The sequence below is a fragment of the Typopeltis vanoorti genome, chromosome 12, assembly GCF_054136105.1.
Source record: "Typopeltis vanoorti isolate ZY-2024b chromosome 12, IOZ_Tvanoo_1.0, whole genome shotgun sequence".
NCBI classification, from domain to species: domain Eukaryota; kingdom Metazoa; phylum Arthropoda; class Arachnida; order Uropygi; family Thelyphonidae; genus Typopeltis; species Typopeltis vanoorti.
Window position 1 is genome coordinate 46,176,483 of NC_143560.1, and position 288,358 is coordinate 46,464,840.

Sequence of the window (288,358 nt, forward strand, 5' to 3'; positions counted from 1 at the left end):
TTTTCTGTACCCATCCTATTCTTAGAATCTTCCTGTAACAAGTTCTTTCAAATTTCAAAATTATTTTTCTTGATGTTTTATTTATTACCCACGTTTCAGATCCGTACGGTACACCGTTGAAGATGTATGTTTCCAGTACTCTTAGTTTTGTTTGCAGGCTGATCGCTTTACTTTTCCAGATGTTATCCATGGCCTACAGATATGTTCTTCCCTTTGCAATCCTGATCTTTATTTCTTTTTTAAAGTCCACGTCATATGTCAGTTTATTTCCCAAATATGTGAATTGTTCTACATTTTCTATATCAGTTCCATCCACTTGTATCTTTTGTTTCATGTTCTTCTCACCAAATACCATTGTCTTTGTTTTTTCCAAGTTCATAACAAGTCCAAATCTCTTCCCTTCCTCATTTAACAGTTTCAGTGTTTTTTGTAGTTCTCTTTCGTCTTCTTCAATAATAACAATGTCATCTGCAAATCTCAGATTGTTAATTCTCATTCCGTGTACAGATATTCCTTTGGCAACTTCCTTCAATTTGTCCATTGCTCTTTCTAAATGTGCGATGAAAATGCTTGGTGATATTGGGTCTCCCTGTCTAGTACCTCTGCCTTGTTTTAAACCATTTCCCCAAATCATCACCTATTCTAACTGCTGCAACTGCATTCTGATAAACATCTTTTAATATAGCGCTTAGTTTTTTTATCCATTCCATAGGATTCCAGAACTGCTAATATCACTTTCTGGTCAATACTATCAAATGCTTTCTTAAAATTAACAAAGCAAGTATATATGTTTTTGTTTTTCCTCCTAGCTTTCTCTGCTATTAACCTCATTGTCAAAATCTGTTGAATTGTAGTTCTATCCTTCTAAATCCTGCTTGCTCATCTGCAAGGTTTGCTTCCAATTGTGTTCTCAATCTTTTCTGTCAATATGATCATCATTACTTTACCAAGGTGACTTATCAAGGCAATTGTTCTATAATTTTTACATTCTAGCTTATTACCTGTATTGTATAATGTGACTAATATTGATTTCACCCACTCCTATGGCATTTTCCCTTCTTTCCATACCATAGTACATGTTTGGTGCATTTCTATAACCATACTTTCACCGCCATATTTAATCATTTCTCCAGTAATGTTATCGTTACCAGGACTCTTGTTGGGTTTTAACCGTCCTATTGCTTTTTCTACCTCTCCTCTTAAAATGTCCATATCATGCTCATTACCTGGTGGTGATATATGTTTCAATTCTTCAGTCAGTTTCCCAATGCTATCTGAATCTAGTTTTTTTTCATATAACTCACTACAGTATCTTGTCTACCGCTGTACAATTTTTTCTTCATTCATCAGTACTTTGCCTTTTTCATCTTTAATTGTGGTCTGTTTTGGTTGCCACTTACTATTTAATGTTTCTGATCATTTTGTATACCTCCCTTGTTTTATGCTCTCCATAGTACTGTTCTATATTGTTGCATTGGGCTTCTAACCATTTCATCTTATCCATTATGACTGCTTTTTTCACCTCATTACACTTTCTTCTATATTGCTCTTCTCTTCTTATCTTAAACATTGTTTTCTCCTGTACTAACTTCAGTGTTTCTTGTGTAATTCATTTCTTCTTGATCTTCTCCTCTTCTGGTTCTGTTTCTTCAACTGCATCTTCTATTGCCTTCATTACTCTTTTCACTCTTAAATTCGAGTTTTTTTCTTTCTCCACACTTTTAGGTTTCTCCTCTAACACTGCTCTGTACCTTTTTCCTGTTTCTGCTTCACTTATTCGTGCTGTATATCTTCTATTCTGATGTTTGGGTTTATATTTCTTTTTTAATTTCAACTTGATGTTTGCAATCACTAAACTATGGTCCGAGTCTATATCTGCTCCTTGAAAAGTTCGACATTGCTGTACTGATGTCATCCATGTTCTTTTAATCGTAATCATATCAATCATGTTTTTTCCCCATCATTTGATCGCCACGTCCATTTTCTACACCCCTTTTGTTGGAATCTTCTGTTACAGATCATCATCTCGTAGTCCACAGAAAATTCTAACAATTTTTCACCTCGTTCATTTCTTTCTCCGAAACCATATTTTCCCATGACTCTTTACCAACCATCATTATCTATTCCAACTTTGGCATTCCAATCTCCTTCAATAATTAGCACATCTTGCTTTGGTATTGTTTCTATTGTCTCTGTCAGATCTTTGTAGAATAAGCCAATATCCTCATCTGTGCTATCAGATGTGGGTGCATATATCTGGACTATTGATATGTTGGAGTCGCATTGTTCGGTGCTAAATATCGTTATTTGCAGTGATTTATTCAGAGAAAATAAAAAATGCATGTTGGCAGTACTTGCGCGTCTGAGACGCAGCGTCTGTTCTGCTGTAGCGTTTGTTTTTGTTTTGACTTTATGCTAACCGGTGGCTTTGTTCTGCCGTTGGTTTAAATTTCATATCTTTTAAAGCTTTAAATCTATCTTTGCAATGTCAAAGAGGCGAAACTGCAGATTTAATGAGGATCTCCAGAAAGAATTCAGATTTATTTAACTGGACAAGCTGTGTACAAGTGATGGAACAAAAGTACAGATTTTTTCTGAAATAAGCGAAAAACACCTAGACTTTCAAGGCTTTTGAAATATTGTAGAGTGTATATTCTTTGTCTTCCACAAAGTACAGCACCTGTTGAGTGAATATTTTCTGTTATGAACAGTTTGTGGTCAAAGGAGAAATCTAGATTAAGTGTTGCGACAATGAGGGCTATGTTATTTGTAAGACAAAATTGTATCATGGAGTGTGTGAAGTTTTATGATAATATGTTGATAGACCAAAATTTGCAGCGTAAGATCACTTCATCGGAGAAATATTCATAGTACGATCGTGGTGAAATACAGTCTCCCCCTCTACGTCTACTTAAATGTTTATATCGGTTCTGTCACTGAAGAATAATGGTAAGTTCAATATCTTTATGTAGTAAAACTTTATCGTCTTACTTTTTCATGAATAAAGGTAACTCCCGTCCCGTTTTGCCATCCCAATTTCAGTTTTTGTCTCAAGGAAACATGGACAGCCTATTTAAGCACTGACGTGAAAGTTTTTTCACTTGATTATACTATTATTAAAGATGGCGAGAAATTATATTCTTCGTTTAATCCTTCATTCAAGTGTGAGCAAACAAAGTTTGTGCATGAAGTATCTTCACGACTGGGCTATTTGTATATAGAGGCTAATGACTTTACATTAATTGCCTTGGTGTCCCATACAAAGCACCAGTACAGTAACAAGGATATGAAGCGCCTATGGCAAGTATCTAACTTGTGCCCCCTAACCCAAAAATGACAAAAGTTTGAAAAATTTAAATGAAAGAAGTTAAATTTTACTAAATCAATATGTTAAATACTTACTATTAACCCCACTGAAATGAGTTGCAGTGTGTTGCAGAATTTGTGTGTCTAAAGCGGCGTATTGCCGAAATTTAAAAATACAATATCAAATAGCAGACGTTTATATCTATTTATTTATTTTTTTTTTTTTGTAGCTCAGTGGAAGTGGCGCTTGCGTCCTCTGCACTTGGCCGCTTGAAGTTAAACCTAGGTTCTAGTCCAGTCACTGAATGGAGGAACTTTTTCTAAGCCTGTCTTCGACCGGTTCCCGAGTTAGTCGATATCTGGCATAGGAAGCGGGTTTTTCCTCACGGAAACTCGCGTTTTTCGTCCCGTAAACTCAAGAAAATCGACCGTAGTACCCACATTATTTCAGACAGTGACATATCTTGTTAGGGTTAGGTACCAAGAGATGGCAGCACTTGTTTGCCAGCCTCTTCATCGGTGGCTGCTATAATTAGTGATAGACATGGGCCAGCTATCTCTGATTGGCTACCGGTGGATACTGAACTGCCCACTCAGTCTCCAAAAGCTAGATAGGGTATAAAAGCCTCGCCTACTCCCTATTAGGGAATAAAAAGGCGTTAGTTGGTTTTTTTATTTGATTATATTTTTTATGTTTTGCAGGCGCCTCTTTTGCCACGCTCTTGTTACGGAACTGCAAAGCACACCCTTTTTCGGATGTGTATAATGCTATGCATTATAGGAAGGGCCACTACCGATATGTCTAATGACCCAGTACATGTATTAGCCCAGTCGCGGAGATACTTCAAGCACAAACTTTGCTTACACTTAGATAAGGGATTAAACCAAAAATATAATTTCTTGTCATCTTTAATTGATATAAGCACTTTTCAAAGATTACCATGACTTGTTGATATTTATTTTCCATTCAGTACTGATACTATGGGACTAAAGATAGATTTTCCTGAGTTAGCATAATTCCCAGTTCTGCAGTTCACCACGTAATCTGTTCTAATTGGAATATCTATATAATTAGCCACTTCACAGGAACGTACACCACGATTGCTCTCACCAACTTGTTAAATAGCCATCTTCTTCACTGATACTCCTCATGACACTACGATTATATCTATTTGTCCTCGAGTTCCTGTTTCAAATGCTGCTTGAGAAAGTTGCCTTGCACATCTCAATAAATTCACCTTGCCAGCCAGGTTTTCCGAGTGGTTATCGTATCCGCTCTACAGCCAAAAGGCTGCGTGTTCGAATCCCACCGTGTTTGTGATTGTCTGTGAAAATACTAGTGGTGGTGGGTTGTAGATGGCGTTGGTGTAGTTGCGGTTCGTTATGTATGGAGACGGGGAGCTGTAGAGCAGGTGCCCTCCTCGATGAGTCTTTGGACTCCCTGGAGGTGTCACGTAATAGTAATAATAATTGTTTTATTCCCAATAAATGTTTACATAATTTATGCCGCCTATAATGATTAGTAACATTCAGGGTATACTGGCGATGCATTTCTTCGTTTAAAGCAGTTGAGCCACCATGTCTATACCGAAATCCTAATATATTACATAGAAATTGATATTAAAGATCCGACCTCATTTGAAAGCCCTACCATGATGCCCTACCATATATTTTATTCTGTTAGCCTCGACTTCACACCAAATAGTCTCAAACATACGGCTACAAGGGACAGCATTGTCTTTCATGAGTTTCTGCCCGATTGGCGTGAAGTACGGAAAAGATGGCGGCTCGTGTTTTTGTGTTTAGTGTCGTGTATTATTGATGATGAATTGTGAATTTGATTGATATGTTTTTAGCGATTTATGTTTATGCTTATTCATTAGTAATAGTAGTTAATTGCTTGCTACCATAAACAGTCACTTTATTTTCCATAGTGCTTTATCCAGGTAAGTCATTTGTAATTACAAGGGCGATACGCTAGGCCTACAGCCGCTAGTATCGCTTTTATTTGTTTCTTATAGTGACATTTCATTGCTGGTAGACACCTAAGAGTGCCTACGGGATTTGTTAGTGGACCCTCAAAAGTCCACAGGATTATCCTTACCTGCTTGGGACACCTGAGAGATTTCTACTCTTTCTCCTTCTGTGTCTTGAAATGGCAAAACTTGTGAATGAAACCAAATTCGAGGAGGTATATAGGGAATTCCTCAGACTGGGAAAGCTGCTGAGTGATAATTGGCCGGGAAAAGTGAAAATGTATGATACGTTTCTCCCCGAATGTGTCTCAGACGTTGTCGCTGAAGATCATTTAGAATCGGTGCCTTCTACTCCTTCAGACTTTGTAGAAGCGTGCACGCAAAAAGCGAAGAACAACAGATGAACCGCACATTGACAATACTGAAATGGAACAGGATTCTCAGGGTTCGGACGCCGCTATTTCTCCCAAAGAAAAGGTGCCTCCGATCATCCTTAGAGAAAAGCATAAGTGGGCAACTTTAAGATCCAAAATGTCCAATTTGCATATTGGCTTCATTAAGGCCAAAAACATGGATGAAGGCATAAAAATCCAGCCAGCAACAGTGACAGATTATAGAAGGTTGACTAAAGAACTGGACGACAGAGGCATCCAGTATCATACCTTTGCGCTCAGCTCCGAAAAAAACTTAAAAGTGGTCCTTCGTGGTGTCTGTGAAGACATTGACACAGCAGAAATAGCTGCTGACCTAAATTCTCACGATTGGCCTCCAGTCAAAGTCAGCAGAATGTACAAAGCAGACAAGACTCTCATGCCATTAGTCCTTGTTGAGATTCATAAAATATACAAGGATATTTACAACTTAAAAACAGTCTGTGGTCTCATCGTCACACCGGAACCACTCCGTAAAAGATCATCTTCTGGGTAGGGCCACAGGTGCCAGAAGTTTGGCCATACTCAGAATCTATGCAGAGCGGAATATAGATGTTTAAAATGTGGAGACAGCCACTCAACCAATACCTGCACAAAGCCGAGGACTACCTCGGCAAAATGTGCCAATTGCAGTGGCCCTCATCCTGCGAACTACAAAGGATGTACTCAGCACCCAAAGAACAGACGGATGGAGGCAATCGATCAGCCCTCCTCCTTCAGTACAAGAACACCAGAGGCCCAGACATCAAAACCGGAGACTCAGCGGCCACAGTCGGAGACCTCCAATAATAGAGACACCCGAAAGCAAACAAGAAGCTATGCCGATGTGACCCGTACGACTAGACCAATTCCAGAACAAAATCAACCAACAGCACCTAAAAACCTAACAGCTGTTATTACGGCCTGACTAGCAAACATGCTACAAAATTTCAGCCTATCAAATCCTACTGAAACCTTCACTAAAAGATTTCTTCGTGAAACAAAGGTCATCCTGACAGCTCTCATAAATGAATAGTAACAAACTCATTCCAGCATCTCTTCAGATAGTTGCTTGGAACCTTAAAAACAAAATTCTGGAACTCCGACACTTCACATCTAGGTATCAACCAGATGTTATTTTAATCAGTGAAACTCATTTAAAACCCTCAGACAATCCTACAATAAGGGGCTATCACCTATACAGAAATGACAGACTACTCTGCAGAGGCGGCGGTACTGCCATCTTTATTAAAAACTACATTAAGCACCACTCTGCGAGCATTCTTTCAACCACTAACCTTGAGATCACAGGAGTGGAAGTAGTCACCAGCTCCACTGGCAAACTGAAAATCTACTCAGCTTACAACCCTCCCCAAAAATCTCTACTTCACTCTGATCTAAATGCCATGTTATGCACCACAGAGCCCACCATTATTGCCGGGGATCTGAATTCCAAGCATCCTGCGTGGAATTGTACATCCACAAACAAGAATGGTTGCATCCTTTACAATTACGTAGGATCAAGCAACGCTGTTGTGGCAGGCCCCACCGAACCAACTCACCTTAGTAGGTTCGGAACTGCTGACATTCTGGATATAGCTATCCTTCAGGATATTAAACTTCAATTCGGCATCATATCTATGGATGAACTATCATCCGATCACAACCCAATTCTACTACAGCTGGGAAAACAAGAATACCTGTCTCCTCCTTCTCACTCCTACATAGCATGGGAAGGCTGTCAGCAGCACTGAAGGATTATATTGGACCTGTTCCTCACATACGCACAAAAGAAGAAGTAGAAACTGCAATTACAAATCTCACACAACAAATTAATTCTGCTATAAAGGTAGCTTCCTCCTACAAATCTGCCCGCAAGCCAGATCGTTTGCCTGAAGACATCATGAACTTGATCAGAGACAAAAACAGAGCTAGGAAAAGATACCGTAACACGTGTGCACCACAAGATAAAATAACTCTAAACAGATTAAATGGGGCAGTAAGAGATGCACTCAAAGCCCATAGAGACCAAGTATGGGATGAAAAGTTATCCTCCATTTCACCTACTGATCACTCCATCTGGGGACTACTGAAAAATATCAAAAACAAAGACAGATCCCTTCCCCCAATATTCTCTGACCAGGGCCTTGCTCACACAGATGTAGACAAAGCAGAAGTTATAGCACACAACTTATAAGAGCAATCCAGGCCTTCGTATGGAAACCTTGACTTTGACCACATATATAAGATTCACAGCAAGGTCAGACACTCACTCAAACTTCCTATCTCCTGCATTGACCATATTGCACCAACATCACCTGCTGAGTTATATGACATTATTAAAAAATTAAAGAACAAAAAAGCTCCTGGGCCAGACGGCATTACTAATCGGGTGATTAAACTTCCGAAAAGCAGTAGTGCACCTGACCAGTATAATAAATGCAATTTTAAGATTTCACTATTTTCCTTCCACCTGGAAACTGGCTGACGTAATTCCTATACATAAGCTAGGCAAAGACCCACACCTACCGCAAAATTATTGTCCAATCAGTCTTATCTCAAATCTGGGTAAGGTTGCAAAGAAGGTCATCTTCTCACGACTCCAAACCTCAGTAAATGAATTAAACATCCTCCCTGTAGAACAGTTTGGTTTTAGGCAACACCATAGTATTACCCAGCAAATCCACAGAATTGTGGAATACATCACCACCAACTACAACTGGCACCAGTGCACAGGCGCTGTTTTCCTAGACTTATCCAAAGCATTTGACAAAATCTGGCATTTTGGACTCCTGCAAAAACTTATCTCAGCTGGTACCTCACTAAAAATGGTTCACTTAATCCATTCATATCTTCAGAATAGATCAATGCAAGTAAAAATCAACAGTTCTACATCCTCCCAGCACCACATCTTTGCTGGAGTGCCGCAGGGATCTCTACTGGCTCCATTGCTGTTCTCTATATACATGTCAGACATCCCACACAATCCGATGACTTCCACTTTGGCCCTGTATGCGGATGATACGGCAATACTAAACAGATCTCTCAAACACTATTTCATTACCAGAAAGCTTCAAGAAAACATTCTAAAGCTGGAGGGTTGGTTCGCTAAGTGAAGATTGGAAGTCAACCCCCAGAAAAGCTGAGCTGTTCTTTTCTCAAAAAGGCCAATGTCTCCTGTAGGAGATGTGTTACTATTCAATACTAAAATTCCCTGGCAGACAGAAACAAATTACCTGGGTGTGATTCTCGACAAAAAGCTATCTTTCAATCAGCACACTAAGTCTGCGTGCACAAAGGCATCTAAAGCCATAGCTCAGATCTATCTGCTAATTAATAGAAATAGCAAGCTCAGCAACAGAATGAAATTGCAACTATACCAGATGACAATTCGTCCTATAATCACCTATGTCTCTCCGGCCTGGAGCCACACCTCTAATGCTAACATTATCAAAATACAGCGAGTGCAGAACAAGTGCTTGAGAATGATTCTGAACGCCCCGTGGTATGTTAAAAACAATCAACTCCACAGAGACACAAATATTCCCTATATTTTCTCTTTTCTGCAATCTTTAGCATCCGACTTTTTCCTAAAGACGTCCACACATCCCAACGATTTGGTTCAGCAAGCTGCAGCATACGATCCAACGGACATATTCAAATACAGAAGACCAAAAGCTATATTAGCCTCCTTTAGTGATGCATAATCTCCATGCCATTTCAGGGCGAGCAATCTGCTCATAAATTTTACCTTCACTGTAACCACAACAGATAGCGGGGAATATGAAAAGCATCTTGCTTCGCCCCTAAAGTCATAAATGTCAATTGTCAATTGAGTTTCTTCCCTAACGGGACAGAAATCTTTCAATGTCTTTTATAGTACTTCCTTCCCCTCTCATCTGCTCTCTTATTCTTTTTTAAAATTATTATGCCCTGTATACTTGATTCTTACATCTGTCTCTGATTGCCTGCTTTCACCAATGACAAAAATCTTAGGTTACATCATATTCACTAAAGCAAGAACTTTGTTTCTGATGCTCCTTACTTTTGTGTATAGGCATAATAAGTTACCTCCTGACTTGTTTGTATCATTATACAGTACCTACAGTCTGCTGCTGGAAATCTTTCACTATCCTTCTACAGATACACTCAAAAAATCTGAATCCAAAGTGTAAATCCCCATCCTTCTACCAGATTTATGCCATTCTCAATGGCATTCATATCATTGTCGTTTTTGCATACCATAGCTGGACTTACATTTTCACCATTCCTAAAATTAAAATTATAGAAGTTTAATAATTTTTATATCCTTATTTTTAGTAATACGCTTGCTGTCATTACGAGATCGTGGAGATCCAGAAATAATATTGGTACATTAAAAAAAAAAATGTTTGCTGATGTTTAGGTGTTAATTTTTCTTACGTTTTACTTTTCTTTCTTTCTTTTTTTTTAAATTATGTATTATTAAATATATTTATTTATTTTTATTTTTTATCCGTACATGTCTTATATACTTCTAGACACATATTTATTGTATAACTGAGACAACTGTGTAAAACGAAATTTAACATTGCTGTATCAAAATGTGTAACAACTCAGAAATAGGTGAGAAAATTTTACAAATGCATATAGCTTCAAAATTTGTAGGGCTATGTTTTCTTCCATCGCAACCGTTTATCACATGCGTTACATAACATACAGAAAATAATAATAATAAGTATTTTGTATATGACTTATTGGTAACAACAGGCAATCATGATGTAAGAATCGAGTATACATGGCATAATAATTTTTAAAAAGAATAGGATAGGAGAGGCGGGACTACTGCAAAAGACATTAGATTCCTGTCCCATTAGGGCAGAAACGCATGAAAGACAATACTGTTATATCAATGGATGGGTTATATCAAAATGAAAAACAACTTAATAACCAGGTATAGGAGAAAAAAAAATTATGGACATGTTTTTCAACATCAGCGGGGGGGGGGTCATATACAAAATACTTATTATAATAATAATAAGTATTTTGTATATGACTTATTGGTAACAGCAGGCAATCATGATGTAAGAATCGAGTATACATGGCATAATAATTTTTAAAAAGAATAGGATAGGAGAGGCGGGACTACTGCAAAAGACATTAGATTCCTGTCCCATTAGGGCAGAAACGCATGAAAGACAATACTGTTATATCAATGGATGGGTTATATCAAAATGAAAAACAACTTAATAACCAGGTATAGGAGAAAAAAAAAATTATGGACATGTTTTTCAACATGAGCAGGGGGGGGGGTTGTCTGTCATAAGTATGTTCTATCACGTTGTACCATATGTTTCGATAAACAAAATATCTATACAGAAATAGCCATCCCACAAGCCATTTTATTGAATGATTATTACTGATAGGCATTTTTGTAAATGAGAGATTTCCCCCTCCTTGAAGCACTGGCGGTTGGGTTTGATTTGTAAAATGTGTAGGTTTTGAAAGACTGAAAGTAAAATGAATTTATTGTTATTCACAAACAGTTTTCATAGTTTGTAAATAATATCTGTTCCTTATCACTGCTTGCAGTTTTTTCTTTTCTTTCTTTTTTTTTTTTTTAATGTGAATTCAATCAAAAAAGATTGTAAACCACTAGAAAGTATTAATCATGTGGATGGGCTGAGAATTAGATAATCCCATAAATGCTTCTTTCGATACTAAAAATGGAACTTTTTCAGGCTACCTTAATTCTCCAGGAATTCACTTCTTGTTGGCTGGAGAGTACGTATTCTCTTTACTCTGCCAGTCAGACTGACTTGTGGTTTTGGTTCATAGTTTCAGGTAGTCCTCAATAGTTAGTGCCCTATACTGAGAAAATTTTAGGTGGACTAGTTATGTACTTGTCCATTCCTACTTAACTGATATATGTTTTGACCTTTATTAAAGAAATGATACATATGTTTGTAGTTTTTGCTGCGGTAGTGTAAAATATGAATGAAATAAGATTTTGAAGATAAGAGTAAATTTGCCTCAAAACTTTAAAAAACAAACAAACCAGGCTAAAAGTATTCAATACATTAGCCCTACCAGTCTTAATGTATGGAAGCGAAATCCAGACAATAAAACAAAAAGACAAGCAACGATTAATAACAGCCGAAATTAAGTTTATGAGAAAAACTGCAAAGTATACCCTATTTGATCACAAAAGAAATGAAGAAATTATGAAAGAATTAAACCAAGAACCAGTAATAGAAAACAATTAAAAAATATAAACATAAATGGATAGAACACGTTCAAAGAATGAAAACAGAAAGATTACTAAAACAAGCCTTAAAGTACAAGCCATTAGGAAAAAGAAAACCAGGACGTCCTCTTAAACGATTCAGCGATGACTTCTAAGGCCGGAACAGGCCATGCTAGGCCTAAATCCCTGATATGCATGATGATGATGATTAATAATGTAGGAAATGATTGAAAGATAATTATTCAGTAGATATCTGATGATGCAATATATGGTAGTGTTAATAGTTAAATGATGGCGAGAGCTTGCAGAATGATTTAAATATGCTGATGGTATGGGCAAATCCTGTAGCACAGTGTATAGCACATTGGATTTCTAATCCAAAAGTCCTGGTTCTAGTCCTGGTAATGATGAATAATTTTAAGCACCTCCATAGCACAATTGGAAGAACGACAGTATATTGCACTCTTTGATTGGAAAAGGCCTAAGCTCAATTCTTGTTATGATGAGACTAATCTTTATATGGGCTTTTTCATTTGAAGGTGAGTTAGCCAATCTCATATGGAGGTAGCAGGTTTTTTCCTCCTGGAAACCCAGGTTTTCATCCCGCATACAGGCAAAGCAACCTTCAGAACACACATAATTTACAGACAAAAAATACTGATGGTGGTAGATGGCATTGATAGTAGCTGTATGTAGTAGGAGAATTAAGTAGTAGAGTAGATGGTTATATGTGTGTATAGTGAAATGGAGTAAAGTGACCTCCAGTGATAAGTCTTTGGAGGCATTATGGAAATAATAATGATGAAATAACAATAATGGATACCAGTTTAATGTGGAAATGTGTCAAGTTATGCATTTTGGAATGAAAAGATTACAAGCTCTGTACTACAGTGATGGAACTGTACACCAGAAAAGTGATAAAGCTAGGAATTTGGAATTGTGAATAGATAGTATTTAAGTTCAGAGGGCATATTAGAAAAGTAGCCAGAATAGCACTTAGGATTGTTAGCTTATTGAAGAACATATAACAAGTAGAGATAAGGAAGTTATCATTCTTCTTTATTAGGCTTTGGTATTGGCACATCTTGATTACTGTGCACATTTTTGGTCATCTTGGTTGATAGGCAGAAAAGCAGGGAGATATGATAGAAATGTTAAAGTGACTAAAAAGGTTTTATAGGATTGATGCAAAGGAAATTTTACCCTACTTAGCAAGGGGGCAGGCCAGATCAAGTGATTATATCTGGAAATTGAGTAAGTATTCACACAGAATGGCTTAGGTGTTGTTCATTATCCTTAATAAAGCTTAATAGTATAACTAATACCAAGAGGGAAAAATATATTTATTAAACTCATTAATATTTCTCTGGTTTTCTACACAACATCATCAGAGCACAATGAAACTGTGACAAGCACACTCACTATACCAAGTAATTGTAGAAATAATTTAAATTGTAACTGACATCTAATGTCCTTATGTAGCTTCCTCTATGGATCAGATAACTACACAGTTAATTCATAGAAGTCTGGCTATTAGTCCTTAAAATGATAGTCTCCCAGATCTTTGGTAAATTAATGCAACCATACTTGTTGAGGTTGGGAGGGTGCTTCATAGCTGATGCTGATTTTAAGAATAGTCTCTCAGAGACTATTCTTAGAATTCTGTGTAATAAAGATGTTTTTTTTTCCATCTGATCCTATGTGAAGGAGTATCCAGAGCACAGTCTGCCAATTCCGACTTGCTATACAGATAGATGATCTTGGATGTAATTTTTATGTTCTTCAAGGCATATATTAACTGATCTACCAGTCTGTCCAAAGTAGACTATGTTGCAGGCACAAGGAACTTTATACATTCCTGGATGTTTAAGAGTATGGTCGATCTTTAGGAGAATGTATAAAAGTAGCTAGTTGAATGAATGTTTGAAAGTGGCATGGAGATCATATTTGCAAAGAACTTTGGATATTTTTTCAGATGTACCCTTAACATATGGAGTGGGAATGGTTTTGCTGACATCTTGTGCATTAGGTGTAGGGGGAGGATACATGTAATATTTTATCTATTTTATATGGACTGTAACCATTGGCTAAAAGGGTGTTGCAAAGGTCCCTAAGCTCAGTTTCAAGGGTGGTGTCACTTAAACAATACCCATCAGTATGAGTGGGTTTTCTGTAGATAGACTAGGGTAATCGAGCCATTAGGAAGTCATTTCTCTAGTGTATCTAAAAAGGGAAGACTATTGTTACTTTCTTTTTCTATGGTGAAGTTTATTTAGGACGTCAGCTGTTAAGATGCATCAGAAATGTGTCTGGACCATGAGGCCAAACAGTACGCACGTCATCAGCATACTGCAGCCAAACTGTTGATTTTTGTGTGCCATGTTGAGAGCTTGGTTTTCAAAATGCTCCATATAGAAGTTTCTATAAGAAAGTAACAATAGTCTCCCCTTTTTAGATACACTAATGACACACCTTCCTAATGGCTCATTATCCTTCTCTGTCTACAAAAAACTTTTATCAGATTGATTTATATCAATCTGATATGGTTTGATATGTCCTAAAAGCCGTTTTCCAACTTATATGTCTCTATCATACCCCCCCTCCCCCCATCCTCCTATCCACTAGACTTTACAAATTGCATTTTCTCAACCTTTTTTATACTTAATATTCCAAAAACCACAGTAGTCCATATGTGGCCTAATCAAGCCCATATACAATGGAACCACAATCTCCTTACTTCTGCAGGTCAGTGGCTTCTTATTATTATTCGTAACACCTCCAAGAAGTCCTAAGACTTATTGCAGGAGGACACCTATTGTACAACTCTCCGTCTCCACCGAACCTCTACCACCAATCAACAACATCAGCACCATCTACTGTCCACCAGCCACCACCACCACAGCTAGTATTTTTTGTCTGTAAATTGTGTGTGTTCTTCCATCATTGCCAGAATTTGCTATGCTGTCCTAACAGTTTTAGCAGTGTGTATTCTGAATTTTATGTTTCTATCTACAATCATCTCTATATCTGTTTTCTTTTCACCTTTCCCAATATATTCACCAACTGTATACTCTGCATCCCATCTTTATTTTTTGAATTTTAAAACCTTATACTTTGTATCATTGAATTGCCAACCTATGCCCATGCCCATTCACTCAGTTTATTCAAGTCTTCTGTACAGCCACAGCATCTGCTCTACTCCTCATAGTTCTTTCCAACTTTGCATCATCTGCAAACAACATATCCCCATTTGATTAAATTAAAAATGCCAAGAAATTATATTCTTGTTTAATCCTTTATTCAGTTGTAAGCAAATTCAGTTTGCACATGAAGTATCAGAAGCCAATGACTTCATATTAATTAATTATAACCAAGTGAAAAAACTTTCTTTCTACATTTTTCACTCTCATCAACTAGAAGGAGATTGAATACTTCATTTATAATGATATTCTCCGATGAGATGATCAAATCCAAGACCCTTGATCTTTATGTTCCCTCTGTTTTGTACTGCCTAAGGTAGTTGCCCCCCCCCAAAACTTGAGAAATGCACTTTCTTTACTTCCAGATGCTATCTTGTCATCCCATTCTCTGTTAGCATAATTAAAATCACCCACAATGATCACCCTTTTCCAATCTGTTTAGCTAATTTGTTTATACATTTCATTGTCACTGCCCAGGTAAATAAATATTTCATTATTTCCACGTTTACCTCACACCATGCTGCCTCAATCCTGCATCTATACCTTGCATGGGCAGGGCACAACTCCTTTTCAATCATCAAGCACTCCACCCTCCTTTTTGCCTTTTCTGTCTTATTGAAAACATTATGTCCCTCTTTCTCTACTTCTCTCAGGATGTCCTCATCCAGTGGCCGAGTGGTTAGCATATCCACTCTCCAGCCTAAAGGCTGTGGGTTCGAATCCTGCCATGGGCATGGATGTTTGTGATTGTCAGTGGAAATTTATTGGTGGATTGAGTGGTGGAGACGGAGTTGTAGAGCAGGTTCTCTCCCTCAATGAGTGTCTTTGGACTCTCTGGAGGTGTAATGTAATAATAATAATAATACCGTATTTTCCGGTTATAAGACGCTCCTATGTATAAGACGCACCCAAGAAATTTCATACAATTTTCTGGAAAAAACCTAACCTTTAAAGTATGATTTAAAAAAAATGGATAAAATAATTTCTTCTCTTTCTTCTTCCTCTTGTTCTTAATCATCATCTTCATATAAGAAATGATCTTCACTTCTAGGGCGTTGCTAATTCCACATTTCAAGAAAGATTTAACAATAGTTTGTTCATTCATTTTCGACCAAGATGTCTTAACCCACTCGCACACTTAAGAGAGTGATGGCCATTTCAGGGCAACCTTTGCTGGTAGCTGATTTTTCCACATTCCGCGCACTTTTCATTACGCAAATTGTACAAAATCTTCTTCTGACCATGCCAAGTTCTAATCATTTTTTCTGTAGGCAGAGGTCCAAAATGTCTTTCAGCTTCCCTATTCCCGTGTTCTTCTGCATATTTTGCAACCTGCAATTTGTAACTTGAAGTATATGAATGTTGCCTGTTTTTTTCCATCATTAAAATCTACGGGGAAATATCGAACTGAACATAAAATATCTCAACATGTCAACATACTGATAAACATCGGTAACTGATTACTCGAATAAGATATTATGAAACTTGAATAGGGACTCCCCGTTCTTAGCCAGTGACGCGCTAGAAGTCACGTGAAAGTCACGCATCAATTTGATTGCACCATTAACCGCCTACAAAGATCTTGGAACATAAAAGGGAGTGCGTATGACTTTGAAAAGAGGAAACAATCTTTACTTTCATTATATAAGATGCACCCCATTTTTAAGGTAAAAAAGTGCATGTTATACACCAGAAAATACGGTAATAATAATAATATCTCAACAGCTTTCTGGGTGAATGAACTCAATCATGCAAATTTCATTCCCCTTATTTCTGACATTTTTGGCATTCATATACAAATGCAAACATAACAGTTCATTTTTGGGTCTATAACAAGTTCCACTGATACTTTGCCAACCAGGCTGGCTTGTATATAGAGGCCAACAGGGTGAAATGCATTGGCTTATAGTAACCAATGTATTTCATCCTATTGGCCTCTACCTCACACCAGACAGATTGCTGAAATGCATTGCCTTCAGCATTGCCATCTTTCTGCTAAGAACTCCTACTCTTTTTTGATTCAGTTTTTCTGCTAATCATTAGCAAAACTCTTTGGTTATAAATGCCAAGAAATTATATTCTTGTTTAATCGTTTATCCAAATGTAAGCAAACCTGGTTTGCACTTGAAGTATCTTCACGATTAGGCTACTTGTATATAGAAGCCAATGACTTAATGTTAGTTGCCTTTGTTTATAACCAGTTAATAACCCTCCATTCTATTACTTCTATCCTCCCTGAAAATAATATATCTATTGAATTCTGTCTTTATATCATCCTGCTTGAACCAAGTCTCACTGATGCCTATAACCTTTGATCAAGTTGAACCAATCAACTTTGAATGCTTATGCTGTTGGTATTTGTAAATTGCAGTATCCCCTTTAGCCCAATCTCCCTTACATACTATGTTGCCTGTCCCACTGAATTTCAGAACCTGAGTTTTCTACATTCAGCAGGATTTTATTATTCTTTCATTCACTCACATGGTGTCTGCACACACACACCTGGGTCTCCCCCTTCAAAAAAAAAAAGTTTCTCTTGCTAGTTTTCCTATTAATGCAGGGATTCCTCAGGGCTCTGTTATACCATACACTCTATTCCTCTATAAACAATTTTTTTTTGATCTTTAACCCTATCTATAGTTTTATCATATGAAAGTTTTATCACCATTCCTTCTGTTACATTACAAGCTTTAGTATCTTCTACATCTAGTGCTTTAAAAACTGATCTCCTTACTATCCTTTAGTGGCATTCTGCTCACTTTAATTGTTTTCAAAAAAAAAACATCACTTTAGGTTACCTGCCTTTATCTTTGATAATATTTCAAGAAAGATCAACACCAGATCTTTCCTCTTGGACTGACATGCAACTTGAACCTCGGCTAATTGACGATCCTCTCCCATAGACTTTCAACAGCCTCTGTCTCACAAATGTTTGGATTCTGCATTGTGCCTTTTCTACAGATACTTCCATGAATACTCTTCAGCAGAACTACCATGCATCATTCACTCAATTTTTACTTGAATCTATACCTATTATCAGGGCCAGTCCAAGAGTATCTGATGCCCCTAGGCAAAGAAAATTTAGGCACCCCCCTATACATTGTCTCTCTCTATATATTTTGCCATACTCATACAAGCACACGACCACTGAAGTCTTAGCGCCCCTAGGCAGTTGCCTAGGTTTGCCTAATGATAAAACCGGCCCTGCCTATTATAACATTAGCCACAGCTACCCAACATCAGCCATGGTTCAACTGATAATCCACTGAACCTTTATTCCCCCTGCTGTTGTTTTCTGGAATGGCCTTCTAAATAAAGCATTCCCTGAGAAACACAACCCCCATCCCTTCAAAAAGAACATTGACAGATTCCTTCTCTCTCTCTCTTTCTCTCTCTCTTAAACATCTATCCACATATGGCATCAATTTGCTATAGGTTGTATAACTTTCTGATGCCATTTGATGCTTTTGCTATATATATAATTGATGCCATTTATATATATCACTACCTGGTATATACACTCAATGGACAAAACATTAGAGATACCTATCTAATAGTTCGTTGGAGAGGTCCTTAAACACTGTAAGCTACCAGAATGTGCTAGCTGATCACCTACACACTTTCATGGCCTTCATGAATCCTGCAGCTGATGGTCTGTTTCAGAAGGACAGTGCCACCAGGTGGGGCAGCAACCCACCAGGCATGGCTTGAGGAACACTCATCTGAATTTGGAATCATCCAGTGGTCCCCAAGGTCCCCATATTTAAATCCAATCTCTGAGTGTGAATAACAAAGTGTGAATAACAGACTGTACTCTCTGAGGCATTTACTCTACCAGATGCCAGAGGGGTTGCTTGAGATAATCCTGCCATGCCTGCTGCAGCAATGTCCATAACTGCCTTAGATTTTGGTCCCAGATATATGGATCTGATATCTCGCTCTATGGCATCCCACAGAGAGAGAGAGAGAGATTGGATTTAAATATGGGGACCTTGGGGACCACTGAATGATTCCAAATTCAGATGAGTGTTCCTCAAGTCATGCCTGGTGGGTTGCTGTCCCACCTGGTGGCACTGTCCTTCTGAAACAGACCATCAGCTGCAGGATTCATGAAGGCCATGAAAGTGTGTAGGTGATCAGCTAGCACATTCTGGTAGCTTACAGTGTTTAAGGACCTCTCCAGACACACTAAGGGACATAATGTGTCATATGAGAAGGCTCCCCAAACCATCACAGAGCCACCACCTCCTTGAACAGATGATAGGGCCATGGCTTTGTGCTGTCAATGCACTCTCCTGGCAGCTTGGTACAACTGATAATGGGATTCATCAGACCACACAACTCTGGTCCATTCTTCAGAGGTCCAATTTTGATGGTCCCAACACTAGTTGAGGCACAATCCCCAATGATGAGCTGTCAACAATGATACACGATTATTGCATTGGCTCCTGTAACTCATAGTATGCAGGGTATGCTGTACCATTCACTCGCTGACATTGCTTGGACTGCTGACATTAAAACTGGGTGAGATTTGCACTACTGTTACCCTGCAATTGGTCTGTATGATCCTGGATGTCTACATCGACCCAGTCATTGATGGCATGTGGTCGGCCACTACCACTTGTTCGCTGGGCACTGGTATATATCTTTTGATGGTATACTCGCAGTAGACCCTTGATACAGTTGCCCTTGAGAACCCTAGGTTTCTTACAGCCTAGGTAATCATGCACCAATAATATGTCCATGATCAAAGTCGCTAAGATCACCACATTTACCCATGTTCGTCAATGCAATTCACTGTTGGAAGCCCCGATGTCTGCCTATTTACCATCTGCTTCAGTTTAGGTATGTTTCTCTCTGAGCAGTGATACTAGTGTCAACCTAGCTCTAATGTTTTGCCCATTGAGTGTATGTGTGTGTTTGTATACACACATACATATAATGAGTAGAATTTAAAGAGTTGACTATCTGTAGCTAGTAATTATTATTATACAGGTATCTCCATGGTGTCAGAAGACTCATTGTGAGAGATCCATTATTTACATATTAGCCATTATTCATACAATGCCTATCATACCTCTCCCTAAACTTATTCACTAATGAAACACTCACAACCACCTCTAGCAGTGCATTCCACCCATTCACCACCCTCAAAGCAAAAAATCTAGTTGTAAATCTTTGTTAACCATTCTTTTACACAATTTCCACAGGTGATTGATTCCTTGTTCTTTCCCCTTCCTGCCATGTATTGACAAAAAGAAAAAAAAAGTCTTTAGTATCAACCTATAAAACCCCTTTCATAACTTATATGCTTCTATCATGTGTTCTCTGTTTTGTCCAAGAGTTAGTTTTTGAAGTTCACAGACCTTCAGTTCATTCTCATAGACAGCATTTCATAGATTTCTCATAATCTTTGTTACTTGCCTTTGGATCCTCTCCACCACTTCTTCATCTCTATGGAATCCAGACGACCAGATCCATATGCAGTAGTCTAGATGTGGCCTTATAAAGGGGGAACAATAACTTTCCTGTCCCTACTTGTCACTGCGTTCTTCAACAACCATGTAATCCGATGTGCAGTTTTGGCCACCTTTGCCATTGCATATGCTATATAAACTTCAACTTCCTGTCCACAGTTACCCCAAAGTCCCTTGCTAAGATTCTCTGCAGTTCAGTTCCATCAGTATAGTACATAGCTTGTAATCTTTTCTTACCAAAGTGCATCAACTTACACTTAGCCATATTAAAGTGACAATCCATTTATCTTTGCCCATACTGCCAATCTGTTTAAGTTATCCTGTAGGAACTTGGTACTCCTGGACACTAGAAAGGATAAGGAAATTGAAATACTTCGGACACATTGAACGGATATCTGCAGTTGGTGTTATAATACAGTTAAAATAATTTATGAGCTTAATCATATAGTTCTATCATAGTACTCTGAGCATTCTTTGAGGGTATATATTAGGAAATTGATGATGATGATGATGATTGAACTGGATTTATCTTTTAGGTTAGAATGCTTATATGTTGAAGATACACTGGCAAGCAGAGATAAAAAAGGTTATTATCTGTAAAGCTCTGATGTACAGTAGTCTACACATTGTGCCCGTTGAGTAATGAGACAGCAATTATTATATCAAAACAAAGAACTATATTTGGAATTGTCAATTATACAGATTCAAAATAATCTCTCTCCAACTCCATACAATATTTACATCTGTTGTACAGGTGTTCAAAGGCACAGTGGAAGTCCTGAATGGGAACCTCTTTCACACCATGTTGGACACCCTCAATATCACTTTCAAGGTACACTTCATCTTTAGGAAAAAGAAAAAGTCTGTGGGAGTGAAATCTGGTGAATTTGCAGGGGGGGGGGGTCCAACTTTGAAGCCAGTAACTGCTACACAGGCTGTGCACAGGTTCGTTGTTGTGCAACAGAAACCAATTATTGTTGTGGAACAGTTCTTTTGTGTTCTCGTGCAACAGAGACCAATTGTTGTTGTGGAACAGTTCTTTCCTGACACATTACATGCAGGAATCCAGATGTTGCATTACTGCTAAATAATACTGACCATTTGCTGTGGTGCCCTCAGGAAGAAATTCATGTGTGATAATTTCAGCAGCATTGAAAAAAACAATGACCATTGTCTTGACATGTGATTTTTTGCAACCTGAAAAACTGAAAACATCAACTTTCATCACCAGTGACAATTCTTTGCAATAAATCACAATCTTGATCAACTGCATGGATGAAATTTTGACAACATACAGCCTGATGCTCTCTCTGTTTCTGTGTCAATGCATGCAGAAAAAATCTTCTAAGATTAATCTGGCCGTTTCCTTACTGACACCAAGCTCTACAGCAAGTAGTCTAGTGGTTATTCACCTTTCATGGGCAACAATTTTCCTAGCTTTCACCACATTTTCATTTGTCCACATAGAAACTGCCGTCCACAGTATGGTTCATCCTCCAGGGATTCCCTCCCCTCTTTAAACAGTGAAAACCAGTGGAACACCTGTGCATGGCTCAGACAGTCATTACCAGAAACCTTTTTTAGGTCTTGGCACACTTCTGTAGCAATTTTTCCTAATTTACAGTAAAATTTTGTCACATTTATTTGACACAACTTCTAAGACACTTCACTCACACACACTCTTACTTCAATGGTTGCCACACAAAACCTGCTGCATCACCTGACTCAAAAGTTGCACCTGTGATTACAACACATTCTAGTAGTCAAAATTATAAACATGTTTGTTATTTTTATTTAAAGGGCTGTTCTATAAAAATCAATCTCATTACTTAACAGGCACGCTGTGTAGATGTGGCTGTATTAAGCCTTATTTGGTCACTAGGTTTTTTGTGGATGAGGAAATTATTATTATTACCCTAAGATTCCATGGAGTCAAAGACTCATCTAGAAGGTCCTCTTGTCATACACACAGCTCATTACACTGCTCTTTAAACACACTCAAACTCTCTGCAGACACCACCCTCTCAGGCAAGGCATTCACAGCATTCACAGCTCTGTATGCAAAAACCTGCTTCTCACTCCCCTGCTTACATCCTCCTTATACAACTTCCAGGGATGACCTCTGGTTCTCCCCTGATCTCCCACCATTTTCGGTAAAACCTCTTCAACATTGATCCTATAACATTATCTTACTAACTTGTAGGTCTCTTTCATATCACCCCTCTTCCTCTCCACTAGATTCTGTAAATTGCATCTACTCAACCTTTCCTCATATTTGACATTCCAGAGATCAGAAACTACTTAAGTCAGTCGCCTCTGGACCCTTTCCAACATCTCTTTGTCCTTTTGAAAACCAGGTGAGCAAATCTGTGCACAGTAGTCCATGCATGCCTAATCAGAGCCTTATACAATGGAACAAGAATATCCTTCTACAAGTCAGTGTCCTCTGCAACATTCTCAGAATTTGTTGTGTTGTCCTCACAATTTTGGCAATGTGTCCTCTATATTTTAGATCCTTATCCACTATCACCCGAAGATCTCAAATATAGAGGACATATTGCCAAAATTGTGAGGACAACACAATGAATTCTGAGAATGTTGCAGAGCACATACCAACAATAAGCGTAAATTCTATATCCCATCTTTCTTTTCTAAATTTTAAAACCTTACATTTTGTAACTTTGAACTGGCAACCCCACTTCATGCCCATTCACTCAATCTATACAAGTATTCTTGTAAGATTGAGTGATAGATTCCTGCATGTAATGTGTCAGGAAAGAACTGTCCCACAACAACAATTGGTTTCTGTTGCACGGCAATGAAAAATAAAAATTGGGATGTAGTTCATCCCAACTTTTGCATCATCTGCAAACAACTGAATATCCCCATCCAAATCTTTGCCAATATCATTAACATACAGGTTAAACAGCAATGGCCCTAAAACAGATCCCTCTGATACACACTACTACTAATGACTTTCCTCTTCTAGGGTATTACTCCCCCATATACAAAACTTGCTGATACCTATCAGATAGCCAGTCTCCAATCCGGTGCACTAATCTAATATCCAACGTCATCTGTTCTAGTTTGACTATCAACTTATCATGTGGTAATCTATCAAAAACCTTTGTAAATCTGAATATACTACTATGTATCCCTTTCCTCTGTCCAATGAAGCCATCACCTTATTGTAATAATTAAGTAGATTATTAAAACATGACCTCCATTTAGCAAATCCATGCTGTCCGTTAAAGATAATATCATTGATGTCAACCCAATTCCGGATCCTGGTTTTCACCGGCCTCTCCATCTGACACACAGATAGGCCTATAATTTGATGTTTGAGTTCTATCACCTCCCTTATGAAGCAGCACAATCTTGCCCTTCTTTCACTCCTTTGGAACTTGACCCAGTGCAAGACTCATATTAAAAAAATATATCAAGGCAGATGCTAACTCCCTGACACATTCCTTCAAAATATGTGGTGATATATTATCAAGTCCCACAGCCTTATTAATATTACGTTTGCTTAATTCCCCATACCTCTTGCTCACTTACAGTCAGTTTCTCCTGCTCATCATCAACTGCTTTCAAACTCTCCATGATGTCACATTCAGAAGAATGAAAGACCTTTATGAACTGCTCATATAGTATCTCCACTATATCTCCTGCAGCAGTTCTTTTTATACCATTTTCTCCAATCATTGTCATCCTTCCATAATCTTTTTTTATGCTGGCTTCATATCAAAATAACTCCCTAGGATTCTGCTTGGCTTTATTAGCTAGCTGCTGTTCATACTTCACTTTTGCTAACTCACCAACCAAGTCACCCTCCTTGCCTGTTCTTTGAATCTTCATGGAATTGATTATTACCACTCCACTTATGCTGCTCGTAATGCCTTTTTCCTCTGTATCACATGCTTAACTCTTCATTCATCCATTTCATACCTACCTTATTTAACCTTTTTATCCTTGGAATACATTTAGACATTGCTTCTACTAGACAGTTCTTGAATATCCCCTGAACTGCATTAATCCTTTCCAGCTAACTCCTCATTTCATGCTACAATGGTGGGTAAGATCAGAGGCAAGTGACCAAGATAATAGGTTTCGGGAATGTTCCCTATGATGACAGATTGAAAATTTGCAAAAATTGAGCTAAAAATAGTGGTTTGATAAGTGAAAAAAAAAAAGAAAAAAAAGAGATGATACAATGGAAACATAGATTACTGAATGGGGTTTTATAGGATTGACTTAGAATATATTTTTTCTGTACATGACAAAAAGAGAGAAAATGAGTAGTTACACTGGAAATCATGCATTGTTAGCTGGCCATAAGAAGTATATACATTTTGCTTGGAGAACAATGAATGAGTGCAATGGATGCCAGAATCACTTCTGTATGTTCTATCAGTGAATGAATTCAAGAGAAGAATGATAGTACTCTGCATATAATAATTATTATTATTATTATTATTATGGGGTTTTATTGGATTGACTTACAATATATTTTTCTGTACATGACAAAAAGAGAGAAAATGAGTAGTTACACTGGAAATTGTGTATTGTTAGCTGGCCATAAGAAGTATATATTTTGCTTGGAGAACAATGAATGAGTGCAATGGATGCCAGAATCGCTGGCCATAAGAAGTATATATATTTTGCTTGGAGAACAATGAATGAGTGTAATGGATGCCAGAATCACTTTTGTATGGGTGATTCTGGCATTCGTTATGTGACACCTTCAGGGCATCCAAAGACTCATTGAGGGAGGGCATCTACTTTACAGCTCTCTATCTCCATCACTCACAATCCACCAAATACAATGAACCGCAACTACACCAATGCCATCTACTGCCCACCACCAGTATTTTCACAGACAATCACAAACATCCATGCCCATGATAGAATTCGAACCCACAGCCTTTTGGTTGGAGAGCGGATATGCTAATTGCTCAGCCAACGAGGCTTAATGGTTAAAAGCCAACTTTTGCGTTAATGCTTAGTGTTTTCCTCTTGCAGTGAGTCTTTGGACTAACTTCATGGAGATGCCCATGTAATAATAATAATAATAAATGTTATTTTTATACTGGCAGTATTAAATAAAATCTTGTTTGTCTGTACACAGTACTAACTTATTCACATTTTCTTGTGGCATCAGCACCATTTCAGAGTATTTTGCTGTACTCTCCTTTCAAACACCTTGGATGGAATCATGAACATATAAATTAAATAGTAGTAGGTCCAGAACAGAAATCTTGGATATACTGCTTATCTTCCTGCTCATTTGAAGCATATTTCTAATTGTTCTATGAATCACTCTTATACAATTGTTCCATCATTTAAGTTCATTGTTTTTTCAAATAATATACAATACATAGGATTCATACAAAATGCTAACTTATTGTATAGTGGATAGTTATTTTCATACATAAGAATGTATTAAATTGTGAGAAGGCATCAATTCATCTCATGTGCTATAGCTAAACACAAAGTTAGTCTTATCTTTGCATTTTACGGGTATCACCATGGCTCCAGAAATCCACTTGCCATGGGCAAGTTGGCAGAGACAATTCACTAGTCACTTGTGAGACAAGTGGCTAGTGAATTTTCAGCCTCATTTTGAATGCTCAGAATATATTGCCTTATGTTCTTAACATAATCGACACATTTTCTTCTTTTTCATTTTAAAACATCCCATTTATTATCAAATATTTGGTAATGGCTGGCCTCCAATGAATGTAATTAAGAAGTTTAATTTTCACTGATGAGATAGTATCTTATGCAAATTAATAAGTTAGTTCATTCATACTGTTTGTCCCTACCAAAAGTTAGTTTGCATGAAGTTACTCTCAAAGATTTGCCTTGTTACTGGTTCTGAAAGTTAAAGTAATTCCAATCTATAACAGATGACACTATTTATCTCTCACCCTCTGTTATAAACTTAAACTTACTCTGCATCTGCAGATTAATTACGAAGTAAATAATCACACATTCTCAAACAACATTTTAATTTGCATAACTTGCAAGTCATTACCATTCTTATAAAAATCAGAAATCCTATTCAAAAACAACAACAACAACAAAATAATAATTTTACCACAACAGATTTTCATTGTGTCACTGCCAACTATAATACAAAATAAGACAATTTGATATTCTTATTGCTACCCTTCTGCTTTAATGTGATTTTCACCATAAAAGGTTGTAAACCTGTTGTATGTTAGTACCACAGGATGGCTAAAGTTTACATAATCTGGAAACCTTGCCCTAGCAAACTTTTTCAAACCACTTTTGGCTTCCATTAAATTTATATAGTGTACTATATTTTTATAATGGTGGTCACATAAAATTTATTTAAATCCAAGCCATTTCACTCAATGCTACTGAGACATTATCAGGGAAAGAAGATTGGTTAACAATATGCCAGCCTAGTTGGCCGAGTGGTTAACGTATCCACTTTCCAGCCAAAAGGATGCAAGTTCAAATCCCACCATGGGCATGGATGTTTGTGAAAATACTAGTTGCGGTGGTCTGCAGTAGATGGTATTGGTATAGATGATGAAGGTAGTTGCGGTTCGTTGTAGATGGTGGATTGAGTGGTGGAGATGGAAAGTTGTAGAATAGGTGCTCTCCCTCAGTGAGAGGGAGAGCACCTTTGGACTCCCTGGAGGGTGTCACATAATGATAATAATATTCAAAACATGAATCACAAGACATGAGCCCAAATAGCATGTGCATACTTGCTTATAAGTCTCAGTCACGTCTTGATTAATAGGAGAATGCACTATTAGATTCAAAAGGAAACAATAGATGGTTTTTGTAATTCAGATACAATGTTATATAACTTATTCGTTATTACCCCCCCCCCCCCCCCCCAAATGTAGACATTTAAACAATGTAGACAATGTAGATTGTTATCCAAAACTTTAAGAATGGCATGTAATCAGTATGGTTATCAGTTGATGTGAAAATTCAAGAAACAGATGGTCAAATTTAAATTGCTAGAATGTGAAGAATGTGAGTTTGATTCCAAAGAAATCTCTCTGTGGCACATTAACCAAGGCAGAATTTTTCAGAATATTAGAGAAATTGGTATAGTCCTGAGTTCTTGGATTCTGATATCATCAGAATGGCCCCCCCTCTGTTCAAAATAACAAAGTCAACATGAACAGGACACTTGATAGATACCAGGCAGGAGAGAGGTGATAATTTATCATTTTTACCATCCAGCAAATATATCTATTTGCCGGATGGTAAAAAAGAAGACAACTCTGAAATTGGTTTATAAGTGGTGTACTGATTATACCTGCAAAATGGAACAGGCTATTTGTTCCACTGTTTTTTTAAATTAGTTCTTGGAAATTCTTTTTAAAACATGGCTGCCATCTTTGCAGACAGACAGATATGAGGCTGATTAGAAAGTTGTACTGAAGAGTTGACTTTCTAGATCAGGAGTTCCCAACCCTCTGCCCGTGGGCACCATGGCGCCCGTCGACCAGTTTGTGTGTGCCCGCCGCTGTTCAACCGTGTGCCGTATAGTTTGAAATAATCACACAACAATTCATGGCATGCTATATGACGCATGCGTTAATGACACATGACGAGTATTAAACACATACAATGTAAAGTAGACGTGCACTCGAAGTTGTTCATTCCAGTTTAAGAACTGGAATATCATCATATTCTCCTAATTATGAAGCACTGGCCAATGAAATGCATTGCCAAAGATCACACTAACTTACATATATATATATATTTAAATTTTTATATAATGTAAACTTTTAAGTAATAAAACATTTGATTATAATGTAAACTTTGTATGTATTCATTTAACAAAAGAATTCAAAAAATTTGCTTGAAAAAATAGATGGTGCCCGTTGCCCTTCCGGTATTTTAGAATGTGCTCTAGGAAACAAAAAGGTTGGGAACCCCTGTTCTAGATAATCCATAAAATAATTAGACAAACAGGCAAGATAGGTCTGCCCATGGCTGTTCGTTCACTCTGCTTTCACAGTTTATTCTGCCATGTAAAATAGCCTGCACTGCTGGCAAGTTCAAATAAATTAAGGAAACAAGTTAAGAAAGTTATTATTAACATCTCATCTCCATGGAGCCAGAGACTCATCATGGGAGGTACACACTATCATACACACAGCTCATCCAACCATGTCTTAAACTGATTCAGTGTGTCTACATTCACAACACACCCAGGCAGTGCATTCCATTCACTGACCACTCCATGTAAAGAGCCTTTTCCACACGCTCTTTACCTCTGCTCAGATTATCCTTATACAGTTTCCAGGGCAGCCTCTTGTTCTACCTCCCCCTCTCCCATTCTGGGAAAAATCTTTTTCACGTCACCCTGATAACAACCCCTGACTAGATTATATGTCTCAATCATTTTTCGTTTTCATCAATTCGATTTCATCAATCATTTTTTTCGTGCAGAGTTGTGAATGATTGGAATGCCTTGCCTGAGTGTGTGGTGTCTGCAAGGAGTTTGAGTGTGTTTAAGATACGGTATGATGAGATGTGTGTGTGTGATAAAAGGACCTCCCAGATGAGTCTTTGACTCCATGAGGTCTTGGGTAATAATAATAATAATCATATTCCCCCCCCCCCCCTTGCTCTCTCTCCTTCTATTCATGAGAGTTTGCAACTTACATTCTTTTCATCTGTCCTTGTACTCCACATTTCAAAGACCACCTTTGTGAATCTTCTCTGGACTATATTTCACATATTCTCATCACCAAGAAAGCCTGGTGACCAAATCTGTGCAAAATAATCCATATGAGGGCTGATCAAGGCCTTATACAATGGCATCACAGACACTTTATTTCTGCATATCAGGATCCTCTGCATCATTGCCATTATCTGATATAAAGTTTTCACAACTTGTGCAACATAACTTCTCAATTTCTGGTCCTTGTCACCACCACTCCCAGATCGCTCATATCCTCTACATCCTTTAAAGTTTCCCCACCAAGTATATCCTTTGCATCCCATCATTGCTTATCAAATTTCAATAGATTACACTTTGCAATATTGAACTAATAGTTCCACTTACCTGCCCATTCATGTAATATATTCAAGTCCTCCTGTAATGCCATAACATCTGCATGACTGCATTGCTCTCTGCAATTTTGCATCATCTGCAAACAGCTATATGTCACCAGTTAAATGCATCCCAATAGCATTAATATACAAATTGAACAAGGATGGTCCCAAAACTGACCCCTGCAGCACACTACTAGTGACCTTCCTCTTTCAGGATATTGTACCCTCTTATACAACTTCCTGATGCGTATCTGACAGCCAGTCACTGATCCAACAATAGACTGCCACACAATCCCATTTGTTTCAATTTTTTAACAGCTTGTGTGGCAGTCTATCAAAAGCTTGTGCAAAATCTAAGTATACCACTATATATGTATCTCCCTTGTACAAGACATTTGTCAACTTGTTACATAAGTAAGTTAGTAAAACATGATCTCCTTTTAATAAACCCATGCTGACAACCACAGAGAATGCCTGTTATCAACCCATTTCTGCATCCAGTTCTCACCAATTTCTCTAGTACCTTCACCACAACTCCAGATATACAAATTGTCCTATAACTTGAAGCCACAGCCCTATCACCACCTTTATGCAGTGGAAGAATTTTACTTTCTTTCCACTCTCTTCGAACCTGTGCTTTTGCAAGACTTTTATTAAACAGGAGGACTTTAATATATTACATGAATGGGCAGGTAAGTGGAACTATTAGTTCAATATTGCAAAGTGTAATCTATTAAATCTATAAAATCAATGCTACTGCTAGTTCCCTGGAACATTCCCTTAAGACCCATGGTGATATGTCATCAAATCTTATCTCCTTATTGACATCAACTTTATTTATTTCCTCAAATATCTCCTGCTCATTCACAATTAAGCCATCCTCTCCTATGTCCTCCACTTAAGTTTCTGATGATTTTCATCCTGATGAGGATGAAACACCCTTATAAATTTATCATTGTTTACCTCAATAGTGTCTTCTGCAGCAGTTACTGTTCTACCATTTTCATCCATTAACATCATCTTACCATAATCATTCTTCTTTCTACTTGCCACATAACTAAAAAACTCTGTAGGGTTTCTTCACATGATTTGCTAATTTCTGCTCATACTACACTTTTGTTGTCCTTACTAAGTCACTCTGCTGGCTTGTTCTTTATATTTTCCATATAACTGATTATTACCATTATTCATCTTGTACTGCCTCCTCTTCTTCCATATTTCATGCTTAATCCCCTCATTCATCAATTTTATCTACCTTATTCAACCTTTTGACCTTCAGAATACATTCACACATGGATGCTGTTATGTATTTCTTTGTCTGTTCCAAAGCAGCATTTATTTTCTTACTGCTCAACTCCTCATTCCATGCTATACCTCCAAGCTGTCTTCTAAGCTTGTTATAATCACCAGCCTTATACTTCCACTTATATCCTTTCCTCACAGAAGTCTGCATATGGCTAGTTACAACCCAGGTGATCACTTCATGATTATTCTCACCAACTGAAAGAAAGTGCGAAATTCCACTCACAATTACATCTTCTGATGAAATGATCAGATGTAAAGCTTTCGATCCTTGTTTGCTCTCCTTTACACCGTCTAAGATAGTTGTCTCTCAATAACTCAAGAAATTCATTGTCCTTATTCCCACATTCTATTTTTTCATTCCAATCTATACTGATATAATTAAAATTGCCCATAATAATCACCCTTCCTTTTTTTCACTAACCTAAGTTGTTTCTACATTTCTTCATCATCACCCTCCATATTCCCTGCCCATAGCAGCATCCAACTAAATATGTCTTCTTGTCAACCTCCACCGCATGCCATAATGCTTCATAACCATTGTCGCTATTTCTCTCTTTCATGTCTACTTTATGTGGACATAATTCTCCTGCTATCATCAACAGCACTCTCCTCCCTTCTTTTCCTTTCTATCCTCACAAAAAACACCGTACCTTCCATTTTTGTTTCCATTAGGATATCATCTTCATTCAGCCATGTTTCACTTAATTCCAGTGATTTTGGAATGAATAAACTCAATCATTGAAATCATTTCATCTCCCTTATTTCTGATACTTGTGGCATTTGTAAATAAACACAGCAGTACAGTTTTTGGTCTATAACAAGTCTACCCAAGCCACTTGTTGGTTGTAATTTCCTCACCCACCATTGCCCAACCACCTTTGTCACCACTTGCCACATATATCTGCTCAATCTCAACTTCTTCACCCCACATCCTGACCTATTCCATTTGTATGCTGATCATCCCCATACATACATAAATTCACTTCATGATTCTGGCTTTCCGTCTCAGCTCATCATTGCATACCTCGACAATACACTGACTTTCAATAACCTCCTGATATTTTCTCTCACATACTCCTTATGTCCACTAAAATCATTTGTCCCCATAACTACCACTAATTCTCCTGCATGTTTCCTCCTCATGTCCAAAGCATGGATTATCTTACTCATTCTCTCTCTCTCTCTCCTGGATAGCAGACCTTATTGACTTTCTTATTAACCAGTCCTCTAACAATGGAATCTCCATACACTTATATTCTCGAATCCTTTGTCCTCTTTTATCCTTTTTTTCTTTCATTCTATTCTTTTGCAGACTTTCATTTGTTTCCACTAAACATCTAATATCTCTGCATATTCCTCATTTCATTTTTCATTTTGAATAAATTGTCCTTTTGAATAAGTTTTCCTATGTTGTCCTTAGGGAAATCAGCTTGTAAGAGGTGAAGAGTTTGCTAAAATGGTATGTTGGTGAATAGCAAATCTTTATCAAAAGAAATTATTTAATTTTATCTTTGACATCAATGTTGTTTTTGATATAAGAACTAGTGGGGCCAGTGAGGTTATGAAGAAGACTAGAGAGATATTTAATAAGAGACAATACAATCAACTATGACACATAATGGATAATTATATGTTTGAACATTTGAAAGACCACAGATATGTATGTGGAGGATGAGCATGATGAATCTGCAATTTTTCAATAGTGGTAGCATCTCATGAATGTACCTGCCCCAATAATTAATTTGCTTTGCTAATTTAGCTCTGAGTCAGATCACTGCTGATTACATTATGTGATCTGCTCCTGAGTAAAGTATTAAGTTTACAGTTATACTCTGTGATATCCATCATAACAGTAGTATTACTCTTATTAGCTCTAGTGATGTAAATATTAGTGTTGCATCATAAAGAACAAAATAATTACAGTTTTGAGAAAGGTACATTCAGAGGTGGAGGAGGATTTACCTTGTATAGAATCTTGGCAACTTCAAATCTTAATTTTGTTAACTTCATCTGAGTGCAGTATCTGATTCCTTTTTCCACACCTACCATAATATCTAAGTAAGCTATCCATTGAAGGGATGAAGCAAAATCTGTACCTTCAGAAAGAGCTCAGAACAGTTCTTTTAAAAACATGTTTACAGGTGTTTGAATGAAAATATTGCAACTCTGGCAAGCCTGCTTTTTTAAGGAGGAAAAAAGTGCTGATTATAGGAATACACTTCCTTGCATATAGTGACTTCAGAGTTATGCTAACTATTATAATATTGTGTAACACTTTTTGTAAATTTGCATATATAAAAAGTAGAATCCATATTTATCTCCTAAAAAAAGAGTATTAGAAATTCAGTAGACACTAATTATTTTTTTAAAAATTTTTACAGAACATGGCAGTATTATACGATGTGCTGTGCTGACCTCGTGGAATCACATGCTTGGTCCACAACTGATCTCTCTATGGAAACCAAATGAAAATGGCTTTTTTGAAGTCCCTAGTAAAATCAGTACCAGTAAGCCTGAAACATCTTCACTCATGGAATGTGGTAGAGGTAATCCTGAAAGTTTGCAGCCATCCTGTTTTCCTTATGCTTGTCACTTTTCTGAAGGTGTATCTTTACTTCAAGATGCATTTCATTTATCTAGTCAATTACTGCTTGGTGAATTAGAACATCTTCAATCATTTCCTGACATGTTTAGTAAACTTTATATCTCACCTGATAAGAAGTCATTTCTTATATCAGTAGTTCTGAGTAGTTCATTGAAATTATACCAAAACAGGAGATCTGTTGAGAAGGTTTGCTGTTGCTTGTCATTAGCTTTTCATTACACTCATTTGGACCTAATCTCTGATTTGTATTTACCTGTTGACATCCAACTGAGAAAAGCAGCCTCTTTGCTGCAAGAGGAATTTGTAAGTATTTACTCATATATAAAAATGAACAGTTAGTGGACTACAATTAACTAAAATAACTTGAAAGGCACTTCTTTAAAAGTAGATATTTTGAATTTTTTTATATTTTTATAATAACTTTTTTATATTAAACATTTATTTTTGCTTTATATTTTTATTTATTTTTTATTTATTAGTTACACATGTCAAAATTAGAATTGTGGCATGTTTGTCAACATCATCATGCATGGATGTATGACATGTGTTTGAGGGAAGAATGAAATTATACAAGCATGATGGGTTGCATTTAAATGGCTTTGGAGTGAGTATACTGGAGAAAGTATTGCTGGATGGAAGTACAGTGTGTAATGCATGCAAGAAATCAGAAGAAAGAGATGAATGGAAAAATCAGGAGAGCGGTACTGAAGAGACAGAAGTGCTTGGTAGAGTAAACAGTAGTAGTGCGACAGATAAAGAGTGAACGGGAATGCAAGAGGAACAGGGAAACGGAGGGAGCTCAGGTGGTCAGGGAGACATGGCATAGAGAGAATGGATGTTGAAAGTGGCAGTGAATGTGTGTATGAAGATGGAGTATATTGCAATGTGGGTAGGAAAGTTGAGACTGAGCAGATATATGTGGTAAGTGGTGATAAAGGTGATTGGGCAGGTGTGGTGGAGAAATCACAACAAACGGCTTGGATAGAACTGGTTATTATACCTAAAAATGAATTGCTGTGTTTGTTTAAAAATGCCAGAAGTATCAGAAATAATGGGGATGAAATGGTTTTAACGATTGAGTTTATTCGCCCCAAAATCATTGGAATAAGTGAAACATGGTTGAATGAAGATGATATCGTAATGGGAATAGAAATGGAAGGATACAGTATTTTTCACGAGGATAAAAAGGACAAGGAGGGGGAGAGGTACTTCTGATGATAGCAGGGTTTAAGTCCACAATAGGTAGACATGAAAGCAATGTACACACATTGCACATATGGCGCATCGGCCATATGTGCAATGTGTGCAACGCACACAGGTGCCAGGATAGTAAAGGCTCCAAAGATTCAGGAGAGGAGGAAATACTTAAAAAAAAAAAATTATTCATTAATTATATCAAAATAAATTACATTTTAGTTTAAATTTTAATTATATTTTATAGATGTCTTAAACGAATTATTTATAATCACTTATTTGTTATTATTCCTTAAAATCTTATTTTATTCTGATCCTAGTTGTAACAAGTAGTTTAGCGTAAACAAGTAAAAACTTGAATTGGCGTGAGTTTACTGTTTACAGGATGATGTGCATTTGAATTTGTTTAATCTTGTTCAAACTCGCATTTACTCTAAACATATATAAGAAAATCTGCTGCAGTTTTTAACTTTATTCTATATTCTGCTGATAACAGCAGAATATAGGCAACATCTTGCAATGTACCTGAATCGTCATGAGAAAAATTTAAATCATTTGAACAATTACAAAAAATGGACAGAATTAATTACATTCTTAAAAAATAAACCTTGTATTGCTCATTTGCAACAAACAGTTTTAGAATAATGAAAGGAAACATTGGTATTGTCGTGACGGCTCCTTCTGTCATGTTCTAAATTTATCTAGTTTCAAGTCACTTTTATGAATAATACAACTAATTACGAAATGATCACCGATCCAAAAGTAGGGAAATTTATATTTATACTGCGCCACCCTATTCTTAGATTAGTCTATATAAATAGTAGGATCAGTTCTAAATTAAGTTAACAGTCATCTCATTGGGCCGAATCATTTATTATCATTTTTACTTGGGGTTCCCGCAAGATTTGAATGTTTATGAACGGTGCAATAATAAGGAATTCAGGCAAACACAATATTTAGATCAACAAAATAAAACATTTAATATATGATATGGTTAACAAAATACAAGAACTCTATTTTGAAATGGAACTATACAATTAACTTAACACATCTTCTTAGGTCACTGATGCTAATTCAATGTTCTAACTTTCATATACTATTCACAGTCTCAAAAAAACACAAATCTTCTCATCTCAAGTTAATATAACAATTTCACATTTTATTCAGTCTTCACAAATCTATCAGCTCAATGTTTATATTCACAGCAGGCAATAAACTACGTAAGCTATATTCCAAGCAAATATATTCCGGTTCTTGAACATCAGAGATATATCACAGTTAATGCTAGAATAGAGAAACTTATACAACTACTCTTACCAGACAATTCTTCAATACATCAAATTATTGAGAGAGCACTTATGAATTAACTTAATTAACATTAGCGGAACACACATAACAAATATTCTCCATAGTTTAAACTGTATTACTGTAAGTCGCACTTCACTATTCCAAACAACAGTAATTAGGTACTAATATCTTTTCCTGTTCACTTTTCTCCAAGTAATCAATATAACCTTTTCCTAGGGCAACATAGAATTTAATCGTAATCCAGATTAACTAGAACTAATCAGAATTTTCGCATTGACTGTCCAGTTTCCTTTTATCTGATTACGGCATCAACCTTTCTTCATAACAACAGCAGATTTCGCTTATAACATTAAACTTTATGTTTCACTACTTATAGGTTCACTTCCGAACACTATACTCATAAATTTCTGCCCTCAGGATTTTATAATCTTGGTTCCGCAAAACTCTCTCCTCACTCCTTAATAATAATTCTTCTCCCTCCCTGTCTTATCTATGACCTTCCTTCTCCTTTACCCTTTTTCTCTATATTCTATATGACCTTCACTCCCACCTTACGTTCGAACGCCACGCTCTCTTCACTCGTGGTTGTTTACGCGTGCGTCTCCATGACAACAGACTAAACGTAAACATTTCGCTAATGTAATGTATGCTCTCTTACTACTAGATGACTGATTACATAACATTAAATATTTGGCAAATAAGAACAACAGAATATTTAAGCTACTTCTTCAACTTTTTGATTACGTATACAGTTAAATATAAAAATATACTTTACGTTACATCATATATATTTAGTTATACAAAATTCTAAACATATTATTATTTTATAAACTAATAATAGGTCAGGTTTTGAATAAATTTTTAATTAGTAATTCTTAATTAAAGAATAATAAACAATTTTATATAAACCATGATTAATATTTAATAAGCAATGTTAAATGTGAATGAAAAATAATAAATTACATAACATAGCTTCATTCACAATTTAACATAGGCTCACCCTTTCTTTGAAAAATTTTTATTATAAGAAAAATTTTTCTTTTTACACTAGGCTCCTTTAAAAAAAACTGGATTACATATTCCTTTTCGATTTTTCAAGTAATAGCCAGTTTTACTGAAACTTGGTTCTTTATTATGTTTTGTGCCTTTATTCTCTTTCATTTTATCATCAATTCTCTTATTACTATTATTATCACTTTCTGCATGTCTTTCAAGTTTGTAGTATAGGATTCTCTTCTTTGAAATAAATTCACGTTCTCCATTATTAGAATTAAGTCTTTGTTGTCTCACAACCTGGTGGTTTGTTCTACGATATAGATTAGACATTTCACCAAAATTGACTTCAACCTTTAGTTTACTATCAGTGGTAAGTTCTGATTTGGGCTTTGTCACTACTACTTTTTGTTCATCAGTAAGAAGAGGAGTATCAGATTGAATATGTACATAAGAATCATCACCACTATCTCTATTAGATGATTGATTCACAGCTGATTTTTCTTCAGTAGATGGTCCTGATTCAAGTGGCAATCTAAACTGTTTTGTTTGATACTTAGACTTATCATAATTATGAATTTCATTTCTTCTAGTACATCTCCTTTTGTTCATCAGGGTTATTTCCCCCTTAGAAAAGTCACAAGAAAATTTATATCTTGCTAAGAAGTTTGTTCCCAAGATAATGTGAGAATTTAGATTGGAAGTAGTGGGGACAACAAGTAGGTCTTGCCACACATACAGTCCAAATTCTGGCAGGTATATTCTAGCTCGAACCTTTTCATATGCCATAAAGTTTGAGTCTGAAAGAGAAGTAATCCTCACAGGTTGTCTCAGCTTGGCAGTGCTCTTCCACAGTTTGTTCTTTAATGTTAGGAAATAATCCATCCTGATGGTAGAGGCATTGCATCCTGTATCTAATAAGATGTCACATTTAGAGCCCAGGATATCACCTCTAATTCTCATCATTCTCTCATTAGATGTTTGATAATTCTGAATTCTTTTATTTCTCCTGTGGGGTTTGTATCCAAACTTTGAGTTCCATCTGTTGTTATAGTAGTCTTCCTTGTTATGGAAACAGTTCCTGGCATAATGTCCAACTTTGTTGCAATTGTAACACCTAAGAGGATTTCTTTGCTTTATCTCTGTCTTGGATTGAGGAATAGCAGACATTTGTTGTCTAACATCATTTAATCCTCGCATTACTCTATCTAGACTACTTAAAATAGGTTGATTTTGTTGTTCAACTTGATGTTTGATCATCTCATCAATTTTATTTGTAGTGGGATTTTGATTTTCTTGAGATTTCAGAGTAATAGCTGATAACTGTCTCACAACTTCATTAAGACTATCCATTATAGGCTGATTTAACTTATTCACTTCCTGGTGAATTAAAGTTTTTACTTCTGTCATCAGTTTCCTGTCCAATTGTTCTTTACTCTCTGTCACGTAGTTTACACTACTTGAATTTTCTCCAGTATTCTTTGCTTTTTCCTTTTCAACTTTACTTCTCCTTTCTATTTCTGATTGGTTGAATGAACTATCAGTTTTATTCACGACGTTCACAAGACTTGCATTGGTTGAGGGATAAAGGTCGCCTAGTATTTGTTCTTTTTCCTTAACACTTTTGAGACACTCTTCTAAAGTAGAAATTTTCTTCTTGTAGGCTGTTTCTCTTAATTCTTGCCTAACACCTTGTCTAAATTGTTGGAACACAGCCCAATCTAAGTGAGGTTTATCTTCACCAGTAACATTCAAACTGTTGGCCAATGTTAATAACCGATTGTGAAAATCAGTAACAGTTTCTTTATCCTTTTGAACAATTTTCTGCAATTTCCATAAGTTAGGACCTACACTTCTAAGTTTACAAAATTGAGACAATAAAGTTTCTTTAAATTTGGAATACTCAAAGGTTTCTTGAAGTATTGGAGATGAATGCAAAAATGTCTTTGCTTTACCTACCAATTTACTTCTAATCAGAACTGATTGGTGAGAAGTAGGATAGAGAAATGGGTTGATAACAGGAGTATTCTCTGTGGTTATCAGCATGGGTTTGTTAAGGGGAAATCATGTTCATGTTTGCTTATACTTGGATAATGGATAATTTCTTGGTATTTTTAATTTATAGTATCACCAAGTGGAAAAACTTCTAATAACTATCTCTAATCCAGAGTATTTTAATAATGAGGTGTGACTAACTTACTTATGTACTATAGCAAGGTGACAAATACCTTGGACAGGGGAGATGCATGTATAGTGGTATACTTGGATTTTGCAAAGGCTTTTGATAGACTGCCACATGACAATCTCTTAAATAAATTGAAACAGATGGGATTGGATAAGAGACTTCTGAGTTGGATCAGTGACTGGCTGTTGGATAGGTATCAGAAAGTTGTATATGGGATTGCAGTATCTCGAAAGAGGAAATTCACTAGTGATGTGCTGCAGGGGTCGGTTTTGGGGCCATTGTTGTTCAATTTGTATGTTAATAATATTGGGATGGATTAATTTGTGATATGCAGCTGTTTGTAGATGATGCAAAACTGAGGATAGCAATGCAGAGTCATGCAGATGTGATTTCAATGTTGAATGTGTAAGGTTTTGAGATTTGGTATGCAACAATGGGATGCAAAAGTATACACTTGGTGGGGAAACTTTAAAGCAGCCATTGGTAACACAGCCCCACGAGCATCATGGTGCCCGCAGTGAATTTTTAGTGCACCCTCAGAGAAATTATTGTAAACTGCTTTATTTGTGCTTATTAAGATGAGAGACCATTGATCATAAGTAGTTTGAGTTGTTGACATCATCTAGTTATTAATGCGATCACTCTCACTACCCTTCACACACTGCTTCTAAACATTGTTAGCACCCTTTTTTGTAGTATGTGTGTTTGTTGAATCACTCCCACTCTCAGTGCAAATATAAAATACTTTGTTTATAAAGATATTTTTAACCCTTTATAATGGATAAACGTGAAAGGAAATGAACCTACTATTTTAATGATGATTGGGAGGATGAGTATTGCTTTATCAATCTTAATGTCAATGTATTTTTTTTATTATGCAGTAATAGTGTGGCTATTTCTAAAAAAAGTAATATAGAAAGACATTTCAAAACCATTCATGCCAATTTTAATTTTGACTGTCCGATGAAATCCGATATAAGAAAAAAAAAAGATTTCATCTTTGAAATCATCCATTACTAAACAGCAAAGTTTTTTACTAAACCATTGCAACAGTCAAAAGCAGCAACAGTCACGTCTTTTAAAATTTCGCATTTGCTAGCTAAGTATAAAAAACCATTTACAGATGGAGATTTAATTAAAGTAGCTATGTTAGAAGCTGCAGATTTACTTTTTGAAGATTTCAAAAATAAAACCGAAATAGTTTCGGCTATAAATATGTTGCAGTTATCAGCAAGAACTGTAACTAGAAGAATTGAATCAATTGCAATTTATTTAGAAACAGAATTAGCAAATGGAATAATGTGTTTTCTTTTCGCTACAGCTTGATGAATCGATAGACATACCAGATACATCACAATTAGCAATTTCAGTGAAAATGGTATTTAATTTTTCTACAAAAGAAGAATTTCTTAAAATTCTTCCATTGAAGGGGCACACTAGAGGAGAGGATATTTTCCATTTCTAAAGATTTTGTACTATACAAAAAATTACCAATTCAATTATTACTGATGGTGCACGAGCAATGACTGGTAAGGAAAATGGATTTATTGGCTTGTGCAGACAGGACCCTTTAGTTCCTCAATTTATTGCATTGTCTTATTCATCAGGAAATGCTAAAACTTTCAATTTTAAACATATAATGTCAATTGTAACAAAAATTATTATTTCGATAAAATCAAAAGCATCTCAACATGGGTTATTTAAGTTACTTTTGAAAGATGAAAATGCTAAAAATGATGACCTACTATTACATACTGAAGTGAGATGGTTGAGCAGAGGTAAAATATATTTTTTTGCTGCAAATAAAGGAATAATAGGAAAGGGAAAAATTTCCATATTGGTGATATGATTAGTGCAGTCAGTGCTTTCAAGTGTAAGTTGGAACTATTGAAATCCCATCTGATGAAAAATTCATTGTCACATTTTCCAAATGTAAAACATATCAATGAAAGATTGAATAATGAAACATTTAGTATTACATCGTATATAAAAATCTTAGACACACTGTTAGAAGAGTTTTCTTCCCGCTTTCAAGATTTTGCAACTTTAGAACCCGTTGGTAGATTTTTTCCTAAATCCATTTAACATTACTGAAGATGATATACCTGCTAAAATTTCCAATTACTTCGAGCTAAATAATACAGAAGACTTGGAAATGGAAATAATTAATTTACAAAACAACACAATTTTAAAAGCTCATCATGATGACAAAATGTTGTTTACGGTTGTTTAAGAGCAGGTACTTCAAACTATATGCTTGATTATAAAAAATTAGCAGTGATGTACAAGGCCATGTTTCTCATTAAATCTTATTGAATTTATATATTTTGTATTCATTTATTATTTTATTTTTTATGGTATTTTATATTCATTCATATATGACAAACATATGTTGTAAAAGCAAGTTAAATAAAAGAATGTTAAAATTTGAAATCTCATTTTTTCTTCAAAACAACTAATCATAGAATCTCTAAGCCTGAAATGAGAGGAAAAAATCCTATGTCATGAGCGCTCCGTAATTTTCAAATTTTATATTGTCCTCTTCATATTAAAAAGGTTCCCGACTTCTGCTTTAAAGGAAGTAGAGGAGATGAGAGATTTAGGAGTGATGGTGGACAAGGACCTGAAGTTCAGGGACTACATTGCACAAGTTGTGAAGACGTCACCTTGGATAATGGCAATGATGTGGAGGACCCTGACATGCAGAAATCAAGAGGCTATGATGCCATTGTATAAGGCCTTGATCAGGCCTCATGTGGATTATTGCATAAATTTGGTCACTAGGTTTTCATGATGATGAGGATATGTTGGAAAAGATCCAGAGAAGATTCACAAAGGTGGTCACTGGTCTTTGGAATGTGGAGTACGAAAACAAATTGAGAGAATTTAAGTTGCAGAGCCTCGTGAATAGGAGGAAGTGGATGGATATGATTGAGACATATAAGCTAGTCAGGGGTTGTTATCGGGTTGACATGGAAGAGATTTTTCATAGAATGGGAAGGAGGTATCCTTATACAGACTGGTTTCGACCTTTATTGAGGTCTCATTAATGGGAGCCAGACTCAGAGGTGATATTAATGTTGAAGTAATGCAGAAGCCATATTTTTTTATGAGATACTAAGTCAAGTGATGTGAAGTCATTAGCTTCTATATACGAGTTGCCCCAGTCCTTGAAATTCTTCAGGTGCGAACTTTGTTTGCTTACTTTAATAATAAGATGTGACACCTTTTGGCTACTCGTATATGAAACTATGACTTCTGCATTACATCAACCTTAGTATCACCTCTGGGTTCGGGGTCTGGCTCCTGTTGATGTGCTTTTGCACAGAAGTGGATCCTTTCCTTGAGGTATGAGAGGCTCTGCTTGAGGTAGGCTTTGCCTGTCTGAGTAGGGCCACTGCTGAGATTTTGGCTCTGTGTGGTGTTAGGTTGAGCCTGCCACTGGGTAGAGCTAATGCTGAGAAGTTCTTCTTGGTGACAGGGTGAGTCTGTCACTGAGTGGAACAATGAGTTGGACGGTCACTTGTAGGGAGTAGTCTGGGAGATTGCCTAATTTTTAGAGAGGTCTTAAACAGCACCTCAATAAAGGTCGAAACTGGTCTGAGTAGTGACCCTTCCCATAATGCATAGCATTATATATGTCTGTAAGGAGATGTGACTATATTTGGACACATCTGGAGAATGAGTGAGGACCGGAAGATAAAGACATTCATGTTTGGTATTATAGATGGTGTAAACAGAAGAGGTTGACCATATAGAGAATGGATAGATGACAGAAAGGTCTGGTGTGGAATGGGTGTACAGAAACTGTGACACCGTGCACTGAACAAAGAAAGGTGGAAGAAAGTAAAGGAAGCATCAGACACCAATGGGCAGCGATCCCATGGTTCACGATGATGAAGTTGTGCTTTGCATTATGGGATACTAAGGCATGTGATGTGAAGTCATTAGCTTCTATATACGAGTTGCCCTAGTCCTGAAAATACTTAAGGCTCAAACTTTGTTTGCTTACACTTGGATAAAGGATTAAACCAAGTATATAATTTCTTGGTATTTAATTTATAGCTTTGTACTCTGTCTACACTAAAGAATGCAAGAAATAGATCAGACTTCTGCTGCCACTCTTCTTTCCTATACACTATCTCTGCAAGTTACAGAAATTATTCTCAGAAGCATGATGTTCTTTTTTCATTCTCCACTCCATCCACAATTTCTGATTCGCTTCCAAGCCATTGTTTAACAACAGGCATATCAAGGAATTTCTAGAAAATAAAAATTCAGCATACTTCAGGTGGCATGCAACAAGAACTCAAGCTTTGTACTCTGTCTACACTAAAGCATGCAAGAAATGCAAACGATCCACCATCAACAAACTCCAGTCTGACTTTGAATGTATCAACAGCAGAAAAGTTGTCTCCTGTGACATCCTGTCCAAATGTCAGTTGTATGTTTTGCTCTCTTGAAAAAGGCTATTAAGCAGAACTGCTCACCAATGCTTCCACCTCTCTTTCTTATTCAGATGGTACCACCTAAAAGCAAAGCTGTCCCTCTTGATATCATTCTCCTTCTCCAACTCCTGCATAGATAAACAAGGCAGTTTCCTTTTACTATACCAGAAATATAAGCTCCCAGTCTCTCTGCAAAAAAAAAAAAAAAAAGACATCAAAAGAATCTTAAATAAACTAGATACTAAAAATTCACTAATAAATTATGGAGACAGCTGTGTGTTAGGGTAATAACTTTAATTTAATATAAACCAAAGCAATCACCTAACATTTGTATCAAGATCACCTGGAGTGTGTGTATACACACACACATAAAGAAACAAATTACATTACAGTACAAAATAGTAAGCTAAAGTCACACTAATTTGGTCAACCATTAACACTAATAGCCTGACCTCTAGTGGGGGAAAAAAAAACCACTACACCAGTGGCTAGAGATTACTTACAGATAAAATTAAAACAAAAGTTAGGCTAGAGATTACTTGCAGATAAATTAGAATAAAAAAAAGCAATATTAATGGTTGTCAGTATATGAAATAAGATCTGGAAATTATTGCTTAATGTCTTAAATGGCTCTCTTTGCCTACTTACTGTGTTCTGGTTCTTTGGGTGAAAAAAATAATTTTTGCTGATAGAAAGAAAGCACATATACGGACTTTCTACTATCCCCTCCTATTGCTAACTTTTGTATGGAATCCTTAGATTGTGCTCTAGATTCCTTCACTTTAAAACCTACATCTTGGCCTCAGATACATTGATGAGGTTTTTGTTATTTGGCTGCAGGCCACCAAACTTTAAACGCCTTCCTCAGCCACATGAACAAACAACACGAATGTATACTAGAAGCCTGAAGTGGCTTGAAAAAGTTCCATGTTTGGTCTCTAGAGCATGGTTTCTTGGATTGTGTAGAAAATACAAAACACAAATGCACACACATAAAATTGATAAAAAAAATTAGGAAAAAAATACTCAGCCTACTCAAACCTAACAGTACAAATGTACTGTTAGGTTTGCAAATAAACTTTCATGGGTGGGAACTACATAAAAAAAATTTAAATAAAATGAATACAATTTACCATTCAAATCAAAAACCAAAACTCACTTCCTTTACTGGATACACTTATCACACGTCTTCCCTCAGGCAGTCTATCCTTCAATGTCTACTGCAAGTCCACACATAAAAGTTAAATACATACATGCAATTGCTTACCACCACTCCTCATAAAAACTTAGGGTCATTAGAACTTTCAAAAACAGAACTATAACAATTTGGTTTAATGAGCAAGCTCTTAAGCAAGAATTACAAATTATCAGCAGTATGTTTATAACCAGTGGCTATAGTAAAAATACCATGAGTGAAATTCTTCACAAAACTACTCCTAAAAATGGAAATAATATAAGATTACTTAAATTAAAACTGTAGCCATTCCATACATTAAAGAGATATCATTAAGGGTAGTTGTAATGGTATAGAATGCTACACCACTATGATCTTAATGCTACTTTTAAACCATCTGCTTAAAAAAAAAAAAAAACCTCTATTCAACTCCTCTTGACCTCCCTCCCCTTGGCACACCATGGGGTATACTCAGTGTCATACAAATGACACATCAAATTTGACAATGTTGGCAAATTCAACTTTTCTGATCTTGCTCTTAACTCCCTGCATCACATTGATTTTTTATTTATTTTGTGTGGTTACCACCCACAAAAAGTTATTAGAAACCTATAGCACATTTTTGTACTGTGTGTGGGCTAAGGATATTTTTTGCCTTTTTTTAGCAGTTTTATATATTTTTTGTAATTTTTTATTTATTTTTACATAGTCCCAAAACCTGCTATGCAGACCAAACATGGAACTTTTTCAGACCTCCAATAAGCAGCCCAGTGGTCTTACACTGGGCAATGAAATTTATCAGATTTGAAAGGAACCTGTTCCTTATATTATCAAAAACTCGAGATGAACACAAATTTAAAGAATCCTGTGAAATATTGATCAACTATCCTAATCTAAACAACAAAGGTGTACTAATGTTGAAAGTTTATTTTTCACTTGGTTAGAGTATAATAAATTTAGTTTAATCCTTTATCCAAGTGTGAGCAAACAAAGTTTATGCCTGAAAGTATCTTCAGGACTGAAGATGGAGAGGGGATATTATTTTGATTAAGATGTATAAGTTGGTGAGGGGATGCTACCAGATTAATGTGGATGAGATTTTTCATAGAATACAGGGAGATAGGATACAGCAAGAGGCCTGGAAGCAGTAGAAGGAAGGAGTGAGGAGTAGGTTCTTTGCATGGGGAGTGGTTGGTGATGCATTGCTTGAAAGTATGATAATTGCAGAAACTGTGAATGGGTGGGTGTATGGCAGTTCTTTTGGCTTGAAAATGTGAACCCTGCAATGAGTCTTTTGACTTTGGGGGAGATAATAATAGTCATAAAACAGATCTTTGAAGTAAAATTGTCATCCAAGCATTAGAGAATGATCAAGATGTAGCAGTGTTGAAGCAGTTGTTAGTGTTTTAGAAAACCCAAATGTATGTGTTGATAAAAGTAGAGTATTAGTAAGTAATAGACTGGTTTTGAAGAAAGTTGTTGATAGGAAACTAGTTATGAAATATTACTTTTGTTTGGTTGTCATAATATCTGGTAAACTCTTTGAAAGTATACACAGCTTATCAACTTTTTCTTCATGATCTTTGCTTACTATCTTAACTGAATTCTCTCATACCTGGCAACATTGACTACCTTATCTACCACACTGTTGTTTTTTTAATCTCCTCAGTAACCTTGTAATATCATATCCATTCTTACACTTTCTTTGTGACCAACTGTATCATTTGTTCCCACCACTACCAACCCATTTACACTGCATATCCACTCAATTGTCCTGTTCATTCTCCTCCTGAAACAAATCTAGTACACCTTTTTATTGACCACACCACTAATATTGGAATCATTGCCGCTCTTAAATCATTCATTTTTCTCTTTCATCTAGTTATTTCACGCTTTTCTATTCATATCCACCAATTTTTGTAATTTCACTCTTCATGCACTTCATCAGCTAAGCTAATGGATTTTTGGCATTGTGAAATTAGTTAATACAAAGAGACTTACTAGCACATAAATAAATCTGTTGAGTTTGTATACACTCTGAAAATATGTTATGTTTGACAAGCAGGGATTACCTGTGCTCTTCTATAATATTTTACAAAGATGATTCTATTGTTGGATTTTACTTTTTTAATTGCCTGTTAAAGAACTGTGTAACTTAAGATCTTAATCTCCATAAGAAATGATTAATTTCAATGAAATTAATAAAAAAAACAATCCTAAACAGGACAGCGAAAAAACAATAAAAGAAACATTGAAATAATTAAAATTGATGAAACTTACTTTTATTTAGTACCTTTAATTAGCAAATGCTAACATATAGAAATAATTTCCATTTCCAAGTTATTGTTCTCTTCAGTATTTACAGTTATCTCTAAACTACAGCTCACTATCTACCATAATTCTCAGGTTCCTAGCTTTATTAATCACCTGTAGCAAATCACCATATCTCTGCCTGCAATCTACTCAGTCTTTCTTCAGCTTAGCGCCTACAAGGATCTGTATTAGAAATGTTTGTTATCACCCTTTCTAACTTTGCATCATCAGCAAATAATTGTATATTACTATCCAGACCAATCCCATTATCATTAAGATACAAGTTATATAACATTAGCTCATGTATAGACCCCTGTGATATGGTCGCCTGCCTTCTCTTAGACTTTGCACTTCCACATTACTCTGATATCTGTCAATTAACTTCTCTCCTATCTATGTCAGAAGCCTGTTTTGCATACCCCCCCATATGAGTTTGTGTTAATGAATTCAGTATGGAATTCTGTCAGCTGTCTTGGCAAATCCCTCCTATTCAAGTTAACAGCGTGTTTTACATGCCCATTCCTCTGAGTTTGTATCAGAGGAATGGGCATGTATCGTCGGAATTCTGTAAATGCCTTGACAAAATCCAAAAGTATTGTGGTATATTCATTCCCCTTATTCAACTGTGCAGTCACTCTGTTTTAAAATGTTAGCAATTTGTTTAAGTAAGCCTTTTCCTTAACAAACCATGCTGCCCTCTCTAAAGGATTAAGTTGCTCTCTATCCATCTCAGGATATGGATCTTAATTATCATCTCCAGTATCTTAATGACAACTTCAGAGATACTGATTGGTCTATAATGGTTGCTTCTGTCCTAGTTTCACCCTTGTATATCTTGTCCTTCTTCTGGAATCTCAACATAAATATAAGGAATTATGTTCATGTTGAGTTTTAAGTTGAATAACCAAGTCAGAGGCACTTCTAATTCTTTTGCACATTTCTTCAGCACCTGGCTCATATTCCATCCAATTCCATTTGTCTGTTTTGAATCAGCCTCCTGCAGTAGGTTTACTTAATGCCCCATCTCATTCCCTTCCGTCCCTTCATTTATTTCTGTTTCAACACTTGTATAACTTTGGAAGTTTATTTTACACTTGGTTAGACTATAATAAATTTAGTTTAATCCTTTATCCAAGTGCATGCAAACAAAGTTTGCACCTGAAAATATCTTCAGGACTGAGGTAAGGTGCTACATCCCTTCACGACTCATAGCAAAGATGGATCAAGCAACTCGTAGCAAAGGTGGATCCACCTTTGCTACGAGTTGCCAAGGGATGTACCACCTTACCTCATTCCTGAAGATATTTTCAGGCGCAAACTTTGTTTACTTACACTTGGATAAAGGATTAAACTATATTTATTATACTTGTGTAACTAATAGATCCTGCATGAGATGTATACCTTACTGAAGTGATTGCTTAATAACTCAGCTATTTCTAAAGCATCAGACACTTTTTTATATCTGCATTCATTAATACTTTGAGTCCTATCGATGTAAATATACATCGATATGTATATAAGTCCCAGTTGGTCTAGGACCCAAAGTGTCAAAGTTATTCTTTCATGGTCATTTTTTCTTATATAGTGAAAAAAATTTCCCCAGATTTCTCTTTGTCTGAAAGGCTAAATGCTTTTTATAGCCTGATTTTGCCATTCTCATCATAGCTATCATTTTCCTCCATCTTGTCATACCTATAGTAAGCATACAGTTTTTCCAGTCATCTACCACTAAAAACACTTGATACATCAACATGCTACTGTATGCCATTTTTGTTACACAGTCTACACAATGAATCATTAGCAATCACAACTCTCCATCTCAGCTCACTCATGTTACATCTTGGCAGCAGACTTACAACCATGACTCTTCCTCCCTTTTTCCCCTCTCATTCAACAACTCATATCCCCTCTCACACATTTTCATCTTCTGTGCAGTCATATTTTCACATGTTCTAACTGCTTGTCATTAGCCTCAGGCACGTGAGACTATTCCAGGAAATTATGCTTATTTTATTTTCTTTTTGCACATTTTTAATCATAAATCACTATATATCACTAAGTCCTTTTTTACTTTCCTTCTTACCCCACATATTTCATCTCCTTTCTTGGCTTAATACTTAATAAACAATTTCCTCTGTCTGAACTCCAATTCTGTATTATAAAGTTCTCTTCATAGCACTGAAATTTCTTTCATCATACCATGCACTTCTATGTTACATATTTCATATCCTCTAATTTCTTTCACACCCCTTATACACTTAAAGTAGTAAAGTGTATGGCAGCAAAACTGCCATACACTTTACTACTTTCATTTGCACTCAGTTTTTCTCTCCCATATCTGCTCATTTGAAACTTTTTTTGGAAAGATATTTTGAGAAAATGGGAAAGGAGACAGAGCTCCTGGAGGAATCCATGGAAAATGAAATGGAATAAGCATTGAAATAACTGGTAATTAGCTTACGGAATTAACAACGCATATAAAGGATATTAATTAAAGGCAACTTTAATGAATAACTTCAATATTTCGGCAACGTCACGTTGCCATCTTCAGGAACATAAAAATATGGTATGTGCACGCAGGCACTAACAAAAGCAAATGAGGAAGAAGGCAAGAAACTAATATTGTTCCTAAAGTCCTAATGGTGCCCTCTAATTTGGTTGTCTTGGCCGTTGGGTTGAAGTTCTCATAATGTAAGTCTCCCAAATTTGGGGTAGTTTCGTGCACCCAAATTTGTTGAGGTTTGGAACGTTTTTTAGAGCTGCTGATGATTCCTTGAATAGTCTTTCGTACTTAAACTTGCTGCGGTGTATTATTTTAGTTTTCTTCCAACAAATTCTATGGTGAGTATCTAAGGCATGGTCTGCCAGCCCAGAATGGCTGTACTGGTGAAATCATGATCCAAAAATAGAACATGGGATTTGCAACCTTCCTAACCATATCACCAACAACGTCAGACTGGATGTAGCCAGTGTTCTCACCAAAGCAAAACCTCCAAAAACCAACTTATCCAAAGATGAATATGCAGCTCTACTAGAAATGAAGAAAAACAAAAAAATAGTAATCACCAAAGCGGATAAGGGAAATGCTACTGTGGTGCTCAATCAAAATGACTACAAAGGTAAGCTTAATGCTTTAGTACTAGACCGTACTATAATCCTACCGGCTCTCAGATTAGAACTCTCCACAGACTCCTTAAGAAAGTCACTTCTTGGCCTGTGGAAGTCACAAACAAACTAAAACCTTATAACTATAAACCCCCCCCCCCCTGATTATATGGACTCCCAAAAATACATAAACAAAATGTGCCATTACGTCCCATAGTGGATGGCATTGATTCCCCCACATATAAATTAGCCAAACGTTTAGCCAAAACGCTCACACAAATATACTGGCAACACACCATCACACATAAAAAACTCAGCCCACTTTAAAGCCACTATAGAAAACCTCTCGCTCCAACACACTGACATAATGGTCAATTTTGACGTCTCCTCCCTATTCACTAATGTCCCACTCAAAGAAACCCTAGAGCTCATCCAAGCCAAGTTTCCTCCCGATATCTCAGCCCTATTTGAGTTCACAATGAACTCAGGCTATTTCGTTTGGCAAGGAAAATTCTACAAACAGATAGAGGGGGCATCCATGGGTTCACCACTTTCCCTACCCTTGGCCAATTTCAAAACTCATGGCTCAGATACACTCCTTCCTAACACACTTAAACAACCAACACCCCAGAGTCCAGTTCACCTTAGAAAAAGAGGAAAACAACACCCTCCCCTTCCTAGACACTTTAATCACCCACCAGCTTGATGGATCTTTGGTTTTCTCTGTTTACAGAAAACCCACCCATACTGGCAGATACATTCACCAGCAATTCCCCCCCCCCCCTCACAACAATACGGGGTTATAAAAATACTATATAACAGGGCAAAATTAATCTGCTCAGATGACGATGCCCTAACCACTGAACTAAACCACATCCTCAACACTTTCTTAGCCAATGGCTATAATCCCCAAAAAATACTAAAACCAGTAAACCACAACTCCCCCCCTCCACAATAAAGATTACACCAAATCTATCACCTACCCCTACATCCAGGGCACCTCTGAGAAAATAACCAATATCCTCAAAAAATATGACCTGACTTCTTGTTATAGACCATATAAAAAGTTGGCATCCCTTATCCACTCTGCCAAAGACCAACTACTGACCTACCTGGTGTATCCCATGCAGCTGCAAATTGTCCTACTTTGGCCAAACAGGCAGGACAGCAAATATCAGGATTTCAGAACACAAAGACTACATCCGGTTTCACTAGTACAGCCACTCTGGGCTGGCAAACCATGCCTTAGATACCCACCATAGAATTCATTGGAAGAAAACTAAAATAATACACTGCAGTAAGTTTAAGTATGAAAGATTATTCAAGGAATCATCAGCAGCTCTAAAAAATGTTCCAAACTTCAACAAATTTGGGTGCATGAAACTACCCCAAATTTGGGAGACTTACATTATGAGAACTTCAACTCAACGGCCAAGACAACCAAATTAGAGGGCACCATTAGGACTTTAGGAACAATATTAGTTTCTTGCCTTCTTCCTCATTTACTTTTGTTAGTGCCTGCATGCATGCACATACCATATTTTTATGTTCCTGCAGATGGCAACGTGACATTGCCGAAATATTGAAGTTATTCATTAAAGTTGCCTTTAATTAATATCCTTTATATGCGTTGTTAATTCCATAAGCTAATTACCAGTTATGTTTGACCAACGTATAAGCTTGCTACTAGAATTACGAAGCATTGAAATAGTTGCCAAAAGGGAAGGCTCCTGGAACTGATGACTGTCAGTGGAATTATTTAAAATAGCCAGAGATGAGATAGTAAAGATAGTAGCAGAAATTTTCAACGGATTTGAAAACATGAGTATTCATCTCATTTCCAATAAAATCAAATCCAAGCAAATGCCAGAATTATAGATCTATTGCATTAGTTTTATATGCAAGTAAAATTGTGTTGAAAGTAATCCAGTGATATGTGGATTGATGTATAGTGTGAAGGTAGAATTAAAAAGTATAGTTATGAGTAGAAAAAAAAAGCTATGTCAAAATTGACAAAAGTTAAAATAAAGAGAGATGTTAGCCAGTAAAGTTAGGATTGTCAACGCAGTGGTCTTTCCACTTGTGACATTTGGATTTGAATAAGAAGAAAGATAGAAATTGATTGATTTATTTGCATTTATTTGCAATGAAAATTGATTTCTTTGCATTATAAACTGAATTGTGACATTTGGATTTGAATAAGAAGAAAGATAGAAATCGATTGATTTATTTGCAATGAAAATTGATTTCTTTGCATTATAAACTGAACACTGTTCAATAAGATCAAAAAATGAGTAAATGATCATTTTTGGATAACATACCGCAAAGTGTTTCTTAACAACATTGAAGTTAATATTTTGAACATATTCAAGCTGATGATTCATTGGAAAAGACAATTACATTAACAAAAGTTGAGGATATAAGAAGGCAATGATAATACCAAAAAATTGACATGGACAATTTAAAGGAAATGATCAATATGAAATTACAACTATTGAAAGATGAGGCAGAATTAAGAGAGATGGCAAACCTGCATTTCTGAATGTTTGAAATAATTTGAAAAGTAATTTTAAATGGAAAGTTATTTGAAAAGTAGAGCATTAAATGAGAAACCCAGCTATGTAATGGTAATAGAAAATATCCAAGAAAAATGCATTATAAATATGCTTTAATGTAGATAGCATAAAAAGTACATTGGAAATTGAAATGCAGTGGCTGGAAGGTTGTATATAACCTTGAGTCCATTTCATGACTTGTTACATAATAACACGTCCATCTGAGATCTTATAAAAACCAGACTGGCCAATGCTGGGGTTATGGTTTAATAGCAACCGCAAGCATGAATTCCTAGTTAAAACAGCCCTTAATAATCTGTGATAAAAAAATATAATGCACAATCTTAAAATTACATGAAAACATTTGAAAATAAGGAAATAATCGATGAAATTCCAGAAACAACAACAACAAAAAAAAGTGAGAGAAAATATTTTTCTTTTTCAAGTGCTGTGGTTTTGTCATAGATGTCCCATCACTATAATATATCTATGTAGAGCTTTGCATCCACAACTGATTACATGCAAGATGTTATAGCAAATATCCAGGAGAGAAACAGGACCACCCATTTCATGTTTCATGTGATAACTGAAGGCATGGCGATTATCTTGCCTTAAATGAACATAAATGAGAGCATGAAAGAAGTGACCGAAAGTAATGTGGATAATGAGATGACAGTAAGGAGTAAAATAGCATGCTTATGTGGCATCCTTCACAGGACAAAACAGGAGCTAGATTGACTGGAGAAATGATTGTTGTGTGTTATAGCAGGTGGAAGAATGAAAGAAAAAGTGAAGGTATGAAAGGGTGAGAAACTGGAAAAAAAAGGAGAAAGTATTGTATAGAGATTCAATGATAAGAGGTATACTTAATGAGAATGTGACAAAAGCATGTTTCCCAGGTGCAAGATCAAGGATGTTAGTTAAGCTGTTAGTTTGCAGAAGAGAGGAGTGAAAGAATTGATTGTTTGGGCAGGAAAAAATGATTTGAAAGGGGAGAAATTTGCAGTGAGAGATGATATGAAAGAGTTGTTGCAAGAAGTGAAAATAAAGAGTAAGGAAGTAAATATTGGAAGTAAATAAATATTTACAATATTGTAAATATTGTAAATAAAGACAGTAAATTTGCTGTCTCAGTATGATAGGACAGTGTTGAGAAGGACCATGATTTCCAATGAGTCAGTGAGAAGTACACAACACTACACAGCGATGAACTGCACACCATTCCTCCTGTACAGTGTGCAAGAGCAATGGTGTGCAGTTTATAGATGTATGGAGTGAATTTGATGGATGAAAGTGCTTATTATTATTATTATTACACTCTCTCCATGGAGTCAGCAGACTCATTGCGGGAGATTCATTCAACTGACAACATATTTATCATATAAAATCTTAAAATCCATAGCACTCCTTGCATTAACAACACATTCTGGTAATGCATTCCATTCACTGACAATTCTCCATGTAAAAAATCTACTCCTCACACTTCTCTTCACCACACTCTTACATAACTTCCAGAGATGGCCTCTGGTTCTTCCCCATCTCATCTTCTGCTCTTTATAAAATCCTCTCACTAACTTAAATGCCTCAATAATATCACTTCTTTTCCTCCTGTCCACCAAACTCTGTAATCCACATCTCTTCAACCTCCCTCCATAGTCAGCATTCCAAAGTCCTGACATCATCTTAGTCACTCACCTCTGAACTCTTTCCAATGTCTCCACATCACATTGAAAACCAGGTGACCAGATTTGAGCACAGTAGTCCAAGTGTGGTCTGACCAGTGCTTTATATAATGGCACAACCACTTCCTTATCCCTACATGTTAGATCACTTCTTATCATAGCAGCACTATGATGTGCAGCCTTTGGAACACTAGCAATATGCCCTCTAAACTTCAGTGTACTGTCAACCGTCACTCCTAAATCTCTAATCTCATCCACTTCCTACAGTATGACACTGTTAGTATGGTACACAGCCTTATATTACTGCACTCCAAAATGCATACCTTGCACTTATTAATATTAAATCTACAACCCCACTCCTTTGTCCAAGTCAAAAGTCTATTCAAATCTTCCTGAATGGAATTAACATCAGCAGTGCTACTTATAATTTCCCCAACTTTGCATCATCAGCAAACAAATGAAAATCACAACTCAGTCCACATGGTATATCATTTACAAACAAGTTAAACAGCAGGGGCCCAAGAACAGAACCCTAGGCCATGCCACTGGTTACCCTCCTTTTTTGAGATACTGCTCCGTCATACACAACCTGCTGGTATCATTCAGAGAGCTAATCTCTGATCCATCTAACCATTGTACTATCTATAACAATCCTCTGAGGCTTGGACACCGAAGTATCATGTGGTAATCTATCAAACACTTTTGCAAAGTCAAAGAATATCACTGTATATGATTCTATCTTATCCATGCTGACCATCATAAAGAATGCTATGTTCATCAACCCAATCCTGTATTCTATTCCTCACCAGTCTCTCCAACACCTGGAACACAATTGCAGTTATACAGACTGGTCTATAGTTTTATACTTCTGTCCTAGAACCATGCTTGTGGAGTGGTACTATTTTGCCTTCTTTCCACTCGTTAGGAAGAACCATACTCACTGCAAGACATTCATTAAATAATCAGGTTAACGGCATAGCCAACTGTTGTGCACATTCCTTAAGAATATGTGGTGATATGTCATCTATTCCCACAGCCTTATTTACATCTAACCCAACCAACATCTGATACAACTCTGATTCTTTCACTTCCAGTTCTCGTAATACTTGCCTCTTTTCTGTATATTGCATGGCATATGCTGTAAAGTGCTTGTTCAGTAATTCTACTATATCCTTTGCCACCATTATTCTGCTGTCATGACTATCCACCAGTGTAAACCTGCAATAATTATTCTTTCTCTTGCTTGCCATATAGCAGAAAAATTTCCTTGAGTTAACCTTGATCTGACCAGCCAATCTCTTCTCATACTGCACCTTTTCTTTCTTTACCATGCTTGTCACCTCACCTTCCTAGCCTGCACTTTATACTCTTCATGGATCCAATCACCATCAACTGTCTTGTACCTCCTCCATAACATTTTCTTTTCCAGCAGAGCTTGCTTGATTTCACTCCTACTCTGTTTACTCGCTTAGCCCTTGGTATGCAATTATACATTGCTTTTGTCAGATACTGTCTTGTGAGTTTCCATGCATTGTTAACATCTTTTCTGCTCAGCTCCTCTGTCTAGTGTACTGATGCTAACTGACTGCAGAACTTCCTATAATCACCTGCTTTATACTTCCACATGTATCTGTTTTTGGCAGTAACCTTTTCTTGTTTCATCACTTTCCAAACGAGTATCTCACAATCACTCACCAACTGGTAGCATTGTCAACACCTCATTAATAACTAAATTTTTTGAATTTATCACCAAATCCAAAACATTCAAGTCTCTAGTTGCTTCAGTGACATGCTGCTTAAGATATTTATCTCTCAGAAATTCAACGAACTCACTTTCCATGTTCCCATACACTATCTCCTCCTTCTTCTAGTCTATATTCCTGTAATTAAAGTCTTCCATCAGGATCACCTTCTTTTTACATGCTCAACTAATTTGCCTAAACATTTCACAATCAGTATTCACTGCATTCCCTGGCCTATAACAGCATTCTATCTGACTTGTTTATTTCAACTTCACACCACACAGATTCAAAATCTGTGCATGCACTATCAACTTGCACACTTTGCAGACACAATTCCTCTGCAATCATTAACGGCGCTCCCCCCCCCCTCTCTTTTCACATTTTTGTCCTTCCGGAAAATTATATATCCTTCTATTTCTATTCCCAGCATCACATCCTCCTCATTCAACCAAGTTTCACATGTGTCTGATAGATTATATTTTAATGGTTTTGGTGTTAGATGTATGGAGAAAGTGTTTAGTGAGAGTTTGGAAGTGCAGAAACCAAGGAAACTACAGATATTGGTGAGGAGGGGTGCAATCAAGTATGTGTTTGGCCACTCTGGTAAATAAGCATATGTACAGAAATGATTATATAATGTTAAATGCTATTACACAAGAAATGCATGTACAGAAATGCTTGAAGCATCAGAAATAAGGGAGAGGAGATTTTGACATTGGTCATTTGGCAGCAAAATATATTGCTGGTTGCTGCTATAGACGAGGGGGTCCACAGGAAGATGTCTATGCTATGTATCAGCAAATTATCACGGTGGTGCAGGCTGAACAATTATTATGGTAGAATTCTAGTATGGGGACCTAGATTGTTGGAGGGAGGAAAGGGGGCCGGGCAAGATGGAAGTGAAATTTTTATAGTTGCTAAGGGATCATTTTCTGAAACAGCATGTCATAGAAGGTACCAGGAGTTTGAGAGTGCTGGATCTGGTAATTGCATCAGAAGATATATCCATAACTAAGGTAGACACTCTGCTCCAATTGTGAAGAGTGACCATGTGGTCTTGTTATGGGAAGTTGCTAAATGTGTGGAAAAAATTAAAAAAATATCAGTGTGAATACAGCAGTGGGATTGGATAGCATGTCAGCTTGTGTACTACATGAATGTTGAAAAGAATTAGCATTGCCTCTGATGAAGTGTTCAATTTTAGGTCCAAGGGAGTGGAAAGAGTGTAAGATCATTCCATTATATAAAAGTGTCTCCAAGACAAAAGTAGCAATCTATAGACCAATTAATATATCAGGAGTATTTGTTAAAATATTGGAAAAATTGGTTAAAGGTAAAATCCAACAGTGTGTGGATAGGGATACAATACTCTGTAGTGGGCAACATGGCTTTGTAAAGGGTAGATTCCTATCTTAGTAATTTATTCACATTTTATAATAAAGTGACAGTGGACTTCGATAAAGGAAATGGCTACACCATGATACTGCTGGACTTTGCAAAGGCATTTGACAGAGTACCACATGGAAAATTATTACAAAAGTTGCAGCAAATGGGAATGGATATGATGCTTGTAGCATGAATATTGGGATGGCTGACAGACAGACACCAGAGAGTAATATATGGTAGAGTGGAATCAAGGAGAATGATGGTTGCTAGTGAAGTTCCTCAAGGTTTTGTGCTGGGGGGAGGCACTACTCTTTGATTCATATATCGGTGATATAGGGAAAGATTTAAGGGGAAGGGAATATTCAGTTGTTTGCTGATCATGCAAAAGTGGGGAGTGCAATAGTTGATAAAGGTGATGTAGATATCCTGCATGATGATTTGAATAACTTGGTATTGTGGACAAAGGATGATTGTCAATTTAATGTGAAATGCAAGGTTATTCACTTCGGGTTGAAAAGGTTGCATACTATGTATCACATTGACGATACTGGATTGCAGAAAATTGAAGAGACTTGGGGATAATAGTGGACAGAGATTTGAAGTTCAGAGGGATTTAGAGATCAGGAGGTGATCCCTATCAACCAAAACTGATACAAAGGAAGTTTTTCAATATATGACAAATAGTCAGAGAAACTGGGGGGTCATCCATGTGTAAGACTGTGGTTAGTAAGGGTGTGCATGTGAGAGTGTTTTTGCATGGAGAGTGGTAAATGAGTGGAATGGATTGCCAGATTTACTTGTGAGTGACCTGACAGTGAATGGGTTTAAGGAGTGGTATGATATGTTTCATGTGTATAAACGTTAGTATGGGTCTCTCACGATGAGCCTCTGGACTCCATGAAGACGCCGTATAATAATAATAATATGTGATACTTTCTCTATGGGCTATTTCATCACATGCTTCCCTAAGATAAATATCCCTCACTGGTCCATAGTTCAATATTTCACCATTCATAACGATTGCTTTCAAATGCTTAAACCGAGTTCTCCATATTGTTTACTCTCTCTCTCTCTCTCCCCCCCCCTCATGTTCTAAGACCCAAGTTGTAACAACATCCATCCATCTGTGTATTTTGTTCTATTTGTCTTCACTTCACACCAGACAGTAGCTAACTGTATGCCAGATGGATTTATTTCCTCTTCTATCATTAGCAGTACTCCTCCCTCCTTCCTGAATATGCTATACTCATCTCATTCTATTCTAGAGGGCCAAAACATACTCGGCTGTTAAACATCTCAAGATAGGTGCTATTTTATGTAGTAATTGATGACATTGATTACATTTTAGTAGAATCTTGTTTATTTTTGATAGTTTAATGCAACTGCTTGGTTGTGGGGTTTTGTGGGCATGTTATTTATTTTTTTAAACTGAATTCTGAAACTTGCCTTGAATGAAACAAAATAGTAGTACGAATGAGATCTGTGTACTGCAGAGATGAAATGTAATTTATACATAGAATTTTTGAGAATAGTTCAGTTGTTGTGAGTGCAACAACAACAACTGAACTATTCAGTTGTTGTTGTTGTGAGTGCAACATGCATGAGTGGTGAAATGTGGATAGGAGACAAGAGAAGGTATGGGTTTATAAAACGTGTGATATTTTTCTAGACTGAGTTATCAGTGAATGTGAAAGAGACTGACAGAATGAAAGCTAGCATAAATGTGGAGGCAAAAGACTGTGTGAATAATGGAATGGAAGCAAGCAAAACTTTGGGAGTGAAAGAATGTACAAACGAAGAAACAAAAGTAAGCAAGATTATAGAAGTGAAAAAAAATTAATGTGGAAACTGATGCATGCAAGAGTGGGGAAGCAAAAGAAAGGAATGGCAAAAACAAGAGACAGTTATATTGCTACCTGCAAGATTTGAAGAACAAGTTGTTCAGAATGAGAAATGCAAGGAGGAATATGTGCAGTGATATTAGACATTTTTGTAGAAAGAAATGAAAGCATGCAAAAGAAGAGAATGAAAGAAAGTAGAGTAAAAGAGGTGACAAATGACTCGATGATAGTGATGTATGGAGATACCATTATTAGAGGTGTGGTTAATGAGAGTCCACAAGGTTTGTTCAGGAAGGAGAATGAGAAAGTTAATTGATGCTTTGGATACAAACAGTAAACAAGCAAGAGAGTTAGTGGTCGTTGTGGTAAATAATTTAGTTTGATATAAGGAGAATGTAAGGAGAAATATCAGGAACTGAAATTAAAGAAGTGAAGATTTTATATTCTTGTTTAATCCTTTATCCAAGTGTAAACAAGATTGCCAATATGTTTTGCCAAGGTATGACAATGATGAGTTGAGATGGAGGGTTATGGCTCCATTGCATAAGGCCTCATATGGATTATTGTGCACAATTGTGTGTGTGATTTGGTGCAATTTGGTCACTTGGTTTTCATGGTGATGAGGATATATTAGAAAGAGTCCAGAAAAGATGGAACAAGTTGGTAACTGGCCTTTGGAATGTGGGATATGAAGATAGATTGAGGGAATGCAATTTGCAAACCCTTGTGAACGGGAGGAGAGGGCACGTGATTGAGACTTTGGTAAGGAGTTGTTACCAGGTTAATATGGAAGAAATTTTTCATAGAATGGGGGAAGGGGGGGGGAGTAGAACAAGAGACCACACCTGAAAAGTGTGTAAGGATTGTGAGCATAAGGAGCAGGCTCTTTGCATGAAATACATTTCTTGATAGTGTGGTGAATGAAGACACATTGAATGAGTTTAAAGCATAGTTTGATGAGCTTTGTGTGTAACAGTGTAAAATATTTTTGTACACCTCCAGCAATGGTGTTAATAATAGTATTCCTCTGTTAATCAGGTCTCAACAAGATTTTATAAGATTTTTGTAGATATACCATGTGGGACTGTATCTCATTTTTGTGGTGTCCATGATTATATCCAGTTCTTGTTCAAGGTTTATCTGATGAGCAGATGGTGTGGGCTCTGTGAAACAGTATTTTTATCATGCTTAGTTTCTGGATTTACTGTAATGCAATATATAGATCATATCACACATGAAGGTTGCATAACCTGTAGAACATTTAAGTGTGAAATAAATTTCATTGCCTGGAGAGAGAGAGAGATCACTGGCTTACTTATTGGAGGTCTGAAATGATTGAAAAAAAAGTTCCATGTTTGGTCTCTAGAGCAGGGTTTCTGGACTATGTCAAAAATTTAAAAAAATATATATAAAATTGATAAAAATAGAAAAAAAAATATCCTTTCCCCACCCATACAAATTGTAGTATAGGTTTGCAAATAAACCTTTCATTTGTGGGAGCAACATATAAAAGAAAAAGAAGAAAGAAGATTCTATTGATATGTTTTTAAAATACTGAAGATTGCCATCCTTTGGAGTAAAAGGAGGGAAGCTGTTCCATAGAGCAGAGGTGGATGGAATGCAAGAGGAGGAGCAGAAGTTGGCTTGATAAGTTTGAATCTGGATAGTAAATGGATATTGACTGGCAGACGCTTGTGTTGCAGTTTTGGAAGAAAGTGGAGGAATGAAGAATGGCCAGTTCAGCAGAACATTGCCTATGGAAATATTTATACAAATGACAAAGATGAAGTAGAATGTCTATGAGAGTGGTTGAAGTGAATGTGTGTGTGCGTGCATGCGTGCGAACGTGCACACTTACATGAGAGAGAAAGAGCTCCCACTCTTCTGGATAGCAATAAGCATTCTTAGTTAGAGTTTAGGTCCTGTATTCTAGGGTTGAATGAATTTGTGATTTATACAACATTAGCAAGTTGTATAGGTAAGAAGTAGTGGAAAAAGTAAACCTAGTTTTTCAAAGAGTGGAAAAGTATACCTAGTTTTTTAGAGGCTGAAGAAGAAGCTGTGGCAGAGACATGTTTGTGCCAAGAAAGAGAGAGGATGGAGATATAAGAAGAGAAATGGAATGCTCTTTGGAGATCTAGGTGTTAAGTAACATCTGTGTTACAACAAATAAAACAGAACTGTGCAGTAGCATTGAAATTCATAAGATTATCCTTGCCCAGTGAAGAATAGTAGTGAGATCAGAGTGTTAAGGCATTGACTATGAAAGATTGCAGCACTTGTGCATTGCAAGTTTTTTTTTATGTAGAAGAAGAATGAAGTGTATTCTATGATTAAGGTAGCTACAATTAGGATTTGAGGTCAGTGGAAGGTCATTTATATATAGGAAGAAAGGAGATTATCAGAATGGAAGCTGTCAATGCCAGCTTGGTTGGCCGAGTGGTTAGCATATCCACTCTCCAGCCAAAAGGCTGCGGGTTCTAATCTCACCATGGGCATGGTTGTTTGTGAGTCTGTGAAAATACTAGTGGTGGGTGGTAGATAGCGTTGGTGTAGTTGGTGGATTGTGAGTGATGGAGATAGAGTTGTAGAGTAGATGCCCTCCCTCAATGAGTCTTTGGACTCCCTGGAGGTGTCATGTAATAATAATATTAGTATCTGGTCACATGATGGGGAGAATAATGTAATTTCTGAAAAGAAAGGAAATAGGAAATTTCCTTTACTTTTTTTTTTTTTTTTTTTTTTTTGAGTGGCTCCTACCCACAAAAGGCTTCTATAAACCTATAGCACATTCATACCATTGGTAGGTTAATAATTTTTTCTATCTTTGTTGATTTTATATATATATTTTTAAATTTATTTCTTTACCATGTCCAGAAATTCTACTCTAGAGACATATGACATCCACAAACATCTGTGCCCATGGTGGGATTTGAACCTGAAGCCAGTTGGTTTGGGAGTGGATATGATAACCACTTGGCAACCATGGCGGCACTTTGCCAGCCTGGTTGGCCAGGTAGACAGCGGTAAGTGGTCACTTAAGTGCCAATCCATCTTGCTTTTTTCAGTACACCGCAAGCCTTCTCATAAACTGATATATTTGCATCAGAGTACATCAAAATCTACATGTGATTATAAAAAAAAATAAAAAAACACACTATTTTCATAGAGCTTCTTTGGTAAATTACAGGAACAAGAGCTGGCTATAATCAGGGATGCTTTTACACAAATGGGGTATAGTTCCCATACAATCAACAGGCCTGAAATACAAACCAAATACAACCAAACCTGAAAGAGAGACCAATAACAAGGATCACCATTCTATATTTAAAAGGTTCATATGAGGGGGTCTTATTTTTAAGACCCCCCCCCCCCAAAAAAAAAAACCCACAAACTAAAGTTTCTTATAAACCATTACGAACACTTTCTACTTTCCTTCCATCTGCCCAAGACCACATACCCTCCATTATACATTAAATGGCTCAGCTGCCATGGACAGAGAAAAAGGTAAAAGATATACTTCCTTGAAGTAAATTCAGGACTTGCAGAACTTGTTATTAAAGCAAGAATCATCCTACTCTTGTCATTTCTTCATTCTAAGTCTATTCTATATAAGCAAGGGATATAATCCAAACCCCCCCCCCTCCACCCACTCTAAATGGAATGCTTAAATTAGTTTATTTAAAACCACTCTGAAAATATTTCCTTGCCCCAGCATTCTGATTATTATTCTTTTATTGCTGTTTAATTTTTATATCATGATTTTAAAAAAATCCTTTGAATTTCCATGATCCAGCAGCCACCTTGTCGCATCTCCTCTTTATTGATAATTTGCATTTGCTCTGAACAAATTCATAACATTCACACAAAAGCATAGTTTTGTAATTATTGAATAAATAATTTTTAATCAACTTATTCATTATTTACATGTTGATTTTAATTTTATCTATATGGGGATTGTAATTTTAATTACTGTTTTCATCATATGGATCACATTATGAAGAAAAGCGGCTTTAAACCAGATATCCAAAATTAGATATATTAAACTCATTTTTTGCTTCATATAGATGATATTATACTCCTAAGATTATCCAGCAAAAGTCTTCTGGATACTCTTTGATGAAAGCTGAATAGCTGCTGTGGCAAATTTGGTGCAAACATTAGTAATAAAAAGAAAAAAAAAAGTAAAAACAGACAGGAGCATAAAAAAACATCAACTGCATTCTCAATGGAAAACCTATAGAATATGTAAACTATTTTAGCTATTTAGATACAATTTTTTAGTGAAGAAGACAGTTTAAATAAGAAAATAGATAATAGAATAAGAAAACTGGTAAGACTGGGAATCAGATGACTAAATTTATATGGAGTAAGAGAGAAATTACCCAGAACACTAAAATAGTAATATATTAAATGGTATTTAAACTGATTTTAAAACATGAATCAAAAAGTTGAGTTAAAAATAAAATATGTTGTTTGAAGATTAGAGACTGCAGATAAGAGCCTTCTAAGAAAAAAATTGGAGAGTGGACAGGTGGCATCAATGGCAGAATCATGTTAAAAATGAAGATATTAAAAAGGAACTTGAGTTTGTTAGCATTCAAGAATGTGTAAGCAAAGCAAATTTAAGGCAGTATGGTCACTTAAGCAGAGCAGAGTGATGCAGTTTGTAGTGTTGCAGAAAACTGAAATCCAAATCTGACAGATTAATTTGGAAGAAAATTGTTGAGAGGAAACTAGTAATAGCATAAACTTAATCATGTTCTGTTGTCATAGTATCCTGTATACCCTATGAGAGTGCATATCAGGAATTTGGTGATATGTTAAGTTTTAATTTGCATGTAGTGATAAACCATTCATATTATTCTACATTATCTTGAATATGAGTTGTCATTTGAAGAGATTTTTCTTTATGATTTATTTCTAAATATTTGTATTTATAGATTTCAGTAAATGCCATTGAAGAAATGACAGCGGTTCTGAACAAACTTCAAAAAATGCTTGTATGTGTATATACCTTAAATCTTAAAAATGGATCATTGGTAAGTTTTATTTATTGATTTTTATTTTTTTATGCTTTATTACTACACTGATTTCCATAAATTAACAATGAAACAAAGGGAAAAATCACAATAACTCAAAAACTGTATGATGAATTTTTATGCAGTTCAGTGTAAAGCATATGATATGATATGTGCAAAAAACACCCACAAAAACTGTAAATAAATTGTTTAATTCAGTAACAAATGGGTACGTGAAGACAATGGTCAAAAACAAGAGGTCAAAATGAGATTGTCAAAATGCCGCAGTAAGATATGTGATTACCCTCATGGGGAGTTGAGAGCAACAACAGCATTTCTACCTAGACATGCTCAATAGGATTAAGGTCAGGAGACCTGGCTGGCTGGTAATTACATAAAATAGTCTCTTCTTGAAGATACTGGTCTACAAGTTTTGTATGATGTGGACAAGCGTTATTGTCTTGTAAGGTAAAGGTCTCCCCTATTGCACTCCCCATATAGATAAACATAGTGGTCCAGGACCTCATCTCTATAAGTTGCAGCATTCACAATTCTGCTAGGAAGCACATACAGGTCAGTGTGTCTGCCCAACCACAAATGCTTCCACAAACCATCACATCACTACTTCCATAAGTGTCCCTTTCATGAATATTATCTCATCTTGTTGGTAAACATTATCAACCTCTATTGGTCTTAGGTCCAGTTAATGCAGAACCTGGTCCATTTCAAACATTCTCATGTGGTGTAGGGGATAAGGGCATGCAGAGTACCAGTCACCTAGCATATAGTCCACCTTCGTGAAGCCTTCTGTGCACATTTAAAGAACAACTCACATGCAACCACCTGACTTTGGCTAGCCTTCACTCTGACGATGGTTCACCACCTGAACATGGTTAAGTGATGTCTTTCAAAAATATCCAAGAATTTTGCAATTGTGAAATGTCATGTTCTCACTCCACACATGAATGGAAAACCACACCAACACGCTATCTTTTATGCCATAGCTCATTTCCATATACCACTGACAGTGCCATTCATTTGTATATGATAACCAGACTTGGCATCACTTTTACATAATGTAAGTGACTTTTGTATGTCCCCCCCCCCCTGAGTTATTGCAGTTTTTTTCTTTGTTCCTTATTTTATGGAAACCGGTGTATGTCGCCAACATCTTGTATTCTTTTACATGCAAGCTCGCAGGTGTAATATTTGTAACCAGTTTTGCAGAACAGAGTAGGTATTCCTTATTGCTGTAACCTGCAATAGTGGGCTAGTTTTGCCAGTATAGATGTTCCTTATTCTATAACATGTATGTTTGGTAGTTATATGTGGTGTTGTGCTAATTTGCATTGTGATAAAAACCTGCCACAAAATGGGCATGGGACCTTCTTATAAAAATCCTAATAAAGTTTTTTTTCATCACATAGAGATTTTATCTCCAGTTTTACTTTTCTTAATGATATTCAATTCATTCCATGTCTAACCACTTTGGGACCAAAGTTGAGTCATAATGCTTGATATAATTAGATACCACAACAGGTGAAATTAAGAAGACATCAAAGGTATAACTAAAGTTGGTGTGTGTGTGTGTGTGTGGAATTGACCAGTTAATTAACCAGAATTCACATACACAGTGAATTTTGGTTAATTGAGCCATGTCTGGAATAGCATAATTTGGCCCAATTAAATGAAGTTGCACATCAAGAGTTTGAAAGGTGTTTGTACATAAGACAAAATAGTTTAGAGAAGTTTCATTTATTGCATAGCAAAATTACTGATTTATAAATAAATTTAAACATATTTCAAAATATTTCACTTTAATTAAAGTGAAATATTTTGACACCTGATGAAGCCGACTTTGTCAGGTGTCACAGCATAAAAATATGTAAAATGGAAAGACCATAAAAGCATTGCATTTCCAATATAACGGAACATGACAATTAACTGTAATAAAAGTTTACCTTGGAGACTGAGTTCTAGTTGAAACGTCACATGCATGCATGCATGTGAATTCGCATGTGTGCCAGTATTGAATGGCAGAACCATGTGAGTCTGGCAAACTGTAACTTAGGTTGCTATTAATGTGGGAGGCGTCAAGAACTATTTCTTTCGATTCCAGTATTCGTCTCTCGAGTTTGTCGTAACATTTGTGATTGTTAAATTCCAGTCTATTTGATGTTGGAGGCCTTCATCATTGGTGTTTGCAGAAAACAATATATGGCTTGACAAGGCACTTGCCCGAATTTTGTTGAAAGAAATGTCTCTCTGGTATTCTAAGTGGAGAAGGATTGATTTTTCATTCACCATAATGCAGTTTACCACAATCACAAACAGTTTTGTAGACACCAGGAAACTGAAGATTGTGGTGTTTCTCTTTCAGATGGCTTAAAATAGATCGGAGCTTGGGTAAAGTAGTGAAAAAGGTCTTGATATTGTATTTCTTTAAGATTTTTGCCAGTTTTGGGGAGAGAGAACTAATATAAGGTAAGGAGATATAGGCTTTGAAATTAGTTGTATCCTCATTTGTTGGTTGATGGTGATGGTGAAAAAGAAGTCTGTTTATATTTTTCTCAGAGTATCCATTTTGTTTGAAGGTACTTTGGAAGTGTTTTTGTTCGTCTAATAACAAGGATCTGGCCTGATGGGCAAGAATAGAGATGATGCCCAAATTTCTGTGGGGGATAGTGGTGAGAGTCTGCATGTAGGTGGATGTTCCAACAACTCATAGTGCCGATCCCTTAATTTTCCCATTGCCAAAACACCTTTGTGGGCAGGTGCATTGTCCTGATGAAAGATGATTTTTTTTCTTCTGCAAACTGGGTTTTTCTCATGAATTTTTTTCGTCTAGTCTGGTTAAAAGATCGAATAATATTCCCCGGTTATTGTTTTATCCTTTTCAAGATAATTAATAAACAAAATGCCTTTAGCATCCCAAAACACTGATGCCATGATGTCGGTTGCATCTGCTATTGGAACTGACTTTGTCTTCTTTGGCATTGAACAATGGGCTTCTGTCCACTGTTTTGACTGCTGTTTGGATTCTGGTATGTAACGGTGAATCCAAGTCTCATCCATAGTAATAAATGGACGCACAAAATCAGTTTTGTTCTTGTTAAAATGCTCCAAGCACTGTTCAGAGATTTTCATGCGAGTGGGTTTTTGATCTGCTGTGAGCAAGCACAGCACCCATTTTGCACAAAGCTCTTTTGTTTGCAATTCTTCATGCAAAATATATCCTATATGTTCTTTTGAAATGCCTGTAGGCTCAGCAATTTCATGCACTTTGACTTGCCGGTCATCCAATGTCATATCATGCACTTGATCAATGATTTCTGGTGTTGTTAAACTTTTTGGACGTCCTTCACATTGATCATCTGCAAGGCTGGTACAGCCACGTTTAAACTCGGCAGCCCATTTTTTAATAGTCAAAAATGAAGGAGGAGAGTGCCCATAAACTTTTATGAACTTCGAATAAATTTCTTTTGCCTTTAAACCTCCTTTTACAAAGACTTTTATAACTGCATGATACTCAATTTTATTCATTTCAAGGGATACAGGCAGAACTTTTGCTTCAGACAGCTGTATAAATCAAACTACTTGATAGAATGACTTGCAATTTCACATGGATGCTTATGACAGATGTACCAACTTAGAAGAAAAAAAATCTTGCCGATAGTTTTGCCATCTATGGTCGAGGGCAAGAACTTTTCAGACCACTCTCCTATATATTAAACAAGCATATAGTTCTTAGCAGTTAATGATGTAGGAATTGATTGAGAGTGGCCTGCTGTTGTGTTTTTGATTGACTTCAATTAAATTAAGTGCAGATATAATGTAACCTTCATGCATGAAATAGAGTCGTAATCCAGTAATAAATTTTCTAGAATTCTGGGTAGTCAGTCATACAAACTCTGGAATGTCATCCTCATCATTTTCCTTTGATGTTTTGCTTCAGTTTCGTCCTCAGAATCTTCAATTTTATTGTAGTATTGACTCCCAATGGATACAGATATTTCATAGATTCTGTTGTGGTTCATATCCAATGGGAAGTCATTTTCACTGTCAGCCAAGTCCAGCATATCCATTATTGAATGCTTAAAAACCACAGTGAGCAAAATAGTTTTGAATGATATTGTTGCTTATTCCTTGCTAACCATCAGCTATAAATTGTACTGCTGGTAAAAGATTAACTTTTGTGACTGACCTCCTTAGCAGTTGTCAAGAATCAATAAAATTTTTCTTGATTACCATTGTAATTTCATGCCTCAACTCATAAGCAATTCTTAAAAAATTCAGATATCATTCACATACAAGGGTTCTTTGAAAAGTTTGGTAAATTTCCAATAGACGGCGACATAATTCATTCTTTCATACCAGTTTCGGCACATATCATCTTTTTCATGACCCCTGGCAAAATTTTTGCCATATGCAACATGTAGTTCTCTTTTTTGCAAACATTTAAAATGACCATGTTCGCATTTTTCATAAAAATGGAGAAAAAACGAGATTTGTGCAGTGATAAAACACTTTTATTTGAAGAAGTGGATGGCCATGCAAACCAAAGCCGAGTTAGAGGCAGTTCATGGAGACTGCACCAGCATCAAAGACTATTTATTTTTGGATAAATGAGTTTAAACATGGTCATAAGTCCATCGAAGATGAAGTGCATTCCGGACACTTGACTAAGGTCACTACGAAGGAAATGATTGACAAAATTCATGGTATTGTTATGGAAGACCGCTGAGTGAAAGTGTATGAGATTGCTGAGATTGTAGGCATCCCAACTGAAAAGGTGTATAATGTGATAATAACCTGCACGAAAAATTGCACATGAAAAAGCTGTGTGCATGATGGGTGCTGCAATTGATGACTGTCGATCAAAAACGCATGCGAAAAGACATTTCAACACAGTATTTGACAATGTTTAATTGCAATTTGCAGGATTTTTTGCATCGATTTGTGACTGTAGACAAAACTTGGATCCACCACTACACACCTGAGTCCAGGCAACAGTCAAAACAGTGGACAGTGCCCGGTGAAAGAGCACCAAAAAAAAGCAAAGAATATTTTGTCAGCTGGGAATGTGATGGCCACTGTTTTTTGGGATTCCCAAAGAATTATCATGATAGCCTATTTGGAAAAGGGTAAGACAATAACAGGAGTCTATTATGTGTCATTGTTGGACTGTTTAAAAGAAAAACTGAAGAAAAAACACCCAAGATTTTTCACACAAAAAAAGTGCTCTTTTGTCAAGACAATGCACCATCCCACACATCAACCATCTCAATGGCAAAATTGCACGAATTGAGGTTTTCAAATCAGTTCCACATCTACTGTATTCTCCAGACTTTGCTCGGTGTGACTTCTTCTTGTTCCCAAACTTAAAAATTTGGCTCGGAAAAAATTTTCTTCAAACGAGGATGTCATCAGGACTGTCAATGACTATTTTGCACAATTTGACAAATCCTACTTTTTAGATGGGATGAAAAAATTGGAAACTCGCTGGACCAAATGTGTAGACCTTGATGGAGACTGTTGAGAAATAATGGTGATTTTTTCCAAAAAAAATGTGTTTAACTTATTTTTTTACCAAACTTTTCAAACAACCCTTATATTTTTGTTTGAATGATACTACACTGGTAATGTAGTCCATGGAATTCTTAATTGTCTTCTCCACACCCACAATTAAAATGAATCAATTTGCTTTCTGTCTTTCTTCTTAATAATTCAGCTTTCAAATCCATACATCACTACTGGAAATACCATTGCTTTAACAATTCTGACTTTCGTGGCCTTACTCACACCTCTATCTTTCATCATTTTTGTCAGGTTTAACATCGCTTTTTTTTCTCATGACTATCCTTCTTTTAATTTCATCTTCACATTTACCACATTTCTGATTCTGGACCCCAGTAAATCATAACTTTCAACAATTTCTATTTTATCTCCCTCTATTATAAATCATTTAAATTGTCATCACTTTTGTTTACTGATGTTTAAATCAAGCCCAGTATTGTTACTTTCCATCTTAACCAGTAGAATCAACTGCTCCAGATCATCCTTTGTTTCTACTATGAGGGTTGTATCATCTGCATATCTTAAATTATTTATTTTTCTGTCACCAATCTTAATTCCAGTTGGATCTTTGTCTAAATCAGCCATTCTCATAATATATTCACTATAAATATTAAACAGGTAGGGCGACAGTATACAACCCCTTTCGCTTCCCTTTTTTCCACTCGAATACTGTCTGTTTCTCTAAAGATTGATTTTATGAAGCTTTTTGGCTGTCATACAGCTCTCTTATCAAGAGAATTAGATGTTATAGTGTTCCAATTGAGCTCATTACAGTGTACAGTCTGTTGTGATCCACGCAATCAAAGCTTTCTTATAATAAATATAACCGATGAATACTTCCTTTTGAAATTCTCTTCTTTCCATAATCCATCTTATGTTTGTTATTTGGTCTCTAGTTCGTCTACCTCTTCTAAAGCCTGCCTGTTCTTGTGGCATTTCTCTATTCGCATATGGCTCCAACCTTTGTTGGATCACTTTTAGCATACTTTTACTTGCATGTGAAATTAAAGAGATAGTTCTGTAATTTTCACAATCTCTGGGATTTAATTTTTTTTGGAATTGGGATGAATACTGATATTTTCGAGTCTCTAGGCCAGTATATTTTCTTTCAAACCTGTTGACAAAATTCAGTCAATTTATTCACTACTTCATCCCCAGCTGCTCTCAATAATTTCACTGACACACCATCAGCTCCAGGTGCTTTTTCTTTTGGCATCTGTTCCATTGCTGATATCACTTCACTTTTCATTATCATGGGTTCCTCAATAAATTCTCTCCTTTCAAATTCTCCTTCAATATTATCTTTCTTGTACAAATTCTCTACATACTCTTTCCATCTTTTTTTTCACTGTTTGTTCTTCCATCAGACATTTACCTGAATTACTTTTTACAACTTCTAATCTAGGGATAAACTTCCCTGTAACATAATTTATTTTTCTAAACAGATCTGTTGTTCTACCCATAATATTACTTTCTTCAATTTCCTTGCACCTTTTGTTTAGATGTTTTTTGTTATCTTTCTTAGCCTGTCTTTGGAAATCTGTGCTCAGTCTAATCCTTTCTTTGTTTTTCTGAAGTTTCATTTTCTTCTTTCCTTAGCTATTTAAATAGCTTCTGACAACCATTTACAATCTTTTTTTTGTTGTTGTTGCTTTATTTAGAGTCTTCTTTTCTGCTTCTATCACTGTATATTTTGTTTCTTCCCATACTTTTTCTGATTCTTCATTCCCTGTCTTCTCCATACTTTTTAATTTCTTTCCGACTTCTACTTTAAATGCTTTAGTTATAGGATTTAAATCAAATCTAATACTGTCCTTTTGTATCTTCTTAGCCCTTAATTTCAGTTTAACTTCAGCTACCAATAATTCATGATCTATCCTACAGTCTGCACCAGGTAGTCTTTTTTGCTGCTTGAATAGCACTCCTCCACCTTCTGCTGGCAAAATATAATCTATCTGATTTCTGTATTCTCCATTAGGTGAAGTTCATGTGTACAATCTTCTTTTATGTTGTTGTTGTTGTTGTTTTATAGGAATACAATTCTGCCTTAAATATAAAATCACGTCAGGAAGATATAATTCAAATGTTAGCATTGATCCAAACCAATATGAATTTCCACTTCACTACTACACCAAGTGAACTTATCCAGCTAAAGAAATATGCATTAAGGAGAAGTAAAGTTCTGAAAGCAGTGAAGAATATAGCATCAACATCTGACACTTCCATTTTTGCCAGGCAAAAATGGAAGCGTCAGATGTTGTTTTATAGTCTGTTATCGACAAATCCTTTATTAGAACATTACATTATATCCCCTCTGTTCAAATAATTAGGCAGAACAGCATGCCATTGTTCACTCACTTTTATGTCTCCATGAATTAGAGCTGAATACTTCTTAATAAAAGACTGTAGTTTATAGCCACCTAGTATTAACAGAACAAACAAGAAATCTGATAATGTTTCTTACTCTAGAGGAATAAAAAATTGAGCTCTGATAAAGATGTCTACTAGAGCACTAGGAAAAGAGAAAGTAAGTCATTTGGCCAAGGAAATAGCTATGAATGAATAGCTGTTCCTTAGCCAAATGATACATTAAGGAAACAGCTTAATTCTTTGGCATATCTTAGCTATAAAAAGTTTTCAAAATGAGCTATAAAAACTTGCAGAAGAAATGTCTGTCATCAGCCAGATCAGTTTGAAAGCATCTTTTCTGTGAAGTTAAGCAAACCTGTGGCCATTTAGTACTTGGGAAGGTGATACCTGGAATTGCTGGCTGCTGCTTGCAAATTAGTTTCATTAGCCTTCCACAGTGCAGTTGGAAGAATGATGCACCCTTTGATTTGGAAAAAGATCTGAGTTCAGTTTTTGTCATGGCAAGAGGAATCTTCATGTGGACTTGAAAATAAGTTGGCCAGTCTTTTACAGAGGCAGCAAGGCTTGTGATTCTAGAAGCTTGGGTTGCATACAGACAGATTGGTAGAGAACACATGCAATTAACAGACAGAAATACTATTAGTAGATGGTTGATAATGTAATTGTAGATGGCGGATTGTGTAGATGAAGGATTAAATAATGTAGCTAGTTGTATAGTATAGTGTGGCCTCCCATGAGTGGGAAGAAAAATGGAGAAAGTCTAGAAACAGATCAGCAACAAAAGAATTTGTACTGACTGTCAAAATGAGATTCCAGATGGCAGCAGCAGACACCTTCTGTTCAAGAGTAATCAGGACAGTAATGATATTGAAAAATAAGACATTATCTTAGAGGGAAAAAGGAAGATGAGACAAGACGAGACATTATCCTCACTGATTTCACATTCTTGAATGTCTATTTTGCATTTTTAGTTCTTATGTTAACAGATTGTTGATCTAATTTTTGTAATTATGAGTTATTAGAATCTAACCTTATGCCTCTGATATAATATATCATCTCTTCAGGAGACCAATTTTGAAACTCAGAGTCAAACTAATCTAAAATAATTATTCAGAACTCTTTGTCAACAAGATGGAGTTTCAGTTAGCATAACATACTAAATTGAATATAAAATTATAAATGTATTGGTATTATGGTAACATGCATATTAAAGCAAGGTATTCAGTGTATGTAAAATAGGGGAAAAAAAAAGGAAAATCTTAATTAAAATTTATGTAAATACATGTAATATATACAGTTGCATATATGTAGTTATATGTAATGGAGCATGTAGAAAAAATATATGATCTCTAAGTAGGGTTGTTGAACACACACACAGAGAATCCATTTTAAGCAGTAGATTATTAACATAATCTTTGGTTGTAGTTTTCTTTTCTTTTTTTTTTTTTCTTCTTTTGAAATGCCAGTGTAAAAATAAGTATGGGATAGTTCTGGCAAGAGAGAAGATGTCAGTTAATTAAAGTAATATAACTTTGTGTACTATTATTTGTCTTTTTGGTTTTGGCTTAGAGGTCAATGATAATGTAAACTTCTCATGTGGTATTATCTTAGTAACCTGTTCACACCTTGAGGATGCATATCAAGAATTTGATGATGATTATAACTTTGTATATTTTTTTTATTGATTTTGATGTTTTATCAAATTAGTATTGTAGTCTTATGTGTAATTTCTTGTTATTATTAGGTATGCTTACCAAAGTCCCCAGACTTAAATTGTTTTTCTCCTAAACTAATAACTAGAGCCCTATCATCTCACCTTCAGACTTGTTGCTGTTCAGTTGTTCTACATGATTCAGCATCCCTCATTAATAAGGTAACCACACTTAGTGCAGATTATTGTTTTATTTATTATCTGCATTATAATAGCTTTATATCCATGATTTTTAAGGCATTTTTATGCCAAACATTAGTAGCAACATTTTTAAACTGCTGATTTGATTTTGTATTATTAATTAAAATTTTAACTCTCCTCTTTCATTTTTATTTATTTTTTTCAAAATCTTAGTATTTAATTTTATTCCTTATGAATTCTAAATCTGCATGTAGTTTAGCTAGAGACGAATCTGTTTGAAGTTTCTGCTTTTTAGTTGTAGAGTAGTATTATTACTAGATGTTTTACTGACTGAGTTAATTAATGTTATTCAAAGTTATTTTTACATTTCTGACCATATTTATATATTTAGTAATAGAAGTTCAGATATTATTTCTGAAAGAAATTTATAGTTTTTGGTGAATGCTTTGTAATTTATTGTCATTATTTTTGAATGGCCTAAAAAGATCTGGGTTTTAATTCTGGTCATTCCAATGCTTAGATTTAAAGATTTGGGTTCATCCTTTCAAGGACACAAAGAAATTTTCTGAAGACAAGATAGTTAAGTTAGGGCTTTTTCCTCTCAGAAACTCTTGTGCCATTCCATGGAAAATACACACAATTAATAACAGTGCACTTCCCTTATGCTTATTAGGAGATAATGCTATTCTGAAGTAAATAGTGATTTTTAGAAATTGAGATCTTCACTTTACAACAAATTGTTGAGAAATCATGGGAATATAACAAAGATCTGTATTTAAGTTTCATAGATCTGGAAAAGGCATATGACGAGGTGCCAAGAGAGAAGCTATTCAAATGCCACAGTTTTATGGTGTCGGTGTGGCATTATATCAAGCAATACTTAGTCTTTATTTGAGTTGTAAGTCAGCAGTTAGAATTGAAGGAAGTACAGGAAGATGGTTTAATGTTAAATCTGGTGTGAGACAAGGATGTACATTATCACCTCTGTTATTCATTATCTATATGGATCACATTATGAAGGAAAGTGGTATTAAACATGATATCAAAATTGGAGATGTTAATGTCAGCTATTCATTTTTGCAGATGATGTTAAACTTCTAAATAAATCCACTACAAGTCTGCAAGATTCCCTGACTAAATTGAGTAGCTGTTGTAATAGATATGGTATGGTCAGCAATAACAAGACAAAGACAATGAAAATAGGCAGAATCATTGAAAATATCAACTGCATTGTAAATGGAGAAACTATAGAACAAGTAAAACATTTCAGCTACTTAGGCACAATTTTTAGTGAAGATGGTAAATTAAATATGGAAATAGACAACAGGATCAACAAAGCTGGTATGGTAGGAAGTCAACTGAATAAATTTATATGGAGTAAGAAAGAAATTAGTGAAAACACTAAATTAGCTGTATACAACACAGTGTTCAAACCAGTTTTAACTTATGGATCTGAGAGCTAGATCAGAAGTAAAACCTTTGACCAAAGACTAGAGACTGCAGATATGAGAGTCCTGAGAAAGATTAGGGGAACAAACAGATGGCATCAATGGCAATATTATATTAAAAACGAAGATATTAGGAAAGAACTTGACATTGTCACCATCCAGGAATGCGTTAGCAGAGCTAATCTCAGGTGGTTTGGTCACTTAAACAGAATGGGCGAGGAAAGATTAGCAAAACAAGTGTTCTCTGCCAGGTTGGCAGGAAAACGACCCAGAGGAAGACCTAGATATAGGTAGATTGATTGATTTTCATGTAGTACTATCATATCCTGTACACCCCTTGAGAGTTCATGGCAGGATTTTGATGATGATGAGAAATTGAGATATAGACCTTTATACCTGTAATAATAATAGATAAATGCATACAGCATTAGACTAGTTAAGGAAGTTTTTCAAACAGGAGGAGTCTGGATATGCCCCCACTGAAACCTTGAGTATAGTGGTATTCAAAGAAAAAAAAACTTGGATTTATATCCATATGCTTTGGCGAAGTGGCAAGAAAGGAGCAAAGTGAAATAGCAAGTGTAAGAATGTCAGTAGTAATATAGAAGAAACACAAGTAGAATATCAAATTTGGGAAGAAATAGATAAGAGAATAATGAAAATGGCTGTGAAAATATTATTATTATTCTAAGACCCTGTGGAGTCAGAGACTTATCTACGAGGTCACTTTTGTCATACACACACAGTTCCATCATTCTGTGTCATAAACACATTCAGATTCTCTGCAGACACCACACTCTCAAGCACTGCATTCCATTTATTCACAACTCTCAATGTTATTTACATTGAGAGTTATGAATAAGTGGAATGCAGTGCTTGAGAGTGCCATACCACCATTTACACACACATTGTACAGTTTCTATGGATAATCCTTTGTTCTCCCTTAATCCCCCACCATTTTATGAAAATCCTGTTCAGTGTTAATACTATAACAACCCTTACCAACTTGTATGTCTCTCATATTACCCTTCTTCCTCCTATCCACTAGACTCTTCAAATTGCATCATCTCAACCTTTCTTCATATTCAATATTCCAAAGATCAGAAACTATTTTGGTCAATTGCCTCTGGACCTTCTCCAACATCTCTTCATCCTTTTGAAAACTAGGTGACCAAATCTGTGCACAGTAGTCCATATGTGGCCTAATCAATACAATGGAACCAGATCTTCCTTACTTATGTGTCAGTGTCCTTTGCATCAATGTCAGAATTTGTTGTGTTTTCCTCACAATTTTGACAATATGATCTCTAAATTTTAAATCTTTATCCACCATCACCCCAAGATCTCTTATTTCCTCAACCTCCAACATTATATCCCCACCAAGAGTAAATTTTACATCCCATCTTTGTTTTCCAAATTTTAAAACCTTACATTTTGCAACAGTGAACTAGCATCCCCACTCCTATACCAATTCACTTAATCTATTCTTCTAAAGCCACAAACATCAGCTCTACTCCTCATAGTTTGTCTTAACTTTGCATCATCTTCAAACAACTGTATATATATCCCCATTCAAATCTTTCTCAATATTATTAACATACAGGTTAAAAAAACCATAATCATTCTTTTTTGTAGCTGGCTACATATGAACGAACTCCCTAGAATTTTTTTGGCTTCATTAGCTAACTGCTGCTCATACTTCACTTTTTCTACCCTTACCAATTGAGTCACCATCCTTGCCTGTATGGCAATATATATTGCCATAATAATAGTGACAATAATCAATTCCTCGTGGAATTGATTATTATCACCACTCCTCTTATGTTGTCTCCTAATGCCTTTTTTTTCTCTGTATTGCATACGTAATCTCTTCATCCATCCATTTTACCTACCTTATTTAACCTTCTGACCTTTGGAAATACATTTAGAAATTGCTTCTATTAGATAGTTCTTGAATATCACCCAAGCTGCATTGATCTCCTTTTCACTCAACTCCTCATTCCATGCTACAGCTGCAAGAAGCTGTCTCCTGAGCTTCTCATAATCACCAGTCTTGTCCACATTCTCTCTTTCCTCGTGGAAGTCCTCACATGGTTGGCAACTACCTAGTGGTTGATCTCCATCCAGTTGGTCTCCATCCAGATCAACCATGGTGGTTGGCAACCACCATGTTTGGTGGTTGATGGTGGTTTGGTGACCTTGATGGATTATTATCACTCCATTATTATTAATATTATCAACTGGATGGAGATTTGACACCTCATTTATAACATCCTCTGATGAGATGGTCAAATTCATGACCCTTCAATCCTTGTGTGCCTTCTGTTAAATACTGCCTGAGGTAGTTGTCCCTCAAAAACTCAAGAAACTCATTTTCTTTACTTCCAGTTGCTATCTCATCATCCCAATCTATATTGCCATAATTAAAATCACCTATAATGATCACCCTTTGTGTTGGCTAATTTGCTTATACATTTCCTGGTCATTATCCTCCATGTTACAGGTCTATAGCAACATCCAATGAAGTATTTCATTCTGTTTACTTTTATCTCACACCTACTGTCTCAAAGCCACTACCACTATTTCTCCCTTACATCTCTACCTTGTGTGGACATAAAATCTTTTTCTGTCATCAATAGCACTCCACCTCCCTTTTTATCCTTTCTATCTTCACGAAATACATCATACCCTTTCATCTCTATTTCTGTCAGGATGTCATACTCATCCAACCATGTCTCACTTATTCTAACAATTTTTGGGTGAACAAACTCAATCACTGCAACTGTTTCATTTTCCTTGCTTCTGATACTTCTAGCATTCATATTCACACATAACACCTCATTCCTGGATCTATAACAAGTTTCACTGATACTTGTTATTGTCCTCCCACTTTATCCACACTTATTAGATGTGACTTCTCCATACTTTCCTCAAGTCATTTCTTTTTCTCCTTATTCATCTAGGATGAATAAGGAGAAAAGTTCTTCAAATCCAACTGTTTTCCCATTTCCCAAATGTGTAGACAAATGTGTAGAATGCATGTGTAGACAAAAAAAGGTCATTCCCTCCCTTTTTTTTGTCTACACATGCATTCACATTCACTTGGAGCATCAACCTTTCTTATGCTGTGTTCATCCTGAGTCTCCCTGTTTGTTTTGCACACTTGTTCTCTGTTCTCTGCACTCATGTTCATACTTCATTCATAAGCACCACTTCAATCTCTCCTCCTTTACTCTCCTGCTCTTTCACATTGCTTCTTACTTGCTCAGATTTATTCTCTGCACTTATTACTCTTCCTTCCAGCAGTATCTCTCCAAATGATTCACACCAAAAAACATTCAAATGCAGTCCATCATTCTTACATGAGGAGATACTCAAAAATTGATGGAATTAATTTAAAAAAAATTTTTTAGTAAAGTTTATAATACCATATTCTAGTCTCCTTCAAAGTATACTCTCCATGAGTCAGTGCACTTGCCCCAACATTTTTCCAGCTGCTGGAAACAATTCTGGAACTGCAATACTGTTTATGGTCTCCAGTGACTTTTCTTTCACTTCGTCCACATCATCAAATCACTTCTCTTTCATGGTTTTCTTTATCTGTGAGAACAAAATAAAGTCACATGGAGATTGATCGAGAGAGAGATTTTTTATTTATTTATTTATTTTTTTATCTTCTGTTAGCAAACAAGGCACAAATTTAGTAGACATACATTTCATTTGCAAATCTTTTGTCAAAATTCACTGGCATGAATTCCATGACAAATTTGTCTCTTCAAAAACTTGCTCAATGATGTTTGGATGATCTTTATTGATTGCCTGGCAAACCTTTTTGATGTTTCATCGTTTCTGCTTGTCGAAGGTCGGTCAGATCTTGGTTGGTCTTCAACTGACATGTCCCCATTTTTGAATGGGAAAATCACTCATAGACTTACATTCCTAAAGCATCATCCTTAAAGACTTGCTGAAACATAACAATAGTTTCATCTGCAGTTTTAACCCCCCCCCCCCAAAAAAAAACTTTCATGCACATTCTCTGTTCCTTATGGTCAGTCATCATAAAATCACTAAACTTGCTTGTAAGCACTAACAAAAAAGCAGCCAGAACAATAAACCAGTCCATACAGGATGATGCCACTTGCCAGGCTAGTATGGAAAATTGCACATTCACTATGCCTAGTGGCATCATCCGTAATTAGAAAATGTGCGTGTGCCAAGTTCAGATTTCAGTTATTTTTGGGTATCCCTTTGTACAGTTCAGTTCTTCCTTCAAAAACATTTCAAATATTAACGAATTGCACTCCTTTCTCTTCACACATTTCTGCTAATATTCTTAATTCTTGCCTCTCCATCTCATTTCATCACTGTCATAACCTGAGGAATACAAATACCTATCCTATCGGACTATTACCTTTTATTTTTCTTAACCGATATCAATCTTACATTCTTCTTCTTGTTTCCAGTCAAGTCCCTACTATCACTTCCAACTCCTTTGTTCATTTACTCCTCATATATAGTGCCTCTAGCACACTAGATACGAGGAGTAAAACTATTCATTTTATCTCCTGAAAAACAAACTTCATGAATCTTCTCATTTACCACATTTCTAATAATCGAATCACCATACAGCACCACTCATAAGTCTTTCGCTACCTTTTCATACCAACATCATTTTTCATCTTCTTCACTCTTTTCCATACATATCTCCAGTTCTCTTCATTTCAGGTTTCAAATCTTACTTCCTTTTTTCACTATTATTCACTCTTGCTATTTTATTGCCTGTCACATACACTTGTTTGCCATTAACCCCTCTTACTGCTAATTGCACTCTGTTTTTCTCTGTCATTATCACCGCTTTATTGTTAATTGACCTTTTTTTCTCGCTATCATTTCCACACACACTTTGAATTCACACAATCTTCAACTGCCATGCTAGTTATGATGCCATGTTCCTTTCTTGTATTTAAACTATTTAAACTCATTTTAAGCAAACCTCATGGTCCATCAGAATATCACATTTCCTACATACCCACATTCGTTCTTTCTGCATTCAGCCTCTCTACATAAATATCTGCAACATCTTCCCACATACATACTACATTCACAGCACTGCACCATTTTTGAGAAATCCACAGCGTGTACTTTATTTGTCTTTCGCACAGACCTGTGCATTGATTTGCCTTTCACTGCCATTTGTTATGAGTGTGCTAACAAAAACAATGAATTTATGATGATATTGCCAAAAAAATTTATCCAAACACGACATTCTACACTCAAATATCTCACAGTAATACTTAATCTACAATTTAGACAATATTGGCACACATTTAAATATGAAATTTACTTATCTTTCTTCACCCCACATGATGGCCGATGTTTAACTTCATTGCTGGAGTTGTAGTTGCCATAAAAAAATCGATGTTGTAGTTGTCATGTGCAGTTCTAATGAATATGTTAAGAAAGAAATAAAGAACAATTTTATAGATAAAGTGAAAGAAGTATTAACGAAGGTTAAGGACTAAGAATTATGCCTTGAGAACCAGCAGTGGTCAACAGTGAAGTTACCTCCTAGAGGTAAATACTTGGCTCTGTTTATAGAGGTATTCCTGATGAAGGCAAGAAAAAATGAAAATAAAGAGAGACAGAATGTTACAGAAATATCTCTGATTTAAAAATACCCCTTTGTGAGCATAGAAGATTGACAAGTTTATATATCATAGAGCAACAGGCAGCTTAAGATCTCTTATTGACTATGGAATCACTAAACATCATTAAAGAAAAAAGTAACATAATATTGTCAGATGTTAAAGTGCTACTGAGGAATGAAATGTGGTTCAGATTACTAATTTTTATTAAAGATGCATGCTGTGTGTGTTTCTCTGATTTAAATGAATACCATATGAAGGATAAATATGGAAATCATAAAATACCATGTACTGACTACAGCTGCTACTACTACACAAGATGATTCAATGATTATATAGAAATAGATTGGAGAGAAATGCATTTAAACACAGGAAAAATACTGTAGTCAAATCTCACTATCTAATAATGATGTGTGAAGCAATAAACAAAACTCTGGGAGAGGTGACTTAGGAAATGAGAAGTGACAAATAGAAAATGGAAAGCTCTGGTGCAAGGAAGAGATCCAGGAAAAGGTGTGAAGAATAAGACCCTTTCCAGGATCTCTTCCTTACATCAAAACTTAAAATAATAAAAATAAATAATAAAATGGAGTTAGAGACACAAAATGAATGATGAAATATAAACTTAAAAGTTTTTTGTTTTTTTAATCCAGGGAAGGAATAAAAAATAAGATTGATTTAGAATAATGGAGAAGATATGAAGATTTGCACTAAAAAAAATTAGATTTTATGGGAAAATCAAATCAGGAAGGATAATTATTCATAAGGATAAAGAAGGATTAAGATACATACACATTTAAAATGGCTAAAAATGTCAAGTCTTTGGACTGTGAGATATAACAACAGAGGAGAAATTAAGATATAACAGATGTGGATGAAAGAAAATGATACATTTATTAATGAAAATTATAAATGAAATGTATAATGGAATGCTGATACCAGAAACTACAAGGATTAAAAAAAAAAAAAAAACTGTGGTAATTTGTATAACTAAATAATGTTATTAGAATTAAATTAAAGATGCCAAGAAATTATATTCTTATTTAATCTATCAAAGTACAAGCAAACAAAGATTGTGCATGAAGTAACTTTCACAACTAGGCTACTTGTATATAGAGACTAATGACTTCATAATGCAAAGCACACACACCCTTTTGGATGTGTGTATATAGATGCTGATGACTTCACATTAATTAATTGTCTTAGTATCCCATAATGCAAGCACACATCCTTTTGGGTGTGTGTTTGTCATGTCTGTTGTATCATCACAACTAAGCTACTTGGATGTGTACTTTGCATTATGGGATACTAAAGCAATTAATATGGAGTGACTAGCATCTACATTATTAGAATTATCGGAATAAGTAGGAGCAAATATTCTAAGCATTATAGTCTCTGTTTTATCCAGTTGGGAGAGCACTGTGGCTTCAGCTGGAAAGTCATGTCATCTGCTGGCTAATGAATTTTTTACAAGAATCTGTGTCACCATGGGATTTGAGCCTGTAATCTGTTGGTTGAAGAGTAGCTCCATTATCTACTTGGCCAACCAGGTGCTTTTTTTTTTTTAATTATTGTTAGTATTAGGTTAAGCCTAATGTTATTAGCAACATAAAGGGTGGCTCATAAGTCACAAAGGAATTTAAACATTTCATACTTTTTTTATTTATTAATTATTTTCTTTTTTCCTGTTATAATGAAGTACAGAACCTGGAAATTTTTTTTATTAGTTATGAAAAATCACATCACATAAATGCCTTCCATTTTCGGCTTCACAAAGATGAGCCCTTTCTACAGCATATTCTATAACAGCTGTTATTGTTTCTGGCTGAAGTGCCCCAATTTTTGCATGAATGTTCTCCTTCAGCTGTCAAATTGTCTGCGACTTGTTTATATACACCTCCTCCTTCAGGTAACATCATAGGAAGAATTCGGAGTCATCAGATCTGTAGAACTTGATAGCCAATTAATAATATCAAATTAATGGCCAATTAATTTGATATTCTTTTTTCAAATTAATTTTCAAAATAAAATTGCATGATTTTGGTTCTTTGTTGAGTTGTGAACTTTTCCATGATTAATTTCCAAAATGTTCCCTTAGTATACTGAAAAAAATAAAATGAAAAATTAATAATCCAAAAAAGTTATTCGCATTTTAAACCCCTTCGTGACTTATGGGCCACCTTCTAGAATGACAGGTTGTGGATATCTTGTTGTGTTTGAATCATAAAATCAGCACCAGGTATAGTGTGCTTTTATAAAGTTGATGTGACTAAAGGTACCATTCTTTCAGATTAACAGAAGATAGGTTGATAACTATGCACCTGTCATCTTGGTTGGCCAAACTATTAGCATATTTGCTATATAACCAGCATGCTGCAGGGTTTGAATCCCACCCTGGTTGTAGATATTTGTGATTGTTTAAGTAGGAGATGAATTTCATTGTTCAGTGATAGATCACTGCTCTGCTTATTGGAGGCCTGAAGTGGCTTGACAAAGTTCCATGTTTATTTTCTAGAGCAGTGTTTTTGGACTATGTAAAAATAAATAAATAAAAGTACACAAAAAATATATAAAATTAATTTAAAAATATCATGAGAACAAAAAAGAGGTTTTATAGTTTAGAAGTGGCACTCTTTGTAATGCAAAATTCTCTAAACATTGCCTTTTTTAATTTCAATTATTTTGCATCTGAAATGTTTGTGGCATCTAATGAAATCACTGGGCCAATGTTCAAAAACTTGCAAGAACAGTTTCATTAGTGGGTGATGACTACTTGTGCCTTTAGGCAATCAAATTTAATATACCTCTCTTTATGCCATTTACTAAAAGCCCTCCACACATACATTTACAGCAATGAGTGTTTTTTTTTTTAAAGAGAGTTGGAAGATGAATATTATGATTATTATAGCAACCTCCATAGAGTTAGACTCATCTTTTATGCTCATAGCATCCACAACATTTTGGCAATGTATTTCACTTTTCAAATATATAAACATATTTGGTATTTTCCCCAGATGGTGGATGACAAGAGTTCATTTCAGACTGTTCAAGAGTTGTATTAATTATGATCATTTTTTATTTTCCTCATTTTGCCTAATATGAATAATACTGTGAATAATAATCATTAGACTAGCTTATAGTGTTAGGCCACACATATTTGCTCAGGGATTACATCGTTTGTTCTTGTTGCACAGATGATTGGTTTTCTTTCTGCCTTTCTGGATGATGAAGAAAAATTGTGTTCCTGTTTTGTTTCAGAAATTAAACCAGTGCCATATTATTCTGGCCTGTATGCTCAGGGATTATTGAAAGTAGGTATTAATTTTTTTTTTTTGCTATTTCATTTAATATGAGGGTTATAAGTTATGGGGTATATAATCTATTAAAGCATTGTTGTAGTTTTTACTTTTCTTTTTTTATATACATCCTCTATCAGAATTAATTTTTTGTATCCAAAAGTTTTGTTAAATGTATTGAAGAAAAAAAAATCAGTTAACAACAAGCTCAATAAATTCACCAAGTTGTTGCTTGTCTTAACAAGTATGTACAAATAGTCATACATTATGAGATTGGAATACCAACTATTATCAGAAACTTCTGAGGTATTTCTCCAGTTTGTATAATATAACTACCATGAGTATTTTTGTTTGGGAAGACCTAAGTTCTAGTCCCATCATGATGCAAATAGAACCTTTACAAGGGTTTTTCAACTAAAGGTGAGTTATTCAGTGTTATATGGAAGTGGCAGGGTATTTTATTTTGCCAACATTCAAAATGGCCAGAGAATACACATTTCACAAACTCATTTTGTACAGCAGAGGAATAGTAAGCTGGCAGCTTTAAAATAACAGTATTCCACGTGGAAGAATTTGATACTTAAATTCTTGGGAGGACATAATCATCAGATATTGTTATATTTAATTATAAAATTTACATGTCAGAACTTTTTCAGCATATATAAGAATATTCTTTATTTGGTAAAAGATATACATATAGAAAGTGATAACAGAATAAGCAAATGGAACTATTACATAAAACAGAAAAAGCATCATAGTTTAACAGTTAAATTGTTCATCCACAATAAAGCTTTCAGTTTAATATATATATATATATATATATATATATATATTAAAAAAAAAAGTCATATAAGAAGTTCCAGGATAAGAGAACAAAGTGTAGTCACTAATGGTCTGGACTGAATCCTCAGTCACAGTATGAAGAGTTAGTGTGTTTCTATTTGCGGAACATCTGTTTGCATTTCCTATGTTCTGTTCTGATCCAGTTAAGTGTGGACCATAGATGTCTTGAAAGGGCAAAATCCTTTAATCTGGCATTTAGATTAGTAATAGTGACATGTAAGTTAGAGGTGCTGTTTACTGTACAAAATGAGTGTGTTGTGAAGTGCATATTCTCTGGCAAGTTTCAATGTTGGCAGAATAAAATATCTTCACTTCCATGATAAGATGATATCAAAGGCTTCCAAACATTCGCACAGCATTTTTCAAACACATAACATATTTAACCCTCTATTAACCTTGACATATTTACAGGTAAGCCAGTAATTACTTGAATGGTGATATTTCATCCATATTGGTGGTTAATTTACTCTTAATTAGTTTAAATTTTTAGCTACTGTATGATTATGGAAACCTAGCCAAAATATTAGCACAATTACAAATACCGTATTTGCCAGCATATAAGATGTACTTTTTTTTTGAAAATAGGTCTGAAAAACAGACCTATTTTCAAAGACCAATACTCAGTTTTTTATTACTTTCATTTCTGGAAATGTTCTCTGTTCCGAGTTACGCAATTTCTTTCTTGCTCCCTTGCAGTGTGTAAGAGCATTCCAGTTACGTTAGTTATGCTGGAATACATTCTAGTATTCCAGTTATGGATAGATAACATTTGATCTAGGCGCTCTGGCAGACTGTTGAAGAACCCTGCCCTGCTAGTATGGGATCAGTTTCGTTCTCACAGAACAGAAGATGCTAAAAATAAACGCAAGGTATTGAAAACTCAGTTAGCTGTAATTCCAGGAGGTCTAACTAGTCAGCTTCAACCTTTAGATGTCTGTATTAATAAACCATTTAAGGGATTTTTGAAGGAGAAGTGGAACACTGCATCCAGAAGACTGCTGGATGCAGTCTTCAGATTTTGAGGTTACGCCATCAGGAAGAAGGAAGAGGCCTAGCATTTTGCAAGTTTGTGAGTGGGTCAAAGTTTCATGGGATGCTGTGAAAACTGAGACACTGGTTAAATCATTTAAGCAGTGTGGCATTAGTAATGCACTGGATGGTACAGAGGACAATTTGTTGTATGAGGACTCAGATTCTGATTTAGAAGAGGTTTCAAGTGTCGAATTTCTGGGTTTTGACAAAGAATATTAACAGGTGGGTACTCTTTCCTAGTTAGATTAGGTATTTGTTGAAAGTAGACCTACTTAATACTTTATATTTGAAATACTGTAAATTCATTAGAATATTCAGTGATAAAGTTTTCTTTCCAAAAAATGTGTACAAAAAAAAGGGGTTGTGTCTTATACGCCAAATAGTATTCACATTCACAAGTGGTATCTGCTCATTAGATGTGTTTTACAAAATGTGTAAGCACCTATTGGATTTTTATTTGTCTGTCTGTATGCAAGTTTTTTTGGATTGTGTATGGATAATTTTTTTGAATATTAACTAAAAGGGGAACATTATTTTGCTATGGGATATACTAATGACAAAGCTGCTGTGCATTATGTATACTGCTATCTGCACCCTATCTGCAAGAGTTAAGCAAATAGAGTAAGAGTGAGATGGATGAACAGTGAAATCATGCAATCATGGCAATAAAAATTGTTATGGAGGAGGTACAAGACAGTTTGTAGTGAACAGATGTGTGAATCATATAAACTTCAGATCAGAAAAGTGACAAGCATGGTTAAAAAAGAAAAAGTAGAATATATGAGGACATTGGCCATTCAGGTCAAATGCTGTGTGGCAAGAAGAAAAATAATTATGACAGGTTGACACTGGTGGATAGTTATAGTAGCAGAGTAAGCATAGAAAATTGCATAGATAGTAAAGTTATTTAATGAACATCATCAGTGTATATCATACTGGTGTGAATGATGCTGTGCAACATATAGAAGGGAGGCAAATATTAGGAGAACTGGAAGTGAAAGAATTAGAAGTATATTGAGTGTTTGCTGGGATAGATGTTAACAAGACTCGGAGAATGAATGACATAGCACCATATATTTTTAAAAAATGTTCCAAAGAGTTAGCCGTGCCCTTGACTTGTATATTTGCAATAGGGAAGTGGAAAGAAGAAACTGAAGAAGTGGAAAGAAAGCAAAATAATACCTCTCCACAAGCATGGTTCTGGGACAGAAGTTTCCAATTATATACCAGTCTGTATCTGCAGTTATGGTGTTAGAGAAACTAGTTAGGAATAGAATACAGGATTGGATAGATGGACATAAAATTTTCCATGATGGTCAGCATGAAGGGCAGAATTTGTTTTAGCAATCTGCTTGCATTTTTTTGATAATGTGATGAATGCATTGGATAAAGGAGATTCATATATAGTAATTTTCTTGGACTTTGCAAGGGCATTTGATAGATTTCCACATGGCAGATTGGTGTATATGCAGAAGATTGGAATAGATAGTATATTGGTTAGATGAATTGGTGATTGGCAGGTATGTATGATGGAGCAGTGTCTCAAAAATGGAAGGTGACCAGCGGCATGCTTGAGGATTCCATTCTGGGTCCTTACTGTTTAACTTATTTATTAATTATATTGCATATGGATTGACTGGGGATCATCAGTTGTTTACTGGTGATGCAAAGTTAGGTAGAATTATCAGAAGTATTGCTGATGTTAATTCCCTACAGGAAGATTTGAATATACATTTAGCTTGGAGAGATAAGTGGAGTTGTAGTTTTAATATTAATAAATGCAAGGTGTTACACTTTGCGGTGCAGAGATATAAGGCTATACATACTGTATTATTATTATTACTGACACCTCCAGGGAGTCCAAAGACTCATTGAGGGAGGTCACCTACTCTACAGTTCTCTGTCTCCACCAACACCATCTACTGCCCACCACCACCACCACTACTAGTATTTTTCACAGACAATCACAAACATCCATGCCCAATGCGAGATTTGAACCCGCAGCCTTTTGGCTGAAGAGCAGATATGCTAACCAGGCTGGCACTGTATTGTTGGAGCTGTACTTCAGGAAGTGGATGAGATTCAGGATATTGGAGTGATGGTAGACAGTGGGATTCTGAGGGCACATTGTAAGTGTTGTGAAGACCACATCGTATTGCTGCTATGATAAAAATGTCAATGTACGGGTAAGGAGCTGTTGGCTGGTGCCTGTATAAAAGGCATTGGTCCAACCACACATGGACTCGTGATCAAGTTTGTTTGCCTAGTTTTCATTGTGATGTGGAAACACTAGAGAGTGTCCCAAGATGAATGATCAAAGTGATATTGGGGCTCTGAAGTGTTGATTATGCAGAGTTGTTGAGAGAATATGGATTACAGTGTTTGGTGTATATGACGAAAAGAGATATGATAGAGACCTTCAAATAGTTAAGGAATTCAATCAGATTAATACAGAAGGAAATTGTAAAAAGAGTGGATGTTAAGATGGGAAGAATGAGATGCCATCCCTGAAAGTTATAAGGATGTAGTGAAGCAGGATGTGAGAACTAGATTTTTAACATAGAGAGTTGTTGGTGAGTGGAAAGTGGAATGCATTGTGAATGCAGAGAGTGTTAATGATTTCAAAGTTCATTATGGTGACATGTTGTTGGTTGAGTGGGCCTCCCATTGAGTCTGTTGACTCCATGGAGGCTACTGTAATAATAATAATAATAATAATCATATTTTTGTTTCAGTTGTGCTCTCTGTAAAAGCAAAAGATGCCAAAACATTTTAAACTTTTATATATAATAATAACTTGAACTTGGCTGGATGGAGTTTAATAGAATTTGTATTTAAGATGGACACTGGAATATGTTCATGTAGTACAGTTTTGTCTCATTTGGATCATTTTTGTTTGCAAGATTAGGTAAAAGCATTGAAATTCGTCATCATCATGTTCCTGATAATTTATATATTTCATAATATTCTCTAATATACCCCTCAGAAGGAGTATATTAGAGAATATTATGAAAACAATACATGATCAAGTTTCCAGTATTACTAGCTTTATTATTATGTGACACCTCCAGGGAGTCCAAAGACTCATTGAGGGAGAGTGTGCCAACAGCATCAAATGATTTATCCCCTTCCAACTACTAACCACGTTCAAACTTGCTTATCTTTTTGTGTGAGCAAGTAGTAGCAGAGGCTCTACTAATCGACCAACCTTTGCTGGTTGCATTGGTTGGTCGATTGGATCTTTTCGCATTCCTTTCCATAGACCTCAACCATCTGCAATCCAACTATCCAAATAGTGAGGTCATCTTCCTTGGCAACCTCAACATACACAATTTCAACTGACCAAGCTGGATGAGAAGCAGAAGTCTTTGCTATAAATAATGACCTAATACAAATCGTACATCTACCTGCTCGAATTCCTGATAACCTGCTTCATAAACTTCTCCAAATACTCGGGATCTCTTTTTGACCAGTTGGTTATGAAGGAACCAACTGGGATCATTTCTGGACATGGATTAACACAGCCTCCTTTCCTTGGTCTGACTATTTTTTCCACTCATCTGACCCAAACACTGTGTCTATTCTACAGATACTTCCATGGTCACTGCTCCAGTGAATTGGCAACTATCATTATGCTGCTTTCTATTGCACCTGTTAATATAAGAGCATCCCTTTACCTGTGTAACTGCAAACACACCAAACCTGCTTTACTCCTTCCTCTTTTATTTTGTCTACCTCTGTCCTTCATGAGGAAAGTAGTCTTCCTCATGAAGTATTCCCAAGCAACTGCTACCTGCAACTCTTCAAAAAAAAAATCAACTTCTATTTCAGTCCTCATCTGCACCCCACATGTGGCAATGATGTGCTTATAGCTCTCTTTGACCTCTTGTGTATGGGATCAATATATCATCATCAAATTCCTGACATTTACCCTCAAGGTGTACAGGATATGATAGTACTACATAAAAAATTTACATCATTACTAACTTCCTATCTACAATTTTCCTCCAAATCAGTCTGTTACTTGTCAAGACTCCAACATCATCAGATCTTATATTTCTATCGTGTAAGGCACTTTTTACCTTATCAATCCACCTATATCTTGGTCTTCCTCTGGGTCGTTTTCCTGTCAACCTGGCAGAGAACACCTGTTTTGCTAATCTTTCCTCACCCATTCTTTTAAGTGACCATACCACCTGAGATTAGCTGTGTTAACGCATTCCTGGATGCTGACAATGTCATGTTCTTTTGTAATATCCTTATTTTTAATATGATATTGCCATTGATACCATCTGTTCATGCCCCTAATCTTTCTCAGGACTCTCATATCTGCAGTCTTTAGTCTTTGGTCGAGTGTTTTACTTCTAACCCAGCTCTCAGATCTATAAGTTAAAACAGGTTTGAACACTGTCTTATATACAGCTAATTTAGTGTTCCGACTAATTTCTCTCTTATTCCATATGAATTTATTCAATTGACTTCCCACCATACCAGCTTGGCTGATCCTGTTGTCTATTTCCATATTTAATTTACCATCTTCACTAAAATTTGTGCCTAAGTAGCTGAAATGTTTTAATTGTTCTATAGGGTTCTCCATTCACAATGCAGTTGATATTTTCAATGATTCTGCCTATTTTCATTGTCTTTAACTTGTTATTGTCGACCTTCATACCATATCTATTACAACAGTTATTCAATTTAGTCAGGGAATCTTTCAGACTTGTAGCAGATTTATTTAGAAGTATAACATCATCCGCATAAAGCAAAGAGCTGACATTAACATCTCCAATTTTGATATCAGGTTTAATACCACTTCCCTTCATAATGTGATCCATATAGATAAAGAATAACAGAGGGGATAATGTACAGCTTTGTCTGACATCAGATTTAACATTAAACCATCTTCCTGTACTTCCTTCAATTCTAATTGCTGATTTACAACTCATATAAAGACTAAGTATTGCTTGATATAATGCCCCACTGACACCATAAAACTGTAGGTTTTTTGAATAGCTTCTCTCTTGACACCTTGTCATATGCTTTTTTCCAGATCTACAAAACTTAAATACAGATCTTTTTTATATTCCCATGATTTCTTAACTATTCGTCGTAAAGTGAAAATCTGATCCTGATAGCCTCTATTTGGCCTGAATCCAGCTTGTTCTTCTCCACAATCATTCTCAACCATTTCTCAAGTATACTTGCATAAATCTTACCAGGAATACTCAGTAGAGATATAACTCTGTAATTCTCACGTTCAGTTTTATTTCTCTTTTTATATTCTGTAGAAAGGCTTATACGTTGGTGGCACATGATTACTAAATAACTTAAGGAATTCATGATTTATACTGGAATATAAATTAAAATAAACTTTAATATATGCTGTACTTCCTGTATTTCGGCAATGTCACGTTGCCATCTTCATGGGAACATAAGATTAAGACGTGCACACAGGCACTAAAAACAGTAAATGAGGTCAAAGAGAGGAAACTACTATTTTTCCTGAAGTCCTGATGGTGCCCCCCTGGCAGGATATATTAGGTATTCTTGGCTGTTGGGCTGAAGTTCTCAAGATGTATGTCTCCCAAATTTGGGGCAGTCTCATGCATCCAAATTTGTTGAGGTTTGGCATGTTTCTTAGGGTTGAGGCTTTTTCTTTCCACATTTCAGACTTTTGATGGCTTTTTCTTCTTCAAGTATGGATATGTATTCCTGATTGCATGCCTAGTCAGTGTTTTTTACCACTATGCTGTCACTGATTGTCACTTAGGCTTTCCTCCATTTCTGAGCTTCTTCAACAACCTCCAGAATATCTTACCACCTTCTTGATATTTATTTTTTTATGTTCTTACCAAAGTCTTCTAATGACTTTTGTTTAGCTAGTTTTACATAGTGTTTAGCTTTCTTAAACACTGTGTAAAGTTCCTGGTAAATAAGCCAGCTTGTGTTGACTTATTTGCCAGGAACTTTTGATGTGCTTTCTTCTTTTCTTTCACTGCTGCTTGTTTAACTATCTTTTTCCACCAATTAGTTCTGATTTTTCTATCCTTGCAGACAACCTCACCACATGCTCTCTGGCTGAAATCATTCAATATTTTCTTCAGAGCTTGCCACTGAATCTCCAAGGTTTGATTCCTGTTCTCAAACACTTTCATTGTTTCTTGAATAATGTTTGTATATTTCAGTCCACAGTTCATGTCTGAGAGCTACTCAACTTTTATTTGCTTTAAAACTTTCTTACATGTTCTTGTTTTCAATATGAAATTCAGTTTTATCCTGCTCAAGACTAAATGGTGAACACTTCCAATTTCAAATCCTTTGTACACTCTAGTGTCCTGCACCAAGGAGAAAACATCACTATCAACAATAGCATAGTCCATGAGACTTTTCTTATTCCTTGCATCGTCTCTCCATGTGAATTTGTGCACATTTTTATGTTGGAACATGGTGTTAGTAATAACCAGTTAATGTTCTGAGCAGAAATCCAACAAGTATTTGCCATTATTATTAGCTTTGCTCTTTTCTCCAAATTTTCCCAAAATATTTTTGTATGTCTGACAGACATTTACTACTCTGCTATTTAGATCTCCAACAAGGACCAACCTTTCCTTTTTCATTGTGTCAGTTGCTTTCTTTAAAGCCTCAAAACATTCCTCCAGTTCTACCTTAGCAGAATTTTATGTGCCTATGGTCTCATTGTCCAGTTCCCCATTCTGATGGGGAACTGGACAATGAGACCATATGTGGACATTTGCCCACATCACTCTACTTGAAATTGCCTGCCATTCAAGAAGATTAGCCTCGTATTTAGTGTTGAATACTATGGCTACTCCTTCTTTTCCTTGATTGTCATTTCCTGAATATAACATTTTGTATTTATTGCTCAGAAAGATCACACCAGTTTTTGCCTTTTTTTGTTTCAGTCACCCCTATTATATCGATCTGGTACTTATCCAATTCCTCAGCTTGCTCCATTTCTTTGCCATTCAGGCTTCTTATGTTGATAGTACCGATCTTAAACTCTGGTGATATTGAGTTGGGGTAGGTTTTAGGGTTTGTTCCAATAGCTGACTTTTTGCTGTTTGCCCTGGTTCCCTGGCGAAAACAACATGGGCCTTGTTTAACTGGGCGATGCCCAAGCTGGCATGAAATTTTGTCACGTTCTACCATCATTTAATATTGTGGTTTAACCAATAAGAATACAATTTGGTCGGCTAAATCCCCAATTGCCAGCCCATCCTCGTTCATTCAGTATCCAGGTGGATACCTAACAGGGTGCACCATGAGAAGGTGAGGATTGGACGTTAGGTCAGAAGCTCTGGTCGGTTCTCTGCATTCCTTTAAAGGTTTGACCCTTAAGCACCCCATGAAATATATATATATATATATATATGTATATATAAAATAATTGTGATGTGTTGTTAGATCGTACTTCCTTGTTTTTGATCCGCCATCTTGTTTTAACTCTGTTCTTAAACAAGTAATAAGTTGCTGGTTGATTACTAATTTAAATATAAAGAAATTTATATTTTTAGACTGTGCCACTCTATATCTAGATTAGTCTAATGAAATGTAGTGAAACCAACCACAACTAATTTTATATCAATATTATCTCTTATGTTTGAAGCTCCTGCTAGGTCCGATAATTTTATGAATGGTGCAGTAAAGGAGATTCAGACAAACACAATTTTAAAATCATCAAAACAAAACATTTAATTCTGGGTAATATATTATACATATAAACTCAATTCTGAGAACAAGATAATATAAATGTCTTAGCTTAAGTGGTCATAACATCTTACAAATTCAGACTATGGGCATTCTGCTACCAGATTTATAGCTTTCACAATATTAAAATAACTTTTAATAGAATTCAATATCACAAAATCTCTTATTAACAAATTTTACTATTATCACACAGTCAGTAAAGTCTCAATACATTAATGGTGGCAACAGCTTCTTCATGAGTATACACTTTCATACTTCATACTCTGGCTGATTTCAGCAAAAAACGTTATAGTTAATGTGGGGAGGAGGAATTACACATATATCTCTGCACTGAAGTAATATAAAATAAGACAGTTCTTACCAGATAAATCCTTTGCTCATGGTATTCACTGAGGCATACTTAAAACTTTAGTTAACTATCACACTGGAGCTACACATTTCAAAAGTAATCTTCTTTAAAATAACTTAATCATTAATCTCTGCGCATCACAAATGTAGACACACTTTCACTAGAAAATTCACTTGTTCCTCATTTACTACTTTGCAATAAAATCAGCTTTTCACTAATCTTCCTTAAAAGCTCTGGAATTCATCATAACTTTAGAATTCCTTATCAATATTCTGAGTTGCCAATTTACATCCCGATCCTTCATAATCTAATTACAGCACTTAATTCCTATTACTACAGCCTCTTACTTTACTCAGTGTTGCTAATAAGCTATCTCCTCATCTCTTTTTAATCTAATTACAGCACCTAATTCCTATTACTACAGCCTCTTACTTTACTCCGTGCTGCCATGAGTGCTCCCTGCTTCCCGCCTCTCTGCACTGTCGTGAGTGCTCCCTCTTCTTTCTTTACCGCACTATCGTGATTGCTTCTGGTCTACTGATCCCCTTTGTATACGCTCGCTTTTTGCTTATATACCTTCACTTTCTTTCCCGCCAAAATTTGTTCTCACAGTCTACTCATATCAATTCCATCTCCCTTTGAATACCATAGCTTACGCACCACCACACTCGCACTATCTAGTTTTAATTCTGTCTCCATGACAACAATTAAAATGAAACATAAGTATAAGCATTACATAACATTTTACCTTTACATGCAGTAATGAAAATTAATAAAAAAAAATATTATAGTTACTTAAATTTACCTTCACCTTCATTCACAATAACAAAAAAAAAACATATATTACAGTTCACATAAGGCTCATAAAGTTACATACATCCAATTTCTTATAATATTATTGAAGGAATAAAGTAATAAAATAAATGGCATTTACTACAGAATCCTTTCATTATTGTGACATATCCTAAAATTGTATAATTAATTAATAACTGATAAAATACAGAGCAATTATATGAGTAATACAGTTTAAGCAAGAGACAAACAATAAACAATATTTACAAGTCTTGCTTATGTTATGGAAGATCATATTGGATTCTGAAAGAGATACCAATAACTTGAATTTCTCTTCATTCAGAATCCAACAAAGGCTTACTCTTCCTCTGAAAAATTTTTTTTAAAGAAAAATTTTTCACATTAGACTCATGAGTGGAGAAAATACACTTCTTATTTTCGAACTAGAAGAAACTGCCATTTTGATCTATCAACTACTAACTTGAATTTTAGAATTCTGAATTTTAAAATAATTTTTTTTTTTGCCTTCACAACCTGTTCACTGATTCACTTATTTTACTTTTAAGGATTCAGGGATTATTCTTCTACTGCTATCACAAAAATAATATTCAAATGCTTAATTTATATTAGTGAAATCACATCCTGTCGACTGTGCCATTTTGTTGGATCGTACGTCCTTGTTTTTGATCCGCCATCTTGTTTTAACTCTGTTCTTAAACAAGTAATAAGTAGCTGGTTGATTACTAATTTAAATATAGAGAAATTTATATTTTTAGACTGCGCCACTCTATATCTAGATTAGTCTAATGAAATGTAGTGAAACCAACCATCAACTAATTTTATATCAATATTATTTCTTACATAGACTGAGATTATCTCTTATTTTTGAAGCTCCCACTAGGTCCGATAATTTCATGAACGGCGCAGTAAAAGAGATTCAGGCAAACAATTTTAAAATCATCAGAACAAAACATTTAATTCTTGGTTATATATTATACATATAAACTCAATTCTGAGAACAAGATAATATAAATGTCTTATTTTAACTGGTCACAACATCTTACGGATTCAGTCTATGGGCATTCTGCTATCAGACTTATAGCTTTCACGATATTAAAATAACTTTTAATAGCGTTCAATATCACAAAATCTCTTAGTAACAAATTTTACTATTATCACACAGTTAGTAAAGTCTCAATACATTAATGGTGGCAACAACTGCTTCATGGGTATACACTTGCATACTTCATACTCCGGCTGATTTCAGCAAAAAAAAAAAAATGTTATAGTTAATGTGGGGAATGACAGGAAGAATTACATATATATCTCTGCACTGAAGTAACATAAAATTGGACAGTTCTTACCAGATAAATCCTTTACTCATCAATTTCACTAAGGGCACACTTTATAACTATATTTACTTAGCACACTATGGCAACACTATTTAGAATAAATCTTCTCAATGATAACTGAACTATTAATGGTCGCACTTCATGTGTATAGACGTACTTGGATAAAGGAAAATGCTCATTCCTTCTTTAACACTATTCGACCAATTCAGCTCTCTGTTAAAGTTGCATATAACTAATGGAACACGTAATAATTCTTTAACTTCTAGGATTATTCTCAGTTGCCTATTACATTCCCAGTCCTTAGATAGTCCAATTACAGCACTAAAATTCTAGACACAGCAATCCTTTGCATTCACTTTGCTGCCTCTCAGTGTTCTTCTCGTCTGTCTGTGCTATCCTCTATGCTCTCTTGTCCCAGAATGGTCGGTCCTGAAAAAGAGAAGACCCTCGGTTTTCTCTGCTCTCAGCTTATATACCTCCCTTCTTTTTCCCACCCAAAATTGTTTCTCACGCTCTCTTATGTCAATTCCTTCTCTGCAGTTGAATACCATATCTCACGATCTATGCACGCGCTAGCTATTTCTAGCCCATCTCCATAGTAACAAACAACATAAAATAAAAACAGAAATATTGCATAACATTATACCTTTACATACTAGTAGTGATAAATAAAAATCAAAATATTATAGTTCACATAAGGCATATTTAACTTATGTATACAATTCCTCATAATATTAAATTAGGAATAATCAAAATAAACAGAATAATATTTCAATACAAGGTCCTATCATTGCTAACACATATTTTAGATTAATTAATAAAATTTAATAAATAAACTCAAGGCAATTACATGAATAATAATTTACAATCATGGGATTAATATCAGATAATTTTTTCCAAGTATAGCCTTTGGTATGGTGGATTAAGTTGGATTCTGTAAGGAATATTAATAATTTAAATTTCTCCTTAATCAGAATCCAACAGTGTGACATCCTGTGCTTTTTTTTTTTTTTTTTTTTTTGTAATACTCTTGATAAGTTGTAGCATTACCCTTATCATCATTGGTAATCACAATATTTTTATTCATATACAACATTTATAAAGCAGCTATTTCATTCTGTGGTTTATTAGTTTTAGGTGGTTTAGATTTGGTGAGGATGTCTAAATGAAAATCATTGGCTATTTGAAGGATTGTATGGATTGTATATGCCCTATTCTACGTTCATAGTTTTTAGTTTTGGAACTGTTTAGGTGTAATAGCAAATTTTGCTATTACACTGAACTTCACTATTAATAACTTCTTTGCCCACAGTTTCTCTCTGGTTATTTCATGTTACAAAACAACTTGTTCCTTCTAAAAGAAGAGACTCCATGGGCTCATCTCTCTGTCTCTCCTCCAATTCCAAACTTCTGTATGGAAGCATTTGAGCAGAACACTCTTGAATCTGTAGCATATTTATTATTTAGCCTTGTAGCCACCAAACCTTGAAAGCATTCCTCAGCCATTTAAACAAACACAAGTGCATAAGTTCATGATAGAATTATAAAAACAAAACTCCTTACCTTTCTTGGATATGCTTATAATTCATTTCCATCAGGCTATCTCCCATTTATATATCGCATACCTAATACTACAGTTAGGCTCTCATCACCACCCAACACAGAAACTACAGATAATAAATATTCAAAAAGGGAGTAGTAACAATATGCTCTAATGAAAAGGAACTCAGAATTACAATGGATTAGGTCCACCTTTTTAAACAGTGGATATGATAAAAAGAAAATTGATTTGACAAAAAATTAATACAACAAAACAACAAAAATTTCAGCAGAGCTATATCTGTATCATACATTAAAGTTCTCCCTGGGTGCTTAAGGATCAAAGCTGTATAATTGGGAGGAGACCTTCACGTAGCCTTTTAAGGAATGCAGAGAACTGACCATGGTCTCTGACCTAATGTCCAATCCTCACCTTCTCATGGTACACCCTGTTAGGTATCTACCCAAAGCGAATGACAATGGACTGGCAATTTGGGATTTCACCGACCAAATTGTATTTTTATTGGCTTAAACCACAATGTAAATTGATGGTACAATAGGACAGAATTTCATGATAGTTGGGGTGTTGCTCAGTTAAACAAGGCTCCCGTTGTTTTCTTCAGTGAACCAGGGTGAATATGCAAAGTCAGCAACTGGAACAAATCCCAGAATGCATCCCAACTGAACATTAGCAGAGCTCAAGATTGGTACTATCAATGTAAGAAGCATCATTGGAAAATAAATGGAATTAGCATAAGAATTGGATAATTAACAGATTGACATAATAGGCGTGACTGAAATAAAGAAGACAAAAACAGGTGAGATCCTTCTAAGCAGCATATACAAAATGTTGTATTCAGGCAATAACATTCAGGGAAAAAAAGCAGGTAGCTATAGTATTCAACACTAAATATGAATATAATCTTGAATGGCAGACAATATCAAGTAGAATGATGTGGACAAATATCAGAATGGGAAATTGGAAAATGAGACTTATTTGTGCTTATGGTCCCACAGAAGGTTCTACCAAGGAAGAAATGGAATAATTTTCTGAGGCATTAAAGAAGGCAACTGTCATAATGGAAAAGTTGGAGATCTAAACAGCAGAGTTGGGGAAATTTGGAGAAAAGCTCAAAGCTCATAATAATGGTAAATTATTATTATTATTAACATCTGACCTCATGGAGTCAGAGATCATGGAGGTACTATACACTACTGCACACAACGCTCATCAAACCATGCCTTAAACTGATTCAATGTGCCTACATTCACAACACATTCAGGCAGTGCATTCCACCAACAACTCTCTGTGCTTTGCATGGAGAGTGGTTGGTGAGAATCCCCTCTCCTCACTACTCTGCTCACACCCTTTTTATACAGTTTCCAGCGATGGCCTCTTGTAATATCCCCTCCTCCATTTTATGAAAAATATCTTCCATGTCAACCTGATAACAACCCATGACTAACTTATATGTCTCAATTATATACCCCCTCCCTCTTCCTGCTATTCACGAGGCTTTGCAATTTACATTCTCTCAGTCTGTTCTTGTACTCCACATTCCAAAGACCACTGACCACCATTGAATCTTCTCTAGACCCTTTCCAACATATTCTTGTCACCATGAAAACCCAGCGACCAGAAATGTGCACAATAATCCATATGAGAACTGATCAAAGCTATATACAATGGCATCATAATCTCTTTATTTCTGCATGTCAGGGTCTTTCACATCATTGCCATTCTGATGTGATGTCTTCATAACTTGTGCAGTGTGGCCCCTGAATTCGGGTCCTTGTTCACCACCATCTCTCATTTCCTCTATCTCCTTTAAACTTTCCCCACCAAGTCCCACTTTGCATCTCATCGTTGCTTACCAAATTTCAAAACCTTACGCTTTGCAACATTGAACAGATAGTTCCACTTACCTGCCCATTCATGCAATCTATTCAAGTCCTACTGCAAGGCCATAACATCTGCTTGACTGCATTGCCCTCCCCAATTTTGTATTGTCCAAACAACTGCATATCACTAGTTAAACCCAACCCAATATCATTAATATACAAATTGAATGATGATTCCAAAACCGACCCCTTCAGTACACCACTAGTGACCTTCCTCTTACGGGTTACTGCAACCCCATATACAACTTTCTGATACCTATCTTACAGCTAGTCACTGATCGAACTCAGATGTCTGTTATCAAATCCCATCTGTTTCAATTTATTTAATAGTTTGTCGTGTGGGAGCCTATCAAAAGCTTTTGGTAAATCCAAGTATGCCACTGTATATGCTTCTCCCCTGTTCAAGGTATTTGTCACGTTGTTATAGTACATAAGTAAGTTGGTAAAACATGATCTGCCCATGCTGATAACCACAAAGAATACTACTTCTTTCAACCCAGTTCTGTATCCTACTCTCACCAGTCTCTCTAGTACCTTCACCACAACTCCAGATATAAAGATTGGCCTATAATTTGAAGCCATAGCCTTATCACCACCTTTATGCAGTGGGACAATTTTATCTTCTTTCCACTCTCTTGGGATCTGTGCTGTTGTAAGACTTATTAAACAAGCATGCTAAAGCTACTGCTAATTCCCTGGAACATTCCCTTAAGATGTATGTCATCAAATCCTATTGCCTTATTGACATCAAGTTTATTTATTTACTCTAATACCTTCTGCTCATTCACAATTAAGCCATCCTCTCCTATGTTCTCCACACTTAAGTTCCTCATGATTCCACCCTGATCAGGATGAAATACCCTTGTAAATTGATCACTGAATACTTCAACAATGTCTTCTGCATCAGTTACCATTCTATTTTCATCCATTAACATCATCTTACTATAATCATTCTTCCTTCTACTTGCCACATATCTAAAAACATTCTGGGGTTTTTCTTTGGCTGATTTGCCATTTTCTGCTCATATTGCACTTTTGTTGGCTTGTATACTCTTCCGTGTAACTGATTATTACCATTATTATTCTTGTACTGCCTCCAAATTATCTTCTTCTTCTAGATTTCATTCTTAAGCCGCTCATTCATCCATTTTATACCTACCTTATTCAGCCTTTTGGCCTTCAGAATACATTCACACATTGATGCTGTTATGTACTTCTTTGTTAGTACCCAAGCAGCATTTATTTCCTTACCACTCAACTCCTCATTCCATGCTATATCTCCAAGCTGTCTCCTAAGCTTGTCATAATCACCAGCCTTGTACTTCCACATATAGCCTTTCCTTAACAGAAGTCTGCATATGGCTATCCCCTTTCCTCACAGAAGTCCATCCATATATGGCTAGCCACAACGCAGGTGATCGCTTTATGATCACTCTCACTGACTGGAGGAAAGTGTGAAACCCCACTCATATTTACATCCTCTGATGATATGATCAGATCTAAAACTCTCGATCCTCGTGTGCCCTTCTTTACATGCTGCCTGAGATAGTGTAAAATCTCTTGTGGAAAAATTTAACCTTGTTTATTTTTTGCAATCGATTTTCCAAATTTTTCTCTGAATGTTTAGAAAATATAATGTACTAAATAGAATGTTACTGTAAAAGTGCACATATGTTGAATTGTATATTGAGCTGTAAGTAGGGATTATGCCAGATTAGCAATGATGAAATACCAGCCAAAGTTTGTAAGATCAATTTAGTGACCTTATGACCTTTGACTGGCACGATCTGATTGACCTTACTGGCAGCAATGACGTCATTGCTAAGGGCTGATCCCGAAAAGACATCATAGAGAACAAAGACCGAGATTTTGCATAAAAGGAGATTGTGACTCTTGGCTCAGGCTTTTGTCTTCCCATCGTTGTGGCTTTTTGTCTTCCCATCATTGTGGCTTTTTACCTTCTCGTCGTTGAGGCTCTTCTCCCTTCGCGGGTTTTCTACTTGTCGAGTGCTGTTGGATCTTTGTCTCCAGATCACAGCATGTCATTTTCCTCGTCGATAGCTCTCTAGACAAAGAGCAGTTATGTGCAAGCCTTGTGGTAATTACGGCTGATTCCATATTGAATTTCTGATGGAGGGAAGTTCTACAAGACCGCCTGTGATATCCAAGCAGCAAGAGAGTTAACCAGAAGGAAGATTCAAAGAATCTGATGACGTATGCTGTAATTTGTTTGGACTTTATTCATGGTAAAAAATGTAAGTAGGCACAGTTTTTGTAATTGGTAAAAAAAAGTGTATCTTGGAATTGTGAATGTGCTTACAAGAGAGTTTTTGTGGGAAGATTGTTAACTTGTATATTTAAATAATGAATGTGTGCTTATTTATAATATAGGCAACAGTGCTTTTTATGAAATTGTATGTAGTTAGGCAATTGTTAAGTCTGTCTTTAAGGGAAGGATTTTGTTAACTTGTTTATACAGTTAAGCGAGTATGTTCATGGTTTATGTCTAACGAGTTAACTCAGTAATTGTGTGCATTGTGAGTTTTTGCATTCCCAGCTTGTAAAAAGGTTGAGTGAAATAATTTCACAATATCTCATGTGTGATGTACTTCTTGTCTCTAGTGTAAAATAAATGTTTTTGTTGTGTAATTACCTGGCCTGCTCCTTAGCTAATGCACTATCTCCAAAAAAATGCGAACCTACAGGCACATTTTAGTATGAATAGTCATGACTTGTATATAGAGAATTTGGATTTAGTTAGTGATTAATTCCTGTTTTTCCTCACTCTAACTTTCAAACAATATTTACTCAAATTAGATGGCACAGTCAAAAAAAAAACATTTTCTAATTTGATTTGTATGAGAGTGGGGACTGCATACATTAAATAAACTTATAACACAAAGTTAGTTTAATAGCAAAGGGGGACAGAAATTGGTCATGGTAGGATTAACTTTGAGAAGTTTATGTTAAAGCAGATGATAATCTTAATTTAGTGAAGTTGAATGAAGTATATGAACAAAGTGAAGCAAAGTTAAGTCAAGAGTTAAGATAAATAATTTTTAAAAAAATTTTACAAAGGTGCAGCTGACATTTAAGATATTTACTTAACATATAAAATTTTACAATAGTTATTTCTCAACAACTCTAAAAATTCATTTTACTTATTCCCAAATGTTATTTCTTCATTCTAATCTATACTGCCATAATTAAAATCACCCAAATAATTACCCTTCCTTTGTTCACTAATCCAAGTTGTTTATACATCTCTTCATTACCACCCTCCACATTCCAGGCGTATAGCAACATCCAATATGTCTTCCTGTCAACTTCCACGTTACACCACACTGCCTCATAACCTGTGCCATTATTTCTCTCTTTCATGTCTACCTTATGTGGATTTAATTTCCCTATCATCAGCAGCAGTGCTCCTCCCTTTTTATCCTTGCAAAAAATACTGCATCCTTCCATTTCTATTCCCATTACGATATCATCTTCATTCAACCATGTTTCACTTATCCCAATGATTTGGGGTGAAGAAACTCAATCACTGTACCATTTCATCTCCCCTTATTTCTGATACTTCAGGCATTTGTAAACAAACACAGCAGTTCATTTTTAGGTCTATAACTAGTTTTATCCAAGCCACTGGTTGGTTGTGATTTCCTCCCATGCTTGCCCAATCACTTTTATCACCACTTACTACATATATCTGCTCAGTCTCAATTTCCCCAACCACCTTTTATTTCTCTGCCCAGTCATGTATTGAAAAATGTCGAAATCACCCTAGTAACTTATATTTTTTATCATATCCCATCTTTTCCACCTGCTAACCAAATTTTTGTAATTCACAAACCTGTAGTTTATCTTCATAGAAGACACTTCATTGGCCTCCCACCATTTTGATTACTCACCTGTAGATCTTCAGCCACTTTCACATTCCCAAGAAATCCAGGCAACCAAATCTCTGCATTGAAATGCAGTTGTGTTATATCATAGCCTTTGTAAAGAAGGATAATAATATTTATTTCTGCTTGCTCATGTGTTTCTTAATATCCACATGATCCTTTGAGCTATTTTACTTACTTTTGTGATATGTTCTCTGAACTCTCTGTTTACCATCACATCAAAATTTCTAGTCTTATCATTTTCTTTCAGTTTGGTTCCATTTGTGTGATACACATCTTGTAGTTTTTTTCTCTCTAAAGTGCATACATAACCATTATATACTAATGCAGTAGTGCCATACATAACCTTTGACACTACTAACACCAATTCATAACCCTTGACATTAGTCATTGAACTACTGGCAACCATTATCTTTTTTTCAAACTGACACTTTATTTAGATCATCCTGCATAATCTCTGCATCATCTTTATTAACCGTTGCCCTCCCTAATTTATTCTCATTTGCAATCTCTTCCAGCCTTATTGGCCAGGTGGTTAGTGCATCTGCTTTCCAAGCTGTGGGCAATGTTTGTATCTGTCTTTAGGATGGAGATGAATATCATTGCCATTCAAGACCACCATGCTTCTTATTGTAGGTATAAAGTGACTTGAACAAGTACCATGTTTTGTCTCTAGAGCAACTTTTCTGGATTATATAAAAAATAAATAAAATAAAAATAATCCTTCACCTGCCATGGTACTAAATTACTATATGTTTATATAACCTTTCATGGGTGAGAGTCACATTTAAAAAAAAAAAAATCCTATCCAATCTCATTCCACTAGGCTCTGTCTTAAATGTAACATCTATTGCTGTCAAAGTAAATTCAGTAACAAAACAACTTTCTTTCTTATCCCCTCCCCACCTATAGATAGTGCTCTTTATTTTATTGACTACAGTTATCTGGTTCCTGTAACATGAGGGTAATTGAAAAGCAACTACGAGTAAGCAATTGATTATATTTCTTCATGGGCTATAAGTAAGAAGTTCAGGCTTTCATGAACGAAAAAAAGTTTCATGCACTTTTGCTGAAAAAAGCAATCATTACCCAGACCTAGAGTTAAGGATGGATCAAACTCTTATTTCAGTAAAAACAGAAACAAAGTTCCTAGGACTCAGTTTTGCAAAGATCTTGCATTCCTTGCACACATTTGGCAATAGAAAAGTGCAAGAGAGCAGTGAACATCCTCCATATTATGTCCTCTACAGTATAGGTGTTGCTTCATCTATATCAAATGCATGTGCTCAAAGCTTGTATATCAGTCATAAGTCTATGCTTTTACAAAAGAATAATCTTTGATAGTTGGATCCTCTTCACCATAATCATTTAGAATAGCCACTAGTGCTTTCTGATTATCATCCATTCAGAGCCTTTATGTTGAAGCAAATGATTTTGATGCAAGCACTTATCAGGCTGTACCAATGGTTCAAGATCTGAGTCCTCTATTGGATCTACTGCTATTTTTCATGACCATATTGTCTCCACTCAGATTCCATTTCAATGCAGTAATTATGCAGCTTGCTCTTTGATACACAAAAGAAAACCACTACCAAAAATGTATAGTTTATACAGACTTGCTTAATTCTTTAAAAGCCATATGTTTCCTTCTCTGTAATGCTGTATAATTATTCCACCAACTGAAGGCATGTGATCTAGATACTTGTGCAGTATTCTTGGCCACATTGTAATCAAGGGAAATGAGAACTGTACATGCACTTGTTGAGTTAGCTCAGACTTTCTCCACATATCATTTGTCAGTCCGTATAAAGACTACAAATGATTAATGAAAGCAAAAGTAACTGATCAGTAGCAATCATCTGGCAGGAGATTAACAAATAAACTGCTTGAGATTAAACCCGTAATTAAGTATTGACAGTCTAGTCCACACAGAAACAGAAGAGAGAAAGTTGTTCTTTCTAGGCTTCACATGGGTCACAGTCATTTTACACATTTTTATCTACTGAGGGCAAATATCTCGCCCATCTTTGTGTGAGTAATACTTATCTAGCTATATATCATCTTCGTGTGAAGTACCATCACTTTACCCAAGAAAGGAATGCAACTTTCACAACTTTCAAGAGCTGAGTCATGTACATCAGGCAGATCTTATCAGACTCTGACAAAATGCATGATATTTTTAACTTTTTACAAAGAATAAATTTGTACAGTTGCATATGATCATAAATGTGTTTTATAATCTATATGATGCATTATTCAACTTTTAAAAATTTGTTCTTGTACATAAGATGATATTTATTTATTTACTTATTTAGCTATTCATCTTTATTCTGTATACTGCTATAACCTCTATCATGATTCAGTATGACCTTAACTGTCCACATGCAATAAACATGCCTACTTATCTATCTATTGCTGATGTTTGTGCATCATCTATCCTTGTCACCATCTTTGTGTTGATCAACATTTGTCTCAGTTGACATAATAGTGTGCTGTCAAATGCTTGCTTTTGCAAAGTGTAGAAATATCATGATGTAGCCATTTTCTTATTCGACTCGGTTGTCATGTTACTGTAGAAAGTGAGTAAATTACTTGGACAAGACTTCCCCGTCACCAAACAGTGATATATGAGGGTGGTCTGAAAAGTTCTGAAAAGACCATAGATGGAAAAAATTTCGACAAGATTTTTTTTTCTAAGTTTAGAAGCGCCTAAGTTTATACTCCTTAGCAATAAACCCTGAAGAAAGAGTGTCACAAGTTTGATTCTAGTTGCTGACTAGAGGAACTTTTTCCAAGTATTTTTTTGGACCGGTTTCCGAGTTAGTTGATCTCTGGCACTGCAAGCGTATCTTTTCTCCCTGAAACTCGGGTTTTTCATTCCGTAAACTCAGGAAAATCGACTGTAGAACCCACACTATTTTTGCCGGCCTGGATGGCCGAGTGGTTAGCGCATGTGCTCTCCATCTAGAAGGCTGCGGGTTCGAATCCCACTGTGAGCATGGATGTTTGCGATTGTCTGTGAAAATACTAGTGATGGTGATGGGCAGTAGATGGCATTGGTGTACTTGCAGTTAGTTGTAGTTGGTGAACTGGGTTGTGGAGACAGAGAGTTGTAGAGTAGGGGTACCCTCCCTCGATGAGTCTTTGGACTCCCTGGAGGTGTCATGTAATTATATTATATTATATTAATTATATTATATTATAATAATTATATTAATTATATTAAAGTTGGTACATCTGTCATAAGCATCCATGTGAAATTGCAAGTCATTCTATCAAGTAGTTTGTTTTATACAGCTGTCTGAAGCAAAAGTGTTGTCTATCTCTTGAAATGGATAAAATTGAGTATCGTGTGGTTATAAAATTCTTTGTAAAAGAAGGTTTAATGCCAAAAGAAATTCATTCGAAGTTCATAAAAGTTTATGGGCACTCTTCTCCTTTGTTTTCAACAATTAAGAAATGGACTGCTGAATTTAAACATGGCTTTACCAGTCTTGTAAAGATTCACATGAAGGATGTCCAAAAAGTTTAACAACACCACAAATCATCGATCAAGTGCACAATATGGTATTGGATGACCGGTGAGTCATCCAATATGCATTCAAAGTGCATGAAATTGCTGAGACTATAGACATTTCAAAAGAACATGTAGGCTATATACGTTCTTTTGTTAGGCCGGCCTGATTGGCCGAGTGGATAGCATATCTGCTCTCCAACAAAGGGCTGCGGGTTCAAATCCTGCCATGGGCACGGATGTTTTGTGATTGTCTGTGGAAATACCAGTGGTGGTAGGTGGTAGATGGCGTTGGTGTAGCTGTGGTCAGTTGTGATTGAATGGTGGAGACGGAGTTGTAGACCTGGTGCCTTCCCTCGATAAGTCCTTGGATTCCCTGGAAGTGTCAGATAATAATAATAATAATAATAATAATAATATATTTTTGCATGAAGAACTGCAAATGAAAAAGCTTTGCGCAAGATGGGTGCTGTGCTTGCTCACAGTAGATCAAAAACGCACTTGCATGAAAATCTTTGAACAGTGCTTGGAGTGTTTTAACAAGAATAAAACTGATTTTGTGTCAATTTATTACTATGGATGAGACTTGGAATCACCATTACACACCAGAATCCAAACAACAGTCAAAACAGTGGACAGAAGTCGGTTGTTCTGGACCAAAGAAGACAAAGTCAGTTCTATCAGCAGGAAAGGCTATGGCATCGGTGTTTTTGGATGCTAAAGGCATTTTGTTTATTAATTATCTTGAAAAGGGTAAAACAATAACCGGGAATATTATTCTGATCTTTTAACCAAGACGAAAAAATTCGTGAGAAGAGACCAGGTTTGCAGAAGAAGAAAATCATCTTTCATCAGGACAATGCACCTGCCCACAAAGGTGTTTTGACAATGGGAGAATTAAGGGACTCCACTATGTGTTGGAACATTCACCCTATTCCCCAGATTTGGCACTCTCTGACTTCTATCTCTTCCCAAAACTAAAACTCTTCCTCACTGGTCAGCATTTTTCTTCGAATCAAGAGGTGATTGCAGCTAGAGGGGTATTTTGCAGATCTTACTGAGAACCACTGCAGGGATGGGATAATGGCTCTGGAGCATCGCTGGAATAAATGTATTAGTCTTAGTCTTAAGGGAGATTACGTTGAAAAATACAAATAATTTTGAAATTCTAAATCCGTTTTTTTCATTGTTAGGCTGAGAACTTTTCAGACCACCCTTGTACTGGACTGTACTTCTTATAGTATTATATTATACCCAATCATTCTTTTCTGCTCTCAACTTAACCAACATTCCTGATATATAAATTGGTCTACAATTTGCTGCTTCTGTCTTTTTTTTGTTGTTGTTTTTTGCCTGCTTTTCTTACTGTGCTGATTTTGCTTATGTTCTGTACTGCTCATAAGATTGCTGATTACATTTTTATTTATATTCCTTCTACTGTTTTTTTTTTCCTTTTTTATGATGTTACTCATTCATATATAACTCTGATTTATCCTCTTGACGCTGATTATTTAGTTCGATACTACTTTCCTTAAACACCCCTTTACTATTTGCCATGCATTGCTAACATCCTTCTCTTACGGTTTCTTATGGTATGGCACTGCCTCAAGATGCCTCCTAAGTCTTTTTATAATCATTGGTTCTGTAGTTCCATACGTGAAATGCTTTCTGAACTAAAAATTCCATGTGCTTAGTGCCAACTTCCAGGTCAAAACATTATTGCTTTCTTCAATCACTGGCAGAGTGGCTCAAATCATGGATCTCTTCCATCACATACTGGTTTAGTTATTTTGTCATAGGTGCATAAATTCCATTTTCTTTCTCCTTCCCCTGTGCCTTTCTTTCTTCCAACCTATGTTCCCATAGTTGACCCATAATAATAATTGCTTGCCCTGCACCCATTAAGCTAATTTGCATTAGATTTACATCTCTTTTTTGAACTTCTCAGCACATAGCTAGCAACCCATTATATATATATATTTTTTTTCTTATCCCAACAACCCATTGTACATTTTATTGTTGGTTTTATCTATCTCACACTAGATGGCTTCAGATGCAACCCTATCTTCTTGCTGAAGTTTTCTTCTTGTTGTTTTTCAGCTCTTATGGTGTCATCAGTAATATCCCCACCCTCATCCTGTTCTCTCTATCCCCTTTGAAGATGCAATATCTCTTGCATCTCCTCCTTGTAACAATATTCTAACTATCATATACTGATGATACAATTAAGATTTAGGAAGAGATATTCAGTTTGCGCTCAGTCGGTTGACGAAGCCTTTTGATCAGAAAGACCTGGGTTCAATTCACATCCATGATGTGAGGAACCTTTATCTCGTTAGGGGGCACCATCAGGACTTTTAGGAAAACCATAGCTTCCTCGCTTCGTTTCTCATTTACTGTGTTTAGTGCCTGTATGCACGTGTCTTTATTGTAAGTTCCTTTGAAGATGACAACGTGACGTTGCCGAAATAGTGGAAATATATTAAAGTTTAATTTAATATATATTCTATTGTATGTTGTAATTTCCTTAAGTTATTTAGTAAGCATGTACAACCAACGTTTAAGCCTTTCTACGAGAATTACTATCATCCATGGAGATTCCATCGCACACAAGGCCTGCCAATACGGTAAAATGAAGCTGAAGCTATCAAGACAACTGAATCGTCTGACATTCCTAAAATGCTGCCGGGATAATCAGGTAATCCCAAATTGTGTTAAATTCAAGGACCGTTTCGTTTCACAAAAGGCTCTCCAAATTTACAACCACTCGAGCCAAGCCTGCTACGAGAACAAATTGCTGCCATGTGCATTCTCCTAGCTGACGCTAACACAGCTATTCAGACCCTTGAAGGAGAGCTTTCCAGCACATTAAATCACAAGCTTTGGTCAATTTTATATGACATCTCGTGCACTGCAGCAGATAAAGAATTCGAGAAAATACGGGGTCGACATATCAGAAAATTTGAGAAATTAAAAAAAACTCGACCTCCGAACCAAAACTTCCAACCAACAGGGTAGTCAACCTTTCTTCAGTTACTCTGAAGCCTGAAGCACTCAATGCACTTTCACGTGGCCACAACTTCGGCATTGCTCCAAGGAAAATACCAGCTGAGGATGTTATGATCCAAATTGAACACGGTATCAGCGACCTTCCTAACCACATCACCAACAATATGAGACTGGATGTAGCTTGTATTCTCTCCAAAGCGAGACCACTAAACACCAACATATCCAAGGAGGAGTATAAAGCGTTGCATGAAATGAGAAAAAACAGAAAAATAATAATCACCAAAGTGGATAAAGGAAATGCCACCGTACTCAACCAAACGGACTACGCAGATAAGCTTAATGCTCTATTATGAGATTGGACTTCTTACCTCCCCATTGAATACAATCCCATCCTTAAGGTCACTTCTTGGCCTGTGGAAGTTACTAACAAATTAAAACCATATAACTCTATAACCCCCCCCCCCCCCCCCCGTATTTATGGACTCCCAAAAATACATAAAGAAAATGTGCCATTACGTCCCATAGTGAATGGCATTGATTTCCCCACATACAAATTAGCTAAACATTTGGCCAAAGCGCTCACACACTATACTGGCACCATCACAATTAATAATTAATTGGGTGGAGATCATTTAAATGTCAAAGCTAGATAACTACTTAGACACCACATAGCCATTTAAGGAATTTTTAAACCGGTTAAGTTTTCTGACCTAATGTTCACACTTGCCTTATTGTGGCACATCTTGTTAGTAGACATCTATCTGAATTCTGAACAGAGAAGTCTGGGCTAATAATTTGGGATTAAGCAACCAAATTGTATTTTTATTGGCTTAAAACAAAACAATGCTAAAACATGATGAAATTTTATACTGGCTGGGAATCACCTAAGAGAGATATTGTGTGATACTGGTTAGATAATGCCTTTGGTGTTTTTATCAGAGTTGGCAAACAGTGAAAGTCAGCTACTGGAACAAACTCCAACTCAACATCAGCAGACCTCAAGGACGTCGTCAATTTAAGAAGTATGAATGGAAAAGAAGTGGAACTGGCAGAATAATTAGAGAAGTATAACACTGTTTTTTATGTATTTCATAGATCTACATAAAGCATTAAGTATTATAAAATTACAAGATATTTTAAAGTTAGAAGAAAAATAAAAACAAAGATAGTAAAACTTATCAAAGATATTTATATAGATAATAAATGTGTAATAAGTACTGTGGTAATGACACAAATGAATTAGACAAGGTGAGTCATTAAGTCCTCTACTGTTCAATATTTTAATGGATGAAATGACAATAGAACTAAAAAGTAAGAAGTTAAAATGAAATAAAACTTAATAATATAGTAAATCTGATTTGCTATGCAGATAACAATTATGTCAGACACAGAAGATAATTTGCAAAGAGAAGTATCAATAAAAAAAAAGCAAAACACTTGTGATTAGTAGACAACCAATCAGGTGTAAGCTAGATATAAACAGAAAAATAATTAAACAAGTGATGAATTTTAAATACTTAGAAAATCATATTAATTTTGAAGAAATAATGGAAAAAGATGTAAAAATAACAAACACTTAAGGCAAATAAGATTTTTGGATGTTTAAACAGAGTAACATGGAAAAATGAAAATTTAAATATTGCAACTAAGACAAGTGCATGTAAAAGTATAATAAGACCAGTTTAAATTTATGCATCTGAAACAATTATGATAAAACAGTTAAATGCTACTACAGAAATGAAAGTCTTAAGGAAAATTTCAGGGAAAACAAAGTTTGATATGATTGAAAATGAAAAAATATACAAAGGTATTCCTTAGAACCGGTAAATGGATAGATAGCAAACAGGAAAACAGGAATGGGCATGTCGTAGAATGCAAAAAGAAAGAATAATTAGACAAATAGTAAAATGGAAATCAAATACAGTAGACCAGTTGGTTTGCAACAAGTCTAAGACCTAAGGCAGAACATGAAAAAGAAAAAAACAAAAAAGGTGAAAGGTGAGATTCTTCTAAATAACAAATACAGGATGTTATATTCAGACAATAATGATCAGGGAAAGGAAGGAGTAGCTATAGTATTTAACACTAAACACAAGGATAATCTTCTTCAATGGCAGGAAATGTCAATTAGAATGATGTAGTCAAAACTAAAAAAAAAAAATGAATTGGACAGTAAGACTTATTTGTGCTTATGGTCCCATACAAGGTTCTAAAGAAGAAGAAATATCACACATATAGAAATGTTTTTACTGGACACTGACATTAGTCACTGCTAATGCCACTGTCCAACATAAAGATGTACACAACTGATATGGTGATAAGACACAAGAACTAAGATAAATTTTATTGTTTATCTGCAATATAAATCTGAGTCAGCATGATGATATAGTGATATTATCATGTTGAATCAGGACACAAAATTATACAGGAGATTTAGAATGGGATCACCATTTAGTTTTGAGCAGGACTAAATGGAATATTGCATTGAAAAGAAAAATGTGTAAGAAAGTTTTAAATACAATCAAAGTTGAGCAGCTTTCAGAGGCAGATTCTAGACTAAAATATGCAAATATTGTCAAAAAAAAAAGTTTGAAAACAAAAACCAAACTTTAAATTAAAGATGCCAAGAAATTATTTTCTTGTTTAATCCTTTATCCAAGCACAAGCAGAAATAGTTGCTTGTGAAGTATCTTCATTACTAGACTACTTGTGTATAAAGCTAATAACTTCACATCAGTTGCTGTAGTATTCCATAATGCAAAGCACACATCCTTGTGGGTGTGTATAATGCTCGTATTATGAGGAAAACCACCACCCAGATGGTGAGGTCTCATCAGTGGGAACCATATCCAGAAGAGATAACAAGGTTAAAGTAATGCTGAAGTCATATATTTTCCATATACAAGTAGTGAAAAGGTGTAGCACCTTATTATTAAAATACTCTGGATTACTGCACATTGAATGTTTTTTTACTTGGTTCTCTTTAATGTATAAAGTTTTCCCACTTTATATATTAAATTAAAGTTGTCAAGAAATTATATTGTTTTATCTTTTATTCAAGTGTAAGCAAACATAGTAGTAGATAAGGCGAGGGCACTCGTGTGGCAAGAGAAGTAGCTGTGTGTAAAGAGAACTCCTGTTTCAGATAAGTTTTTTTTTTGTATATAAGTGTGTGTTCATGAGTAAGAGTTGTTATAAAGGTTGTGCGCTTGTAGTGTTATTAGTGTGTGGAATATTTTGTCCAAATTTATTTACAAATTCGTTGATATTAGAGCTTAGTGTAGTAACTGGCAAAGGAAAGATGGGCAGTTTTGTCATTGCAGGAACTTAAATTCGACTTTAGTCGTTTCGTGAAATGTGAGGTGTGTTACATGTATTCGTTTGATTACATTGATAAATTGTGGATATTTAAGGTGGATGGAAGAGGGTGTGTGTGCATAATGTAAGCTGAATGAGGATTTGATGAGTGCTAATATGTTGATGACAAAGTTTTAGTAGTGAGAATGAATGCTCGTCTGATAGAGAAGGATGGTGTGAAAGAACAGCAAAAAAATTATAAAAAATTATTGAAAAAGAAAATGATTGATCTGAAAAACTTAATGGATGGTAAAAAGGATGAAAGTGATGCGAATGTGGTGGAAGACAACAAAATTGAGGGAACGAATGAAAGCGAAAATAGTGTGATGTAAGGTTCGAAAGCTCAAAAAATCAAAAGAATGAATGACAGTGAGAGTTTGACGCAAGGATCGAAAGTATGAAAACTTGAAAGGATGAATGAGAGTGAAAGTGTGATGCAGGGTTCGAGAGTTCGAAAATTCGAAAGAATGAATGACAGAGAAAATGTGATGCAAGATTCAAAAGTTGAGTTGGTTAGGGTGAGGCAAGAGATGAATGCAGAATGAAGTTAAGAAAATATGGGAAATGTATGAGAGAATGAAAATGAGGAAAACAAACCATGTTGGTATAAAACAGGTAATGAAAGACCCACCAGTGACATTGTGTGGTGACGCAATTATTATGTACGAGAGGATGCACAAGATATGTTTTACTGGAGGTAGAATGAGTAGTGATTGAGGCATTGAATATGAGAAGGAAGCGAGCAAAACAGTTCGTAGGTACAAATAACTTGACTGAGAACAAAGAGCACATCGTATTGGATATCAGGAGGTTGCTTAGACAGATAAAAGAGAATAGTGTGATAGGAAAGGTAGTAAGCATGTGTTGCCTAGGTATGACTGGTGAGATGAGATGTAGAGCAAGGATTATGAATGATATGTTAGCTAAAATGTGTGAGGAGAAAGGAGTGCAGTTTGTTAATGTGTGGAATGAGTTTGAAGGACGAAGTGAACTATAAAGAGTGATGGACTGCATTTGAGTGGTTTTGGTATGAGTCGCTTGGAGACTGCTGCTGGAAGGTAGTACAGAGAATGAATCTGATCAAGTGGGAAACGATGTGGAAGAGTTGAAGAGTAAGACAGGAGAGAGAGATTGAAGAGGTGGTTATGAATGAGGAAATGAGTGGCATGAGTATAGAGAATGGGTGTGCAAGACGGACATGGAAACAGGGAGGCTTAGGATGGACAGGGGAACATAGCATGAGAAAGGTGGATTCTCCAAAAGAATGCGAATGCATGTGTAGACAGGAAAGGAAGGGGATAACCTGGGATCAAGAGAAAACAGTTGGATTTGAAAAGGGTTCTTTTCAATCCAGGAATGAGCTGCTCTGTTTGTATATGCTCTGTACAAATGCTAGAAGTGTAAGAAATAAGGCAGATGAAATGGTTGCACTAATTGAGTCTGTTCACCCAAAAATTGTTGGAATAAGTGAGACATGGTTAGATGAGGATGACATCCTGACAGGAATAGAAATGGAAGGGTATGATGCGTTGCATGAGGATAGAAAGGATAAAAAGGGAGGGGGGGGAGTGCTATTGATAATAGAAAAAGAGTTATGTTCATACAAAGTAAAGATGCAAAAGGGAAACAGTGCCAGTGGTTTTGAGGATGGTGTGAGATAGAGGTGAATATAATTAAATACTTGGTTGGATGTTGTTATAGACCTGGTAATGTGGATGGTAGTGACTATGAAATGTATAATCAAATTAGCCAAGGAAATAAAAAAAGGGTGATTTTAATTATAGCAATATAAACTGGGATGATGAGATAGCAACTGGAAGTAAAGAAAATGAGTTTTTGAGGGACAACTACCTTAGGCAGTATTACTCACGAGGATTCAGGGGGTTTTGGATTTGATCATCTCATGAGAGGATGTAATTATAAATGAGGTGTCCAATCATCTGCCAATTGGTGAGAGCGACCATGAAGTGATTACCTGGGTAGTTGCAAGCAGTGTGAGGACCTCTGTGAGAAAAGGTATATTTGGAACTACATGGGGGGGGGGTGTTGATTATAAAGAGCTCAGAAGATAGCTTGCGGGTTTACCATGGAATGAGGAGTTAGCTGGAAAAGAGATCAATGCAGCTTGGCGAATTTTCAAGAACTATCTAGTAGAAGCGATGTCTAAATGTATTCCAAGGGTCAGAAGGTTAAATAAGGTAAGTGTGAAATGGATGAATAAAGAGATTAAGCATGCAATACAGAAAAAAAGGACATTATGGAGGCAGCATAAGAGAAGTAGTAATAACCAATTCCATGGCGATTACAAAGACCAGGCAAGGCAGGTGACTTGGTTGGTAAGGGTAGCAAAAGTGAGGTATGAGCAGAAGTTAGCTAATGAAGCCAAAAAAGAATCCTAGGGAGTTCTTTCAATATGTAGCCAGCAAAAAAAAGAATGATTATGGAAGGGTGACACTGATTGGAGAAAATGGTACAAAGACAGCTGTTGTGGAAGATATAGTGGAGATACCTAATGAGCAGTTCATAAAGGTCTTTCAGTCTTCTGAATGTGACTTCATGGAGAGATTCAGAGCAGTTCATGGTGGGGAGGAGAGACTAACTGTAAGTGAGCAAGAGGTGTGTGGGGAGTTGAGCAATCTTGATGTTAATAAGGCTGTGGGACTTGATAATATATCATGACATATTCTAAAGGAATGTGCTAGGGAGTTGACATCTGCTGTGACATATTTTTTTAATATGAGTCTTGCACTTGGTCAAGTTCTTAAGGAGTGGAAGGAAGGCAAGATTGTGCCACTTCATAATGAAGGTGATAGATCAAGAAAAGAGTACAGGATTGGATAGATGAAAATGGGATATTGTATGGGGGACAACATGGTTTTTTGAAGGGTAGATCATGCCTCAGTAACTTGCTCACGTTTTATAACACAGTGACGGCTGAACTGGATAAGGGTAATGGGTTTACAGTGATTCTACTGGACCTTGCAAAGGCCTTTGACAGGATACCACATGGAACTCTAATCAGTAAACTGGAGCAGATGGGGATGGATATAGGGTTGGTGAAATGGATAGGAGGGTGGTTGATGGAGAGATACGAGAGAGTGGTTTATTCAAGAGTTGAGTCCAAAAGACAGCTTGTGACTAGTGGTGTGCCACAGGGCTCTGTTCTTGGACCACTACTTTTCAATTTTTTCATCAATGATATAGGAAAGGATCTGAGAGGAAGTGTTCACTTGTTTGCTGATGATGCAAAGTTGGGTAGAGCAATTGTCAGTGCACAGGATGTCAAAATTTTACAGGATGATTTGAATAGTTTGGAGGACTGGGCTAGGGAAAATGGATGTCAATTTAATGTGGCAAAGTGTAAGGTTATGCATTTTGGGGTGAAAAGAATAGCAGCAGTATATCAAATTGGTGGAACCGTACTCCAGGAGATTGATGAGGCCAGGGATTTTGGAGTGTTGGTGGATAGGGAATTGAAGTTTAGGGAGCACATTGCAAAAGCGGCTAAATCAGCTCATCAAATCACTTGGCTTCTGAAAAATACTTTAACAAGTAGAGACAAACAAGTCATTGTTCCTCTGTATCGAGCTTGATAAGACCCCCATCTAGACTACTGTGCCCAGATATGGGCGCCAGGGTTTCTTCTTGATGGGGAGGAGGAGAGGATCCAGAGACGAGTGACCAAGATGATAGCAGGTCTGTGGAATGAACCTCATGAGAACAGGTTGAAGATTTGTGGGTTGCAAAAATTGGTCGATAGGTGGAAAAGGGGTGATATGATTGAGACATTCAAATTACTGAAGGGTTTCTATAAGATTAATTCAGAAGATATTTTTGAGAATAGGACTGGTGGTGGGAGGACTAGGGGGCCATACATGGAAGCTGGACAAGAATGTGGTTAGCAGGGGTGTTAGAGCTAGGTTTTTTACTTGGAGAGTGGTGAATGAGTGGAATAAGCTGCCAGAGTCTGTTATGGGTGCTACGACCGTGAATGAGTTCAAGGCGAGGTATGATAGATACTGTGTGAATGGCTAATAGTTGTTCTTGACATGATGTTAGGGCCTCCCTCGATGAATCTGTAGACTCCTTGGAGTTTCCTGGAATAATAATAATAATAAAAATAATAATAATAGAACTCAAGAATCAAATTATAGGCCTATCTATGTGTCAGGTGTTGTGGTTCAGTTATTGGAGAAGCTTGTGAGAACTAGAATCCAGAATTGGGTTGACAAGAATGGTGTTATCTTCAATGGACAGCATGGATTTGCTAAAGGGAGGTCATGTTTTAGTAATCTACTTATTACAATAAGGTGACTGCTTCATTGGAGAGAGGAGAGATTTTGCAAAGGCTTTTGATAGATTACCGCATGATAAGTTGATAGCCAAAGTAGAGTGGATGGGGATTGGATATTAGTTTAGTGCATTGGATCAGAGACTGGCTATCTGATAGGTATCAGCAAGTTGTGTGTGTGTGGGGGGGGGGGAGGGGGGAGCAATAGCCCAGTAAAGGAAGGTCACTAGCGGTATGCCTCAAGGATCTGTTTTTAGGGCCATTACTGTTTAACTGGTATATTAATGATATTGGCGAAGATTTGGATGGAGATATTCAGTTGTTTGCAGATGATGTGATGTTGGGATGAACTATGAAGAGTAGAGATGTTGTGGTCTTACAAGAAGACTTGAATAAATTGAGTGATTGGGCACAGGAATGAGGATGCGAGTTCAATGTTGCAAAATGTAATATTTTAAAATTTGGGAAACAAAGAAGGGATGCAGAATTTATGCTTGGTGGAGATATATTGTCAGAGGTGGAGGAAATAAAAGAGCTTGGGGTGATAGTGGATAAGGATCTGAAATTTAGGAGACACATTGTTAGAATTGTGAAGACAACACAAAAACTTCTGGGAATGATGCAGAGGACACTGACTTGTAGAAGTAGGAAGATTCTTGTTCCATTGTATAAAGCTTTGATTAGGCCACACATGGACTATTGTGCTCAGATTTGGTCACCTGGTTTTCAAAAGGACAAAGAGATGTTGGAAAGGGTCCAGAGGCAACGGACTAAAGTAGTTTCTGACCTCTGGAATTCGAATATGAGGAAAGCTTGAGAAGATGCAGTTTACAGAGTCTAGTGGATAGGAGGAAGAGGGGGAGATATGATAGAGACCTACAAGTTAGTAAGGGATTGTTATAGGATCAATGTTGGAGAGGTTCTATAGAAAACAGTGGAAGATCAGGGGAGAACTGGAGGTCATCCCTGGAAACTGTATAAAGAGGGTGTGAGCAGAGGAGTGAGAAGCAGGTTTTTTTGCATGCAGAGTTGTGAATGATTGGAATGTCTTGCTTGTTTATTCTGTTTGTCTATTTGATTTGTCATTCACTCTGGCCACTTCACATGCCAGAATAAGTTTTATCAATAAATTGAGGGTACATCAATGGGTAGTCCTCTTTCTTTTACAATTGCTAACTGCTTCATGGAATGATTCAAACAATGGATAATACTGAACAGAGTCTTTTCTAAACCACCTTTATGATACAGACAGGTATATTATATTCTTACAGTTTGGCATGGGTCCCTTACAGATCTTCAGAAATTCATTGATAAGATCAGCAGTCAATAAGGTTACTCTTGAGGTAGAAGAGGAAAATTGTGCCTTTTTAGCCTTCATCATTTCTCAGTTTTTAGAAAGAAAACTGATACCAGACTTTACATTCATGCTCTTTCATATCCCTAATGCTTGTTAAAAATTTGGCACCATTAAGACTAGTACATTGAGCTCTCTTTACTGAAATGCTAATCTTTCAGGAAACAAATTGCATCAAGTCCAACTTCTTTGTTAATGGCTTTACCAAATCTTATGTCAACAAAATGATTGATAGTTACAGGGTTCCTTGTCACCTGCCTCTATCATGGTAGTGATGATAAAGAGGTGGTCCATCATATTACCATTCCTTATGTTAAAGGTGTCTCTGAAAGTATAGATCAACAGTCAACAAGTGTCCTTTTGCCCTATTAACAAGATTTCTACTTATCTAGGCTCTCCAAACGATAACCTTCCACCTTCATCCCACTCTGGAGTCTCAGATTCCTTGCTAGTGTGAATTATATTTTGGCGAAATAGGTAGATTGGCAGCTGTGTCTTTGGTGATGAATATCTAGAATACATTAAATTCCTTAAGCCTCAAGAGCTGTGACTTGCAGAACATGCAGTAATAATAACTATTTTTTATGGAAGCAGATTAAGGTTTTCCATAAAAAATAGTTATTATTACTTGACACCTCTGAGGAGTCCGAGGACTCATCGAGGGAAGGCATCTATTCTTCAGCTCTCTGTCTCCACCACTCATTCCACCAACTACAATGAACTGTGACTACCATCATCATCTACACCAAAGCCATCTACCGTCCTCCACCACCACCACTAGTCTTTTCACAGTCAATCACCAACATTCATGCCCATGGTGGGATTAGAACCTGCAGTCTTTTGGCTAGAGAGTGGATACGCTAACCGCTCATATCTCATGGAATGCTTATATAAAGAAAGTATGAAATCTTGCTACTACACCTTCCAAATCTGAACAGAAATGATGGACTGAAATTATCCCTTTTATGGAAAAAAGTACTATAAAAAGTAATTCACAAGCTCTTTACTTTTTAGTAAAGAGCTTGTGAACAAGTACTATTCTTCTCAAGCTGCTGAAATAATAATAATTATTATTTTTTAAATAAATAATGATCTCACTAAAGTTTGAAGTTTATTTTTCACTTGGTTAGACTATAATAAATTTAGTTTAATCCTTTATCCAAGTGTAAGCAAAGAAAGTTTGCGCCTGAAAACATCTTCAGGACTGAGGTAAGGTAGTGCAACACCAGGCAACTCTGAGCAAAGGTGGACCAAGCTCTCATCACTCGTCTCAGTATCTCCTATAATGCAAAGCTCATCTCCTTGCGGAAATGTATACTGCTATGCATTAAGGGGAAGAGCCACTGCCCAGACCGGTTTCAACCTTTATTGAGGTCTCATCAGTGAGACAAGGAGTGATGAGAGCTTGATCCACCTTTGCTCGGAGTTGCCTGATGTTGCACTACCTTACTTCAGTCCTGAAGATGTTTTCAGGCACAAACTTTGTTTGCTTACTTGGATAAAGGATTAAACTAAATTTATTATAGTCTAACCAAGTGGAAAATAAACTTCCAACATCTTTCTCTAAATCCAGAGGAATTCAATAATAAGGTGGTACACCTGTTGGCAACTCCTATAGGTAAATATGACCTCTCCTATTGCTTCTGCCTTAGTATCTCCACGTTTGGACCTGCCTCTCACTTACGAGACCTCAATAAAGGTTAAAACCAGTCCGTTTGGGTCTGCCTCCCATGCTGGATATATATGAGAGGCTCTGCTTGGGGGTATGTTTTTGCCTGTCTCTGAGTAGAGCCACCACTGAGATTATGGCTCTGTCTGGTGGTGGGGTGAACCTGCCACTGGGTAGAGCCAATGCTGAGAAGTTCTTGGTGACGGGGTGAGCCTGTCACTGAGTGGAACAAAGCTGAGTTGGGTGATCTTTCAGGATCGTCTAATTTTTAGAGAGGTCTTTACTTAAATACACCTCAATAAAGGTTGAAACCGGTCTGGGTAGTGGCCCTTCCCTTAATGCATAGCAGTATACATGTCCGCAAGGAGATGAGCTTTGCATTATGGGAGATACTGAGACAAAGAGTGATGAGAGCTTGGTCCACCTTTGCTCGGAGTTGCCTGGTGTTGCAATACCTTACCTCAGTCCTGAAGATGTTTTCAGGCACAAACTTTGTTTGCTTACACTTGGATAAAGGATTAAACTAAATTTATTATTATCTCACTAAAGTTATTTTATTAGGAACTTTATGTATTTAGACTGTGTCACTCTATATCATGTACAGGCAGTTCATTTATTTTCATTGTTGAATATTCCAATTTCTATTCTAGTTGTTTAATTTGGCATCATACCAAAGATGCCCTTGACACTAGGGTAAAAATTCTGTGCTAATAAAAATTGCGTATGTAAAATCCATGTTGTGTAATTAATTATCATGACTTGCATTCCAACTTGTCAATTAATTAAGTTCATTTAAAAAATCATCAGTTTTAATTTTCTTAAATTTATGTATTAATAAAAGGCATTAAAGATTAATTTGCTAAAAAATTGTCAATAGAGGGTTAGTAGTTATGTAAATTTTTCATGTAGTACTGCCATAATATCCTGTACAACTTCTGAGACTATCATCAGGAATTTAATGATAATGATAGCAATTAATTACAAAAAAACAAAACTAATTGTCTAAATACAGTAAAGTTTTTAATATATGAAATCATTTCTTTATGCTTAAGGTTTTACAGAACTAGTTGCATTTAACCAGCAATTATTTTCAGGATAGTAATGGTGAAGTTGACATGCCAGTTGAGGATATTCTGCAAAATTTTTTTCCAGCAACAGTAATTGATTTGAGCTCAGGAAAAGTACGCCAGACTTCCCCACCAGCACCACGTAGTACACCTTATGAAAATGGAGACCAGCACTCAGCAGCTATTGGTCTTTACTCTGATGAGTATGCCATTTTTATATTTATGTTCATCTTAAATTTTCTAAAGCATGTTAAGTTATTGCTTTATTAACTGTTATTTATTTATTGCTATTTATTGGGGTGAGACTTAATGCAGACGCAAGGAAACTAGATCATCATGGGAGGAATAGTGAGAAAGTTTGTCTAAGTTCAGCTGTGGTATGCAAACGTGGTTAATGATATGAATATCACTGAGCATGGTTATGCATCTGGTGATGGGATGGAAATGTATGAGTACACTTTGGATTCAGACCCTTTGAGTGTATCTGGTGAGGGTAAAGAGAAAGATGTCCAACTGGGCCAGACAGGCTATAGATTTAAGTATAAGACAAAGCCTGATGGTAATTTGTTATGTCTACACACAAATGCCAGGAGCATTAGTAACAAAAGGGTTGATTTCATTGTTTTGGTGAATACATTGTGGCCTAGATACTTAGCATTAGTGAAACCTGAATATCAGAGTCAAATTGTAACTGGGATCAAGGAAAGGGTATAGTATTTTTAGAAATGACGGAGGAGATAGAAGTGGAGGGGAAGTACTACTAATGGTATCAGATAACTTTAGTCAGGATAGAAATTCAAGAAAGCAATAATGATAATAATGTCTCACGTAGCAGTAGTTTGATGCTAGTGTGAAGCAGAGGGCTAACAGGATGAAATATATGGTTGGATATTGCTACAGATCTGGCATTTCAGTTGCTGAGGATGATGAAATGCATCACTAAATTAAACTGATAGATACTAAACTCTATATTTAAACCAAACCTAGTTCAAAAACAAACCAGACTAAAAGTATACAATACATTAGCCCTACCAGTCTTATTGTATGGAAGTGAAATCTGGACAATAAAACAAAAAGACAAAAAAAAAAAAAGATTAATAATAGCAGAAATTAAGTTTATGAGAAAAACTGTAAAGTATACTCTATTTGATCACAAAAGAAAAAAGAAATTATGAAAGAATTAAACCAAGAATTGGTAATAGAAAAAATTAAAAAATATAAACATAAATGGATGGAACATGTTCAAAGAATGAAAATAGAAAGATTACCAAAGCAAGCCTTAAAGTACAAGCCATTAGGAAAAAGAAAACCAGGACATCCTCTTAAATGATTCAACGATGACTTCTAAGGCCTGAACAGACCATGCTAGGCCTAAATCCTTGATATGCATGATGACGACGACGATGATGATGATGGAAAGGATGGGTGCAAAAAAAGAGTTATAAAGATTATATCGGGATTATGGAATGTAAGTTATGAGGCCAGGCTTGAGAGTATATGGACAATAGACTGGTAAACAGAGAAAGAGGGGTAATATGATAGCAGTTTATAAACTTCTGAATGGCTGTTATAGGATATCGTCTAATGAAAATTTTCATTATATAGAAGGTTGGGAGGGACATTCATAGAAGTTAAGTTTGTGCACAGTTAAGAAAAGAAGAAATAGATTTTTCTCTCACAGGGCAGTGAGTTAGCGGAACAGTTTGCATTTTGAAGTGGTAAGTACATCTAGTGTGAATGAGTTTAGGAGAAGGTTAAGGTATGACAGCAGATTTGGGTGATATATGGTCTCCCTCAATAAGTCCATGAGTCCTTCATGGAGGTCTCAGATAATAATAACTTATAAAATTTAAAATCCAGAATTAATGTTTAAATTTCAAAATGTTACATTAGCATAAATTAATGTCACTTACCCGAAATCTTCATAATAAATTAAATATGCTTAGCCTGTCTTATTAATTAAGATCAAAAATAACCTGAAAACTTAAACACTCAGTCAAATTTATAATTGGCCACCTCCAGTTACAAAGAACAAAAGGGGAAATCACTCTTTTCCTTGGCATATAATGATATTGTTCTCTTAGTTCTGTGAATTCAAGAAATTTCTTTAATTAAAAATTATCAAATTTGTTGTAACAACTCATTTTGTGTTTTAAAGGAATGCGGAGAACCGACCAAGGCTTCTGAGCTAATGTTCAATCCTCACCTTCTCATGGTGCACTCTGTTGGGTATCTACCTCGATACTGAATGAATGAGGATGGGCTGGCAGTTTGGGATTTAGCCGACCAAATTGTAATTCTTATTGGCTTAAACCAAATTACAAAATGATGGTACAACATGACAAAATTTCATACTGGCTGGGGCGTCGCCCAGTTAAACAAGGCCCCCGTTGTTTTCACCAGGGAACCAGGGTGAACAGCGAGCAAAAAGTCAGCTACTGGAACAAATCTGAAAAAACACCCCAACTCAACATCACCAGAGTTAAAGATCGGTACTATCAACATAAGAAGCCTGAATGGCAAAGAAATGGAGCTAGCTGAGAAATTAGATAAGTACCAGATCGACATAATACGGGTGACTGAAACAAAAAAGACAAATACTGATGAGATCTTTCTGAGCAATAAATACAAAATGTTATATTCAGGCAATGAAAATCAAGGAAAAGAAGGAGTAGTCTTAGTATTCAACACTAAATACGAGGCTAGTCTTCTTGAATGGCAGGCAGTCTCAAGTAGAGTGATGTGGGCAGATATGAGAATGGGGAACTATACAATGAGACTTATTTGTGCCTATGGTCCCACAGAAGGTTCTACTAATGTAGAAGTGGAGGAATTTTTTGATGCTTTAGAAAAAGCAACTGACACAATGAAAAAGGAAAAGTTGGTCCTTGTTGGGGATCTGAATAGCAGAGTAGGAAATGATTGTGAGACATACAAAAATATTTTGGGAAAATTTGGAGAAAAGAGCAAAGCTAATAATAATGGCAAATACCTGTTGGATTTCTGCTCAGGACATGCACTGGTTATTACTAACACCATGTTCCAACATAAAAATGTGCACAAATTCACATGAAGAGAAGAGGCAAAGAATAAGAAAAGTCTCATTGACTGTTATTGTTGATAGTGGTGTTTTCTCCCTGGTGCAGGACACCAGAGTGTACAGAGGATTTGAAATTGGAAGCGATCACTATTTATTCTTGAGCAGGATAAAATTGAATGTCATATTGAAAAGAATAACACGTAAGAAAGTTTTAAAGCGAATTAAAGTCGAGCAGCTCTCAGATGTGAACCGTAGACTAAGATACACAAAGATTATTGAAGAAAAAATGAAAACGTTTGAGAACAGGAAACAAACTTTAGAGATTCAGTGGCAAGCCTTGAAGAAAACCTTGATTGATTCAGCCAGAGAGGCATGTGGTGAGGTTGTCTGCAAGGATAGAAAAATCAGAACACCATGGTGAACACAGGAAGTTAAAGAGGCAGTGAAGGAAAAGAAGAAAGCATATCAAAAGTTCTTGGCAAATAAGTCAACTTGTGCTCTTAGAGAATACAGAGACAAATGTAAGAAAGCTAAACACTGTGTAAAACTAGCTAAACAAAAGTCATGGGAGGACTTTGGCAAGAACATAGAAAATAAATATCAAGAAGGTGGCAAAATATTTTGGAGGTAGTTGAAACTTAGAAATGTCGGAAAGAGTACTGTAAAAGGAGTTAGAGATGATAAAGGAGAAATGAAAATGGGAGAAAAAGATATCCTTGAAGTACGGAGTAATTTCTTCGAAAAATTGCTAAATGAAACGAGCAGTGATAGCACAGTGGTAAAAAACACTCAACAGGCATACAGTCAGGAATACACATATCCATACTTGAAGTAGAAAAACCATCAAAGGTCTAAAATGTGGAAAGGCAACAGGAGTAGATGATATTCGACCAGAAATGCTTAAGTATGGTGGTATAAAAGTCTTGCAGTGGCTACACTGCATAGTTCAGAAAGCCTGGAGAGAGGGACAAATTCCCGATGATTGGAGTAGAGCTCTCATCTACCCGTATATAAAAAGGGAAATAAAACTGAATGTGAGAATTACAGAGGTATTTCCTTACTGAGTGTTCCTGGTAAGATATATGCAAGTATACTTGAGAAATGGTTGAGAAGAATTGTAGAAGAAAAGTTTGGTGAAGAACAAGCTGGATTCCGGCCAAATAAAGGCTGTAAGGATCAATCTTCACTTTACAACAAATAGTGGAGAAATCATGGGAATATAAAAAAGATCTCTATTTGAGTTTTGTAGATCTGGAAAAGGCATATGATTAGGTGCCAAGAGAGAAGCTATTCAATACGCTACAGTTATATGGTGTCGATGGGGCATTATATCAAGCAATGCTTAGTCTTTATTTGAGTTGTAAGTCAGCAGTTAGAATTGATGGAAGTACAGGAAGATGGTTTAATGTTAAATCTGGTGTGAGACAAGGATGTACATTATCCCCTCGGTTATTCATTATCTGTATGGATCACATTATGAAGGAAAGTGGTATTAAATATGATATCAAAATTGGAGATGTTAATGTCAGCTCTTTGCTTTATGCAGACGATGTTATACTTATCAATAAATCCGCCACGAGTCTGCAAGATTCCTTGACTAAATTGAATAACTGTTGTAATAGATATGGTATGAAAGTCAGGAATAAAAACAATGACAATGATAATAGGCAGAATCGTTGAAAATGTCAACTGCATTGTGAACGGAGAACCTGTGGAACAAGTAAAACATTTCACCTACTTAGGCACGATTTTTAGTGAAGATGGTAAATTAAATATGAAAATAGACAACAGAATCAATAAAGCTGGTATAGCAGGAAGTAGTCAATTGAATAAATTCATATGGAATAAGAGAGAAATTAGAGGAAATCTGAACACTAAATTAGCTGTATACAAGACAGTGTTCAAACCAGTGTTAACTTATGGATTTGAGAGCTTATTTGAATTTCTTTAATTTTAATTAAATTAATCTTATTTTAATTTCTCCTATTACAAAAATGGTCTGCATAAGCATCTGCTCCTCACATTGATCTCATGTTAAAAAGAGATCCTCTCCATTTTCTTTGTATTGTTATATTATTATTATTATTATTATTTGACACCCGCAAGGAGTCCAAAGACTCATCGAGGGAGGGCACCTACTCCATAACTCTCTGTCTCCACCACTCAATCCACCAACTGCAGCAAACCGCATCATTTACACCAGTGCCATCTACTGCCACCACCACTAGTATTTTCACACACAATCATAAACATGCATGCCCACAATGGGATTCAAACCCACAGCCTTTTGGCTGGAGAGCAAATACGCTAACCAGGCCAGCCAATTTGGTTATACGTTTTTCCATCTGGTGCTCTCCGTGTTACTTTCTGCATATTTTTATGCTTAAAGATGGATCCTCTCATTACTGATTCATTCACCATACAGAAATCCAGTAACATCTCTCCATTTTCATTTATATTTCTTATACCTTCTTTTCCCATTATCCTTATTATTATTATTACATGACACCTTCAGGGAGTCCAAAGACTCATCGAGGGAGTGTGCCTACTCCACAACTCCTCGTCTACACTAATCCACCAACTACTTTCATCATCTACACCAGAGCTATCTACCGCAAACCACCACTAGTATTTTCACACAAACAATCACAAACATCCATGTCCATAGCGGGATTCAAACCCGCAGCCTTTTTGGCTAGAGAGTGGATATACTAACCACTTGGCCAATCAGGCTTGCCTATCATTTCATTATCATTTCTCTACTTTTATGATCATTTCCTATTTTAGCATTTAGGATCTCCCATTGCTATAATTATGTCTCTAGGATTTGTGTCATGTATTGTTTTTTGTAATATATCATAAAATTCACATTTTTCTTTTTCACCTGCTTTATTAGTTGATGTATATACATTTATAATTGTCACTTGCTGTACTGAACATCATTATTGCCACTCCTTTTGCATGTTTACTATCCTCATCTTTGTTTCCAGCATATATTATTGTTTCTCCTGAACTCAACTGCATCAATTCCTATCCATTCCATCTTGTCTTCCTTTCTTCTAATATTTCAATTTTGTAGTCTTTCATTTCTTTTGGTTGTATTAGCTGCTTTTGATGTTTCATACATTATTCTCACATTCCAACATCCAATTCATATTGTTTTTTTAGCTCCAAATAGTTTATGTCTCTCTTTTGGTTTTTGTATCTTCTCTGAAATTTCTGTTGTATTCCTCAATTCCCTAGTTTCTCTATAAGAGTTTTTGCTATGGGGATGTCATTCTCAACAGTTTTTCTTCATTCAGTATTACATTTTGGTCAGATATTTCTGTGGTCCTGGTTTCCATAGCAAAGCACTTTTTATGAGAATGGGTTGCTAGCCCTTTGCTCAACCCTCACCCATTTACCCAGGCTTAGGACCAGCATCATGTGGCATAGCCACATCATGGCTGGCTTACTGTTTGTTATAGTGAGTTTAAAATAGCATTGGTTTTATAGGACTTAGGTTGGGATTTTTCCATAGTTCTTTATAGCACACATCATTTTGTTATATAAAGTGATGCTTGCTGTAGTTCTACTAGTAAGCAACTTAGATTTATACTGTTTAATAGTTTGTTTATAATTTAATTTATAAGTATATAAATATTCTGAAAGTCAAAAGGCTGAATAAAGTAGGTGTAAAATAAATGAATGAGAGGATTAAGCATGATATCTGGAAGAAGGCACTTTGGAGGCAGCACAAGATGAATAATGGTAATAATCAGTTACACAAAGAATATAAAGAGCAGGCCAGGAAAGTGACTCAGTTGTTAAGGGCAACAGAAGTGCAGTATGAGCAAAAATGAGCAAATCAGGGCCAAGAAAAACCTTATTATAAATTAAAGATGCCAAGAAATTATATTCTTAGTTTTAATCCTTTATCCAAGTGTAAGCAAACAAAGTTTGCACGTGAAGTAACTTCACAACTGGGCAACTCGTATATAGAGGCTAATGACGTCACATCACTTGCCTTAGTATCCCATAATGCAAAGCACAGGTGGTGACCCTTCCGTCATAATCGGTCTAGGTGGTGACCCTTCCCATAATGCTATGCATTATGGGAAGGGTCACCACCTAGACCGATTTCAACCTTTATTAAGGTCTCATCAGTGGGGGCCAGACCCAGAAGTGATACCAAGGTTGAAGTAATGCAGAAGTCATGTTTTCTATTCCTTTTGGCTACTTGTACATGGAAATATGACTTCTGCATTACTTCATCCTTGGTGTCACTTCCGGTCTGGTCCCACTGATGAGACCTCAGTAAAGGTCGAAATCGGTCTGGGTAGTGAATGTATAGCATTATACATGTCTATAAGGATATGTGCTTTACATTATGGGATACTAAGGCAAGTGATGTAAAGTCTTTAATAACCTCTATATACAAGTTGCCCAATCGTGAAGTTACTTCATGCACAAACTTTGTTTGCTTACACTTGGATAAAGGATTAAACCAAGAATATAATTTCTTGGTACCTTTAATTTATACTATAACCAAGTGGGAAAACTTTCAACTAAAACCTCATCAGTTTTTTGTTGATATATAGCAAGCAGAAAGAAGAAGAAGAATTATGGTAAGATGATGTTAATGGATGAAAATGGGAGATTGGTAACATCTGCAGAGGACATAGTTGAGATATTCAGTGAGCAGTTCATCAAGGCATTTCATTCTCAGTGAGAAATCAAAGCTCAAGTTTAGAGCAGTGGTCGGCAACCTTTTCAGACTCGCAGGCCACATTCAACTTTTATTTTTAATAATCGGGCCGCAAGCATTAATTAAGAGAAAATAGTGAGTGAAAAAAATACTTTTTAAGTTATCAGTTTTATTATATCAATCTTAAAAAACACAGAAAATTTAAAGTTTGAGATTACGAGATAAAGTACGATATTTTTGTAATGATGTCTGATATTATATTCTTTTATAACAGCAACAGTTTTATGACAAATAAGACAAAGGGGATTATCCTCATTTTTAATAAAGAAGTGGTTGCTGTTCCATTCATCATTAAACCTTCTTCCTTCATCTGCAATTTTATGTTTTCTTGAACCCATTTTTGAAATTATTTTTAAGAAATATATATCCTCTGAAAATAATAGTTGATGTTATTGAATTATATTAAAATACAGACCAGGGAACGCGACTGAAAAAGTGCGCCAAAATCTCGGGTTTTCATCAGATGAAGTCGCCTGGCATGATGACTCACACGGTTGACTCGGGCCAATTTGCATGGCGATATCACGAAGTATGGGTATAAAATTATTTTTAATTTATTATTCATATTATAAAATGTATTATTTAAATAATTCAGCATACGGGCCACATGTCATATAAGTACGGTTAACCTTTTATGGGCCGCCAAAAATGCATGTTTGGGCCACATGTGGCCTGCGAGCTGCCGGTTGCCGACCCCTGGTGTAGAGAATGAATGAGAGAAGACTTAATAGTGAGTAAGCAAGCGGTATATGAGGAGTATAAGTATATAAGACCTTAAACTAGATGTCAATAAGGCCATAGGACTTAATCACATATCACCACATGTATTAAGAAAATGTTCTAAGGAATTAGCATTAGCCTTGGCCTACTTGTTTAACAAGTTTCGCAACAATACAAGTCCCAAAGGAGTGGAAGGAAGACAAAATTATTGCTCTCCACAAAAGTGGTGATAAGGCCACAGATTATAGGCCAGCCTGTATATCTGGAGTTGTAGTTAAGGTATTGTAGAGATTGGTGATAAATAGGATACAAAAGTGGGTTGATAACAGTGGCATTCTTTGTGCTTGTCAGCATGAGTTTGTTAAAGGGAGGTCATGTTTTACCAACTTTCTTATGAACTGTAATAAGGTCATGAATGTATTGGACAAGGGAGATGCATATACACTGCTTGGAAAGAAGCCAAGAGACATCCCCATAGACAAGGTGCATCGTGCCATGTAATGAGACGTGTTTATAGTTAGTATAAATTGGAGAAATATGATGCTCAGATATTTGATATCTGAGGTGGGGTGGGAGAGAATAAATCTTGTTTATCAGTTGTTTTTATGATAATTATTTTCCTAATTTCTAATATTTGGAATATTCTCATGTTAAGGTTAAGACTTGATTGAATAAATTGTGCCAAATTTCACCTCCATGCTGAAAGTTTGCTCTCTTATCTGTTTTCATTGATTTGATTGCAGCATTTCTTTCAATGTTAATATTTTTGGGGCTACCTCATTTTTCTGAAACTTTTTTTTTCTTTCAAAATTTCATCAAATCCATTGCATTTGATAAACTGTCTGGCTTACTTTAAGCAGTCAAATTCATTTCACTGTTTCAAAGTGCAGTTTTGTTAATGGTCACTTTTCTTTCTAAACCATGTACTATGTACTATGTACATAGTACATGGAAATGTACTATGATATTTCTGTGTGAGATTAAAGTGCCACAGTGTACTGATAGAGGTTTTGGGTAGTACCTGAAATGCACATGCTGACCTGATTTTAATAATCAAATTTTATATATAAGGTCATTATTGTTTTGGGACAAGATGACCTTGAAGATATATGTACCATTGTATGTCCTTTCTCTCCCTCATGGTCAATGTAGTCATACTTTTGGCAAAGAATGACAGGAATAATCCCAAGTTTGACCTTTGTCTGCTAAGTGAGCATGTGCTGAGAAATGTGATTGATAGTTCAGGGAGAAAGTCACATAATAAGAATAAACATTTTGATCAGTCAGCAATTAATTTGTCCGAACTTAGCAGCATCCATATGTACACTATGATGAAATAGGTATTGGTATCTTCATGTTCTTCTGTGGCCTATGCTTATATTAAGTAAATAAATATACTATATAGTTGATTGTGTCAGTGGCACATGGTGAAGAACTTTATAAAATGATGTTATTGTAGGATGGAATATTAGTGGCTTACCTGTTTGTATGATGTAAAAGACATCACCCCAAACCAGTTGTAGGCAGCATTATCAGTTGGTAAAAATGTGAGGAACCGAAAGATTCAGGAAGAAGATCCAAGGAAAGAAGGTAACACCACAAAGTGCATGGATGTGATGTATGGAAATCTTGGCAATTTGATGTGGAAATGATCAACCAGGAGCTCAAAAAGTGTGCAGGGATTCAGGTTAGTACTAAAATACTACATAAAGAGCTACACAGTCTCTGTTTCTGTGGAAGAGTATCTTCACATTAGCCAAACATCAAGCATTCAATAAATCATGGCTTAAAGCACATTATGACTGGTCTATGAAGTATTGGATGTTGTGATGTGGAGCAATGAATAAGGTATTGTGCCCTTTTTTATTAGATGAGCGAGTGTGGATATGACGGATGATTGATAGAATGCCTTAGGCCTAAGTGTATCGCCTCAACTGTGAACTTCAACACAAGCAAGAAAAAAAAAAGGCTCAAAAAATATTTTGGTTGGTATCACTTCAGGAACTATGTTTACCATAATGCTGTTTTATATGTTCAGCATATTGTAGAGTTAACACTAGTGAAATGTATAATGTGAGCCCTAATCCCATCACTGTAGCTCCTTTTTTCTGCAGCAGGCCTTGCTGCAACAGTATTATCTCTCATTCCAATTTTCTCATCCTCCTTCCACCACCTGCTAATTACCTTATCAGGAATGTTTAAACATCTGGACTCTATCTGTAGATAGACCCTTGCAAGTGAAGTTACTTACTACAGATGAAGATTCTGTTTTTTGACTTTCCCTTCATATGCCAGCAAGGAAAGACAGGAGAACTCTAATTTTTCACATTGAAACAGAAGAAAGTATGTTAAGATCTCAGTGTAATTTAGGATTCTTGGTTCTTTTTTTCCCCACCCTCCTACATTTGTATGCACTTCTGCTATTACTAGTTCAATAAATATGAAGAATTATCATTTCTCCCCTAGCAACACCAACACGGAAGGTCAATAGTACTAGATCCTTAGTGATGATGCAGTACTTTATAAGGGTCCTTTCTCGCCACCACCCTTCTTTTCCCAAGTATATGTTTCTAATAGCCAGCCAATAATTAAGATTTCTTTCTAACTTTATTACAAGGAATTATATCAAGAGTTTTCAGGATTTGGGATCCTGAGTTCCTTTCATTCTTCTTTTGTATGTTAGTATAGTCTGCTAATAATGAAAAAACTGTATCCAACTTTAATTATTGTATATTATGTCACAGTCTTGCATGATTCAAGAGTCTATAGATTTGTTTGTCTCCTTTTTTATTAAATAGAACTACAGATTTTTGTAGTTGTCATGTAAATGGTGCCAATTAAGGTGTAATTCATTTGTATCCTTATTATGTATGTAGTGAGTATTAGGTGTATGTATTACCTAGAAGATGACATAGATATGTGCATCAAAATTTTTAGTATAATTAAACACTTATGACATTATTTTTTCGTGTCTCCTTAATGTTTCAGCACATCTACAAACAGAGAGAGGGTAATTTGACCAAACCATTGCCATGATGGAGCATACCAAAATTTGATCATTAAAACAAATGTATTTGGTTTATTGACTATTATGACACCAACCACAAGCTAATTTTATATACATTGTTAATTATAACACAAAAAAAAAAAAAAATCAGTCTCTAATTATTTTCTCTTCTTAATTTCAAAATTTAATGACTTTACTTTTTAATTAAGTAAAAATGTGCTGTCTATTTGCTTGTCTATACATTGCAATGTATTTTATTCTATTTTTCATAAATTAAATAGGAAACTATTTTTTCCCATTGTATTTGCACAGAAATTCTCTCCATACTGTAACAGAGTCAGGAAACCTAGTTCCAAATCTGTTGAGTGAAGTAAGTGAATTTTTTTTGTTTATGTGTTTTTTGTTATATATAGGCAGCCCTCGGTTTACGACAGTTCAATTTATGCTGATTCACAATAACAGCGGATGCCTGCACGTGCTTTCTTACTATAGTGTGGTCTGACTGAGAAACAACTCTAGCAGTCACTCTAGTGTTTGAGTGTTTACCTAGCTACTATGATATATATGTATCAAACCTAGTTTTACTGTTGAATCTACCTAATTGTTCTATTTAATTTTTTTTACATACATACATATTTAAATTGATAAAGTACGTAATTACATACCATGTCTGATAAAAGAAGTGCAGAAAAATTAGCAGAACTTCGTGTTAAGAAGGCGTGGAAATCAGTCACACTTGAAAAGAAGATGGAGGTGATTCGAAGAATGGAAGATGGGTAGACACATGCTAATGTCTGTAGAAGTATAAACTTACCTCCATCAACTGTTACTACAATTATGAAAAATGCAGATAAAATAAAACAGTCTGTGCAACAATCTACGGCGGTACTAAATGCAAAACATGTAAGTTATAGCAGGGGTAAACTTCATGAAAAAATGGAAAAATTATTATCATTATGGGTGGATGACTTGAATCTGAAAAACATTCCTCTGACACAGACTATTATAACTGAGAAAGCAAAAACAATTTTTGAGGATCTTAAAAAGACAGATGGAGGCAAAGAAACATTTTTAGGAAGTAAAGGTTGGTTCATGAGATTTAAGTCTCGAAGTAAGTACTATAGTGTCAAATTATGTTGTATGGCATCACGTGCAGATGTTGCGGCAGCGGCTGCTTTTCCTAAAGAATTTTAGGAATTTCAAGACTGTGTAGAACAAGGAGGTTATCCTCCTGATCTCCTTTTTAATGTTAATGAGACTGGGCTCTACTGGAAAAAATTGTCATCATGCACCTTCATTTCCTGTGAAGAACGTTCGGCTCCAGGTTTTAAAGCTGCAAAAGATAGACTTACGCTTTTGTTGGGTGGAAATGTCTCCGGAACTTTGAAGATTAAACCAGTGTTGGTGTATCATTCACAGACACCATGTGCCTTCAAGGGTCTAAAGGCCATGCTGCCAGTCTATTGGAAATGAAACAAGAAAGCTTGGGTTACACAGGACGTTTTTATAGATTGGTACACGAATTATTTTTGTCCTACCATGCTTCGCTTCTGTAAAGAAAATAATTTGCCAGCCAAGGCATTGCTTCTCTTGGATAATGCCCTTGGACATCCTCAAAACCTTGCTGAAGTAAGAACACCATTGGATGTTTAAGGTTGTTTACATGCCCCCAAACTCAACATCACCTTTGCAACCAATGGATCAGGGGATTATATCAATCTTCAAAGCCTATTACCTCTGTATAGCATTTATGGAAATGATAAGAGTCTTGGACACCTCAGGAAAAACTATTAAAGACTATTGGCAGTCATTCGATATTTTGAAGAGCATTAACAACATCGAGGCAGCTTGAAACGTGTCAGCAAAGTGTTTAAAAGGAGCATGGGGAAAACTTCTTCCGGCATTTATGCACTACTTTGAGGAATTAGAGCAAGAGGAGAATGTTATTGAAGATGTTACCAAGCTTGAGCGAGAGGTGGGATTGTACAATATTACAGCTGAAGATGTGACAAGTCTTAGAGAGCCATGATAAACCGCTTTCCAATGAAGACTTAAAAGAATTAGCCAAACAATTAAGTCAACATCCAAAGGAGGAGAAAGAAAACGAAGAAGGTCGTCTGAGAGATATGAAAATGGCCGATTTACAGCGTATCCTTGCAAGCATAGAGACATTGACTGATGAACTCTGCAAAATGGACCATGATTGAGAATGGAGTGCAAACGTAAAAAAGGAGTGTAATCGCATCTATTCGACCTTACACTGAACTCCTTAAAGAAAGAAAAAGAAAATCTAGGCAGTTAACACTGGATACTTTTTTCCAAAAAAAATGCAGGTGATCCGAAACCAGGAACTTCAACATAGAAATATGTAATTACTTTTCGAAGTTTCATATTTTTTGTATATAATTTTGTTTTGTTTTCGTTATTAATAATTTTATTTTAACAAATATATGTATGTATTATCAAAGCTTTAAATATAATAACGTTACACATATTTCATGTGCATATTTTTTTGATTACCAGAACATAACTTCATACCTCCCATTAAAATTGGGTTTGTTTTACGCCGATTCAGTTTACACCCATTTTTTCAGGAACGGAATTGCGGTGTAAACCGACGGCTGACTGTATCTCCAAATGGAAAGACGGATAGAATGGAATATGAGTATAATAATACTAATATTTAACAAAAGATGAGATAAAAGGAAACTGCCATTTACAGAAGAATTAGTTTATTGAATACATACTATAAAATATATAGTAGAATAATTAATGAAATAGTGAAAAAGTATTATTAAAAATGTCAAAATGGATTTAGAAAAGGAACAGTCTATAATGGATTCAGCATTTTGTTTAAACTGCTTATAGCAAAAAGAAGAGAATTTAATTTAGAAACTTGTCTTCTGTTTATAGATTATGAAAAAGCATAAAACAAAATACAAAGACATATATTGTTTGACAGTCCATGCAGTTAGCCTAGTGGCTTTGTGCTTCGCAATCATATGCTTGGGGAAGGAGTGTCCTGGTTCGATTCCCGTCGCTGACATGAGGAGCTTAAGGATCTTCCTCAGCCATAGCCAAGTTAGCTGGTCTTGGGTGTGGATAGCAGGTTTTTATCCCCCAGTTTATCTGGGGATTTTCATCCCGCAAGCAGGCAAACCAGCTTGTGGGATGAAATCCATCCTCGTGAACACACGGATCTACAGTCATAAATACTTAATCTCCCATGAGGGGGCTCAACTTGCCCCAATAGGGATAGAGGAGAAAAGGGAGGAAAACTCCATATGAATAAATGAATAAAATTGTTTGACATATTACCAAGAATAAATATACCCGATATTTTATTACAGGCAATATTTATAATAAATTTAGTTTAATCCTTTATCCAAGTGTGAGCAAACAAAGTTTGCGCCTGAAAGTATCTTCATGACTGAGTTAAGGTGGTACAACACCAGGGCAACTCGTTGCAAAGGTGGAGCAAGCTACCAACACTCCTATCTCAGTATCTCCTATAATGCAAAACACATCTCCTTACAGATATGTCTAATGTTATGCATTAAGGGAAGGGCCACTACCCAGACTAGTTTCGACCTTTATTGGGGTGTCTTCAGTGGGAGCCAGGCCCAAGTGGAGATATCAGGCAGAAGCATTAGCAGGTCATCTCTACCTATAGGAATTGCCAATTGGTGTGCCACCCTTTTTTAATAATTTACTCTGGATTTAGAGAAAGATGTTGAAAGTTTATTTTTCACTTGGTTAGAGCATAATAAATTTAGTTTAATCCTTTAAAGAATTAAAATTTAAAGCATTAGCAGGACTAAAAATAAATTTAGTTTAATCCTTTAAAGGATTAAACTAAATTTATTATACTCTAACCAAGTGAAAAATAAACTTTCAACATCTTTCTCTAAATCCAGAGTAAATTATTAAAAAAGGGTGGCACACCAATTGGCAATTCCTATAGGTAGAGATGACCTGCTAATGCTTCTGCCTGATATCTCCACTTGGGCCTGGCTCCCACTGAAGAGACCTCAATAAAGGTCGAAACTGGTCTGGGTAGTGGCCCTTCCCTTAATGCATAACATTAGACATATCCTCAAGGAGATGTGTTTTGCATTATAGGAGATACTGAGACAGGGGTGTTGGTAGCTTGCTCCACCTTTGCAACGAGTTGCCCTGGCGTTGTACCACCTTAACCCAGTCCTGAAGATACTTTCAGGTGCAAACTTTGTTTGCTCACACTTGGATAAAGGATTAAACTAAATTTATTATACTCTAACCAAGTGAAAAATAAACTTTCAGGCAATATTTAATATATACAAGGATAATGGAATAGAAATAAAGAGGAAAAAAAATATCTGAAAAGCATTCTATAAACCAAGATGTAATTTTGGGATGTCCTCTATCTCCAGTTCTTTAATATATATGTTAATGAAATGCTAATAAAGTGGAACACTTCAAATAACCCAGATATAGAAACTTCTTGTAATGATAAAATAAATTATTATTATTATTATTATTATTTTCGGGCTACTCCAGGGAGTCCTTAGTTTCATCAAGGGAGGCCCTAAATATCATGTCCACACAACTATACGACATTCTCACAGTATCTATCATACCTTGCCTTGAACTCGCTCACTGTCATAGCACCCACAACAGACTCTGGCAGCTTATTCCACTCATTTACCACTCTAAAAGTAAAGAACCCAGCTCTAACACCACTGCTAACCACACTCTTGCCCAGCTTCCATAGGTGTCCCCTAGTTCTCCCACCACCAGTTCTGATCTCAAAAATATCCTCTGAATTAATCTAATAGAATCCTTTTAGCAATTTGAATGTCTTAATCATATCTCCCCTTTTCCGCCTATCAACCAGTTTCTGCAACCCACAAATCTTCAACCTGTTATCATATGGTTCATTCCATAGACCTGCTATCATCTTAGTCACTCGCCTCTGGATCCTCTCCACCTCCTCCCCATCAAGAAGGAACCGAGGTGACCAAATCTGGGCACAGTAGTCAAGATGAGGTCTTATCAAGGCTCGGTACAGAGGTACAATAACTTGCTTGTCTCTACTCGTTAAGGTATTTTTCAACAACCAAGTGAGTTGATGAGCTGATTTAGCTACTTTCGCAACGTGCCCCCTAAACTTCATCTCCCTATCCACCAACACTCCCAAGTACCTGGCCTCATCAATCTCTTGGAGTACAGTTCCACCAATGTGGTATACTGCTGCTAATCTTTTCACTCCAAAATGCATAACCTTACATTTTGTCACATTAAATTGACATCCATTCTCCTTAGCCCAGAACTCCAATCTATCTAAGTCATCCTGCAAGACTTTGACATCTTCTGCATTCACTATCGCCCTCTCCAACTTTGCATCATCAGCGAACAAATGAACTGTTCCACTTAGATCCTTCTCTATATCGTTAATGAACAGATTAAACAGCAGTGGTCCAAGAACAGAACCCTGCGGCACCCCACTAGTCACAGGCCGTCTTTTGGACTCCACTCCTGAATAAATCACTTTGATATCTCTCCATCAACCACCCACCTATCCATCTCACCAACCCTATATCAATTCCCATATGTTGTAGTTTACGGATTAGAATTCCATGTGGTATCCTGTCAAATGCCTTTGCCAAATCCAGCAGTATCACTGTAAACCCATTTCCCTTATCCAGTTCAGCCATCACCTTGTTATAAAACTTGAGCAAGTTACTCAGACATGATCTACCCTTTACAAAGCCATGCTGTCCCCTGTACAGTATCTCATTTTCATCAATCCATTCCTGTATTTTTCTCTTGACTACTTTCTCCAAGACCTTGACAACAACTCCTGATATGCTGATCGGTCGGTAATTTGCAACCATAGTCTTGGATCCTCCTTTATGCAGTGAAACTATTTTCCCCTCTTTCCATGCCTTCGGGACTAAACCAGACCCGAGACTCAGATTAAACAACATGGTCAAGGGCACTGATAATTCCTTAGCCGCTTCATGCAAGACCCGTGCCGGTATACCATCTAATCCCACAGATGTATTCACATTAAGGTTCTGTAATAGACTATTCACCTCCACTTCATTCATCACAATTCCCATATAAACTAATGGTTCCTTCATTTTTTCAATGTCTCCACCTGGATGATATACTTTTGCAAAGTGCGTGCTCAGTAACTCCACTATATCGACTGGTTCAGTGACCTCCTTACCATCGTCATTCCTTAAAATCATTTTTCCATGTACAGTTTTTTTCTTGTTTGCAGCATATTGAAAGAACTATTTGGGATTCTCTTTTGCTTGCATTGCTAGTTTCCTTTCATAATAGGCTTTTGCTGTTTTTACCACACTCATTACCCTTCTGGCCTGCACTTTATACCGTTCATGTGCCTGCAGGTCACCCCTTTCTTTAAATTCCCTCCACAGTTGTTTCTTTTTTTTGCAGCTCAAGCTTAATGGTGTTATTCATCCATTTAACCCCTACTTGTTTTACTATTTGGACCCTAGGTATACAATCAGCCATAACCTCCTGTAAATGCTCCTTGACCACTTCCCATGCTCTATCGACGTCCAGCCCTTGCAGTTGTACATGCCATGGCACTGATCCAAGCAATCTCCTAAGCTTGTCATACTTGCCAGCACGGTAATTCCACATATACCCTGCCTTAATCAAAAATTCCCCACCTTGTGCCCACTCTCACCAATAGGTGGCAACATGGTCATATTCATTACAGTCAAATTGTGAGATGCTATTACCAGGTCAAGCACTCTCACACCCCTAGTATTTTCAATTACATGCTGTCTCAGATAGTTATCCCTTAATAATTGAATAAAATCCATTTCCTTCCTCACATGTGTCCTCTCCTCCTTCCAATCAATGTTACCATAACTAAAATCCCCTATAATAATTACCCTCCTTCCACTCATTTCATCAATTTGTTTATGTATACTATCTCCACCATCTATTCCATCACCTGGTCTATAGCAGCACCCAACTGTATATTTTATTCTGCCAGTCTCAATCTCACACCAAATAGCCTCAAATGCGCTCCTTTCACTATCCTACAATACAACTTCAATTCTCCTTGGTTGCAGTTCATCAGCTATCATCAATAACACCCCTCCCCCCATTTTATTCTCTCTGTCCCTCCTAAACACACTATAACCTATACATTCTATCCCACTAACTATATCATCTTTCGTCAGCCATGTTTCACTATTGCCAATAACCTGTGGCCAGGAAGAGTCAATCAAGGCCAAAAATTCTTCCTTCTTGTTCCTAATACTCCTGGCATTAGTATACATGAAATGCAGTGATCCCTTTGTTCCACCCCTATCTTGATGCGTTATTCTAAATGTCCCATTCCCATTTTTTGTCCTTAGTGCTGGCTCAGGTACATTATATACATTTTTACATTCAACTGTCTCACTGATGTCTGCATATCCACTCCCCCCCCTATCCTTGGTAGTTCTAGTTTCCCCTGGTTCTGCACATCCATTTTCACTTCATTCAGCAATACTTTTTCCAGTCTTCGCACACCAAGTCCATTCAAATGCAGGCCATCCATCTTGTATAAGTCCTTTCGCCCATCAAACTCATTCCACACGTCCACGAATTCCACACCACACCATTTGCATAACCTGTGCATAATGTCATTTGCGATTATGGCCCTCCTTCTAAACTCCTCTCTGTCATACCACGGCAACAGCCTCACCATTCTAACTCTGTCACTCTTTTCTTTCGCTACCTTTAACAATACTTTCAAGTCCTCTCTCATAAAAAATTTATCACCTTTCAATTCATTCGTACCCACCACAATTATTAATTCTTTCACCCTCTGTTTTTGCACTCTAATACTCTCACTTCCATCCTTAAATTTCGCACCCGGTAAGTACGATTTAGTTACACTCCCATCTATCACTCCGATATTATTCTTTATTAAATACATTATTCTTTGCAGATGATCAGTAATAATATCAGATAAGGAAGATAATTTGGAGCAATACATAATTTAAACATCATATTACAAAAGTTTGGGACAAAACTAAAACGATGGCATTTTTTAAACAAACTTCAGTTAAAAATAAAATAGTAATTGATATAAAACAGATAAATACTTTTAATTTTCTTGGATGTGAAATATCATATGAAGAAGAAAAACTTTCTTTGGGAAATAAAATATGATATTGGGGATAGTAGCTATTTTGCAGATTATAGGCCTGATAAATAAAACTCTTAATCCTAATTTTGTACAAAAAGAAATATGCTTAAAAATATACAGTACCTTTAGCTGTAATACATTATTATATGGCAGTGAAATTTAGGTAATTAATAAACCCTATGAACAAAGATTAAAAATGAGTGAAATGAGATTCATGAGAAAAACTGCAAAATACACATTCTTACACCAAAAAAAGGAATGAAGACATTTTAAAATAACTAAAAATTAAATGAATAGAAGAAAACTAAACAGAAATAAACAACATTGGATAGAATATGTAAACCAAATGGCCAATATTCAGTATCCTAAACAATTAATAAAATATAAACCAAATGGAAAGAGAAGGCCAAGTAAACCTCAAAAGAAGCTATTAGATTAAAATGGGACCAGGACATATCATAAGGTTTGTATTTGGTGTTATGATGATGATGAAGTGTAACTTCATCATCATCATAACTTCAGCATTTGTGTCCTTCCATTATTCCATCTTGGAGTTCACAGCATTATTTATATGGATGATTTCATCAAATAATTCATCTCCATCAACAATATTGAATATTTTGCTGTCAACATCACTGATTGCTTTTAGGCTACTTGCAACTTCATCCCAAGTTAGTGGAGTTTGCAACTTAATCCAGTGAAATGCTTTCAATGGCTGGAAATGATAAGTCCATTTGCTTGAATATTCAAGGAAAGTATCATAAAATAAATTTGTAGTGTCTAAAAATTCTTTTTCATCAAAGATGCCCTCATTTTTGAACTCTGAAATAATTGATTACATTTTAAATGTTTGAAAGTTCTCAGCTTTCCTATTTGTAATTTTCTGTCTGAGCAATTCCAATTCTTCTACCACTTCAGTGACCAAAATATTTTCCCTTTCTATTTTCATTATTGTTACTGAGAACATTTTCAGTTGGCTTTGCAAGAAATGGAGCCAAAGTATTGATTGTTGGTTACTGAAAAATGATTTCAATAATGTAGAGCATTTATCTTGTGATAAAAAGTAAGATCTGAGTTCATCACATGTGTCAATAATCCTATTCACGGCTGATAGTAAAGATAACCATCTTGTTTGTACACTGCCTATAACATGCTTTTATTCAATTTCTGTAAATGCATAGAAATTCTTCAATTCCTCTGCTCTCATGGTGTAAATGTGGAAATATTGAAATATTTTATTTACAATTGTTTCAATATCAATAGGCAAAACATCAGCAATTGTCTGTACACCATTATGAAAAACATGAGCAGCACAGCCAATAGCCATTTTTAACCCTTTGTTGTGTCTTGAAAATACATTGTTAGAACCACCTTGTTTATATCCACCGAAGTTGGTGTTGCAGTTATCTGCAGAATATACAGTAATTTTCTTAGTCAGCTGCTGTTTCTGCAAAATATCGTCAGTTAATTTCCCTTTTGAATTTTTGAATTACATCATTTTTGAAGCCTGTGTAGCTCAGTGGATGTGGTGTTTGCACACCACGGCACTTAACCGCATGAAGGAAGATTTCTTGGTTTTGAATCTAGTCGGTGACTAGAAGAAATTTTTCTAAGCCTTTTTCGACCGGTTCTCGAGTTAGTTGATCTCTGGCATGGGCAAACGAGTTTTTTCTCCCATAAACTCGGGTTTTTCGTCCCGTAAACTCAAGAAAATCGACTGTAGAACCCACATTATTTCAGACATTAAATACGAGTCTTAGGATTAGGGAGCATGAGATGGCAGCACTTGTTGAGCCATCTCTCTTCACTGCATGCTTGTTAATTAGTGATAGCCTTGAGCCAGCTATCTCTGATTGGGTACCAGTGGAGATTGAACTGCCCACTCAGTCTCCAAAAGTTAGATAGGGCTAAAAACGGTCTTGCCTACTCCCTATATATGGGAATAAAAAGGCATTAGCTGAGTTGATCATTTTTGAAAAAAAAATGATGTAACATCTTGACTTGAACTACGAGCAGCAGCTGCCAATTTATGTTTTTGCTTCGTCAAATGTTGTTTTATATCAGAATAGCCTCCATGTTCAATTGAAAAAAACTGAATGACACACAGTACATTGCAACTTGTTTGTTGTTGCATCGTCGTTGAAGAAGGGACATTCTTTTAAATCCTGAGTGAAACTACACTTCCTTTTCGGCATGATAAAATCTGGATGAAATATCACCACTCACAATATATACTCACTTTAACTTTTACAATGCTGCAATCAGTGGCAGCACTGCTGCATCTGGGCAGTAACAAGGTTACTTCATCTACCATACCATAAGAAACACAAAACAATGGTATGGTATGGTAGATGAAGTAACCTTGTTACTGCCCGGATGCAGCAGTGCTGCCACAGCATTTTCGTCCTATCGCAGAGAGAGTTCGTTCATAACAGTTGATAATCGTCATACATACATGCATGTTTTCGATCTCAAGCTATCACATGCCAGCAGAGACATTATCCTTTCCATATTTAAACATACAAGAATGAAGTCATGTCACGAATTCAGAAAGGGACAATCAGTTAGCAGCCTGTTAAGGTTTGGTCAGGACAACAGGACCAAAGTTTAAAAAAGGTGACAATCCTGTTAAAAAAGGGATGTCTGATCACCCTAAGCTAAGGTCATGCTGTTCCAATATACAGTATGTCACAACAGTATACAAGGTAATGAATACATTTATTTTTTATTTATTATTTATTATTAAACTAAATAATAAATTTAGTTTAATCCTTTATCCCAGTGAGAGCAAACAAAGTTTGCACCTGAAAATATCTTCAGGACTGAATATCACTGGGATAAAGGATTAAACTAAATTTATTATAGTCTAACCTAGTGAAAAATAAACTTTCAACATCTTTCTCTAAATCCAGAGTAATTTAATAAAAAAAAAGATGGCAAACCTTTTGGCAACTCCTATAGATAAAGATGACCTTGCTACTGCTTCTGCCTGGTATCTCCAACTCTGGGCCTGGCTCCCACTGAAGAGACCTCAATAAAGGTCAAAACTAGTCTGGGTAGTGGCCAATCCCTTAATGCATAACAGTATACATATCCACAAGGAGATGTGTTCTGCATTATGGGAGATACTGGAATAGGAGTGTTGGTAGCTTGCTCTACCTTTGCTCTGAGTTGCCTGGTGTTGTACTACTTACCCAGGTAAGATAGTACAACACTATATTCAGTCCTGAAGATATTTTCAGGTGCAAACTTTGTTTGCTCTCACTGGGATAAAGGATTAAACTAAATTTATTATATCACAATTATCCTCTGAGTTGTATATGCAACTTTTGCTATGTGACTTCAGATTTCCTATCCACCAACATACCCAGATCCCTTGCCTCTTCAGTTTCTTGCAGCATAACCCTAATATAATATGCCACTGGAACTGTAATCACGCTAATGCGCACAACTTTACACTTACTAACATTCAATTGACAGCCATTTTCGTTGCTCAAATTTAATCAGTTTATTAGTATCATAAATCATGAAATCAGCTTATTAATAATGTTTTATATTATTAATAAACTTTGTGCATATATTTTCATAGTTCTCTGTTCTCACAAAACTGGCACAAATAGAAGTACCATGTAAAAATTGAGGAAACATATGAAAACACTAAAGTTCTTATTTTCTCGTGTTCACTTCAATTTTTGTTTTGTTAATTTTAAAAAAGAAATGCATATGCCCATTAAAAATTGGGAAAATTAGATTTGTCACCTAAACATAACATGAAATCATTTTAGTTTTGTTATTTTTTGTTTTTTTTAAATCAATACTACATATCTTTGCTCATTTTGTAATTTACTAAAATAAAGAGCCAAAAGGCTTCATTCAGCAATGCAAAAATTATAAAAATTAAGTGGATATTAAATCCATTATTTCAAGGAATATATGGATGCTTGGACATAGCAATCATCTCCCCTACAAGGTCCGGCCAACTTGTAACTGCTGGCAAGTGTATTCCCATAAGCTCGCTGGTCAAATTTCGTATGAAACTTTTATAGTTTCTATATTCAGCTTTGAAATAATGCTGGATTTAATATCCACTTAATTTTTATAAAAAAAAAAGTAAGCACCATATGATATAGAAACATAAACAGACTAATTCACAAGAAATAAGTGATTACACTAGCATATGTATTGAGAGGGAAAAAAATCCTGATATTAGTAACCTTGCCAGATAGGTTTTTTCAAAAACACAAGTTTACTCTATTCTGTCATGATAAGTTTAACCTGAATCTTTTAATGTTTCATGAGTACAGACCATGGAGGAGGTAGTAGTATATTTAGAAAAATTGTATGCAAAATAACTTACTTTTCTATCACTTTTGAATGACAAATAAAAATTTCAGTCTATCTGAACATTGCTGCTCTTTCGTTGTCAGTCAGCTCAACACTGACCAACCACACTCACTTGGTCATTTTTTTTTTCCAGTGGGTAGAGTGATACTTGCAATAAGATACACAGATGACAAGGCATTACTATCAAACACTGAAACAGGACTATAACATTAAGTGCCCATTAAAGAACTAAAATGTGGAAAGGCAGAAGGAATAGATGAAATACCTGCAGAATTCCTGAAACAACTTCAGAAGAAAGGAACTGAAGAAATAACCAAAATAATAAATTTAATTTATAACAAAGGAGAACTACAAAAAGATTTTATGACCTTAATATTTATACCTATACCAAAGAAAAGTAATGCAGTGAACTGCAAGGATTTTAGAACAATAAGCCTTATTTCCCATACATCAAAAATACTTGTGAGAATCTTAACACGAAGAATTGCATCTAAAGTGGAAGAATTTCTTGGAGAAGATCAGTTTGGTTTCAGGAAGGGTAGGGGAACAAGAGATGCAATCAGACTGTTAAGAATAGTAAGTGAAAGAGGTCTAGAAGTGAAGAAGTTAACATCTGTTATATAGATTTTGAGAAAGCTTTTGACTATGTAAAATGGGATAAAATAGTGGAAATAATGGAAAAGATTGGTATAGATTGGGAAGACAGAAGGCTAATTATCTCACTATAAAATAATGGAAAAGATTGGTATAGATTGGGAAGACAGAAGGCTAATTATCTCACTATATATGGGACAAACTGCCACGGTGAGAGACATATATGGTACAACAGTACCAGGCATCATTGGACGAGGAGTAAGACCAGGCTGTCACCAATTTTGTTCAACACGTATTCTGAAGCAATGCTAAAAGAAGCACTGGAGAATTCGGAAGAAGGAATAAAGATTGGAGGTAGAGAGATATTTGCAATAAGATATGCAGATGACAAGGCATTATCAAACACTGAAACAGGATTACAACATCTGGTGAACAGATTACTGGAATCCTGTATCAATTATGGAATGAAAATTAACATCAGAAAAACGAAGGTGATGAAAATAGCAAGGAAAGAGGCAAATATGGATATCAGAATAAATGGGAGAAAAATTGAATCAAGTAAAGACATTTAAATATCTAGAAAGTGTTATTAGCAGTGATGGAAGATGTAAAAGTGGAATAAAAGCAAGAATAGCAATGGAAAGAGATGCCTTTAATAGAAAATGAAATTTATTCAGAAGTAAAATGGATAGAAACCTAAAGAAAAGACTTCTTTAGGTTTCTATAAAATGTTATGTATGGTGTGTTGCCCTCTATGCAGCTGATACTTGGACTTTCTTCTTAAAGAAAGTCCGTTCTTCTTTAAGATTTTGGAAAGCTTTGAGATGTGGACTTGGAGAAGGATGGAAAAAATCAAATGGACAGATAAAATAACTAATGAAGAGGTCTTAAAAAGAGTAGAAGAAGTCTGTTAAGGAGGATAAAAAGAAGCAAGGGAAACTGGATCAGACATATTCTGAGAGGGAATTGAATCATTAGAGATGCCATCGAAGGAAAAAATAGACGGAAAAAGACCCAGAGGAAGAGTAGGGAAAACAATGCTAGATGACATGCTGAATGGAGACAGGTACAAACTTGAAAGAGAAGGCTCAGAACAGAAGAGAGTGGAAGAAAAGTTTCTGCTACTAAAAGAAGAACCTGCTCAATTGCAGAATACTAAAGAAGAGTGATACATGTACAGATGAAATTTTTTTTTAACTTTGCAAGATAATGAATAATCAACACTCAAGTATATTAGCCATTTGCTTTGGTTTCATTTACACGCACATCTCTATGCTAGTATATAAGTTTTAGTTTAAGTATCTTCCACTATTTGTTATTAATCACATAGGCTTGCAAATTTAAACTTTTTAAAAGTTATTTTGATCCAAATAAGCGAATGTCCATGATTCAGTTATGCTGATTTTTAAAATGTTTTCATTTATTTGCTCTCACACTAAGAATTTTTATAAATTGGAAAGGGGAAAAATGTAATATATACATAAAAATATAATAATTTAATTTAAAAGAATAAATATTTTGTACTGTTATGCTAACACTGAAAGAACATATACAAAGCATTTACAAAAAATGAAGAAGTTGATGCAAAATGAGTATTCATTCTTTCATAACTTACATGTTGTCTTCTTTCATCAACATCTTAGGGACAGTTTGGAAAGGCTGAAAAAACCCGTACTGTTGTTCTTGGCATTTCCAAGGGATTTGATAATCTGGCATATAGGGCTTCTCAGCAAACTGCTATTTTATGATCTATCTTTCCCTTTGTAAATGGGTTGCAGTTTTTTCTCAGATCATTCACTGCATGTAATGGTGGATATATTCTGTCTTTTTATATATTATGTTATATTTCTCCATTACCTTTCTCATATACATACGTCACCTTTTTTTCACTGATCTTAAACTCCATGCTTTTTGCTTGATGATAGCAATTTTCTATTCTTCCTACTCATACAACCCATGCAGTGCTCAAGCATTCCAAGTTTTCAAGATTATCTATGACCATTGTTTATGTTGGATTTCTTCACTATCTTCCTCATATACATAGATAATATACATACATGACCTTCTTTCACTGATCTTAAACTCTTCATGCTTTTGCTTGATGATAGCAACTTTCTATTCTTCTTACTCATACAAACCATGTAGTGATCAAGCATTCCAAGTTTTCAAGATTATCCATAACCAGAGTCATATACATTGATCGCTATACCAACCTTCAGTTGGGAGAGAGGGGAATGATGACAACCTAGTCATCTGTAATGCTTCCAAAACACAATTTTGTGTTTTTTCCTCATGAAGAAAGATGTTTGTTCTATCCATACCTCAGCTCAACAGTCAAGATTGAATCTTTTTTTGGCCTGACACTTCCTCTAGCTGTTCCTGGCACTAACATATCATTTCTATTCATAGTGAAGAATTTATGGAGACACAATACACATGTTGGAATAATTACTTTACTTATCATTAAGAAAGTAACATTTGACTTTTTGACCTCTGTATTGAGGTCATCATCAGGAAAACATACATATGTACAGGATACAAGCTACATGACACTATACTATACAAAAGTAAGATGAATCTAAATGTTGGTTAATCATTTACCCTAGCCTGACCTCTGGTGGAAAAAATAAACTACATTAACAATTTCTAAAGTCCTCTCATATTAAGATTTTCTTCTCTTTGGGGATGCTATACAGGTTGAAGATGGATTCTCCAAATTCTTGGATATGATGTTTAATCATTTCACAGGCTTCTTTGAATATTCTTTCAAACCAGGTTTTTGCGGTATAGAGACTTCGTGCCTTTCCAGTCAATTTTGTGACATGCTTGGAGTGCATGTTCTGACAGGCCTGTTTTACCATAGTGGAGGTATTTAATGTGGCATTTGTGTTCATCTTTTTCTAATTGGGATGGTGTGTCCTGTTTCTCCTGTGTAAGGTGGGTTACAGGTACATTGAATTTTGTAGACCCCTGAGTTGGCAAGGTATGGAAGAGGATCTTTGGAAGAGTTAAGCAAATTTCTTAAATTTGCTGGTGGTTTGAAGGTTGTCTTAATATTGTATTTAAGTAGTGTTCTATTTTTTTCTGAACTGCCCCTAATGTATGGTATGGCATTCTTGTAATATTTTTTGCATTTTTATGGAGAGTCTTGTGAACTGTTTTTTTTTTTTTTTTTTTTTTTTGTAACCATTTTTTACAAATGTTTGGTTAATAATTATTTCAAATTTTTGCTTCAGAATTGGAGCAAATTGTTAGAGCTCTGTGTTTGAGGGTGCTGATGACTCCTAGTTTTTGTGTTGGACGGTAGTATGAATTTTTATGTATTTTGGCCTGTGTGTGTGGGTTTGCTGTAGACTGGGAAGGAGAGGCAGCCTGAGGGAAGACGTGTGACAAGTGAAGAAAATGAAGTCTAGAAAAGGAAGAGAGTTGTAGTTTTTGATCTCAATGGTGAATTGGAATGTATTTAATGTTTTGCAGCCGTGGTGCCAAATGGCAAGAATATCATCAACATATCTGAGCCAGACGTTGGGCTTTAGGCTGGCCGAATCTAGAGCTTGTTGCTTGAAGTCTTCCATGTAAAAGTTAGCTATTGGGGGGGGAGAGTGGTGAGCCCATGGCCATACTTTCTTTTTGTAAGTAAAATTTTTGCTAGGTGAAATACCTGGGCCAGAATACTTGGACAAAGAGGGCCGTGATATCGGGTAAAAATATGTTCTGTAAGAGAAGAATAGTATCATTGATCACGACATTAGTGAAAAGGGCAGTTATGTCAGATCTTCGTCGTTGAGTGTGATGTTTCTAATTTTGTTTATGAAGTGGTGTGTATTTTTTTATGTAGGCGGGGGAATGACCTACCAACTCCTTGAGTGTAGCCACTAGTTTCTTGGCTAAGTGATAATTGGGGCTGCCAATTCCTTCAACTATCAGTTGTAGTGGTGTGTTTGTTTTCTGTATTTTTGGCAGGTCATAAATTCTGGGAGTGTAGGCATAGTGCGATATTAGTTTTTTGGTTGTTTTCTCTGACCATGTGATCACTGATTTGATTAATTTTGTTGTTTTCTTTTTGATGCGGTTTGTAGTTCACCATTTGGTATGTGTTGTGGTTCAAATACCAATAGGTTCATTTTTTTTCCAGGTAAGCTGTCACCTGATCAATGACAACAGTAGCATTGTTTTTATAATAATGATGTCTCAGTTATTTTTTAAAGATTTAAGCGCCAATTCTTCTGCTCTGGTTAGGTTGCAACTAAGTATTTGATTATTAGAGTTTAATCTGTACAGTATTTCCACTCATATTTTGTCGACTATATTAGAGGGGAGGGATTTTAAATTCTCTCAATATGATAAATAAAATCTAATCTGTTAACTGACCTTGGTGCAATTGCATAATTTAGGCCTTTTTTCAAGAGCAAGAGCTCTCCTTCATTAAGGTTGATTTGTTGATAACTTGCCATGGTTCGTTGGTGGTTGGTTGCTCTTAACTTCGCTTATAGGTGATTGGCTGCTCTTTGTATTGTTGGTTTGTAATTGGCTGTTCATCTGGGTATAGTGTCCGGATTGTCTGTTTCTTTCTTGTTTTAGTGCTTGAAACTTCGCTATTAGTTTTTCTTTGTTCTTAAGTAACATGTGCTTTGCCGAGTCATCTGTAATCCTCTCTAGAATATTCCAAATATCAGGATTTATGTAGCTCAATAACTCTAATTTTTGTTGTAAAACGTCGACTTGGGTAACTGCTAGATTTTTGTGAGCCTTGTGGATTTGTTCTCTCAACAAAGCTTTTTCCAAGTGGGCGTAAACATGGAGCACTTTGGCTAAGTAAACTTCTTTTTTTAGCTTAATGCAGTTCAGTATCAAGTTGCTATCTCTACAATGTTTTAGAAAGGCTAGCCAATTAATTAGATTTACCATAGTGGCTACATTGCTTGTGGGTCAAATCTCTATGGATTATGACAATTCTTTCTTTTAAGGTTACACGGTGGTCAGCATTCATAAAGAATTTATGGAGACACAACACACGTCGGAATAATTACTCATCATTAAGAAAGTAAGATTCGACATTTCAACCTCTGTATTGAGGTCATCTTCAGGAAAACATACACATGTACTGAATTTTATTTTATTCGTGTGGGGTTTCCTCCATTCCTTGACCACCCCTTAGGACTGATTAAGCCCTCCTAATGAGGGATTAAGTGCTATATCCTATGACTGTAACCTGTGTGTACATGGGGCTGGTTTGCCTGCTTGCAGGATGAAACACCCCAGATAAACTGGGGGGGGGGACCCTGCTGTCTAAGACCGGCTAACTTGGCTATGGCTGAGAAAGATCCTTAAGCTCCTCACGTCATCATTTCTATGGCATCCTCACCCTCCAGAAAACTTGGAATGCTTTTGGAATCTAGATACTAACTCTGTACCAATCCCAAATCCCAACTTTAGAATACTGCTATCACATTTGGGATAGTTTACCCAAAACATCTCTTAAAATTCTTGATACTCTCCAAAACAGGAACTGATGAGTCTTGCAGCTTGTCACTTTCTGCATTGTATCTTTTCTAGGCACATTTTAAATTAAACTTGCAAATTATATTCTTGTTTAATTATTTATCCAAGTGTAAGCAAAGTCTGTGTGTGGAGTATCTTCACAACTAGGCTACTTGTATGTAGAGACACACACACAGATATATATATATATAAACCAGCTGCTCCCATACATATTTCATTCATTCTCTCTGTGTTCTCTGGAACCTTCCTTTTGAAGTATTCTTCAAAAATCCTCCAGATCCCTTTTCTCTTAAACCTTGGCCCACATAACATCCATTTGTTATAAGTTTTATATCTTGTGTATGTGGGAATGATAAAAACTGAGTTTAAATCAGCAATAAGAGTGGGACAAAAGAACAGACTTACACACTGGCCTGGTTGGTAAGTGGTTAGTGTATCCACTCTTCAGCCAACAGGTTTCCAGTTCAAATCCTACTGTGGGTGTGGATGTTTGTAATTGTCTTTAGGTGAGAGATGAACTTTATCACCCAGTGTAAGACCATCTCCCTGCTTGCTGAAGGCATGAAGAGGCTTGAAAAAGTTCCACATTTGCTCTCTAGAGCAAGATTTTTTGGACTGTGTAAAAATAAATGGAAAAATACAAAAAATATATAAAATTAATTCTAAAAAATGAAAAAAAAATTCTTTGGCTACTACCCACAATAATAAATGTACTATATGTCTATAGAAGCCTTTAATTGGTGGAAGCAGGAAAAAAAAAAAAAAAAAAAAAGAAGAAATAATTTTGCCAATAAGCATACAGCAAAAGATGCCTGTCTTTATCAGTATTACCTGAAAATTGACATTTTATGAAAAATTTATATGTGCGATTACCATGTTTGAAATTAGCAAATAGAAATTACTAAAGAAAAGATCAAATATTTATGACAATAAGACCATATGCAGGCCTGTGTGATCCTTGAATCTATTTCCCAACATGGTTTTTTTTTAACTTATTTTTAATTATGAGTAATGTATATTAACTCATCACTTTCAGCTTAGCCAGCTAAATTTCAATGAGGATTTAAAGGAAATACACATTAAGAACTTCTGTAGACATCTCTGGATTAAGGCAAGCAATGCAGTCAGAACACAAGGATCATTACGGTTAGTATTATATTCTTTATGCCAAGGTAGGAATATACATTTGAGGATAAATTATTAAAATATGTGTCTTAGGGATTGTAAGGCAAAGTTACTTGTACCATATTTATTTATTTAAATTATTTAAATTTTAGATTAATTTTTATTTAAAAATTAATAGGTTCTGTAACAAAAAAAGGGAGGGTGGGTTACTTGCATTCCTTGCTGAAAATGCTTCATTGAGATTGGCACTAAATCATTTTCATAGAATAGCAGATATCTGCTGTATAGTTAAATGATTTAGAGCCACTGATTTTAATATTATTACCTTTATCACTATTTCTTGATGTGTGTCCTCAAGGAATGCAGAGGATGCTATGAAAGTACTATTACATAATTAGGTTTACACTATTACTAGCTCTCAGCATTTTTTTTTTTTTTCCAGTTTAAATTGTTATTTGTCAGGTCTCCAATTTATTTGATTTTTGATAATTTCAGTTTTCTATGCCACTATGTTGAAAGATTTTCACTTGGTTATACTATAAATTAAAGATGCTAAGAAATTATATTCTTGGTTTTATTCTTTATTGAAGTATAAGCTGACAAAGTTTGTATGTGAAGTAACTTCGTTATTGTGCGACTTGTATATAGAGGCTAATGACTTCCCATCAGTTGCCTGGGTATCCCATAATACAATGCACATATAATTACAGACAAGTATAATACTATGCATTATGGGAAGTGCCACTTTATTGGGGTCTCATCAGTGGGAACCAGACTCAGAAGTGATATCAAGGTTAAAGTAATGCAGAAGTCATATTTCCATATAAAAGTGGTTAAAGGTGTCGCACCTTATTACTAAAATACTCTGGATTAGAGATAGATGTTGAAAGCTTTTCCACTTGGTTATACTATAAATTAAAGATGCCAAGAAATTATATCCTTGATCCAAGTATAAGCAAACAAAGTTTGCACGTGAAGTAACTTCATGACTAGGCAACTCGTGTATACAGGCTAATAATGACTTCACACCGCTTGCCTTAGTATCCCATAATGTAAAGCACATATCCTTACAGACAAGTATAATGCTATGCATTATGGGAAGGACCACTACCCAGACCAGTTTCAACCTATATTGAGGTCTCATGATTTTAATCCAGAGTATTTTAGTAATAAAGTGTGACACCTTTCGACTACTTTTATATAGAAATATGACTTCTGCATTACTTCAACCTTGGTACCACTTCTGGGTCTGGCTCCCACTGATAAGACCTCAATACAGGTTGAAACCAGTCTGAGTAGTGGCCCTTCCCATAATGTTATGCATTATGGGAAGGGCCACCACTGCATAAGGATATGTGTGTTGCATTATGGGATACTAAGGCAATCGATGTGAAGTTGAAATAGGTTCTGTAACAAAGCCTCTATATATAAGTAGCCCAGTCATGAAGTTACTTCATGCGCAAACTTTGTTTGCTTACATTTGGATAATGGATGAATCCAAGAATATAATTTCTTGGCATCTTTAATTTATGGCACTACTAATTACATCATTCACCTGATTCTTGGTCTTTCTCCAGTTAACAAACAGTCATCTTTCCTCTCTCATTCTGTTTAAGATGACCATACTACGTTAGTTTTGCTTGTACATTATCGAATGCTAATGTTGTCAGATCCCTTTATAATATGTTCATTTTTAATATGATTATGGCATTAACGTTATCTGTTCACTTGTCAGTTTCCCTCAGAAATCTCATCTGTGGTCCCTAGCCTTTGATTAATTGTTTTATTTCCAACACAGTTTGAGATCTGAGATGTTTAAGTTGGTTTGAATTTGTGGACCAAAACTGTGAAAATAGAAAACTTTAGCTGCATTTTGAATGAAGAGCCTACAGAACAAGTAAAATATTTCAACTATTTATGTGCAGTTTTTAGTGAAGATGGCAAGCTAAATCAGGAAATAGACAACAGAATAAGCAAAGCTGGTATAGTGGAGAGCCAGTTAAATAAATTGATATGGAATAAGAGAGAAATTAGCCAAAATGCTAAACTAGCAGTATACAAGACAGTGTTCAAACTCATTTTAAGTTATGGATCTGAGATTTGGGTTAGAAATAAAGCACTTGATCAAAGATTAGAAACCACAGATGTGAGAGTTCTTAGAAAAATTAAGGGCCTGAATAGATGGCATCACTGGCCTAATCATATGAAAAATGAAGACATTTGAAAGGCGAACTTGATATTATTTGCATTCAAGAATGTGTGAGCAGGGCTAATACCTTAGGTGGTAAAGTCGCTTAAATAGAATGGGAGAGGAAAGGTTAGCAAAACAGGTATTCGTGGCAGAAAAAAGACCCAGAGGAAGACCAAGGTCTAGGTGGATTGATTCAGTCAGAAATGTCTTAGAAGAATGAGATGTTGGATACAACAATATTGGAGGGCTCACAAGTAATAGATTAGGAGGAACATTGCCGATAGGAGATCATTAATATTGTAATCATGCGCTGTCATGAACACCCCTTGAGGGTACATATCAGGAAATTGATGATGATGAAGTAGGTTTGAATGCTGTCTTGTATACAATTAGTATAGTGTGTCGGTTAATTTATTTCATATTAAGCTAGCTTCCCACCATACCTGTTTTGTTATTTTGCTATCTGCTTCAAACTTTGTTATTTGCTGTCTTCAGTAAAATTGTACTCAGAATGTTTTTACTTGTTCTACAGGGTGGCCCATAAGTCAAGAAGGGGCTTAAAGATTTTTATCTATTAATTATTTTTATTTTATTTGTTTATTTATTTTTTGTTATAATGAAATCCAGAATTAACGTGGTGATTTTTTAAAAAAATTAATTATGAGTTATTCACATTTTAATCCCCTTCGTGACTTATGGGCCACCCTGTGTGTATTGAGAACAGAGTTGATGTTTTTTTATTATGTTTCTGCTTGTTTTCATGGTTTTTTAACTTCTTATTGCTAATTTTCATAACTTACAGCAGCTATTTGATTTAGTTATAAAGAGTCATGAGGACTTTTTAATGGATTCACTTAGGAGTATAACCACCTGCATAAATTAAAAATTGTGTGTAATATCTTAGATTTTGATATCATGTATAATGGCAGTTTTTCCTTTCATAATGTGATCCATTGGCCAAGTGGGTAAATGTACCTGCTCTCCAACCAACAAGCTGTTCGAATTCTGCCATGTACTTGGATGTTTCCCATTGTCTTCGGAGGGGGGGGGGGATGAATTTCATCACCTGGTATGAGACTGCTTCCGTGTTTATTGGAGGCTTAAAGTTCCATGTTTCCAAGCTATGCAAAAAAATAAAAATAAAATAAATAATAAAATCTTTAGCTTACCCATGGTAACCAGTGTACTACAGTCTTATAACCTTATCGACTTAGTTTGACTTGCTTATGAATTGTAATAAACTACTGAAATCCTTACCCCCCCCCATAGACACAGTTCTTTTCTAAAGGAAATGCCATTTTGAGCTCTAATGAACTTAAATATAAACCTTTGTGATATTCCCATAAATTCTTGAACATATGTCTTAAAGTACAAATCTGGTCCTGATTGACATATCAGATTGTCCTTCATCAAGTTTCACTTACACAATTTTTTGTAACTTTTTAAAGTATGCTTACATAAATCTTACCTAGAACACTCATTAGAAAAATTCCACATTGTTTGACTTCCTTTGTTTATAGATGAGCTCAAAAAGCAATATTTTAGTGTTTCCAGAATATCGTGCGCCTTCATGATATTTTGGGAACTTTTGTTACTTTTTGAACCTCTTTCACTTTTTTGCCCTCATTCTTTAATATTTTTTATGGTTGGATCTATCTCTAAATGCTGCTTGACCCTGATTCTTTTTAAAACATTTCATACATATTTTTCTTTAAAATATGAAACTTGTTTTACCTTGCTCAAAACTAAGTAGTGATAATCACCGTATACTCTTGAATCCTGAACCAGTCTGAAGCTGTCACTGTCAACAGTAATATAATAACTTTGTGTGTGTGAGAGTGAATTTATGCACATCTTTATTTTTAATACTGAATAGAAATACAGCAATTACTCTTATTATAAGCTTGACTCGGAGTGCTTAAGGGCCAAAGCTAAATAACTGAGAAGAGACCTCCACATAGCCTTTAAAGGAATGTGGAGAACTGATCAGGGCTTCTGACCTAATGTCCAATCCTCACCTTCTAGTGGTACACCCTGTTAGGCAATTTGGGATTTAGCCGACCGAATTGTATTTTTATTGGTTTAAACCAAAATAAATAAAATTATGGTACATGACAGAATTTCATGTCGGCTGGGGCGTCGTCGCCCGGTTAAACAAAGCCCCGTTATTTCCGCCAAGGAACCAAGGCAAACAGTGACAAGTCAGCTATTGGAACAAATCCTAAAATCCACCCCAACTCAATATCACCAGAGTTCAAGATCAGTACTGTCAACATAAGAAGCCTGAATGGCAAAGAAATGGAGCTAGCTGAAGAATTAGATAAGTACCAGATCGACATAATAGGAGTGACTGAAACAAAAAAGGCAAAAACTGGTGAGATCTTTCTGAGCAATAAATACAAAATTTTATGTTCAGGCAATGACAATCAAGAAAAAGAAGGAGTAGCCATAGTATTCAACACTAAATACGAGGCTAATCTGCTTAAATGGCAGACAGTCTCAAGTAGAGTGATGTGGGCAAATATCAGAATGGGGAACTGAACAATGAAACTTATTTCTGGCTTTGGTCTCATGGAAGGTTCTACTAAGGTAGAAGTGGAGGAATTTTTTGAGGCTCTAGAGAAAGCAACTGATACAATGAAAAATGAAAAGTTGGTTCTTCTTGGGGATCTAAATAGCTGAGTAGGAAATGATTGTCAGACATACAAAAATATATTGGGAAAATTTGGAGAAAAGAGTGAAGCTAATAATAATGGCAAATACCTGTTTGATTTCTGTTCAGGACATCGACTGGTTATTACTAACGCAATGTTCACATAAAAATGTGCACACATTCACATGGAGAGAAGAGGCAAGGAATAAGAAAAGTCTCATTGACAATGCTATTGTTGATAGCAATGTTTTCTCCCTGGTGCAGGACACCACAGTGTACAGAGGATTTGAAATTGGAAGTGATCACCATTCAGTCTTGAGCAGAATAAAATTGAATTTCATATTGAAAAGAAGAGCATGTAAGAAAGTTTTAAAGTGAATAAAAGTTGAGCAGCTCTCAGATGTGAGCTGCAGACTAAAATACACAAACATGATTGAACAAAAATGAAAAAGTTTGAGAACAGGAGCCAAACCTTGGAGATTCAGCAGAAGCATGTGCAGTGAGGTTGTCTATAAGGATAGAAAAATCAGAACTCCATGGTGGACACAGGAAGTTAAAGAGACAGTGAAAGAAATGAAGAAAGCATATCAAAAGTTCATGGCAAATAAGTCAGCTTGTGCTCTTAGAGAATACTATTATTATTATTATTATTATTACATGACTCATCGAGGGAGGGCACTGAATCCACAAATCTCTGTCTCCACCACTCAATCCAACTACAATGAACCATCCTATTTTCATCATCTACATCAATGCCATCTACCGTCGACCACCACGTAGTATTTTCATAGACAATCACAAACATCCATGCCCATTGCGGTGTTTAAACCCGCAGCCTTTTGGCTGGTGAGCGGATATGCTAACCACTTGGCCAGCCAACCTGGTTGGCCGAGTGATTAGCCCAGACCCTGAGAATACAGAGCTGAACAAAAGCAAATGGAAGAATTTGGTAAGAACATAGAAAATAAATATCAAGAAGGTGGCAAGATATTCTGGAGGTTGTTCAAGAAGCTCAGAAATGGAAGGAAGAGTGCTGTAAAAAGAATTAGAGATGATAAAGGTGACATGAAAACAGGAGAAAAAGATATCCTTGAACTGTGGAGTAATTACTTTGAAACATTGTTAAATGAAACAAACAATGATGACAGCACAGTGGTAAAAAACACTGACCAGGCATGCAGTCAGCAATACATATTCATACTTGAAGTAGAAAAAGCCATCAAAAGCCTGAAATGTGGGAAGGCAGCAGGATTAGATGATATTCGACCAGAAATGCTCAAGTGTGGAGGTATAAAAGTCTTACAGTGGCTGCACTGCATAGTTCAGAAGGCCTGGACAGCAGGACGAATTACAGATGATTGCAGTAGAGCAATCACAGTACCCATATATAAAAAGGGAAATAAAACAATGTGAGAATTACAGAGGTATTTCTCTACTGAGTGTTCCTGGTAAGATATATGCAATTATACTTGAGAAATGATTGAGAAGAATTGTGGAAGAGAAGCTTGGTGAAGAACATGCTGGATTCAGGTCAAATAGAGGTTGTCATGATCAGATTTTCACTTGACAACAGATAGTTGAGAAATAATGGTAATATAATAAAGATCTGTATTTAAGTTTTGTAGATCTGGAAAAGGCATATGACAAAATGCCAAGATAGAATCTATTTGAAACACTACAGTTATATGGTGTCAATGGGGTCTCAAATAGGCTTTATTTGAGTCAGCAGTTAGAATTGAAGGAAGTACAGGAAGGTGGTTTAATGTTAAATCTGGTGTCCAACAAGGATGTACATTATCCCTCTGTTATTCATTATCTATATGGATTGCTTTATGAAGGAAAGTGATATTAAACCTGATATCAGAATTGGAGATGTTAATCTCAGTTCATTGCTTTATGAAGATGATGTTATACTTCGAAATAAATCTGTTACAATTCTGCAAGATTCCGTAACTAAAGTGAATAACTGTTGTAATAGATATGGTATGAAGGTCAGCAATAACAAGACAAAGACAATGAAAATAGGCAGAATTTTTAGTAAAGATGGTAAATTAAATATGGAAATTGACAAGAGAATCAACAAAGGTGGTATGGTAGAAAATGAATTGAATAAATTTATATGGAATAATAGAGAAATTAGCCAAAACATTAAATTAGCTGTATACAAGACAGTATTCAAGCCAATTTTAACTTATCGATCGAGAACTGGGTCAGAAGTGAAACGCCTAACCAAAGACTAGAGACTGCAGATATGAGAGTCCTGAGAAAGATTAATGGCAAACACATGGCATCAATGGCAATATCATATTAAAAATGAGGATATTAGGAAGGAACTTGACATTGTCAGCATGCAGGAATGTGTTAGCAGAGCTAATCTCAGGTGGTATGGTCACTTAAACAGAATGAAGAGGAAAGAATAGCAAAACAAGTGTTCTCTGCCAGGTTAGCAGAAAAAGATCCAGAGGAAGACCAAGATATAGGTGGATTGTTACAGTAAAAAGTACCTTAAAATATAGAAATATAAGATCTGATAATCTTGGAGTCTTGACAGGTAACAGATTGATTTGGAGGAAAATTGTAGATAGGAAGTTAATAATGATGTAATTTTTCATGTGGCACTATCATATCCTGTACAACTCTTGAGGGTATATATCAGGAATTTGATAGTGATGTGAGAATTACAGATTAATTTCTATAATGAGACTGTCATGTAAAATTTTTTCAAGCATAAGAATAAGAGAAAAAATTGTGGAAGAGAAACTTGGTAATGAACAAGTTGAAGTCAGGCTAAATAGGGATTGTCAAGATCAGAATTTCGCTATACATCAAGTAGTTCAGAAATTATGGGAGTAACAAGGATGACAAAGTTACAACAGAGAAGTGTGCAGAATGCTACAGTTTTAAATTATATGTAGTCAGTAGTGTGTATTTAGGTTGTAAGTCAGCTATTATAACTGAGGGAACAAGAGAATCGTTTGTTGTAAATTCGGACACTTTTCTTCACATTGTGAAGAAAAGTGTCATTAAACCCAAAATCATCAGGGAAGATAGTTTACTCATCTTTTTACTTTATGCAGGTTATGTTATATTCCTAAATAAAACCAGTAGAAGTCTTCAGGATTTTGTAACTAAATTAAATAATTGTGGTAACAAATTCAACATGAAAATCTGCAATAAAAAAGACAAAAAGCTATGAAAATAGGCAGTCCAGAAAACTTCACCTGCATTCCTAATGAGAAAACTGATAGAAAAAAGTTCAGCCCTTTAGGCACCATTTTTAGTACCTAAATAGTTAAAATAGAATTAAGACCCATTAAATGTGAAAATAGATTATAGAATAAAAAGCAGAGCTGATTTGGTTAGATGAATAAAGTTATATAAAATAAGGGAGTACACGCGATTAGCCTAGTGCAGTGGTGGCAAACCTTTTTATACACCAAAAATTTGGTGTGCCAAAAATTTACAAATCGAGTTGCTGACGTGCCGGGCAGTTTTTAATAGGGGAAAAATTAATAGAAAATTGATCTAACTTAATGTATTTATTTATAATATATATATTTATTTATAATTTTATAAATAATATTTTATTTTATTTATAATGTTATTCAGTGTAAAATTGATTATTGTATTATTAAATTGATTTTCATTATGTTGGTTTGGAAAAAAAAACAGTAGTGAGAAAAATATTTATGCATTGTAACTCACCATCAAAGTTAGCTGAGCAAGGGAAGCACCAGAAGGATGTTAACTTGTCGGCAAAACGCTTACCATATTTACTCGAAAATAACTCGCCCTCGCGTATAACTGGCACCGCTGATTTTACTTTATGAAAAAAGACATTAAAAAATGTTGCATATGCCTCCCACGCGAAAAATGTTAAAACATGTTCACGTGGAGGCGACAGTAATTCGCTCCCTGCAGTTAACAACATGCCCTTCCCAACAGCCATTATACTGCAGATGCAAGAAAAACAAGTAGTTTTATTGTATCCCTGATTAAGGTATGGAGGCTTTTGCAGTCTGTGTAATATATTTCTCAACAAATAGTGCAATTAGAGACAGCTGGAATAAAAACGGCGCTAACTAATGAATCACATGTCCCCTCTCACAGAAACTATGCTGTATAGACTCAAGCGAAACCATATGTTGCACCAGAAACACAGTATCTAACTAAAAACTCTTGTCCAATTTTTCAATTACACGAAATAAGTGTTTGTTTTATTGCATTTGAAATTCTCGATGTCATTATGACAGATCACAAAAGCTAACTTCAAATAAAATTCTACCACAAATTGAAATATGCCATATAATGCATGTGTGAGTTCCTGTGCCAGCTCAATGCAAACAAGCAGCAATAAAATTCAACCAAGGGTTGAAACTTTGTGCGAGTTGAGCCTGCCGGTAATGAGAAGTCAGAACGATAAATGACACCCCATCGTGAATGTGTTAAACTAAGAAATGTATAGTGAATGTTGTTATGACAGTTTCACATGTTATGGAATTCGGTTGAAGAGAATTAGCATTTCAACTCAACAAAAGCCTTTGTCTTTGGGTCATGCGACCTTTTGTTCATACTGCACCAATCATATGCACATCTTCATAGCGTGTACGTATTGTAACAATTAAAAAAAAAGTTGAATAATTTATAAGCGTATAAAAGGATATCACCTGTAAATCGTTGACTTGCCAGCAAAATTCTCGGACATGCCACCTCTGGCACACGTGCCATAGGTTCGCCATCTATGGCCTAGTGGCTATGCGCTTCGCAACCATATGCCTGGGAAAGAAGTGTCCTGGGTTCGATTTCTGTCGCCGACGTGAGGAGCTTAAAGATCTTACTCAGACATAGCCAAGTTAGCTGGTCTTGGGTGTGGACGGCAGGGGTTTCTCCTCCCGGAAGCAGGCAAACCGGCCCCGTGAACACACACAATTACAGCTATAGAATATACCGGGAGGCATAGGACTAGTCACCTTAACCTAGGGACAGGTACGACTTAGAAGGACTCAAGATAGCTTTGTATTAGGCCAGTAGGCCTAACACATAGAAGGGAGAAGAAGAAGAAGAAAATAAGAGAGAAATTAGCCAAACATTAACTAGCAGCATAAGACCATGTTCAAACCAATTTTAACTCATGAATCAGAGTTGAGTTAGAAATGAAATAGCTGATCAAATAATAGCCTTTGATCAGCTGTGAAAAAAACTGGGGAGTAGATAAACAGATGGCACACCAGTAGCATATTGCTGCCATTGATGCTGCATATTGCTACTACATGTCTCCTTTGCCATGGAACAACCTTCACTTAACACTTCATGGGTTGATGTCCTCTGCTATTGCAAGGATACCAAACAAATAGGTTGACTCCATGTCCTTTTCTCTTCCTTTCCATGGTTTGACTACTGCTTCAGTTCTCCTGATCCAAGCACCTGCTCAGACAAACAGGAATGAAGGCCTTCATTGCTCATCCCATTCAAAATCCCAAACCACCATCCAGGCCTTGACTCTCAAATAGTGCCAACACAGTACAAGGGGACAGGGGACAAAAAAAAAAAAAAAAAAAAAAAAAACTCAGCATACCAGAAGTGGCAAGATCAAAGAACCATCAACAAATCCAAAACAGATTTTGAAATGGCCAAATGAAACTGCAAACTCACCTCTGTCCAAATGACAGTTGCGCCTTCTGGTCCCTTTCCCAGGCCATTGGATGCAACTTTGTCAATGTTTTCACCATTTTCATATCAATATGGTACAATAGCCACCTCACCAAAAGACAAGACTTAATAGCATCTCTCTTCTCTTCCAGTTCCTGCATTGTTGACCAAGGCAAAGTTCCTCCACTTTACCACCAATAATCTTCTTTCAGAAAGAAATCTGAAGAATCCTTAATAACCTGAACACAAACACAGCATCTGGTCCTAATGGTATCACATCTATTGTGTTAAAAGCTTGTGCCCCAAAAGTAATACCTTTCCTGTATTGCCTCTTCAATTTATTCTATTCAACTTGCATGTATAGCATGTTCAATTTATTCTATTCAACTTGCATGTTCCACATCCAGCCCATTCCAAAGAAAGGGAATAAAAGTCAGCTAACAAATTACCTCCAGTTGCTCTCACTTCTGTTCTCTCTAAAACTGTTGAGGTCATCAACAGATCACTTCAGCAGTATGGATTCTGCCACTCTTGATACTCAGCTGTTTGCAGCACTCAATGATATCTGGTCTCAAGCCATGGAAAAAATTCAGAGAAGCTCATGTAACTGACATTTCAAACACATTTGATCAGGTTTTTTCACAGGTGCCTATTTTGTAAATTGACATTTTATGATCTGCCTCTCATCCTTTTCACCTGGATTGTAAACTTTATTCACTATGACTCATGGTGAATGGTTTCCACTCCTAAGATTTCCCCAATGCTGGAGTATTCCAGTGTTCTGTACTTTCACTCATTCTCTTCCTCCTGTATATAATGCTCTCATAGACTTCAACTCCTATTCCATGGCTTTTCAGATGACATTATAATCAATTCATCTTTTTCACTTGACAAACCTTGCAGTGCTCAATTGTTAGAATACTGAAGATCCACCATGATTGTCTTGAACTCCAATCTCCTAGCCATATTTCAATGGAGCAAGGACAATGTAGACTTCAATGTCACTAAAACTCAATCCTGTCTGATCTCTTGCAAGAAAGAGGTCCCTTACCTTCAACAATACCCAGATATCCAAACATGATCAGATTTCCTCTCTTTGACTGATCTACACCTCCGGTCTTTCCTGGCACAAACACATCTGAACCATAGCTTCTACAGCTACCAAAAAACTGTTTACTTTCTTCCCCAAAGACACTACATCATACCTATGAGGGTGGTCTGAAAAGTTCTCGGACTCGACCATAGATGGCAACACTATTGGCAAGATTTTTTTTTCCCCCTAAGTTGGCACATCTGTCATAAGCATCCATGTGAAATTGCAAGTCATTCTATCAAGTAGTTTGTTTTATACAGCTGTCTGAAGCAAAAGTGTTGTCTATCCTTTGAAATGGATAAAATTGAGTATCGTGTGGTTATAAAATTCTTTGTAAAAGAAGGTTTAGCACCAAAAGAAATTCATTCAAAGTTTATGGGCACTCTTCTCCTTTGTTTTCAACAATTAAGAAATGAGCTGCTGAGTTTAAATGTGGCCGTACCAGCCTTGAAGATGATCCACATGAAGGACATCCGAAAAGTGTAACAATACCAGAAATCATTGATCAAGTGCACAATATGGTATTGGATGACCAGCGAGTCAAAGTGCATGAAATTGCTGAGACTATAGGCATTTCAAAAGAACTTATAGGATATATTTTGCATGAAGAATTGCAATGAAAAAGCTTTGTGCAAGATGGGTGCTGCACTTGCTCATAGCAGATCAAAAACGCACTCGCATGAAAATATTTGAACAGTGCTTGGAGCATTTTAACAAGATTAAAACTGATTTTGTGTGTCGATTTATTACTCAATGAGAATTGGATTCATCGTTACATACCAGAATCCAAACAGCAGTCAAAACATTGGAAGAAGCCGGTTTTTTAGTGCCAAAGGAGACAAAGTCAGTTCCATCAGCAGGAAAGGTCATGGCATCGGTGTTTTGGGATGCTAAAGGCATTTTGCTTATTAATTATCTTGAAAAGGGTAAAACAATAACCAGGGAATATTATTCCGATCTTTTAACCAGACTAGACGAAAAAATTCATGAGAGAAGACCTGGTTTGCAGAAGAAAAAATCATCTTTCATCAGGACAATGCACTTGCCCACAAAGGTGTTTTGGCAAATGGAAAATTAAGGGATCTGCACTATGAATTATTGGAACATCCACACTGTTCCCAAGATTTGACTCCTTCTGACTTCTGTCTCTTCCCAAAACTAAAACTCTTCCACGCTGGTCGGCGTTTTTCTTCGAATCAAGAGGTGATTGCAGCTGTAGAAATTTTGCAGATCTTACTGAGAACCACTACAAGGATGGGATAATGATGCTGGAGCATAACTGGAATAAATTGTTTTAGTCTTAAGGAAGACTAAATGAAAAATAAAAATTACTTTGAAATTATAAATCTTTTTTCATTGTTATGCCGAGAACTTTTCAGACCACCCTCGCAACTATACAAATCCAAAATCTGTCCAACCATGGAATATTGCTTTCATATTTGTAGTGGTGCACCAAAATCCTCTAAGATTGCTTGACACTATCCAAACAAGGACAGTCCAGTTAATTAATGATTTCTTCTCACAGATCCACTTCAGTTCAATATTTGATGCCAGGATAGCAAGAAAGAACCAGGGTAAAACTAAGATCCAGGCAGATTGATGCAGTTAGAAGGCCACCCTAGAAGACCAAAATATACGATCTGATTGTATTGAAGTCCTGGCAATAACAGATTAATAGAAAGGAAAACTGCTGTCAGGCAGCTAGTAATAATGTATGTTTAATCATGCAGTACTATCATAGTATCCTATGTACCCCTTGAGACATATCAGGAATATGATGATGATCCTATTTTCATTAGCCATAAAGGCTGTCAATCTTCAGAGCACTGATACAAAAAACTGAAACAAACAAAAAAAGCATGATATCATATATTCACATGATGGATGAGTAAATAAATAAGTTACAAATTTTAAATTAAATCTTCCTATTTTAGATATATTTCATATTCTTGATATAGCCATAGAATTGTTCTTTTTAAGATTCAGTCAGTGAGCAATTCTACATACGCATTTAAACAGTCACTTGATTTTAAAATAAATGATGCAGTGTCATTTAGTACCATGGGATTTCATTTTCTCAACATGTTGTAATTAAGTAGTGAACCGGTACTTCCTTCTTGTGAGAGAAAATGAAAATGGAGAAAAAATTTCTCTCATCATGCCATATAAATTTATTTCATTGGATTTACAACTTACACTTTTGCTTATTCTGCCCTCAGTTTATAAATTTAATTTGCCATCTTCATGAGCCTCCTTAGCTCAGTCTGTTTTAATAATGCCCTTTGGTTGAAAAAAAAACTTGGGTTGAAATCCAGTCTGGGAGAGGAAGCTTTATTGTGGCCATTCAGTTGAGGATAAGTTAGCTGGTTTGATGGACATGGCAGTTTTTCATCTTGCAAAGTAGGCAAACCTGACAGCATAATACACTATGCAAATTGTTATTCATTCTCACATCTAGGCAGCAGTTACATCCTGTTCCAACTTTACTTTTTTGTTGTCAGCTGCATTCTCTTATGCCTCAAAAAATTCTTCCACTTCTTCCATAGAATTTTCTATATGACCATAGGCACAAATAAGTATCATTTTCTAGTTCCCCATTCCATTATTTATCCACATCACTCTACTTGATATTGTCTACTATTGAAGAAGATTATCTTTGTATTTAATGTTGAAGCTGCTCTTTCTTTTCCATGATACACCTTTGTAGGGCAATGCACATGGATATACTCAGGTAAGAGAGAATGTGAGGTATGTTTTTTTTTATGCATTTCTCCATGGATCATTAGGTTCAGTTGGGTGGCAAATTTCATGTTCATCTAATGTTACTCGGTAGCATAAAGCATAGTCACCTTGCAAAAAAGTTTTTAACACACTCTTGTATTGCAGACCACAGTGAAGAATCACTATTGACAATACTATGACTTTTCTTTTTGTGTGTATATGCTCTTGTTATGTGAGTTTATGAACATTTCTGTGTTGGAACATACCATCAGCAGTCATTTTCTAAGCAGAAATCTTTCGAATACTGATTATCATCCCTGCTCTTTTCATTCATCAAATTTTTCCAATTCCAATATCCCCATTTCGAGTATCTACTTCTTTCTATAGCCCTCAATGAAATTATAGGAATAAGTCTTATTTTGAAATTTGTTCATATCACTATGCTGAAATTGGCTTCCATTCCAAAAGTTTATCCTGATGTTTAGGGTTAAACACTGTAGGTAGTACTCCTTCCTTCCCCTGATCACTATTATCTGAATATGGCACTTCATTTAGAAATATTTCACCTATTTTTTTTTTCTTCTTCATTGGTAACATCAGTTTATGATGGCATGGTATTTCTCTAATTTCTCTGCTATCTTTTTTTTTCATTGATGTTTTCTATTCTGATTGTGCTTATCTTTATTCTATTGCAGTTGTTTAACTTTTTGTTGATTACCTGAAACAGGAACGTTATATAACTGGCAGCACCTCCACCTGGCATTATATCTAGTTAAATCATGTACCATCATTATGATGTAATGTGTATGTTTCATCCCCATATAAAATACACTTTGGTGAGTTAAGTTCCAAATTTCCAGCACTTTTCCTTTGTTTAGCATCCAAAGGGGTAGCTATTAAAGACACATATCATGAGAAGATCAGGATTGGACATAGGGTCCATAGCTGTCAGTTCTCTGCATTCCTATTACAAATGCAGAGAACTGACTTAACTCTGACCCTTTAAGTGATAATAAGCTGTGTGTGTGTGTGTGTGTGTGTGTGTGTGTGTGTGTGTGTGTGTGTGTGTGTGTGTGTGTGTGTGTGTGTGTGTGTGTTGATAAACAGGGTAAAAGTGTGTTTCAACCTATCAGTTAAATTCTCTCACAGTGATAGCTATAGGTTTTTCTTTATTGGAATATTGCAGTGAATATGCATAACAAAATTTTTAACTTTGACAATACCTTACATTTTTTAATGCATAATTATTTATATTAATATTTTGTTTTATAGAAGTGCTAGTGAACATCTTCCAGTAACATTACTTAAGAGAATTCTGAATCATGTAGACACTGTGGATATAAATATTTGCACCTCATTTGCTGAGAAGATGAAACCTGGAATATGTAAAGGTGTATAATTTAATCAAAGCATAAACAAGAGAAAATTTTACTCATCTCTTGCTTTTTCCTGTAAATAACAAACTTTCTTGATATATTTAAAGTAACAATGTCAAAAGTAGATGAGTTTCATGTGATTACTTTGATTTCTTCTGCTCTTTTTTTTGCTCTAGAGCAGAATTTGTGGATTAGCTATTCATATCTCATTTATGTATGTACCGATACTAATGTATTATAGGTGGAATTCATATTAAAAAAATGAGGTTGAATTTTATATATATATATATATCAGTGGTATCGTGTGCCCATTTTGGTTGGGTGTGCTGTTGTGTGGGTTATGCAACCTGTGCTACAAATTTCATGTCAATTTGACTGTATGCATGGGCGTCTGCAGAAAATTTTCCGGGGACGGGGGGGACAGGCAAAGCTTGGAGACAAATGAAGGGTACAGAGGAAAAACAACTTCAGTCCAATTTTTGTGAATTCAACCTAATGCTGCCATCTGTTGGGGATTAAAGGAAGGTTTCATCTCATAAATACGACTTTCTGCATAAACAACCTCAGTCCAGACAAATGAACGGAGAATATTTCTTAAACTTGGGAAGAACACCCTCAGCCCGAGCGGTTGTATGGAAAAATAACTTCGGTCCAATCACATCAACTATTATCACTATTGCATCAGCCATTATTTTGTTATCAGTGGTTTGTTGAATCACTACCAGTTTTAATTATAGTTTTACTGTTTTGGTTTTACGAGTATTTTAATTGTATTTTAATAATAAAAAGTAGTGTGAAAATGATAAGTGATTATTCTAATAGTTCTAATGAAAGTGAAGCTGATACTAAAGAAAAACTCGCAAAGAAACGAAAAAAAGACAGGTAGGACTAGAGATGTAATGAAAATTCTTTACGCAACAACGCACGAAGTTGGTCCTGACTGTTTATGTAAAAGGTATCGTTGTTTCGAAACTATTCCTGATGCTGAACGAAAAAGAATCATTTATGATTTTAACTTATTAGGGAACTATAATGACCAAAACTCTTATTTAAGTGAACTAATTACAATCCTTCCCATAATGAGAAAGCGTCCTAGAAAAGGAGTTGATGCGAGGGTGAACACGGCTTCATTTGCTTTTTGTGTCAGATTACTGCAAGGCGGCGATGAGGGGAATAGCGAAGATGTTAGAATTTGCTGTAAAGCATTTATTTCTTTGCATGGTATATCTGAAGAATGAGTGAAAAGGATTAAAAACTTTGATAAATATTGGTCAGTCACCTACAGATGGGCATGGTAAACACCTAAACAGACCCCACAAAATTTCAGAAGAGACTAAGAACAAAGTTAACAGTTTTATTAAAAGTCTGAGGGGACGAAAATCCCATTATTCGCTAAAAGAAACCCAAAAATTATACCTTTCAGAGGATTTGAATATTTCAAAAGTTCATTTAATGTACATACAAAATAATCCAGAAAATAAAGTATCTTATGAAACATTCTGAGGAATTTTTGAAAATAACTTCAATATCTCTTTTGGTTATCCTAGAAAGGATACATGTAGCAGGTGTGACCTCTTAAAGGGGAAAATTTCCGTTTTGGAAGAAAAAATTAAATCTTGTGCTGATTTAGATGCTTTGAAAGAAATCACAAACCATAAAAAGCAAAAAGACACACAGTATAAGGTACATTTGACAAAAGCAAAACATTTTTATTCTTTAAAGAGACTTTATCGCAAACGTTCACTTAAAAATTCAGCTCTTGAAGCTGTCGCGATGGATTTTCAAAAAAAATTTGCTTTGTCCAAATATTACAACTAACGATGTATTCTACAAACGTCAACTTAACTTCATAAGCTTTAACATCCATATTCTTTCAAATTCACGATCTGTATTTTATATACTTACGGTGAATCAGTTGCAAAGAAAGGAGCAGATGATGTTTGTTCAATGTTATTCCATTTCGTGTACAACATTTTGCCCTTAGATGTTAAAGAACTTGTAATCTTTTGTGACTCATGTGCTGGTCAAAATAAAAATTTTACTGTTTTTTGAATGCTTCACTTTTTAGTAACAAAAAAAGAAAGATTTGATGTTGTAAAGATAATATTTCCTATTAGAGGGCATTCTTACTTAGAATGTGATAAAAATATGGGGTTGCTAAATTAAAAATCTTACACTGAAACTCCTGACGACTGGAGAGAAGTTTTACGTATCAGTCAAGATAAACCTATACCTTTTGAAGTAATTGACTACGGAAAGGATTTTGATGTCCAAAATTGGACAGATCATTTATCGCCTTCGTATAAAGCGAAATGCCCTTTTCCCACGAGACCAATTCGTATGCTGCAAATTTTAAAGGACAAAAAACCTACAGCAATATTTTACAAGTCGGCTTATTCTGGGGCGTATGAAAGTGCATCTATTGTAAAGAAAACTATAAAGAATCAGAAGAATAAAAAAATAAATAAAGAGAAATTGCGCTACAGAGCTTATACACTGCCAAAGTACCCATGAAGTTAGCGAAGTATAACGACCTACTCCACTTGTCTCAATTTTTAGAGTGGCCAAATTCAAAAAAATTTTACAAAGACTTGCTGTATAATGATGCTCCAGAGGGTGGCGATGACGACAACGTTGATGACCATCCAACAGATGATTGAAATAAATGATTATTTTAAAATACAATATTTTAACTACTTAAATTTTTATTACTTTTTACCATATTTCATTTTTATGTATTATTGCTTACTTAATAAAAGAAGCACTTACCAACCTTTGTTAGTATAATAATTCCCTTAGTACCTATTATCTTTAAAACAAGGGATGCGATCTGATCATTATTTATAAATTAAATAATTAATTAATTAAAAAATCAGATATTACCAATCCGATTAATAAAAAAATGTGCATAACAACCATTTTTTTATATAGGCACCAACTTAGCCGGAATTTACCGGGGGAAAAACCACTTCAGTCTGGCCATTTCGGCAAAAAGGCCATTATTTGCTATTTGTTTTTTAATTTTTAAGTACTATTTAAATTAATTATGCTTAATATACATGAATGTACCATATCTATTATTTTTTTATTTTGTTATGCTATGTTTACTTGCATTTTGACAACAAGGAAAATTTAATTACATTTTTTTCGGAAGTCAATATCGTGGACTGAAGTTGTTTTTCCCCTGCACCCTTCAAATAATTACATCAATAAACATCTTTTAGCATTTTATGATGTAATGATTTGTTGATGTAAACTATAAATACATTATTTTCATTTTATATTGATTTTAATTATCTTTAATTCTTCGGGAAAAAAAGTATTCGGAATTAATACAGTTTTTAGCACAATTTCATAATAAAAAAATTGACCTGCATATTTTATTAAAAATCAACTAATTAATCCCAAAATCCTAAATCAAATTATTTCAGTTTAAAAGCAAAAAAAAAAATCATAAAACTAACAAGTAAAATAATATTAAATTACATACACTTACCTTTTAAAAATGTATTTTTCTATTTAAATTTGTTTCACTATAAATTTACAATTCACACTTCACTCAGTGATTCGCTAAACATAGAGGGAAAACGAACACTATTCGCTGTTCACAACAGTAATGAACATTTTTTTCACAAATCAGAAAAAGATGAACCAAAAACAGGAACACGTGCTTTATTGTTGCAATAAAACGTATTCTATGGCTACCTGGCATTGGGCCAAAACAGGCCAACCCATAATAAAATTTTAAGACAGGAAAAGCGTCCTATGGTCAAGGGTGTAAGGTTACATATCTCAATCACTTTTACGATTATAATTTGTTGAATTTTTTACTCGCTCCCAGGGGGGGATTCCCCTGTTGTCCCCCCCCCCTGCAGATGCACATGACTGTATGATTGCATTTTTATCGATGTATGAAAGTTTTGAGAGCGTATAGTGCATCAGCACTTATCTTAATTGATTCAATGCAATTAATTGCAGGATAACTTTGAATACTTCTGCAGTGGGGGAATAATCAATTTGTTTTAGGATTTATTAGAAAACAACAATGAAGGAGAATGCTATATTTGAAATACTCAAAGATGAAAATATGTGAACCATCATTTATAAGATGTGAGAATTGGAAATGAAAGGAAAAAATAAGTGTGAGTAGAAATACTTTTGTTAATGCTAAAAGAATTATTAATAATTAACATTTGTGATATGCGTCTCCTATAAGTTGCTGGGTAGAGTGAATAGCACGAGCCTATAAAGTCTAGACATGAATAAGTGAATTTATGATGGCATAATTAAAAAAAAAAAAAACTTACAAGGAGACAGAGTATGGCAGAAATAAATATGGTTTCATGGAGCAGCCAGTCATTTCGTAAAATTTGATGACCATGTTATGTGTATTTCTCTGGTTTGTGTATACAGCAATCCCTTGATCAGTTCGCCTAATGTGTTCTTTAAAACAGGCGCATTAATTGAACACGCACTAATCGAATATAATAACCTATGAGAAAAAGTATAATTCGTTCCTCAAATTTCTTTTTTGAACCTTAATTTTTTTATAAAAGAATTAAGGTATATCTCAGGGCCTAGTTAAAGGAAAACCATGAAGCTGAAAGACAATAAAATGTATTCAGAATATAAATTTTATTATTCTACTTCTTAACAAAGAATTGAGCTAATGTAGTTTGGTGGGCATTTTGTTTCTCTTTTTCATACAATCAACGGTATGGCCCTATTGCCTCTTCTGCAAATTTTATTGCTTCTCTCTTCATCAGCCTCTAAGCATTGCTGTTTAAAAACTTCGATTGTACAAAAAATATTTTCAAATTACTTCTGTGAAATCTCTTTTGGCTGACTATCAGTGGTTAAATTTTCTTCATATTTTTCTGGATCTTCCCCTGTGCATCTAAATTTAGCAGGTTAAAATCACTCAATTCTTCAGAATGATTTTAATTAACTCTTGGACGTTATCAATTGAAAGGGAGAAAGAAATGAAGGACATACGAATTGGTCGCCACACGAAATCACGTGCTTTATAGATAAAATTTTCCAACTGTTATACAAGCAAAATAATTACCACTTTAAAAACTACAATGATCATAAAAGAGAAGTTAATTTTCCAACATGTAATAATAAACAACTCATCCCAGACAGGGCCAGTCCGAGAGTATCTGATGCCCCTAAGCAAAGCAAGTTTAGGCGCCCCTATACATTGTCTCTCTATATATATTTTGTCATACGCACACAAGCACACGTACACCTACACATGTGGCTCTCTTAGGCGATTGCCTAGGTTCTCCTAATGGTAAAACCGGCCCTGATCCCAGAAGATGGATTGATTACCCTATTATCAGAATAGATTCTCCTTTTTGTGACATGCCCATAAGTGTCGAAGGGCCTCGAGTCTGTGGGCATACTATAGCAGACGACATAAATTTTGGCGATAAAAATTTGGAACATAGTGTACATGGAAGTAGTGTAGTATGTTATTAAAAATAACTTTGTAAAATGTTTTAAATCGTTAACTAAATTATTTCATTCTGGTGAGTGATTTTTTAAAATAGTTAGCCATAAAAATGTATAGATAGAAAATTTTAAAAATCTGTAACATTTATTTTTAAGATGTATATAGTGCACTAATTGAATTTGGGTATTGAAAAAAAATGACGCATTAATCGAGGGAATACTGTATTTCGCTCCTCTTCCAAGAATTTTCTTTGGTTTACTGAGACTCAGAGTACATAATGTCCGATCATTATTGGAATTATCCACACTTTCGGGAATCCTACATTCATTAGTTGTTTTTTTTTAGTATCAGCGGTTCGTCTGTCTTATTAATTTCACATCTGCTGGTATTTTTTTTGTAGATCAACAACGTCTTATAACACACAGAATATTCATTTTTAATTCAGGAAGAGATATTTTTTACCGTCTGTTGTTTCCGAAGACTAGAATTAAAATGCCTGTATACCGTTAAAAAACTTTGCAACCTTAACAGATGCTATACTGCATAGCAAAAGAAACATTTAGGTTTTTTTCTCCTAACACCCACTTTTAAATTTTCATTTCCAGAAAACGTGTAACGCTGTTTGTAATACAGCCATCATACAGAAAGCACTCAACTCATGACAAGTGACAATGTTCAATTGGATTGGTTGACACAATAACCAATCACAGATGCTAGGCGCTGGGTGAGCTCAAAATGTGAGCTCACCTAGCCTTGCCTGCTCAGCAGCATAAAAATACTACAACGCAAAGAATTTGACCAGCTGTGCCCTCTTTACATATTTTCAAAGAGTGCAAAGGTGTATGCATTTTGAAAGCATACCCAAGCTATTAAAGTGAATGTGAAATATGAAAGCAATGTTTACGTGTCGAAAAGTGCCCTCTTCACGAAGCACTAATGCTTCATTATCCTTGTGCAGAGGGCAATGAAGCATTAGAGTATTATGTTCAATTTTAGGAATCGCAAAGTCTGCAAACAATTAGGGGAGTCTTTAATGGGAATAAATGCAAAAATATAATATCGGTGATACTGATATTTCGTGGATGAGCATTGCACACCTGGCACACCCGGAATATTTGCCCCTGATTATTATTATTATTACGGGCAACTCCAGGGAGTGCTTAGACTCATTGAGGGAGGCCCCAAATCATATTCATCACAACTATTCAACATTCATACAGTATCTATCATACCTAGCCTTAAAATCATTCACTGTCACAGCATCCACCACAGACTCTGGTAGCCCATTCCACTCATTCACCACTCTAAAAGTAAAGAACCCAGCTCTAACACTCTTACTAACCACACTTTTGCCCAGTTTCCATAGATGTCCCCTAGTCCTCCCACAACTGATATATATATATATATATGTTAAGTGTTGCTGCTACTTTCTCTAGTTTTAACAGATTGAAGGTAAGCATAGAGAAGATATAGATGCTTTGTTGTGTTGACATTTATGGAAGTGTTCAGAGCAGAACAAATATGGTTATTTTTCCAGTTACACCAATGTTATATTTCATTTACCTTTTTTATGCTGATTAGTAAGGGAAACAGATTCATTTCCAGATGATAACTCAATTTTTTTTTTACTGAAAAAATACCAAAACATATCTTTTCTAGTTATCAGGAAAGACTCGCTTGATAAATGTGCTTCAATAACAATAATTAATTTACAAAATTAAAATAATTTACCATAAAGTGACTACAGAGACCTACTATGAAAGCCATTGGCTAAATATATTCCTCATGTATGCTAGTCAATTAGACTGACTCCTAGCTTAACTTACCTTTGAACTTCAAAATTAATTGACAGCGAGAGAGAGAATTTCTTTTCTCTCTCTCATACACTTTCTCACTTTAAAAGAATTCAAATTAATGAATTTAAAGCAATTTTTTTAACATAAAAGTTCAACTCTTCTAGTCAAGCATGATTAAATGTTAGAAACACAACAGAATAAAGTTATCCAATCTCACTTACTCTCCTCCTCTTCAGTATCTAAAATAATAAATTTCCTTAAAATCTGAGCTTTAAAATTATAAGAACATGACTTGTACATGGATTAACTGAATAACAAAAATTCAGATTATTTCTTTCTTTCAGTTTTTCTCATTAAAGAAACAGTATATCAACATAAGAAGAGAAAATTTCTTTGCCTGAATGGCAAAGAAATAGAATTAGCTGAAGAACTGGATAAGTATCAGATCGACATAATAGGGGTAACTGAAACAAAAAAAGGCAAAAACTGGTGAGATCTTTCTGAGCAATAAATACAAAATGTTATATTCAGGCAATGACAATCAAGTAAAAGGAATAGCCATAGTATTCAACACTAAATACGAGGCTAATCTTCTTGCATGGTAGGCAGTCTCGAGTAGAGTGCTGTGGGCAAATATCAGAATAGAGAACTGGACAATGAGACTTATTTGTGGCAATGGTCACACAGAAGATTCTACTAAGGTAGAAGTGGAGGAATTTTTTGAGGCTTTAGAGAAAGCAACTGACACAATGAAAAAAGGAAAAGTTGGTCCTTGTTGGGGATCTAAACAACAGGGAAATGATTGTCAGACATACAAAAATATATTGGGAAAATTTGGAGAAAACAGCATAGCTAATACAGTCATTCCTCAACTTACGTCCAGATTCGTTTCCATCTGGCAGGACGTAAGTCGATACATTAAATATAGCTTTTCCATATCACCGATAGGGCCTTGTCATTGCTTCATCACTATCGTTGAGATAATGGAAGAAGATCCTTTCACAGCCTCTACAATTTTATCCTTATTTTTGAAAATGGTCATCAATGTATGATAGACCATCCGAAGTCACATGCAATCACAGTGATGGGCTTACCAGTTTCATGTTGCTTTATAACTTGCAACTTCGTTTCAAGATCAATTGCTCATGTCTTTTTCTGTGATTCTTCACTAGAATTTTTCATTGGTGGTGGTGCAACACCAAGGTAACTCGTGGTAAGGATGGATTAAGTTGTGATCACTTTCCTTAGTCCGAGTTGCCTTGGTGTTGCACCACCACCACCATAAGTCTTGAACCACGTTCAGGCGCAAACTTGACTTACTTGGGAAAAGGATTACAACCAAGGTTATAAAATTACTTGGTATCTTTAACATATATTATACCCAAGTAAAAAACTTTTCACATCTTTCTCTCATCCAGAGATTCTTAATTAATAAGGTCAAAGCACCTTGTGGCAACTTGCATAGTAAAATTGATAAGCTCTGTATTACTTAAACCTTGGCATTTCAGGGTCTGCCTACTCACTGATGAGACCTCAATAAAGGTTGAAACCGGCCTGGGTAGTGACCTCCACCCATAATGTATAACATCATACATCTCCTAGGAGATGTGTTTTACATTTATGGGAAATACTAAGGAAAGTGATCAGAACTTAATCCATCTTTATCATGAGTTGCCTTGGTGTTGCATCACCATAAGTCTTGAACCACGTTCAGGCACAAACTTGACTTACTTGGGAAAAAGGATTAAAACCACGGTTATAAAATTACTTGGTATCTTTAACATAATGACATTGTTATTTATGCTAAGAAACAGACATCACTGTAATGGGAATTTCAAATAATGGATGTCATTGCTATGGTGATTTTTGAGTTAGTTATATTCCAGGGAAAGGAGAGAGAATCATTGACTCGTATCATGAATCAGACTAAGCCTATGCCAAAATGGAGGCATCAAGAAAGGCATTCTCCCTCTCAAATCATATATAAATTTTCTGAATATATCTTTATCTACAGTATATCCAGTTCTGATACATGTTACCACATTATATATACAGCCTTTGTTCCAAAGATCAATTACTCATATCTAATAAAAATTTCTGATACCATCACTTCGCAACTATATGCCTGGGGAAGGAGTGTCCTAGGTTCAATTCCCGTCAACAATGTGAAGAGCTCAAGGATCTTCCTCAGCCATAGCCAAGTTAGCCAGTTTTGGGCGTGGACAGTAGGGTTTTTCTCCCCAGTTTATCTGGGGTTTTTCATCCCAGAAGCAGGCAAACCGGCCCCGTGAACACACACATGGATTACAGTCATTAATATCGTCCTTAGGGGACGCAGCAGAGGAGTGGCGAACCAGCTGCATTAATCCACCAGTAATCCCCTCATTAGGAGGGGACTCAACCCGTCCTAGGATGGACGAGAGAGATAGGATAGAAAATAAATCCTGATTTTTAATGTATTACATCAATTCATGTAAAACTCAATTGACCAATTCATAATGTTCCTGGATCAGAGATAGCTGTAGAAAGCTTTTCTGCTTGGGAACAAAGTATATTATACTTGACATGGTCAAATCTACTCCAGGTAGTGACCCTTCCTTTTTGCATTATGGGATACTGAGACAAATGATGTGAAGTTAGCAGTCTCTGTAGATAGTCAACTAGTCATAAAGCTATTCCACATGTAAACTTTTTGCTACTGCCTGGGTAAAGGATTCAAACAAGAATATAATTTCTTGTTTAGTAGTTCTTTCTTTTTCTTTGACTCGTATCTTATGTCAAGCTCTAAGCATACACCAAAATAGAGGTATCAAGAGAGGCATTCTCTCTCTGAAATCATATATAAATTTTATGAATACATCTTTATCTACAATAAATAAAATTTTTTTTTTCCATACGGGTGCTTAAGGGTCAAAACTGTATAACGGAGAGGAGACCTCCACATAGCCTTTAAAGTAATGTGGAGAACTGACCAGGGTTTCTGACCTAATGTCCAAAATTAGGTCAGATTGGATCCTTGACCTAAAGGAAAAAGAGGCCGTGTGGGATCACCATCCCACACGGCCTCGTCCTCTCTTTCAGTAATTGTAATTTCAAGGTTGGAAAGTTCTTTTATGTTGTCCATTCAACTCATTTGTGGTCTTCCTCTTCTTCTTCTCATTCCCTCAATCTTCCCCAATATAACTGCCTTTTCCAATGATTCATCAGCTCCCATAATATGTCCAAAGTACATCAACTTGTCTTTAGCAGTCATTGCCTCCAAGGAGCATTCTGTCTTTTTATTCTCTAAAACTTATTATTGGTCTTTCTTGCAGTCCATGGGATTCTTAATAGTCTTCTCCACACCAATAATTCAAATTAATCAATTTGCTTTCTATCTTTCTTTTTAATAATCCAGCTGGCACATCCATACATCACTATTGGAAATACTTGACAATTCTAACTTTCGTGGCCTTATTTACCTTTATCTTTCAAGATAAATGTGGTTATCTGTTAAGGGATATTCAATCCTCATCTTCTCATGGTGCACCCTGTTAGGTAGATACCTAACAGGGTGTACCATATATAATGGATATAATGAAAGAACAAGGATGGGCTGGCAATTTGGGATTTAGCCGACCAAATTGTATTCTTATTGGCTTAAACCAAAATAAGAAATGATAGTACAACATGACAGAATTTCATGCAGGCTGGGGCATCGCCCAGTTAAACAAGACCCCATTGTTTTCGCCAGGGAACCAGGGCATACATCGAAAAGTCACCTACTGGAACAAATCCTAAAAAAAACCTCCAACACAATATCACCAGAGTTCAAGATCAGTACTATCAACATAAGAAGCCTGAATGGCAAAGAAATGGAGCTAGCTGAGGAACTGGATAAGTGCCAGATCGACATAATGGAGGGACGGAGACAAAAACTGGTAAGATCTTTCTCAGCAGTAAATACAAAATGTTATACTCAGGCAATGACAATCAAGAAAACGAAGGAGTAGCCATAGTATTTAACACTAAATATGAGGCTAATCTCCTCAAATGGCATGCAGTCTCAAGTAGAGTGATGTGGGCAAATATCAGAATGAGGAACTGGACAGTGAGACTTATTTCTGCTATTGTGACCACAGAAGGTTCTACTAAGGTAGAAGTGGAGGAATTTTTTGAGGCTTTAGAGAAAGCAACTGACACAAAGAAAAATTGGTCCTTGTTGGGGATATAAATAGCTGAGTGGAAATGATTGTCAGGCATACAAAAATATATTGGGAAAATTTGGAGAAAAGAGCAAAGCTAATAATGGCAAATACGTGTTGGATTTCTACTCAGGACATGGACTGGTTATTATTAACACCACGTTCCAGCATAAAAATGTACACAAATTCACATGGAGAAAAGAGGCAAGGAATAAGAAAAGTCTTATTGACTATGTTATTATTGATAGTGATGTTTTCTCTCTGGTGCAGGATATTAGAGTGTACAGAGGATTTGAAATTGGAAGTGATCACCATTAGTCTTCAGCAGGATAAAATTGAATTTCATATTGAAAAGAATAACATGTAAGAAAGTTTTAAAGCGAATAAAATTTGAGCAGCTCTCAGATGTGAACTGTACACTAAAATACACAAAGATTATTGAAGAAAAAATGAGAGTTTGAGAACAGGAACCAAACCTTGGAGATTTAGTGGCAAGTCCTGAAGAAAACATTGATTCAGCCAGAGAGGCATGTAGTGAGGTTGTCTGCAAGGATAGAAAAATCAAAACTGCCTGGTGGACACAGGAAGTTAAACAAGCAGTGAAGGAAAAGAAGAAAGCATATCAAAAGTTCCTAGCAAATAAGTCAGTTTGTGCTCTTAGAGAATACAGAAACAAATGTAAGAAAACTAAACACCTTGTAAAACTAGCTAAACAAAAGTCATGGGAAGACTTTGGTAAAAACATAAAAAATAAATATCAAGAATGTAGGAAGATATTCTGGAGGTTGTAAAAGAGGCTCAGGAATGTAGGAAAGAGTGCTGTAAAAGAAATTAGAGATGATAAAGGTGACGTGAAAACTGGAGAAAAAGATATCCTTGATGTATGGAGTAATTACTTTGAAAAATTGCTAAATGAAACAATCAGTGACAGCACAGTGGTAAAAAACACTGACCAGGCATGCAATTAGGAATATATATCCATACTTTTTGTAGAAGAAGCCATCAAAAGCCTGAAATGAGGAAAGGCAGTTGGAGTAGATGATATTCAACCAGAAATGCTCAATTATGGAGGTATAAAAGTCTTACAGTGGCTGCACTGTATAGTTCAAAAAGCCTAGACAGAGGGACGAATTCCGGATGATTGGAGTAGAGCGCTCAAAGTACCCACATATAAAAAGAGAAATAAAACAATGTCAGAATTACAGCAGTATTTCTCTACTGAGTGTAGAGAAATACTGCTGATATTCCTGATAAGATTTATGTCAGTATACTTGAGAAACAGTTGAGAACTATTGTGGAAGAGAAGCTTGGTGAAGAACAAGCTGGATTCAAGCCAAATAGTTGAGCATTCATGGGAATATAACAAATCTGTATTTAAGTTTTGCAGATCTGGAAAAACATATGACAAGGTGCCAAGAGACAAGCTATTCAAAATGCTGCGGTTGTATGGTGTCGGTGGGGCATTATATCAAGCAATACTTAGTCTTTATTTGAGTTGTAAGTCAGCTGTTAGAATTGAAGGAAGACAGAAAGATGGTTTAATGTTAAATCTAGTGTCAGACAAGGATGTACATTATTCTCTCTGTACATCATTCATTATCTATATGGATTGCATTATGAAGGAAAGTGGTATTAAACTTTATATCAAAATTGGAGATGTTAATGTCAGCTGTTTGCTTTATGCAGATGGATGCTATACTTCTAAATAAATCTGCTACAAGTCTGCAAGATTCCCTGACTATATTTAATAACTGTTGTAATAGATATGGCATGAAGGTCAGCATTAAAAAGAAAAAAGACTAAAAATAGGCAGAAGCATTGAAAATATCAACTGCATTGTGAATGGAGAACCTATAGAACAAATAGAACATTTCAGCTACTTAGGCATGATTTTTAATGAAAATGGTGAATTATATATATGGAAATAGACAACAGAATCAACAAAGCTGGTATGGTAGGAAGTCAACTGAATAAATTTATACGGAATAAGAGAGAAATTAGTCAAAATACTAAATTAGCTTTATACAAGACAGTGTTCAAACTAATTTTAACTTACAGATCTGAGAGCTGGGTTAGAAGTAAAACACTTGACCAAAGACTATCGACCACAGATATGAGAGTCCTGAGAAAGATTAGGGGCACGAATAGATGGCAATATTATATTAAAAACGAGGATATTATGAAGAACTTGACATTGTTAGCATCCAGGAATGTGTTAGCAGAGCTAATCTCAGGTGGTATGTTCACTTAAAAAGAATGGGAAGGGAAAGGAAAGATTAGCAAAACAAGTGTTCTCTGCCAGGTTGGCATGAAAAAGACTCAGATATAGGTGGATTGATACGGTAAAAAGTGCCTTAGAAGATAGAAATATAAGATCTCATAATGTTGGTGTCTTGACAGGTAACAAATTGATTTAGAGAAAAATTGTAGATAGGAAGTTAGTAATGATGTAAATTTTTCATGTAGTACTATCATATGCTGTACACCCCTTGAAAGTACATGTCAGGAATTTGATGATGGGGATTCTTTTTCCTTAATATATATATAAGTATAATATACTTTATTACCAGGTGAAAAAACTTTCTGCAACTGTCTCTGATCTAGAGTATTCAATAATAATATGGCGATACAATATGTTATTACTTGTATATGGAAAATATATGATTCCTGCATCGATACAATGGTTATTGTGTTTTTTGTGCAAAATAATCAGTAAACACAAAACTAACAGTTGTACTCACTGTCAGTTAATTCTGCACAAACCTATAAGTATCTATAGTCCATCAAATCAGTTATCCTTACAATTAAAAAAACAGCCACATGCAAGCACCTGCTATGCCTACCATACAAAGTAAAGATGGTGGCAACAAAGGAGGCGAATGATGAAAGAGCACCTTCGATCGCAGACAAACCCAGTGACAATATGAAGTGCTGCAGCTGTAAAACCAAAGTTATCAGTAAAAAAAGGGTGTGGTGTGCGATTTCTGTTGTTTACATGTTTCCTGTGCAGAAATAGATGAATCAGTGCATAAGCTTTGCATTGATCTCAACCAACCTTTTTTCTGTTTGCTGTGCCTTCCTTCTGTAAAAACAGTTTCTAAACTTAGGCAAATGAGTCGAAAACCTTGAACAACACCTTAATACTATGATCGAAGCCTCTCTTTCAAAATCTAAATGCTGGAAATTAAGCTCAAGCTACATGATGATCAGCACCGCATCACAAGTGCAGCCTTGCTCACTAATGAACTCTGTGTCCTAATCAAGGCTGAAAACAGGAGGCTCAATGCCATCATTTTGAACTTTTCAACAGAAAATGTTAAATCGTTAAAAGAAGACATCAGCAAATTAGCAGGAAAATGCAACTTCCATCCCAGAAATATTGTCAGATGGCATCGTTTTGGACCCATAAATAAAAGAAAGGACGGAACGAGCTTTCCATGTCTAATGAAAGTGACCTGTGACACACCGACAAGCACATCCAAATTAATAACGGTGATAAATAACAAGTACGAGGACAATTGCCCCCAATCACTCATACCTGGTCAACCCCTGACTTAACATTTGCCTAGAGGGAACAAGGGCACCATCTTCGAAAACAACTTGAAGAAAAATGCAAACTGCAGACAACAATCAGATCATCGACTACAAAGTTAAATTAGTGCAAAAATCAAGTGATACCACTAGCAACCGCCACAGAGACTAGTATGCAGGCACTGCATAGGAAATATGCACGACCCCTTGAGGTCAAATATATACCTCCACAGAACTGTGTATATCCACTTTACTAATATCCCGGGTCTCCGACCTTAATAGTGTCCACTACCATCTTCAGTCCACCAGCCCCACCTACTCTTTTTAGCAGAAATTCAAATCTCACCTCCCCCAGCACTATTCATCTCAACCTTCCAAACTACACTCCTTTCGACCCAAGGATGACATCTGAGCATAAATCTGCTCTGACATACCTTGCCAGAGAACATCTAATCTAACCTAGAATCGCCTAACTTTGACCTTCTTTGGTCAAAGATTTTCTACAGTCCAACTCTCCTAACAATGAAATCATCATCCTAGAAGATTTTAATGTTCACAGCACCAACTGGCTTTCCTCCTCCTCCAGTTGCACAGCTCTTGCAGGCAGAGATGCTGAAGCCTTTGCCATTGCTAATGACCTTACACGAATTGTTCACATGCTGACCAGAATACCAGATAACCCAAACCACTCCCCAAACACCTTAGATCTCTTCCTCACCAATTACCCTTCCAAATACATAGTGAATGTATGAGCTCCCTGACCTATATTCAATCCATTCCCAAGAAGGGCGACAAAAATCTGCCATCTAACCGTCCTATTTCACTCACCTCAGTCCTATCTAAAGTGATGAAGAAAATCATCAATTCCCAACTCCTACACTACCTTCAATGCACCCATCTATTAAGTGACAACCTGTATGGATTCTGTCGCTGCCGATCAACAAGAAATCTACTCTCATATATCTCCCATCTCTCGACAAATGCCATGGAGAAATTTGGCAAATCTCAAGTGGTTGCACTTGATATCTCCAAAGCTTTTGACCAGGTCTGGCACAAAGGCTTGCTAAGAAAACTCCCATCATTTGGACTCTCTCAGGATTTCTGCAGTTGGATTGCCAGCTTTCTCTCTGGACACACACATTATGTGTGATGGTAGACAGTTCCTTATTCTCTCCATCCAACTAATGCCACGATTCACAAGGTTCTGTTCTCTCAGCAATCTTCTTCCTTCTGTATATCAGAAGGAAGAGGGTTGGCAGATGACAGCACATTGCAATCCTCCTTTTCATTTGATTAACCTTACTCTACACAACTCACCTCAATCTTCAGAACATCAACCACCACTGCCCTCAATTCTGATCTCCAAGCTATCCTCCAATGGTGATCAGATAACTTTGTCTTATTTCTCACAAAAAAAAAAAAAAAAAAAAAAAAAAAAAAAAAAAAAAAAAAAAACATTTTCACCCAGTATTATTTTTGATAACACTCAAATTTCCAGACAAGATGAGATTTCTCTTGTAATTAACATCTCCTGGCATAAACATATCACAACCTCTGCATCCTCAGCTTCCATAAAACTAGATGTTACTTCACCTCTGGACAGCTGTTAACCTTATACAAATCACAAATCCGCCCAGCTATTGAATACTGCTCTAACATTCGGAGTGGGGCTTCTAAAAGCTCCCTCAAAATGCTTGACTCAATACAGGTGAGAGCAATTAGATTGATAAATAATCCATCTTTTACCAACCCCCCACCACCACCACCACCACTTTCACACAGACGATTGGTTTCTGCAACTTGTGTATTCTATAAATATTTCCATGACAAATGTTCATCTGAAATAGCATCAATATTTCCCCCACTTAGTACTAAGCCTGTTGGAACACATACAACTGCCCCCTAACTTCCTTTCAGTACACTTTGAAACCGACAGAACAAGTTTCTTTTCCTCCTCCTTCATCCCTGCTACTGCTGTAATGTAGAACAGTCTTCCCCTTGATGTATTTTCCAAGGAATACAATATACAGGCTTGTAAATGAAATGCAAACAAGTTTCTCCTTTCCCAACCCACTACCTATATACAATACAAATGTAATATAGGTTGATCAACCAACCTCTTGTGTATGGACTTAACAACAACAAAATAAATAAATTTAAAAAAACCTCATAAATTTCTTCCTGAGTCTAGTTGCCACTGATGATACCTCAATGAAGGTTGAAACTGGGCTGGGTAGTGGCCTTTCCACAACCCATAATAATATACACATTCTAGAGAAAGTGTGCTGTGCATGATGGAACACTGAAGCAATTGATGCATTATCGATAGTTTCTATATACCAGTAGCCTAATCCTGGAGATATTTCAAGCACAAAATTTGCTTTCTTACCATTTAAAGGATTAAACAAGAAATGATTTTCTTGTCAAGTAGAATATACTTGGTAACCAAGCAGAAAATCTTTCTATAGCTCTCTTTGATCCAAGTTATTTTATAATATGGTGATAATATCTGCATTGATTTCATTCTCATATCTTCCAGGTCTGACTCCTACTGGTGAGATCTTAATAAACTTCAAAACTGGTCTGAGCAGTGACTGTTTCCATAATGTTTTTGTATTGCGAGATACTGAGATTTATTTTATTTTATTCACGTGGGGTTTCCCCATTCCTCAACCACCCCTTATGACTGGTTGAGCTCTCCTAATGAGGGATATAATACTTAATCCCAGCCCCATGAACACACAGGCTACAGTGTGCCTGCTTGCAGGATGAAACCCCCCCCAAGATAAACTGGGGGGGAGGGACTCTGCTGTCCACGCCCAAGACTGACAGATACTGAGATGATGTGTAGTCAACAGCCTCTATATACAAGCAGACTAGTCATGACAATATAATCTCACATACAAACTTTGCTTCTGCTTAGGTAAAGAATTAAAACAAGAATATAATTTCTTGTCAAGTATAATATAATGTTCCTGTTATTCAAAATGAACAAAAATTCCTGAAGGCTTTAATTAGCATTTACTGTAAGCTTTCTGTAACTGCCAAAAGAAAAAGAAAAAAAGCTGAAACGGTTGTGAAATCAATCATGAGATGTACAGCAATCCCTCGATTAATGCGCCTAATGCATTCTTTAAAACATGCACATTAATCGAAAACGCACTAATACGAATATAATAACCTATGGGGAAAAGTATAATTCCTCAAATTTCTTTTTAGACCCTTAATTTTTTTATAAACAAATTAGGTTATGTCTCAGGGCCTAGTTAAAGGAAAACCATGAAGCTGAAAGACAATAAAACATATTCAGAATATAAATTTATTATTCTGCTTCTTAACAAAGAATTCAGCTAACGTAATTTGGCAGGCATTCTGTTTCTTTTTTTCATACAACTGACGGTATGGTCCTATTGCCTCTTCTGCAAATTTTACTGCTTCTCTCTTCATCAAGGTCAGCCTCTAAGCATTGCTGCTTAACAACTTCAGTTGCACGAAAAATATTTCAAAGTTTATTTTTCACTTGGTTAGAGTATAATAAAATTAGTTTAATCCTTTATCCAAGTGTGAGCAAACAAAGTTTGCGCCTGAAAGTATCTTCAGGACTGGGGTAAGGTGGTACAACACCAGGGCAACTAATTGCAAAGGTGGAGCAAGCTACCAACACCCCCTATCTCAGTATCTCCTATAATGCAAAACACATCTCCTTGCGGATATGACTAATGTTATGCATTAAGGGAAGGGCTACTACCCAGACTAGTTTCAACCTTTATTGAGGTCTCTTCAGTGGGAGCCAGGCCCAAGTGGAGAAGTAATAGGCAGAAGCATTAGCAGGTCATCTCTATCTATAATAGGAGTTGCCAAATGGTGTGCCACCCTTTTTTTTTTTTTTTTATAAATTACTCTGGATTTAGAGAAAGATGTTGAAAGTTTATTTTTCACTTGGTTAGAGTATAATAAAATTAATTTAATCCTTTATCCAAGTGTGAGCAAACAAAGTTTGCGCCTGAAAGTATCTTCAAGACTGGGGTAAGGTGGTACAACATCAGGGCAACTAGTTGCAAAGGTGGAGCAAGCTACCAACACCCCTATCTCAGTATCTCCTATAATTCAAAACACATCTCCTTGCGGATATGTCTAATGTTATGCATTAAGGGAAGGGACACTACCCAGACTAGTTTCGACCTTTATTGAGGTCTCTTCAGTGGGAGCCAGGCCCAAGTGGAGATACCAGGAAGAAGCATTAGCAGGTCATCTATGGGTGTTAGTAGCTTGCTCCACCTTTGCAACAAGTTGTCCTGGTGTTGTACCACCTTACCCCAGTCCTGAAGATACTTTCAGGCGCAAACTTTGTTTGCTCACACTTGGATAAAGGATTAAACTAATTTTATTATAGAAAAATATTTCAATTTGTTTCTGTGAAATCTCTTTGGACTTGTCAGTGATTAAATTTTCTTCAGGATCTTTCTTCCCACTGTGCATCTAAATTTGGCAGGTCGGAATCACTCAATTTCTCAGAATGAGATTTAATCGACTTAGATTCATTTGAAAAGTCTCTAAAATCATTTGCACAACGTGGAAGAATGTGCTTCCAAATGGCTTGCATATTGCTCGCAGTAATTTCATTCGACCTTGCGACTTTATAACCATGCTGAGATTTCTCTGATTTGGCCAGAAAAGTCTTGGAAGGCGTTCACTTCCAAAAAGGCCGGTTTCATCGACATCAAATATTTATTGGTCAAAATAGCCCCCCTTCGTCCACAATTTTCTTCAAAATCTCTGGATAATTTGTGGCCACTTCCTTATATGCACTTGCAGCTTCGCCTGTGATTAGAACATTATGTAGGCTATTTCTCTTTATGAAACATTCAAACCACCCAGCACTAGCATGGAATTCTTCTTTTCCATCATTGATAGCCCTTTCTTTCAAGGATGCAAAGAGACTTAATGCTTTTGATTTAATAAGGTCAGTGGATCCATTTTAGGTTACAATCTTCGATCCATGTAGAAAGACGTCTCTCTAATTCAATGATTATAATACTTTGATTTCAAGTGCATGCATGATGAATTTGAAGCAACCTAACCTTTCTCTATGTATTCAGCAGTTTTGCTTAAAATTGCTCTTATAGTTGATTCACCCATTTTTGTGTTCTTGTCCTATTTTTGCTCTGGACTAGCCGTGTTCATTTTCTTTATTATTTCAAGTTTTTCTTCCAATGAGATTACTTTTCGAATCATTTTCACACTTCCACATTTTTGCTCACTAATTCTTTTACTCGTGATGAAAGATTCGGAAAATACTTGAAAATAAAAAAAGTAAGGAAAACAATTGCAAAGGAGGCATGAGATATGATCATCAAAATGCTATGTAATTATCAGACAACATTAATTTAAACATTAAATTTGGAACATAGTGTAGATAGAAATAATGTACTATGCCATTAAAAAAATAACTCTGTAAAATGTTTTAAATTAGTAGCTAAATTATTTCATCCTGGTGAGTGATTTTTTAAAATAGTTAGCCATAAAAAATGTATAGACTGAAAATTTTTAAAATCGGTATAATTTATTTTCAAGATATATATAGGCACACTAATCGAATTTGGTATACAAAAAAAAGAATGCACTAATCGGGGGTGCATTAATCGAGAGATTGCTGTATTCTGATTTAAAATAGCAGGAGTGAACTAAATGATTAATATCTATGAAAGAAAAAAATAACTCAGTTAATGGAACAGTTTTATTACATTAAATATATTTTTTACACTTCGTTTAAACAATTTAAAATGCACTAATCTTATATTACATGATATAATGATGAGAAATGACAACCATCCTCTATCTATTCATAAATACAATCACACCATATATTCTGAAGGAATATTTCAACATAATTATACTTAATAATCTAGTTACAGAAAACACCAGTGTGGAAATGTATTATATAGATGAGGGAAAAGGGCAATCACTGGTATTTGCAAGACAGTTCAGTACCATCACAGAAATTACTCGGAATGATTTCAATTAAGCTTACAATGCTCTGGATGCAAATTAATGATGCCTATTTTAATTCCTAAAACACAATCAATGACCTGGACCACTCTCTCCCATATCAATATTAATCTTAAAATATACATATGGGTAATATTCTTGCTGACTTAAATTCAGTCCAGGTATATCCTGAAAGGGAAATAAAAAAGACTGAATAAGTATAACAATTTATTTTGAGTCATATTTAAAAAAATCTAGATATGTAAGTGTGTGTGTGTGTGTGTGTGTGTGTACACACACACACACACACACACACAGTCTACTAATAATGGTCCAGACACCCCTGTTATTTGAAGTTATGGAACATTTCAGGTTTGTTAATAACATAAAAACTGTAGCATCATAGCAGTTGAATACAGGTGGTATGGCAACATTAAATATTTTTTAATGTTGTCACGTGAACTTAGTGACCTCGAGAGAGATGTCATCGCGGGCTCTCACACTTGCCATTGCTGCTCAACTGGAGCATCCAAATCAACGGTTGGGAGTGTGATCAACAAATGGAGACATTCTAGACTAGTGCAGGAAAACACCCAGGGTGGTCACCAAAAATGACTGGCACACAAAACCGGCTACAGACCATCCGTGATGAGTTCCAGAGTGCCAGGGCAGTGCTGGTGAGTACTAATACTGTATGAAAAGAACTCCATTTACTGAATTTTCATAGAAGAGCAGCAGCAGCAGCAGCACACAAGCTGAACATCACAACAAGAAACAAGGTGGCTCGTCTGGCCTGGTGCAAAAAGCGTGTGAACTGGACAAATGACCAGTGGAAAACAGTACTCTGGAGCGATGAAACCAAGGTTCCAGTCTGATGGTAGGGTGTGGAGGCAGCCTGGTGAACACTTGTTACCACAGTAAAGCTTGGTTGTGGAGGAGTAATAGTGTGGGGTGCATTCATCTAGTTTGGAGTGGGACCACTGGTTGTTGTCTGTGGTTCCATGAAGGTAGCTCAGTACCTTGATATTCTGGATAATCGGGTGATGCCTACACTGTGGAGTTTTTATGGAACAGACACATGTTACTATCAAGATGACAATGTCCCATGCCACAAAGCTGTAGCTGTTATGGAATGGTATGAAGAGATGGATGTCAAATGACTGCCCTGGCATGTACAGAGTCCTGCCCTCAACTCCATCGAACACCTATGGGATGAATTTTAGTGGCGATTGAGGTCCAGAGCAGTATGTCCTCAAGCTGTCACTGAACTCGGTGCTGCTTGGATGGAGGAACAGAGACAAATTCCACTTAATGTCTGCCACACGTTGGTGGAAAGCCTCCCTCAAAGGAGAGGTGATCAAAGCCAACGGTGGACATTCCCAATATTCGGGTTCGTTTGCTGGTATCAATTGTAAAGTGTCCAGACAATTTACTGATAGACAGCCATGGATGAGGCTTAAGTGCTGTGAGATGTCCTCACAGTAAACTGTTGGAGGCTTAATGGAATATATATAGCACTCGGAAAGGACTGATTTTAATACTTCCAATATTTCGTCTCAGTTCACTGAGACATCTTCAGGGATTACAAAAAACTAATGTAACACACACTCAAAATACAACACAATACTAAGCCAAACACATGGGTGACTAAAGTCCTATCTAGGTGGTGTGCCCTTTATGGGCGATTGTAGGTGGCCTAGAATGTAAGGTGGGATCTCTGATAATGAATGTTTCCCAAATTTTTGGAAGTTTAATGCAACCATATTTATTTAGATTCAGTTGATATCTGAGTGCTGCTGCAGATTCTAAAAATAGTCTTTCTTTTTTGAATTTACTGTGGTGTAGCATGGTGGTTTTTTTCCCAGGAGATCTTGTGGGTTGTATCCAAAACATGGTCTGCCAGGCCAGACAACCATAGTTGTGATTGTAGATGTATGATTTGTGTTCTCCTAAACAGATGGTTGCTGATCTACCTGTCTGTCTAAAGTATGCCAGCTTGCAGGAACAGGGTACTTTATAAACTCCAGGCACTGAGACAGGAGGGAGCTGATCTTTGGTAGAACAGATAAGGGTAGCAAGTTTATGGTGAAGCTTTGTGGAGGTTGTACTTTTTTAAGATCTTGGCTATTTTTTACGATGTGCTATGGACGTAGGATATGGTGATGGCATTTCTGAACTCCTTCTGAAGAGATGGCTGGGGAGTGGGGGAGGAACTGATTATTTTTTTTAATACTGTAATCGCTGTAGCCATTGGCGAGGAAGATGTGTGTGTGTGTGTGTGTGTGTGTGAGAGTTTGGCTGAAAGGGCAGTTCCACTGGAACAAAGATTGTGGGCTCTCTTGGTTAGCATTTTAATAATGCCATATTGTTGAGAGGGGTGGTGGTAGGAAAGTTTATGAATGTATCTGCCTGTGTGCATAAGTTTTCTATATACATTGATAGACTGTGTGTGTGTGTGTGTGTGTGTGTGTGTGTGTGTGTGTGTGTGTGTGTGTGTGTGTGTGTGTGTGTGTGTGTGTGTAAAACTAGGTTTAGCACAGTTTTTCAATCTCTAGGGGGGGGGAATGCTTCAGGAGCATTAAATGAAAGGATAATGAAGATCTATTGTTATTTTAAGTAAACAAGAGCAGATTTGTGTTTGGAGTCTTAAAAGTTCTGAGTGAAACTGAGATCGTGTGGATCTCTTTTAATTTGGTGCTGAGCTCAACTAATCAGTGATTTGAAAATTCTGCTGCTGAGAAAAGACGAATCAAATCAAATTATATTGGCATGGAAATACAAGAATTTAATATTAAAGTTAGTTATGATTCTTAACTCAGTATTTTTTAGGATAACATTAAAAAATTTGTAATAAACAAGTAAAAGTACTTTATTTAGAAAAAGGAGCACTTTCACAATCTATCTATAACCTTTGCCAAAATAGATACAATTGTTATATTACACTTATAAAAACTGCTCAATTTTAGGAGGGAAAAATAATTGTTGGTTATGCGTAATACTGTCTAATAGTAAGAAAAATATGATAATCAGACTGCCAGATGTCTAAATTATATGGATACCTGGATACCAATACCATTGTTTTGAAGGGACACAACTTTGCAGTTAAACAGCCCAGGCTGTTTCTGTAGTAGTGCATTATAAATCTGCGACAGCTGTGAAGATATTCTCTGTGATCATTGGATAGAAGATTGTAATGGATAATACCACCTATTTTCTACCAGACACAGAAAAATCTTCTATAGGTGAATTGTGAGAGTCTGTGTTTCGCATGGTTAATTGGATGATAGCCAATTTTGTGATTGTTTAGCTGCTGTATCTTAAGTCATTTTAACAGCCAGTCCAAAGACAGCTGACACTCTGCAGCTTGCCTGCTATGAGTTCCCAGCCAATTCAAATGTAAACCACAGTAAATAACTTTATTAATCAGAATATTACAGATATTTTGTTTTACATCTTCAGATCCAGAAATCTGAATAATACAACTCGACAGTGAAATGTGTGCATTATAATGGAATATCACTTTGCACCAAGTAACATGCCCTTTTAATCAGTTAAAATTCAATAACTATCCCCCCAAATAAAAAACCAAAAAAACATTTGAGTTTCTCTTCTACATCCTTCAAGTGAAGAAGATATTCACAGATTCCTGCTGTACATAAAAAAATTTCAGGATGCAGCAAAGATTTTTAAAAAATTCTGACTCACTGCCACCTTTAAAGCAATCAACCAAATCTGCCAGCTGATATCTTTTCCTGAAGACAACTTCTCTCTATTATTGTTACTTACTAAGACTTCACTGAAATGCATTCATTTCACTGTTCACTTGTATTGAAATTTCTAGTATTGTTCATCAACTCCCATGAAGATGTTTTACAAGACAAAAATGAAATAACTGTAATGCCAGTTATTTACTGTGGTTGGGTTATGTGTGTCAAATAATCATGAAAGTTCCGTAAGTATCTTTACAATAGTCTTTAGGGAATCAACAGCATGAATTATTATATATAGTGATCAATATATCAAAAAAAGGCCAATACTAGACTCTTTGAAAGAAATACTATTAATATTAATCTCACATAATTAACATTATAGGATGGATCTCATCACAATGCTACTAAACATCTTATAGATAAAAGATAGAACTGAATGTTCTGACTCAGAACCACAAATCTGCTACTGCTCCAAAACAAGGTCCTAATTTAGACTCTCTACATAATACAGAAAACAATATTTTTCTACTAAAGCAGCTAATAAACTATTGTGAAGTCACCAAAGTAATCTATCATTTCAAACTACCTGCAATGAATATTCTTTCAGAACTAAAAGCCTAGTGGCCACTAAAAAGGAACAATCACAAAGATTAAGGCAATATCACAGTTGTATTGGACACTAAATCTTATAATAGAAAAATTAATTTACTTCTACAAGACTGAAATATTTATAGGCTACATAAAATTAACAAATTATCAGATAAGACCATTTCCACAGATCAAGCAACTATAGAAAATCAGAACATACACCAGATCTCCCAGGATTTGCAACTCACCTAAACTACAACTATCCTGATTCCATAGCCAGTCGGACCTACAAAATTTCTAAATTTAATCTAACCTTATCTGTCCACTAACTGAACACTGGTTCTACCATAAAAAATTCCACAATTTCTTTCAAAAATATAAGATATAAAACTTGGATCCTAAGATATGACAGTTAGTTATCAACACTGTGTCTTTTTATTGCCAATTCGTTATTCCAAGATAGAAATTTTATCTGAAGAATTTTCAATGGACATTATAGATTTATTCAAATTTACTATCACCTCCAGATATTTTATCCAGAAAGATATAAACTTTACAAATAAGTTAGAATGAAATGCCACAGATTCCACACTATCCCCAAATCTAACAAATTTTTATCTGTGTAGAAGTGTAGAAGAAAAAACTTGTAAATTTTAATCCAAAACAATCTCTTTGGCTATGCTAACTGGATGACATGTCTGCTAACTGGAAAACCACACATCGTGTTTTCTTCCAAAGGGCAATAGTCACACTCCTTTCTACATGAAATTAATCCTGTACATCCTAAGATAATATTTACTTTGGAAAAAGAAACTGCCAGGAAGAACATTTTTGAATATCTTTCTTAAATGTGAACTGATGGGTCGGTGCCTACTTTGTCTGCTGCAAACCTACATTTACCTTGCTACATCCATCATGCTTCAGCAGACTGCCCTTTACAAAAACATAGAATTCTTAAATGTTTGGTATCTAGAGCCCTGCTCTGCTGAAGAATCTCTTTATACAAAAATAGAAACTATCCAGCAAACTGCCCCTTTTAAACAGTTACACTCCAAGAACTATCTATACCCTCCCCACCAAAAAAAAAGTTTCTCTCTGCATCCTCTAAGGACATATTTAGTGAATTGGTATTCCTTAGATTATTATTATTATTACCACAAACCTCCTGGGAGTCAGGAACTCATTTAGGCAGATCACATATCCCCCATCAGCTGTCATACTTTTCCTGAATTCATTTATACTACCTGCACTTCCCACCTCCAAAGGCAAATCATTCCAATCATGCACCACTGTATGAGAGAAAAATCTAGCTCTTATCTTCTTCATTCTCAATTTCCACCAATGCCCTTTTGTCCTCTCTACCCCATCCCCCACAAAATGTAAAATTCCATCTACTGGTATCCTGTATGACCCTTTCAGAAGTTTGTATGTCTCTATTAAGCTTCCTGTGTGCTAGTGTCCGCAGTCTACAAATTCTCAATCTGTTCTTATAATCATCTTTGCACCACACTTATGCACTCTTCCTTGTACTGAGAGTCAAATTATGCAGTAAGAGGCACAGCGAATTCATCTGAACACTCAGCATGGATGTTCAGATGAACATCCATGCTGATATCCCATCTGTCCCTATTGAATTATTATTATTCAGTTTATGCAACAACTCTAATACCTCCATGAGGTAACATTAAGCTTCATAAAGCAGTTAGTGATTAGCAAAATGGTTACTCATTACCTGAACAATCTCTTTTACAGCTATTACCCACAAACCATCCTCATTCAGTAGAGTTGTTCTTTCACATTTTACTAGCAGCATAATAATAGAATTCTTTAGCTTGTTTCTTCTTATGCTCATTTTTAGCCTTCTGTACAATACTTATAACTATTCTGGCTTGCACCTTACAATTTTCATAACTGATGTCATTCTTATGCATAGAGTCTAACTTTCACATTCTCATTTTTGTAAAAATCTCTTGCTTAATAAGACTGCACATCTATTTCATTCTGACCATATTTATTCTTTGAACTCTAGGGGCACAAAAGGTATTCCAACTGACAGCCAAGCAAATAAGCTGACTACAACCTCTCCCCCTTACAGTGTTCTATGTTATTGCAACTTATTTTATTTCAGTCAAACAAGAACCTCAGTTAAAAAGATATTATGGAGTATCGAAGCCATATCAAACTGAGATTGGCTTAACATGGAACTGACAACACTAGCCATGGGATAACACCAAACTCCTATATAATAATATTTATAAATATCAAAATTTAATTACAGGAAGTGCTGAAGTCCTACTGCATTGGCCAAACCTAAATCATAACGATTGCTTTTCTATTATAAAAGTTCAGGAAATTGTTATTATTATTTGACACCTCCAGGGAGTCCAAAGACTCATCAAGGGAGGGCACGTACTCTACAATTCTGTCTCCACCAACTGACCGCACTACACCAACACCACTTACCACCACCACTAGTATTTCCTTGGACAATCACAAACATCCATGCCCATGGCAGGATTCGAGCCTACAGCCTCGTGGCTAAAAAGCAGATACGCTAACCACTCGGCCAGCCAGGCTGGCCAACTAATCATCAACTAATATATATATATATATATATATATATATATATATATATATTTTTTTTTTTTTTTAATAATGATTTCCAGCACTGTTTATCATAGCAATTTGTGACTGTGCACGTCAAAAGATTGCATTCACACATTTGTATTTAAATTTTGAGTATTGCTTTTCAACCCACATTGATGATGTTTTATGAGACATGAAACGAAATACAGGTCATATGACACATTAGGTTCCAGACCACCTCGTATAACAAATCACTGCCTTTTTCTCCCCCCCCCCCTCCCACCACTTAAACATGCATGTAATGATTTAATAACATTTTAAAGTAGTTATATATATGACTGATATGTGCAAACAAAAAAATTTTGAATTTTTGCAAGGAGAAAAATTACAGCTTGGCTTAAGGGAACATACCAACCTGTCTGGTTATCAATCTACACAATTAAAAGTTTTTCTGTTTCAGCAATGAGATTGTCATGTTTATGGATAATTGCAGCATTAACTAGTGTAGCACTTTTCACTTCACTAAGAACTTTATCTTTGTGTTACAGAGTTTAGGCTGCAGAAAAGAAGACACGTAAGCCATTACACACACTAAATTTAATCAGTTTGATCTTAATATGTAATGTAATAGGCTTACATGTAGTCTTCTTTTCAATGGAGGCAACAGCATCACTTTGAATTTTATCTGCCATCTTTAATAACAATAAAATAAAATAATACTTACAAATAGTTTATAATTCACAGAGGAACACCAAAACACAGAAAGATGCAGTGAGCAACGGTGTTGTAAAAAAACTTTCAATCCATGAAAACTGCACATTGGTTGATTCACTAGAGCATCATCTCACTAAAAGCATTGTATAAGCGAATGCAACATCATATAAATGGGCAATGGTCATAACTGAGGGGGGTGCTGTACGAGGCAGATTGTAAAACGAAGCATCATAATGTGGGGTATTACTATATCTGAAATATTTTATTAATAAAGTTATTTAATGTGGTTTTCAATGGAAGTTCGGTGTCTTCTCACAGCAACAACCACACACACACACAATCTTTCTGGCAAAGATTCAGTGTGAGTCTTTATGTAACTCATCACATGCAGATATTTTTAACCATTTTTGGGCAAGTATTCACTCACTGGAACTTAATGCTATGCATTCTACAAATGTGCGCTAAAATCATATGCTTATGGCACCACTATTCATCACTATTTCATTATTATTCATTGCTACTGAACTGCATTTCACACTTGCCGACTATCATCTGACTTAGCATCATCTGTATTTTCAAACTGCATTAATAGCTATGCACAATTTCTAATACCATCCGCAAATTATAGTCAAATATTAACTATGAAAAACTGCACAAAGTTTTTGGTCACATTCTGATATATTCTATCAAAAGTCAGCGAACTCAAACTTCAGAAAAATGGGCTGCACTACATCAAAATTTTGTGATCCATGAAAGATATTGTTTCCTTTATAGATCACAATATCTCTTTTGTGATCACTAAAGAAGATCACTGTTTATTTGAAAGTAATTTTGACTGCATTACAAACAGTGAGTACAGGGAAAGTGCTAATAGTATTTCAGAGGAAAATGTCTCTATGTGCTGCTGCTGCACAGCAATCTGGCATTCCCTGGTTCACAGTTGGCAAAGAGATGAAGAAATAGAAGCCCAGTATTTTATGCTGAGCCTAAAATACGACAAGAGGTGCCATTCTCTGAGAGGGCTGATTACTTCATCTGACTGTCAGATGAAGTAAACAGAAGAACTTGTATATGGAAATACAAACAGCCACAAGCAATCCTATAAAGTGTTTCTAAGACACACAAAAAGAGAGAGAGAGAGCAGCAGCCCCACAAGATTTTATTGACAACAACAAATATACAGTAATCTATCATTTATCCGACCTCTCAATTAGAATGGCAAGTTCTAATAATTGAAGTATACAATTATATGGTGCTCTACCAGAAGTCACTGACATACAAGTGTCTTAAAGGTCAGATAAATGGTAGATTACTATACTGAGTGGCATGGACCAAAGCACACACGTTCTGGGTTATGGAGCAATGTAAATTGATTCTATAGTGTGATGAGTCATGTTGCACTGTGTGTGTGTGGGGGGGGGGGAGTTGCATCTTGTGGCATGGATTAGATAAATTAGTTGTAGTTCATGGAATCATAACTTTCAGTGCCCTACACTGAGAATATTATGGTACTGGCATTTTACACCTAAAACAATTACTCCTCTGTGTCACAAAGCAATGATGGTAAATATATCATTCAAAAATAACAGTGGAGCACAAGATCAACTTTCTACCACAAATTAGTAGCCTTAATTATGATCAAAGTCTAATACATTATTAAGTTCTATCAGTTAATACATGTTTAACAGATCAACCTCTTTTCAAAGACTTACATCAATAGGTCCCTGAGCTATACTTGTATCTAAGTGACTGTATAATTTATTAAGTGCTTCACGTAATTTTTTTGGAGATTTCTGAGGATGCAATAACATAGCTTGAAAATTAACTGGAAGGCCATACCTATGGAATAAGAAATTTCATTAGGCGGGTAAAATTGAATTAATGAAGGACATATAATAACAAAAGCGCAAATCAATATAATAAATGTACATGCTCTGGGTCTTCAAATGGAGAAGAACCATGCTGCACATGACATATGTGCAACACAAATTAAGATTTCACTACTAGTTTCTTATAGTTTTCTTCTGAACTGCTCTACTATTTGTCAGATCTCCAATATATATTCAACTCTTGAATTTCTGCCTTCTGGAATGCTTACTTGCATAATTTCAATTAGATACTATTGATAATTTCTTGTTTTCAATTTTCAATATTTTCTGTTATATCTGTTGATGTTATATTTTCTGTTATATCTGTATCTGTTGAATTACAGATCACAGGTCTGTAATCTCTTTTTTCAACCTACATTTCCAATCCAATTCTCAGAAGAATATATGTTAAAACTGGTTTGAACATTGTGTATAGTGAGCTAGTTATTTGGTACAGTTTTCTTATTGTTATCTTTTTATTATTATCATCTGAGATCTCCAGAGAGCATAAAGGACTCATCATCTTCAATTCCTCTTGCCTACACACAGCACTAGTGTGCTATAGGTCTTGTGGTCTTTCATGTGTGGATCAGATATAAAAAAAAAAAAAAAAAAAAAATTAAAGGAGCCCATACATCAACCATACTAGTTGTCATACCTTCTTTTAAACTTATGCATACTGGATGCACTCACCACTGCTCTGGAAGAGCAAAATCTAGCTCTTACCCTATCTTAACTTCCATGTTCTCTCTCCCCATATAACATATGATATCTTATGACACCCATTCAGAAGTTTATAAACCTCTGTCATGATCACCCCCCCCCCAATACCTCTTTCTCCTGTTTACCAACATCTGCAGTCTACATACTCTCAATTGGGTCCTCATAATCTACATTCCCTAATCCTGGTATAATCTTTGTATCCTTTTCAGAGTTTTTTTATCCCCTCCAAAACCATGAGACCAAACTAGTGCAGATTTGGTCTCACGATGCAATCATATCAATATCTTGTAAAGAGGCAAAATGACTTCCTTACCTGTCAGTGATAACATTGCAATTATCCTATAAGTTGTGTTTGCAATTTTTGTTATGTGATCTCTGAACTTCAAATTCCTATCCACTATAACCCCAAGATCCCTAGTCTCATCAGAGTTGATGAGACTAAGGATCTTGTAGAATAATCGCACCAATACAATATGCCAATGGAAATCTAGTCATGTCAAAGTGCATAGCTTTACACTTACTAACATTGAATACACAGCCATTATCATTTTCCCACTATTCCAGCTTATTTAAATCTGCATGAATTGGATATTAGCAGCATCCTTGATTGACTTGCCTATTTTTGCATCATCAACAAACAAACATCTCCTGCCAGATCCTTCCGTATATCATTAATGTATAGATTGAACAATGATCTAAGAACTGATCCCTGAGGTACACCACTGGTCATTTTTTTTTTTTTTAAATCTTTGTACTAGTTATGGGCAGTACTACCATTACATCAAGTCCAGACTTGATATAGGCCTAAGCCTTTACAAGTGTTTTACTCTATGCCTGTTCTAGTTATCAGTCATTCTCTGGTAGCAACAGCATGCCACCAGTGTGCCCTGTAGGATCCTCAAGGATAGAACTTTTATATCCTTCTATGTAAGCCCAAGCTGTTTTAAGTTCTTATAGCTATCTGCGCTCCATACGGCATGTAAAGAGATCATGGTGCTGGTAAACCTCGGAGTTTCCCCATGCTCCTCCCTTATCTTACTAACTAGATCTCGGTTATTCTTATAACAGTTTACCTTATTATTATGGCTATAGGCTAGTGGGCACCCTGTTCCCACCACCTGAGCATCAACTACCCAAATATCACTATCTCTTTTAACCACTAAGTCTGGCTTATGCAAACCCATGGAGGTCCTATAATGCGGTTCCACTGCGGTCTACCAACCTTTGTTCTTAAAGCGGTTGTTCAGAATGGAGACCTCAGCATCATGCCTCGCACACAGACCCCATGGGTGCAGAAGCAACACTGGGCTATATGAAAGAATGTCTCACTGTAGTGGCAGCTAGCCCTACAGTTTGAGTCGTCACTACCCCATCGAGCTGTGCAGGCTCGAGTGGACAGGGCATTGATCCTCGTCCTGATAAGGTCAATATACTCGAACCCAGGGAGGAGTCTGGTGCCATCCCTTACCCAATCATGCTGGGAGGCACCAGATATGACTCATGACTCTTTTAAAGGAGCACAATCTACAGAACAGTGCAGCAGAGATGCCTATCTCTTGTGTTCTGCGGATGCTGACTCAATTAAGGTACTCTGATAATGGAACCAGCCTTTAGCCTGCCTAAAGTCTTCTTGTATTAATGAACTATAGAAAGCCTCTCTGCAGATAGAGGAAGAAGATAGTTCTAACTTCGGGATTCTGAACAGCCGCAGGCATGGGATCAGCCATCTAAGTGATGGAACCCTGAGCCTGATGTCCTTCACCCTTGCGTGGAAATATGCAGTAGGGGTGTCAGACGGCAGTCGGAGCCATGATCTCACAGCTGAATGGACAGCCCTATCCATTCGGGACAGTACCAAAATATATGTCCTACCAAGCACCAACTTGTGGTAAAAAGCGAGGTAGGAAATAGTGGAAAAGGAGAAACAGTCTTTGCTGGGGCTTGAGAAAAGCTTGCCTCAAAGAAGCGATCCCAGCTTCTAGGATAGAAGGGACGGAAGACCTTCCCTTTGGAGTGAACAAAGTTTATGCAACAGCTTTTCATGTGGTATTATATCAAATGCCTCAGCAAAGTCCAACAATATCATAGTGTGGCCATTCCCTTTATCCAACTTAGCCATAACACTCCTATAAAATATGAGTGAAGTGTTAACACACAACTTTCCTTTAGTAAATCCATGTTACCTTGCAGAGTATTGCTTGTTTGTCAGCACATTTTTGTATGCAAGTTCTTACCAACTTGTATAAAATCTTCACCTACACTCCAGAGATACTGATAGGTCAGTAGGTGGACATATTGGTTTCTGCACTATCATTGTACATTAACTATCACGAATTCTTTTGATTCATATGGGATCTTTCCTGAGCTGAGATTCAAGTTATACAAACAATTGCACTGAACATTCCTTTAGCATATATATATATACATATACTGATATTCTACCTGTTCACTATTGCTGAATGCTTATCCAGGCCATGCAACAGGTCATCATCCAGTGTTGCAGTAGTACTGTGCTATATCTTAGCAAAGTGAGTACTCGAATTTTGGGAGATACTGGGATAGGAGTGTTGGTAGCTTGCTTCACCTTTGCTATGGTGTTGTACTACTTACCCAGGTAAGATAGTACAACACTATATTCAGTCCTGAAGATATTTTCAGGCGCAAACTTTGTTTGCTCTCACTGGGATAAAGGATTAAACTAAATTTATCAAAGTGAGTACTCATTAATTGAACAATCTCATCAGCTTCTGACACAAGAGTATCATCTACATTCAGTAAATTCAGCAGAGCACTGTCCATGAAAGCATCTGTAGAAGGGATACAAGCCAAACACCGAATGTTTGTAAGAGAGGGGATCCTTATTTACCAAATTATCCTCTTCTTGATAGAATTGAGCAATCCTGGAGAGAATTTTGGTGCACCACCCAAATATGGGAACAATATTCCAAGGTTAGTTGGTTGGATTTGTAAAATTAGCACTGTGAGGGCATGAAGTAGTGTCTTGTGAAGCAAGTTTTTGGCAGCTGCAGAAGCTATGGTTTACATATGTTTGTGCCAGGAAAGATTGAAGGTATAGGTCAGGCCAAGAAGGGAAATCTGATCGTGTTTGGAACAGATTTCCCTTCTTGTGAGAGATCTGACAGGACTGGGTTTTGATGGCATTGAAGTCTACAAGGTTGCCCTTGCCCCATATATAGTTAGGAGATCAGAGTTCAGGTCACTGGTCATGGTGGATCTTGAGGATTCTAATACCTGAGCACTACAAGGTTTGTCAAATGAACAAATTAGGATGGACCATCAATTTGGAAACTTAGTTGACCAAACTGTATTCTAAACTGCATATGCATAATGATATAACAGATATGTGAGCTAGTGCACCGTTCATATATATATATGGCTATCTGCCGATTTTGTCAAGCAACCAGGACAGAGAATGAAACATCAATTGCTGGAACAACTTTTTCATTATAATAAAAATGGTTGATCAAATCAGTGTTATTTTAGTGTACTATGTGTATTGTTATGTAGTCAGTCTGTCCTCAATTTAAAAATGCATGAGAATTATGACCACTTGCACTTACAATGACTATCCCATTAAAGCATTCACCAAATACCACAAAAATATCTTGCATTGTACAAAGAACGCATCGTGGAGTGAGGTGATAGCAGAATGTATGTGTGGTGTTGGAAGAAACTGCTGAAAACAGTGTACGTTCTTATGGTCACAAGATCCAACAGAAACTAAGCCTTACAAGAGATTGGTGATAAGTGATAATGAAGAGCTTAATAAGCCAGAAGTACAGAAAGTTGCAGAATAATAAGAGAATAAAAGCATAGCAAGAAGAAACAGCTGAGTCCTACCAAAAAAAAAAAAAAATGTATAATGAAAAAATTGGCAGAGGCATTTGCCTATGTTAATAAGGTAGTTCAGTTTTTTTGAGGAAATGGATCCTAACATGGAGAGATTTAGTAAGAAAGACAGAATGGTGCAACTGCTTTCCATAGAGAAATTTATGCAGAAAAGAAAAGTAAAGGCAAACCAGGTAAACTAAGTTGGATGTAATGTACAAATTTTTAAAGAAGCCCACCTCAGCTCAACACCCCTTCTAAAATGAGCCCAGACTTTTCAAAAGTTATGTATCTGGTGGATCATCCTCAGAATGCTTTGTTGCAATTCCTGAATTTGCTACTGATTGCCTAGCCTCACCTAACTTGGCAGATGAATCATCCAATTCATTAAGTATAGTTTGAAGAATTATTCTTGTTCTGTATGTTTCCAGCTGATTACTTTACTGGCATATGCACAGAAGCAGTGCACACTCATAATTCATTATTTCTTACAGTGCAGTACTAGACACAGTAATTTTATTATTTCACTATAAACAAAGAGTAAAATTAGTTAAAAAAGGTAATAAAATAGACCTACACATTTTAGCATTCAGCAATTTGACTATGATAAGACTATGTTAAAATATTCTTACAGTTTATATAGTGATTTCCAACTTACAACATATTCAACTTATGACAGGATTGTCGGAATGGAACCCCTGTTGTAAGTTGAGGATAGATTGTATATGTATACTCCAGATGATGACCTTGATAAAAAGGTCGAAATATTAGGTAATTATTTTGGTTATATTAAATTGAAGTTATTACTCTAACAGAGTGGCTGCTTTCATAATTTATTACAATGAATGCTAGAACAGCTGCAGTTTTTGGGAAAGAAGGGCAAAATAGTAACCCCTCCATAAGCATGGGTCTAGAACAGATGTTTCCAATTACAGACCACACTGTATATCTGCAGTTGTGGTCAAGGTACTGGAGACACTGGTTAGGAATAGAATGGGAATAGGTTGATGAAGGTAGGTCTTGTTATAGCAAATTCATATAGAGTGATATTCCTGGACTTTGCAAAGGCATTTGATAGATAAGCTGCAGAAGATGGAAATGGATAACAGATTGGTTAGATGGATTGAAGACTGGCTCTTTGAATGATACCAGAAAGCTATGTGTGGTGTAGCAATGGCAAAGTTGTGGGAAATTATAAGGAGAATTGCTGATGCTAATTCCCTTCAAGAAGATTTGAATAGACTTTTAGCTTAGACATATGTCAATAAGTGCAAAGTGCACAAAGATCTATGGCTGCATATTGTATTGATGGAACTATGCTTCAGGAAATGGATGAATTCCTGATGGTTGATGGAATAAAGTTCTGAGGGCATATTGCAAGTATTGCAAAGACTGCACATTGTAAGAGTATGTTGACAAGTAGAAATAAGGAGATAGTGGTGGTGTCATTGTATAAGATATTGGTCAGACCATACATGGACTACTGTGCTCAAATTTGGTAACTTAGTTTTCACTGTGATGTGGAAACTAGATAGGATCCAGAGACAAATGAAGAAAGAAATATTGATCTAGCAACCACCATTCAGGACTCTTGAATGGTGGTTGTGTGAAGAGGCTGAGAGAATATATGCAGAGTTTGGTGGATAGGAGGAAAAGAAGTGATATGATAGAGACATTTAGGTAAGTGGGAGAATTTCCCTGGATCAATACTGAGAGAAATATAAAGAGTGGAGGGTGAGAAGGGAAAAACAAGAGGCTATCCCTGGAAGTTGTGTGAACACATGGTGAAGAGTAGATTTTTACATGGAGATTAGTGAATGAGTGGAATACATTGTCAAAATGCACTGGGAATGTGGGAAGTGTAAATACTTTCAATGCTCAGTACAAAAGACATGTTGTTATTTAAGTGGGCCTCCCATGATGAGTCTGCTAACTCCATGGATTTTATTATAATTACTTTCCTCACAATCATTTACTAAGCTATACACACTTTTTCAAGTCCTTTCAAGCCTCTAATAAGCAGCATAGCAGGCTTCAAAGCCTGCTGATTGGAGAGCAGATATCCACCTGATCACCCAGGTTAACATGGTTGGCAGTTTATTATTGGTTATTTTCTGATCAATGAATCTCTCCTTAAGTTTTAACTTTAAGTTCATAAATATGTACAGAATTCATGACTGAATGTTACTTGAATTTATTATTTTATATTGAATCTCCCTCTCTCAATCCTTTCTTTTTTCTGCATGTATGTACCATTCATTTCTAGTTCACATGTAATTCCCTCCACCTGTCAGTAATATGCTGCACCACCCAAATAATGAAATTATATTATTATTAGTTAGATTTTGAAACCAACAGCATCTTCCTCTTCCACAACATAAAGGTCCCAGTGATATTCTCACTAACAGAAACTATCAAAACCATAACAGCAAGAGATAACTAGCGGTAGCCTTCTGTTTTTATTTTACACCATATGATGCAATATACATAGCTACTATGCATTTCTGTTAATATGAAATATATAATATAACAATATGAAACATTCAGCAAATTTATATTTCTGTTCATTTTCCTAATGATATCATAGCATATTACTTCCATGAAATATTGTCATCTATCTCATATATCTTTCCTTAAGCTTTATGCCCATCATGGATGCTTACAGAATCAAAACTATTTACTATGTTAGATGTAACAATGCATAGCATAGCAAAGAAAATAAATTATAAAGAAAATTGAGATTGTTACTTACCTTAGCACGCTCTCTACAAATACACGAAGTGCTTTAACATGTATCCAGGCAGAAAATGTTTCTCCAAAGTTCACTTTAAGCCATCGAACCAAAATACCCTAGAAGAATTGGAAATATATGAGATTTTAATATTATGGAATTACTTTAACATTGTGGGGGTAAAAAAAAAAATACTACAGGTACACACCAATTTTCCAGAACCTTTGGTTCCAGAGCCTTGCTAGATCAACAAAGGTCATGTAATAATAGTTCATCAGTACATCTCTGACCCACAAATTAAAGTTCTCAAATGTCTCTAAAGCAACACTGATGACTAGAAACTAAAAATATTAAATGGGAACTAGTCAGGTGGTAGCAGGAATTTCAAGTGCTCTCTAATAATTTTGTCCAGACAAAATGAGGTACCAGATAATCGGTGCTGTGCCTGTATTATTGTGGAAGGAGAGTAAAACTGGTGAGCGAGTGTGCAATAAATGTTTTGAAAGTGAATGTGGAGAGGACAAATTATGTGACAGAAGAGTAGAGTGATAGTAGATGGGAAAATGTAAATTTCGGTGATAATATTGAAAGTGCAGTGGCAGAACTTCAGGAGAACATAAAGACCTGAATAAAGAAATAGCACATTTGCATGTACAAAGCACAAAACTGAAAGACTGCAGAAACAGCAAGAGATTGTCGAACTGAAAAAAAAAAAAAAAGAAAGATGCAGGCGGTCTGAAGCCAAAATGAAAATTGTAAGAATAAATGGGAGAAAGAGCTTAAGCAGATAATTTTTTTTTTATAGCAATCCTATGATAAGGATAGTACTTCACAAAAGTGCTACAAAATCTTTCCCTGGAGTGACAATTAATATTATTAATGGTATCAAAATGCAAAAAGGAAGGTGAAAGAATTAATTATTTTAGCTAGAACCAATGACCAGAAAGGTGAGAAATATTGTGTGAGGGAGGATGTGAAAGAGTAGTTACTAGAAAAGTTACTGAAAAAAGTGAAGTTTGTAAGTCTGCTGCCACACCATGATAGAGACGAACTAAGAAGGAGGGTGATGATCGCTAATGAATCAATACACAGGTTGTGCAGAAGGAATGATGTAAAATTTGTGGACCTATGGCCTGAATTTGATGATGATCAGAAAGATTTGTACAATGCTGATGAACTTGTGTAACAGAGCTCCATGTGGTATTCTGTCAGATACCTTTCCAAAATCCAGCAGAATTATTGTGTAGTCATTTCCTTTATCCAACTCAGCTGTTGAGAGCTGAGACTTAAATTAAAGAGCCTAGTCAGAAGCACTGCCAGTTTCCCCTTGCACATTCTTTCAAAACCCAATATGATATCCCATTTAGTCCCACAGCTGTATTTAAATTGAGATTCTGCAGTATCCTAAGAACCTCCACAATTCATCCATCTCAGTTCCCACATTAGTGTCTGTTACATATATTAAAACAGTAACCTCATTTGGATGATATACCCTTGCAAAGTGTCACTCAGTAATTCAACTATTTTATCTGCTTCTGTCACCTTGTGACCATCATCACTCATTGAGGTAAATCTTCCATAGTCATTCTCCCTCTTACTTGCCGCATAATGAAAGACTCTTTGGAATTTCCATTGGCCTGCTTGGCTAGATTCTTCTCATAATCTGATTTTGCCTTCCTTGCCATGCTGGTCACCTTTCTCTTTATATATCCTCCACATCATTTGCTTCTTCTGCAGCTCGTGCTTAATGATATTACTCATCCATCTAACTCCTACTTGATTAACCCTCCTTAACTTAGGTATACAATTTAATATTGTTGCCTCTAGATGACCCTTAATTATCTCCCTTCCACTAATAACATCCTTACCCTGCAGTGCTGTATGCCTTGGCACACTTTCTTCATAAGCTTGTCATAATCGCCTACCTTGCAGTTCCACATATATCCCTTCTTGCCAGATTATTCCTAATGTTTTACAATCTCCCAAGTCAAGACTGCATAGTTACTTTCACCAATTGGAGGCAACGTAGTCACCTTGGTTATGGATAGCTCTTTTGATCCTATGACCAGGTCCAATTCTTTCACTCTCCTAGTCCCCTCCATCATGCTGCCTAAAGTAATTATCTCTTAGCAGGTGTATAAATTCCATTTCTTTCCTGCTGTGATCTTTTGTCCTTCTAGTCTATATCATCATAGGTGAAGTTCCCATAATAATCACTCCATAATGTAGCCTATAGCAACAACCAACTGTATATTTTGTCTTACTGGCCTTAATCTCACACCAGATTGCTTCAAATGAACAGCCACCCTTCTGCCTATCAATATGTTCTCATCTCCTATGAGGAGCCTGTACGTGAACAATGTAATGAAGTTGTTCATCCACTATTCATCAGCAGTACCCCTCCCTGATCCTATCTTCTCTATCTTCCCTGAAAATACTAAACTCTTCACAAATTTATCCGTGTAATTACATCATCTGCTGTTATCCAAGTCTCACTAGTGCCCATAACTTTTGGTGACGTTGCACTAACAAATGCCCAAAACTCTGCCCTCTTCTTCCTGATACTTCTGGCATTAGTATATAGAAACTGCAGCATCCCTTCAGGCCTCCACCCACCTTTACTTCCTGAACTGGCTAACCTATTCAATATTTTTGCTTGAGAGACTTCATTCTGCAGTTGTTGGTTATTCTCATACTCATGAGTGCCTTCAAAACACCTGAATCCACCCTAATTGCTGAATGTTTCTAAAATTGTGCATCAGTATGCTTGGTGAAGAAAGCTCTCTACACACACTCAACACCAAAACCATTTAGGTGCAGTCTGTCTGCATTATACACATCCTTCTTTCCATCAAACACAGACCACAGCTCCACAAATCCCACATCATTCCTTCTGCACAGCCTACATATAGATTCATTAGCTACCAATGAAGAGCCTCCGTAACTCAGTCAGTATAGACAAAGCTCTCTGGTCGGAAAGACCTGGGTTCAATTCCCATCCAAGACGTGAGAAACCTTTATCCAGAACAGGCAAACTGGCCCCGTGAACACATGCATCTACTGACATAGGACACACAGGAGACATACAGCTAACTACCTTATCCTCGAGTTACGATTGCAAGAATAAAAAACCTTGACACCATAAAATGTAAAAGAGGAAGGATTAAGAAAGAAAGCTACCAATGCCCTCAGTTAGCCCTTATGATAGTGTGGCAGGAGACGTACAATCATCACCTTTTCGCTCTTCAGTTTCCCTTCTTCTAATATGAATTGCATAATCTACTACTGCACAATGGTGCAATGCCTTAGAATCTAAGGAATGACTTAGAGGACAGAAATATAAACAACTAACCAAATTATGTATGGTATCTAAAATAATTCACAACAGAGCTTGGTATAAGTTATTGCTTAAATTTTAATTAAAGAAATACTGTATATTGTGTCACATTTCTTTCATTTACACTTCTAACACAATAGTATCAATTTATGCCAGCTGTCCATCATTGGTTCTCTGTCCAATTAAGAGGCCTATGCCAATAACTTTTCTCATCTCCCTTAAGATAACTAATTCAGGCTTCATTCGTGTCCTCTCCTCCTTTGTAGGAATTACTGACTGCTTAAAAAGTTATTTAGCAAGACAGTACATGGGCCAAGTACAGTTTTGGAATACATCCACTATTGATAAATTGTTGATTTATCATGCTTGTCCTCCATGTATCTATGGTCTTCCAAGGTGCACAAAGAAGGTTATCCTTTATGTCCCACAGTTGACTGTATTGACTCGCCCATGTACTGTCTTGCTAAATAACTGATTTCCTTTGAAACCTTGCTGGTCACTCTAGTTCTTATATCAAAAACAACCCCAATTTCAAAGATAAAATTAAAGATCTACGTTTGTAGGACAATGATTTCTTTGGACATAGTTTCTCTGTTCAACAACATATCATTTTAAGAAACTCCTAAATTATTACAAGCCACTTTTGCTATGCTCTTCTTAACAAATTTAAGTTTACTATCCCATCAGTAGAAGCTACTTCCCCTGGCAAAGTTATACAAACAAACTGAGGGAACAGCAATGGGCAGTCTTATCTCAACAGCTTTGGTGGACCATTTTATGGACCAACTGAAATTCAATTCTTCAGTACCATTTTTTCTCATCTGCATATTTAGCTTCACTTCATAGCTGGTATTTTTGCAGCTTGATGACACTCAGAGATAGAATTACTAAACTTTTGAGATAAAATAAACCCCATGTATTCTGCTATCAAGTTAAGTTCACCATTGAATGTGAACCTAACAACAGTCTTCCTTTTTATTTTATTTATTTATTTTTTGGACAGTTTAATAATTTGCACCTCTACAGGCACTATTCAATTTTTTGTTTAATGAAAACTTTCCTTTAGTAGCAGATACATTCATCTTTCCTAGCAACATCATCCATCTCAGAAGACATGTATTATTCTACTGACCTCCACCTGTCAGTAGAATTAAACAAAATAAAAATCACCATGACTGCTAATGGAAATGTCTAGCGTAACCATATGAATGTCACCAAATTTCCATAACTTGCCTCCAGAGAATGGATGATACTGCAAGAAGATATGCTGTGGATAAAGAATAGCAGAATCCATACTGTAAGTCACTTATTAACTGGTGGCCCACCAATGTGATGTAAAATTTGATTGTTGATAGCTTTCTAAATTACTTGATAGAATTAAGGTGAGAACAATGGCATGATAGTTTGATGGCTGGCTTTTATCTTCTTTCTTTGAATGGGTTGAATATGGGCTTGTTTCCATGCTATAGAACAGAAAGCAAATGAGTATGAAAGATTTAAAGACTACTATACAGAATGGGTATTAATTCTGAAAAGTTGTAAACACAATTCGGAGGATAGCATCAGTATCGAGACCATTGGGTATCCAAGCTATTCAGAATTCTTTGATGTCTTTTTGATGAAAGAACAGACCAGTGGAGGCTCATGTAGTGGGATACTTTAACTTGGTCATCAATGCAGCAGTTGAGGAAAAGAATGATGCCAAATGAACAGCCTTTACTTTGGGTAATGTTATTACAAGAGGACCATTTGGACATAAAAGAGGTGGATACATGGATGAGGAGAATGGCACCCATTGCCCTTGGCAAGGGACCAAAATGCTTGACTGAGTTGAGCAGGAAATGAGTTTTCTGCACCTGACCAAAATCAAGTCTGGATTGATTTTGGTGATTTTTTTTTAGCAGCTCTTACAAGTTGCAGTGTAGACTGAGCATAAAGTAGGAATTTTTGATTTCAAGCTACTTGTAATATGCTGGACTTTTTTTAAACTCTTGGATTGCTTTAGTACACTTACTGAAAAAAATCAGACTATAGACAATGGCCAAAGAGTTTAGTAAAATCATTATTGTGAGTTGCAAACCTTCATTCCAGGAAGATTTATTTTAGTTATTTGGTTGTCAAGTGTTTGAATCAGAAGAGTGAAAACAGTAATCAACCCAAGAAAAAAAGAGGGTTAGATATCATGGAGGTCATTACCTTTTGGTACTACAAGTGTCAAAGGACATGAGACTAAGAGAGTGGTCGGTTGCAGGACTTCTGGAGCTAAGGAAACTTGGGATTATGGTTTGAGTTACTGAGAAAAGAGTTGACATCCACAGTATATAAGGAAAGAGAAACTGGTTAAGAAGGGATCAATGGTGTTAGGAGAGCTGAGAGGATTATTGGATACGTCAGCTGTACAGCTTATGATCTTCGCTGACAGCAAACTTCTTGGCTTATCAACAGAAAAAAGAGAAACTAGTTTCAAGTTATGAATGGTGAAGTCTCTCAAGAGATCAAAGTGACCTCATTGTTTGGGTATTCAGACTACAGAAAATTATACTTCAAATACAAATTATGAAAAGATCAGAGTGGCTATCAGAATACAGAGAGCAATAGCGAAAACAAATGAATGTATGAAGTAAAGAAATTTTGAGCCAGATAAGAAATAATAAGAATGTTGGTGAAGTGGATGTTCAGTTTCTTTTTTATTTATTATTTTTTATATATTTTCTTAGCCATTCTTTGTCATGGCATGACAGATCTGACAAATGCACAAGTTCCATCTTTGTGGATGAAGTAATGTTTATAAGTAGTGGTGATTATATTCCAGTTACAATCATGAATGTTGGTGAAGTAGATGTTGATTTTCTAATTAGTTCATTATGTTTTCTTAGCCAGATATGTTTTTTTTTTTGTTAGTTTTGTTTTCTTTTTCTTTTGGTTTGTTGTTTCTCTTTTCTTTTAGTTAGAATTGATTTTTTTTATATTGTTTTCTAAGTAAGAGAAAAGATGATATGTATTGATTTATGATGATATGTATTGATGAGTGTTGCAGAGGAATTAATTAAACAGTAGGGGCATGAAGTGTAGGATGAAATACTGGTGTGTGGCTTTGGCAGCACTCCTTCATACTAGCATGCTTGAATTCCATGATGGCATGGTCTGGTAGAGTATATAGCAGCCTGGATTATTCACTTGTTGGTCAAAATAATTTGATGCATTACCATCGCAACATGATGCAGTACACAGGACTGAACCTGATGCATTACCATCAGTTTCACATTTCATCAGATTTTCAATAGTGTGCACTGGTGGCTAGTCTGCAGAATCACTTTATTGCTATACCCTCAAATCGTGAGTTTCAGGGTCTCTACAGCAGTGTGTTTGGCATGCTCTTGGGGTCGTCCACACTACACAGATGAGGGAAAGAAAGAAATTGGATATTTGCAGTGTTTGGTTTCCTGCTCAGGAAACCAAACATTGCAAGAGAAACTTCAGATTTCTAATAAGCAAGGTGGAGGTGGTGGTGTGTCATTGGGCATCTACTGCCTAGGGATCAAAATGTTCTTTCCTGAAAATAGGGAAGATATGCCTTTTTGATGTATCCTTCTGGCTGGTTCTGTAAAAAAAGGGCAGTACATGTACATTTATCAGATCTAATATTGAATGTCAGAGAATGCCAAATTTATGATTCCCTGTTTATAATCTGCTCTGGTTCATAATTTCCTTGTCACACTTCATTGCATTCATTTATTGTCATTATCAATCTCCAAAAACAACTTCTATGATCCCTTTATCTCTGATGCTTGATTTTCTGCCATCTAATTACAAACAGTAAGTGAACTACTCAAAACTGACTTCCTTTCTCTAACTCCACTGATTAAGCTGGAAGAAATCCCTAGCAGCTAGGTGTTTCTTCCTACGGCTCATAGTTGCTCTTAGCGATGACATAACACTAATTGCTCATCCACCCACCATCGTCTAGGGTCTTTATCTTGACCAGTTCTCTTTCCAGATACACTGTAGATATTAACTCTTCTTTTGGTTACTTACACCATAATCTTATCGAAATTTCCTTTTCAACTAAATGTCCTTTACCCCGACATTCTCAATTGATTATCCTTTGATCTAAAATGGTACCAAATTAGACAATTTCCATGATTTCTACCCTACTTTCATGGTCTGATTACTATTTTGCTCTTTCAATCAGATGAATAATTGAAATAATCCTGCAAATGAGAATCTTTATCCCTCTCCACCCAAACCTTTGACCATTTATCAAATCTTGATTTCCAAATAAGTATGCTAAAGTAATTCAAGATACAAATGTGGCATATTGTGACTCAAATCCTACAATTTAAGCACAAAAAAAAAATCAGTTACCACTGGAATTTCAAACAAAAATTATTTTTGAGGTGAAAATCATGATACCTTTATATATTCTGTGCTAAAATCTGGATTCTAGAATATTCTATATTACCACCCCATTTCTGTTTTTAAACTTTTTAATCATTTGATATATACATATACTTCGCTTTTCCAAAATAATCTAGCTAATTTTTAATGCCAATTATTAACATTATTGTAGTTTACCAAAGCAAGATGTTTGCTGATAATGCTGAGTTAGGGAAAGTGATGAAAGTATAGAGCACTGATAATTATTACAAGCTAATTATCAGTGCTCCCTGCAGGCTTATCTCATTTGAACAGACTGGCTATATTGGCAAATAACTATGAATATCAAATTTTGTCAAATGTAAAGTTATGTATTTTGGATAGATAACATTACAGGTTGAATATTATATTTATGGGAATTTAGTGGGAGTAGTTAATGAAACTGTACTCAAAACTGACTTTCTTTCTCTAACTCCACTGATTAAGCTGAAAGAAATGCCTAGTTAGGCATTTCTTCCAGCTGCTCTTAGTGATGATATAACACTAATTGCTCATCCACCTGCCAAAATGGCGATATAAGAAATGAAATACACTACACTCTAACAGACTGCAAAAGAATATTTCAAAATGTAGAATCAATTGGCAGAAAGTATTTTGATATCAATTCAAACCACCAACCACTACGAGCCATCCTACAAATTGAAAAAGAAGGAAGAAAAAATACAGGTAATCTCAAACCATGCAAAGCGACCCAAATATTTAGATCCTGATTTGTTTAAACAATCTATTGATCAAATAAAATGGAATATTACCAAATACAACCAAATTATACAAAGGGAATCATAAATTTGACATTATCTGACATTCAATATCAGATCTGACAAATGCACATGTACTGCCCTTTTTTTTTTTTTTTTTTTTTTTTTTTTTTTTTTTTTTACAGAACCAGCCAGAAGGATACATCAAAAAGGCATATCTTCCCTATTTTCAGGAAAGAACATTTTGATCCCTGGGCAGTAGATGCCCAATGACACACCACCACCTCCACCTTGCTTATTAGAAATATGAAGTTTCTCTTACAATGTTTGGTTTCCTGAGCAGGAAACCAAACATTGCAAATATCCAATTTCTTTCTTCCCCACATCTGTGTAGTGTGTGGATGACCCCAAGAGCATGCCACAAATGGTACCAAATTAGACAATGCTCCTGGGAAATCTATCCAAGTGCATGGAAATTCTAAAGTCAATCAAGAACATCCCAAAAAAGAAAGACACTCCATACAAACCTTGAATTTAATTAAAAAAAAAAAAAGAGATGAGAACTGAAAGGTAAACCAAACTCACAACTCAAATATAAAATTATCTGCAAAGTATTAAGAAAGAAGATCCCAGAGGACTATCAAACCTACAGGGAGAAAAGACTAAGCTGCTGGATCTAAAAATAGTATAAAAAGAGTTGAAAGAGAATTAACTATGAAAAGGACAATCCCAACAGCACTACTAGATCAAGATGGTAGAAGACAGAACAAAAATGGAAAAGATAGTACAAGACTTCTACAATGACCATTTTGCATCAAAACATCCTTTACCCAAACCAAAACTTGATAATATATACGATGTACCAGAAGTGTTCCCAGACGAAATAGAATATGCACTCAAAACATGAAACCAAATACAGCTCCCAGCATCAATCACATGAAAACTGAGGCTATTCAACAAGTACGACCATAATTTTATAAAGCTCTGACTGAAAGATTTACTTGGTGCCTAAAAGAAGAAAAAAATTATCAAAATAGAAGACATCAGAAACAATTCTTCTCTTCAAAAAAAGCCACATAGAAGACATTAAGAATCATATGTCATATAAAACATCAAGCGTCTTATATATCTACTATCACATATATATAAGTTAAAGACAAAAATTACATCAAACTGAATCAAAATCACTCTTCAAGAAAATAATAGTAAAGAACAAGGAGGATTCAAAAAAGGTTATTCTACAATAGATCACATACAGGTAGTCACCCAACTTACTGAACGATGCAAAGAATACCAGATCCCTCTTTGCTTTCTGTTTCTTGACTTTAAAAAAATCCTTCAACATAGAACATAATGCAGTTTTACAGGTACTATTAGAACAAGACATCAATCCAGTCTACATCTAATTAAAAAAATTAACATTGGTAGCTCTACACAAATAACCTTATTTGACAACCCTATAACTATCACCATCAACCGAGGGTGTGTGACAAGGAGATGTCAATCACCAAAGCTTTTTACGTGTACTCTGGAAGGCACTTTAAGGAAAATTGACTTGAAAGGTGGCATAAACATCGATGGAGAGCTGCTCTAAATATTAATGTTTGCAGATCATATAAAACTCATAGCTCAAGACCATCCGCAACTTAAAACAATGCTTCATCAGGTGCATGATGCCTGTCATAAAATAGGACTAGAATTCACCCTGACAAAACCAAATAGATGAGAAATAAATACTGCCAAACCCACACCATCCAACTAAATAATTTCACCATAGAAAGTGTAGTACAAATACCTTGGTCAAACAATAAACATGGACAATGATATTTCTGAAGAAATATCAAAAAAAAAAAAGAGTTCCTTTAACTGTATCAAATCCATAATCACAGATCCTAAGCTAGATATCAAAATATGAATGAGCATGTTCAACAGCTGTGTCCTCCTATCTTAATCTATGCCTCTGAAACTGGAGCACCACACAAAAAAAAGAAGAATTTAGTCTACAAACCATCCAGTTTGTCATGGAAAGAATCTTGGGGATAAGTAAAAAAGACCACATCACAAATAGAACTATCAGAAAATTAACCAGAGTAAAAAAAAGTAGTGAAAAACGTATATGACAACAAGGCACAGTGGGTGGGTCATGTTGCAAGACTCAACAACAATAGGTAGACCTACCGTGTCACAAACTGGTATCCAAAATCAACCAAGAGAAAACTTGTAGACCTCCAACTAGATGAGCCCTCTAACCAGAGTGATAGGAAACAAATGGAGAAGAATGGCCCAAGATTGCCATCACTGGAACTTTATGACCTGCATTCATGGAAACACCCAGAATAAAACAACAGGTCCATGAAGGTAATCATCAAGTTAATGAAGCTAAAGACTTGGGGACAAGTCTTTAAGACTTGACAAGAGTTAAAGTTTAGCAGTGACACTGCTAAAGGTGGTTAAAATCATCACAACCGATAACAGCACTGTTAAAGAGAACACTAATTTGTAGGAATAAGGTAGCTATTCTACTTTATAAGGCTTTCATGAGATCACATCTGGATTACTGCACACAGATATGGTCACCTGGGTTCCAATGAGATAGGAAGACAACTGAAAAGATACTGCAGCAAGTAACTAAAATGATAACTGTCCTAAGGAATTATGCATATGAAGCCAGACTGACTGAAGGAATGGTCTTCAAAGGAACAGAAGGAAGAAAAGAGAGGGGATATGATAGAAACATACAAGTCATAAGAGGAATATTACAGTATTGACACAAATGAGATTTCGATGCTTATAGATGGTGGAGGAAGAACTCAGGATCGTCCCTAGAAGGTGGCTAGAGCTTGTCAAGAAACATATAAGGTCCAGGTTCTACTAATGGTGAGTGCATGGAATAGGCGAACATTAGATGTGAGTGCATCTTTAGTAAATGTTCAAGGAGAGATGTAAGTATTTAAATGTAATTGTCTATACAAGCTCTCCCGTGATGATTAACTCTTTAGAGGTGCATTCATAATAATAACAATAATAATCTATTGAAGTCAGTCACTTGTATAGCACAATATGAAATTCATCAAACCTAGTTCAGTAGGTATGATGAATGCCATTACAGTATAACAGGCTAGTTCACTGTTTGTGACTAAAGAATATAGCTTAGTGTGATTACTGTTGCATAAATCACATTATAAGCTTTATTGCTATACTTAAATTGAAATATTCTCTGTTTATTTTTGACATTTTATATCATTTTACCAATGATGGCTTGATGCTAAGCCAAAAACATCTGCAAGAAATAAATAACTATGTCAGTAATAAAAGTTAAATTTCATTGTCTTCACCTTTATGTTTCATTATTTTTCATACATATTGTTTATTTCATTTATACTTACAAATAGCTTCTTTTTATCACTTTCTAATTTCGCAAGTTCATTTTTGCCTGCAGCTAATTTTTCTTCACTAAACTGGAAATCCCTAACAATGAATCTGAAAAATATAATGTAATACATAAAAAATCTGATAATATATCATTTAGCTCCTAAAGTTTGACAGAGAAATATGACTAGCCAAGCTTATATAATAGACAATGACAACATCATTGTTGTTAATGACAAAACTAAATACCATAATAAAATCTTAGATATTAGTAATGATCCAATGAACTGCAACCAAAGAGAGTAGGAGTCCAACTGCAGGCCAGTGAAAATAGCACATATGAGGCCATCTGGTATGAGAAAGTGGACAGCAGAACAAAATATACAGTTGGTTTATACTTCTATAGAAGCATAGACCAGGTATATAGATATTACAGAGACTCACGTGACTCCAACCAAATCACCACACGGGCGACACTATGCAGCCGCTCTGGGAATTAAATTGCCACACCTCATAGTGTCGCCCATGTCACGATTTGGTTGGCGCCATGTGAGTAATCATGTTTGTACATCTTTTAACTAATGTGTACATAAACTCAAGCTGATAGAGCCATTTGCTAGTTGGCTATTGTAAAAACAATAGAAATCTGCACATAAACTTTGGTGTAAAAAATGTGTGATCAAAATTTGGAATAGCATGTTAACATCAAATTTTGTGTGAAAATCAGCAAACCTGCTACTGAAATGTTAGACCTGTTGAAAGTGGTATATGGTGTGTATGCTCTGAAAAATTCAGGTGTCTTTGAGTGGAATAAGAGATTCAAAGGTGGGCGAGATGCGAATGACGACCCCCATTAGTGGACAGCCAAAGACAAAAATGACAGACACAAATGTGAACAGAGTGCGAGATTTGGTACAGTGTTATTTTTGTTACTCTTTCTCTCTTTTATTATTTTATCCTTATTTTATTTTATTTATTTCATTTACTTTCTTTCCTTATATGCTTTGTATGCCGTTTATTCTCTACTAAATTCTTTTCCCCCTTATTAATAAGCAGTCCTATTGGCCTCCCTATAGTTTAATCACAACATTCTGATAGAGTTCACCCGATAAGCATTAACAAAATTTATATTACAACTGCGCCAGCTAATACCTAGGATAGATGGGACTCTTACCCAGGATGGCTCTCTCAGAATGATACATTATGATTAGACTAAAATAAACTTTATATCTGTTCACTAATCTCTTTCATACAGTTGTGGCTCGCTTTATTTATTCATACACGTGGGTTCATCCTGCTAAGTTTGTCAATGTTTTATGAGCGGCTGTTTGAATTCATAAGATAAAAAACAGGTCAGGCAGGTACTTAAAGGAAACATTTTAATAAACTTGAGCAATTATACAAGTAAGCATTACTAACATTATATCTGAAATATTCTCAAGTAAAGTCATAGGTTCAATACTAATTCTAGTAAACATACAGATTAACTTGCTTGGACCACTACTATGAGCAATTTAACATTATTTCTTAGGCAACTGCCATTCCTTCTATACACACGTGGTCATTAGTTATATTACTTTACACATTACTATTAGCTGTATAATTTCTGAAATATTCTCAAGTAAAGTCATAGGTTCAATACTAATTCTACTAAACATACAAATTAACTTGCTTGGACCACTACTATGAGCAATTTAACATTATTTCTTAGGCAACTGCCATTCCTTCTATACACACATGGTCATTAGTTATATTACTTTACAGATTACTATTTGCTCATACAGAGATAAACCTGTCCTTGTTGGGCACACAATTCTTAATTAAAAGGGCCTGAGCCAAATCTTAGATAATTCTTAAAGTTCCATAATGTTAGTCCATTTTACAAATTCTCTTAGGGGATCACATTCTTGTATGACTGGAATTCACAAAACAAAAGTCTACTTTACCGTCCCTGATTGGATGCTATGTTTGCCTTGTCTGGTCATCAAGGCCTTCTCGCTCAGCTTACTATTTGATTACCTTCGATCGGCCATACGAATGGAATCTCAATGGGAAAGAAAGAAGGTGGCACGGGAACATCGCCTGAAACGGACGGCATCTGCTTGGTTCCTCCGTCGCATGACAACGCACAGCTATCCTATTCCAAGGAAATAGCTTGGCCCATTCCAAATGCTGTGACAGATGAACCAATGCCTTCCACGGCCAGCCAAGAACTTCTCCGACGGAGCAGACTAGACCTATGTCCGAGAGAGGTCAGGAACCAGGAACCCAAAAAAAGCCTTGAATGGGGTTTGCATGGCCTTTTTGTTTTCTTTCTCTTCTCGGTATTTCTCGGCCATCGCGATGCCCGCCAACGCGGTCACGTGGATTTCGTCATTTGATTCAGCTCCCTCTATTTCATTGCACGTGCACTTGATTTGCTCTTCTTGGAAAGCGCTTTAGTTTCTCTTTCCAGTAACTACCTTCCCCCCTTTTTGTATGCGTAACACAGGACGGTTAACAGTGACCCTTGAACTTTGGCTCACAGGCTTTGCTACTTTAGTACATGAAATGGGGCTCTTAAGTAGATTTAACAGCTTACATTGATGTCTATTCCTTGCCCACACGCATTACAGATTATATCTTACAAACATTTTATACAATTCCTTGTTCTTAAATTGATTTGTATTTATAAAGTTATCTTTTTATTCTATTGCCAACATTCCACATTCTCTGCCTAAGTTAAATTAAAGTTGTCCTGAATAATTCGTTTTAAAACATTTCTTAGTTTATTCATGACACAACAACAGTATGACAGACGATTAACTGTGCGATTAATGGCTGATGAATTGCAAATGAATCGAGAAACAAGGTAATTTTAACTGAAGAATTGGGTATGCGAAAGATTTCTGCAAAGTTTGTGCCTCAGATCTTGATGGACAGAAGCAGCAGCAGGTTCAGGTTCTGACTAATCTTTCTGCAAATAAGCACGTTTCCGAGAGTAATTATGGGTGATGAAACCTGGTGCTTCCAGTACGATCCTGAAACAAAATGCCAGAGCATGCAGTGAAAAACTAAAACTCTGAGTTCGCCATATCCAAAAAAAGCACGCATGTGATATTTGCAGTTCAAGACCATGCTGGTGTGTTTCTTTGATCACAAGGGGATAGTCCACTATGAATTCATTGAACAGGGACAAATGGTCAACCAACAATGCTATTTAGAAGTACTGAAAAGATTATAAGTTTCTGTTCGGAGAACAAGACTGAATTGTGGCCTGACAAGTGGATTGTCCATCACAACAATGCGCCAAGCCACAGTCTCTCATTGTGAGAGAGTTTCTGGCCAAAAAATCAATTACAAATTAGGTCATCCTGCTTATTCACCAGACTTAGCCCCCTGTGATTTCTGGCTGTTTCCAAAATTAAAGACTGCAACTAAAAAGACGAAGAATTTCTGACATCGCTGATATCCAGCATAACGTGATAAAGGAACTCAAGAGTATTCTGGAAAAAGAGTTCCAGGCCTGTTTCCAAAAATGGAAACACCGTCTAAACCAGTGTATAAATGCACAATGGGACTACTTCGAAGGTGACAGTAGTCACTAATGTATAATTCCAAATGAAAGTTTTTTATAGGTGCATTCCAGAAATTAAATTGTCACCTCGTATACTTGTATAAAGGATGATGGGGATAGTATGCATTGGCAAATAACCTCAATGAGTGGAGGGTAGGTAATTATGGGGACTTCAACTATGGGAACACAGATTGTGTTCCCATAGTTGACCACATATGGGAGAAAGGAAATGGAATTTATGCAGGTTACTAAGGAATATCTCCCTGAGGCAGCATGAGATGGAATGTACTAGGGGTTTGAGAATGCTAGAGCTAGTAACATCAAAGAATTTGTCTATAATCAATATGACCACATTGCCACCTAACAGTGAGAGTGACCATAAGTTCTTGACTCAGGAGGTGTTGATTTAAGAGGCTGTATATATGGAATTACAGGGCTGCTAAGTATAAAAAACTTAGGAGACTGCTTGGATCAGTGCCATGGCATGTGAAACTGCTGGGGTTGGATGTTGAGAGCAGATGGGAAGTGGCAGTGAAGTGTTTGAGGGAAGTAATAGCAAATTGCATACCTAGAGTCAAAAGAGTAAATCAAGCAGCAGTTAAATGGATGAATACCATCATTAAGCTGGAACTATAAAAAAAGAAAAATTTGTAGAGAGAGAGAGAGAGAGAATTCAAAGAGAAAAGTGATCAGCAGGCACATGAGCAGTACAAAGCAAAGGCCAGAAGGGTAACCAGTGTGGTATGAAAGGCAAAAGCAGAATATGAAAGGAAAGTAGCAAAGATAATCCCAAAGAGTTCTTTCAGTATGCTGCAAGTAAAAGGAAAAATATTCATGGCAAATGATTTTAATGAATGGCAGTGAGGTAACTGAATGAGGCAAAATAGTAGAATTACTGAGTAAATATTCCTCAAGGGCTCACTTTAGTAAGTATGGGAGCAGTAAACCCAAGGTACCTGATACCAGACTGTGCCTTACTTCATGTAATATATCTGTAGACTAGTCCCCACTCTTCTTTCTTTGTTCCTCTTGCTCCTTTTCCCCAATGCTATTAGAGTAGTCAAGGGCTAGGGATGAATCTTTCCTATTGCACTATTTTTTTCATCTCATGCAGTGAGAGTCTGCTCTCCCTCCCAGAAGGCAGGTTTGGAGGCCTTAAGGTGGCAGCCCCACCACCACCACCAAGCTCACCCTGTGAAAGGTTGGTAGTCTATTCAGGGGAAATTTACAATTACTTGCAAAGCTCTGAAGAAGAAAAATAGGATGGATTTAATTGGAATTGACCTGGCTAATGGACAGGGACTTCTCTTTGAAAAATTAAAAATAGTTACTTGGAATGTCCATGGAATCACACACAAAATTGACAAACTAAACAGAGAACTAAAAAATAGAAACACTAATATAGCAGCAATAACAAAGACAAAAAATAAAAAAGAAGGGATCCCAAATTCTGAAAGATTATGTCATGATCTTCTCCGGAGTTCCATAAGACAAATGGGCTTCATCTGGGGTTGCAATTTGAATTAATAAAAAATGGAAAAACAAAATTTTGGATTATACTTGGGTATCAGACAGAATAATCAAAGTTAGAATGAAAATTATGAATCAAACATTCAATATTTTTGAAATTATGCATCATTAGATGAAAAAGAAGAAGAGACAGAAGAATTTTACAGAAAGCTTCAGGAATGTATTGATGAAACAAATAAAAATGAAGCAACAATCTTGATGGGAGATTTCAATGCTAGAGTGAGAAGTAACCCAATAACAGGATGCATTGGATCAGAAGGAGAATCAATAACAATGGAATTTTATTAAGAGACTTCTGCATATTTAACAATTTTAAAATCAGCAATACTTTCTTCAGGCATAAAAATATACATGTGCACATGGGAAGCAAGAGGAACTAAATCAATAATAGATTACATTATTATTAACAACAAACTAAATAATAATATCAAGAATACAAGGGTTTTTAGAGGGAGAAAAATTGCTAGTGATCACATGTTAATTGAAAACAGATTTGAATTTATAAAAAGAACCATATACTTCAAAAGAAAAAAATATAAAGAATCAACATCTAATAAACAGTTTAAAAATCACCTCCTAGAACAGTAGAGTGTTAGAAACTTATATAAAAGAAGAATAAGAGATAAAATAAAACCAACCACAAACAATATTGAAACTGACTGGAATAATATAAAAGAAACTATACTAAAAGCAGCAGAAGAAAGTTTATAGGAATTATTTCTGGGAAAATTCCAGAAGAAAGTTTAGGTTGCAAATCAAGGAAAAACAAAAAATGGCTAAAAACTTGGAATGATGACTTAAAGGAATTAATCAAAAGGAAAAAACAGGCTTTTAAAATATATCTGCACAGTAAAAACACTGCCGATTCCACTAAACAATCTTTGCTCATTCTGTTGTATATTTACAAATTTAATTTACCATCATCACTAAAACTGTTCCTAAATAGCTGAAATGTGTTACTTGTTCTATAAGTTTTCTCCATTGAGAATGCAGCTGAAGTTTTTTTATGTTCAGAATTATGAAAATAGGTAAAAACCTATTTTCTTTTTATTGCTGATTTTTATGCCAAATTTGTTACAGCTGTTATTCACTTTAGTTAGAGAATCCTGGAAATTATAACATCATCAGCATAAAGCAGATAACTAATTTTGATATCTCAGATTCTAATATCAGGTTTAATGCCACTTTCTTTCATAATGTGATGCATATAGATAATGAATAAGAGTGGAAATGATGTGCCTCCTTGTCTTACACCTGATTTTACATCAAACTATCTTCCTGTATTGCCTTCAATTTTATTACAACGTAACATAGACTATATATTGTTCTGTGTAATGTTCCATTTACTCCATATAATTGTAGTGTTTTGAAAAACTTGTTTTTTTAAGCACCTTGTCATATGTACTTTTCTAGATGTACAAAACATAAATACAGATCTTTGTCATATTTTGCCCGTGATTTCTCAGTTACTGTATTTGTCAACATCCATTTAGCATGATGACTTAACACTGCAAAACTTTAATACCTCCATATTTGTAATGTTCCATTACAAATATGGAGGTATTGAAGTTTGAAAAATTTTTCTCTGGGCACCTTGTCGTATGCCTTTTCCAGATCCTTGTTATATTTCCATGCTTTCCCAATTATCTGTTGTAAAGTGAAAATACAATCTTCACAACCTTTGTTTGGCTTGAACCCAGCTTGTTCTTCTCTAGATTTCTCTTCCACAATTTTTTCAGCCTCTTTTAAAGTATGCTTGCATAAATTTTACCTGGAACACTCAGCAAAGAAATTCCTCAGTAATTCTCACATTCAGCTTTATTTCCTTTTTTACTGATGGGAACTATGATAGCTCTACTCTAATCATATGGAATTTGACCTTCTGACCCTCTGAATTGAACAGTGTACGTACTGTAAAGCAGTGGATGTACTTTTATATCTCCATATTTGAGCATATGGAGATATATCATCTTCTCCAGCTGCCTTTCCAGATTTCAAGTTTTTGATAGCTTTTTCTACCTCAAATACTGATATGTACTGCTGTTTGCATTCCTCCTGAAAATTTTCTGCTACTGTTCTGTCAATGCTTGTCTTGTTTGTCTTTCAAAGTATTTACTCTATCTTATCTTCAGTTCTCCTGAAGATAAGATAGAGTAAATCTTATCTGTTAGAAAATTTTGATATGCTTTCTTCTTTTCCTGGAGTGCTTCTCTAACTTCTTGTGTCCACCATGGTGTTCTTTTCAGTCCTTGAAGATTCACCACATGCCTCCCTAGCTGAATTAATCAATGTTTTCTTCAGAGTTTGCAAATCAGACTTCAACGTTTTTTTCTGCAATAATGTTTGTATAGTTGAGTCTACAGTTTACCTATAAAAGTTGCTTACTTTAATTCCTTTTAAAACTTTCTTACATACTGTTCTTTTCAATGGGATATTCATTTTGAACCCACTTAGCACAAAATGATGGATCACTATCAATAATGACACAATGAATGAGGTTTTTCTTATTTCTTGTGCCTTCTCTCTATTTGAATTTGTGCACTTCTTTATGTTGGAACATGGCGTTAGTAATGACTACTCTGTATTCTGAGCAGAAATCCAGCAAATTCTTACCTACTATTATTATTAGCCTTACCTATTATTATTATTAGCCTTGCAAATTTTTGCCAAATGTGTCCATATGCCTGATGGAATGCATTTTATACTCTGGTGTTTAGATCTCCAACCAGAACCACTGTTTTCATTTTCTTTATGTCAGCTGCCTGCTCAAATGACTCAAAAAATTCATCCACTTCTACTTTAGAAGAACCTTCTGTGGAACCATAGGCACGAAATAGTTTCATTGCCAAATAGAGAAATGGAAGTTTGCCCATATAACTCTACTTGAAACTGCATTTCAATCCAGAAGTATATCTTCATTTTGGTGTTGAATGCTATATTGTTATTCCATCCATTCTTTAACTGCTATTTCCCAAATATAACATCCTATACTTATTATTTAGTAAGACTTCAGTTGTTTTGTCTTGTCTTAGTAAACCCAATCATGTCCATGTGGTATTTTTCCAGTCCTTGTGCAAGTTCAATTTCCTTTCTATTAATACTCCTTATGTTGATGGTTCCTATCTTCTGATGTTGGGTTTGTTCTTCTTCTTCCATATGTTGAGCTTGAGTCTATTCCAGTAGCTGACTCTTCATCCTGGTTCCCTGCTGAAAACAGCAAGGGCAGGACTTGTTTAACCAGGCAGTGCCCCAGCCAGCATGAAATCTCATCATGTTATACTATTGAATGTATTTTTGGTTTAAATCGATAGAGAGTACAGTTTGGTCAGCCAAGTCTCAAATTGCCATCTCATCTTCATTCAGTCAGTACCCAGTGAATACCTGCTAATGGGAGAACACCACATGAAGGTAAGGGTTGGACATTAGATCAGAAGCCCCAGTCAGTTCTTCCCCAGATTCCTTAAAGTTGTGTCATTTACTTTTAAGTGACCCGCATACTAGCTTAATAATCTAGCCTTAGGATAAATAATAGATGTTTAATCAGAAAAAGTTATAAGTTACTAAAGAGAAAAGCTGGATACAAGATGACCTGGACCACAGACAGAAACTATTCGTTTTCCAAGTTGTCATAATGATGATGAGATAAAGAAATTTTATTTCCTGTCTGCCTAGAACTTCCCTTTTCCAATCTATTCCTCCATAGTTGAAGTCCCTCTCAAATTTTGGTTACAAAGAAATTTCAAGAAGCTAGCTGTCATTCACCATGACAATTTAAATAAGGATGAGTATACAAAATTTGTACTTTTCTGATCTATTTCAAGGAAATTCCACTTGATAGTTCAAAGCATCAATACTGTTTTGGATTTTATAAGCCTTTTACTATCTCTGTTTTAATGATTCAAATGAGACTCCTAAATAAATTATGAAACTACTTTCTATGAGACATTGTTAAGAGATTGTTTCTTTTATTTCATCTCTATAAAGAGATTTTTATACTCTGAGTGTTTATTAATTACACAAGGGTTCAATTTCAATTGGTGTAATGACTTTCAACTATTTCTTTTAGAATCCAGAAAATCACTGATTCAAGACCAAATAAAAAAATACACATTTAATAAAACTAAAACAATATATACATTTAATAAAACTAAAACAATATATACATTTAAATAACATTACATAAATAACTACAAAATTAACCGGATCCAAGGCCTTCTAAATTAAATCTACACTTTAGGGATTTTCTTATCCAAAATATTAAAATCAACCATTCTCTGGCTCATTTTATTACTGGATTGTTTGACAAATACTTAATCATGTCTTCCAGACTAAACACCTTGTTTTCACAACAACAAAAATGTTCATCAGAGTCAGTTTCTTTGCTAGGGCCTTTTTGAAAATATAAACATTTTCTTCTTCTTTTCAATGGGATCCTTTCTTATCACTCTTATGTAGCATACAATATTATTCCCTCCTGTCTCACTGAAGTATAAATACTCTTACCACTTGCAGTTCAATTTGATGCGCAATTTATTAATTTTTGTACTGCAGAAAGAAGTTTCTTCTACTACTTGATAAACAACAGATCTAAGTAGAACTCTTCATGTTATGCCACTTTACAGTTTCAAATTTTACCAATTGCTTTTTTCATAGTAATCTGGTGTCCTTAAGACAGAAGATGAAATTTTCTATTCAGTGTTTCCTCAAACATTCAATTAGAATGCTGACTGCAATATCTTCTTTTATTTACTAAATATTTGTTGACAGTCTCAACTTCTCCAGTTTAAAGATTCACAGTTTTACGATTCCTTCTTGGAATCTTGCATTAATATTCTCATGACTGTCACTAAAACTTAAAAACTTCCTAAGAATAAAATTTGTTTTTCTCGTTACCCCAATACTGAACACTCTCTCTGTCAGCTGTCAATCACCCATCAAACTCCTCAGCGAGCATGCACACTCCATGTAAGTGGCAAGCAAGAAGTTATGAATAATGGCTGACATATTGTCTCCATTAGCATAACGAGAATGTCTTTTCAAAACACAATACTTAGTAATTTTTAATTACAAAAGAAAAAAAAAGATTGAAAGTAACACAACTATCAGAATCTAGTAAGTACATTAAATTTTCAAATGCTTTACATTTCATTTTGAAATGTAAAGCAATAATAATATCAATAACGGGCACATCGCAAGTGCTGATATATGTGTTATGAAACCATTAGTAATAATATGCTAACAGAAATATTGTAACAATATTCATAATTATAAATTATGATTATTTTTATAACACCTCATCTGACCTTGAATCTATGGGGATTCAACAATGCAAGTTTAACTACATATCAGAACTTTATTCTAATTTTAAAAAATTACAATTATAGGTATTAATTCTGACACCTAATTTAACTCAGTATGTATGGTGAGTGATTCTAGATTACAAATTACATGCCAGGATTTTATTTTAGTTTAAAGGGAAAAAAAATTGTGATTCTAGGTGCTAACTAACAACACAACTAATCTGACTCTGGATCTATTTGAAGTGATTCGACATTACAAGTTTAATTATATGCCAGAACTTTATTCTGATTTAATGCCTGTTATAAAAAATACTGTGATAAGAGTCCCAATGCTCATATTGCATTACTTATGACAGGCCTATTAATCATTAAGTCTTCAGTAAAACATTTTGTTAAATCATGATTAGTCATCATGCTATAGTGGAAAAGATCTAGATGCCAAGGCTATAGAAGATGAAACAAAACTTGATGTGGAAGAAATTGGTCCAACTATATTAAAAGATGAATTTGAATGGGCACCGAATGAATTGTCAGCCAACAAGGCACCAGGCACTAATAACATCCCTTCAGAATTAATAAAATACTCAGGAAACATAACTAAGTCATACTTTTTCAAGATCATAAAGGATATTTATGAAACGAGGATCATCCTCAAAGATTTTACACAATGCTCTATCATACCCATTCCTAAAGTAAATAATGCAAACTATAAAAAAAATAAAGCTTATTGTTCGAAAAAATATTTTTGAACAATAAGCTTAATATCACATGCTTTGAAAATGCTACTCAAAATTATACAAAAAAGACTAACAAAGAAGGTTGAAGAATATATTGGCAATAACCAGTTTGGATTCAGGAAACAGCAGGGGACAAGAGAAGCAATCCTATCTCTAAGAACAGTTATTGAAAGAAGATTGGAGAAGAATCAAAATACTCTGATAGCCTTTCTTGACTTGGAGAAAGTCTTCGATAGTATTGACTGGAATCAAATGTTTCACCTCCTAAAAACAATAAAGGTAGATTGGAGAGATAGAAGGCTCATATTTAATCTTTACAGGCATCAAGAAGCCTAATAGAAGCAGCCAGCAATACAACAAAAACCGCAATAGCAAAAATACGTAGAGGTGTAAGACGGGGTGCTCTCTTTCACCCATATTGTTTAATCTGTACATTGAAGATGCAATAAATAAACTGAAAGAACTAATAGAAACCGGAATTAAGATAAATGGAATTGATATTAACTGGCTACGGTTTGCGGATGATATAGCAGTTATAGCTGATAACAAAAACAAACTGAAAGCCACCCTAACAAAGATGGAAGAAATCTTCACACAATACAGCCTAAAAATTAATTATAAGAAAACAAAATTATTAATTACAAGTGAAGCAAATCCAATGAAAATAAACCTGGAAATAAATAATAACCTACTACAACAGGTATCCTCTTTTAACTATCTTGGAAGTCTTATCACAGAAGAGGGAAGAAACCAATCAGATATTAAAGCACGAATAATCCTAGCCAAAAAAACATTTTTACCAGTAAAGGGCTTAGCATCCAGCTCAAAAAAGGACTAGTGAAAACATACATATGGAGCATTGCATTATATGGTTGTGAGGCCTGGACTCTAATAAAACAAGACATAAAAAAGTTGGAGGCATTTGAACTTTGGTGCTGGAGAAAGATGATGAAAATTAGTTGGACAGAAAAGAAAAGTAATGAAGAAGTTCTGAATATAGTTCATGAAGAGCAGTCATTAATGAAACACATCAATAAGAGAAGAAAGCCTAATTGGACACCATTTGAGGCATGGGGGACTGATTACAGAAATAATGGAGGGGACTGTAGAAGGAAAGAGGCCATGAGGCAGACCAAGAATTTCATATATAAATAACATAATGATGCTAACTGGCGCTAAGAGTTATGAAGAGATAAAAAGGAAGTCACAAGACAGGATGTTGTGATGTGCTGCTATATTTACCAATCTTGGGATTGATACACCAACGAAGAAGTAGTCATGATTATCAATAAAGAATGTCAATTATCAAAACTAGCATTCTGTTGAATTCTCAAGGTCTTTTGGGGTTTTTTTTTTGTGTGTGTGTGTGTGTGTGTGTGTGTGTGTGTGTGTGTGTGTGCGCGCGCGCTCTTAAACCAAATTTTTAATCTTCAGTAATATAACCATTACAAATCCGAAATCCTTGAACAACATGGTACCAAGCACAGAATTATGGGCTGTACTTTAGAAATATATCTCACCAGAACAGTTTGAGTTTTATGTAATAAAGTGTATTTTATTTTATTTATAACATTTACTTTCAGTCACTTGGGTTCATGACATGGCACATAAGTTGATAATGAAGGGCTAGTTCTGTAAATGAATTTACAGTGGTGATTGTGTTAAAATAAATGTACTTTTGAAAATGATCTCAAATACAGGAAATGAAAGATTTAAGTTGTAAAAAGTATTTCTGTTTAGTTATAAAGTAAATTATAATACACAAGAAACTACAGTCTTGTTTTGTTGTTTTGACCATAAATCCAAAACAAACAAACAAATTCTACACCATCAGAAGAAAGACCATTACAAGTTTGATTCCAATCACTGATTAGAAAAACTTTTTCTGGGCTCTGTCAACCAGTTAATGAATTGGCTGATCTTTAGCACAGAAAAGTCAGATTTTTATTCCCTTCAAGTAATTCAAATTTTTAATCCCATCACTCAAAAAATCAAACCACAGAATATTTTGTTACATTTCAGACTATACTATTTCAGACAGTACCAATTAAGGTTTAGAAATATGAAATGACAGCAGCTGCACTCTCAACCAGAAAGAGAGCACAGCAGACAATATTGTAGTGATGAACTCAACTATCAATGAAACTAAAGGTGGAGATTGTCTTCCTACTGATTTCCAAAAGTAAGTTAAGGTTAAGAGTTCCACCTACTTTCTTTAGAGAATAAAAGGCACTAAGAGGATTTTTATATTAAGTGTCTCCATAGTGCAGTTGGAATAGTGATGGGACACAGCATCTTTCAATTAGAAAAGACCCAAGTTCAATTCTCGTCATGAAGAGAGCAATCTTTATATGGGCTTTTTCAACTGAGGATGAGATAGCTAACCTCATATGAAAGAATCATATGAGGTTAGCTATCTTATCCTCAGTTGAGAGTTTTTTTATCCAAAAAACTCAGGTCTTTCAACAAACAAATACAGGCAAATCAACCTGAGAGCATACAATTTGCAAAACAAAGGAGAACTATTAGTCTGCGGTAGAAGGTAGTAGTAGCGTTGTGCACAGAGCTGTACTTACACTTTTCCCAAAGAAGGTGCCCCCCCCCCTCCCTCATTGTTTGGGGGCTCTTAAATTGTCCTTAATTTTTTGGGGCCTCCAGCTAGAGCTTCATGCACCTGTGCAGAAGTACAGCTCTTGTTGTGTATAGATAAAGTATGTAGATGGAGAATTAAGTAGTGTAAATGCCGGGCTGTGTGGAGCAGAGTGTTCTCCTGCAATGAGGCGTCTCATAATAATAATAATAATAATATTTCATTACATTTTTATATGTGAGTAGTTGTTTTAATTTAGGCATGTCTTTTGGATGTGTAGAAAACATCACAAAAGCTTAGATGTTGGCAAGTAGTTGTTCATGTTTATTTTATGAGGTTTAATTCATGCCACAAAGGAAATAAATAAGATAATAAATACAATATTTATTTAATTATTTAGTTGTTAATATTTTACTGGTATTCCTAGATCTTCAGAACACAAATACTTTCTCACAGTATGTAAATAGCAAAGATTGATTATTAGTGGAAATGATTTAAAACTGTAATGGCCAATGTTTCATAGCTGCTGGTGATCCCAAAAACAGTCTCTAACTTGTAATGACTTTTATGCAATAGTCCCCCACCCCACCTTCTCCATCTAAATCCTGTGTGGAGAGTGGTCTGCCTGTCTGACTTGCCTTAGCTATGGTGGCAAATGCATTTCTTATGCCTCCAAGGTGAATGTCAACATAATCTTCCTGTCCATCCAGAGTAAGCCAGCTAACGCTTTCTTTTAAGGTTACATGGTGATCAGAATTCATATTTATTAAGCACTCTAGATGAGATAGTGACAGTTTTGATGTGGTCTTGTGTATTAGGGAGAAGGAGGGTAACTGGCGGAATGGAGTATTTAGTATTTTATCAATTTTGGGGATTACAGGCATTGGCTAAAAATGTGTGATGAAGGTAGACGAGTTCAGTGGTGAGAGCAGTATCACTGGAAAAGATAGCCCCTGGCTCTCTGTGTTAGTGTTTTTAAGATGTGATTCCACTGACCTAGATAATGGTGTGACTGTTTGTGTAAATATCCAGTATGCATTAACTTTCTATAAATAAACAAAAAATAATAATAATAAAAAAAAAGATAACGAACCATTTGAAAGGCTATGACTAGTGTGTCTATGAAAAGTAAACAGTTATTATGAAGTGGATTTTTGGATGCTGGCTTTTTAAATACAATAAAAAATTAATACCATATCTGGACCATGTAGCCAAATAGCAAACACATCATCTGTATGCAGCTAAAACATTGGTTGAATGTCTGTGTGTGTTGAGTACTTAATTCTCTAAATGCTCTATGTAAAAAATTGGCCTAAAAGGGATGAAAGGGAGAACCCACTACTGTCCCACCCAGGTCTAAATTTTTCATTTCATTTCTCTGAAGCATCGCTGGAATAAATGTAACAGTCTTAAAGGAGATTATGTTGAAAAATAAAAATAATTTTGAAATTATAAATCCGTTTTTTCATTGTTAGGCCAAGAACTTTTCAGGCCATCCTCGTAGTCTAATTTGTGCTAGACTAGCTTGTTTGTAAATACAGAAATAACTGCATCAAATTTAAACAAAATTTTGTTTAAATTTGATGCAGTTAGAGATGGTATTTAGTATCTTGGCATCTTTTTAAAAAGGTTAACCTGTTTACTTGCCATGCCAATTTCAATTTCCACTTACTGAATTGCTATACGTTGGTAATATCATTATCTCCATGCAGTATTATCAAATGTGTAGAAAAGCATAGGTGTTGGACACATAGATTAACCATAACCCTGCCCCCCCCCCCTTCTTAACAGAGATTACTAAATCTATGACCATTCCTTATATCTGGTGCATGTCTGAAAAGCTCACAAAAATCCTAAAAAAATATGACCTGACTATCTGTTACAAACCACATAAGAAATTGGAATCTCTTATCTGCTCCATCAAAGACCAGCCATTCCCCTAGACCTACCTGATATATACCAGGTCCCTTGCAGTTGTAAACTGTCCTACTACAACGGCCAAACAGGCAGGATAGCTAATTATCAGGATTTCTGAACACAAAGACTACATCTGGTTTCACCAATACAGCCACTCAAGACTTGCGGACCATGCACTAGATACCCACCATAGAATACATTGGAAGAAAGCCACTTTACTACACTGCAACAAATATAAATATGAAAGATTGTTCTTGGAACAATCCTTCATATTTATATTTGCCTCAGCTCTAAAAAACTTCCCAAATCTCAACAAATATGGGTGTATGAGACTGCCTCAAATATGAGAAGCTTGCATCCTTAGAACATCAGCCCAACAGCAAAGTCAACCCAATTTAAGATTGCTAGGGGGCACCTTTAGGACTCTACGACCAATGCCAGTTGCCTTCTTCAGCCTCATTTGTTCGTTGTTAGTGCTTGCACATATCATAGTTTTATGTTCCCAGAAGATGGCAATGTAACATCACCAAAATATAGGAAGGTATTGATTAAAGTTTTTTAATTAATATTTTAGTATACATTGTCATTTCCTGAAAAATTTAAAGTCATGTATAACCAATGTATAAGTTTATCTACAAGAAATAGGTGTTGGCAGTTATTCATATTTGGATTTCTGTAGTTTAATTCACAACACAAAGTAAATAAATAAGAACATAAATAACTTATTTATTTAATTGTTTTGATGCCAATGTTCAGTTAGTTTTAACAAAGTATAAACATAATAATTAAGGGGATACAAATCCCTTGTTGTTCAACTGCCAGTAAGCAAAACTGTAAGATCGAGAACTACGAATCTATGAGTTTCATATATACCGAAAAACTATTGGCGAATCCAAGTGTAAATGACCACTTGGTAGTACAACACCAAGGCAACTCGAAGCAAAGGTGGAGCAAGCTCCCTCACTATCCTTGATATTTTCTCATAATGTAAAAACACAGCCCCCCCCCCCCCTAGGGGATGTAATACTGTAATTACATTATGAGGAGAGGTCACTACCCAGACCGGTTTCAACCTTTTTTTTTGAGGTCTCATCAGTGAGTAGGTAGACCTGGAAGATAACAAGGTTTAAGTGAAAAGAACTTACTTACCTTTACTATACGAATGCCATAAAGGTGTGTTTTATATTATAACATAAATCGAAAGCCAAACGGCTATTTTTCTGGCATCCTTAATAATAATTAAGGGGATACAAATCCCTTGTTGTTCAACTGCCAGTAAGTAAAACTCTAAGATCGAGAACTACAAATCTATGAGTTTCATATATACCGAAAAACTATCGGCGAATCCAAGTGTAAATGACCACTTATTTGTATCCCCTTAATTATTATTAAGGATGCCAGAAAAATAGCCGTTTGGCTTTCAATTTAAAGTATAAACAGTTTGTCCCAGTATGCAAACAGTAACAATTGCTTAATAGTGATGGTTTAAAATTGTAATGGAAAAAACAAAGAACTAAAGATTCATCATTTGATTGATACATCTTTTGAACTACCCCATTTTTGAATGATTTTTTGTCAATAATTTCAACTTTAGGCTAAAACTGTTGTGAATAATTTCCATCACAAGTAAAATTACTTTACAGAGTTTTTAGATGGATTTTCAAATGCTAGTGATTATTTTTTAAATGAATTATTTAATAAACATACCAATTCATATATACTTACTTATTTTCTTTGGCTTTTTGTTTAAATTCATTCACATATTTAAAAAAAAGTGTTACATTAAAAAGCCCATGATCTGAATCTTCATAAATTAACCTAAAAATAAGTAAATATTCCTATTATTATTGTAACATATATTCAATGTCATTGTCTAATTTAATTCTTACTTAGTACTAAGGATAAAAATATTAACAACAAATCAAAAACGTATGCAACATGCAACAAAAAATAAAAAGAATGTGTTAATTAAACTTATAAAGAAACACATGCAACTAACATTTAAGGACATTCAAATTATTCTACTGATCTGCAAATTCTGTAACTCTCAATGAAAATTTTGTACTACAGATGAATGACATTCATCTGCCAATAACGTATACACTTAAATATATGTTTAAAAAAAAAAGTGAAAGCTTATTAGAATCACTATTTTCCTGTATTAAACCATACACAAAGAAGTCAAAAAGAAACTATGTTTTAATTCAACTGGTTCCATGAAAAAACTGTTTCACTTCATCATGAAACAGCACGATAAATTAAAAAACTACAAGCAAAGTAATAACAGTTAACATTTCTAGTGAAGAATATTAGAAAACATTTAAACAATGGAAAGCATGCATTCACTGTTATGCTGGCTCATACGTTACTGTATACTGCTGGTAGATACAAGTGTGTCGTGATGGATTAAGGAAGATCAAATTTGATGTAAAATCATCCCTTGTTTTTTGTTATACTGTAAAGGATACTTCATCATTTCAGCTGAATATCTGAATGCTCTTGAGTAAAAGCAGTAATCAATATGAAGCATTTCAATTTGTTGCAATTCTACTAGATGTTTTGTATTTGTTGTATGTGCTGCCAGCCCCAGTTTGTGCTTTCTTTCATTCTCAATGTCCTTGATGTGTTCCAATTGGGGTATCTCCTCAAATCTGCCAGTTTGTCCCATGTAGTGTAGCCCACAACTACAACAAATCTTGTAGACACCTGGTTTTTTTAAGTGGCAGATGTGGAGATTTAGGAGGTTTCAGATGACTGGAGATTCTGTTAACTGAGTAGAAGCAACTTTGAGATTTTTTTTTGGCAAAATAATCTTGCTATTTTATCTGTGATTAATTGCATACATGGTCCTTTATATTCTTGATTTATTTGTTCTCCTGTTTGTTTTGGAGGTTGAGATGGAATATTTTTAACCAATGTTCTGTTGTAACTATTTTTTGGAAGGACAGAATTACGATAATGTTGCTCTTGGTTTCTTTTATCTATGTTCGTGGAACATACAAGGGTGGTCTGAAAAGTTCTCGGCCTAACAATTAAAAAATAATTTATTATTTTATTATTATTATTATGTGACACCTCCAGAGTCCAAAGACTCATTGAGGGAGGGCATCTACTCTACAACTCTATGTCTCCACCACTCAAATTCACCAACTACAACAAACCGCAACTACCATCATCATCTACACCAATGCCATCTACAGCCCACTACCACCACTGATATTATCATAGAAAATCACAAACATTCATGCTCACGGCAGGATTCGAACCCACAGCCTTTTGGCTGGAGAGCGGATACGCTAACCACCTGGCCAACCAGGACATATTTTTCAACATAATTCCCTTAAGACTAATACATTTATTCCAGAGATGCTCAAGCGCCATCATCCCGTTCCTGTAGTGGTTCTTAGTAAGATCTGCAAAATACCCCTCTACAGCTGCAATCACCTCTTGATTCGAAGAAAAAGCAAAGAAGAGTTTTAGTTTTGGAAAGAGATAGAAACCTGAGGAAGCCAAATCTGGGGAATAGGGTGGATGTTCCAACAATTCATAGTGCAGCTCCCTTAATTTTCCCATTGCCAAAACACCTTTGTGGGCAGGTGCATTGTCCTGATGAAAGATGATTTTTTCTTCTGCAAACCGAGTCTTTTCTCACGAATTTTTTCATCTAGTCTGGTTAAAAGATCAGAATAATATTCCCTGGTTATTGTTTTACCCTTTTCAAGATAATTAATAAACAAAATGCTCCCAAAATACCGATACCATGACCTTTCCTGTTGATGGAACTGACTTTGTCTCCTTTGGTGCTGAACAACCGGCTTCTGTCCACTGTTTTGACTGCTGTTTGGATTCTGGTGTGTAATGGTGAACCCACCTCTCATCCACAGTAATAAATCTATGCACAAAATCAGTTTTATTCTTGTTAAAACACTCCGAGCTCTGTTCAGAGATTTTCATGTGAGTGCGTTTTTGATCTGCTGTGAGCAAGCGTGGCACCCATCTTGCGCAAAGCTTTTTCATTTGCAATTCTTCATGCAAAATATATCCTACATGTTCTTTTGAAATGCCTATAGTCTCAGCAATCTCATATACTTTGACTGGCCCAATTATTGACGTCATCCAATACCATATCGGGCACTTGACCAATGATTTCTGGTGTTGTTACACTTTTTGGATGTCCTTCACGTGGATCATCTTCAAGGCTGGTAGGGCCAAGTTTAAACTCTTCAGCCCATTTTTTAATTGTCAAAAATGAAGGAGAAGCGTGCCTATAAACTTTTATGAACTTTGAATGAATTTCTTTTTGTGCTAAACCTTCTTTTACAAAGAATTTTATAACTCAATTTTATCCATTTCAAGGAATACAGACAACACTTTTGCTTCAAGCAGCTGTATAAAACAAACTACTTGATAGAATGACTTGCAATTTCAATGGATGCTTATGACAGATGTACTAACTTAGAAAAAAAAATCTTGCCAATAGTGTTGCCTTCTATGGTCGAGGCCGAGAACTTTTCAGACCACCCTTGTAGTGTTTTCTTTTATCTATGTTTTAGGGATCATGTAGCAAAAACTGTAAATACAACTCAGAAAATAACTGCAATGCTGAAATGAACACTGACATGAAGAATAAGTAAGTAAGTTAATTTGTCTGTTTATAAGGCTTTGATAGGACCTCATCTAGACCTTATATCATATAACCGCATATATTGTGTAGATATGATCTCCTGGTTTCCAAAGTAATGCTGATACAATGGATATGGTGCAAAGGGGAGTGTTAAAGATGATATTGCGATTGTGGAATGTTGATTATAAGGAAAGATTGAGAATTTGTGGACTGCAGATGCTAGCAAACAGGAGAAAGAGGGATGGTAGCAGCACATCTGCTATTTAGTATCTGATCTGCTATTTAGTATCTTATATCAGATATCTTATATATATATATTTTTTAATTTTCAGTAATAGCCAATTTTAAATAAATAAATATAAAGAAAAGGATAACATATAATTTTGTTAAATATGGAACATTTCCTAAATGTATAATGAAAAAGCATTATTTCTTGTAATCAGAAATTTCTTTCCAAATGTTACATATAAGAGAAATCATTGTATAGTTACAGCCTGTGGCAAACTGTTTAATTGTGATATTTATTTGTTAAAAGGACTCATTCCTAATTTAGTTTTTTATTTCTGTAACTTAAACTTGAAAGAAGAAATTGAACTTTCCAACAACACTTTCACATTAGTCTTGTTTATTTACAACAAGCAATGATTTTACTTTCATCTCGACACCATGTTTACGTACCATGCGAGGAAGTACTGCACTTGAGCAAAGTTTGTACTTCTGAAGAGGAAATTGAATTAGTGTGAGAGAATAATAGAATTGTATTGATTAGAACAGAGAAGACATTCTAAAAGTTGAAAGTTTAGGGAAGAAATATAGTTTAAAGGAATTCTTAAACCAAATAAAGGTATAAAAGGGCATTATGAGGGAAACAAACAGTTATCCCAAAATTAACAGAATTTCTTTCAAAGGAAGCTAAGTTGTGGTATAAATAAAAGTAAAATACAGTTTCTCCTGAAACAATGGAACCCAAAAGTAATAAACTTTTTGTAGTCAAGGAAGAGGGTTCCAGAGAAAAATGGAAACTTTAAAATTATCTTTATATTCCAAGAAAATGAAATAGGAACTGATATTTTACTCACAAAAGCTGTACACAATTTATTTTTTTTTTGTTTTAGAGAGAGAGAGAGAAAAAAAAAACAGGTATGAACTAAGTAAATATATTTTAATGGACATTATCGAGAGCAGTAGAAACTACTTCACAAGTTTGAAGTTAACTGCTTTTGCTTGTGTATTCTGATTGAATCATGTGATCTTGAAGAGAAGATGAGAAATGTTATGTGGGGTTTGTGTTCTTTAAGTGTAATGTGAAGTTTGGATAGCACTTGTAAAACAAACATTTTACACACACACACACACACACACACACACACTTAAAGCAATACCATACATTTACACTAATATTTTTGTTTGTAAATAAAGTTGAGCATGGTTTTGATATGCCATTTGGCACTACAAAAATATTAAATGGAATGATCACCATAATCTCTTGAAGTTTAACTATTTTTTTCAGTTCCCAGATTTTGATACATGCTCAGAATAAATTATAAAAATGAGTCTTAATGGTAGGAATTCCTTCATCCCTCATTCTATTTTGAATTCTCACCCATTATCCAAACCTTGGTTCTCATAAAAACATGTTAAGGCCACAATAAAAATTAAGTGAACACAGTACAGCAAAACATATACACAAAAAAGTAATGAGACTGAATTTAAAAAAAAAAAAAAAAAAATATATATATATATATGTATGTATGTATGTATGTATGTAACACAAATATTAGTCCAGGAGAAGACAAAAGAAAAGAAGCTTAACTTTGGTAGTCATTCAAAGTTGAGCTTCAGTTTCTTTTTGTTTCTATTATGTTCTTTGTGCATCACATCTAACATCACTATCAGAAACCAAAGAAAGGAACAATGGATCAACATTGAATTTTTCAGCAGAGGAAAAGTCCCACTGAAACATACAAAATGTAACTAATAGTTTATAGGGATGAAACTCTATTCTGAGCATAAAAAAAAACAGAGGATGATACCCAAAGAAGGTAACCAAAAATGGGGAGCCCTGAAGTGGTGGGGGAAAGTGCATTTACTAGCAAGCAACTTTTAATGCAAATAAATTAAATGTGAATAAGGAATCAATATCACAATTATCAGACTTTTTTCTTTGTGGAGGGCAGGGATCTGCTTCTGTTCAACCAAGCTGATAGTGAAGTATATTCCCAAGCATTACTGGGAATACAAGTGTTCCTGAGGCCAAAATATAAAGTGCAGAATGACAATCACCAAAATTAAAAAAAAAAGTTTCACTACCAGAAATGACATACCAAAACCATGCTGATTGCATTTTTCAATGACAAAGAAATAATCTGTAAGGACTTTATTCCAGAAAGAAGGATGGTTACCACTGATCACTACTAGAGGTAATGAAATATTTGTTGACAATACCTGCTCACACAGCGATCAACATGCGATGTTTCTGATTCAAAAGCTGGTTGCACTACCTTCCTCAATTTCTGGACTTTCGCTGCACACTTTTTTTTTCTCCCTGTTTCCCAAGATGAGTGGGTAGTGTTTATGACATTCAGAAGAATCTGACAACCTATTATTCATAGCACATGAAAGAGTTTTTCAAGTCTTTTCATAGCTTGTAACACTGAACCAGTATATTCAGCACTTGAAGGGTCTTTTGAGTGAGACAAGTAAGAGAATATTTTATTATCCATATTTTGACTTATTTGAAATCAGTCTTGTTATTTTCATCTGTCACACCATGTATCAGAACTAAATAAAATTAAGATCCTCAGGCTCATTTTACATACAATGAAGACCAAAATGCTTGCAAAAAGACTGTAATCCAATTCAAAACAGACTTCGAGAAACTAAATATGAAAAATGTCTTCATTCTCAAATGACAGAATGCTCTCTGACCCTTGATTAGCTTCCAGTTTCTATTTCTTCTCATCCTGATGAATTTTGCCCACCATCAGCATGAAATAAAGCTTAGTTTGTAGCATACACCTCTTCGAACTCCTATACTAATGACTACAAAAATAACTCTCATAATTGTCTACTACAAAGAGAGAGAAAAAAGGCTGAAAAATCTTGATACAAACCAGAAACTAAAAAAATCTTTTGGTATCTGAATCCTACAGGTATATCTCCAACAAGTTACAGCTTTTACTCCTGTGTTTTTACCTTTTTACTTTCCTATTCTACAGATATATACCTTGCAGCCTGGACATCTCAGAATATAGGGTATAGCCCAAAACAAGTGTCACTTCTGTAACATGCTGCTAATGACTTACTGCTCTCATCTCAGACCATTCAAAATAATGGAACCTCCATTACTAAATAACTTAAGGAATAGACAACATACATAAGAATATAAAATAAATTAAACTTTAATAAATATTTCCGATATTTTGGCAACATCACATTTCCATCTTCAAAGGAACTTACAAAAAAGGCATGTGCATGTAGGCACTACAACACAGTAACTGAGAATGAAGTGAGGAAGCTACTGTTCTCCTAAAAGCCCTAATGGTGCCCCCTAGCAGGCTAAGTAGATATTCTTGGCAGTTGGGCTGAAGGTCTGCTGATGTAAGCTTCCCAAATCAGGCAGTCTCATGCAACATGGAATCAGCCCTCAGAAACTCTCCATTTGGAGAGTTTCTGAGGGCTGATTCCATGAATAGTCTTTCGAATTTGAACTTGCTACGGTGTATTATTGTAGCTTTCTTCCACCGTATTCTGTGGTGTGTATCCAGAGCATGGTCTGCTAGACTAGAGTGGCTGTACTTGTGAAACCGGATGCAATCCTTGTGTTCCGAAATACTGATATTCACTGTCCTACCTGTTTGGCCAAAGTAAGCCACTTTATAGCTGCAAGGGACCTGGTATACACCAATTAGGTCTAGGGGAAGTGGTTGGTCTTTAGTGGAGTGGATAAGGGATGCCAATTTTCTGTATGGTCTGTAACAGGAGTTCAAGTCATGTTTTTTTATCATCATCAAATTCCTGCCATGTACCCTCAAGGGGTGTACAGGATATGATAGTACTACATGAAAAATTTACATCATTACTAACTTCCTATCTACAATTTTCCTCCAAATCAAGTTTCTTGTCAAGACTCCAACATTATTAGATTTTATATTTCTATCGTCTAAGGCACTTTGTACAGTATCAATCCACCTATATCTTGGTCTTCCTCTGGGTTGTTTTCCTGTCAACTTGGCAGAAAACACATGATTTGCTAATCTTATCTCACCCATCCTGTTTAAGTGACCATACCACCTAAGATTAGCTCTCCTAACGCATTCCTGGATGCTGACAATGTCAAGTTCTTTCCTAAAATTCTCGTTTTTAATATGATATTGCCATTGATGCCATCTATTCATGGCTCTAATCTTTCTCAGGACTCTCATATCTGCGGTCTCTAGTCTTTGGTGAAATGTTTTACTTCTAACCCATCTCTCAGATCCACAAGTTAAAACTGGTTTGAATAATGTCTTGTATACAGCTAATTTAGTGTTTCGACTAATTTCTCTCTTATTCCATATGAATTTATTCAATTGACTTCTTACCATAGCAGCTTTGATGATTGTGTTGTCTATTTCCATATTTAATTTACCATTTTCACTAAAAATCGTGCCTAAGTAGGTGAAATGTTTTACTTGTTCCACAGGTTCTACATTCAAAACACAGTTGACATTTTCAATGATTCTGCCCATTTTCATTGTCTTTGTCTTTTTTATTGTTGACCTTCATACCATATCTATTACAACAGTTATTCAATTTAGTAAGAGAATCTTGCAGACTTGTAGCGGATTTATTTAGAAGTATAACATTGTCCGCATAAAGCAAAGAGCTGACGTTAACATCTCCAATTTTGATATCATGTTTAATACCACTTTCCTTCATAATGTGATCCATATAGATAATGAATAACAGAGGGGATAATGTACATCCTTGTCTCACACCAGATTTAACATTAAACCATCTTTCTGTCTTCCTTCAATTCTAACTGCTGACTTACAACTCAAATAAAGACTAAGTATTGCTTGATATAATGCCCCATTGACACCATTCATTTAACTGTAGCATATTGAATAGCTTCTCTCTTGGCACCTTGTCATATGCCTTTTCCAAATCGACAAAACTTAAATACAGATCTCTGTTATATTCCCATGATTTCTCCACTATTTGTCGTAAACTGAAGATCTGATCCTGACAGCCTCTATTTGACCTGAATCCAGCTTGTTCTTCACCAAGCTTTTCGTCCACAATTCTTCTCAACCGTTTCTCAAGTATACTTGCATATATCTTACCAGGAACACTCAGTAGGGATATACCTATGTAATTCTCACATTCAGTTTTATTTCCCTTTTTATATATGGGTACTATGAGAGCTCTACTCCAATCGTCTGGAATTCGTCCCTCTGTCCAGGCACTCTGAACTATGCAGTGCAGCCACTGTAAGACTTTTATACCACCATACTTCAGCATTTCTGGTCGAATATCATCTACTCCTGCTGCCTTTTCCACATTTCAAGCCTTTGATGGCTTTTTCTACTTCAAGTATGGATATGTATTCCTGACTGCATGCCTGGTCAGTGTTTTTTATCACTGTGCTGTCATCACTGCTTGTTTCATTTAGCAAATTTTCAAAGTAATTACTCCATACTTCAAGGATATCTTTTTCTCTATCGTTTTCATGTCCTTTATCATCTCTAACTCCTTTTACAGCACTCTCCTCCATTCCTCAGCTTCTTCAACAACCTCCAGAATATCTTACCACCTTCTTGATATTTATTTTCTATGTTCTTTCCAAAGTCCTCCCATGACTTTTGTTTAGCTAGTTTTACACATTGTTTAGCTTTCTTACGTTTGTCTCTGTATTCTCTAATAGCACAAGCTGACTTATTTGCCAGGAACTTTTGATATGCTTTCTTCTTTTCCTTCACTGTCTCTCTAACTTCCTGTGTCCACCATGGAGTTCTAATTTTTCTATCCTTGCAAACAACTTCACCACATGCCTCTCTAGCTGAATCAATCAGGGATTTCTTCAAGGCTTGCCAGTGAATCTCCAAGGTTTGGTTCCTGTTCTCAAACTCTTTAATTTTTCCTTCAACAATCTTTGTGTATTTTAGTCTACAGTTCACATCTGAGAGCTGCTCAACTTTTATTCACTTTAAAACTTTCTTACACGTCATTCTTTTCAATATGAAATTCAATTATTTAAATTAAGGGGATATTAAATCCCACATTGTTTTAAAACCAAATAAGAAACTCAAAGATTGGAATCAGAGAGTTTCATGCCGAATATAGTAAACTATAAAAATATCGGCGATTACTAGCGTGAGCTAATGCAAGTAGTCCTAGTACATAGTACGATACCGGGCAACTCACAGCCAAGATGGTAAAGTTCTGATCGCTATTCTTGGTATTTTCCATAATGTAAAAACACATTTCCTAGGAAATGAATGCTGTTATTACATTATGGCGGGAGGTCACTACCCAGACCGGTTTCAGCCTTTTTTTGAAGCTTCATCAGTGAGTAGCTAGACCAAATTAAAACCAAAGGGTATATCGAAAAGAACTTATATACTCTGCAATACGAGTTGTCAAACAGGTGCACCCATTAAGTTACTTAAATATAAAGAGCCAATAGGCTTCATTTTGGCGATATAAACATTATTTAAATTAAGGGGGGATATTAAATCCCACATAGTTTTAAAACCGAAGAAGAAACTCAAAGATTGGAATCAGAGTGTTTCATGCCGAATATAGTAAACTATAAAAATATCGGCAATTACTAACGTGAGCTAATGCAAGTAGTCCTAGTATGTAGTACGATACTGGGCAACTCGAAGCAAAGGTGGTAAAGTTCTAATCGCAATTCTTGGTATTTTCCATAATGTAAAAACACATTTCCTAGGAAATGTATGCTGTTATTACATTATGGCAGGAGGTCCTTAATGGGTGCACCTGTTTGACAACTCGTATAACAGAGTATATAAGTTCTTTTCGCTATACCCTTTGGTATTAATTTGATCTAGCTACTCACTGATGAAGCCTCAAAAAAGGCTGAAACCAGTCTAGGTAGTGACCTCCTGCCATAATGTAATAACAGCATACATTTCCTAGGAAATGTGTTTTTACATTATGGAAAATACCAAGAATAGTGATCAGAACTTGACCACCTTTGCTGTTAGTTGCCTGGTATCGTACTACGTACTAGGACTACAAATAATGTTTATATTGCCGAAATGAAGCCTACTGGCTCTTTATATTTAAATGAAATTCAATTTTATCCTGCTCAAGACTAAATAGTGATCACTTCCAATTTCAAATCCTCTGTACACTCTGGTGTCCTGCACCAGGGAGAAAACATCACTATCAATAATAACATAGTCAATGAGACTGTTCTTATTCCTTGTCTCTTCTCTCTATGTGAATTTGTGCACATTTTTATGTTGGAACATGGTGTTAGTAATAACCAGTCCATGTCCTGAGCAGAAATCCAACAGGTATTTGCCATTATTATTAGCTTCGTTCTTTTCTCCAAATTTTCCCAAAACATTTTTGTATGTCTGACAATCACTTCCTACTCTGCTATTTAGATCCCCAACAAGGACCAACTTTTCCTTTTTCATTGTATCAGTTGCTTTCTCTAGAGCCTCAAAAAATTCCTCCACTTCTACCTTAGTAGAACCTTCTCTGGGACCATAGGCACAAATAAGTCTCATTGTCCAGTTCCCCATTCTGATATTTGCCCAAATCTCACTTGACACTGCCTGCCATTCAAGAAGATGAGCCTCGTATTTTGTGTTGAATACTATGGCTACTCCTTCTTTTCCTTGATTGTCATTGCCTGAATATAACATTTTGTATTTATTGCTCAGAAAGATCTCATCAGTTTTTGTCTTTTTTGTTTCAGTCACCTGTATTATGTCGATCTGGTACTTATCTAATTCCTCCGCTAGCTCCATTTCTTTGCCATTCAGGCTTCTTATGTTGATAGTACCGATGTTTAACTCTGGTGATGTTGAGTTGGGATGTGTTTTCAGATATGTTCCAGTAGCTGACTTTTCGCTGTTCGCCCTGATTCCCTGGCGAAAACAACGGGGGCCTTGTTTAACCGAGCGACGCCTCAGCCGGCATGAAATTTTGTCATGTTGTACCATCATTTTGTATTTTGGTTTAACCAATAGGAATACAATTTGGTCGGCTAAATCCCAAATTGCTAGCCCATCCTCGTTCGTTCAGTATCCAGGCACTCAACAGGGTGCACCACGAGAAGGTGAGGACTGGACATTACGTCAGAAGCCCTGGTTGGTTCTCCGCATTCCTTTAAAGGTTATGTGGAGGTCTCCTCTCAGTTACACAGCTTTGACCCTTAAGCACCATGTTTTTTTAAGATTTTGGTAATTTTTTCTGAGGTGCCTCGGATGTAGGGAATGGTGATGGATTTAGAATAATCCTTGTTGTGAAGGGGAGAAAGGGGGGGGGTTGTGGTTTACTGGTTTCAATATTTTTTGGATTTTTTTTTTTTTGGGAAGGGGCGGTAGCCATTGACTGAGAAAGTGTTGAGGATATGATTTAGTTCGGTGTTTAGGGCCTTGTCGTTTGAACAGATTAGTTTTTCCCTGTTGTATAGTGTCTTCACCACTCCATATTGTTGTGGGGGGGGGGAGACTGTTGGTGAATGTACCTGCCTACCTGTATGGGTGGGTTTTCTATAAACTGAGAAAACCAAGGTTCCATCAGGCTGGCAGGTGACCAGTGTGTCTAGACAAGGAAGGCTGTTGTTTTCCCTCTTTTTACAGAGTGAACTTGATTCTGTGGGTGTTGGTTGTTTAAGAGTTAAGAAGGAGAGGAGTGTATCAGAGCCATGTGGCCAAATAGCAAACACATCATCGATGTAGCGAAGCCATAAGGTTGGTTTTTGTGGGACAGAGGCTAAGGCTTTTTCTTCAAAGGTTTCAAAGTTTTTCCATTATTATGTACGTTGTCAATTCCTTAAGTTATTTAGTAATGCACAACCAACATATAAGCTTGTCAACGAGAATTACCATCATCCACGGAGATTCTATCGCACAGAAGGCCTGCCAATACAGTAAAATGAAGTTGAAGTTGTCAAGACAACTAAATCGTCTGACTTTCCTAAAACGCTGCTGGGATAATCAGGTAATCTCAAACTGTGTAAAATTCAAGCACCGTTTCGTTTCACAAAAAGCTCTCCATATCTATAACTGCGCCAGTTACGTTTGTTATGGGAACAAACTGCCGCCACGGGGTTTCTCTTAGCTGACGCTAACAAAGCTATTTGTGCACTTGAAGAAGAGCTTTCATGCACTTTAAATCACGAGCTTTGGTCAATTGTACATGACGTCTTGTGTACCGCAGTAGACAAAGAATTTGAGCAGGGTCGACATAGTAGGAAATTCGAAAAATTAAAAAAGATATCGACCGTCAATCCAAAACTGTAATCAACCTTTCTTCAGTCACCCTGAAGCACTCAACGCGCTTTCACGTGGCCAAACTTCGCCATTACTCCCAGAAAAATACCCAGTGAGGATATAATGATCTAGATCGAACGTGGAACCCACCACCTTCCGAATAAAATCGCCAACAGTGTAAGACAGGATGTAGCTTGTGTCTTCTCCAAAGCAAGACCACCAAAAACCAACATATCCAATAAGGAATATAAAACTCTGCAGGAAATGAGGAATAATAAAGAAATAGTTATCACCAAAGCAGATAAGGAAAATGCAACTGTAGTACTTAACCAAAAGGACTACACAAGTAAGCTTAATACTCTTCTATTAGATCGGGCTACTTACCACCCTATCGAATACAATCCCACCAACTCACAAATCAGAAAACTTCATAGGTTCCTTAAGAAGGTCACTTCTTGGCCTGTAGAAGTTACTAACAGATTAAAACCGTTTAACTCTATACCCTCCCCTGTATTTATGGATTCCCAAAAATACATAAAGAAAATGTGCCATTACGTCCCATAGTGGATGGCATTGATTCCCCCACATACAAATTAGCTAAACATTAGGCCAAAGCACTCACACACTATACTGGCAACACACCATCACACATAAAAAACTCAGTCCACTTCAATGCCAGCAGAGAAAACCTTACACTCCAACATCCTGACATAATGGTCAGCTTTGAAGTCTCCTCCTTATTCACAAATGCCCCACTCAAGGAAACTTTAGAGCTAATCCAAGCTAAATTTCCTTCCGAAATCTCAGCCCTATTTCAGTTCACAATGAACTCAGGCTATTTCTTTTGGCAGGAAAAATTCTACAAACAAATAGAGGGGACAGCCATGGGTTCACCACTCTCCCTACCCTTGGCCAATTTCTTTATGGAAACATTTGAAGAAAAAGCCTTAGCCTCTGCCCCACAAAAATCAACCTTATGGCTTCACTATGTCGATGATGTGTTCGCTATTTGGCCACATGGCTCTGATACACTCCTCTCCTTCTTAACCCACTTAAACAACCAACACCCCAGAATCAAGTTCACTCTGGAAAAAGAGGAACACAACAGCCTCCCTTTCCTAGACACACTCGTCACCCGCCAGCCTTGGGTTTTCTCAGTTTAAAGAAAACCCACCCACTTGTATAGTGGTGAAGACACTATACAACAGGGCAAAACTAATCTGTTCAAATGACAAGGTGCTAAACTAAATCACATCCTCAACACTTTCTCAGCCAATGGCTATCCCCTCCTCCCAAAAAAAAATCCAAAAAATATTGAAACAGTAAACCACAACCCCCCCTCCCCCCTTCACAACAAGGATTACTCTAAATCCATCACCATTCCCTACATCCGAGGCACCTCAGAAAAAATAACCAAAATCTTAAAAAACATGACTTGACCTCCTGTTACAGACCATACAGAAAATTGGCATCCCTTATCCATTCCACTAAGATCAACGACTTCCCTTAGACCTACCTGGTGTATACCAGGTCCCCTGCAGCTGTAAACTGTCTTACTTTGGCCAAACAGGCAGGACAGCGAATATCAGAATTCCGGAACACAAGGATTACATCCGGTTTCACAAGTACAGCCACTCTAGTCTGGCAGACCATGCTCTGGATACATGCCACAGAATACAGTGGAAGAAAGCTACAATAATACACCGTAGCAAGTTCAAATTCGAAAGACTATTCATTGAATCAGCCCTCAGAAACTCCCCAAACCTCAACAAATTTGGTTGCATGAGATTGCCCCAAATTTGGGAAGCTTACATCAGCAGACCTTCAGCCCAACGGCCAAGAATACCTACTTAGCCCGCTAGGGGGCACTATCAGGACTTTTAGGAGAACAATAGCTTCCTCACTTCATTCTCAGTTACTGTGTTGTACTGCCTACGTGCACATGCCCTTTTTGCAAGTTCCTTTGAAGATGGCAACGTGACGTTGCCGAAATATCAGAAATATTTATTAAAGTTCAATTTAATTTATACTCTTATGTACGTTGTCAATTTCTTAAGTTATTTAATAATGTATAACCAACGTATAAGCATGTCTATGATAATGGAAACTCCAGCAATACCTGGAAGTTTCCATTATCCTAGAAACTTCCAGGCAGTTCCTGGAAGTCACCTCAATGTCATCTGCATGCCTCTGAACAAATGCTATGGAAATACTGGAGAAACTGAGGTTGCTGTTCTCACTACAGTGGTGCCTTGGTTAACGACGGTAATCCGTTCCAGGATTATCGCCATTAACCAAAACCGTCGTTATCCAAGGCACGATTCCCCATAAGATTTAATTGAAAATTGATTAATTTGTTTCGGCTCCTCCCCACAACCATAGTACATATTAAAAATGCAGATAAAACTCAATTAAAATTTCATAAAAATATTGTAAATATCATTTATTTATTATACAGTACAGTATATGTATTTGCTACAAAAAATTAACATTAATAAAATGAATTGCTCATGAAAACAGTTTTGAATTATCAATCTTCACCAGAAGGACAATTGGGGTCACTTCAGGGTTTTTTGACAAATGGACCTGTAAAAAACATGTCTAGGGTTGTTTGCTTCTGTCTCTTTTTTAAAATATTTCTAAAAAACTGGATGGACTTTTCATTAAATACATCTGCAGTTCTGATAACCTCATATTTGTTTGGATTCCATTTCATAGTAACATTTTGAACTTCCTCCTACTTTGCCAAAACATTTTTGATTTCATCAGTCATAATTTGTTCTTTCTCTCCATCCTCATCTTCAGATGAAATTTCCATTTCGTTTTCTTCACATTGCTGCTTGAAAAGTTCTTTTAGCTCATCAGTAGTCAGTTCTCAGTCATGCAACTGAAATAATTCTTCAACATCTTCCTCTACTTCCAAGTTAAGATCAAGAGCAGTTGCCACAATATCCTTTACCAATTTGTGTCCTTCATCTGAAGTTTCTTCATTACCAAAGGAAGGACACAGTTTCCTCCATGCTGCTTTGAGACATTTCATTGTTACTTCTTGCCAAGCCTTTACAATTAGCCTAATTGCTATGACAATGTTGAATTATTCCTTCCAAAATTTTCTTAGGATTATGTTGGTAGCCTCACACATTTCAAAGCACCTGATAAAAAGTGCCCTTGTGTAAAGTTTTTTTAAAATTTGCAATTATCAGCTGATCCATAGGTTGAATCAGAGATGTAGTTTCGGGAGGAAGAAAAATCACCTTGTTAAAATCTAATTCCTCTGGTAGCTCTTCTTGTATGCCTGTTGGATGGCCAGGTGTGTTATCCAAGGTTAAAATGGCTTTTAGAGGCAGATTGTTTTGCTCAAGATAGGCTTGGCCAGTTGGTTCAAACACTTCGCGAATCCAATCTCTAAATTCTATTCTTGTGACCCAGGCTTTGCTGGTAGACTTCCACAAAACACCGAGATTGGATTTAGAGACATTGAACTTTTTGAATGTTCGGGGATTCTCTGAGTGGTAGATTAACATTGGTTTTACCTTTAAGTATAATTTCTGGGAAATTCCCATGCTACTCCTCTAAAACACTATTAATATAATAAATTTATCTGCTGCTGACAAAGCAGCAGCAGATAAATTTGTTGAAAATGACTGTAGGGCTATGTCAAGGCTGCAAGATGTATCTGCCAAATTTGGGCATTTGTTGTCGCTAAATGGCCGGAGGCGTGGCTTAATTTGTAAGTTTTGGAACGTCCAACATTCGGAAATTAGGTAGGGGCAATGGACGTTGATAGAATTACCATCACATTTTATGGCAATAGTTTCGGATATTCTAAGCATCGTTTCGTTTTCTTGTTTGTCAATGATTATGGCTTTGTCAATTTGGGGAATGTGTTTTAGTTCAAGGGCGTGAGCTGCAATTTCAGTCTTCCCTGTATTCTGTGGTTTGTTTTTCTTTTTGATGTTGTGATGTTTTTTCGTGTTCAGATATTCTGGAATGGGAATATTGCAATCCCTGAAGTGCTCTTGTAGTCTAGTCCATAACGACCTAATTGTAGAGCCCGTGTAGGTGACATCACAGTCTTTTTGACAAGGAAATTTGTAGACTACGTTGTTGTGTTCGAATAATTCTTTATGAGTGAGAGATTTAGTAGGTTTTAGGAGAGTTCCTAATTTATGGTTTGTGGTGAATACTAGCTTATAGTTTGTGTTTTTGAAAATGTATTTGTAAGCCTTGTATGTGTTTTGGATGTATGGCAATTTGATGACCATGCGTGTCGGGAAGTCTACTTTTGTTGTATTATTGTTAAGACGGCATTTTGCCATAAAGTTCGCGTAATTTATTAGATGCGTGGGGTAGTTTCGATTTTTGAAAACGTGTTAAATACTTGAGTTCAGTGTTAAGAAAATTGCTGTTGGTGGAGAATTTGTAAGCATTGATAAATTGTGATAGGATGACTGATTTTTTAACGGAATATGGGTGGTATGAATTGAAATGGAGGTAGTTTCCGACATGTGTGGGCTTGTGAAATATTTTCGTGGCAATTCTGTTATGGCTTCTGATTAATGTAAGATTTAAGAAATCGATGGATTTGTTCTGTTCTGTTTCCATGGTGAATTGTAGTCTGTTGCTAAAATCGTTGAGGGATGTTTGTAAGGCGGAGATGTGTGAGGGTTTGCCAATGCATAGAATATCGTCTACGTATCTGCCATAGAAGGTGATAGATACAACAATTATTATACAGATGAGATTTGATTTTGCCTTTTGATGGCAAACGAACAGTGACACGCACCTGCCGATTTATTGTCTATATGAACCAACACATAAAAAAAAATAAATGCTTAAAATGCGTTTTATGATGAAAATGCTCATTTTCATCATAAAATAAAACGCATTTATAACCACAAATTTTAAAATAAAGCACAGTACACTACAAGAAAAGAAACAATAAACGGAAAACGTAAACAGCTGGCTATGATGGGTCAAACATATCTGAGCTTCACAGCTATGTCGTGTGGCTGTTCTCTATTCGACGGTCTTCCCACGTGTGGCTGAGTGCGATCGGAAAATTCTGGTTTTTTAGATCGGATAGAGGTTCACATAATCAAGAGTCGTTAACCAAAGCCTGTGTCGTTAACCAAGAGATTTTTTTCTTACAGCCACTCGTCGTTATCTGAGGCCGTTGTTAACCAAGGCACCACTGTATTTCCATGTCATCTGAATTTAATCAAAGTAGTAACATTTTGATTAAATTCAGATGACATTATTATGAGATGATTTAAGATCCAAAGATGCAGAGTAAAGTATTATTTTCAATATAAGTATCACAGATAGTAGTACTCACAGAAAAGTTCTGAAAAATATGTCATAAAAATCTAAAATCTCATTACACCATATGTATATCAATTTAAAACCTCTGAAATTAAAGAGAAACTCCATATTCCATTCCCACTGTGGTAAAACTTTATATTATACTCAAAGTATTACTTACTGACTTGACCTGGGAACAATCATCTTTGTTATAGTTTCAAATTTGTTCCACCAGTCTTTGTACAGAGCCCTAGAACAAAATTTAAAAAAAAGTTTAAAAATATATACCTTTTAATAACTCTAGCTAATCTGAAAAACATAGAACATACAAATTAGTAACAAAATGAGTGTTTATAACTAAGATGAAAAGCCAAACAGCTATTTTTTTTTTTTTTTTCCCCTGGCGAAGTTAATTAAATAGGGGATAAAAATCCCTTATTATTTTACAGCCAGTATGCAAAACTCTAAGATCGAAAACTACGATCTAAGCGTTTCATGCCGAAGAACTATCGGCGAATCCAAGCGAAAGTGACCACCTGGTAGTACAACACCAAGGCAACTCGAAGAAAAGGTGGAGCAAGCTCTCACTATCCTTGATATTTTTCTCATAATGTAACAACACACGGCTCCTAGGAGATGTAATACTGCTGTACATTATGAGGAGAGGTCACTACCCAGACCAGTTTCAACCTTTTTTGAGGTCTCATCAGTGAGTAGCTAAAAGTGATAGAAAGTGATAAAAAGTGATAAAAAGGATGTTTTGCTGGGTGGATATGGGTGGCCAATTTTTTACTGTATTTTATTTTTTTTTTTGGAAGGGGGAGATAAGTTGGTAGGAATGATGTAAAATTTACTGATCCCACTGAGGGTGTATTTAAAAAGTCACGGGCTAAAAAAAAAAAGTATTGTGAATGTGACTAATTTTAGTAGTGAGGCTGGTGTGATCTGAGCAGATAGTTCTAACTCCATTTTCTAATGTTTTTAAAGATGGTGGTGTGAAAGATGATGGATGTTCCTGCCAGTTATATTTAGGTTTCTGGTAGACAGAGATGGATGAGAATCAAGTGGATAGGCAAAGAATTAGAGCATCAAGAAAGAGAAGACAATTATTGTTTCATTGTTCAATGTAAAATTGTCTGTTAAGGTGTGCTTAAAATATTTCTGAAACTATGTCATGTGACCAAATGGAGGACACATCAATGTAGCATAGCTCTATGATAGAGTTGAGTAAAGGCAATTTTTCAGTATTCTTTAAATACACTGGTTAGGGAAGGAGTCCATAGCAGTGCCTTAATCTGTTTGTACATCTTGTCCTTGAAACCTGACTATCAGAATAACATATGGTAAGCGGGATCGAGTGTAATGGGTATACTATTTTTAGGAATGACAGAAGAGATAGGAGAGGAGGAGGAGTGCTACTAATGATATCAGATGACTTAAGTCCAGTTAGGGTAGAAACAGAAGAAAACAATGATGGTAACAATGTCCTATTTAGCAGTGCATTTGAGCCTATCTGTTCTGAGTAGAGCAGATATTGTAGCCTTACATTGAACTGGCATTCCCACTCTCGTGCCCATTCACCCAATCTATTCAAGTCTTCTTGTAAGGCCACAACATCTGTTCTACTCAGAACAACATTAGATATGTTGCTCATTGGGTGGGCCTTCCATGATGAGTTGACTAACTCCATGGATGTCACTATAATAATAATTAGCATCTGAATATCCATACCAGAATGTACCATCAAAATATAAGTCACAATTTTGTCCTAGAAAATCACATTACACTAACAGATTAAATGACGAGCCGGAAACTAAAATTTCCTATAGTAATTTAACTGAAAACAAAGTAACTGACTGAAATATTTTCATACCTCACCCATTTATTAATTTCTGTTTGATTTAGTAATTCTTAAATTTAAATACATTTTCTACCTATAAAATGTCATCAATCATCATGAAATTCCTGGCATATACCCTCAATGGGTGTACAGGATATGATAGTACTACATGAAAAATTTACATCATTACTAACTTCCTATCTACAATTTTCCTCCAAATCAGTCTCTGTCAAGACTCCAACATTATCAGAGATATAAAATGTCACTAGGTTGAATTGACAAATCCTGAAACATGAAAGCATAACTAATTCTCTCACATCCATTGCACTAGCAGAGAACAGAAATAGCTACTTTTTCCATCATTACTTCACTCCAGGTCATTTTATGTCTTGATTATGAAATTTGAACATGTCAAATTTCATAATCAAGTTATCAGAAAGTTATACATATTGTTATAAAGTAAGGGGGGAAGTATTATCAACCAGTAATGTGTAGCAAATGACCATGAGATGTAGAAAGATTAAAACTAAGAAACATATATTGTAAACTCTTTAATAAATAAAAATCTTTACTAAATAAATTAATAAAAATTAAGAAATTAATAAATGGGTGAGGTGTGAAAACATTTCACAGTCAGTTACTTGTTTTCAATTAAATTACTATATGAAATTTTAGTTTTGGGCTCATCATTTAATATGTCGTGAAACTACTAAGTTTCACTATCTATATTATCATGACCTATTAAACCAAGTGTTAGTTATTATTTATCACATACATTTTTGGGGTGGAAAATCTAAGATAAAAATCTAATAATAAACAATAGTTTCTTCGGCCTTTTTTTTTATAATCTCAAATTCTTAATTATCCTCTGTTTCAATTTAGATAAAGCTCTTATGAAATATTACCTTCTTACTCTATACTAAAAAACTTCAGGCTACCCAATATAAACCTGCTGTGTTTACTTTAGCAGAGAAACATGACTTAGGAAATTATAAGAGGAATCCTTATATGGGCTTTTATAATCAATAGATAGCACTGTGTGTAGATGGAGGATAATATAGAGAAGACTGTGTGTAGATGGAGGATAATATAGAGAAGACTGTGTGGAGCAGGATGCCATCCCTTAATGAGTCCTTGGAGGTTTCACATAATAATAATTAAAATATGTATACTTTAATTATTATTAGTAGTTGTGGTAGTATGTTTCTGTGGCTGCCTTTATTGCTTTCCTAACTCAACAAACCACTTAGACTTTTTAATTTTTTTTCTATCAATCTATATTTATTTCATAACAACTTTCCCAAAAGAGAAAGCATTGTCACTGGAAGTAATGCTGAGGAATTTGCATTCAGCAGTGAACATACATATACTTAGAACAGAGTAATTAAGAGAAAATACCAAGAAAATTTACAATAAAAACAAAACATATAATAAGAGATGAAAACTAATTCCTCAACACACTTTGAATATACATCATCATCATCAAATTCCTAACATTATACACTCCTCATGGGGTGTATAGGATGTAATGATAGTAATTTATTTATTTAGCGTATGGCATAATACTGGCACATGACATCAGAATATATAAATACATATCAGCTCCGAGCCCCTACCTCTTTGATCTTGTCATGGATGTACTAGTGGAGGACGTTAAGAAGGAGGCGCCATGGAGCATGATGTTTGCCAATGATATTGTTCTCTGCGAATCATCTCGAGAGAAGCTTGAAAAGACCCTGGAAGAGTTGAGAAAGGTATTGGAGGAGAGAGACATGAAAATTAACTGGATAAAGACCGAATATATGTCAACGGGGAGTGACGAGGATATGATTATACAACTCCAGGGTGAAAGGTTAACTTCAGGAAAGAAATTCAAGTACCTCGGGTCGATCATCGAGAGGATTGGTGACCTGGATGAGGAAATACAGCACCGAATAACATGCATGCTGGATGAAATGGAGGAAGATGAGCGGGGTTGTAAGATGAAAGGAAAGCTGTATAAGATGGTGGTGAGGCCGGCGATGCTCCATGGCACAGAGACGTGGCCTATAACAAAGGCACAGGAGAGGAAGATGGAGGTGGCATAGATGTGGATGTTGAGATGGATGAGTGGTGTGACAAAGAAGGACAGGATAAGAAATGACTACATCAGAGGGGTGGTCAAGGTGGGGCCGATCGGTAAGAAGGTACAAGAAAGCAGGCTGAGGTGGTTCAGTCATGTAGAGAGAAGGAGTATGTTGATAAACGAGTGGAGCGTATGGAGGTGGAGGGAAGGAAGAAAAGAGGCAGGCCCAAACTCAGATGGAGGGATAAGGTGGCAGAGGATCTTAGGGAGAAAGGATAGAGTCGGGAAGATGCCCTGGAGCGGAGTATCTGGAAGAAGATTAAAGATGGGAACGTTGACCCCGTTTAACACGGGATAAGGCATAGCGAAAAAAGAAGATTATAGGATGTTATGATAGTAATTTATTTATTTATTTAGCGTATGGCATAATAAAGACACATGACATCAGAATATATAAATACATATTTGTACAGAACAATAAAAATGATACAAGTAATGCACATATACAAATATCAGATTTAAAAAAAAAAAAATTAAATTAAATAAAGTCTAAAATTTTAAATCCAGTTCAGACAGCCAATCAAAAACTGAAGGATCTGCCTCAAAAAAGTCTCTCAGGTCACCAGGGTAGGCTCTTATCCTGCAGTCCTCCACAATGTGCCGGGTGGTTTGGTTTATGACCCCACAGTCGCATTGGGGTGTAGGTGATCTTCCCATGTGTGTAAGCCGTCTGCACAGATACAACGTCCTGTGTGTATCCTATTTAGGCTTTTCCACAGATGACGTGGAAGTTCAATCCCTTTTGGATTTTGGTTGGGAAGGATATAATTGTATAAGTCTGGTGGCGATTTTTCTTTCCAAGTTTCTAGCCATTTCGAATTAACATTGAAATTGCTATTTACTAGTTCTTCAGCCAATATTAGTGAAGGCCATCGGGATTTAAGGCGATTCATATTTATATATGGGAGGTCTTCATGTATCGGCAACAGGGGATTGCTATTTATTTTTTTGTATTCTTTTACCAGAGCATTCTGTCTGCGCAGGTTCGGTGGTGCAATATTGCTCCAAGCTGGAAGCCAGTAGAGGGGAGTGGATTAGACACAACCGGTTATTATCCTCATCGCTGTATTTATTTGCATGCCGAATTTCTTGATATGAGGACTGTTAAGTCATACTGGTGAACAATATTCTGCCGCAGAGTAGACTAAGGCCAACGTGGAGTATCGCAGTGTAATAGCAGAAGAACCACATGTAGAACCACACAGTTTTGTATGATGTTATTACGGGTTCTGATCTTTAAAGAGAGATTCTCCAGATGTCTTTTGAAAGACAGTGTTCTATCCAGGTTAACACCCAGATATTTAGGGAAATCTTGGTGCTATGATAGTAATGATGAAACTTCTTTCATGTAGTACTAACTTTCAATTGACAATTTTTCCCCAAATTAATCTATTATCTGTCAAGACTCCAGCATTATCAGATTCTTATAAATCTGTTTTCCAAGATACTTTTTACTCTATCAATTCACCCACATCTTGGTCTCCCTCTGGGCTTTTTCCTTTCCAACTTGACAAAGAACACTTGTTTTGCTAATCTTTCCTCTTCTGTTCTGTTTAAGTGACCATACCATCTGAGATTAACTTTGTTAATACATTCCTGAAAGTTAACAATGGCAAGTTCTTTCCTAATATCCTCATTTTTAAATGATACTGCCAATGATGCCATCTGTTCAGTCCACTAATCTTTTTCAGAATTCTCATATCTGTGGCTCCAGTCTTTAATCTAGTGTTTTATTTCTAACCAGGCTCTTAGATCCATAACTTAAAATTGGTTTGAACGTTGTCTTGAATACAGATAAATTTTGTGTTTTGAGTAATTTCTTTCATCATCAACAAATTCCTGCCATGTACCCTCAAGGGGTGTACAGGATATGATAGTACTACATGAAAAATTTACATCATTACTAACTTCCGATCTACAATTTTCCTCCAAATCAGTCTGTTACTTGTCAAGACTCCAACATTATCAGATCTTATATTTCTATCGTCTAAGGGACTTTGTACCGTATCAATCCATCTATATCTTGGTCTTCCTATGGGTCGTTTTACTGCCACCCTGGCAGAGAACACTTGTTTTGCTAATCTTTCCTCACCCATTATGTTTAAGTGACCATACCATAAACATAATGAGATTAGCTCTGCTAACGCATTCCTGGATGCTGACAACGTCAAGTTCTTTCCTAATATCCTCATTATTAACATGATATTGCCATCTGTTCATGCCTCTAATCTTTCTCAGGACTCTCATATCTGCAGTCTCTAGTCTTTGGTCAAGTGTTTTACATCTGACCCAGCTCTCAGATCCATAAGTTAAAATTGGTTTGAACACCGTCTTGTATACAGCTAATTTAGTGTTTTCGCATATTCCATATGAATTTATTCAATTCACTTCCTACCATATCAGCTTTATTGATTCTGTTGTCTATTTCCATATTTAATTTACCATCTTCACTAAAAATCGTGCCTAAGTCGCTGAAATGGTTTACTTGTTCCACAGGTTCTCTGTTCACAACGCAGTTGACATTTTCAATGATTCTGCCTATTTTCATTGTCTTTGTCTTTTATTGCTGACCTTCATACCATATCTATTACAACAGTTATTCAATTTAGTCAGGGAATCTTGCAGACTTGTAGCAGATTTATTTAGCAGTATAACATCGTCTGCATAAAGCAAAGAGCTGACATTAACATCTCCAATTTTGATATCATGTGTTTAATATGACTTTCCTTCATAATGTGATTCATATAGGTAATGAATAACAGAGGGGATAATGTACATCCTTGTCTCACACCAGATTTAACATTAAACCATCTTACTGTACTTCCTTCAATTCTAATTGCTGACTTACAACTCAAAGTATTGCTTGATATAATGCCCAATTAACACCATATAACTGTAGCGTATTGAATAGCTTTTCTCTTGGCACCTTGTCATATGCCTTTTCCAGACCAACAAAACTTAAATACAGATCTCTGTTACATTCCCATGATTTCTTGACTATTTGTCATAAAGTGAAGATCTGATCCTGACAGCCTCTATTTGGCCTGAATCCAGCTTGTTCTTCACCAAGCTTTTCTTCCACAATTCTTCTCAACCGTTTCTCAAGTATACTCACATAAATCTTACCAGTAGGGAAATAGCTTTGTAATTCTCACATTCAGTTTTATTTCCCTTTTTATATATGGGTACTATGAGAGCTCTACTCCAATCATTGGGAATTCATCCCTCTGTCCAGGCTTTCTGAACTATGCAGTGCAGCCACTGTAAGACTTTTATATCACCATACTTTATCATTTCTGGTCAAATATCATCTACTCCTGCTGCTTTCCACATTTCAAGCTTTTGATAACTTTTTCTACTTCAAGTAAGGATATGTATTCCTGCCTGTATGCCTGTTGAGTGTTTTTTATCACTGTGCTGTCATCACTGCTTGTTTCATTTAACAAATTTTCAAAGTAATTACTCCATTCTTCAAGGATATCTTTTTCTCCCATTTTCATGTCACCTTTATCATCTCTACTCCTTTTACGCACTCTTTCCTCCATTTCTCGGCTTCTTCAACAACCTCCAGAATATTTTGACACCTTCTTGATATTTATTTTCTATGTTCTTGCCAAAGTCCTACCATGACTTTTGTTCAGCTAGTTGTACACAGTGTTTAGCTTTCTTACATTTGTCTCTATATTCTCTAAGAGCACAAGCTGACTTATTTACCAGGAACTTTTGATATGCTTTCTTCATTTCCTTAACTGCCTCTTTAACTTCCTGTGTCCACCATGAAGTTCTGATTTTTCTAACCTTAGAGACAACCTCACCACATGCCTCTCTGGCTGAATTAATCAGGGTTTTCTTCAAGGATTGCCACTGAATCTCCAAAGTTTGGTTCCTGTTCTCAAACCCCTTCATTTTTTTCTTCAATACTCTTTGTGTATTTTAGTCTACAGTTCACATCTGAGAGCTGCTCATCTTTTATTCTCTTCAAAACTTTCTTACATGAAATTTTTTCAATATGAAATTCAATTTTATCTCCTGCTCAAGACTAAATAGTGATCGCTTCCAATTTCAAATCCTCTGTACCTTCTGGTGCACCAGGGAGAAAACATCACTATCAACAATAACAGTCAATGAGACTTTTCTTATTCTTTGCCTCTTCTCTCCATGTGAATTTGTGCACATTTTTATGTTGGAACATGGTGTTAGTAATAACCAGTCCATGTCCTGAGCAGAAATCCAACAGGTATTTGCCATTATTATTATCTTTGCTCTTTTCTCCAAATTTTCCCAAAATATTTTTGTATGTTTCACAATCATTTCCTACTCTGTTATTTAGATCCCAAACAAGGACCAACTTTTCCTTTTTCATTGTGTCAGTTGCTTTTTCTAAAGCATCAAAAAATTCCTCCACTTCTACCTTAGTAGAACCTTCTGTGGAACCATAGGCATAAATAAGTCTCATTGTCCAGTTCCCCATTCTGATATTTGCCCAAATCTCACTTGACACTGCCTGCCATTCAAGAAGATAAGCCTCGTATTTTGTGTTGAATACTATGGCTACTCCTTCTTTTCCTTGATTGTCATTGCCTGAATATAACATTTTGTATTTATTGCTCAGAAAGATCTCACCAGTTTTTGTCTTTTTTGTTTCAGTCACCAATTATGTCGATCTGGTACTTATCTAATTCCTCAGCTAGCTCCATTCAGCCTTCTTCTGTTGATAGTACCGATCTTTGACTCTGGTGATGTTGAGTTGAAGTATGTTTTCAGATTTGTTCCACCAATAGCTGACTTTTCGCTGTTTGTCCTGGTTCCCTGGCGAAAACAACGGGGCCTTCTTTAACTGGGTGATGCCCCAGCTGATATGAAATTATGTCATGTTGTACCATCATTTTGCATTTTGGTTTAAGCCAATAAGAATACAATTTGGTCAGCTAAATCCTAAATTGCCACCCATCCTCGTTCGTTTAGTATCCAGGTAGATACCCAACAGGGTGCACCATGAGAAGGTGAGGACTGGACATTAGGTCAGAAGCCCTGGTCCTTTAAAGGCTATGTTGAGGTCTCCTCTCAGTTATACAGCATCAAATCATTTTTCGATCCTTAATTTTTCGATCACTTGGGTACTTTGACCCTTAAGTACCCAAGTGATTTCACTAGTAATTTCTTTCTTATTATATAAAAATTTATTCAGCTGACTTCCTTCTATTATTCATGTTTGTATTGAAAATGCTTAATAAATTTGAACACCAGACCCTCTCAAACATTCAAGCTGTATGAAAAATTCATTCATTCTTTCATAAGCCTACTATCAAAAATATCCTACCAATCAAATGCTTTAACAAACAGTTTCCCACCACACATACACAATCTCTTCATTCTCATCCTACCTAATGAGAGCTCTGGGTATTATCAAAATTTTCATATTTCAGAATCGAATGCCTGTCTACTAATCCTGGAAGTTAACTAAATTTGGAATTACAATGATTTCAGATAGTTAAACAGTGATCTACATTTACTGTGTGAGTGTCAGGGGGAACACTGTAGCTATGCTATTATAGTGCAGCAATGTGTAATATCCAACATGCACAATATATAATATCTGTTTACACTTCTTACGTTAAGCTTTATATCTAAATTAAGTTTAAGCTTAGATTTTACAACAAGAAGATGCAGGTATCATGACTTTATATGTAGAACATCCTATGGAGTTCACAATAGGTCTTAACGGTACATCTTCAAAATACATTCTCAAAATACTTATCTAATATGTTTCCTACAATTACTGGAATTCTTCATTCATAAAAAATTCAATATATTTTAAGAATCAAATTTCAGGATTATCCTTACAACCCACAAATCTAGTAAGTTTTGCTGTAATTTTACTCTTTACAAATATCCTCTGACAGATAGAATTGAATTGCATCATAAAGACTTTCCTCCAGATATTGTAAAATTATAAATTATTCGACTTTTTCATTAATTCAGAATGTTTAGATGCCAGAACAAACTGTATAAACAGATAGAGGGAAGAGCTATAGGGTCTCCCCTGTCCCCAACTCTAGCAATTACTTGATGGAACATTTTGAATAACATATTCTGGATGTTTTTTCACCTAAACCAATGGTTTGGTTCAGATACACTGATGATGTGTTGGCTGTATTGAACTCCTCCTTGTCTGATCTTAATGAATTTCTTTAAAAAATGAATTCAATAAAACCAAAAATCAAATTTACCTTGGAAGTAGAAGACAACAATTGTCTTCCTTTTCTGGATGTTCTCATTCTTCTATGTCAACCAACTGGTAGTCTACAGTTCTCAGTATATACAAATGGCATACAAATACAAAACGATGTGAGGAGCTTAAGGATATTCCTCAGCCATAGCTAAGTTAGCCGGTCTTGAGCATGGACAGCTGGGTTTTTTCCACAAGTTTATCTGGGGTTTTTCATCCTGCAAGCAAGCAAGCAAACCAGCCACGTGAACACACACAGATTACAGTCAGGAATACTGACCCAGCCATAGGCCTGACTCGTCAGCTATGCTGGTTCCGAGCCTGAATAAAATTTGGGGGACTGAGATGGTGTCATACCTCCCCATAAAAAAGGGACTCACAGCCGTTGTATTATTATTATTGTGGTGACATTAAAGAAATGAAGGAACCATTAGTTTATACGGGAATTGTGATGAATGAAGTGGAGGTGAATAGTCTATTACAGAACCTTAATGTGAATACATCTATGGGATTGGATGGTATACCGGCACGGGGTCTTGCGTGAAGCGACTAAGGAATTATCAGTGCCCTTGACCATGTTGTTTAATCTGAGTCTCGGGTCTGGTTTAGTCCAGAAGGTATGGAAAGAGGGGAAAATAGTTTCACTGCATAAAGGAGGATCCAAGACTATGGTTGCAAATTACTGACCGATCAGCATATCAGGAGTCGTTGTCAAGGTCTTGGAGAAAGTAGTCAAGGGAAAAATACAGGAATGGATTGATGAAAACAAGATACTGTACAGGGGACAGCATGGCTTTGTGAAGGGTAGATCATGCCTCAGTAACTTGCTCAAGTTTTATAACAAGGTGATGGCTGAACTGGATAAGGGTAATGGGTTTACAGTGATACTGCTGGACCTGGCAAAGGCATTTGACAGGATACCACATGGAATTCTAATCCGTAAACTACAACATATGGGAATGGATATAGGGTTGATGAGATGGATAGGTGGGTGGGTGGTTGATGGAGAGATATCAAAGAGTAGTTTATTCAGGAGTAGAGTCCAAAAGACGGCCTGTGACTAGTGGTGTGCCGCAGGGTTCTGTTCTTGGACCACTGCTGTTTAATCTGTTCATTAACAATATAGGGAAGGATCTAAGTGGAAAAGTTCATTTGTTCGCTGATGATGCAAAGTTGGGTAGGGCGATAGTGAATGCAGAAGATGTCAAAATCTTGCAGGATGACTTGAACAGATTGGAGTTCTGGGCTAAGGATAATGGATGTTAAATTAATGTGACAAAATATAAGGTTATGCATTTTGGGGTGAAAAGATTAGCAGCAGTATACCACATTGGTGGAACTGTACTCAGGAGATTGATGAGGCCAGGGACTTGGGAGTGTTGGTGGATAGGGAGATGAAGTTTATGGGGCACATTGCAAAAGTAGCTAAATCAGCTCATCAACTCACTTGGTTGTTGAAAAATACCTTGACGAGCAGAGACAAGCAAGTTATTGTACCTCTGTACCGAGCCTTGATAAGACCTCATCTCGACTACTGTGTCCAGATTTGGTCATCTCGGTTCCTTCTTGATGGGGAGAAGGTGGAGAGGATCCAGAGGCGAGTGACTAAGATGATAGAGGTCTATGAAATGAACCATATGAGAACAGGTTGAAGATTTGTGGGTTGCAGAAACTAGTTGATAGGTGGAAAAGGGGAGATATGATTGAGACATTCAAATTGCTAAAGGAATTCTATAGGATTAATTCAGAGGATATTTTTGCAATCAGGACTGGTGGTGGGAGAACTAGGGGACACCTATGGAAGCTGGGCAAGAGTGTGATTAGCAGGGGTGTTAGAGCTGGGTTCTTTACTTTTAGAGTGGTAAATGAGTGGAATAAGCTGCTAGAGTCTGTTGTGGGTGCTATGACAGTGGGCGAGTTCAAGGCAAGGTATGATAGATACTGTGAGAATGTCGTATAGTTGTGTGGACATGATGTTTAGGGCCTCCCTCGTTGAGTCTAAGGACTCCCTGGAGTCGCCCGAAATAATAATAATTATTATTATTATACGAAACTACTACTACTACTACTAGTATATACAAAACCAACTCACTGGTAAATACACTGATTCTAACTCTCATCATTTTTAGAAATATGGTGTAATCAAATCCTTAGTTGACCAGAGCTCACAAAATTTGTTCTATAGATTCTCTTCTAAACAAAGAACTGTTTATTATCAGAAATACCTTTATCGCTAATGGTTATAATGCAAAAGCTGTTGAAAAAATAATCAATACTTATGGCAGTCATCCTAATTCACCATAAGAAACAATGACCAGAATTTGTATTCCACATGTTAAAGGACTTTCAGAAAAAATAGCGAGATTACTTTGGCAGATTAACGTACAAGTTGCTTTCCATTCAGTATGCAAACTTAATACTTCCTTATCTCACCTAAAGACAAATAACCTCTTTCTTATCGTGGAGTTTACAGAATCCCCTGCTCTTGTGGCTTATGTTATTATGGACAAACTGGTCAATCTGCACAAATTCATCTTGAAGAATTTCAAGAATTTGTATTCCACATGTTAAAGGACTTTCAGAAAAAATAGCAAGATTACTTTGGCAGACGTACAAGTTGCTTTCCATTCAGTATGCAAACTTAATACCTTCCTTATCTCACCTAAAGACAAATAACCTCTTTCTTATCGTGGAGTTTACAGAATCCCCTGCTCTTGTTGCTTATGTTATTATGGACAAACTGGTCGATCTGCACAAATTCGTCTTGAAGAATTTCAAGACGAATTTGTGAAGATCGACTAAGTCTAAAGTATACAAGTAAACAAATCTGGTATACCAAGCCATGCATTATCTACAAAACACAGGATTCAGTGGAGCAAAACCAAAATGTTACACAAAAGTTACTTTCTTCTGAAAAGACTCTACAAAGAAAACTGTGAAGTACACATTCACAACCCAAACTTGAACAAAAGAGATTGTCTAAAACTTTCTCAATTTTCAGAAGTTATATTAATTAATACTCACCATTTATGCATTCTTTAATTTGTAATTAAACTGTTTATATTTAAAAATAATTTATTAACTATATTAATTTATTGTAATTTATTTTGAATATATATTTATTCAGATGGAGATATTCTCCTGCAGCTGATAACGTACATAATATCACATACTTTCAATTGAATTGTAGTTTTTTTTAGTATTTTTCTATAACTATATTGACAATGTCTTTGAAACTTAGCTGAAAATTTTACAAATAAAGACATTAAAATTAAACGTAAATGATTCTGGTAATAATATTTTATGATGTACTTACTTTGGAACAACAACAAGGAGTGTGACCATGTAATCAGAGCCAAGAACAAAATGCTCCTTCTTTACTAAATCACCAAGATTTCGCATCAGCAAGCTGCCACTGTATATAAAAATTTATGTAAACAATCCATTTTATGATAAGTAGATCACTCAAAGAAGATTTTACTATCAAAATTATTAACAGTATATAACTTATATAGCACAATATAATGAATAACCTATTTTGCTGTGAAGCACTGCCAAGTTAAGTGTCATTTGCTCATGTGAATGTTTTATATCCGGGATGCCCAAACATATTTTCTTTTTAACCTGTTAACATACAAAGACGTCTGTGACAAGTCTTTTGTTTATCGCACCAAAATTGATTTTGACGTATCACAGACGTTACGAAGTTTGCATCAATTTCAAATGAATTTCGTACAAAGACATCTGTGACACGTCATTTGTTTATTGCACCAAAATCGATTTCGACATATCGCAGACGTTATGAAGTTCGCGTCAATTTCAAATGAATTTAGAGTTCAAAAATAATTTATATGTCAAAGGATTAAGAAAGTACTAACTTTAAAACTACTAGTACCCTGCATTTGTGAAAATTTATGAATTAAGAGAACTATAGTAAATAAAATTGGGATAAATACAAATGATAGAAAAAAGAGTATGCGGTTTTCTTGGTGAAACAAGTTCTTATTTGCTGACATTTATTTAATAAATAGATAGATGACAATATTTATAAAATATTCATTTAACTAATGCTGCCTTACTGGCCACTGAGCAAACGAATGTATATTTGTATATACTCCAGATGATAACCTTGATATGAAGGTCGAAACATCGGGAAATTAAAATAGTTATTTATAACACAGTTGTAAAGTCCATAACTTTTAAAATGAATGCTGATCACCGTGCAACATTAAAAGAAAGGATTCTGATAATTCATGGAGATTCGATCCACAAGCAATGCAATAAATATGGTAAGTTGAAGATTCATGTTTCTGGTTTGATCAATCGACTGGCATTTTTAAAACGTTTTAGGGACAATAATATCATTCCGAATTGCATCAAACTAAAGAGAAAATTTACCTCAACAAAGGCGCAATGAATATACCACCGCATGGAGAAAGCATTACTCAGAGAACATATCCAGGCTACTAGAAAAAACTTGGCCATTACTCAAAACCAGGTACAAAATGTAAAATCTGAACTTTCAAGTTACTTGAATGCAGATATTTGGATTATCCTCGAAAAGATTACGGACAACACGGTGAACCATATCCTTCAAACTAAGAAAGGAAATCTCATATCCAAATTTCATAGACTAAAAGATTGACAAAACCAACGGACATATTTGAATTTCTCCATGGTGAACGTTAACAACCAACCAGAAGCAAGAAACAACAGGAGCGACCAATCACCTGCAGGTAATAGTAACGTAGTTAACCTATCCAACCACGCCTTAAACAAAGATGAACTCTCGCTACTCAGCAAAGGTCTAAATTTTGCCGTAGCACCCAGATCGATGAACGAGCTAGATTTTCTTCGTAATATTGAAAGAGGCTTAAGATTCATCCCAAATATCATAGCAGATAAAATACGTTTAGAAACCACCATTTTAAATATAAATTATAAGAAAACAATAACAAGCAAATTAACGAAACACGAATTAACAGTGGTGAAATCATTAAAATCAAATCCGAACATCGTAATAACTAGAGTCAATAAAGGAAGTGACACTGTTATTCTAAACCAAACCACATATTTAGAAAAAATTAATCTGCTGGTCTGGGATGATAGTAATATATCAACTTACTAACTACGACCCAACCAATAGAATAAAAAAAGAAAACAGAGAAACTACTTAAATCAATTACTACATGGCCCGAAGATACAGTCAAAAAATTATTTCCGCACTATGCTCATTCCCCAAGAATTTACGGTCTACCAAAGATATACAAACAAAACACACCACTCCAGCCAATAGTTGAAGGTATAGACAGCCCAAATTATCACCTAGCCAAGAAATTAGTGGCAACATTCAAGGAGTTGGTAGGTCATTCCCTCTCCTATATCAGAAACACACAACACTTCATAAGCGTAATCAAAGATATTACATTAGAAAAAGATGATTTATTAGTCAGTTTTGACATCTCTGCCCTCTTTACGAATGTCCCAATCAATGACACAATTCTTCTTTTACAGAACAAATTCCCTCCAGATATTACGGCGCTCTTTGCGCATTTATCACGTTCTGGTTATTTTGTATGGCAAAACACTTTCTACCTTCTACCCACAAAAAGAAGGCACAGTCATGGGCTCACCATTATCCCCATTCCCATCTGTTAACTTCTATATGTAACATTTTGAGCAACATGCTCTAGATTCCTCTCCTTTAAAACCCAAAGTCTGGCTTAGATACATTGACGATGTTTTCACGATCTGGCCCCATGGGCCGCCAGACACTTTCCTTAGCCACCTACACAAACAACACAAACACATATAGTTCACAACTGAGATTGAAAAACCAAACTGGTTTTTCAATCTCAATTGTGGACTATAGCATGTGACAGGTGTATCTAGAAACACACTTCTGTTTCTAGATACACTTGTCACATGTCTTCCTTCTGGCAGACATATTCACTGTTTATCGGAAATCGACACATACTGGCCAATATATATACACATAAACTGCTACAACCACCCAACACAAAAACTAGGTGTCATTAATATTCTAAAAAACAGGGCTTTGAAGATCTGCTCCAATGAACAAGCACTGAAAGACGAATTTAAAGTTATCAGCAATACCTTTCTAAAAAATGGTTACAGCCAAAACACTATTAACAAAATTCTCTACAAGACCTCAATAAAAAACAAAGATAACCCAGACTACAATAAAACTATAACCATTCCTTACATTAAAGGGACATCAGATAAAATAAACAGAATACTACAGAAATACAACCTCAAAGCCACCTTTAAACCTCCTGCAAAATTAAAAAGCTTACTCAACTCATCCAAAGACCCACTCCCTCCGCTGGCGCACCCTGGAGTATACCATATTTATTGCACCTGTAATCTACTGTATATAGGGAAAACAGGACGCACAATTCATCAGACAAAGGGAACATAAATGACACATTAAATATAATAACAATGGTGAAGCTGGTCTTTCTGATCATGCCCTGAACACTTTACATAGAATTGACTGGAAAAGCACCCGTTGTTTACATCACATTACTACATGGAACCAAAACATGGTATGAACGCAAATTTAAAGAAGCCTATGAGACTCTTATCAACCACCCCAATCTGAACAATAATAATGGTCAAAAAATCCCAAGTATATGGAAGGCACATATTCCACCCACAGAATCTTTCTCTCTAAGAGTTATAATCCAGAATCTTAAATCTAATATAACAATTGTCATGTTAAAAATAGGACATCATTGTTACTGTAAGTAAACTATCTATATAAAAGAATGTTTTCTCCTATGTTATCTTAAAAATAATTTAGCTTTGATGTAGTTTCTAAATATTTAATTAATTTTTAATTTTTTTTTTTTTTTTCAATAGAGGTCATGCCAGTGGAATAACCAGTGATCAAATCATTGTTTCTTTAGCTTACTGTGTGAAATGAAACTCAGCTTGTCTTTGTATATACTCCAGATGATGACCTTAATATGAAGATCGAAACGTCGGAAAATTAAAACAGTTATTTATAACACGGTTGTAAAGTCCATAACTTCTAAAATGAATGCTGATCACCATGCAACACTAAAAGAAAGGATTATATAGCACAGAACAATAATAAATCACATGTATGATATCCCAACATGATATACAATATCAGTTTAATGACAGTTTATGTTTTAAAAATCATTCTGTAACTATATGTTTTGAAATTAAAATAACTTATTTCTGATATAGTAAAGCATAGGCCATAAGAAAGTCAAATAAGCAATTCTTCTTGTGTTTTTTTCAATATGGTATACTGTAAGTAATACCATGAACAATATCAAACACAGAAGCTTAATTTATTATTATAATTTATATAAATATCTTTTTTTTTTAATTTGTGACATGACAAAGAAATATGAAAAAGGATCTCAGAAACTCTGGAGGGAATCAAAAAATCCATAAAAATGACAATTTAAAGATTATCCTAGTTAATTTTATCTCTGTCATCAATTGATGATAATGTTCCTTGTACAGTCCATGAATGTACAGGATACTATGAGCACCACGTTATTAAGTTTACATTATTACTACTCGTTTCCTATTAACACTTTTCTTCTAAATTAATCTGTTATTTTCAGACCTCCAATATTATCAAATCAATCTTCTAAGACAGTGATTTTCAACCTTTTTCATAACATGGCACACCTAGACTAATTATTAAAATTCTGTGGCACACTAAAAATATGTTCTTTTAATTTTTTTGATGATCTGGCAAAAAAATAGGCATAATTTTGATTGATTTACACATACAAGAAGATGGAAGACCAGACACTAATAAATAAATGTGCAAATCACAACATTATTTCATTCAATAAATTTGTTTTCATAAATCTCACGGCACACCTGAAGACCTCTCGTAGCATACCAGTTGAAAATCGCTGTTCTAAGACATCGTTAAGTGGATCAAATCTATCTAGCTCTTGTCGTTCTCTGGGCCTTCTTCCAACTGTCCTGACATTAAATATCTGTTTTTGTAACCTTTCTTCATCTGTGACTTTATGAACAAGCAAAAATGGCATACTTACAATCACTGATTTATGCTGCAGCAAAACCAACAAGGGAGGTACTGAGAAATAAATTGGCAGTCTTGCTTCGTTTTATTTACTGCAAACATATTGAAGTTACTGTCAATTATGCTGACACATATTTTGGGGGAGATGGAGCTAGGAAGGTTGCAAGCCTCAAAAGCCATTTAAAAATAATAATAATAATAAATGGCTTGAGAAAATAAAGCCAGAATAGGTAACCTTTTCATAAATAGTATATATAGAAAGGCTTAGTTGTTGATTATTCATAATAGTGCTTCATGGTATAAACAACATCATAAGAGAAAAAAAAAAAATTTATTTATTAAACTTACTAATATTCCAATGGTTTTCTACCCTGCATCTTCGGAGAAAAAATTATAACTGTAACAAGCGGCACAGCCACTAAACTAAATTATTAGAAGCAATCAAACTGTACAAGGGGGAGGTCTAGAAAGTTCTGATAAACACCTAGAACAAAAATGATATTAACTGATCTACCATTCTGACCAAAGCAGGCCAAACTGCAAGCACAAGGTGCTTTATATATTCCAGGATGTGAAAAGGATGAAGCTGATCTTTAGGAGAAACAAATGAGGATAGCTAGCTAGCTAGCTGAATGGGTGACTTAAAAGTGGCATGGGGATTCTATTTGTAGAGAACTTTAGCTATATTTTTTGATATGCCCTTAATATACGGGATAGGAATAGTTTTGTTGTGATCCTGTGTGTTGGTTGCAGGAGGGATGGGGGTACATGTAATATTTTATCTATGTTATACAGGCTGAAAGTCACTGGCTAAAAACGTGTTGCAAATGATCCTGAGTTCAGTTTCAAGGGCTGCGTCATTTTAACAAATAGTCCTGGCTAAGTAAGTAAATGTTTTAAGGATGCCATACTGTTGGGATCGATGGTGGTGGTATGATAATTTATGTAAATACCTTCCTTTATGTGTGCATTTTCTGTATATGGAAAAGAATAAGGATTACGAAGTCATACCATTATTGTATCTGGAAAGGAGAAACAATCATTACTTTCTTTTTCTACCGCGAAGTTTATTTTAGGATGTTCAGATACAATGAAAATGTATCCAATGTATCTAGGCCATAAAAATCATCAACAGAATGCAGCCAGCCCACTGGTTTAAATATAGCTGTGTTGAGTGCTTGGTTTTCAAATGTTCCATGTAGAAGTTGGCTAGTCATAATAAAATAAGGAGGGGGGGGATATCAGTCCCATCCAACTGTCTGTATATTTTATATTTTTCCTTTCCATTAGAAGTAACCAGAATAAATAGTGAATTTGAATAATTCAGTTATATCACAGAGGAACTGTGACTAAATAAGGTCAAGGGTCTCTGCCAAAGGTGCTATAGTGAACAGTGAAGTAATGTCATAGCTGACCACGTCAGAATATGTCGAAGTTAAATTTTTTATTCAAGTTTTAAAGTGTAGTGAATTTTTAATATAAGAGGGAGAGTTGAATGTGAGGTGGAAAGTGATCTGGTTGAATGTTTGACCAGTTTGTAGGTGGGGTCAACTATTGGACAAAGGGGTTTATTAGGTTTGTGAATTTTTGGGATCCCATATATCCTGGGTGGCTTGACATGAAAAGGTTTAAGCTTTTTGGTTATCTTTTAGGCCAAGATATAACATTTTTTTAATAATTCATATACTTTTTCTTTTGGAATTTGGTACAATCCCACTCTGATAAGTAGAGGAGTCTTTAAGGAAATGATTCATTTTTCTGTTATAATCTGCTTGGTTCATAATAACAGTACCATTTCATTTATCAGCTTTGGTTATAATAATTTTTTTTTGTTCTGTATAACTGTTTAAATGCCAATATTTCTTTCAGCAGAATGCTATTCTTGGGAGGTTTGGATTTTGTCAGAACACTAGCCATATCAAGATGAATGTTAGTAGCTAATATGGGTGAGAAATCAAAGATACCACATTCCACGCTAGTCATTATTTTCAAAACTTGTACAGCAATCCCTCGATTAGTGTGCCTAATGCATTCTTTAAAACAGAAGCATTAATCAAAAACGCACTAATTGAATATATATATTACATAATAACCTATGGGAAACAGTATAATTCATTCCTCAAATTTCTTTTTTGAACCTTAATTTTTTTATAAAAGAATTAAGGTATGTCTCAGGGCCTAGTTAAAGGAATACCATGAAGCTGAAAGGCAATAAAACATATTCAGAATATAAATTTTATTATTCTACTTCTTAACAAAGAATTGAGCTAACGTAGTTTGGTGGGCATTTTTTTTTTTTTTCATACAACCGACAGTATGGCCCTATTGCCTCTTCTACTCTTCTATTCGATGATGAAGAGAGAAGCAGTAAAATTCTGCAAATTTTACTGCTTCTCTCTTCATCATCGAATCTTTTTCACACATCCACTTATTTGTTGACTAATTCACTAATTCTTTTACTCATGATTAAAGCTCAGGAAAATACTTGAAAATAAAAAAAAAGTAAGGAAAATACACTCATATAACATTGCAAAGGAGGCACGCGATACGACCATCAAAATCATCACTTGTCTTGGTGCCAAGAACAGTCGATTCATGCTGAAGGGGAGAAAGAAATGAAGGACATACAAATCGGTCACCAACACATGAAATCACGTGCTTTATAGATAAAATTTCCCAACTGTTATACAAGCAAAATAGTTACACTTTAAAAACTACAATGATCATAAAAGAGAAGTTCATTTTCCGATGTGTAATAATAAACAACTCATCCCAGAAGACGGATTGATTACCCTATTATCGGAATGGATTCTCCTTTTTGTGACATGCGCAAAAGTGTCGAAGGGTCTCAAATCTGGGCGTACTATAGCAAACAACATAAATACTGGCGGTAAATTTTGGAACATAGTATACATAGTGTACATGGAAATAGCGTAGTAGGCCATTAAAGATAAGTTTGTAAAATGTTTTAAATAGGTAACTAAATTATTTCATTCTAGTGAGTGATTTTTTAAAATAATTAGCCATAAAAATGTATAGATAGAAAATTTTTAAAATCTGTAACATTTATTTTTAAGATGTATATAGGCACACTAATCGAATTTGGGTATCGAAAAAAAATCTTGCACTAATCGAAAACGCACTAATAGGGGGCGAACTAATCAAGGGATTACTGTACTTTTTTTTTGAGGATGATAAGTATGGTTGCATTAATTTGCCAAATATTCTGGGAGACAATCCTTTTGCGACCAGATAGCCTGACTTCTTCAAATTAACTTTATGGTTATCAGGCCCATAGAGGCTGTCATGTTAGGACATTAGTTCTGTTTCAGTTATGATTTGAATTGTTTCTAATGATTCAGTTTAGTAGCCGTGTGTTATCAGAGTTATAACTTATAATTAATAATATCTCTTCTTCTTTCTTCCTTCCTTCTTACCTTGCAGTGTCGAGGATTTTCTATTCATTTAACCACTACCTTATATCAAGGATAAGGTGGTTAGCCCTATGCCTCCCAATGTGGCCTTTGTCTGTAGGTATGTGTGTTCATGGGCCAGTTTGCCTGTTCTGGAGGATGAAAAACCGGAGTTTCCAGGTGAAAAAAATCCCTACCTCCATATGAGACTGGCTAACTCACTTTTAGTCAAAAGAGACCAGATAAAGGTTCCATTCCTCACTTCACTGACAGAAATTGAACCCAGGTCTTTCTGACCAAAGGGCTTTGTATATACTGACTGATCTATGGAGATTCGATTAGTAATATCTTGCTGGTAGAAAACTAGTGAAATATTACTAAGTTTAATAAATTAATATATCTTTTCCTCTCTTGGTGTTGCTTATACCATGAATTACAAACTATTAAAAAATTACTATTACAAATTTTCATAAATAGGTTTTTTTGTAAGTGTGTCCCAGTCAGCTGTTCTGATTTATGGCGAAATGAGGAGAAAAAAGTGGGTGGACATGAGTAAACTTACTGAAAATGTTCCTATAATTTGAATTTATTTAATCAACACTGACCATTTCTGGCCATACGAACTTCAGATTACATATCTACTGTAGATATCTATTAACTGATATCTAGCTTCTTTCTATACACAGCAGAAGAGCCTATAGCACCACTGTGCTACAAATAATTATAAAAAAATATTTATAATCATAAATTGTTAATTAATAAAGTTAAAAAATCATCAAAATTATAGGTATGATTAATGATATCTTTAAGCCAAATTTAGTACAAAGAAATAATACAAGTTTAAGAATATTCAATGTTTTAGCTAAACCTGTTATATTATTATGGAAGTTCTTGTGCATTTGATCAATTAAATGCACAAGATCTTCCAACAGGGAAATTTGGACTAGGAGACGACAGGAATGAACGTGGAGAAAGATTAATCGAATTGCAACCAAAATCAGTTAAAAATAGATAACACCTTCTTTAAGAAAAGACTTCGACAAAAATGGATATGGAAAGGACTGAATAATATAACAAAAAACGAAATAGATTACATCCTAACAGCATGAATATAATCAAAGATGTAGGGGTCTTAAATAAATTCAACATAAGAAGTGACCACAGAATGCTAAGAGAAAGAAAAAGTATAAACAAAAGAGTAGAAAGGAGAAAACATACAAAAGACGAAGACGACAAATGAAATGCTTGAACAAAATAGAAAAATATATCAAACAAAAATATATAAAAGGATACTGGAAGCAAAAGAAAAAGATGTAAATACTCTAAATCAAGATATCATCATCATCATCAAATTTCTAACATGTATCCTCAAGGAGTGTACAGAATATGATAGTAGTACATGAAAAATTTACATCATTGCTAACTTCCTATCTACAATTTTCCTCCAAATCAATCTGTTACCTGTCAAGACTCCAACATTATCAGATCTTATATTTCTATCTTCTAAAGCACTTTTTACCATATTAATCCACCAATATCTTGGTCTTCCTATGGGTCATTTTCCTGCCAAACCTGATAGAGAACATTGCTTTGTTAATCTTTGCTCTCCCATTCTGCTTAAGTGAACATACCACCTGACATTAGCTCTGTTAACACATTCCTGGATATTAATAATGTCGAGTTCTTTCCTAATATCCTCATTTCTAATATGATATTGTCATTGATGCAATCTATTCACACCCCTAATCTTTTTCAGGACTCTCATATCTGCGGTCTCTAGTCGTTGGTCAAGTGTTTCACCCGGCTCTCAGATCCATAAGTTAAAATCAGTTTGAACACTGGCTTGTATACAGCTAATTTAGTGTTTTGACTAATTTCTTTCTTCTTCCATATAAATTTATTCAGTTGACTTACTACCATACCAGCTTTGTTGATTCTGTTGTCTATTTCCATATTTAATTTACCATTTTCATTAAAAATTGTGCCAAAAGTAGCTGAATTGTTTTATTTGTTCTATAGGTTCTCCATTCACAATGCAGTTGATATTTTCAATGCTTCTGCCTATTTTCATTTTCTTTGTCTTGTTATTGCTGACCTTCATACCATATCTATTCCAACAGTTATTCAATACAGTCAGAGGATCTTGCAGACTTGTAGCAGATTTATTTAAAAGTATAACATCGTCTGCATAAAGCAAAGAGTTGACATTAACATCTCCAATTTTGATATCAGGTTTAATACCACTTTCCTTCATAATGTGATCCATATAGATAATGAATAACAGAGGGGATAATGTACATCCTTGTCTCACACCAGATTTAACATTAAACCATCTTATTGTACTTCCTTCAATTCTAACTGCTGACTTACAACTCAAATAAAGACTAAGTATTGCTTGATATAATGCCCAATTAACACCATATAACTGTAACGTATTGAATAGCTTCTCTCTTACACCTTGTCATATGCTTTTTCCAGATCTACAAAACTTAAATACAGATCTTTGTTATACCATGATTTCTCAACAATTTGTCGTCAAGTGAAAATCTGATCCTGACAGCCTCTATTTGGCCTGAATCCAGCTGCTCTTCACCAAGCTTCTCTTCCACAATCCTTCTCAAGTATACTTGCATAAATGTTACCAGGAACACTCAGTAGAAAAATACCCCTGTAATTCTCACATTCAGTTTTATTTCCCTTTTTTATACATGGATACCATGAGAGCTCTACTCCAATCATCTGGAATTCATCCCATTGTCCAGGCCTTCTGAACTATGCAGTGAAGCCACTGTAAGACTTTTATACCTCCATAATTGAGCATTTCTGTTCGAACATCATCTACTCCAGCTGCCTTTTCACATTTTAGGCTTTTGATGGCTTTTTTTACTTCAAGTATGGATATGTATTCCTGATTGCATGCCTCGTTAGTGTTTTTTACCACTGTGCTTCACTGCTGCTTGTTTCATTTAGTAATTTTCTAAATAACTGCTCCATGCAGCACGCATATCTTTTTCTTTGGTTTTAGTGTCATCTTTATCATCTCTAATTCCTTTTATAGCACTCTTTACTCCATTTCAGAGCTTTTTCAACAATCTCCAAAATATCTTGCCACCTTTTTGATATTTATTTTCTATGTCCTTACAAAGTATTCCCATGACTTTTGCTTAGCTAGTTTTACACAGTGTTTAGCTTTCTTACATTTGTCTCTGTATTCTCTAAGAGCAAAAGCTGACTTATTCATCAGAAACTTTCAATATTCTTTCTTCTTTTCTCTTCACTGCCTCTTTAATTTCCTGTGTCCACCATGGAGTTCTGATTTTTCTATCCTTGCAGACAACTTTACCATATGCCTCTCTGGCTGTTCAATCAATGTTTTCTTCAGTACTTGCCACTGAATCTCCAAGGTTTGGTTCCTGTTCTCAAACTCTCATTTTTTCTTCAATAATGAAGTATTTTAATGATATAAATTTGTGCATTTTAGTCTATAGTTCACATCTGAGAGCTACTCGACTTTTATTCATTTTACAACTTTCTTACATATTCTTCTTTTTAATATGAAATTCAATTTTATCCTGCTCAAGACTAAATGGTAATCACTTCCAATTTCAAATCCTCTGTACACGCTAGTGTCCTGCACCAGTGAGAAAACATCACTGTCAACAATAACATAGTCAATGAGATTTTCTTATTCCATGTGAATTTGTGCACATTATTATGTTGGAACATTGTGTTAGTAATAACCAGTCCATGTCCTGGTTAGAAATTTCTGCATGAAATTCCTGAGCAGAAATCCAACAGGTATTTTTCATTATTATTAACTTTGCTCTTTTCTCCAAATTTTCTCAAAATATTTTTCTGTGTCTGACAATCATTTCCTACTCTGCTATTTAGATCTCCAACAAGGACCAACTTTTCATTTTTCATTGTGTCAGTTGCTTTCTCTAAAGCCTTAAAAAATTCGTCAATTTCCATTAGTAGAACATCTGTTGGTCAATAAGCACAAATAAGTCTCATTGTCCAGTCTCCATTCTGATATTTGCCCACATCACTCTACTTGAAATTATCTACCATTCAAGAAGATTAGCCATGTATGTAGTGTTGAATAATATGGCTACTCTTTCTTTTCCTTGATTGTCATTGCTGAATATAATATTTTGTATTTATTGCTCAGAATGATCTCACCAGTTTGTCTTTTTTGTTTCCGTCACCCCTATTATGTCGTTCTGGTACTTATCCAATTCCTCAGCTAGTTCCATTTCTTTGCCATTCAGGCTTCTTATGTTGATAGTACCAATCTTGAACTCTGGTGATATTGAGTTGGGGTGTGTTTTAGGATTTGTTCCAGTAGTTGACTTTTCACTGTTCACCCTGATTCTCTGGCGAAAACAATGGGGCCTTGTTTAACTGGGCGATGCCTCAGCCAGCATGAAATTCTGTCATGTTGTACCATCATTTTATATGTGGTTTAAGCCAATAAGAATACAATTTGGTCAACTAAATCCCAAATTGCCAACCCATCCTCGTTTGTTTGGTATCCAGGTAGATACCTAACAGTGCGCCACGACGCAGTGAGGATTGAACATGGGGTCATAAGCTCTTGTCAGTTCTCCGCATTCCTTTAAAGGCTATGTATGTGGAGGTGTCCTCTCAGTTATACAGCTTTGACCGTTAAGCACCCCTAAACCAAGATATTACAGATATAATCATAAACAGCTTAAATACAATAAAAAGAACTACAGAAAAACAGCAGAAACTAACAAAAGAAACTCTGAACTTAATCTAAAAAAGAAGAAATTTAAAATAAAACTTAAATTAGATAGAAAAGGCAGAGCTAAACAAAGCCATCAAAAAAGAATAAGGAAAGAAATAAGAGACTATAAAAAAAAAATTAAAAAAAAAACCTAAAAGAAACTATCGAAAAAAGTAAAAGCATCAAAACCACTATGAGAATATCACATGAATTTAAAGTACAAATAATCAATATTTGTACTTTTAATAATAATAATAATAGAATTGAAAATTCTACAGTAATTTATACAGCTCCAAACAGCCCAATTAGGACACTGAAATCCACTATGACGTGGAAGTGCCATCATTGATTGAAGAAACAGAAAAAGCTTTAAAAGAAATGCCAAATAATAAAAGCTTGGGACCAGATAAAATTACAGCAGATATGATAAGACATGGAGGAAGAGAATTACTAAAAAAAAAAAAGTTCAATGCTTTTTAATAATGCTGACATTCTAAATTTTTCTAATCTAAAAATCCGGTCATCTCTGGATTTTTAGATTCGAAGCAAAAATAGTCCTTATATACAAAAAAGGAGATCATATAGATCTAAAAAACTACAGACCAATCAGCCTGCTTTCACATATGTATAAACTACTCACCAAAATACTAACCAATAGGATGAAAAACAAATTAGAGTTCTCACAAACAAAAGACTAATGACCACCTCCAAAGTATTAATCAGATAATAGAAAAAAACAAATGAATATATTATATCACTTTGTATGGCATTCATTGATTATGAAAAAGCATTTGATACAATGGAAAGAACAGTAATAATAGAGGCACTAAATAACCAAGGTATTGAAAAACCATACATACAACATATCAGAATGCAACAATTAATATACAATTAAATAATCTAAAAGCAAAAATTAAAATAGACAGAGTAATAAGACAAGGCAATACAATGTCACCAATAATATTCAATGCTTGCCTACAAGAAATATTTAAAAATCTAAATTGGGGAAAAAAAAGGTATCAGAATAAATGGTCAAAATCTAAGCAACTGAAGATTTGCAGATGACATTGTTCTATTTTCCAAAACACCCGAAGAGCTAAAAGAAGTTATTAAAGAATTAAGCACAGAAACCAACAAGTCTGGTCTCAACATAAATATTGATAAAACTAAAATAATGTACAACAAACCACAACCAAAAGATAGAAATAAATGACAGAGAAATAGAAAATGTAACTAAATTCAAGTATGTATGTCAAATAATTAACAGATAGAAATTGTGAACATGAAATAAAATAAAGAATAAACCAAGGATGGAGACAATTTGGAAATTACAATAAAATTTTTAAAGAAAACATAACTATCTGTCTAAAAAAAAAGCATATGCATAATAGCAGCTATGAGATATGGAGCAAAAACGTGGTGCATCACAAGGAGACTGAAAAACAAATTAGGAGCTGCATAGAGAAACATGGAAAGATCAATGTTAGACATAAAAAGAATAGATAAAGTAAAAAAACATAGATAACAAGAAAAAAAAAACAGGATTAAAGGACATCATTAAAGAAATAAAAATGAAAAAATGGAAATGGGCAGGACACATCGCAAGACAGGGAGACAACCACTGGACAAAAATTTATACAGAATGGCAAGCACGAGAAGGGTCAAGAAGATCTGGCAGGCCATCAGTGAGGTGGAGAGATGAAGTACATCATTCAATGGGAAACAACTGGAGATTATGGGCCAGAGACAAAGAAATGTGGAAAAATATGGAGGAGATCATCGTCCAGCAGTGGACAGATAAGGATTGATGATGATTATATGGAAGTGAAACATGGAGAACGAAGAATAGCAGAGAATAAAGAATAACATCAGCAGAAATGAAGGTTCTAAGAACAGCAGGTTACTAAACCAGATTTAAAAAAAAAAGAAAAAAAAAGAGATTTTACAAGAACTACATCAAGAATCAACTTTACAAACAATACATAATCATAGAAACAGAGGGATTCAACATTTCATCAAATAGACAACCAAAAAGAACTAAACTATACATAGAAACAAAAAGAAATAAAGGAAATAGAATAGAGGCCTCATACTCTGAAAGGAAGAAGAAGAAGAAGAATCATAAATAAAAAAATCAAAATTTTTCTAGATTCAAATTGAGAGAACTGATTGTGTCCTAATGGTTATATCATACCATTCATGTATGATATAACCATTAGGACATAATGGTTAAAGCTGGATTTTCATTTCATAAAGCATATAACATGTATGTTATATAAACTGCAGAGTTATAAGGTAAAATATCAATTGCATGAAAATAAACTCAAAGAAAACAAAATTAAAGAATACATACGTTGATTTTCGTTCCAGGGTCTGTAAACTGCCTTTCAGGCTATTGTAAGCTGAAGCTTTTACTTTCAGATCTGTGTCAATCTGTGTAACTTGCTAAAATATATTTACTTATATATTTACAAATTTACTTACATATAAAAATTAAAATAAAAAAAATCATTAATTTTGCATGATGCATGTTGCATCCAAGTATAACATTATTTACTTTGTGTTTGTAAACAAGACAAAACTGATAGTAAAAAAAGACAATATTCAGCACATGCATAGTCGCAGAGAAAATATTAGAGCAGTGAAAGTTAAATCAAAAGCAACTGAACATGATATGGCCTTTAGATTATTAAAAGCAATATGAATGAAATGTAGTATGTATGTTATTAAAGTCTGAAATGTATCAGAGTTGCTGCCTAATTCATAAACTGATCAACATATTTTGGCTTTTATTGGTCCCTTAAAGTTGTACTTCTCAGGAAAGCAAAATATCATGTGTAGAATGCAAAGTGTGAATGCCAACACAAACAGAGCTGGTCTGTGTTGTTTTGTTTCACTAAACTGAAAACTTTAATCTTATTTGAGTGTTTGTGCAGTATTAAGCAGAGTGTCTTTCATACAGTTCTGTAGTTTGTTTATGAATTTATTTTTTGTGCAATGCTTGCAGCATACAAGCAGTATGCTAAGTTAAATCAATAAGGCTTATTTATTATTTATTAAAGTACATTCCACAATTTAATATATGAAGTTTTTAAGTTAAACAATATAAAATACTGTTATCATCATTTGCTGATGAAGACAAAAAGTTCTGTAGGTAGTATATCTGTAGGTAGCACCCTGGGCACTGGGTTTGTTAAGTAACAGTCCTCACAAACCTCACAATAAGGTGATGCATCTTATAAGGTCTTAGAAGTGGATCCCAGTCTATTCTTTACCAAGATCATATTGTATATGCATGGTGAAGAACAGTGTCTTCCACAGTGTATCCCTGGCTTGCAGAAAACAGATGATCTGTAATGAGAAGTATATAAATATCCCTGACAAAGGGCATCAGTGGCAACAGCCATCAGTACTTCTTACAAGAAGAATTCTGGTTAAATGGAATGGTTGTAAATATTGGTTTTGGTTGGTTATTTGGTTTGTGGTTTAATATGGTGCAAAGGATCGTAATGCAGTATTATGATGGTAAAAGCAGTATGTAAGGCAATAAAAATAAACAGGAAATAAGTAAATAACATGTTATGTAAAAGAAAAAAAAATTTTTAAAATGTATCAATGCATTTAACACAAAGGTGGCAACAAAAATATATTTAATTATAAATTACAATTACATTTGATTATAAATTATATCTATAATTGAATGTCTTTGTATAAATTAATTATTTTTAAAAAGTTAAAACTTCATGCAGATTGTCCAGGTCTGACAAGATCTGCCTGAGTATATCACTAGATTAGTCAAAACTGCATTCCTTTCTCAAGTGAAGTCTGGTACTCCACCAAAACATGGCAAATGGTAAGACAAATGTTGCATTGTTCACGCATAGGTGGGTTATTAATCTTCAATAGATAAAAATGTGTAAGATGGCCTAACCTAACTTATGGAGAACCTAAAAAGAACAACTTCCGCTCTTCTGTTTCTATGCTAACCAGACTGCTAATATTTAATTTCAGGCTTAATCTCATGCAACTGATTTGTCACTGCTTCTTGCCATGATGATTAGCACCTGCATCTGCAGTCTGACTTCCTTCAATTCTGATATGACTAGGAATCCAGTGCAACAAAACATCAAAAATCAAGTCTTCATTTTTTATATAATAATTGTAGAAGCACTGTGTATAGATTGTACAGAGGATAGGAGATGGGCCTGTAAAAACTCGAAGAGACTGTATAAATCACACAAGCAAAGCAAAAAAAAGTAAACAACCTAAAGTTCTAATTGATTCCTCTATGGGTATAGTAAAATGGATTCACTATCTCATAATATTAGGCATTCGATTTCTGGCAGCTTCAAGAAGCTGTATTTGTTTGGACTGGGAGAATGTTATAGAGCTGTGGAGAATTCCAAAAATAGTCATTTGGACCTGAATCTATATTTGTATTTAAAGAAAATGTTTTTCTACTGGAACCAATAATTGAAATCAGTGGCATGGCCTGTAATTTCTGAGAAGATATACTGTAGGTACTAGTTTTCATGTTTATCCAGATAGATGTTGGTAGCTCTATAACTAGCTACAGTAGGACAGTTTGCAAGAATAAAAAAATCCTTTAGGTAACAGAGTTCTTCATAAGTGAATGAAACAAATAGTAGTTAATTTTTGGTATGGTCTGATGTAGAAAGTTTTTTCAATTGGTTATGATGGAAATTATATTTGACAAGAAATTATGTTCTTGTTTAATCCTTTACCCAAGTGTAAACAGACAAGGTTTGCACGTGAAGTATGTTCATGACTAGGCTATTTGTGTATACATAAGCTTTACTACAGGAACAGGGGATCTCATAGGCATTTGGATAATTTTTGGAAAGGATCACCATCTTTCAGGTATTATCTAAGGCTTTGAAATGTCTGCAACAACCTGAAAGAGAGCTCTGACATATACATTTTTAAATATAAAACCCATAAGTTGGGATCCCACCAATATGGTAAAAAGATAGAGTGTTTATATTTGATATCGGTGATAATACATACAGACTGAAATATATAACAATTTTTTGACGAACTCTTTTTGGGCAGCCATTTTGAAGGATCTGGTCGAAGAGAAAATTAAATTTTTCATCTTCTCTTTTATTGGCATTATCTGCTAGGATATGAATAGCTTTATTTTTAAATGTTGTGATAATTCTAACTTTTTCTGAGGATGATGGAGTGGAGTGGCATGAAAATATCTATTAGCGCACACTGGCTACCTTTTTCCTGATTTAAACATCCAGAAAGGAAGTTTGCTGTCTGTTTCTTTGTGAACTTTATTTTTGGACAGAGACTACTCAGAAAACACAAGTCTATTTAGATTATCTAAGATGTGCTTCCAAATCATAAATATCTTGTCCATCTAATGTATCATATGGATGCATTCAAAGTGGCTTGTGATAAAGCTGTTTCTTCAAACTTTTCCATATATAAGCCTGTGACTGGTGGTGACAACAAAGTCCATAGCAGACCATATCGTTAGTGTTGATGTTGTCTTTTCATCTGAAGAAAAAGATTCATGAAGTATGTTCATGAAGTAAGTAGACAGCAATTAAAATTTTATTGATGAACAGAAGTAGATGAACTGGAGGTACGGTACTAAGGATATTGCAAAATCTCAATGTGAATATGGCAGCAAAACATAGGTACTTCCACTTCTCTTGTACATTCCCTTAACACATGTACAAAATTATCCCATTTAATCTCAGAAGAACAGAAAGAGGTTTAAAATAGTTTCGTTACACAAGGGAAGACTCAATACAAAACTGTAGGGAACTACAAACCACTTGAGTATCTCAGCAGTGGTTATTAAGATCTTGAAGAAGTTGTTTAATTTGAATGGTTACATAGGAATGTGATACTCTCTAGGGTTTTATAACTGAGAGAGAAGGGTCAGAAATTGCCATAAGTGATACTTCTGGATTCTGTAAAGGCATTTGACATGATCTGCACAAAAGGCTATTACACAAATTAGAACAAATGTAGATGAATACAAAGCTGATGACATAAATAAAGGTATGGATCATGTGGATGAGAGTAGTGTATGATGGAGAGTCTAAAAGAATGCAGGTAACTGCGATGTGCAACAGGACTCTGTGATTGGACAAATGCTGTTTAATTTGTATGTTAATGATACTGGAGATAACATGAGGGGAAATATCTAATCGCTTGCTCATGACAATGCTAAGCTGGGAAGGACAAGTAAATGAAACTGATGCAGAGATCCTGAATGACATTACGTACAATGATAACAGATGTTGCAGAGTTTAGGATTATACACTTTGGATTCGACAAAAACCTGAAGTGCTAGGTATAAATGTGAATGCCTGGATTTTGTGTGGTTTCATTTTTCTCTTCTGTTTAAAGATTGATCAAACACCATCAGCCATATATATATTTCATGTTAATCACTCATTTCAGTCAACAACTAAATTATAACACAGAAACAGCTAATTGAAATGATACATAGTCATTTAAAAATCACAAATACAACTATAAATAAACAACATCACTTATCTTTAGAAAACTACAAACTAATGTTTGTAGTTTTCTAAAGTTTTAAAAAATAAAATTATCCAACTTCTTCGTTGTCATTTAGATAATTCCACAACTAATAAATATTTTACAGATATAATATTAACAAATAAACTGAAATACAGTCAGCAGCACATTACCTTATGAATTATGTCAGATATGCTACTTAATGATTGCTTTACTGGATACTTGGCCATATCCCATGAGAAACGAGTGACATAATTTGCCAAATCCACTAAAATAAACAAAACACATGCACTTAGAATATATAGCTATATATATGCATATTATTGATCATAATTTACTCAGTAGATAATGTATATAAAAATGAATTTAAATGACTCTATACCAAGAAAGAAAAGTTTAATGTTAAGATGCGACTAGTTTCGTTGAAATTCAACTTCTTCAGGTATCACAGGCAAAGAATTAAATAAAAAATAACAGAGACATGATAAAATACATTAACAGATCTAGTATAAAACACACAAGTACATTTAAAAACAGGAATGCGTGCTTGAGTTCCAACTGAAGTTGACTACGTGCGTGAGCTGACACGAGTGCGCCAGTATTGGACAGTGGCAATATGTGCATCAGAAATATTGTAGCTAAGGCTGTTATTAATATGAGATGAATCAAGCGATATTTCTCTAGATTCAATTATTCTTCTTTCAAGTTCATCATAGCACACATGGATATTAGAAGTTTGTGGCCAGTCTACGAGGTGTTGGCGGCCTTCATCCGAGTTGATAGAGAAGAGAACGTGGCTAGAGAGAGAGCTGGCCCTGGTTCTGTTGTAGGAAATGTCTCTTTGGTGTTCTTCCATGAGTAAAAGGATGGATTTAGCTATATGATGAGACGAGTTGAAATGGAGGTAATGTCCAGTATTTGTAGGTTTTCTATACACAGATAGGTTGATACTATTATTGGTTTGTTTCTTTATTAGGATGTCTAGGAATGGCAGTTTTCCCTCTTTTTCAATTTCTAATGTGAATTTGATGGTATGGAATGATGTGAATTTGGAATGATAGTATCAACCTATCTGTGTATAGAAAACCTACAAATACTGGACATTACCTCCATTTCAACTCGTCTCATCATATAGCTCAGAAACTTAGCATTATCCATATGCTCAAGAAAAGAGCTATAAAGTACACCACAGACCAAGATGACCTACAAACAGAATTAACTACAATATCCAGAGAGCTATCTTTAAATGGCTATCCAAAAAGACTCTAAACAAGATTCTCTTGACTGATATACCACATAGACAACGTGATGATGTCCAATACATCAGTACTATTACTATTCCATTTGTCAGCAGCATTTCCAAAAAATTGGCTAACCTTCTAAAACCACATAATATCAGAGTTACATTCAAGCCAGTCAACACTATTCAGAAATTTTTAAGATCACTGAAAGAACCCTCATCCATTCTACAAGTACTCTGGAGTATATAATATACC

At 35.6% G+C, this 288,358-nt stretch overlaps 2 protein-coding genes across 2 annotated transcripts in view; one reads left to right on the forward strand and one right to left on the reverse strand.

The window, feature by feature from the left end:
* Positions 1-10,240: 10,240 nt before the first annotated feature.
* On the forward strand, positions 10,241-171,378 carry LOC150100751 (uncharacterized). Its single transcript, XM_090401264.1, has 9 exons — positions 10,241-10,297; positions 33,342-33,868; positions 64,435-64,533; positions 74,204-74,332; positions 84,599-84,715; positions 122,431-122,606; positions 134,230-134,287; positions 153,558-153,667; positions 169,226-171,378. The coding sequence occupies exons 1-9, from the start codon at positions 10,276-10,278 to the stop codon at positions 169,350-169,352; spliced, it is 1,365 nt and encodes a 454-aa protein (XP_090257390.1). The 5' UTR covers positions 10,241-10,275; the 3' UTR covers positions 169,353-171,378.
* An 18,639-nt stretch (positions 171,379-190,017) lies between these two features.
* Vha44 (V-type proton ATPase subunit Vha44) overlaps positions 190,018-288,358 on the reverse strand; it is a 147,845-nt gene continuing 49,504 nt past the window's right edge. The window contains exons 5-13 of the mRNA XM_090402018.1: positions 287,036-287,130; positions 282,688-282,779; positions 267,426-267,524; positions 254,097-254,165; positions 236,252-236,344; positions 218,914-219,007; positions 207,077-207,174; positions 199,597-199,723; positions 190,018-190,475 (exon numbers count right to left, since the gene is read on the reverse strand). Of these exons, the coding sequence (XP_090258144.1) occupies positions 190,380-190,475; positions 199,597-199,723; positions 207,077-207,174; positions 218,914-219,007; positions 236,252-236,344; positions 254,097-254,165; positions 267,426-267,524; positions 282,688-282,779; positions 287,036-287,130 (863 nt within the window). The 3' untranslated portion in view covers positions 190,018-190,379. The remainder of the gene's footprint in view (positions 190,476-199,596; positions 199,724-207,076; positions 207,175-218,913; positions 219,008-236,251; positions 236,345-254,096; positions 254,166-267,425; positions 267,525-282,687; positions 282,780-287,035; positions 287,131-288,358) is intronic.

What these genes read in the sequence shown, in the direction of transcription:
- LOC150100751 (XM_090401264.1), top strand. Translation starts at nt 10,276, where the DNA reads ATGTGTAACAACTCAGAAATAG. An exon ending in ATTGGTCTTTACTCTGATGA is followed by an intron (nt 122,607 to 134,229) that starts GTATGCCATTTT and finishes GTATTTGCACAG; the next exon opens with AAATTCTCTCCATACTGTAA. An exon ending in TTCCAAATCTGTTGAGTGAA is followed by an intron (nt 134,288 to 153,557) that starts GTAAGTGAATTT and finishes CATCACTTTCAG; the next exon opens with CTTAGCCAGCTAAATTTCAA.